The sequence below is a fragment of the Meleagris gallopavo genome, chromosome Z (assembly GCF_905368555.1).
Source record: "Meleagris gallopavo chromosome Z, MGAL_WU_HG_1.1, whole genome shotgun sequence".
NCBI lineage: Eukaryota > Metazoa > Chordata > Aves > Galliformes > Phasianidae > Meleagris > Meleagris gallopavo.
The window spans coordinates 58,460,566-58,721,686 of NC_139435.1; the positions used below are offsets into that span (position 1 = coordinate 58,460,566).

The window sequence follows — 261,121 nt, forward strand, 5'->3', positions numbered from 1 at the left end:
GCCCCTCTTAGTCGTCAGTATAGAAGAGACGTGGGTCTGTTGTACTGCATCCATAGGAGGACCACGAAAATGATTCCAGGGATGGAACATCTCCTCTACAAGGACAACCTGATAGAGCAAGGTCTGTTCAGCCTGGAGAAGGCTCCAGGAAGACCTGACACTGGCCTTTCAGTATCAAAAGGGGGGCTTTAATAAAAATGGGACAGACTGTTTAGCAGAATCTTTTGCTACAGGACAAGGGGAAATTGTTTCAAACTAAAAGAGGGGACATTTAGACTGGATATATGAAAAGATGTTATTGTACAATAAGGGTGTTGAAGCCACACGAACAGGTGACCCAAAGAGGTGGTGTATGCCCCATCCCTGGAGATATTCAACTTTATCCTGGAGGGGCTCCAAGCAACCTGGTATAGCTGTGGATGTCCCTGTTCATTACAGGAGAACTGGACTACATGACCTTTAAAGGTCTCTTCCAACTCAAACAATCCCATGGCTCTATGAATGTAAGACAAATAGTGCACCAGCATTTTTCTTTAACAGGCATTTTTTTCTCCCCCTCACTTGCTTTCATAAGATCCAAAAAATCTATTTAAGCACACTTAATTTTTCTACTAATCAGCTTGTATGTTACACTAAATTTGCACTCAGGGCTCTTGTTGTGTGTTCTCTTACTTTTTTCCTGGCAATGTAAACAAGGATCACTCTACCTTCTACCTTCAGAGCAGTACAGAACCATGACAGAACTACCACTGGCACCACATCTTCCAATACCTCATCAGAAATACAATGCAATCTGCAAAAGAGGACAAACTTGGCTGGCTGTGGTGGAAGCCTCTAGGCTCCTCCAAAAGGACTATGTGACCTGGAAGAAATTTACTAAGACTGTGACAGGAATTTCTCTCCTATCCTTAAAATTTCTCTCCTATCCAAAGTTCAAAAAATGCTATTTCTGATTGTTGTTTTGGTAACTAAGGCAGTCACAGACGGTCATCAACAGTATAAATCTACTTTTACAACTGTTCTTGAACTTTACATTCATAACAGCTAACTGCCATGATGGAAGCCTTTAAATCTGTGTTGACTTAGGTTGACTGAAGATGTAGTTTTTGTTTTGTTGTTTTTTTGTGTTTTTTTTTTGAACACAAATAAACAGCATTTTAATACAGAAACAGAGGAATTTAGTAAAAGCATCTACACAAACGTCTTCTGAAAGCACACAGTATTTGCATATAAAAGCATTCCCACAGTTGTATTGTTCATTCACTTTAAGGAATTTGCACAATGCCAAAGGAAATTCAATAGGGATTGAGGTAATGTGGTATTTCAAATATCTTATGTTTGGATTGATGTTCTGGGTTTTCGTTGTCATGTGAATATTGTCGTACAGTACAGAAGATGAATGGCAATGAATGAATTGCATTTTAGAAGTAGGGGTATCATTCCTTAATTTATAAACTATAAGATAGGCTACTAGCAGATCTGGAAGGAAAGAAGGAAGGAGGGAAGGAGGGAAGGAGAGAAGGAGGGAGGGAGGGAAGGAAGGAAGGGAGGGAAGGAATGAAGGAGGGGAGGGAGGAAGGAAGGAAGGGAGGGAAGGAAGGAAGGAGGGAAGGAAGGGAGGAGAAGGAAGGAAGGGAGGGAAGGAAGGAAGGAGGGAAGGAAGGGAAGGAAGGAAGGAAGGGAAGAAGGAAGGAGGGAGGGAAGGGAGGGAAGGGAGGAAGGAGGGAGGGAAGGAAGGAAGGAAGGGAGGGAAGGAAGGAAGGAGGGAAGGAAGGGAGGGAAGGAAGGAAGGAGAGGAGGGAGGGAGGAGAAAGAGGAAGAGAGAGGAAGAGGGGGAAAGGAAGAAAGAGAGGAGGGAGAGGAGAAGGAGAAGGGGGGAGGGGAGGAAGGAAGAAAAGGAAAGGAGGGGAGAGGAAGGAGAGAAGAGAAAGGAGAGAAAAGAGGAGAGAGGAAGGAAGGGAGGAGAGGGAGGAAGAAGAGGGAAAGAAGGAAGAGAAGAAGAGAGGAAAGAGGGAAGGAGAAGAGGAGAAGGAAAGAAGAAAGGAAGGAGAGGAAGAAGGGGGAGAGAGGAAAGGGAGGAAGGAGGAGGAGGAAGAGGAAAGAAGGAAGAGGGAAGAGAGAGGAGGAGAAGGAGAGAGGAGAAGGGGAGGGGAGGAGGAGGGAGAAGGGAAAGGAGGAGGAGAGGAGGAAAAGGAAGAGGAGAGAGGGAGAGAGAGGAAGAGGAAAGAGAAAGGGAGGAAGAGGAAAGGAAGAGAGAAGGGAAAAGGAAGGAAGGGAGGAAGGAGAAGGAAGAGGAAGGAGGGAAGGAAGAGAAAGAGAAGGAAGAGAGAAGAGAGGAGGGAAGAGGGGAGGAGGAGAAGGAAGGAAGGAAGGGAGAAGGAAGGGAAGGGAAAAGAAGAAGGAGGGAGGAGAAGAAGGAAGGAAGGAAAGAGAGAAGGGAGAAGAGAGGGGGAAGAAGAAGAAGGAGAAAGAGGGGAGAAGGGAGGAGAAGAAAGAGAGAGGGAGGGAAAGGAGGGGAGGGGAGGAAGGAGGAGAAAGGAGAGAAGAGGAGAAGAGGGGAAGAGGAGGGAAGAAAAGAGGAAGAGAGGAGAGGAGGAGGGAGGAGGAAAGGGAAGGGAAGGAAGGGGAAGGAGAGAGGAGAAGGGAAGAGAAAGAGAGGAAGGGAGGGAGGGGAGAGAAGAGAGAGGAGAGGAGGAAGAGGAGAGGGGAAGGAAGGAAGGAAGGAAGGAAGAGGGAGAGGGGGAAGAGAGGAAGAGGGGAGAGAGGAAGGGAGGAAGGGAGGAAGGAGGAGAGAGGAGAAAGAAGGAGAGAAAAGAGGGGAGAAGGGAAGGAAGGAGAGAGGGAAGAAGGAGGAGAGGGAAGGGGAGAGGGAAAAGAGGGGGAGAGAAGGAGAGGAGGAGAGGGAAAAAGAGGAAGAGAGGAAGGAAGGAGGGAAGGAGGAGAGAGGAGGAGAGAAGGAAGGAAGGAAGGGAGGAAGGAGGAGGAGGAGAAGGAAGGAGAGAGAGGGAGGAGAGAAGAGGGAGGAAGGAAGGAAGAGAGAAGGAAGGAAGGGAGAGGAGGAAGGAGAGGGAGAGAGAGGAGAGGGGAGGAAGAGAGGGGGAAGGGAGGGAAAGAAAGGAGAGGGGGGAGAAGAGAGGAAGGAGGAGAGGGGAAGGAAGGAAGGGAAGGGAGGGAGAGAGGAAGGGAGAGGGAGGAAGGAGGGAAAGAAGGGAGGGGGAGAGGGGAGGAAAGAAGGAAGGAAGGAAGAGGAGGAAGGAAGGAAGAGAGGAAGGAGAGAAGGAGAGGAGAAGAGAGAGGAAGGAGGGAGAGGAGAGAGAGGAGGAAGGAGGAGGAAGAGAGGAGGAGAAGGAAGGGAGAGGAGAGGGAGAGAGGAAGAGAAGAGGAAGAGGAAAAGGAGGGAAGGAAGGAGGAGAAGGAAGGAGAGAGAGGAAAGGGAGAGAAGGGAGAAGAGGGAGAGGAGAGGAAGAGAGAGAGAGGAAGAGGAGACAAGGAAGGAAGGAAGAGGAAGGAAGGGAGAGAGGAAGAAGAGGGAGGAGAGAGAGAGGAAGGAGAAAGAGAAGGAAGGGGAGGAGGAGGGAAGGAAGGAAGGAAGGGAGAAGGAGAGGGAAGGAAGGAAGAAGAGGGGAAGGAGGAAGAAGGGAGAGGAGGGAAGGAAGGAAGAAAGAGGGAAGGAAGGAGGAGAAGGAAGGAGGGAAAGAGAAGGAAGGAAGGAGGAAGAGAGGAAAGGAGAGAGGAGGAAGAGGAAGAGGAGAGGAAGGGAAGAAGGAGGGAGGGAGAAGGAGGAAGGAGAGGAGGGAGAAAGAGGGAGAGAAGAAGAGGAAGAAGAAGGAGAAGAAGGAAGGAAGGAAGGAGAAAAGGAAGGAAGGAGGAGGAAAGAGGGGAGGAAGGAAGGAAGGGAAAGGAGAGAGGGAAGGAGAGGAAGGAAGAGGGGAGGAGGAGAAAGGAGGAGAAAGAAAGGAGAGAGGGAGGGAAGGAGGAGAGAGGGAAGAAGAGGAAGGAGAGAGGAGGAAGGAAGGAAGGGAAAGAGGGAAGGAAGGAAGGAAGGAGGGAAGAAGAGAGGAAGGAAGGAAGGAAGGAAGGAAGAGAGGAGAAGGAAGGAAGAGAGGAGAAGGAGAGAGAAGAGAGAAGGAGAAGAGGAAGAGAGAGAAGGAGAAGAAGGGGGAAGAAGGAGAGGAAGAGGAAGGGAGGGAGGGAGGAGGAGAAGGAGGGAGAGGGAGGGAAAGAGAAGAAGGGAGGAAGGAGGGAAGGAAGGAAGGAAGGAAGGAAGGGAGGAAGAAAGGAGAGAGGGAAGGAAGGAAGGAAGGAAGAAGGGAAGGGAGGAAAGAGAGGAGGAAGGAGGGAGGGAGGGAAGGGAGGAAGAGAGAGAGGAGGGAGAGAGGGAAGAGGAAGAGAGAAGGAAGAGGAAGAGAGAGGAAGGAAGGAGAGGAAGAAGAGGAGAGGGGAAGAGAGGAGAGAAAGGGAAAGAAAGGAGGAGGAGAGAGGAAGGAAGGAAGGAGAGGAGGAAGGAAGGAGGGAAGAGAGGAAGGAAGGAAGGAAGGAAGGAAGGAGGGAAGGAAGGAAGGAAGGAGGAAGGAGGGAAGGAAGGAAGAAAGGAAGAGAGGAGAGGAAGGAAGGGAGGAAGAGAGAAGGAAGGAAGGAAGGAGAGAGGAAGGAAGGAAGGAAGGAAGAAGAGGAGAGGAAGAGAGAGGGGGGAGGAAGGAAGGAAGGAGAGAAGGGAGGAAGGAGGAAGGAGAAAGGAGGAGGAGAGGAAGAGGGAAGGAGGAAAAGAGAAGGAAGAGGAGGAAGGAAGGAAGGAAGGAAGGAAGGAAGGAAAGGAAGGAAGGAAGGAAGGAAGGGAAGGAAGGAAGGAAGGAAGGAAGGAAGGAAGGAAGGAAGGAAGGAAGGAAGGAAGGAAGGAGGGAAGGAGGAAGGAGGAAGGAAGGAAGGAGGGGAAGGAAGGAAGGGGAAGGAAGGAAGGGAGGGAAGGAAGGAAGGAAGGAAGGAAGGGAGGAAGGGAGGAAGGGAGGGAAGGAAGGAAGGAGGGAAGGAAGGAAGGAAGGAAGGAAGGAAGGGAGGAAGGAAGGAAGGAAGGAAGGGAAGGAAGGAAGGAAGGAAGGAAGGAAGGAGGAGGAAGGAAGGAAGGAAGGAAGGAAGGAAGGAAGGAAGGAAGGAAGGAAGGAAGGAAGGAAGGAAGGAAGGAAGGAAGGAAGGAAGGAAGGAAGGAAGGAAGGAAGGAAGGAAGGAAGGAAGGAAGGAAGGAAGGAAGGAAGGAAGGAAGGAAGGAAGGAAGGAAGGAAGGAAGGAAGGAAGGGATGGGGCATCCATAGCCTTCTTGGCAACCTGTTCCAGTGTGTCACCACCCCCTGTGTGAAAAACTTCCTCCTAATATTTAACCTAAACCTCCCCTGTCTCAGTAAACCATTTTTAGTTGTTTGCAAAATGTGGCATACAAAATAGTTATGATTAATTTCTTTCTACAGTATTGTTTTAGTTTATCATTTTACTTCATTAATGTATCAGTTTTTAAGTACTGGCCTGGCAGAGCTGAAGTTTAAAACCTTCTGTTCACAGGAAAGGCATTATTATATAAACAGCAGCATCTCAAAAAACTTACTTCATCTGCAAAGTTTTGCTAAAGGTGCTAACTGAGGTAATTGGATTTGTGACATGCTTCCCTGTTCACTTGGACAAAACAAAACCTGCAATGGGAAGGGTATTTCTTTGAGGTATTTCTATATTATATTCAGTTATGAGAAGAACATTATGTAGAACTGCATTGCATATCTATATAATAAAATTCCAGCTCATTGGGGTTGTTTCTTAAATTACTGGAATTTATCTTGGTGTTTTAAAAAAGTCTTGGAAATAATGATGAGTAAGACTGCAGCCTGAAGGAGTTTATGGGCTGATTTCTATCCTCAAAAGAGCACTTCAAAGACTTGCATCCTTTATGCTGCCAGCATGCTGTTCCATCTGCAAAGTAAAATCACCACACAGCTCTCCAGTGTATATGCTGTCTGTGCTTTTATATATTCTAGAGAAAAAAAGGGAAGGGTGACATTTTGTTTTGCATAGAAGGGAGGGGAAAAAGAAAAGAAGCATCTGTGGCAAAAGCAGAGGAAATGATGTTCAAAGCAAAGAGTGGAAGAGCTTACAGTCATTCGATCTACTATGTATTTATGCGTTTATTTATCTAAAATATGGCATCGAGATATATGCTACTGGCCTTTACAATTTAATATTTATTATAGCTGCTTACTGGGGAAAATATTACTGTGTAATGGAAGTATACACAAGAGGACCTCATGACTCAAAGGCTTTCTGGAAAAAATTCAAACAATACTTCCTCATATACCTATAACTGGCATGTGGCAATTGCTTACATGGCTGAGGCACTCACAGTGAAACTTTCTGAGATATGAACGAGCATACTTTCCATAACACAAAGTTTGGTCCATTCCTACATACAAGGAAGTCCAAGTGCATAGAAACGAGACTGAAAGAAGAACAAATAAATCTTATCGTTTGACGTAATTTTCATCCCAAATGTTTGAATTTAGTTACTTGAGCATGTATACACCTTCTGAAAGCTTAAAATGCTTGCTTAGTTGGGCCTGATGTGGAACCCTCTAGAATTAGAGCAAAGACTTGCAAGTGAGAGAAAACCCCACACTGCTGTGTTTCCAACAAAAGCCTTGAAATAAATAATATTTGACATAATAGAACAATCAGAATAGTTTGTCTTTATTAGGAAGTCATTATAGAATACACCTAATCACATGTGGTGATAAATTTTAAACACAGTGAAGTCAGCCTTACAGGACTCAGCTCATGATACATTTATCTTTCTGCACTTCATGCTGGGGGCTACAGTCTAAGTTGCAAAAGAAAAAAATACTCTGGGATGTATCATATTAAAAGAAAAGGGCACGGAAGGTCTTGTCTCAGATTTCAGAAGGTGAGGAGGCAAAAGTTAAACACCACATTTCAGTGTATTCATTTCATGGATTTTGTGAATCAATACCAAATCGCTTGGCAAAGAGACATGTAATATAAGCAAAATTGAAGTTTAAAAACAAACAAACAAACAAACAAACAAAAAACAATGTTCAAACACTCAAGAGTAATGAAAACAATATAGGGAAATGGAAGTAACTACAGCAGAATTATTTAGAGAGCCATTAAACATGAAGTTTAGGGTGGACTGCTTTATGTACGCTGTCACGAAAAAAAAGAGTTGGCAGCATCTTCTCAAATGAGTAACTTCTGCAATACAAGGGTATTCATTAAAGGCCTAGATCTTAATTTCTCTAATTTTTAACATGAAACTTTTTAAAAATAAGAAGCAACATCTTAAAGGAAACCCTCGTAGGAAACCCTTTAATGTGGCACAGCAGAAGGTGGGGGCAGCCCCAGAGTGCATCAGCGGCCTCTCCACGCTGAAGGCCACCAGAGCAGGCCTCTGCAGCTACACTGCTCAGTATCACAAAGAAGGCCTGTGCTAGGTGAGAGGCCCGGCGCAGCGACACAGACAGGCGGTGTGACATGGACGGACAGCCCGTGTGACACGGAGCTGCATACTGAAACTCTGGCGTGAGTGCAGCCAGGGCTGTGAGTCATCGCTTCGCTTTGGAGGGCTCAGTACTTGTCATCAGGGAATGAAAATGCCATTAGAACAGACGAGTGACGAATTAATGACCCAACAGGGCTACGCTTTCAATTTCTGAAGGATCAGGTGTTAGAAACCAAGCCAAAAATCCAATAGCGTGCCCTAATTCAGGAAAAGCAAATAGACTCTACAAGAGTGAATTTGTGAATTCTGCTTATCTATATTTCAAGTGAACAAGTAAAGCCTTGACCACTGCACTGAAGTTGGTCTATATGGAAGATTCAAGCACACAAACTTGTTTTCAGAGCAGAGCCAGTTGCTCTTATGCACTGATGTATTATTTTAACTTGGAAGAGGCAGAACAACGCCTGACCAACCAGTTTTGTGTTTTAAACCAAAGAGCACACTGGTTTGACTGCCAGCCAGTTCATACGGCACAAGTGCGAGTGGCTCTCGGCACGGCCCGCACCTGCTCTGAGAATGGCACCTGGAGGCACTCGGTGCCCCGTCTGCGGCGCCCCACTTCGAACGAGCAGCACCGCGTGGAGCCCCAGAGCCGCCCGCGCGACCGCGCCGCACAGGCCGACGTGAGCTGCACCGCGTACCCGCACAGGGCGGGCAGGGGCGGGGCCAATGCGGCCGGGACACGCCCCGGGGCGGGGCGGCGGGGCGGCGGCAGGAAGGGGGTCGCGTCGGCGGCGGAGCGCGGTTGTTCTCGGTGTCGTTGGGGTTGCCGCCAGTAGAGAAGCGGCGTGGCTGTGGCCGTGGTCGGTTGTTCTCGACTTGGTGAGTTCCGTGCTGCGCGCGGCCCGGGAGCGGAGCGGAGCGGGGCGGGGTGGGGCGGGGAGGAGAATAGCTTTGTCCCGGCGCTTCGCCCCGGATCCGCTGCCGGGCCGGTCCCGGTCCCGGTCCCGGTCCCGTCTGGGGCAGGCGGTCCGATCCTTCGGGCGGCGGCCGCCCGGCTGCCTGGCTTCTCGGTCAGGCACGTGTGCCGTGCCTCTGCTCTTCCTCGGGCTGTGCCGAGCCGATCCCTGCTGTGCCATGCTGTGCCATGCTGTGCCGAGCCGCCTTAGGCGCGGCGCCTTCGGGCCGCCTTTGCTGTCCCGCTGCGGTGCTGCCGGGCTGTGCTGTGCCGCTGGGACCGAGGGCCGGACCGGGCGCTCCCCCACCGGCGAAGTTTCCTCGAGCGCCCTCCGCGCGGAGCGGGGCGGCTCCGGTGGAGCGGCGGCGGCGGCGGCGGGACGGTGTTGGGAGGCGGCGAGCGGGGCGCTGCCCGTGCCGCTGGGGCCCTGCCCGCTGCGGGTGGCACGGAGCCGTGTCCGCGGTGCTCCAGACTTTCAGTTATTTTAAACTGCGATGTTATGGCTCCCATCGCTCCTTGGGAGTGGCTTTCCTTTCTTTTTTCTGTGCGGGATTTTTTTGTTTTGTTTTGTTCTGCTTTTTTTTTTTGCTTTTTTTTTTTTTTAACCTCTTGCGTTAAGTCCCGCGCGTCTGTCCGTGCGGGTTATTGCAGTTGATTTGTTACCCTGTCCACTCTCGCTTTGCGCGAACACGCCAATAGCTGCGGACCAGGGCGCGGGGGCCGTTGCGGGAGCGCGTGGGTCCGGAGCGCGGAAGGGGAACCGGCGTTAAGGGGCTGTAGTCCACTGCTGCTCTTGGACTCTGTGTCCGGCACAGCAATGCGAGTCCAGCTTTAAGGAGGCAGGCGCTGTCACGGATCCTCCCGTGAGATGTCAGCGAGGAGGGATAGGGCCTTCTATTTTCTTTTAGATTTGGGTGTCTCTTCACATGAGTTGCAGTAGTTGAAAGCGTCAGCGAGAAATGTAGTTTTTGGAAGAGTACATCTCAATCCCAAAATCTTAACTGAGTGCTCAATCTCAAAATTTTAACTAAGAGAAGTGTTTTGTTTTGGGGTGTTTTTTTCTTTTTTTTTTCTTTTTTCTCCAGCTAGCATCTGTGGCTCATATTTGGCCTTCTGAGCACCCCAGGTTGAGTGATGCTGCAGGTGGACTGGCTGCATGAGGGCTTGAGGATCTGAGCCAGAACTCTGAGTCACCTCTTGGTTTTCTTGTCAAGTAAGATAACTGCCAGTCCACTGAAAGCTGGATAGAGCAGGATGCAAAGGAATCCATGTTTTCAGATCTTGTTTCTCTGCTTCACATTTTATTTCACAAAATGTTCAGTTTCAGGTAGACTTTGTTCTTGATTCCTTGCATATGGATCCTGGGGAGCTGTGGTGAGAAATACAAGCATGCTGAATGCAAGCTTGTTTTTGGCACCCTTCTGTTTTCATGCGTGGACATTCCTCAAAGGGAGCCCGGAGTTGGGATTTCCACAGCCCTCACATAGGCCATAGGATGGAAGTATCTCTGTTGCATATGTGAGGATACAGTTATAATGAAATGAAGATTGCTTCTAAAAGTCACCTTGCGGCTTGCTGGTCTTCCTTCTCTGGTATTTGAGATGAAAAATTCAGTAAAGCTCCTGGGATGCTTCTATGTGTGGTTGTGCTGTCCCAACATACAGTCAGTGGTACAAAGAGAGGTCTGGAGGTCTGATTGAGCGAGGCAAGTACTTTCTGACAACAGAAAGCTGCAGTTTGAAGGAAATGGAAACAGTTGAAATACATGTAGGTTAAAACTCTGCTTAATGGCACCCTTTCTTCCCCTCTCCCTGATACGGCTCTTTTTCTTTTCACTTTAACTTTTTGTCTGTTATCTTTAAGGCAATCAGTGAGAATATGTAACACTGAAATACTTCGAAGTGCTGAAGGACAGTGAGACTTTACACCTTACTCCTTAATAATACTCTTCATTTCTCTTTGAAAAAGGACTGGTTTCCAATCTCCTGTCAGTCTTAAATATGCTCAGGTTGAAGAAAGCTAAAACATTTCTTTTCTGAACAGCAATTCATTACCTTTCTACAGAAGGATGCAAAGTTTTAATATGAAAAGATATTTTGTGTCTGGATTTCTTAAAACTTAACTGACTATCTTGTAACGTGTGTTAAAACAAAGTGTGGTAACATTTTAGGAGGGCTTTGTATGTAAGATGATGACAAATTTCTGGAAGTAGGAGATGAGCTCACACAAGACTGAGATTTAGATTGTGGCCGTGTAAGCAGAGAACAAGTACTGACAAAGGCGTAGGTAACATAGGCATAAACAGGAATCAAAATTCATGATCAGTACTGGCTTTTGAAGTACTGCTGTTCCTTAGATGTAAATCTCTATTACGCTGTTATTTGTTTGTGGGTTTTTGTTTTTTGTATTGAGAAACAAGTTGCACCTTTCTTATCTCCTATGAGAATGTGAACAAAATGTAAAAGTAGTCTTCAGGGGATGTGCACGTAGATACATGTAGAGATGCCAACAGGAAGACAGCTTTTCTGATGTAGTTAATAGAAATAGGCAGCCTGACCTCTGTCTGATGAAGAGGCTTCACAGTCATCAGTTGGAAGAGCTCTGTCTTCACGATATCATGTGTTGTGAGCTCCTGATTAAATTGTGAGCATATATTGTGGGTTTTTGCAGTAAAACATTTTCTTGCTCCCTCCATTCTGTTCAGGCTGCAGAATTGAACTTCTTATGAAGTGTATCTCCAGGAAAAGGGCATGTTTTAACATTCCATGGTTCTGCAGTAGCCAAACAGACTACATAAATCCGATGAGGTCAAGCAGGTGAAAACAGTTTACGTATTGTACTGCTCAGAGAGAAGCATAACTTTTACTTTGAGCAAAACCCGTTTCAGTCATTTGCATTTATTGTCTCATAGGTCTTTCGTCCTTTCCTTCTCATTCTTTCACACCCGTGTGTTCATGAGTATCAGGACTGATGGTATCCCATCAGCCTGACCAGGGAGTAAGGGATGCTGGCCATCAAGTCTTCATTGTGTCTTTTGGGTTATTCGTGACTGATAATGATTTTGGATGATCTTTGCTCTGTTTATGTTCTCTTCTGATGAAGAAGGGTGAGGGTAAGGCTGAGTCATACCATGTATTTGTGGTTTCCCATGTGTGGTATACTCTTGTATGTTCTACCGGAGCCTGCCAGTTCCTCAGTTACCAATATTCTTTCTTGGATTTCATGACTATTCTCGATTTCTTTATTTGCAGCATCTATATCATTTGTCTTATTCCTGCTCTGGTTATTTTAGTCTGTGCTGATGTACGTTCATGCTCTTTGTATGGCATTATAATATTTACCATAAAAGTCTCTACAAAAAGAAGGGACCAGGCTGTCCATAGAGGTTGTGGATGCCCCACACCAGGTGCTGTTCAAGGCCAGATTGGATGGGGCCTGGGCAGCCTGGTCTAGTTTTAGATATGGAGGTTGGGAGCCCTGCCTGTGGCAGGTTGGAGCTTGATGTTCCTTGAGGTCCCTTGCAGCCCAAGTATTCTATGATTTGAAAGGTTGATTCAAAAGAAGTGCATTATGGATCTGAACATTTGTTTGTTGTATCATCTGTGTTGTGATCCCCAGTGTGATGGGTTAGTCAAGGCTTAACTAACGTACGAAAGTATTTGTTCTGATGCTCCCATTGGAGGCTGAAAGTGGCCTACTCATTTTCACAATCTTCTGTGCCAGTGTGGCCCTCAGATCTTTAATGCTTAAGAATGCAAATGGATTATTAAGAGAAGTATTTATGTTACACTTAAGATTTGTGAATTTTTTTTTTAATTGGGAATTGTGACTGTACTTCTTAGAGGCACAATGCTTCATTAACCCTGAATGACCACTATTAAACTACATATGTTTAGTAGTTTTCTTTTATTCCTCAAGTATACAGATGAATTTTTGATCAGTTGTGCATTTGCTTTCTATTGTAGGCCTGTAAATCATGTGTTCCAATCTTCATAATAAAAGTCTTACTCGTATTAGGACATGCTCTGGATTGTTTTTATTTTTTGTCACGTTTCCAAAATGTTCATCACATTTCTAGCCTAAAATAACTCTTTGTCCTCACATGTTCGTTTGTTCTGGTTTAGTATGATGCAGTAGTTTAATTCTTACTTGTGATTTGTACGAGCTCTAGCTTTTTTATGAAGGATAATCGTGTTTTGTCTTAGACTTTATATTGCTAGGTTGAGTGATCCAGGCTCTCACTTGTGATGTTGCTGGGAAAATTAAGAGCTTATTGTGAACCTAGTAGCCTTTTCTCCTTCTGGATGCAGCTTGAATACATCTCTCTTGTGTATTGTGACTGGGACTGTGTCTGGTATTCCAGATGGAGACAGTGACATTAATATAAGCAGATCTGTGATGGAGTGAAGTTGGAACAGATAAAATTACTTTTTATTATTATTTGTTGTTATGAATATGTAATGATAGCTTTTATTATGTGGTTATCTGAAATATCTTTTCAGCTGATAAAGTGGTAGTAAGAAAAGTCTGTGTAGTTGGCATAAACATAAATTCAAGTATTTGTTTTGATTCTCAAAATCTCCAGATTTTTTGTGATATTCTGGACTTACTGAGAATAAGTAATAATATTTCAACCTTGCTTCAGCAGGTTCTATACACATACTTCTGTGTTTCATTCCAGTTTTCTTTATATAACTATTAAGGATGTATATTTTTTTGATCAGTCCAAGTTGATTAAACTCTGTTGCTGCATTATTGTTTGAATGTTGGATTAGACATTTTCTAATGTGGTTCCTTCTTGCTTAACTAATAATTTTTCAAGTTACACTGGGACTGAAAATATATTCAGTTCCCCCTAGACTAGTACTGCAGCTTTTTTTGTTTGTTTGTTTTGTCTGGAGAAAGGATCTTTTATTTGTTTATAAACAACTGTAGCATCTGCCAAATATAACAAATAAATTCCTAACTTGTTTCTTTGGGCAATCCACTTTTCATTTCTTTCTGTCTCTGTTTTTTCTTCACTTAGCAATCTGTTTAATTTCTTCTTTTATTTGATTCTATTTTATTTAAGACACCTTCATCAAAACTGAAGTGAATTTGCCCGTAGGTATATAGATGCTAAATAGTAGTAGTTCCAAGGTGTATTTCCAAATACCACAAGAGAGTGGTCAACCGTAAGAATAAAAGTTGTATGCTACTTTCCACAGTAAGTTTTGGAGGTAGTCTATAATGTTGGCAGAGTTTGAGAATTGCTGGTGATCCCATCCATGCTACGATTGCGATACTGTTTTTCTCTGAAGAGAATAGTGACTAAGATTGGAAGAGAATTTAAGGAGGAGTGGGTGAACCAAGGAGAAGAAGGAAAGCTGATATGAAGATAATTCCACTGTAGAAAGCCAGCACGCAGAAAAATGTGAGATCACTGGAACAGTGAACATGAAGTTAATGTGAAGTGAGGCATTAAACGCTGTTTAAAAGATATCCAAATTCCATACTTGCAGATTATATCTATAATTATTGGGTGCTTTGCTCTGTGAAATTTGTTAATAAGCAATCACAATCCAATGTTAGTGATCCACTGTTCTACTTCTTTACTGCATTGTTTCAGGGAGCCACAGAATTTTCTACCGAATACAGATTCCTCCTTGTCCCATCCTCAGTTGGATCAATTAATTGTGAAAGTGTACTTTTACAGATATTTAAGTTGGTTATGGCCCAACGTTGTATCTACAACAACAGTGCTTATCTTTTTGAGATTGTTTTTGGTTCTGGAAAGCTAGAGATTATTTTGCTTGAATAGACTTTGTTTCTCCTTGGATCTGGTTCATGGATCTTAAAGCTGAATATTTTAAGGAATGAAGACGACAGAGCTTATTAGATCACTTTATATGCATTCAGTAATTTGTTTATAAGGGAAGGGCTGGGGGAGGAGGGGAAGGGAAGGAGTGGGAGGAAAGCTACAGTTCGCTTTATACCACCAGTGCTCTGTTTCAGACTTCCATGAGATACCCTTGGTTTTCCTTGGACTGCGGAGTAGTTGAATTCAGTTGATTTTAATTCTTTTCTGTGCATGCTGTACCCTGAACTTAATTTAAGGAACTGGATTGCATGATACTAAGAGTCCTAATCTCACTGTGGGAGAGATTAGGATTTCTAGTGGATTTTAATACATCTTTTCTTATCCTGATTTAAACAAATAGGTTTTGCTTTTTAGTTGCTTACTGATGTTTTGGCTGAAACAGTGTTAATGTATTTTGATCATAAAATTATTAATTTTGGGTTGTTAATTTAGAGTAATTCTTTCAGAAGACCTTATAGTGGTACCTAATTCTAGGAAATATAGTTAAAATGTGCCATGGCTTTTATTACTTGTGACAGTTGATGAAAATGTTAATTAAAGTGTTATCTATTTCTTCTCGTTTCTTTTTTGACAGCAAAAATATGCTTACTGTTTTTTTTTTTTCTTCCTCTTTTGCTTCACCACTTAGAGGGATAATTTTCTCCCAGTGAAATTTATGCAAAATCACAGAATGGAAAATATTGGAAAGAGCCTTTGGAGGTTATATAATATATACAACTCCATACCCCATGTAAGCAAGGTCAACTTAATCAGGTTGCCTTGGACTGTGTCTGGTTGGATTTTGAATACATCCATGAACGTCACGTTTTCTCTGGGCACTGTGTTCCCATGATTTGCCAAGCTTATAAGAAGAAAGCATCTTGTATTTTGTTTTATGCCTCCAGATGGGCTTTGTGCTAGTAATCATAGCCATTTGAGCCTGTCAATTTAGTCATTTCAGTAGACGGTTTTTCTGGACTGTTTTTTTTTTTTTTTTTTTATCACATTAACTATGAGGATGCTATAAGAGACTGCAAGATACACATAGCTGGGTGTTTTAGTCTGTGTGCTTAAAATAACAATTCTCCAAAACAGTACATTGTGTAGCTGTTCTAGAAATTCACAGAGAATGATAATGGAGGTTCTGATGCATCCTTTGTGTCTCTCGTAAGTCACAAGCTGTGATGGTAGTGACATTGTGGAGATAACCTTTTCTCGTATAAACTGAGGACAATTATGATGATAATTATGATGAAAATAGCCATTTTTTCTGACTGTAAATGGTCAGTAATGCTTAGCCGTCTTTGCAAGCATCAAGACTTGTGGATCTTAGTGGCAGGAAAAGATGGTGGCTGTCTCCCTGTTTCTTAGGTTCCCATTGCTGGCACCTCCAGATGGTGATCAGCGCAGACATCTACTTAAACATGCATATTTTAGTTCCAGCCTGAGTATCCATTGTCCTCAAAATACGCTTGTCAGGTGGGACTTGGCACATCATTGTAATCCAGAGGCTGCCGACAGGTGTCGCTGCGGACTAGTGCAGTGCAGAGACTTCTCTGGGAGAGTGCGATTCCACTTTTTGCAAAACAGATTGAAATAGTATCTTTTTATGAAATAAGCGGAGTGTATTAAAAAGTATCAGCTGAGCGTTTCAAGATTAGGAGCGTTGCCTCTGGCCCTTGCACCAGCCTTTTGGCAGAGATCAGTTTGCCTGATAAAGACTTGTGTAAACAAGATTGTCTGTCCTCTGCCAAGGTAAACTTCGTTTTCAGACATTTCTGTATGGTGTTGGCCTAACAATGATTGGTAACTGGTGGAACTTTGTGCTTTCACTCTGCTTTTCAGAACTAGTACTGCTTGCTCCACTGTTGTTCACCCATTCTACATGAGGTGTGTAGGGAGAAGAATTCACAATTATTCTTTTAGTTAAGTATTAGTATTATCTACTAAACTAGCTCCATGAAAAAGATGGGATGTACGATAAATCCATGTTACCTGATTTTAACTGGTCTACTTCTGGATAGCATTTCCTGTGAACCATTATCTGATTAAATATAAATTGAGAGTATCTCACTATTGCCTTAATTGTCAGCAGGTGCAATAGGCAGTACAGCCAGGTGCTTGCTACTTACCGACTGTAAACCCGGACTCTTTGGAAAAGTTCCAGTGTAATGTGTATGCCAGATGTGGCCAAGTGTTTTCCAAATTCTGATCCTAGAGAGGGGGTTATTGTGTATTACCCAGTTATCTGCTAAACGTCGCTGGCCTACACTTTATACCATCCAGGAGTCAGTATGAAGATTTCTTTAGCTGTCAGTCCTTCCAGTGCCATAGTCACAGCCATCAATTTGACATATTGGCTGTTTCTCCCATGCCTTCGTTAGGCTAGCAAGGCTTGCTGAGCCATTTTAAAGGCTGCTGTTTCTCTTTCATGTTATCTTCCTGACTGATCATTGAACCGTACATTCTGCTTCTGGTCTTGGATTAATTGCTCATGTGGCATTTATTCTCTGGCCAGGATGGAGACAGATCAGATTGTAGATGGACGCTGTCATTACCCAGGCCAATTTGTGCTATTTTGTCCTGTAAAGAACTTAGTCTGTTTTGGCTAGTAGAGGCCATGCAGAAATGCACCACTTCCATTTCATAGTACTGGTCTGTTGTGCCTTCCCAGTGGACTGACTGCAGTCAATTAGTAGTACCCACTGTAAAACTGGGAGCCCTATTATTAGTTACCTTGGCTCTTTGGGTGACTCTATGTTGCAGCTAGGACTGAATAAGCAGCCCAGATTTTTAGCTTTGCAGTGATGGGATCAACGTCCGAGACCAAAAGTCCAACTGTGTATTTACCTTGTCTGTTTTGTTGTCATAGGTTTCAATGAGCTTTATTTGATGCTACGACTTGAAGCTTGAAAGGCTTATTGGCTACTTTGTGGCCCAAAGCTGCTTCCTTGGAAACAGCTTTTTTTTTTTTTCCCCTTTTTTTTTTTTTTTCCTTGCCATATAATAATCTTAGTATTTGGATCAAATGCAGTATACAGTGTTTCCCAAAAGGCTAGTGAGCTTCTGTATTTCTATTTTTGTCTGCATTTTTTCCATATAGATTTGGTTTGTGTAGTTGACTCAGATATCATTCTGTGAAAACCCTGCTGAATTATCCCTCCAAATTTTGCTACTTTGTCAAATTTCTAAATTTTTGTGGGATTATTGTCCTAAGGCATGATTTTGTGTGGTATCAGCAGCATTACTCAGTGTTTCTCCCATTTCTTACTCCGTGGGGCCAGTAGTCCTTACATAATAGTCCTTACAGTGTCTTAGGATGGAAGATCATCTAGTTCCATACCCATGCTGTGGGCAAGGTTTCCATCCACTGAATCAAGCTGCCCAGGGCCCCTTTCAACCTGACACTGAATGCATCCTGGGATGGGGCATCCATAGCTTCTCTGGGCAGCCTGTTCCAGTGCCTCACCACTCTCTGAGTGAAGAATTTCCCCTAACATCTAATCTAAATCTCCCCTTATAGTTTAAAACCATTTCCCCTTGTCCTGCTGTCACACTGGAAGAGGCTGCCCAAGGAGGTTGTGGATGCCTCATCCCTTCATCCCTGGAGACATTTAAGGCCAGGCTAGATGTGGCCCTGGACGGCCTGGTCTAGTGGTTTGCGACCCTGCATATAGCATGGGGGTTGAATCTAGAAATTCTATTACTATTAGACTGTGTAGAAAGTCAATCTCACTCTCTCTCTTTTTAAAATGTGCCCACTGCATATTCTGAAAGACTGTAGTGAGGTCTTCCTGGAGCCTCCTCTTCTCCAAAATAACAAGCTCAGCTCCCTCAACCTTTTCATTAAAGAGGTGTGCTCCAGCCCTTTGATTATCTTCACAACCCTGCTCTGGAACTGCTCCCAGCAGTTCTACATCCCTCCTTACTTGGGGCCCCAGACCTGGACACAGCACTGCAGATGGGGTTTAAAGAGGGCAGAGCAGAGGATGACAATCTCCTCCCTCTTCTTGCTGACCACTCCTCTTTTGATGCAGCCCAGGGTACAGTTGGTCTTCCAGGCTGCAAGAGCATGCTGCTGGCTTGTGCCTAGCTTTTTGTCCACTGGAACCCTCAAGTCCTTTTCTCTTCCATGAGTTCTTTTCTGTCTGTATCTAGGATTGCCCTGACCCAACTGCAACACCTTGCACTTTGCCTTGTTGAACCTCATTAGGTTCATGTGGGCCCACTTCTGTGAACTTGCTGAAGGTGCACTTGATCTCGCTGTCTAGGCTGAAGATAAAGAGCACTAGTCATCGAAGGCCTCTTCCTGGTCATAGAGCTCTCTGGCTGCAGCCATCCATCCAATTTCTTATCCACCAAATAGTTCACCCTTCGAATCCCTGAGAATGTCACATGGATCCATGGCAAAGGCCTTGGAGAAGTCTATATAAGTGATGTGTATCAGTCTTCCCTTCTCTGTAGAGTTGAATGTTTTATAATGCAGGAAGAATATTACAGTTTTTCAAACACAGGGCTGCCAGCCCATGGCAAACTAGGGGGCAGCACTATGTACTGTTGGCCTCACATGAGAATGCAGATTGCTCTTGCAGTTTCTCAGCAACTCAACTGTTGAGGATAAGCACTGGATTGAGTCATGGATTCAGACGCAATTCTCTTGAAAAGGATGGCAATCAGGTCCTACGACTATGAGACAGCCTGATCTGATGGTCAATAGCCAGCTGTTGTTATCTGGTAATTGTCAGATACTTTTGTTCACCAAGTGGGGCAGCTGAATGAAGAGCAGGATCTCAAAATTATTTCAGCCTCAGATGGCTGATTAGCTGTGTGGGTGATCTCTGTATCCTCTGTGCAGCCTCCCTACCTTGTCATGGAGGTTTCTGCCTGCCAGCAAGCCATATCCTGTATATATTCACCACAAAAGGCAGGTCAGAGCCATTTGTATTATCACTGGTCCCACAAGTGGCTTCTTTTGTTCCCTCTCCTGAAGGCATTAATTTTCATCAATTTATTTTTCTGCTATTGGGATAGGTGTCTGTGAAGTACTGTGATCTCAGTCCCTGCATACTTTAGAGCACTCAACTGCACTGGTTGGCTGCTCTAGTGTCCAGTGGAACGCAAGGCTCATTAGCTCTCTGTGGCACTTCGCTACCCAAAACTAGTCAATTGGTCGGGATTTTTTATGCCTTGCAGTGTACCACAGTGACAAGATTGGGGTAATAAATTGGTACTGACATGCTCACCTTTTCCCCAGAGAAGGGAGAGGAAAGAGTGCAATCAATCTATCAGTCTATCAGTTGTCCTCTTTTTTTTTTTTTTTTGTGGTCTATTTTTTCCCTTTTGCTTGTTTATACTTTACACATAAAGTAGGTTTCCTGTCTTCTTTGTCTTCTGGGACTTATGAGCTGGAATAAAGTTAAAAATGACTGCTTTTGACTAATTCTTTTCAAGTTTATCTATACTGAGTGTATATATTATATATCACATCCTGACATGCTTGACTGTTATCTCTTTCATTGCATATACCAGCACCCTGCATAGGGCACTGTGGGACACTTGAGCAGATTCCCGTAAAGTAGATGCCCATGCTTATACATGGACTTCACAGACCTTAAGTTCAAGGCCCAAACACAGAACAGCTGTGACTCACTTGAGATCACAAGATCCTCAAACAAAATGTCTGCCTCATAGCTACCAATCCTGTAGTATGGCAATTTTGAAATGATTAGGCTAGAGGTTAAAAAAGAGATAATTGATGAAAATTTTCAGAGGAGATTGTGTATTTAGTAAATGAAATTCTTTTTTTGACCCATACGCACGTAGCTTCTGAAAGCAGAAGTACCTATCATGCATATTTATATATTGATATTGTATGGTAGAAAAAATTAGGGTTGAGACTATCTGTACCTGGCTTGAGACACCCTGAGAAATGACTGGATAACATGAAAAAGAGTGTGCTGTAATGAAACCTTCTCAACCTTCCTTTGAAAAGATGGAACATGTGGCATCTTATGTTTGTCTTTTTTTTTTTTTTGTCCATATTACGGTATTGTTTTGATGTGATAGGGGATTTGTGGGATGCCTATTGTTTCGTTTTTCACTGCTTTTACTTAATGTCATTTCATTTTTGGAACTAATTGAGCTGAGTGAAGACCTGCCAGTCTTTCTTGTGCAGAAAAACAGAATTTAAAAGAAAAAAACAAAACAAAACAAAACAAAAAAAAAACAAAAAAACCCAATGATTTGGAGCTGCTTTTAGAGACTGACTACTATTTTTATGCAGTGCATTACTGTGAAAGGCAAATGTTAGTCTTCTAAAAGTGTCTAAATGGTGTACTGCTTAGCCTTTTTTTTTTTTCCCCTAAGAGTTCATGAGAATAATACAGGTAGTTAATGCAATACTTCCTTATCTATGTTACTGTGTCAATTAATGTGCTATCGTTGCAATCATGAAGCACTTCAATGGAGATCTGAGGCACTTATAGTAAATTAGCAATAAATTCAGTCTTTGTGTGCCCCAGTTGGCTTTGCCATTTGAATCTATCATAACTTTGTGGGTTTAGTTTGTACACTGTAGGAATAATACTTGTTGATGCTGTGTTGTTTCTTTGCCATCCTTTAGCATGCTGTGGAAGTATCCTATTTTTATCTGTAATAGCAGGAAAGTTATATATATGTTCATTTAATTACTTATGCTTATTTCTTGCAAGAGCTGCTGATTCAGAAATTAATTGCAAGTATACATTTGATATATGCTATCCTTATAGATAAGTGAAATAAATTTATTTTGAAAAATCTGCCTTAAAGAGGTGCAGTTTTCCTCAAATGTCTCTGCTTCATATTAGGCCATGAATTCATCATGCAAGAGGATTTTTTATATGTGGAAATGTGTGGAGTTTTGGTTTATCCTGTTCTTCTTGTTTGGGAGTAAGTAATTAGCTTCTAGCACTATTTGTCTCACTTTTTAAGAAAGTAGCAGAAGACTTAGGTAAGTACTGGAAAACTTGTTAGTATTCTCAGTGGGTTTATTATGGGAGCCTTTTATTCTTAACATATTGTATTTTACAATCTCGAACTTCAGTAAGAAGCCTGAAAAAATTACTTTTTATTTGTTACTTACAGGAATCTAAACAGAATTCCGACGTAATGGGTCTTTGATTTTACTGGAAATATCCTCATGCTTTATAAATGAATTTCTTTGCACTGTTTTTGATATGAAACTTACATCTATGCAGTGATTACAGAAATGAGCATCTAACTGTAGTTGAGTTACTGTGCGGTGCAGGTAGGAGATTTGGTGGCATATTTTTGAGGAAGTGTGCATTCCTATGGCAAGTTTTGAGAAAGTGCATATTCAAGATTGTGTGAACTTTTTCTTAGGGTGGGATTTAAATGATTATCAAGGCTTTTGAAGAAGTGTGTCCTATGAGAACTGTATCATACTATATCTGCAAGTTCTGTTTAAAATCTTTTTTAGTGCATTAATTAAACTAAGTATTTTTGTAGATAATGTCGTTTTTGTTTGTTTGTTACTTTTTACTGATTTTGAGGTAGTTGCCACTGGTTAAATATTAGTTAAATTGAGCTGTTCAGTTCATTTTTGACGTTACCACTCTAGATCCAGAACCTGTCACTAGATAGGAACTAAACCTAGTAGATCTGTCTTACTTCTTGTCTTAGCAAGAAGTTTTGTGCAGCTGTCACTTTAAGGGGAATCAGCTTCCATTACAAATGGTTCTTTATTGCCATTTCTTATACTTGAATTGTGTAAAATTGTTGGAAATATCCAAATAATTTATCAGGATGTTATCTCTGATAAGGCAGAGAGATAAGCAGGAGAGCATGCAGAAAACAGCTTTACTTCTTTTATGCCCTATTACTCAACGCTTATCTCTTTCTCCCCTGGTTCCTCATTGGCTGAGTACTTCAGGTTCACAATCTTCCCAACGCTCAACTAAACATACGGATACTGGCTAAACATACATTTTGCTAGCTAAGCATGTATCACTAAGTTCTCACACTTACTCATTCAACACTTGGTTATTATTTCTGGACATTTGCTCGTCCTTGCATAGAGATAAGCTCGGACAGAGGATAGTGGGGAGTATCTTGATGCCTGCCTGTTGCATCCGAACCTACCCACAGAGCAAGCAATCCAGCCTTGTGTAGAGGCCCTGGCTTCTTTGATGTTTAAGTCTATTTTTCTTTTGCTGAGAGTCTGTTATCCAAACAAATAGCCCTACAATATGCTTTCTAGCCCATAATACTATACCTATACTATTTGGAGCATTTAAAAACTATTGCAGTTTTGCAGCAAGAATTAATCACACAATTCAGCAACTATATTTCTAAAGTATGTTACTAACATATATGGTATTTCTACTTTTTCACATCAGCTATTTCTAAGGACAAATTACAAAATACAAGTACATTGTGCTCTACTTCTTCAGATCAATTCCCCCTTTTTAATATCTAATGCAGAAACAGCATTCCATTCCTACAAAATTAAAACTGACAAAAAAAAAAAAGTTATAAAACTGCTGGGACTGATATTATATCTCAAAGAAAAAGGGTGATAGATCTTTAGGAGAGTGTAGCAATAATAAGATATTCTCTTGGGTCTGTATTATTGATGAGACATCTTAGAATATCTGTACCAAGGCTTTACACGTTGCCAACTCAGAGCAAAAAGTTTTGTTTTAGTGTGAGGGATTCTGGATGAGGTTAGCTGTACTCTGTAGTATCTTTTGGCAAAACCTATCAAAGTGAATCAAAAGCACGTTGCCTTGATCAAAAATATTCCATTAATTGTGTTAAATTTGGTAGACTTCCTGCCTGGGGCTTCATAGCCCAGCATCTTACCTTTTCGGGATCCTGTATGACAGTAGAAGAATAACATGGTCTCAAGGAGATTTTAAAATGACATTGCACTGGAGAACCAACTTCAGCAAGGAGTGGAAAAATGCTTCAGAGACTGCGAACTAAGGAGTTTTTTTTCTTGTGAATACAGAAGCAATGTCAAAATGTTGAAGATGACTTGTATAAAATACTGCGCTTACAATTCTTTCCTGAAGTCAAGCTAAAGAGTTTTCTGAAAATGACTTGCAAATAGAAAGGATTAATGATTTAATTAATCTCAAACTCAATTCTCTTTATTTGCATAAGTTTAGTTTTCTGTCATCTTCAGGCAATTTGCAGATTTTTGCAGCTATAAATAGCGTTCTTGTTATTTAGCTACTTTATTAGGTCACTGTTATTCAGATTCTGTTCTGACTATCCATTTAGGGGACATGTTTGTACTAAATACGCCTGCAAAATAGACTATAAATAATTTCCTTGTTATACTTGAGTGATTCTTGTAGAATTCCCGTTTGCTGTAAAAATATGAGAGTTTCTCATGGTTCAGTTCTTACAATGTTGGCAGCTTCAACTGTAAGATACTGCCTGTAGTTACAGAGGTCTGTTGGTACAAATTTAATGGACAAATGTGTGCCAGAAAAGGGGTAACTGTGGCTTAAAACCACCTTTGTTGAAGTTCTTGATGCTGTCAAGATCTTTCTGGAGAAAACTTAATGGACACTTCTGTCTGGGGGAAGAGCTAGTTGCCTCTCGTGTCTTTTATTTCCTGGCCCTGTGACTTGGGATCTCCATCTCCCCTGCTGTTAGCCAGACTGTCCTTCTATCTATGTTGCCCTGTCCCTTGATTTTTTTTTTTTTTCTTCAACCATTTTTTTTTCCCTGAAAGTTGTTCTATTGACTGTATCTTCCCTCACAATACCCAGACAGTTCCCCATCTGGTTTTGAATTGGGGCATTTCTTTTCTGTTACAATAGCAAGGGATTTGCGGGGGGGGGGGGAGGGGGGGGGGGAGGGGGGAGGTGCGGGAGGGAAGGGAAGGAGGGGGGGGAAAATAGCATTAAGAGAAAAGGAATTTTCTGTCTGTTAGTTGAGGTACTTGGGTCTGGAGCTAGACCTTGCCTCTTTGCAGTGTTGTATATGTATCAAATCTGAGTATTTATATTTTTGTGGAGAATGGGAGGGGAAGTGCAAAGTGCAGTTCTTACAGTACTATCCTAATTTGCAAGTAGGGAACATGAGAGCTGTTGTGGTTGATGCTTCTAGGCTTTTTGGTTTAATTTTTTCCCACATTCCCATTTTTAACAGTTGCTTATCGATAAGTACTATTAATGGAAGGTGATCTCATTGATCTGCTACTTTATTGAGAACTTCTTATCTTTTTATCTTTTGTTTTCTTCCAGGAGAATTAAAAATAGTTCTCAGCTTCATAACTATGTATTCGAAATCTCATTTGAAGCAGTTGTTCATCTATGGTCAGCTTTTTCAACTTAGCCTGGTTTTCTACAGTTTTTATTTCATTTTTCTATTCTGTTTACAGTTTGAGATTTGCACCTTTTTTCCCTCTTGTTTTATGTCTGTCATGCAGTACTTTCACTTAATATGGAGTAGTTTTGTAGCTTGTCTTTAATCAACCAAGTTAGGGAAATCAACGCTGAGGCATTGCTTTATTGAAAGTTAGAAGGCCATTATTGTAAACGGTATGCTTTCTTTATTTAGACTGACCTAATATCTTGTGTTAGTTTGTATTAGATGTGTCCCGGAACAACTGTTTTTGATAAATCGAATATATTTTTGACTAGTATGTAAGATTTGCTCTGTCAGTCAACGCTAATAAGCTGTATGTTCACAGCAGTGCCATGATGCCTTATGGTTATTCTGGTTTTTGGCTAAATCAAATGACTTTTTTCATTTGAGGATGTTCAAATCATGAAGATTTCCATCTGTGTCTTATTTCATCTCTTTCATCCCTGCTAAGATGACTTGACCTAGATACAAGTGTGTCAGCTTGCTTAGGAGAAATTTTGAGTTTCTTTGTGTGAGTGTAATTTCTTTTCCATCACCTGCTCACCTTGTTACACCCTGCAAACTGAGCTTACACTTGAAGGTGTGTTGGCATACTGGCATCCATAATTGATCTATTTTGTTTTAAAGTTGCATAGCGTGGTCTGTGAGCAGTTTTGCCAATCACTTAGAAATGGCATGGCCCGCTTTTTTGTTTTGTTTTTTGTTTTTAAATCTTGATGGACTGAGTGGCTGCATGGCCTTGTCTAGCTGCCATACTCTCACTTTCTCATTCTGCCTACTCAGTAGGAGAGAAAGAATAAGTTAGAAAAGCGTGGGGTCAAGATAAAGGCAATGAATGGCTTGCTATCAACATAACAAGCAAAAGAGACTAGACTTGGAAAATTAATTCAATTTATTGCTAATTTATTTAGAGTTGGATGGTGAGCACCTGAAAGTGCTCAGTCATCTCCCACTGTAAATTGCTAGCTGATGTTCAGAGGAAACCTGCTATATTTCAGTTTGTCTGTTAGCTCTTGTGACACAGGGCACAGCTGAAAATAACATGGCTCTACACTGCACTCTCTATAAGTCTCAAAAAGAACTGCCCTTGAGTCTTATCTTCTCCATGCTGAACAGTCCAAGCTCTCCCATAGAATTGATGCTCCAGTCCTTCACCATCTTTTCTTACCTTTGGTGGAAATGCTCTAGTACCCATGTCTGTCTTGTAAAGAACCCAGAAGAGGACTCTACTTCAGCTCTAGCCTCACCAGCCTGAGAAGAGAACAATCACCTACTCTGATGAGCTGATGATATGTCTGCAGCCACAGTTGGTCCTTTTTGCACACTGATGGTTCATATTTAACTTAAGAGTGCCCCATAGGTCCTTTTCTCACAAGCTGTTTTCTTCCCCATGTGCAGGACTTTGCATGTCCTTTAGCTGAACTTCATAATGTTCCTGTCAGCCCATTTCTCCAGCCTGTTGAGGTTGCTTTGGATAGCAAAATAACCCCTTTGAGTATGAAAATGAGCCACTCCTTCCAGCTCTGTATTATCAGCAAACTCGCTGAGGATACCCTGCTCCATCGGCTAGATCATGGCCTCCAGTTAGACACTGTGTCTCTAGTAAACACTCTGTGATCCTGTCTGTTCAGGTAGTTTCCAGTCTACCTCACTGTCTGCTCATCCTGCCTATACATCAACAGCTTATCTATGACAGTTGTACTAGAGACTGTTTCAGAAGCCTTACTGAAGTAAGGCAAGGTGTGGAATATCTCTCCCCTAGTCTAGCATCCATTCATTTCATTGCGGAAGCCTGTGAAGCTGATAAAGTATAACTTCTTGGTGAATCCATGCTGACTCCTCATGATTTTACCCAGAAATCGTGCCTGGAGTTAGCTGCCTCACCATATTTCCAGGGTTTAAAGTGAGGATAACCAGCGTGTGGTTTCCTGGGTCTTCCTCCTACTCTTTTTGAAGACAGGGATGCTATTTGCTTTTCCTCGGTGCATTTCCCATCACACAGTAATATCTACCAGCTCCTTCAGTACTCTTGTGTCCCATTAGGGTTCATCAGCTTCTTTCTTTACTTAAGCATTCCCTGACCCAGTCGTCTTCTACCATCTAATTGCTTTTGACTTTCCACTCTGGTGTCCATGCCTGGAATGCAGTTATGTTTAATATGACGTTTCTTCACATTTTCTTAATGCAGAAAAAGGCCAAGAGTTTGGCTCAAATAAGATTTGCTTCTCTGTAGGCATAAAGCATTTTATGCTGTAATTGAGTAATTTTATTTTGATGGTTGACCTGTATTTTAGCAGTAACATTCCTGCTCTGAGTTAGCATTCTTCTAGTATGTGAGAGTAGAGATGTAGTCAGCTGTCTGTGTTGGAGCACTTTCTTCTGCCTGTCAGTGTTGATTTGACAATAGAAGATTATGCTTTTAAAGAAATGTGATATTTAGGCCAGGGCACACATCCTAGGCAGGTGGTTGGGCAGTTATTTCAAGCCCGGCAGCTCTTGTCAATTGCTTTTTTTTTTTTTTTTTTTTTTTAGAAAATGGACTTAAGTCTTGGCAACTCTTCTGTTTCAAACTTATACATTGTTAATGCGTGCTCAAAGAATGCTCCTTGAACCCAATAAAGCAAATATTATTACAGTCTGTATTTTTGTCCTTATTTAACATAGCTTCTGGAAAAGGGAGGGTAAGAGATTTTGTAATGTAGCAAACCATTTCTCATCTTAAAAGAATTCTAGCATCTCGCATATGTGAATTCTCTGAGGCCATTCACTTGCTGTACATAATCTTTGTTTGTTTTTTCTTTTTCTTGCTCTTGAGATCTGCTACAGATATCTCAAAGCTTAAGTATATGCAGTTTTAATTTTCCGTGAATACTCGTCTCATTTTTACAAACAGGGAAAAGGGAAAATCAGATTGTTTCATCTTGTCACACAGCATCATACAGAGTTAAACCTGGGATATCCAACTTTGTGGTTGTCATTTTTGACTCATTTGCAAGCCATAACTTCAGCAGTGGATGTTGTCATATATTCACAAGTTTAAAAAGGTAGCTTATTTTTTGGCAGTATAGTGAGCAGTTATGTTCATTATATGTTTGTATATGTTACAGGTTCATAGCTGTACAGTTGCATAAAACACAAAGCAGTTATGCTGCACCAAGGACAGGGAGAATATGACTTACCCAGTAGCTGCAAGCTCATCTTCAACACATATCTTTCATTTGTATCAAATTCTAAATCAGTTTGTATTCAGTGAGTTCTTGAGAGCTATGTCAGATTTTGCTTTCTTTAGCATCTTTGTTGCTAAAATCTTAATGAGTATCTGTGTGGTATTTCCTGAGGCTCATTTTGCAAACTAAGTGTAGCATGTGCGTAGGGAGCATGCCTTTTATGATTTCGGGCCTCCCTTAAGAAGGTATGTATTGTCCTAGCAGCATTAGTTCCAGAAAATAAACACTGAAACTTTCTGAGCATGAGAATTTGGGCGTTAGTGTTCTTTCTGTTGTTAGGAGATGACAGCTGAGATGAAAGTGTTCAGCAGAGTCACTACATGGTGCTGCCTGAGACAGTAGTACTCTTCCCTGAAACCAAACCGAAATATGATTTAGTAGAGTAGATATTCTGGCTAACATTGTGTGCTTAGTGTGCTGGTAACTGATTGTCTTATTTTCCAAGCAGTCTGATTAGCAACAATTAAAGAGTGGTGGCATCATATATAGTTTCGTTAGAACCATTTGTTATTTTTTAGTGAAATTCAACTACAAAATACCCTCCTATAACAATCAATTTATTTAAATTGGTATTAAGGACAAGAATTGCATGCATAACTAGCAGAGATGTATTTAGGTTCATAGCTAAGTGGGTGTTGTTAATTTTCAAAGGAGAGCTAAGATATCAGAGGGATCTTGCAGTATCTACATGTATGTAGTAAGTAAAAAGGTGCTTTGCTTGAAAGTCTGTTAAACTGCCTTTCTTAGCATGCTATGTCTTTCCAGTTTAAGAAAATATTTATCCTAATGCTACTTACATTTTCTGTACTCTGCCAAACAAAGTTCTCCTTAAATTACTTATCCTCATCAGAAGCAATTATATATATATTTTTATATTTTCACATGGAATTCTAAATTTGCATTCTTTATGCCTACATAGGTACAGTTTGTGTCGGGCAGCTAAACAATCAATGATAACACACAATCTGTTTTTTTATATCTATGGTTTTCTTCTAAATGTGTGACCCTTCTTGTGGAGAATGTTAGAATTGTGTATACTGTTCTTGTGACAGTTTTGCATGGATTGATGTAATACAGTACTTTCGTTTTACTATGCATGGTACAGATTTTAAATTGACCAGTTCCAGTTTGTCATCTGCTGATAATGTTGACTATTTCAAGTCATCTGTAAGGGAAAATAAACCTTTCAACATAATCCTTGTTTGCTCACCTGCAGGGCCTATGTAGAAAAACAAATGGCAATGTAAGGTGATGATTTCACTGTCAAGTCTCCACTGAGCTAATTTAGGGAGTGCCGCCTGGCTAACCTTGCTTGCCAAATGTTCCATAAGGCATTCCCCTGTCCTGAGTAAATATTAACGTTTCCTTGATCAAGATTTACCTTTTATATTTCTGTCTAAAAGCTGGACAGGAAAAAGTGGACATCACAGATGCTGTGTGCTCCTACTGTGAAGTATCCAGTACTGAGATTTACAAGTTCCAAAGTACTGTGACACAGTAAATCACTTGAACGTGAAAACAAAAGAATTCCAATCTCTGATGGGCTTGTCTGTTTCTCAGACTTTTCTTGGTTACAGGAAAATAATTGCAATTACAATTTTTAAATTTTCTTGTGCTTTCAACTGGGATTTGCTTATCTGGAAAATTTAACCCACTTACTTCAGAATAATATCTCATATTTGTCCAACAGTCTTAGCATTTGAGGCTGGGAATATCCATGGCAAAAAAAAAAAAAAAAAAAAAAAAAAAAGTAACTCTTGCAATGCAAGTAGGTGATATCCTTACTCAATTTTCTGTAATAAAATTTTGAGGCATCTTAAAAATGCAGTGAAAAAGGCAGGGTCGTTCTTGTAGAGAAAAATCTGATTGAAGAAAACAAAATATGCGCAAAGTATGAGACCTTTATGAGATTTGGAAATGACATAAACCTATTATGTCTCTTGAAGTAAAAGTGTTAAAATTTTTGGACAATGGTGGAGTGCATTAAGGAATAAATATTCGGTTCTTTTAGTATATAGCTGGTTTTCAGCTTTAATCAGCTCTCATGCTAGCAAAGCAGTGAAGAAATAGCATTTAGAGGCAGAAGGATAACATTAGTTTAGGGATAAGCAGGAATTTTTTGCCAGTGTGGATGAAAAGCTTTGCTGTCATTCCCATAGGCGGGACTGCAGAAGCTATCTTATAATTAAATGTGCACACATGACACAAAGGGAGTGGAAGGAGGTTAATATGCCTTTCTTTTTCTATATCTGTGAGGCGCAGTTGGACAGAGCAACAACAGGGTAATCTTAGATGATGGAAAATTGTGATTTGTTTTGACATTCTTAGATTTCTGCATTTCAGATAAGAAGAGCAGTGGAACTAGTGATGGCAAGTGCCTCATTATTCACTTTCAAGGTGTAGTGAACTGCTCCATGCTTAGAAATATAAGTAGTTACATGCGTGTGTTGATGTATCAGAGATGTGAAAACATTTCTTCAAAGGAATTTTTGTTTTACGCAGGAGTACTGCTTGTATGTTTCAAAGATCGATGTTTACAAGTATTAATTGGGTGTGGGTATTACAATACAGTGTTTAAATTTAAATGTTAATCTTCAAAGCTAAGCTTGAGCTGTAGAAAGGATTTACTGAGCATATTTCTTATTACAGTTTTTCAAATATGGATATATCCGTACAGTTGCCTAGATATATGCTGTTTGCAAATAGGTTGCGCCATAACTATTTTAGAAATGTGTAGTCCTGTCTCTTTCTGATTCTTCCACTTTTGCTAAATCCTGGCTATTGTGTAAAGCAAACTTGCCCAGGCAGGAGACAGTCTGTTCAGAACCCTAATTAAGGGGGGTTCACAGAAGGAGAAAAATAAAACATGCTTCAGGTGCTTTGAGAACAGTTTTGCTTCCTTTTTTCTCTCTTTCCCTTTCTTTTTTTTCTTTCTCTCCATGGCATACTGCGAGCCTGGCTCTTATTTTTGACTATTGTTTATCTGGTAGTGACTGCCTTGAAGAGATAGGCCGTGGTGGTGAAGATCATTCCAGAAGCTATGGTTGGTCCTTTTCCCCACCATTGCGTTATCAGCAAAAGATGTATGTTGTGGAGGGATGCTAGTTATGTGGAGGAGGATGAAACAACATCCAGATGCCCTCTATAAAGAGAAAACTATAACAACATTCTGCTACTAAGCTGCTTCTGTGGAAGCCTTCTAGGACTATCCAGTCCTTGGAGGGGACTTCTGGTAAGTGAGATGGGGGTCAAATAAGAACCAGATTTGCACAGGTTTCATAATAGAACCAGATGAAATATTTGAATCGTTTTGATTGGCTTGAAGTGGCTGCATGTGTTAGTTAACCTTTTAAAAAGAACAGAACTTAAGAATATGGTGTCATGATTGCTGAAGAATGCAAACTATTCTGTTTTCTTTTTTTTTTTTCCTGTATTTTTTCTATTGCTGTTGAAATTAGATTTTGGATAATTATGAAGCTAAGGAATGTGAAGAAATGATTGCATGTATCTGCAAAAATGAAATTTAGATTGCTATTGTAGGCATTGATCTTAATTTTCCAATACTTGACTTTTTAATCTAAAGAAGAAATTTGTATGCTGTTGTCTCATTATAATTTACAATCTCATTCTAGCATATGCCAGTGCCCTGACCTTGTGCCTGTCTAGTCATAGCTGGAAATACCATGATTGCTTATTCTTTTTCTTCTTAGAACTCACATTTAGCTTAAATCAAACTCTAAAAAGTATGCGAAATAATCTGTTGGAATTTTGTCCTTTATTCCTTTTTTCCTTTTTTTTTTTTTTTTTTTTCCTTTCCTTGTTGTCACTTGTACTTTCACCTAAATTGGTAGGGATTTTGTGGGGACTTTAGAATGTTGTATAGACAAATCTTTGTGGCTGACAGTATCAAGTTCCTAAGCCTTGGAGACTACTCTTCAAGGAATCATAAAATCTTGGAATATCCTGAGTTGTAAAGGGCCCACAGGTATTGCCAAGTCCAACCCTGGCTTCACGCAGCACCACCCAAAGTCCAAACCCCATGTCTGAGGCAAATGCTCCCTGAACGCCAGCAGCTTAGGGCCGTGCCCACTACCCTGTGCAGCCCATTCCATGCCCACCACCCTCTGGTGCAGACCCTTTCCCTGACCCCCTCCCCTGACACAGCTCCGTGCTGTTCCCTCAGGCCCTGTTGCTGTCACCAGAGAGAAACCATTATGGGTTTTATAAATAAATATAAGATGTTCCTTTTCTCCCAAGAACTATCTGCTGTCTATTATTATTCTGTTTATAAATCAGTGAAGTGGATTAGCTTGAGAACTTGAGAAATTTTAGAATTTGCCCAGCAAAATACGGGAGACTTTAACTGAAGAAACAAAGGCAGTGCCTTTCTTAGTAAATCAAGACATGCAGGTGGTGGTTTTATTGGAATTATTTACTTCTAAGTCCTCTGGGGGTATGGGTTTCATTTGTTAGTCATTGCAGATACTGTTCTTCCTCTTCTCAAAACTGAAAGAAGTCTGTGGTAAAAGCATTGTAGATGAATGTTGCTTTAAAGCCTATGTGTAACTTGGCAGTTGAAGATTATGGAGGTTTCCATTTTCATCCTTTGTAACTACATTTTCAAGTTTGCTATCAAGAGATTAACGCTTCAGTTCTACAGCAAGCTTTTATGTTTGGGTGCAGCCTGGTCTGCTTTTTTTTTTTCCTTCTCATTTTATTCGCTTGAGTATGAGTTAAAAATGGCATGTACCTTTCACACCCTGGCTTTAGAAGAAGTTTCACTTATCAGTTGCTGTGGCCCTTTTGGCATTTGGGCACATTGACAAGCACTAAGTAGCTTGTTACGTCAGTCTCTGAAGGGGCAGAGAGAGGCTGTGTGGGTTTCTGCTTCTGTTTTGAGCCGCTGTTTGTCTCTGCATCTGCTCATCTGCAAAGATGATTGCTGTTCATGTCCTCTGGGGTCCTAATCCCATCCCAGCAGAGAATTAAAAAATAACTAATTGTGTCTCTCTTCATGGTTGCAGTTAGAGTGAATTTACTTTGAAAATTCTTCAACTCTTGCTTATTTCTGTTTTGTACATTTTCTTTTTTCCTGATGTGTACATAGCATTACATGCATAAAGCAACAGGAACTATGATGGAGAGCAATACATTTCTTCACAGCTTAGTTTAGTGGTTTAAAAACTAGGCATGCGTGCAGAAAGCTTGGTATGATAAGTAGTCTTTGTGTATTGTAAGTAGTCTCTGTGTTCTGTTTGAAAAAAGGGCACCGCTTAAAAAAGATGAAAATAAAAACGCTGTGTTGAATGACAGCTAACTATAAATTTTTGAAATATAAGGGCTAGAATTCTTCTTAATCTACCACGTCATGATTATAGTTTTCAACCTTCCTGTGGAAAGCGACGCTTCCTCTCAAGGGTTTGATTAATGTTAGAATTGAAACTGTGACATACATAAATAACCCATTTACAGCAGCTCTTCCCACATCCCAAATCAAGGAGAATCCTAACTGATAAAGCATGATCTCTACATATTGGTGCAAAGCTGACAGCAGCCTCTTGAATAGAAGGCAATTCTGATTTCTGTGAAAAGAAGTAAATATTTCTGCTTAGGCAGACTGCAGTCTGGCAGAACCCTGCACATTTTAATCAGCGCCTTGTGCTCAATACTGGATAATAATGGCTTGTGTGTGTACCAGATTGCTAGCCATACGCTTCAGCATGGTATGCTCTGTTGTCTTCCCAGGTAAGGAGTATGAACCAGCCCTCTCAGCTGTGGTATTAAAGAACATGTATAATGAGTTATCTTATGAACTCTAGGCTTTAGATTAAAAAAAAAAAAAACACACAACAACAACAACAACAAAACCTAATGAAAGTGCAGTAGCATTAGTGCTGCAGAATTTCATTTATGCATTTATACATTGGAAATTACCCTTTTTTAAAATATCTAATGCTTGTGGGAAAGGGGAGGTAAGGAATAGGTTGAAACAGAAGCTATTAAAGATTTCTCAATTGTTGCATTTTTAAGGAAAAAAGAAAAAAGAAATGAATTTAAAGAGTCTAACTCACTGTTTTCAATGATAGACAAAAATGACTGATTCTGTCTTTTCTGGGTAACTACCACATTCAGTTTAAAATTCTTTATTGATCAAAGTACTCAAGGAGAGGCTTAGCCTGGGAGATGACTAGGAGAGAGTTTGTATAGAAATGAAAACTGGAGTGTCTTCATGGATCTGTAATTTTTCTGTTTGTGTCTAGGGAAGCCTGATTCCACAGAAATACTATAATAGAGAAGTCAAATGTACAAACTGTGATTACTTCATACCACACTACCTCCCTACCCAATCTGCCACTGTTCCCTATGCCCTTAAGAAACAAAAACCAAAACTCAAACTGGTTGGAATTTAAACCTGAAACCAACGTGAGTGGGAGGAGTTTTCCCCCATCTAAGGCTTACATTTTGGTTTTACGTAATTCTGATCGAGTTGATTCGTGTAGTTACTTTTTGGTTTCTAAAATTTGCGTGCAAAAATGAAGAGAAAGTACTGCAGTTTTCTTGAAAGTTTAGTCAAAACTTCATGCTTAGCTCTCTTGGCTATATCATCTCACAACTGTTAATATTTACATGAGCTTTTCCTTCCTAAGTGATGCACTGACATAGTCACTGAAATTGACACTAAAACGAACATGTGATAGCCTTCTCATTTTAGAGCATGCCAGTTTATATTGTACCTGAGCTTTAATATTAGGATTCTAGGTTTTGTTCTGATCGATCTGTCGACCCTCAGTTAGGGAAGGGCATCTGATACTTAAAGCTGTGCCATTACTTTGTGAAACAAACATTTCAATGCAATGATATCAACGTGTGCAAGTAGAGAAAGCAAAATACAAATGCTTATAAAATTGCTACCTGACAGTATTATTTCTTGACCTGTGACTTCTGGCAGAGCTTGCAGATGTCAGAAAGTGTCAGTAATGGATTCAGGCTGTGACATTTGTCACTTAAAAAGTCACATCACAATTAATAGATTCAGGATTCACTGAGCTTTTTCCTACATGGTATCACACTCGCTGCATCTGTGACAGCCTTCATTTCCTGCTTAGCAAATCGAAGTCTGGTAGCAAGAGCCTCAGGAAGTTGTTAAAGCAATTAAAGGCTTCTCTCACACAGTACATTGCATGGTTACCATAGTATCCTCTGCCTCCAAGTCTTTACTGATGATGTCAGTATGCATACAGGGGCTATTCAGAGCATCTACATGAATATGATTCAGCCTCTGCTAAAGATTGTAAGCGTCCCTCCATATGTTCTATTGTCTAGTATCATTTTAGAAATTCATGAGGCTGGAAGGTAAGTGGCTTTTCCTTTTTTTTTTTTTTTTTTTTAATATCCTTACACTGTGAGGCATTTCTTTTTTTGTCCTCAGTGCATAGTCCACAAAATACACAGTGTTTTATTTGAACTAATTGCATAGACTATGTAAATTAAACTTGGCAAAGCCCAGCTAATTTCATCAATAAGAAAAAACACAAACTAAAAGATCTTTAATGAAAAACTGCTTTACTAAGTAACTACAGTGTTTTTTGTGTTGTTTTTTTGTTTTTTTGTTTTTGTTTTGTTTTTTTTTGTTTTTTTAATAAACTGAAATTCCTTGAACCCGTATTTTTAATCATCAGAAGAGAACACAAAATATGTAATGGTAACATCATTGAAGGGGAACAAGTTCAAGCTTTTAGTAGGAAAAAGAAAACAGCAGTAAAAAAGGGGGAGAGTGGAAAGAAGAAAAGAAGGGGGAGAATAGGTCCATGTGAATAAAAGAATAATTATATGGGGTAAGTGTGGTTAAACATAGCCTACATATAGTTCTGCTTATGTAAAGTGTTTTGTTCTTACTCATTTCAGTTCTTACTGAAATACACAGTTATCCTTCAGCAAAGCAGAGCTTCTGGCTTTTATCCTGAATAGTGGAAAAACGTAATGAAACACTGAAAGAAACCGATGTTGAAAGACTGAGAGGACTCTTGCACATTTTGGCCTTCCAAGCTAAGTTTATTAGTAAGCCCACCACAAAAAGCCATTAATTTTTTGGTTTCACAGTTTGATTTTTTTATTTCTCACAGTACACTTTATATGACCATTATTACACTTGACTATTATTGTTATTTAATGTTTTTCTAACAAAAAAAACCCACAAATCTCAATGAAGACAAACAAGCAAAAATCACCAAAACCACCACGTCCTAAAGGAAAGCACACACTGAAAAAACAAAAACAAAAAAACCCCACCAAAACCAGAAAACAACGCTACTGGAACTAAGCTGTAGAATTATAACAAACATTTTTTGTGTTGTTTTTTCTTTTTTAATGCCTTAACTTCGTCTTGGTTTTATAGTCTCAATTTCTCCACCTTGAAAATTCTGTGGGGTTTTAATTCTGAAAGAAAACTTGAGTTTAATATTTACAACTAAAATAATTTTAGTATTAGGAGAGAGTGAGGGATAAATTATTGGTGCATAAAAAAAACAAATTTGTAAAAAGTTGTTTTGGTGTAGCAGCAATATGCACGTTAATGCAAATTAAAAAAAATGGATTTCATACTAGCCACCAGTTTATCCTTTTTATTTTCTCTTAGCTTGACAACTTGGAATTTTTTTCTTTCTTTCTTTTTACCTGTTTTATTTTGTGTGCTCTGACCTCAGTGTCTGTTGCTTTATTTAGATAGTGAATTGTCTGGGAATGGCATCCTGTAGGGATATTTCTTAAGAGAAGTTCTTAGTATGCTGTGCCTATTAAATAAGGCACTTAGGCAGTCAGATGTTATGTCTAAGATCAGGTCTGGAAGCACTATTAATCGTGGTCGACAAGGTACATTAGAAGAGTTAGACTGACTGCTGACAATCATGTTTTTTTTTTCTTAGATTTTTTTTCTAAGTCCAAGTAGCGTAAGGACTTTTTTTCCTTTCTAATGCAAAAATACTTAGGTTGTTTTTCCTCTAGTACTGCATCATTATTGGATATTAATATAAAGAGCAATGCTTTACTTGAATTTTCACATTTGATTATTAATTTTGATTACAGCACATTACATTATTTAATTAATTTAGGTGTTCTGGCTTTTTTTTTTTTTTTTTTTTCTTTAATCTGAAAGGTTAGCCAGGATGTAGAGAGAGAAAAATGGTTAGGAATGGAATACTGAACTGTTATCTGTATCTAGCTATTACAGTTATTTTGAAGTTGCTTTGCAACTTTCTGGAAAACTATAGTGAAATTTCCGTAGCTTTAATATATAATTAAATGTAAAAATATTTATGCATTTGGGCACAGTAAAGATCCATTCATAATTTTCCCTGCTGAAAGTGATGGAAAAGGAACTGATGAGGAGGTTTTTGTAGTTGCTTGTTTTCCAACTGAATTCCATTTGAGCAGTTCCATATTATAGAAATATGGAAACATATTTCAAATTGCATATCTTTGCTGTCTCATGCAGCTTCTCATGTAGTTAAGGTTAGTGGTCAGTTTAAATGTAAGCAAGAATATGATTGGGAATATAAATAAAAAAAAGCCGTCAGGAATGACATTTTTCAGGCAGAAACTCTTTAGAAGACGTGAAGATTTCGATCAGTGGAATAAAAACGTATCTGGGGTATATCTGAGCATTTGAGTGCACTCGACTGTTTAAGTGAATCTATACATAAGTAGGTCATCTGCAAGTTAGGTTATATATATTTTCAAGAACAAAATACTTTAATTAAAAAAAATAATCTTGTAAACAGTCATACAATAAAATTTAGCATAAATCGTTGTAATTGTTGTTTTACCTTAAAAATGACAATGATACTAATTTCATTACGGAAGGTGTAACCTGCACAGCTTTCTTGAGTAAGCACTTCAAATCTGAGAAAAGAAACGAAACAAGTTTCAAATACAAGTACTTTCTCTTTATGCAAGTCGAGTTACGTTCTAACATGGAGTTCCTGCTGTGTTGAAATGTAGAAGGAACTTCTACGCAGTTGTGGTTGGAAATAAAAAAAAATTCTGGAAAATTGTTAAAGTGAGAATGTCCTTCTAAGATCGTGCCAGTGAATTCTAAATTGAGTTTATAATTTTATCCTATTTAACCTGGATACTAATAATTACTACTGTAGCATGCTTAACCTTTTGAATGAAACTATTAGTTTCAAATATGATTTTCTGTAGTATGGGCTAGCAACAGTGATGTAATCATTTTTATAGTTCCAGGGGAAAATTTTGAGAAAAGAATGAATTTTTCCACCAACTGCAAATTATTTACAGTTGTTTCTGAGGAACTGTTGTAAGAAATTATATTCTTTGGCAGATTAGACACAACTGTCCCAAATGTAGTGCAACGGAGATATCATTTTCCAATGCACAGTTGTTTCTCTGATGTCTCAGGATGTAAACAGTAGTTTAGGGGCTTCTTTCTTCCTTGCTTTGTGCCTTTACTTCTTCTTTTTCTTTCCTATGAGAGCTCTGGGATTCATGTACACATTTCACTGGCAAATATTTCTTAATCAAAACAAGACTTCTCTTTGTTCTTCCACTGTAATTCTGTTAGGTCATTCACAGGGGTTCATGTTTGAGTGGACTCTGATTGTATTGTGAAATTACTTGGGATCCTCTTTTAGAGTGGCATCATTAATCATGAGTTGTTTTCTCCCTTCTGAGTAGAAAATAAACAAGATGAAGTGGTGGCTAGGGGAAAGGATATATACTTTTTTAAAAAAAAAAAAAAAAAGCAACCCCCCCCAAAAAAAAAACACATAAAAAAACCAAAGCAACAACTTTTCTCAGGTCTTTAAGCTATGTAATCATGAATTCTGTTGTAGGTAAGAAGATAGAAGTCAGATCAGTGGACATACAGAGCACAGCACCTGAGCATTCACCTATTTTTTAGAAACCATTGTGGTGGGGCTTTGTGGCTTTCAAAATTTTTGTGTTCAAGACAACTGTTATGTCAAAGAACAGGTGGTCATAGTTAGTTGACTTAATCTATTTAAATGGAAAGTTTTTGAATGTTTTTCCTAAAACATAGGAGAGTTACTATTCAGAGGAAAGAGAATTTTTTTTTGACTTTTTTGACCTTTGAATAAAAGAATTTATTTTAAGATTTGGCAGTGAGAATATGCTGTTTTTAAATGATGAGAAAAAAAAATAAAATCTTTGAAGCAAGGGCAATGTAGAAGACTGCTGCAGCAGCATTAACTTCAATATTAATCTTGTCTGCCTGACAAAAGTCCATTAGGTTATATGTTAAAGCTAGACTGCAGAGCAGTGAAGGAACAGAGAGGCAATGGCAGGAGTGACCCAAGCAGCAGCTGGCCCTGGCTGTGCCCAGGCCTCTGCAGAAGCCATCAAATGCCAGTCTACATAATGCCAGGTGAGCACAAGGGCAGGAGAAAGTGGCAGGGTTACCCTGCAGTGAGGGCTGGGAAGATGGACATGCCCAGTCTGGGGCCCCTTCTAGGACTATCAACTCAGTGCCAAGCTGTGAAAGCCAGTGGGTTAAGTCAGTGCCTTTCAGAATGCAGGAAGACTGCCCAGGAGGACGGGACACAGGATGCTATGGAAGTACATTTTATGGTTGTGTGTGAGTGCTTATGGGACCAGTAGGGGCAGAACCAGAGGTGTGAAATGGGCTGGAATGAGGTGGTCTAAGGATAAGTATAAGTGGGAAAAAGTTGAGGGACCGTGGGTTGAAAGGGCTGGCTCTGTGTTGGTGGCAGGCAAGTTTGGACCCTGATTGAGTACTGCCTGTGTGTTGTACCCTGCCATCTTCTCACCTTCCCTTCCAGCCTGTTACCTGGTGAGGGCTCTGATCTGCGTGCACAGGCCCACGGTTGTGCTGCCCCAGGACCTGACCACAGTGCCTGTGACAGGCCGGACCACAGCAAGTGGATTCAAGAGCTGAAGACACAAAGTTTTTAAGATGTCCTCCTTATTTTTGTATTCAAAGAATGCAGCATCTGTCTTTCTTTTTTTTCCACAGAAATTAATCATAATGAAGGAAATGTGTACTCTTTGAGAATCAATCTGTGATATTTCCTCAACTGTGTCCTATGCCATAAGACCTTAATTGTACATGTATGTATGGAACACAGGAGATGAAAGATTTGCAGCTTGCATATTGACAAAAATGAGACAAATTGTGTTCTGTTCTGGCTAAGTCCTGTTTGCTGGCAGCGTGTATGTAGTATTTTAGTCTTACTGAAATAAATTTCTTAGAGATAAATGTATGTGATTTAAGAAGATTGGACCCTGTAATCAGGAAGACTACAATAGTAGAAAAAGCCGTGCAACTCTTGTATGTCTTCTGTATTATTAAAAAAATCTCCATGAAAACTTTTCTACTGCCTGAGATGTGGTATTTTCCCTCTGTAACCCTATGAAAATGAGAAATGATCTATGTAATTTTCTTAACTTTGTATTTTATAAGTTAAATTCCTTTCTTTACCCTGAAACCACTTATGTCTTCATGTGTATAACAAAATGATGATAAAAGAAGTGGAACTGGTAGTTTGAACTTCTTTGAAATGAATTCCAGAAATTTTATGGGTTTTATGCATACTTCTAGTATATACTGACTGATAACCTGTTTTCATTCCACGATTGTATTTATCTCCAAAATTACATACTCATGTTCTGAAACTATCCCTTTTGGTGTTGGAATTATTATCATATACTCTAAATATGATTACTTTGTAATGGTGAGTCGTTAAGGTGATCGTTCTTTGAAATATAAAGATGAATATAAAACAAATGTACTAGCATACTGGGAAAACTGTTGTAGTGTTCTGTAGAGCTTATAGTATCCTGAGTGTTTTATGTCTACACTGTCGTAACTACAGCACCTAATTTTGGAGAACTTCTTTATCAAATGATTCTTTCACTTTTCACTGTTTAGCCTGTTCTACATGAGGGAGAAGTAGGAGTTCAGTGTTTCTTGTAGGGTTTCATTTTGGATGTCCATGGAGTTTGTTTGTGCTATCATTTACCAGCCTGCTCCTCTTCGCTTTCCAAGTTGCCTTATTGATGGTTTTGTGATCTGAATGGGAGTTAGTGATGAAGCCACACAGTTATTTTGCTTTTTTTCTCAGTCCTTTGGTTATTACCTCAGAACATAAGTAGTGTGGTACTTCTAACAGAAACATTAATTTATCATTCAGTTAGGTACCTCTGTTTCTGTTGTAGAATCATGTATTACCTCAAAGAGGTTGAAGGTGAGCTTTCTGTTCTTTTTTTAAAAACATTACAATTTTTTTCAATGCATTAAAATCTATATCAGAGAAAAGGGATTTCCATCGGGGGTGCTGTAAGCACCATGCTTGCAAATAAATTATATTCACTTTAGTGAAAGCTGCATAGTGTAAACTGAGAATGAATCTGATACGCATTTCTCAGAATGCAAATCTGTAAGTGATTTACAATGGAAAAGCGTGGAATCAGAAGGGTACTGTAATTCCAAACCAAAGCCAAACCTCCTAGATTTCTGTAAAAATAAAGCACCTCTACAAGATACCAGTATCTCTCTTCTTGAATTATTGAGTAAGTACAGTAGTTAATTTATCTGTCTGATGTATCTTTTTACATTATAGTACGTAGGATGTCTTTCACCCCGTGCCCTTATGGACACCTGAAAGAAGCCTGAGTGCAGCGTTGAAAGTAAAGTCATTCATTCTCTTTAAATGTTTCAGCTACACAGAAATAATGCTGTGAGACTAGCGTAGGAGAACAATCAGATTTCTACTGTTATCATCACTGTATTACTTCCAGTTACTTTTAATTACTTTTTTAATTAAAAATTGAACATAACTTGAAGGCTTTGGAGGCTTTTGCTTCATCCGTAAGGTGTCCATGAAAAAAGGATTCTAGTTTGTTCCACAGTGCTGGACAGAATAAGTTTTCCATAGGGAAGCAGTGTTTAAATAGAGCCTTATCCTAAGAGAAGGAATGCAACAATGTGGAGTTTCCTTGAGGTTTCCGTAGAGTATCCTAACCTAATACTTGTGCTCATTTAGTGGTAAGTCATTCCTGCTTTTGCTACCTGGGAGCAGGTGCCTGCTGTACCGTTCCTGAGAGCAGTGGTGATAAAGTGGCTCCTGAATGCCAAGTCTCCCCTGGCTGGCAGCTTGCTGTTTCAGTCCTAATGGACATGAGGGTGTTTTAAAGCATGACCAGGGTAGGGCTTTTCGTAAAGTTCAGATTACTAGGTAATCCTATAAATGAATAAATCATGAATTCAGTTGCATAGGAAGATATATCAATACAGATTTTCAGAACTGCTAATAATATTTTTCTTTTTATTTGACTAACATCTTAACTGGCTCACCAAGGAAGGAGAAGGCTGATTCAGCTCCCTCTTCAGTCTGAAGATCGTCTACCATTCTCAAACCATTGTTTTAAGAATAGCAAGAGGGAGTCCAAATTGACTAAGCATGCTCTTGATTCTAAAACAAGGCACAGTATCATATGGTAGATACTAACCCGTGGATTGGCGGAAATCTCAGGGAGAGAATGTCTGGTTTCACATATGCTTATGTCAAAACATGTATCCTGGGAGGTAAGAGGTGTAAGGCCGCCACATTTCCGTTGGAAAAAGGAATTAAACCTGTTTCTCTGCTCCTGAGAAGGTAACTGCAAGCAATTTTGTATCTTTGTTGTGGAAAGTCTCAAGTTTGGTATGACACAAAACTTACTTATTTCATCAGCTTAAAATAACTGAAATTTTGATGCCATTTCTTGGTCGTGAAACCTAAAAAGCTTTCTTGAATCTGTACTCTTTCAAGGTATTAAGGACACAATGTGCTTCTTATTTTACTTGTTAGTTATAGTAGCCCAACAGTAATAGGAGTTAGCAAATAAAAATCATGAATGATAAATATTCTATTTGTTTTCCTGTAATTAAAGTGTGATATTGTAATTGGAAAATACATACCTGACATTCTTAGCTCTCATATAATCTTTTAGAAGTGTCCAAACTAATTACAGAGTGTTCTAGCTCTGCTGAGTTTTATTGAGGACACTGTGACTTTACAAGAATCAGTTATGATGATGGGTTGTGAATAGCAGTTCCGTGCATTTGGAATTGATTTTAGTTCTTGGCTTGGTCCCAGGGTGTCTTGCAGGGGACTCCTGCTTCAGTTCCCACTCTGTATAGTGAATTAGCTACTTAATTCACAGAAGCACTAGGAATAGAATTTGGTAATGCTTGCAAATTAGTCTCTTTAGGTAGAACTACAGCTGCTGAGATACTTGTATGAGAACAGAAGTACCCACTATTGTTATTGTTTATGCTTCATATGCTTCATCAGTGTTACTTAGAAGTGATTTTGTAACTCACCAGTATACACCTTTTTCTTAGCTTTATTCACTATTTCAGAGCTCTGTGATGTCTGTGCTTTACATTTCAAGTACGATTTAATATTGTTCTTCATGTTAGGATGAATATTGCTCTTTGTGTTAGAAGTAGGTTATGTCTTGTTTGTGCTTTTTTTGTAATGTCTGTGTGACATCAGACTATGAAGTGTAACTTAAAAGCTTTATGGATTTCAGGGAACAATTCAAAAATGAAACAGATATTAAATACAGTGTTGTTGCGTTTCCTAAACATAATATTTGCTATACTTTTATGCAAAATATAAGCCTGAAACCTGCTTTTGTATTTTGATGAGTAAATGGGAGTTTAATGTTTTTAACGTGTGCTTTATTATCATTGTTATTATTTTTTTCAGGAAGTTTGTTCACTTCTCAGTACGCTAGACTTACTCTTTGGTGACAGTGCACAATAGGTAGTCCTGGGTAACCTCCTTTAGTTAAGAGTTTATCTTTTAAAGTTACAAAGTTGTGGAATCACTGCAGTTACAGGGAACGGTTTTGCTATAGTAATTAAGTCGCAGATGGAGTTCATTGTTCAGATGTATTTGAGTGGCACATATTTAGTCGGTGTTGAACGTAGGCACCATCTGTCTTCAGCCTGCTTGAGAGTGTGGTCTTGGGAGAATTTCTTCTGATTAACACGAGGTAATTTTATTTTTACTACTTAGCAAGGCGTCTATCTCCCGCCCAAAGAAATTAAACAGAAGAAGAAGAAAAAATGAAACAAAATCTACACTGCTGAGTATGGCAGAAAAAGTGACGACATTGGGCAGTAAATTTTTGGAACATTTTTGTCTGTTGTATCTAATAAATTTGTAACAAAACCACAGTGAGAATCTTTTCTGTATTGGGCAGTGGGCTACACTTTTAGGAAACTTTGTGTAGTTTCTTAAGTTTATTTATTTAGGAGATTGTATGAATTTTGTCTACATAGGAGAACACTTTTAGATTTAAAGGTAACTAAAGTATAGACCTATGAAAAATCGATCTAATTGTTTACTTTGTTATTTTTTCCCAATAGGTAATTTATTTATCTTTGAACTTATTCCTTGTCAGATTTTTTTCCTAATCTCCCATATAATCAAAACTCAAATTTTATTTAACTATGAAATATAAAAATCCTTCTGTTCTTTATGTGCTTGCCTGGATATCCTTAAAATGTGATTTAAGTGGAAACAATGCAATCACATCCATTGGAGCTGACAGCCTGAAACAAAAGATTTAAGATAACCATGAAGTATTCGAGCTTTTCCTTTCAAGAAGATGCTGGATTAAATCTGAATTACAATGCTTTAAATTTCAGAAGTAACCATTTCATTTCTGATCAAAACAAACACAGATGCTGTAGGCAAAGGTTCAGGTGGTTGAGTTGTAGTTTCCCTATTTGAAATGCCATTGAGTTCATGGATTACAGGTTTAGAAGTAGGAGTAAGCTATCTGGGCTGGAAAGCCTGATCTGTTTTTTGAGGCATTCTGATTTTCTTCAACTCAAAGTATATTTTGTTCATGATTGTCGCAAGCTTTTCTCTGGTATGGAAATTAAAGCAGTTTCTGCTACTGAATAAAACAGATTTCAAAATGAGTTAAATTTAAAATAGTAACCTTTAGCTGAGGAAGCACATCCAGTCTGTACTATAAAAGTTAGGTGTCTTCTTGAAAATTGTATTGGTTTTTGCCCTGTAATAATTTGAGCTCATTGAGTCTGCTCACAGATATATTTCATTATTTAGATAATCTATGTTTTGTATTGTTTCATTCATTGATTTGTATTGCAATGAAGATTACCTGTGTCCTCTCCTCTACAAGTCCGGGAAACTTGCGGAAAGAAGGAAGGAATTGAGTAAGTTTAAAACAAACTTTGTAGAAGCTAAACATCTTTTCAGTGAATTCAGCTTACTGTTACACAAAGGATTTTATTTTTATTATCTCAGAAGCACCGTACATAAATCAGTATTTCATTCATTATGGTTATGGAAAAATAAGTGATTTCTGATTCTTAGATTTGATTGCAGTTACACCTGTTAGTTTTGAAAATAGTGTTGAGGTTGTTTTGAGCACCAATACAACCTGAACTTTTTTGATTAGTTTTATAAAAGTGATCTTTGTATTACTTGCAAAACAAGATTTGGTTTGTGAATAACTGACAGACATGCTTTATAGCTCTCCCCTTCTTAATACAAACAAAAGACAATAAGCTGTCAAATGTTAATTCCTTTTTTGGACATTCATATTTACTTCTGTACTAGTTTGTACAGCATTAGGATTGGCAAAACTGTAATTAGTAATACTGAGCACCACTCTGTATGCTACTTACATAGTTTCTGTGACCAGTTGTCTTTGAAACAAAGAAAAATTCGATAGAAAAGTAATCCTAATATACACTCCTGTACTTTCGGAGCAGTATCTTGGGAGGGCAGTTGTAGCTAATGCTTTACTTTATGCTGCGGAGGCACACAGATGCTACAGTGTAAATTGGTTGTCTGCATCATGTCAGCATTAGCTGCCAGAGCCCTACAGAAAGCTGTTAGATTTTCTGCTCAACATTGCCAATATCAGAGTAAAACAGAACAGTATTGGCTTGTATTCACTGAATGTTTGATATAGCCTGAATTAGCACTAACAAGGACACTTTTTTTCCCAGAAACATTACCGTGGTGATAAAATTATATCAAGCCTCTCTGAATAGCTTACTGAATAACTTGAGAACATATTCTTATTTTCAACTTAATTCAGAGTCTGACTTGATTCTCTTAAACGAAAACGGAGCCTGAAACTGGTAAATGATGCAGCTCTTGTCTGATGATTCGAGAAAAAAGAAAATTCAAAGAAGGAAAGCAAGAAACAACATTGGAAACAATGGTACCTGTTTTTACTGGAGAATGACTATAGGCCAGGTTTTGTCTTCCCCTTTAAAAACCTCGCAGTCACTTTTTTGGGGCCAATATTAAAATCTGTTAAAACAGTTTGAAAACAAATGGAAGATTACACAACTGCTAGCAGTATGTTTTTGGAAAGTTCTTTCACATGGCATATGTCTGGTAAAGAAAAAAGCAGGCTTTCTCTCTCACAATTAGAGAATCATAGAAGTTACCAAGGTTGGAAAAGACTTCTAAGATCTAGTCCAACCATCCACCTATCACCAATATTTCTCCACCAAACTATATCCCTCAGTACAACATCTAAACATTTCTTCAACACCTTTGTGACTCTACCACCTCTCTGGGCAGCCCATTCCAGTAGCTGACCACTCTTGGAGAATAATTATTTCCTGACATCTAACCTGAATCTCCCCCGGTGCAACTTGAAGCCATTCCCTGTCATCCTGTCACTAGTTACATGGGAGAAGAAGCTGATCCCCACCTCATCACAACCTCCATTCAGGTAGTTGTAGAGAACTATAAATCTCCCCTGAACCTCCTCTTCATGTCTGTGGGATGATTACAGCGATCCCTTGTGCATCATGCCTTGTGTGATTCTATTTATATATTTTGTACAGTTGCAGTACCAATAACTAAAGCTTTAATCTGTGAGTGAAATCCTGTGTAGATCTCCCTCACCTGTGCAGGTCAGATGTTTGTCTGCCTGCTACAGCTCACCTGATGCTGAGCTTATGTGCAGATCGTGGTGCAGCTCCGAAGAAGTGGCCATCAGCACTGTCTCTCAGGTAGCTTGTGCTGAGGAAGTGGCAACCAATGCATACAAAACTAGGCTGGTAGTTAAACTTCTAGATGGGCTTTATGGGGTCTACTGAAGGCAACAGAACTATGGAAATGGAGATTAAGTATAGCTGTGTTTCAAGAGTTAACTTTGATTTCATACACTATCTCTGGTGAATTCTGCAAGGAATTAATCAGGTGTACGCAATTGTTTTACTATTAGGAGCTTTCAATTTCTTTTATGTAGCTGCCTTCATCAGAGGAGTATCATTACTGCTAGAATTAAGTGATTGTTCCTGTTGTGTTGGAGAGGAAGGCGGTTTTGGAACTCAGTGTACTATGCCCCTAACTGTGGCAAGGAAATTGCATGCATTGCCTTACTCAGTGCAGAGCAGTGACCCAGCTCATGTTTACTTTATATTTTCTTAGAATCACAGAATGATTGTCTTGGAAGGTCTCTGTAAGCCCACCCAGTTCCAACCTGCTGCTATAGGCAGGGTTTCCATCTGCCAGATCAGGCTGTCCGTGGCCATGTCCCACCTGGCTTGGAATGCCTCCAGGGATGGGGCACTCACAGCTTCTCTGGGCAGCTGTGCCAGGATTTCGCTACTGTCTGAGTAAAGAATTTCTTTCTAACTGGACTATTGCTTCTTTTAGTTCAAAGCGTTTCCCCATTGTCCTGTCATCATCAGGCTGTGCAAAAAGTTGATCTCCATCTTTTTTATAAGCTCCCTTCATTTTTTCAAACACCATACAGATACAGCTTCAAAGATCTTTTAGTTCAAGTTTGGATACCTAATGTGTCCACGGTCTGAGTTTGGATTTTTTTATTAATTGGTTTTATTTAACATTTTTAAACAGGCAGGTTCAGAACCTAGGCCTTACTAAAACCTTCTGTTGTCTTTTTGTTCAATGGTGACATGCAATGGTTGCAGAATGCAGTAACGATTTGAAGAGAGGACTGTACAAAAGTACAGTACAAGTTATTCATTAAGCAAGATGAGACATCCAGTTGTTGCATGTTGGAAAACTGAAAAATCTCTGGCAATTGCACCAGGTAACAACTGAGTGAAGAATGTAACAAATTTCCTTATTATCCATCTACATAGCCCTCCTGTTTCCACAGTATCTCTCTGCATTTCCCCATCTCTATGCCGCTCACTTTTTTTGTATGCCTACATATATGTATATATAGCTAAGCCTGTTGATAGCTTCCAGGCTTAGGGAAAGATGTGTGAGAAGGAAAAAGTGTAAGGCCAAAGGAAGTTACAAGGAACTTTACAAGGTAATGGCCATTTCCTTCCCATTCTTTTCAATGTTTTGACCAGCTGTTCTTACATTGTTGGTGTTATCTTAATACTGAATACTTTTTCTTTCTTTCTTTATATGATATTCTTGTAAATATCATATGTAAGCATTGCCTAATCTTCCATTACACAAGTGCTTTTTTTTTTTTAACAAATGTCAGCCAGTTGCTTGGCATTGGAGTTACCTCTGCTTTCAAGTATTATGTGAAAAAGCCACCATTTGTGTGATTAATCACAGCACTTTATCAGATCCTTACCAATTTTATTTAAGTGGTAGAAGTGATCTTTGCTGGTACAAAACACAGATTTCCCTCTTGAAAGCTTTACTTAGAAATGGCATTCATTCGCTGCACAGAAACAGCACTCTGTGATAATTCTGTATTCCTCCTGAACAATGGGACTCTATACAAACCATTAAACAGCCATAAGAGGATGATTGTAAAAATGTTTTACTAGAGGAAATTGCAAGTGCTCAATGGACTGGCATGAGTAGCTGCCACGGTAAATCTAGTTTTGTGTAGAGAAAATCGGCACTGAGTTTTGAAGCCTAATTTTAAGAAAGATGTTTATATCTAAATTCAGTACCCCTTATTTTTCGTTCACAAGCAGTCTCCGATGCTGTAGTTGCTGGGTACCAAGTAGGATTTAGACCATGGAGTATCTTGAGGTTTCCTGTGTTCCTATTTCCAACTTTTCATTTCTATCTATTTGTGAGGCTCATGGACTGTGTTCTGTTGTACCTCTGGTACATGTTTCTGCTTTGTAATCATACAGCAGTTTTTCAGAATAACAGAATGGATTGAGTTGGAAAGGACCCTGGGGAAAAGAGTACGGTAGAGTTCAATTTGAACCAGGGAAGAAATGTCACTTTCTGCTGATGCCAATGGTTAGCTGTTGGAGTTCTGCTCTCCCATTTCTAACATTTATGATGTCCTGAGGATTTCAGCTGAATTAGCCCTTGCTGATCTTGAAGTTCCAGAATTGCTGTCTATTTTTATTATTTTGTCACCTAAATTCCATCTTTGAATTGAAGTTACTCTGCACCTTGTTGTAATAGATTCTGCTGTACCTTAATTTCAAGCTTGAAGTGCCAGAAGGCAGTTCAGATAGAGCAGATTGTGGTAAATTTGTAATTTCTAAAGTTACAAATCTTGTTGGAAGTGGTGAGTACGGGGAAGCACTGCACATCATGTTGATTTTGCAATGTTCTTTGTTCCCTTCCAGTTCATATAACTCCATATGAACGTCATAGTTTCAAAAGTGTAATGAATGTGTAATTCTAAAATGTGCCTTTTCTATCCATTGCCACTGTTTAGCTGCCCAGTTTCTGTGGACTAGCTGGTATGATCAGATTTTTACAAACATTTTTGGGGTTTACTAGCTAACTTTCTTTTCACACCTATTGATTTTTTTTTTTTAGTCAGAGAAATAATCTGCCTAGCAATTAATTAATAACAGTCGATTAATGTAACCCTTTGGACCAAAGTGCTTCATTCCTTGAAACAGTAATAGTGTTGAAAACATTAACAATTCCCAACGGCTAATGTAAGTAGTAGTCTTTCTGATGATGTACCTGCGCATAAGTGATCTACTTATGTTGCATGCTGAGCAAAATTTTTGGTAAAAAAATTGGGGTCATATTTGATATCAAAGTATGTAAGAAAGTATATATTGTTTTTTTTCTTAGTAGTTAAAAATTACTTAAAGCAGAACAATGAAGTGTTTGCGTAAATGATTTTTAATGCTGATCTAAAAACTTCCATCTTTGAGAGCTGCAAGCAAAACAGAAAAATTTCAATCTTAATACCTTAAAGAATGATACTTTAGAAGTCTTTTGGGATTCAGTTTTGGGAATTCAGCTTAAATTATTTACTTCTAAGTAAAAGTGAAATTAGAAATAATTTTTATGCTAAAATCTACATAATGTTTTGCTTAGCACTTCAAAAGTATTTGTAGGGAAAAACAGCTGAAAAAATAGCTCAATAGATAGTACTTTATTAAAAAATATATATTTTTATATATATATATATACACATGTATTTTTTAATAGAGGATTTCAAAAAGCTCCATATTGATTTTTATTTGTTTATTTTTCCAGCATTTTCTTGCCCCTGGAGGACTTTATGTAAGAAAACAAAATGCTTTTTTCATATTTTATGCAGTATAAGATATGTTGGGAAAAAAAAAAAAAAAACTAGCTAGGAAATATTAACTTCTGTTTAAAAAAAGTTACATTTCAGGTGGGTGTTTTACAGGCTTTTTGTGTTTTTTGGTTTGGTAGTGGTTGTTGTTTTAGCTTTTTTACTGCTATTTCTATCTACTACGTGAGGGCCTTTATCTCTTCTTTCCCTAGCTACCACTACTGAAGCTTTCACCCTTTCAAAGAAAAATTAGATAGATGAAAGTTCCTAAAAGTTCCTAAAACCTGGCTACATTTAATCTGAATTTGATTGTTGACAAAGGACGCTAAGCTATGGTCAGTAGTAAGAATGACCTAATCAGGGGGGAGGAGCATGGACAAATGAAGATACGTATCATAAATGTTAATGTAGGCTATAAGTGATAGTATTGTTTAGGCTATTCTTAATGCCTTTTCATAAAATTATGTTTCTCTGTAACTAGAATGAGAGTAGGGAGAAAGTTGTATTTTTCTTCCAAGTTTGACTTATCTTTAAATTTGGGTGGTTCTGAAAGGCTTGCTTCCTGTAATATCTACCTTTTGCCATTGTTTATCAAGCCATGATGCCAGTAGTTCTTCTGGTAACTTCTGGGGTAGTTTTTCCTGCGTCACTTCATTCTTCCATAGGATCTGTTAGTTAGCAAGCATCAGAATGGAGTTCTGGCCTAAATCAGTTACATGGCGCTTAATAAAAGACAGTGTTTTGACAAGACAAGTCACTGCTAAAACCCACCTGCACCCTGAGAATCAAAATAGTTGCTTCAGAAATAGGACAGAAGAGAGACTGCATTATGAAGAAAAGGGCAAACTATATGTAATGCATACACTTATTGTCAGCTAATCTTATTTCAAATTAAAAAAAAAAAAAAAAAAAAGTTTGTTTTTACCTACCAAACTATTGCTTTTGTCAGTGATGTGTTGAGTGGGAACAGGCAAGGGCAAATTCCTTGCGATACCAATATAAGATTCGCTAAGAATGGCAATAAACAATGAGGCAAAGAACTGAATCTTGTCTTTAAAGCTGATGAGCTCTTTGTTGTTGTTACTTTTAATTGGAGGGGATCAATTTAATAAGTAATACAAGCGTGCTTGAGATGAGATGCTTACAGCACACGTGCTAAGGCCCAGTCCTAAGGAACTAATGTGCAGTGGAGCTTCTTAGAATTTTGTTTCACTGTCTTTATTGGTATTATAAATTTGTGTATATATATGCAAAGAAGAATTTTAATTGTGAGAACTTAATTACTCTGGAACATTGGTGAGCAGAATTGCACAGTGTAGATTTGTGTGTGCTGTCTGGATTTGTTTACCCCTGTACAACAATGCTTATTGCAGTTCAGTACTCCCAAAACTGTGCGGTTGTTTCACACAGCAAAGATGGTTTGTTGATATTTACACATTAGGAATTGAAATTTGCGTAGTTGTGAAATTTTGTAAGGTTCAGAATAACTAAGTGAACGTGTCCATATTAACAGATTTATTGTTAACAAACTTCCTTGTTTCAAAAATAAATAAAACAAATGTATCTTCTGGTTTTAGAGCACTTGATTTCATAGAGCTTCCAAGATGGTTTAATGAAGGCCAGATCTTTAAAACACAGTGTATCTTTATTTTTGGCACTGACAGTACCCAGGCTTGACATGTGAAAAACTTACGTCAGTAGTAGCCTCTTATTCCTTGTTGTGTGTTCAGACATTATCTGATTTCTCTTCATCCGATCAAATATACATCTGCTTTTAAACCATATGCAGTAAGTTTGCTGATGATAGCTTTGATTATTCCTCAAAGACTGTGGAATTACCAAGAAGACTCAAAAATTGGTATGAACCATGGCTGTTGGCAAAAGGTCTAACTTTTTTTAGTTAGGATTGTTTTTTAATGCTGAGCAAGATTTTGAGAGTGAGTAAAACCTAATGCTACTCAAAAATGGGAGTAACAAGTAAAGCTTTTAGAATTTCAAGTGTCATCAATCTCAAAAGTGTGTGATAAAGTAACTGAATAGCTTACCATGCTGGGAGATAATTTGCTCAATCTAACCTGTTACTCATATATGCTCCTGTCTGAACGAGCATAGGAAGAAAAAGAAATAAGAATTAAAAGTGCCCATCCTCTTAAGTATGCTGCATAAGCCGAGATAGACGAGTCTTAGTGAAAAGTCTTGGATTTATACTATTCTCTACATCATACAAAAAAAGGAGATTAAAAACAATTTCAGTTTGCCATTTTGTTGAACTAAGAAAGCTTCCTAAACTTTGAAAACAACTTCTACATAAATAAATTTTAAAACATATTTTTTCTTAAATCCTAGAAAATAGTAATCTTTCTTTCCCAGTCCTATGCAGATTTAATTTCACATCCAATTCTCTTACATGTATTTCCTTTATTTATTTGGTAGCAATTCCATTTATTTAGCAATGAGTCTAAAAACAAAATGTTTCAAGAAAGCAACACGTGGTATAAATTTTCCTGCATCACCTCTCCTCATTCCTCTGTAGCTGAATAGCATTTGCCAGCTGGGAATGCAGCACCCTGATGCACTCTATTCTGGAAGCGAATAAGCCTGAGTGAGTCTGAAGTTCTTTCCATACATACTCTCGAGTCTCCCCTCACAGACCATTCAGAGAGAGGGGGCATATCCAGAACAGTGTGATACTAAAACTGATGATTTATTTCCCCTGCTCAAGCTTCGGTCTGTTTTGTCTTGTTTTGCTTGTTTTGCTTTGAGACAGCAAATATAGTGAAACTTGTATCAGTCATTACCACTATTTATATTCTCTCTCAAGACAGATTGCGACTAATTTCCTTTTACTCCTACAAATGTTTCATACAAAGACAAAATAAATGTTATTGAGAGATTCTTTTATCAACATTACCCATTAAGTCATCAAGTTGGCTGTCATATATGGAATTGTGCCCAAAATTTGTACCATCTTGGGGCATAGACTTTTTTTTTGCGTGTTTCCTTGCTCTCACCTGATTTCTAACTGCTTCACTGCTTGATTTTTGTTTGGTTTTCCATATTAGCGTACAGTGTTCGAAATGGCTTCACTTTCTTATGCTACTGTTTATATTTAACTTGCCCACACCTAAGGCAGGATATTGTTTTATGAAATCTCTGTGTATATACAATTCTTGGCATATAGTCTGTTACATTTCTCTAAATTCCAATGCTAAATTCTTCAAAAACAAACTGTATGTTTACTGTTTTTAGTGGTTAAATTATTTTCACGAGACTTTGTTTTTTAATAAATGTGTTTTCCATTATTCTGTCAGTTTTGTTATATTATGTATACTTTTTTAAAGAAGTACTGTTGAAATCTTAAGGGTGGTTTCAGAGATCATTCTTAACAAGGGATATCCATTACACAAACTTATTTTTCTGTGGAAGCTTTGACCTTTTTTGAGTATTAATTGGCTCTGTTAAATTTGATCAGGCTTTAACAGAAGATAATTATTTCATCCGACTTGTCGTTTGTTTGAAAAGAGTAGATGTTGACTTTTTCTGTGTAACAGAGCCTTATATGTTCTCAGCATTTGGTTCTTACATTGGTTTTCATTTCTGCATATTTTTCTTTCTCCTTTTTTTTTCTTCTGCCCTTTCCTGTGAACTTACTTTCCCATGCATAGTGGTGAGTTTTAGTAAAGAAACTCATCTTTGTCCTATACATTCCGCTTCTGTAGACACTGTACAGAAAACCTGCTGCTTATTTTTAACTTTCATTTTTACTTTTAAAAAATTCCTCTGAATGTTCTGCTGAAATACTAGTCAACTTTATTGCATTTATTACCTTACTATTAGCGTTATTGTAGTTTATGATAGTGAAAATTCAACTAGAAAAATGTTCATCCTATAGAAATGGAACTATAATAGTAGAAAATTCAGTTTTCTGCTTTTTCTGATCTTAAATGGTCCAGCTGTTAACTACTGCTAAATTGAATTACGTTCAATGATTTGCTTTTTCCTCTCTCACTCTTCCCATTATCATTTATTTAAGTAGTGTTACTATCTGGCCCTTTTGGAACAAGGAAATGGTGCAAGATTAGTTTTGTATTACACTCACAAACTTTAAAAATATATGTATTTTAATGAATGAAAATTACTTGTTATTTTAATGGAGCTAAAATACTCAAAGTCTCAGTCTATCCAATCACATGTATTCCAACAGATGCAGCCTATCTTAGATGATAATGTAGTGGTCATTACACTACACACTACCACACTAATGTGTGGTACCCACACAGTCTGTAGTAGTGGAGACTATCCTACTACAGTAGAAGGCAAAACTGTTCTGGTTTTCTTGGTAATTGATTTTGGGGGGGATGGGAAAGTGAGGTGGAGATGGGGATGGGGTGTGGTGTACCTACAACCCTGTTCCTTAGATTTCTCTTAAATATTTTACTAGAAGATGCTAGACTAAGAACTAAATAGTAGTTGCTGCCTCACTGCCTCTTTAAAGGCTGTTCCCTCCATTGTCTCCATCTAACAGTGTGTCCCTGCTAAAAGAGGCTTGTTCAGGTGGATTTGCATGGGTTGTGCAGAGGGTCAGTGATATGTCCAGGCTGTGAGGGGGTGTTCCTCAGGCACACAGGGCACATGTAAATAACCTAGCTCTCTGTCTGGTGGTGCCAGGCTGGGAGAATAGGCTGGGGTACTAGCACTGATTGAGGACTTTCCCTCCTAGCAGCACACACTTTCCTGTTTCCTTCATCTTTTTCCAGTGCTTATATTCATCTGTTAGCGTTGTGGGCTAGTTCAGCTCAGCAGCCTAAAAGGAGAAGGAGGAGAATGGATATGCCATAGTGACAGGCAGGGAGTACCTGCTGGGAATGCTGCATGGGCCACTCTGGTAAGTCACCTGTTGCCTACCACCGCATGTCCAGTTCCTTGTGCTGCCTCTCGCATAGTGCTTTGTTAGAACCAGCCAGTTCAAAGCAGTCTAAATAGCTACATGAACAAACTCCTGCACATTCTGACTGAAAAATGTTGCTTTTGTTCTTGTTTGACTAGATGCACAAGGAAGCAAGATTTGAAGTCCTTTCTGGTGATGAAATATGCAATGAATTTAATTCATTGTTCGCACACAATGTGTAATTTAACTTAAATGTTTTTAATGATCTCTCCTTTGATTTATCCTTGGAGGTTAATCCAAATTCTTGAAAGATTTTCCCCTCAGTAAATTCTTTTTTTCTCCACAAAAAAAAAGAGAGATAAAGGGCACTTCAGTGAACCTTTATTATTACTGCTCTGTGCTACTGATAATGATCTCGATACTAAAATGAAAGATGAAAATTCTCATGTGCTTTCCCTTTTAAGCAAGTAATTAGTGCCATCCAACTTGTTCATTTTTTTTTCAGAATATGAAATTAGCATTTAGTTAAGATGTCGTCTTTCAGTGAAAAGCACTGATCTTCCTTGACAAGAAAATTTTTCTTGTATGATGGTTGGACAAAGCAGAAGGATTACAAGGTGATTTATTTTGAATAAAATGCTTTTCAAATGTGTTTAAAAGGCAGCATGGGCATTTTAAATGAGCTCTATCTGGTCTTCAGGGTTCTGAGAAGATCTGACTTCCACAAGAAGGAAGGAACTTTCTCAGTTTCACTCTTTTGGAAGGACTCAGAAGTCCTGGTGGCCTACGATATCCTGGACTGCATTAGGAGTGGCCAGCAGGGCAAGGGTTTCCCTTGCATTTCTCTTGCAAGGCCCCATCTGGAGTGCTGTGTCCAGTTTTGGGGTCTCTCATGCAGAAGGGATACAGAGCTGTTAGAGCAGGTTCGGAGGAGGGCCATGAAAATTATCAGAGAAGTTGAGGGAGTTATGCTCGGTTTTCTTCGAGAAGACAACGCTGTAAAAGCCCTCACTGTGAACTTCTGGTTACTTAAAGGAAAATAAACTTTTTTCACATACAGGTAATGATAGGACAAGACAGAATGGTTTTAAACTAAATGGGAGATTTAGATTAGAAACTTTTCTCTGAGAGGGTGGTGAGATGGTGGAACAGGCTCAGTTCTGGGCTCTTTTCAGTTTAAAAAAGGTAGGGAGCCACTGGAGAGACTCCAGTAGAGGGCAGCCAAGGTGATTAGGGACCTGGACCATCTCCCTTCTGAGGAAAGACTGGGATTTGGGACTGAAGAATAGAAGGAAAACTGAGAAGGGGATCTTATCGATGTTTATAAAGATCTAAGGGATGGATTTCAAGTGGATGGGGTCAGGCTTTTCTCAGTGGTGCCCAGTATAACAGCAAGGGGCGACCAGCACAGACTGGAACGTAGGAAGTTCCATCTGAGCGTGAGGAAAATCTTTACTTTGAGGTTTACAGAGCACTGGAACAGGCTAACCAGAGAAGTCTCCTTTCTTGAAGACATTCAAAACCCATGTGGACATCTTCCTGTGCAAGCCACTGTAGGGAACTTAATTTTGCAGGGAGTTGGACTTGATGATTTCCAGAGGTTCCTTCCAATCCCTACAATTCTGTGGAAATAATGCTCCATGTAATGAAGAACTCACAAGTGATTAACAAATCAATGAAATCACTCAGAATGAGTTTAAGTATTCAAGTAGTCAGTTTTTTTTCTTTAGCACTACTTAGTATAAATTTTCATTTAATACTAGTCATCAAATAGGGGAGAAAACATATTGTCCAAATTCAGTATATTCTGAAAGCTTGCAGAGTATAAATCTGTTTAGAAATCATCCAATTAAACTTCTGTAGTATACAGAAAATTCAAGTTGTAGTTCTTTATTCAAATTATAGATGCTGTACTTCTTCCAGTGGAATCAACAGTAGGTTTTATTATCACAAATGTTTATTTTAGAATTATTCATGCTACTTAAGCTCAGCCTGTCAAATTGTAGAAAAAATTGTTCATAAAAACAACAATAAGAGCAATCATATTTCTTTTTTTCCTTTTCTGGCCTTCCTGCCATCTTCTTACAGATTTCACTGCATGGACAGTGGCATAGTAAAAGTAATGGAGACCTATGCAGAAAGAGAACTTTCACTATTTGCTGTCAAAATCCTTAGAAAAATAATCCTTGGTACCGTTTAACCTTGGTTCCTTTAATCTTATTGGTATCGTGAAGAATGCTTGGTCTTTCACAACTGTCACTGAGAAATCTCAGGCTTTGCTTTCTAACTATGAAGTAGAAGACGTACATCCTGGAAGAGGGCTAGTTTCTCTTACTGTGGGTGTGAGCATTTTTTCTGAAGGTTTTTTCTTTTTTTCTGAAGGTTTTTTCTTTTTTTCTGAAGGATTGACTATGTGATGATGTAAGCAAAACATCATGATAGAGAATAAAGGAATACTCCCCTCCAAAATGTAAGACTGTGCAGTAGGCTGAATATAACACTATTTTGCCATATTTGTCTAACTATTGTTTTTTTGCAAACATTGAATTTAATCTTACTTTTTAACTATGATCTAAACATGGCAAACTCTCATTGCTTAAGCTTCATGTTTAGTGTGAGATGAAACATGGCCTTCCCTGCTATAGCTGAAAATTTGATTCTTGCATGCTGTAGCTGGAGACAGAAATCAAGTTGTCCTGGCTCAATTCCATGGTTTCAATGCGTAAGAATCATGAAACAAGATTCAGCTTTGAGAACTTACTGCCTTTGAGCTTTCAGATCAATACTGTTTAGCTTTCTTTTTATTTTTCCTTTGAAGACAGCGGATATTGAAGATGAGGCTTCTTGCGGCAAGTTCAGTTTGTGTTGTGTGTAAAATCACTAAAATGGAACGAAGAAATTATTGCAGTATGCTTTATAAGGCTGTGGTTAATACAGAGCTTTCTTTGTCAGAAGGTGTTGTGGGGCTTTTTTGTTTGTTTGTTTTTTGAATGGATCATTATTAGGGAATTAGGATTTTTTAAGATTTGCAGTTGAATTTTTATGAAATCACTTTGAGATATCATTACTTAATTTTGCATGCTATTTTGAATTCTGTTTTGAATTCCAGCTCCTTCGTTGCCTATTCTTTTTCTTTTTTTTTTTTTCCCCCAGCTTGTTCAGTAAGATTTCTTCCTGCTGGATGCAGTTAGTTTTCTATACTTGTGTGTTTTTTATGTGTCTTCTACTATGTTTGTATAGGACATGGTGGATAAAATAACATGTTTATACGGCTCGAGCAAATTTCCATCTCTCTTTTCTCTCCTTTCACTATAGCATTTGTCATTAATTACATCCTTTTTACTTCACTTTTTCCATTCCCTTGGAAACTCTTACTTTAAATTGAAAGCAGAACAGTAGTATCAGGATGTCCATCTAATGAACTGAAGTAACCATGTAATCTTACTGAATCTCTCATCCTCACTTTTTTACTCCTTGTCTGATATCAATTATGTCATCTCTCCAGGTGGAGTCAGAGCTGTTTCCTCCTCCTTACCCCCATCTCCCAGTCTTAACCCAACATCACACTGTGAGGACAAACAGAAGCCATATGTTATGTACCAGATGCATTAAACAAAGCATTCATATTGCAGAATGTGGGAGGACTGTAAATGCTCATCTCCATGGCTTCCTTTTATTAATCTACATACCAAGTAGCTGTGTGTAGCAGACTTCTTATAAAAAATCTCAGTCTTTCCTAAAGCTGGAAAAAAGTTATAGTCACTGGAAGTTAACTTCTCATATTCCAGAAAATTAAGTTAGAGCATTGTTCCAGAAGTCCCAGCACATCACAGAATCACAGAATGGCCAGGATTGGAAGGGACCTCAAGGATCATGAATGTCCAACCCCCGTGCCACATGCAGGGCCACCAACCTTCCCATTTAATACTAGACCATGCTGCCCAGGGCCCCATCCAATCCAGCCTTGAACTTCCTACTTTGTTACAGCTTAGCATATTTGTTGAATAGAACTTGAAAGGTTTTTTTTTGGAGGTTCAACTTTGCAATAATCAAACAACAATTTAAGCAGCTGATAATTTGGTTGATGTGTCTGGGGACACATTCAGTAGTTTTCCAACCATTTTATGCTCACAATTACTATAGAAGGAAAGAAACTAAAGTATATTGATGAAAATCTATACAGAGAGAAATTAGCACAAAGAATTGCCACAAAGCAACAAAACAATCAAAGCATAATGTAATGCATCAATACTCATTTTCAACTTGCTGGGAAAAAAAAAAAAATGCAGCAAATTCAATCAGTATTGTGCAAACAACCCTCACTTTTCTTTTTTGGGGGGAATTTGATTTTCAGCCTAATTGTTAGGAAGATGAGTGTAACATGGTTTTCAGTTCTTATGAGAAGTAATTAATTTTTTGTTTTGTTTTGTTTTTTGTTTTTTGCATGTCTGTCTGTGAAAATCTCATCAGCGTATGTTTATTTTTCTGCCTGGAATAACTAGCTTTCCTTTCTTATATGGAAATATGCTTAAGCTGTGCTAGAATTTTCAGGTGGCTTACAAAGATGCTGCTCTTTTTCTATTGCATAATCATACCTTCATATAAAAAGTAGTGAAGCTCTACATCTTTACACAGATCTTTACTTTTTGTGAAGCATCTTACAAGTCTATATATATATAGACTTTCTGTCATAGTGCAGTCCTCGACATGTTTTACAGTTTTCCATAGTTTAGTAGTCAAGATTATGAAGATGGTGACGGCCTTATTTACATAAAGAAAAAGAATTACTGTTGTATCATTCGTTCTCATGAATGATTTTGGACAGTTTTGGCATGTTTTTGGCAACTTCAGATCTAAGAGTCTATTTTTAATTGGTGTGACTGAATCTTCTGTCATCTTTCAGTGAATAAAATATTTGGGTTTTATAATGGTTAATTTAATCAGATTTTAGAATTAGCGCCTCTTGCACATTGCTCAGTGCAAATTTAGTGTAGCTGCTATACAAGCAAGCTGCCAGTGTGGGCTTCAGTCCGGAAGCACTTTTTTTCATACAGAATCCTTTTCCGTGCGTGTGCTCTGAGATGGGAAGTGACTCAGGAGTTTCAGAATCCTTTGTTTCTTCATCTTTATAGCAATATTTTCACTGTGTTTTCAGCATCCAAAGGATAGGGTTTTTTTGTGTTTATATTTTATTTAATGTTTATTTTAAACAAATTGCTAACACATTTGAAGGGTTGACTTTCTTTGTCTTCTTTCAGTAATGCACACTTTTATTTTCTAGCATTCTTAAAAAAAATGCTTGTGAACTTGTGAAATTGAAATGTGTAATCAACCAGTGTAGCAAGGTAAGGGCCGTTAAGGTTAAATTTAATTAAAGCAATGTGAATAGTAATGTCTCAAGCTGAAATAGCATTAACAGAAGAATATAGAAACAGTATAGAAGTAGTGTAAAGCAGTCTTGTTTTAGTATTTCTGAGAACAGTTTGTTACTATCAGTTATGCACTACGGTGCATAAGCAGCAGGTACATTAAGAGAGAATGGTATGGTATTCTATTTTTGTTTTAAAAATGAAGTATCCCAGTCTGCTACTAATGCAGAAACTTTTAGTGATAGTTCTTAAAATTCAGAGCTTGATTTTTGCTGTACCACTGTTTGGCTCTTCTAGCTGCATGCAGAACACATTATATGATACTGTTGTATATATGAAGTATAGTTTTGCCTTTTGCTTACTAATGTTTTTGGTGGTGTTTTTTTTTTCTTTTCTTTGCGCTATTTAAAATGTATTCTTGAGTGAGTTTTGTATGTCCATATTGAATGTTTCAGTTTCTGACTCTGGATGAGTGGGAGAGGACTAAAATGAGGTGCATTCTTCACTGGCTTGGGCTGTACCTTGTGAGAATACCTACTAATGTTTCAAAAACTCTCAACAGGGATTTGCTGAGAACTGATGCTGTAATGTGTTAGTCATCCTTTACCCTCTTCTATTTTTTACAGGTTCTAAAAGATGACTGATGCTGGTTTCTGTGATGCTACTGTGTGTCTCTGGCACCGTGGACTGATACAGAGCACACAAATCTAACTGTGCAACCTGGGGAGGAAGCATCAGGAGTGCTACTTCATTTCAGCTCCTTAAGTGGACAAAGGCACAGTCTCATCTATCTCCAAGGGAAAACCCTTCAACAGATTTTTACAGCTAGTAATAAAGACAACATAGCATCATCCACCTTCCCGATTTACAGTGCATCACCTTCCAAGACAGATGGTCTGTCAGAAGCTGGAGGATGCCTGCAGAGCACATAATAATGAAGTAATGAATTGATGCTGCTGCCGCCTAATAGTCAGGATCACAGCTGATAGAGCTGTGCTGCCCTTTTTCTGGTCCCTTAATCAGGCCAGGAACTTCAGGTGGACATGGCTGGCCTCATTAACAACCTGCTAATACTGATTCTTGTCCTTCAAAGCATCTGTTTGGGTTTCAGAAGCTCACTTTCTGTCTTCAAGAGGTGGGTTATGCAGAAAGATCTAATGTGTTGAGTGCATGATTCTTAGTGCTGCCCTCGCTTTTATATGGAAATACAATCAATGTATGAAAAAGCATGCCCTTGATAAAAAATGTGCATGTTGGTTGTTTGGTTCTGCTCACTTGTTCTGTGTTCTACTTGCGAAATTTTGAAGTGTCACTCTTGTCATAGTGAGGACAAACTTGTTTTTTTTTTGTTTTTTTTTTCACAAATAGCTCATTAAAATAGAAGTTAAGAATGACTGTCATTGGGATGATAAAAACAATAATGAATACATTGTGTTACATAGTGCCACAGGTGTATTTGAGTCTTTACACAGTGAGTAATTAAATTTCCCCTGCTCTTATTAGCTTGCAATGTAAAAAGCTGTTCCAACAGCAAAAAAAAAGTTAATCATCTTAAACTGCTGAATCCTTGGAAATATTGTGGAAGGAATAAACATAAGTGACTGTAAGATTGAATAGACAAACTTAATCTAGTTAATACAAGAGAAACAGCCTCTTAGCTCTCCAAAAAGTGTTTTATTGTATTGTGTTTTTCATTTTTCAATTAATATTATTTTTTTTTTAATTTGCCATCAGTATAGAGTTTGATATTCATGTGAAGTTCTAAAACTTGTTTTGCTTCTCTACTGGCAGTGGGAATTGCTATAAATGTCATAGTATTGGAAGGTTAAAAAAAAAAACAAAAAAACCCTCTCCTTATTGAATTATACAGCAGATACATATTCCTAAACAAAACAACAATCTGTCTTGAGTGATTAATAGTACTTGACAGATACTAGTGAATTAGTTCTTTATCTGTACATCTATGTACCTAAGACAGTGATTTAGATGAGATTAATACATCTAATTTTTTCACAGGAATTACTTCAGTAATGGCTTGATAATGGAGATGTTTTTGTGAGCTAATAAGGAGGGAATTTTCCAAATAATTCCTGGATTCCTGTGTTGTCAGACTTCTTCACTATTTCTAATACAGATCTTTTTAAAATATATTTAAAAATAAATATTTATCTTTATGTTCCCTGTTTATTTTTAAGGTATAAAGATGCTACTAGATCTCTTTCCAGTGAATGCTTTGGAAGCACCAGGCCAGTTATTTCATTTGGACTGTCAGATTTCGCATTGGACATTCGCATGCCTGGAGTGACACCCAAGCAGGTAGGAGAAGTACAGTTTTTCTTTTTGCCAATTATTGTATTATTTTTTTTTCCATGGGCTAGAGATATAAAGTCTTGCCAGAAGTATGACTAACGTAAGGTGAATGAAGAAAAGGGTAACTTTAATAGGTAATAGGCATGTCCAGTGAGAAATAGAAATCTGAAAAAGAGTTTCAAAGAATAGAAAAATAATTTCACCTGACAAATTTTATTTCTAATACGTTGATTTCTTACAATTAATTGCTAGAGCTTATTGAAACAATTATGAGATTTATTAAAATGAAACTTAGACAGCTGTGCTGGTAAGATAGATTAAAATTGCAGTTTACACCAAATCTCAGATAGTTTCTCAGTTCAATTTTAGTTGCAATAAATTGAACATTATTGCAATTTTGACAAGCGGAGAGAGAATGCTGGAAAGCATTTTTACAAGAATAATACTTTTGATTTAACATTCTAAAATGTTGAAATATTCCAGGAAGTAGTATCAGTATACTCTTTGTGTTTTGACGTAGCTTATCTTCCACTGAACCTAGACAGTAAAAATGAAGAACTAATTTTTAACGTCAGCATTTTTGAGATTCACATTAAAAGTCTAAAATTCTGCTGTCGCTTTCAGATGAAGTTTTATTTAGCAAATAAACAATGTTTAATTTTCATTTTCTTCAGTGAGGCAATGCAGGGACTATATATGTCATTAAAAGACACGTCTCTTTAAAAGGGCTGCAGATGCTTGGAAAGAGTAGGATGTTGTGCTGCAGTAGATGATGACTCATTGTTGCAGATAGCACTTTCAAAAAATAGTGAAAGGAGAATGAGGCTCTCAGTTACTTGGGAGCAGCCTCCTGGAACATAGAATTTAGAGTAAGTGGCATCATTCCAGTAAGTACAAACAGAGATAGAGTTTCTATTGTATTTTATTTGTCTGCAACACAATACTAAGCATCCCTTTCAGAGAGAGTGAGAAGTACTCTTAATTCTTCAGGGTGAATGTTTCTAGTTATGTAATTCATGTATTTCTTAGCCCTCTAGATGTTCATATGCAGTTTCAAGGCCTGTGTGTGACTCTGTATGTAGTCAAAAAAGATGCCAAAATGAACCAGTGAGCAAGGAAACAAGTGCAGTGGTAAAGGATTTCTAGAGATGTACTGCTGTATTCGTTATGACTGCATTTAGTTCCTGAGTCCTGAATCAAAGCAACTTGTGTGGGAAAGATGAAAAACTTACTAGAGAACGCACAAATTAGTTTAATTGTGGAGACAAAATTAATATCTTTAGAGTAACACCTTTGTGTTCTATGTTGTCTGTTCTTCATCATTCATTTTTCTATGAAAAGAAAATCTTATGCTTCAACTGTATCATTAGGATGTGATGTAGTGCAAGAAAGTGGAACTTTTATTCCGATCAACAACTAGCTTATCTGAGAAATCGAGTGATATATTCTCTTGTGATGTGAAAGAGTTCTGTTCTTCACAATGTTCTTCACAAATGATATGAATTTGGTAGCACTTGTAAAAAGGCTTCAAAGAGAACGAATGAACATCCTCAGTGACATGCTGCTCATGTAGCTTCTTTATAGGACCTCCATTGGAGCAGCTTTGCTGCTATTGACTTGAGAAGTTTAAGTTTCTACATGAAATTCTGAATCCCAGCTAAATAGAAAATAAACTGTTTCCTTTTCAATTTATAAATGGATTTTCTATGTTCTGTAAATGCATATACCTGGAGTTCACAAAGGCATTGACATTGTTTTTGTATCAGCTGACCTATGGTTACCCATTCTATCTTCGAGCAAACCACCAGTGCAAATTTCTTATCAGAGAACATCACTGCTTTGTGTAATCACATGCTGTTATCACCATTGTACTCGTCATTCCTTCTTAGCTGCATTTAATTGTTTAAGCCTATTTTCATTGTATTTTATTTTCTCATTAACTTGAAGTGTTTTGTTGCAGGAATTTTGTTTTCATCCGTTTTGGCAAGTAATAGTGAAAAAGGAATCCTATTGGTCTTGAAGTTCATGGATGTAGTGAAGTACCACCAGTATAAGATATTTTCTTTTTTAAACAACCTTAAAGCTGAAAAATAATGTTTAAATTAGATACTAGCATAGCTGTCAACCCCCAAGCCACATCCCTGACCTTGTAGAGTAATCTCTATTACATCTAAATAAAACATGGAAATAAATTAATTTCTTACAGCAGTGTTGACATCCTACATAATCTTTGGACAAATATCTCAGTAAAGCAACTGGTGTTTTTTTCTACATGGTGCTGTTATAGGAATCTGGCCTCTACCTAGCAGATAAAAATAAAGCTGATTTCATTTTTTTCTTTCGTAGTTCATATGCATTTAAAATGAAAATTCTGTGCTGTACCAATGATTCACTGTTTTGCTGATGAGCAACTAAAGAGCTTTCCTTCACATAAATTTGCCCGGTTTTGTTTTCAGGGGCATTATCTTGTGTACCAGAGTACCTGTAGATTTCACATCTGGGTGTTATTTGTGGTCACTGCTCTGAGTATACTGGTTTTGTGTTTTAATTGACTTTTCTGTTTTAATCCAAGAATAATTCCAAATCTGACGTGCTGAGTGCTTTAAAGTCTTTTAGGTTACTAAAGCAGCAGTAACATCTTGTATAAGTCATTTCTGATATGTTTTCTGCATGGACTGCCCATTATTCTGTATCTCATCTGTACTGTTCATCCAATCGCTCCAGGAAATTGCTAGTCCTTTACAATGTTTAAGCAAGAAAATTACAAATTGATTTTATTATTAATTTTTTTGTTAATTATGTTCTTTGTTTTTTAAAGGACATGTGATGTTTGTTGTAGTGTCCAGTGTCATTGATTATTGTATAATTAGATGCATGAATCACAAATAAATGTATGCCTATGATCGCTGTTACAGTGGCACTGTATTCTTACTTTTTTTTGTCTAGTTATATGCATCTTCGATTAAGGAGACATACAGCTAATGGTAGAAAAATCTTTAGCTCTGAGATAGTCTTTATTCTTAGAATATAGGAAGTTATTAAATACTGAAAAAATACATATCAAGAATACAATAAATCAGAAACTTAGTAATTCTTATCATTTTTACGTATCACACATGGATTTATGCTGCTTATTTGGACATCATCAGAATACTGTTACCCCTTCAAATTTTTGCCAGGCAGAGTGTGGTGTTTGTTAACTATTGCAAATAATCTCAATGCCAAGACTTATAAGTGTATAATTTCTTAATTCATATTTTTTAATTCGTATTTCAGTTTTCTTCCTCTGTTCATCCTCTGAAAGAATTTTGATACTTAGTTTCTTTTCATTGTAAGAATGCCTTATTTTAAGGGAATTTCTGTTTTTTTGTCTTTGAGCAGTCTGATACCTACCTCTGCATGTCAGTACCCCTGCCGGTGGATGATGAAGCCTATGTAGGTGAGTGTTGGTTAACTGGAAGAGCTTAAGCAAGCCATTTTGAAGAAGCTCAAGGTTTTTTTTTTTTTTTTTTTTTTTTTTTTTTTTTTTTTTTTTTAATTTGACTTGTATTGACTTAATCTTTGCCTGTCAGAGTTTCTAAAATGCATTTGTCATGGCTAATGCAGAAACTAACTAGAGAAGGCTACTTAGAGTCAAGATAACAAACTGTATCTGGAGAGATTCATGAGTAATAGTAGTTAAGGAGCTGCATGCAAATGCCTCCGGCAGTCAATATCAAACAGTCCCATTTGTGAAGTATTGGCTTTCCGTCCTCTGGATGGATACTTAATTCTGCTCCACTGAGCAGGTTGTTTATTTACCTGCTGGTCTAGGCTGTAAATCCTTTGCACTTACAATCAGCTTTGGCTGCAGTAAGATTTTATTTATCTGAGAGGGAAAAAAAGCAAACAAAAAGGAAAAAAAAAAAAAAATAGAGCAAAACCTTTCCTTCTGTTTTTTTTTTGTTGTTGTTGTTGTTGTTTTAATGTTGTCACATGAATAAGGTGGCAGACAGACATTTGGAAATAGTACCACAATGGATTTGCAAAACAACAAATCTGTAAAGAGGCTCTTCACTGTACTTTTGATGTTGTTTTTCTTGCTTGTGAAATGTTCTGATAAAGAGGAAAGGTGATGATTTTCCTGATGGAAGTTTCATTATCAGAATGTTCTTTAATCTGAAATTTGTTTTTTATTCCCTGTTGCCTTTTACAATAAATATGATCAAAATTCTGTGTAGCTTTTGTTGTAGGGTATTGAGGAACTATTGTTCCCTGTTAATTTCTGTGTGGAAATCCTTTGAAAATAGAATCTCATTTTCAGATTTTCTTGTTACTTCATGTTAACTGAAAAAAAAAAAAAAAAAGGATTTTTTCAGTGCTTTATCTGTATATTGGTTTAATACAGAAGTTGGCTTCTAACCATGAAATTATACTTTGGCTATTTGACTCCAGGGGAAAAAAAGTTAAACAAAAACAAAACAAAACAAAACAAAAAAACCACAAGAGAATAAAATGGATTTGATGTTCATGTTAATTTTCTAATAAACTGTATTTACTATATAGTATATGCAGTTGACTTTTTTGCTTTCAATTCATAGAAGGGCATACTGCTAACCTGTTGCTTGTGCAATTTAGGTTTAGTGCTTCATTGAATTGCAAAATTGCATAGCTCAAATCTTTATTAGATTGCTGCACATTTCCATCTGTCATTTGGTGCTAGCGTGTATTAAGTCCATAAAAATACTTTATGTTATATGCATTTAGAGGGATTGACTAAAACGGTTTTATTAAAAGTCCAGTTTTCTGCAAAATCTCAATGTGACTCATGCCAGGCAACTCATTTTTTTTTAATGTGAAAAGTGAACAACTTCTATTCTTCAGATGTTTTGTTTTTATCAGCTTTTTACCAGATATCTCCAGCTTTCCAATGATCACCATGCTTGAGTAAATATATTGCAAAGCAGTGTGGAGTCTGGAAACAAAACCATTCTAGTATAGAAGGAGCTTTGGACAGGAAGAGGAACTTTACTGAAAAATTAATGAGAACATTCTATTCTGTGAACATAATTGCTTCCCAGAAGAGTACTGCATAAGTCCTCTTATATTTGAATGGCTTGAAAATAATCTAGAATTGCTTTTTTCTTCTTTGGTCACTTCCACCAAAATAGAGCAGAATATGGTCAATCTTAAGCATGTGATCAGTTCCATCTGTTTTCAGTGAAGTCACTGAAAAGTGATTTCAACTGAATGGATTTCCAACGTTGGAATCTTCAGAACCAGCAGAACTTATCTGTTCTTCGAAAGAACTAGATTGAAATTTATTTAATTGCAGAAAATGTAGGGTATGCTAACTGACCTACCTTGAGAAATACATGAATAACAAATTATAACTTCTTCTCAGGAAAGAGATTTTTTTGCTATAGGCATTGCTACTGAAGAAACACAACAACTAGTGATGTTTTGTGTAATGATTTGTTAATGTTACAAAACTTGATATTTACTTACTTGCAGAGATTTATTTTTTGTTGCATAAATAAGCATAAAATTGACACAGAACTAAATTTTTTATTTTTAAAAGCATCTTGTCTACACTTCTAAATGGTTTAAGCAGAGTCTGCATTCATTGGATTGGCAATAGATTGTGTAATTAACTCTCATTAATTACTGTGATAGCGTTTGACAACTAACAGATGTACTGTTGTACTGACTTCACCAAGGTATGGAAAAGATAGTGCGTGTTCTCTGGAACTTCAAAAGATCACATAGGTGTGAGTGATGCATAGAATGAAAACAGAAAACTGAGTTTCTGACATAGTTCAGTGGTAAATCTGAGACCAGAACCTATGTTCGTGCCTCCAGTTCAATTTATTTACATAATACTGCCGACTAAATTTTCTCACTTCTGTTTTTTTCCTTTATTTTCCTGTTCACCTCCATTTAATCTGTTCTCCAGCAAGGCCTGGAAGAACAAGTTATGTCTGTTGATAGAACATGCAGCAGGGCAGATTTGATGAAATACAACTTGGTTTTTTTAGCATTGCATGTAGGTTGTACTTCATGCATTAGTAAGTAGAAAATATTGTCCATAACTTTCCAGTTTTTCCTATCAAATTTGTATTTGAGGACTTAGAATTCTGACTTCAGCTTTGTTATTTCCTGAAGATTTGAAACTAGCAGACTGTTACACTAGCACAGGAGCAAGGGGTATAACTTCATTCTGCAAAGTGCCAATTTATATAACAGCTACACCTAAAAGAAACTAAATTGGAAGCGGCATTGTGATTTCCCTTTTGAAACTATACTCTTGTGGGTTTTTTTCCAGGCTAAGTATTTTGTATTATATAGAATAAGATTAACAAATGAAGTACATGTAAATGATTTGTTAAAAAGAGCGAAAAACCATATCATTTTAGAAGTTCTTTTATTAAAAATTGTTGAACACCTATTTCATTTTGAGGGCTTTTGTAAGAAAAGTCTCAATCTTAAGTGAATTTGCAGCACTGAATAGGAAGTGATCAGAAAGAATTCCAGTCACACATTACAGTATGTAAATAGCAGTCATGGTATGCCTATTAGTTTTCCAATTTGGGATGATAAAATTGTTTTGTTTTTGTTTATCTTGTGTAAAAACAGACAAGTCAGGTGTTGATATTCTGTTAGGCCAAAACCTTCTTCTGCAAGTTGTCACAGTCATTTAAATATTGAATTTTGTTATGCTTCTTATTTTAAAATGTAGTGGCTGTCAACTAGAATAACTAGAAGCTTTTTTTTTGATATTTTTTAAGACTTTGGTAGTAACAGGTATTTGGCTTGAATCTCATGCTGGTTTGCATGACTTTCACAGCTTATATCATTTTTAAATTGCTTTTTTTTTTTTTTTTTTTTAAACTCCTGTTTTTGAAAACAGATAGTGTTTGTAATAGTGTTTGCCTGTCAGTGTTGCTAAGAAGATATCTATGCAGGAAAGGTTAACTGACTCTACAAAGCTTTCTTTAGCTCACAGACAGACTGGAGATGCCTTTCAACTCTTTCTTTCAGAAGCAGTGATGAGATATGAGCTAAACTAGTGCACACGAGTGGTTCAAACAGAGATGTGATTTTGCTTTGCTAATTATATTCTGTCCGTACTAGTATTACTTGTTAAGCTATTTGTAGTATATTTTATAACAGTGCTTAAAGGTCCTAACCATGCACTGGAATGTCGCTGACGTAGATGTGCAGAAAATAAAAGTTGTCTGGACTCACTTGTAACAGTAATTAAAAAGATGAGAGGGTGGCATGGAATTAAAGAGATATAGTGAGACTGTAATGGCTGCAGAGATTTGCAGTTGAGAGGTCCTGTGGTTGAATTTGTCTTTATTGAAGGCTGTCTTTCTAAGTGTTGCCTACAGTACATTTTGTACAAGTATTGAGTTCTGTAAGAAAAATCGTTCTAGCTGCTTATGAACTATTTAGAAATGTCCTCTCACATACACTGGCAACAGCAGCATAAACACTTGAAGATTTAGTCTGCATAGTATGACACGTTATCCATCCCGTGCACGAGTTAATCATAGTTCCTCTTTGTCAATGACAAAAATACCAAAACAAAAGGTCTTTCTGTAATGCAGATCAATTTTATGGCTAAGGACTGAGTAAAATTTGCTAGTAAAAAGATGGCTGTGTATAGTCTTTGAACTCTAATCTTTCAGGCGACTGGAATGATTCTGTAAATTCATTGTTAAGAATATGTAGTACTCTTTGCTTCCTCTCTTCCCTGAGCATGTGGAGACACCCCTTATTTTTCAAACCTGACCCTCAACTCTATCGTGCTTATTTCTTTACAACCCATCCTGGCTGCGTGGCTTATATTCAAGCTAACTAGCTTTTGAATTCTGTGCCTTATCTTCTGGCAGTACTACTTCTTCACTTTTCAGTACAAACCTGAGCAACAATAAGTAGGGTTGAAAGCTGTCTGTTTGGGTTTTTTTTATTTCCTTTGTAGAATTGGGACAAGAATCCACATCATCATTCACCTCAGAAGCTCTGTGTCAGCTGAAAAACTTGCAAATTTATGAAGCAGAAGTGGTTTATGTGGTCTGCAGCTTCATTGTCTGACCATACTAAGACCCTTGAAAAACTAAAAGGCGCTTGGAGACTCCTAAATGTCTGTGTCTAATGTCAAGACTGACTCATTTTTTGGATGTTCTGTTGTTGAATAAGGTTAAAAATCCTCCAGCCCATTGCTCTGTCACATATTAAGAAAAATTCCTTTATATTGCTTGCGTCTGGCACAGCATTTCAGTAATAACAGAGGAAGTTACACAATGTAGCTTGTTTTATTTTTAGAAATTCTGTCATTGTAAGTTTATGATCAGTATTACTACACTGTGATGTTGGTAACTTTTTTTCAGCAGTGAACAGGATCTTGAATATTTGAGAAATGAAAATAATGGCTTTCTGGTACTTAATGACAAACAGACATTTGAATACTGAATAGTCATCATCTTCCAATTTTCTAATAATGAGAAGTATTTGGGCAACAGGATTGTGTTGCCTTTTAGGGAATCTTATTTTCCATTCCAGAGGGTTTGTCAACATCAGTAAGAATAAATCATAGTTCTCTTCTTGGAACAATAGTCCCAAGAAAGATGCAGCAAAAGTGTAAATCAAATGAAACGCTGAGAAAAGATAGGATTTCAACCAGTGTGCAAGATAATAGTTGCTCTTAACTGTAACTTCATGTTTATGTTTTGATGAAAAAACTAAAAAGAACTTTAGAAAGTACTGCTAAATTACAAGTGCAAATTTTGAAATTAAATTTACATATGACTGGTTACTACAAAAGCTGTGATTTGGGATATATTGGTATGTTTACTAAGTGTTTTATTTAACTATTGGGGAAAATAGAGAGGTTTTGAGTGGAAACTCGGAATTTTTTATTTCAATGACTAAATGAGATACAGTTTTAACATGGGTGAGAGGCTGTTGAATGAACTGAAGCAAAAGCTTGTAAGTGGAATGAAAAAAGTAAGTAAATAGTTGGGGGAGGGGGGGGGGGGAGGGGATATGTACTTTGTTTCCAGTATTACAGAGAAATATTAACTCAAAATACTCTTCCTTGTGTAAATTATAGTGGGAGTAAGGGTAACTTATTTATTTTATCATTTTGTTTTTCAGTTGACTTTAAACCTCATGCTAGCATGGACACTGTCCATCACATGTTGCTCTTTGGATGTAATGAACCCTCTTCTAATGAAAATTACTGGTAAGAATTGGAAGGTTGCTTTCATTATTGTGTCCAGTTGTGTTGATTGTCTCCACATACACTGTTTCTTTTAGAAGTAGAAAAATTCGAAGAAAGAAACATATAACATAGCAGTCTTTCTACGCTTGTGTTTTTTGGTTGTTTTTTTTTCTTAATTGTATCATCTGTAATATGCAAGAAAAAATTTTCACTGGCTCCGGCCTCTTTCCTGGAAACACAGTGCGCAGGGTGTCATTGGATACCAAGAAATCTAGGCTTCTAATAAGAAAGGTTCAATCATTTTTGTATTTAAAAGAATAACCTGCTTTTCAAGATAAATACTGAAGCACATTTAGAGCTGCAGAGAAAATAAAGTTATCCATAGGAATCATTAAGCAGGCTATAGCTTCTTATTCAAAAGATTTATGTGATCCCAGTTAGATTATGAGAATAAAAATGTTAACTTTTTTTTGTTTGTTTATTCTAAATCTAGTTGCCACTAGTCTCTAGCGTAGCTGTAGCAGCTCTAATTACTATATGTATATGAACATTTAGTTACATATATTTAAATATTTAAAATGTAGAGTATATTATTAATTTAATTTATATGAAGTTATGTCTACATAAGGATATGTATATACGTATATATTCAGAGTTTCTTTACTGAGAGAAAAGTGTAGTCAACCTCCAAAAGCAAGGAAACTTTGAGGAAAATAGTGCTACATGCAAAACTACTATACATACTGCAGTTTTTTGTCAAAATCTTGGTCAGCATTTCTTATATTTCTGTTCTGACAGACATATCAGTTAGACTATTTAGATTAAGTTCCTGCAAATAATTACTAAATCATCTGAATTCAAACAGGTACTATTTTATGAGTTTGGGAAGGACTCTTGTAATAAGGATTTTTGTTTGTTTGTTTTAGGAAAACTTTGTCACTACCTTTATGTCCTTAGAGTTCTGTCATAGTGTTTTGGACAGATTTTGTGGACTGGAAAAAGATACAAGGTTGTGCTTAATCTTCCTAGAGAGGAGAATCTGCTTTAATCATGTAGATGAGAATTTTCTGCGGAGAGCACACTGAGACTTAGGGTGATTAGTCATAAAGACATATATGCTCTGTAATCTTAATTTTTGGCAGTTCTTGTAAACCAAAGCTCGAACTGAAGTTAACACGTTTATTGATTGACAATTTGAGTCAAGTAGGCGTAAATCAGAGCTTCCTCCCCTTTTTTTTTTTTTTTTTTCATTATCAGTATCTTTTTTTTTTTTTATGTTGTGGACATACTTGAAGCTGTTTGAGACAGCAGTCAGTAACAAAACAACCTCAAGTCTTGATTTCATTGATGATGAGGAAATATCTACTTTTGATAGTATTTACTCATTCCATCAGGTGTTTTTCCTACATCATACTTTTTTGAACAAATATTTTTGTATGCATTCTTTGTCTTCCTTATAATCACATTTTTTTAGTTTATGAGAGGGGAAACTACTAGTGGGAGTTTTAGAGAAAGCCTGGTCCCTAACTTTGCATCTCTTTATACCTGTATGGAAGAATATTTTATCAAGTGTCCAGAAAGATGTAAGCGAAGTGAAGAATAAGTTTAAGGAAACAAATTCCTTAAATTCCTCAAGTGGTCTGGTAATTGACTTAACCTTCAAAATGCATAAGTTGTGAGAACAGAGAGAAGTTGTCAGGGCCACTAAAAACACTGATAATGTGAAGAATTAGTAATTAGAGAATGAAATCACTGATGAAATTAGTAATCTCTCAGTAATTTCTTACATTTCTTTCAAGTTTTCAGGCAAGACCAGGTAAGATACGTCTATAGATTGTGTAAAGTTTGTACAACTTACTGTGCCCTGCGTAGCAGGTTAAATATAGGTGGGTTTTTTTTCTGGTTAAGTTCTGTAATCTCACTCTACCCTCTATATACTTACCAAGAAAATAACTAGAGTTGGACTCTAGGGCTAATAGTATAGTGTATTTTATTAAAAAAAAATTAAAAAGTGACACTTCTAATCTTTTCGTGGTTGGTTGGAGATGATTTAGTCAATATGATACAATAAACTTTCATCAGAAGTTTTATTTACCTTTTTCCTCTCAGTAATGGCTCTGATATTGATAATGAATGTTCAATCTTTTCTCACAAAAAAAAGTAGCTTATTTAAAGGTTTAGGAAAAAATTTGAAAAATTGAACTCTGAAAGCGTCTGTTGATTTATGTTGTCAGCAAACAGCTTTTCTGTGTTCTTGGTATTGCCTTATATATTAGAATATAGTTTTAAAGAGTTTAGACTTTTAACAACAGTGTGACCTTTTCAAACCAATTCAAGTCTTGTGTGTCATTCAAAACCATGTAGATTGTGCTTGTAGTGTGATTTAACATGTCTGGAAATAATTTTATCAAGATGAAAACATGAGGTGATGCCTGAGTCGTATCTAGTTGGTGCTCTGAAGATCTAGCTTAAGCGTTAGACTTCTTCATGGTGAAGGTGACAGAGCACTTGGAGCAGGCTGCCCAGGTTGGCTGTCCAGTCTCCTCCTCTGGAGGCATTCTAAACCCACCTGGACATGTTCCTGTGTGACTAACCTAGGTGTTCGTGATCTGACAGGGGCATTGGACTAGATCATCTACCAGTGTCTCTTCCAATCTCTGATGTATTGTGATTCTGTCATGTTTGGTTCCTGAACTTTCAAATATAAAGAGATAAATCAAAAGCTGGAAAAAGCTTTTCAAAGCTGAATTTTGACTCAAATCAGGCTTATGATTAGAGTTCAGATATTGTTTGCTCCCTGACTACATCATCACTTTTCTTAGGAGAAAATGATTGCCCAGCAAAGAGAACTCACCAGTGGCAGTGTGTGCAGTGTGGCATTCCTTCTTGACTGGTGTACTTAATACCAAATGATGAAACATAATTAGTGTTGTATTTAAATCTGATATTTCTGATTTTTTTTTTTTTTTTATATCCAGGTTTCAGTTAAATATTACTATTTTTTTTTCCGATATGTCATTTCTGAGGTCTCGTATTTGTTTTTAATTCTGAAAAATCCCTCATTTGTTATCTCATAATTTCAAATGTTCTTGCAACAGACTGCACCATTTCATTTTGCACTGCCTGTAGTCATCTGCAAGGCTAGAAACATCATCACATCTGTTCTACATAAATGCAGAACACTAAAGCTAGTTTTTTTTGCCTTTTTTTGTTAATATACTATATATGTGTATCACCATATATGTGTAGATCTATAAATGTTTCTCTGTATTCCTTACTTGAATGTTCGAATGTAAAGAATCTGTTGCACATTTTTGTAAGCCAGTGTAGAGAGTAATTGCTTCATAAGTAAGCATACTACTAATGTAAATTTGCTGGCTTAATTTGGTTTTCAACCACAAGAAACAGTTTCGTTTAAGCAATTGTGGAGACTGTGCTGCTAGAGTTTTCCACAGAAAAAAAGCTCTTAAAAAATAATAATGAAAGAAAAATTAAAAAAAAAAAAAAAGGCTTCTGCTCTTTGATCATAATTGGCACTAAAAGTATCAGAGCTGATTCATCAAAAGGTGTGACTCTCCATAGGTTGTTACTCAGAATTTCAGAGCCTCTTGGCAGAACAAGGTCTCATGCAATCTCAAACCCTGTGCTGAAATGATCTCCCATTTCAGATGATTCATAGGCATAAGCTTTAATGTGATTAGACATGGCAACTATATATAGCTATCCAGTCTAAACAAATGCGTAAATTCAGGCCATAGATCACCACCCAGTAATTCCTCCATTAGACTAGTTGCTTTTGTTGGCAGTAGATGATGATTTTGGAAACTTTTTACTGGAAGAACTGCATCTTTAGTTCCAATAAAGATTGCAAAATATGTTAAGGGTGTTAATTATTGATTTTCTTACTCAGACACATCAAATGTCTTTTTTTAACAAGTCTTGGATAGAATCAAACAGGTAGAACGTAATAGAGAAATAAATTGCAGAAGTTTTGGTTTTGTTTTTATAAACAGTGTAAATGTCCTAGAGGACAGCAAAATACTGGTGCTGCTGATGTAATAAAATATTTTGCTTTCAGACTAAGTAGTCTGTCAAAACTAATGTCATTAAAAACTAGCTCCTGAGCTTACTCAAAGTTGAGAAGAATGTATTTGTGAAGTTCGTGAGATCTTTCGAAGTCAGTATGGGGAAGGTATGAGGAACTATACAAGAAGCAATCAGTAAACCCTGTTCTCATGCAATAGGTTAATATTTTTTGTGTTTGTAAACTTACACTTTTTTTCTAACTTCCTGCTAGTGTTTTCTTTTTACTGCTTTTAAATCTGTTCGTCAACTGTCTTATCTCTTCTTTTGAATCTACTTTGACATTGGTTTTATTATCTGAGTTTACAAGATCAGCAGTGTTGCCTAAATGGAAGTTGACAGTTGTTTAAGCATAGCAAAAGAGCTGTGTGAGTATTTCTTCTTTTTTTCCTCCTGATACCCAAAAGAAGTTTAGAACAGCTTATCTTTTCTTTGGCTGGTTGATTTTTGCCTAGCTGATGTGATAGAATATCCTTACGTGACAGACCTTAGCAAGTACTGTGGTTTAATGAAGATAAGCTGGCCCAGACGGTGGCTGCAGAACTGTGAGTTTGCTTCCTTGTGGTTTCTCCCTTGTTCCTCCCAGCCAGCCTTCTTAATATATTCTGACCTGTGCAGTGCAGTAGCTGGTTAGATCCCTGCAGTCTTTTTTTGTATTAACTTGCACCAGTTGAAAGCTGCATAGATTTTTAGGTTTCTCTTTGGGATATGTTTCACTGGAGGATAGGATGGGGAGGTGGGGGAGGGAGTGAGGGGGGACGATGACACATGAAGGGTTGGGAGATCGAGTTAGTTGTTGTGAAGGTCTAGAAATTATTTGCATTACAATCGAAACTAGCAAGGGGGTTGAAGTGACATTTTCCCTTCATTGTATAGGTAGTCTAGTGATCATAACAGTGCTTTCTATCAGAGGAAAACAGTAATGCTTTGCTGCATTAAGGTTTTTGGGAATTATAGAAACTCATAATGTCCAGCTGAGCTGTTTTTTCCTATATATGTTTAGAACTAGTTATCTCTGGAGGAGAGCAGACCAGGATGAATCCTCATCTGAGAAACATCCTCAACAAAAAAGTCACAGAGCTGGGATCTGCTAAAAGCCCCTGTTTTTTATGTCTTTATTCTTTCTGCACTGTGTGTGAAACTTTATTTTTCCCAGTTTTCGTTTTACCAGCAGTGTGCACATGTGCACAAGGAAATCAGAGGTGACTGGTGGCATCCTATATGACTTCTCTAAGAGTGAATTGTGCCTGACGAATTTGGTATTTAGTGAATTTGATGACTGTAGTGAATAAGGGGTTACAGCATTAGCGGAAGGGAAGAGCAGTAATGTCATCCACCTGGACTTGTGCAGGTGGATGTGCAGGACGTTCTTGTCTGAAAATTGAAGATAGATTTGTCAGATGGGCCACTAGCTGGTTAAAAAATTGTCTGGATGGCTGCACTCCATTGTAGTCAACAGCTCAGTGTCCACGTGGTTAACTTTTGTTCCTTTGGGTTGGTATTGGAAGTATGCCATTTAACGTCTTAGTCAGTAACATGGGCAGTATGACTGAGTGCGGTTTGCAAATGATACCAAGCTGTGGTGAGGCTGACATACTGCTGAAGAGAGGGGCTGTCTTCCAGGGGGACCTTCATAGGCTTGAGAGGAGAGCCTGAGTGAACCCCTGGAAGTTCAGGAATGCCAAATGCAAGGTCTTCGGCCTGAGTCAAGTGTCCTTGCCCATGGCAGGGGTCTGGAACTAGGTGATCCGTAAGACCCCTTCAACCCAAACCATTTTATGAGTCTGTTTTATTGCAAGCTATTTTCTCAGCACATTTTCTTCATCTGCTTCATCTGTTGGTTTCTGATAACAAAATATCTGTACAGGTAGTAGATACCTTTAAAACAAACAAGAAAACCACTCAGACAAGAGGAGCCATTGTCACTTGTGTTGCTGCTCAGTGGAGTTGGCCTATGTAGGTGTTCTGACTAAGGAAGACAACATTGCAACATTTTAGCCACAGAGGCTTGGATCAAATCTAGGACTCATAGTTCTTTTAAGAATTTCTGATGTGTTCATGATAGGTAGCTTGACATGCACTTCTCTTTTTTATATTTTTCTACTTAAAACAAAACAAAAAATGAAATTGGGAAAGTGTACTGTAAAACAAAAATTTACAGCACTGTGCTGCCAGTAAGTGCAGGAAAGAGTATGAGTGCATCTATTTATTGCTTCTTAAGCAGTCTTTTTGCATGCTTTTAATTGCCAGTGATTTTTAGATGAATTCTAAATATCATTTTTTATTTAGAATGTTCATGTCTATGTTTGCCTACTGCTATTTCAAAGCTGAGGGAAGAAAAGAGTGAAGAAGATGGGAGATGTAAGGATAGCTGGGAAAAGTAATCTACACTAAAAGAAACATGTTGAATCAAATTATGTCCAAAAGCATCTTCATACATTTTAGGGCGATGAGGTCCTGGCACAGCTGCTCAGAGTAGCTGTGGTGTCCCATCCCTGGAGGTGTTCAAGGTTAGATGGAGCCGTGGGCAGCTGAGCTGGGGGGGGCAGCCATGCCCATCTCAGGGAGTTGGAACTGGGTGGACTTTAAGGCCCATTCCAACCTAAATCTTTCCGTGATTCTGTGAGCTTAAAATTAGTAATTTACCTGTTGATTTCAGATTTCAAAATTAAAAACATTTCCTTTTTTTTTTTTTCTTTGCTCATAATTTTAGGGACTGTGATGAAGGAATCTGCAAAGACAAATCAAATATTTTGTATGCCTGGGCAAGAAATGCTCCACCTACCAGGCTACCCAAAGGTATCATACGTTAATGTAAAGTCCTTATGTACAGGGGCAGAGGAGGGATGTGGAGATGAACAATGGGCATACCTAGGATGTTTGTAAAATAATGTGTAAAATCATGTTTATTTAATGAAAAGCATGTGAACTTAAACTTCATAAACTGCGAATATATTGTGCTAGCTAATACACTTGTGGGGTTTTTTTGTTGTTCTTTTTGTTATATCATTATGGTCTTCAGTGGGGAGAAAAAAAGTAACTGGGAGTTAATGTTTTATTTTTAAATAACATTAATCTCGCATTTTCCTTTTTGGAATGTATACATTGAATGTATTTTTTTAGTGGCACAGTTAATGCAATCTCTCTAAAATTGAATTGAGATATTTTTGTGCTAGGAAAGTATAGACAAATTGAATCTAAATAATTGATTTTTTTTTTTTTCTGTAAGTATAGTATAGTGGATACTTTTGTTTGGTTTTAGTTTCTTGATATTTCATGAAGATGAGCAACGTGCTTATGTACTCTTTTGAATGTGAGTCCATTTTGCTGATTTAAAATCAAAATCTTTTAGGCTACGATAGGGCATGTAGAAGTTGTATCTGTCTATATAAATACAACTTTGAAATTGAGATTCTTTTTTACTGCCTCTTTTTATTAACCATGAACAATACATACATACTATCATCAAGTGGTTTATTTGAAATACAATTTTCATGCTTATGATCATAAATGTTAGTTGATTTGGTTATCAGAATGTCAATTAAAAAAAATAGTTGCTTAGAAGATTCTGTGGAAGTCTGTTGTTTTCTCTGCTGTTAAACCTCAGCTTGTTTTAATTTTTCTGCCTCTAAGTTGCCCATAAATACAAGGAATTGTTTTTGGTTTTTATCATAACAATATCATACTTTTCAACAGAGAATCTGCTGTCCCCTTTATAAATTGGCTCCTGCCTTGAGCAGTTTTAATCTACTGGGATTCAATGTCTGTAGAAGTCGAAATTGCTTTTGGTGCTTCTTTTCTAGAGCATTCATTATATAACCAGTTTAGAGAATTCCCTTTGTTGATGGTGATCGTTTGCAATTTCATTATTACAGATTATTTGAGATTCCTCTATTTTCTTATCTGCCCATTGTTACTTCCGTTAGCAAGTAAAATAGCTTCATAAGTTCCACAAGACATTTTCAGCATACAATGTTAATTTTTGTCTTAAAGTATTTTACTGCTGATCTTTTTTAATTACTATTTCTTAACTCATTTTACAGTGTGTTTTCAGTAAGTCAGCATTACTCAGTTTCCCTTCTTCACAGGTAGTAGGAGAGACTGGGAGATGAGAGGAAAGTTATTCCAAATTCTACAGGGATGACGAAAATCTGATTGTTTTTTTTTTTTTTTTTAATTATTATTTTTTTAATTATATTATGTGTGTAATATATACCTCAAATCTGTGATTGAAATTTTGTGTTTAGAGAATTCTTAGCTTGAAATAGGTATCTGATCATTAATAACTAAATTTTGTTCTTACTTTCTTAGCCTGGGAAAGTGTGTCATGACAGTAGTTTTCCTGGGTTTTAGGGGTAGCGCTTTTCTTCACTGTTATCTCAGTAAAACTATATACTCTTTCTTTCTAAGCAGTTTCAGTGATTTGTATTTGATAGATTTGTATTTGCAGTAGATATGTTCAGCCCTGGTGAACTAGATTACATTTTATTGTTTCTGAAAGCCTTGTGTCTTCCTACCCTTAGGTGTTGGATTCAGAGTTGGAGGAGAAACAGGGAGCAAATTTTTTGTACTGCAGGTACACTATGGTGATATCAGTGCATTTAGAGGTATGTATTTTGGAACTTCATTCTGTAAGTTATATTAGTTATAGAAATTCAGATCATTAAGAATATTTACATTGTCTGCACAAAATAATTTCTCTGCTTGCACCACTCACAAAGATGAAGATCTGCAGTCATATTTGTAATAAAGTTAATGTATTAATTTTACTTCTTTAGAGACTTCCTTTCTATCTGGTAAACAGATTTATTTCTTCTAAGGATACAGAGCAAATGACTTAAATTAATAAAGTAGATAAATAAATCTGTGTTTAGGGAGAAAATTATTTGCCCTTATGTAATTCATAATTGTATTTTAGAAGGTTGGAACAAATACGCATGAACATGCTTAACATTAATTGAACAGCTGGTGCATAATATGACGTATACTTGCCAATCAATGCAGTGTCTGTGCTTGGAATTGTAAAGTTGCAAATAGTGGAAACAATGTTTTTCACATTTCAAAAAAGCATGGTAATGCACTTCTTATTGTCGGTGAGTGTTTGGATTGCATTAATGCACATAGAAATATTAATGTAGTCACAGAATGGTTTGGTTTGGGAGGGATTTTAAAGATCATCCAGTTCCTCATTCTGCTGTGAGCCCAGAATCCAACCCAACATGGCGTTGAATACCTTCAGGAGTGGGACATCCATGACTTCTCTGTGCAACCTGTTCCACTTCTTCTTTATATCTAATATGAGTTTACCTTCTTTCTGTTTAAAGCTGTTGTTCCACACTCCTGTTCATCGTACCATCCCTGCCCATCTCTTCGTAGTCCACCTTAAATAGCGTAAGGCTACATCTCCTAGATCTCCTAGAGCCTTTTCCAGTCTGAATAAGCCCAGCTCTTAAAACTTTTCTTCATAGAAGTGCTCCAGCCCCCTGATCTGCATGGCCTCCTCTGGACGTGCTCCAGCAGCTCCATATCATTCTTGTGCTGAAGGCCCCAGGCCTGGACATGATGGGATCACAGATAGAATCATAGAATTGCTCAGGTTGGATAAGACCTTCATCAAATCGAGCTGCAACCTAACCATAGTACCCTAACTCTAACAAGCCTCCACTAAATCATGTCCCTGAGCACCACATCCAAACAGTTTTGAAACACATTCAGGGATAGGGATTCAACCACTCCCTGGTACTCCAGCGAGGGCCACACAAGGAAGAGCAGTGGGTGACAGTCCCTTCCCTCTCCCTGATGTCACTCCTCTTTTGAAGCAGATCAGGAGGCAGATGGACTTTGAGGCTGCAAGTGTGTGCTGCTGACACATGTCCAGCTTTTTTGTCTACAAGAGCCCTCAAGTCCTTCTTGACAGGATTGCTCTCAGTCTCTTTTCACTGTTCCTGTAGCAAAGACTGCTCTTGAGTTTCACATTCCTCAGAAGTCCCTTCCTCGTGATAAGAATGAGGTCCAATATAATATCTCTCTTGGTTTCTCTATCCTTGAACAAGAAAGTCCAAGCTTTCCAGGGACCTCCTGGACTTTGTATGTGCTGCTGTGTTCCTCTCCAGTGGATAATTGGATAGTTAGGTTTCCCATAAGGATTAGGGCTTATGAAAATGAGGGTGCTCCTACCTGTCTGATCTGAGCTTCTTGAAATAAGATTTAAAACTTTCAAAATTCCATGCTCTAATATGTTCCTTAAGCTTGAACTAGGTTATTCTGACATCTTTGAGAAGCATAAATTCTTATTTTTGCTATGTCAGATATTCATCTTAGGGCCTCTGTTGCATTAAGGAATAAAGAAACATATGGATCTCCATAATCTTGAGGCAATTCTGTCATACCTTACTGTGTAGAATTTAAACAAGTATGTGGAGATTGTCATGGTCTAAGACATAAAAAGTGTTGGACAGTAAAGGGGAAGTAAACTGAATAATGACAAAAGATAAGGTAAAGTTATGACGTTTTGAAAACGCGCATAGCAAGAGGTATATTTTAAAAAATCTTTAATAGTTAGTGTTATTACCAGTGAGTCTGATTTCCTAGTACTGGTTGGAGAAAGTAGAAGTTGCTTCAGAGAAATCACAAACCAGAAGCTCTGAACAGAAATTAAAGCTGTAGAAGACATAAAGAACAGGGAGGAATACACATTGCACCTGTAGATCCTGAGCTATGCCTACGGTCTCTGAATCTTTTGTGATAATGTGGTACGTGATCCATAGATCATACCTACTTTTGAATGGAGAAGAAATGATATAGCTAAGTTTCCTCATACAATGCGTCCTCCCTTATGTATAATACCTCTTTGCTGCCAAGTTTGAGCAATCTAGTGTCCTACTCAGTAGTGTCTTACTGTCTTTATAACTTTTCTGAGGTTGAAGTTTCTTCTGTGACATGAAAACGTAATGTGGCATAATGGCGATAATGCTAATGTGGGAGGACAAATAGGATGAATGAACTGAGTATGCTGGAACTTTTTAAATGGAAGATGTGTGTAAATGTGCATGACAGAAGTTGAAAGAATTGATTTTCATGGACATGTACAGTCTGTGATTTCTTGCCTGCTAAAATCATGCATAATTAAAGTTACAAACCTCTGAAGAAAACTTGTTAGTTGAGAACCTGGCCTTCATTATTGCTTGGGGACGGTGAGAGTTCTCAATGTTCATTTTCTCTTAAGTACAACTTACGTGTATGTAGATATGAAAAAAAATGAGATTAGTAACTCCTATTGCACATTATTTGAGGATTTGCTAAGAATTTTGGGGGGGAAATTGACTTGGTTGTCAAATTTCATAATAAAAAAATCCCTTTTCTCAAAGGAAAAAATGAAAGAAATTAGCACCTGAAATAAAAACCAGCACCTCAACATGACATCCTTCCTTATTACTTGTGTGTCTTCTGTGCACTTCTGTGCAGGACTCCACATAAGCAATGTCACACGAGCCCCTAGAGTGGTTACTGCAGTTCAGAATGGAGGACAAATGATGAAATACACTCAGTTAACTTATTATACTTTCAGTAACTTACCAAGAATTCAGAAGTGCTGCTCAGAGTTTAATTTTTTGACATGTAGGTAACTGCAAGTATAAAATATTTGACTTGAAATAGTAATTATTTGGGAATTAGCAGAAAATTCTACTTCCTATCATTTTTTTGAGGGGGAAAGGGAGGGAGGAATATCATATCATAGCTGAAATTTATCAACTGTTTTTTACAAATGTTGTAAAAAATTTAGTTACAAATTACAAATAGTTGTTATTTAGAACTATTTGTAAAAGAGATATTTCTTCATTTCTTGAACCAGTAATTAAACTAATTGTACTTTCCTTCTGTCCTTAACTATGATCCATATTTAAATATTAATATTAAGGAATGCATTTTATGCTCTGTTACCAAAAGAAAGCATTCTGTATCTTGTCTGCAATTAAAAAACAAGGTGGTAACTAAAAATGGATTCAGTGAAAGTAATGGAGAGAAAGGGTGGCAGGACAGGATTTGTGTAAAAAGCCATTTAGAAAAATAATAATTGCTCATTTTGACTGTTTCTATTTTCTCTAAAAACCGTAACTGTATAAGCTATTTTGACTGCTTATTGACAGCAGATAGTTACAAGTGAAAAATAGGTCAGAAATTTGTTGCTTTTATTACTTCATAGGTGCTTAGCATTCAGATTCAAATACAAATAAATCTAGCCGTCCTAAGATCTGTGAAGATACCAAACTTTGGATATACACTGTAGAGATAAGCAGTGCCGTTGTTAAACTATTTATGATTTATTTCAAATTTTACTAAAAAAAATACATAAAATCTCACTGTATAAAATTTCTTTCATCCTGTATGTCTTGTACCAAAGTCTAACATGGTTTCTTACCTATCATATGATTACCTTTGTAGTTCCCAGCACATAAGAATACAGAAATACTCCCTAGAATCAAAGTAATTAGAAGTGTCAATAATAACCTGTTTTAACTTGTTACAAAAGAAAGGTAATCACGTTCTATCAATTTCTCTGTTTGTAACCTGTTGCATTGTTTGATCCCAGTACTGACTGTATTTTAATTCTTGTCATTTGCTGTTATCTGATCTCTCTTGGTCTTCTATTTGGTCCTTTCCCCTTTACTTCTACAGCTTGGTCATCTTCTGTGTCTCCTTTTCTGCCACCTGGTAAATGGTTTGCCAGATGAATGTGTTTACAGAAGGACTTCACTGTTTTAAGAAGTAAATTAAAACATTTGAGGACTCCATCTTAAAATGTGTTTATCTTGAAGTGTAGATGGCTTTATCAATGCATAGTATTTTTCTTTACAAACTTGCATGTTAGCACAAAAATGGTATAGGTAAGAATATTATTTTATTGGAAGACTCTCTTAGAGTGTTGGAGATTTTATAAAATCAGCTGAAATATCAGGAACAAAGTGACAGTGTCTGGCTGACTGGCTTGGCTGTGTGTGTGATTGTGAGCTGCAATTGTCAGTACTCTATCAAACCCATGTTAGATCCCTTTCACAGAACTTAGGTACATAAGTCTTTATATCTGAGGCAGTATTATGCGTAGCTTAAGAAAGACACTCGAATTCCATCTGCTTTGAATCAGTTCTCTTTCTGCACTGCCACTTGAATTTTCAACCATGCTTTCCATCTGTTTCATCACGGTTGTTCTCAAAAGTTCTCATTAGATATTCTTCCCAAGCATTCAGTGAGACTACCGGTGTACTCTGGATGGGAGAGCTACCATTCCAGTGGAAGTTTGCCTTTTGTTGCTGTTGCTGTTAATTACTGACTCAGATTTTTAGATATGGAAGTGTTTATTATCTTTTAATAATGAAATGCTGTGACTAATGTTTTTTAAAAAAATTACTGATTTATTTTATTCTGTATAGATCCACTGTCATCATAATCCTTTCTTCTGTTCAAATGCACTGGTTTTTCAAATCTGAGTCTTGCCTACATATTGACAGGAGGAAAATATGTCTAAGTTACTGTTTGTCAGTAGATGCATAGCAACTCCGTTCTCTTTCTTTTCTGAACTTACAGGGTAAAAGGATATGTTTCTTGGCTTTAGAGTTATACACTTCTTCTCATTATAGTTATTTTTTTTTGTGTTGACATAATGTCGCTTTCTTGCAGAACAAAGATTAAAGTCCAAGGACTGCTTTTTTTCCCTATTTTTTGTCAATATACAATTTTTCTAATGCAAAATAGTTTTTCTAGCTGTTGCAAAAAATAGCATGGCTTAATCTCCCCAAAACTAGTTCTTAAAGGTCTGCAATTTCTAATGAACAAGAAACGCAGTTAGCAAAGCTCTGAAGGATGAAAAACTATATGTTATAGATTTTGCTATAAATGCAGTACAGTGATATTCAGGTTTGGTCAAATGTGAGTAATATTTCTGCAGGAATTATTTACTGAAAATAGAAGAGTTAAAACCTATTTTGTCTGTTGTTAATTTTTTATACCACAGAATAGAGGGTTTTTTTTTTGTTGTTGTTGTTGTTTTTTTTTTACATACTTTTGTATGTACTTTTACATAAATTTAGTTGGCAATGATTAAACTGTTTAATTATTTGTACAGATAAACACAAGGACTGCTCTGGTGTAACTTTGCATCTGACTCATCAAAAGTAAGTCTAATTAAAAATACTGAATGTAGTACAGTTTTTTTATCAGAAGAGAAAACATTGAAATCTCTTAGACTACTTTTGAAGTGTGTGAAGTAAAAATATGACAAACTTAAAATATTAAGAATTCTGAAGCATCATCTGCTGGTAAAAGCTTTTATTCCTTTCATGAGACTTGGCGATATGTTGCTGTCAGTGCAAAATTAATCCAAGTTAAGAAGCTGACATTGAGAATTTTGGGATAAGAATAGCAATTACATAGGTAGTCATATTGTGTTATTTCACTTATTTTGTAGAAGATGCTTTAAAAATTGTAGTTACATGTGTAACTTAGGAGGGAAGAGAACGTGCTGTGCAGCAGGTTCTGTAGCACAGTTTCACAAGTAATCAAGCACTTAGAAATTAGTGGTGTTAAACAGTATTGTGTATCGTGTCACTTGTAATCTGGTTTTACAAGGAGCTTGTTTAAAAGAATTTGGGTTTTGAATTACAGGCAGCCTTTGATTGCTGGAATGTATCTAATGATGTCTGTGAACACTGTAATACCACCTGGAGAGAAAGGTAAGTTGTAGCTCTACAAGGGGACATGTAATGTCAGTATCTGATTATTATTTTTTTTCTGCTGATCACGGAAGAAAATGTATCAGAGCCATACTGGTGCAAGAGTTAATTGCTATAATGAAATTAATTATCACATTTCCTACAGGAAATCAATCAGTGTTGTAGATAACAGTATCTACAATGTACTAATGTACAAAAAGCAATGATCTGTGCAACATTGGAGTTCCTGAGCTTCTTAAAAGTATTTCTTTGATTTGTTGTCCTTTTAAACACTTTTTTACTGATAAAGTCCTGCCTATTTTCTCCCCTTCCCCACAAATCCATAAAATTTGGATACCTTCTTCATTTATGTTTGTATTTATGCCATATATTTGAGATTTACATAAAAGGTCAATTTCAATAAGTGAATTTCTATAAGAAACTGCTCTTACGAAACTTTCATTCCTGTGTTTCTAGTTGGTTAAGAGGTTAAAACATAGCAAATACATTGTAAAAACAAATTTCTGAACATTTTCTATTCAGAATCATATTCAGTAGATTTTATCTGAAACTTAGATTGAATAATCCCAATAAATTAAATTAAAATTTTCTCTTACCCACTGTAGGCGTACTTTTTGAAAGTAATTTAACACTAAATTAAGTGTAGTAGTATAGTTTTTCTCTTTTCAGTAATTAATGTTCTTGTGTTCTTTACCATATTTTAACAGTGGTGGATGCAGATATTGCTTGCCATTACAAAAGATTTCCAATGCACCTTTTTGCCTACAGAGTTCATACACACAGACTAGGTAAGAATTTCATTGCAATATTAAATATACCAATCAATTAATGGCATGATACTGAACTTGCAGCATCACTTTTTAGAAGTAAACAATGTTCACGTACATATTTGTGTGTTCCAGGTAAAGTAGTGAGTGGATACAGAGTGAGAAATGGTCAGTGGACGTTAATTGGTAGACAGAGTCCACAAGTACCGCAGGTTGGTTATTGGATTTTTTTTTATTTACTGTAACTTTCAATTCTAATCGCCTTTATTTAAAACTAGGAAGTTTAACTGATATCACATGCCTTAGATTTGCGTCATGTTTCCACTGGTGCACGTTATTGTGCCACTAGACGTGAATACTGGCAAGCATTGCTATGATTACTTACGATGCAGAAACATAAATGAAATTACTTTTCGGACACGTACTATTTTTGTGTGTGTGTACTGACGTCAGTAATATAGGATGCTTTTACTAATTAAGGTGACTCATTCTCTCTTGCAGGCATTCTATCCAGTGGAACATCCTGTTGATGTTAGCTATGATGATATTCTTGCAGCTAGATGTGTGTTCAGTGGTGAAGGCAGAACTACAGAGACACATATAGGGTAAACTTGCTTTACTTTGCCTTTCTAAACATTTTTTAATCCAGTATATTCATAAAAAGCATATAAATGTTATAAAGCATATAAGAAATGCTTTAGTTTTATTCTTCTAAGGTATTTCTATCAAACTTAAATTCTCCTGGAGTAATCTGTTTTGCCATCTAGTTTGCAAGACTTTTATCTCTATTACTCAATATTTAGGGCCTTTATTTTGTGAATAATCATTTTCCTGAAGTGTTCAGAACACTCTTCAGGTGAAGCTATTCTATCAGACTCCTTGCTCTGATTTCTAGCTGTTCTACCCTTAGATTAATATTAGAATATCAATTTTAAATAATGTATTTTGAATAAATTCAAGTTACTAGTCATTTAAAATAAAATATTTAAGCTTTGTCATTTCTCTTTCTATTTCAGAAAGAAAATTTCTGTAAGCTTTTAAGATAGTGATAAATATTGAACCATCATAAAATCTAACCTTAAACAGTCGCCTTTTTTGTCAAAATGAAAATATACGAGATTTATGAAAAACAATTAAACTATAAGTGACTATTGATAACAAGTAGGAAAATCTAAACTGTTTCTGTCAGTCATGCTATTCCCTGAGAAGACAGACAGTGCTGTAAGACCAAGTTAACAAATGTGCAATAGGAGCATATAAAGGAGGGAGAACAGCTGTTTACGAGGGTGGACAGTGAGAGGACAAGGGGGAATGGTTTTAAACTGAGACAGGGGAGGTTTAGGTTAGATATTAGGAGGAAGTTTTTCACATAGAGGGAGGTGACACTCTGGAGCAGGTTGCCCAGGGAGGTTGTGGATGCCCCATCCCTGGAGGCATTCAAGGCTAGACTGGATGTGGCTCTGGACAGTGTGGTCCAGTGGTTGGTGACCCTGCACATAGCAGGGTGATCATTCTTTTCAACCCAGGCCATTCTATGATTCTGTGATTCAGTTCTTTAAACTAATTTACTGCACATGTCGAAAATGTATGAAAATACCCTGCTCAAATGTCTGCTTTCTGGAAGTAGATGTAGCAGTGCCTCAAGGAATAACTTATTTAGTGCTCTCCACAACCTAAGATTGCATCCCAGTAGAGAGCTGAGAATTCAACGTGAATTTAACACCTTTCCATGGTGTTCCATGGTTAAAATGTAGAACAAGAACAACTCGAGGTTCTTTAATACTAACAAAAATATATCCAAAACCTTTATTTAATACAGACTTTAAATTCTCTATTGTGTTTCTTTAACTTTCCTGAAGTAGTTCTTGTTTATTCAGTAACCTTCAGTTTTAAGAAACAGTCCTAAGAGAACTACGTCTTTTCTTTCAATATGCTGCTAAACTTCCAATACAGAAGTGATAAGATCTTGTATTACATAATTTCTACTCTCTGTTTTGAGGAAGAATGCAAGCATTAGAAGGAAGTTTTCAAGCTGTTACGCAAAAATCGAAACATTGTGGAAGCTTAAATGATCAGGAAATATGAGGAAACAACTATCATCTTAATATGATGTGAATGAATGAAAAGTGATGTGTTCACAATACTGGGCATATGAAAAGATAATAAACAGCTAAAATAAAATTTCTGAGATTTAAACAATTTTCATATAATGTTTCCCCTATATTACAAGTGTCTTAACTTCCTATTCATCCAAGAAATGTTGAGTTACAAATATAAACACTGAGAAAACAGGAAGTGCAAGCACAAAAGGAAAGCTGTAAGATCATATATATCAAAAAAAAAAAAAAAATCACTGTCTTTCTAAATGACTATTTTGCAATGCAGTTTCTATTTTAGTCATTTTCATACACTAACTTCCAGATACTCGCTTATTTAAAGTATTGATAACCTTTTTTATGACACAGAACTCACTTCAGTTAATTTATCTTTATTTCCCTATATTTTTACTTAAGTAAGATGGAACTTGCCATTTTTCACCAAGTCTGTTACTTAATATGGAGTAAATGTTCTTGTTTTGTTTTTAAACTGCTTATATTTTTATTGTTTGTTTCTTTACACATCACATTTTTATTAATGTTTTCATTTAGTTGCACTAGTTCATTTTCACTATCTTACTTTATTATTTTGTGACCTTGATGGTTCACATTCACCTTTTTCAGCCTGCTGTTTCTAGTTTGACAAATGAAATTTGTCATCCAGACATTCCTTTATATACTTAGGTCAGTCTGAAAGTAATGCCTCTTATTTTATTCCATGGAGATTACAACAGATACAAAGAGCACTATAGTACTACTTGACAGATAGAATTCTCAGCTGCAGAATACTATTTTTCTGAACAATCACCACAGTTGCTATGCCAGCTATTTTTACCAGCTATGAACAAGAGCCTGTATACCACGCTTGTAAATATCTGCATGACCATCCAGAATGTGGTTTGTCTTTCATGTCGCTGTGGCCACATAGAGGAATTCAGTGACTCAGTTCTGCTCCATACACAATTCCATGTCAGACCCATTTTGTCAGATCGCCTCTATGTTGCCCTCATCACGTGGCAACAGAGTGTAACATCGGTGGGAGGGTTCAACCTCATACTGCCAACATGTGCCTCTGAATTCAAGGGCCAACACAATAAAATAGGAGGCATTACTTTCAGAATAGCCCTTGTATATGTAGGATTTGGCAGACAAGGGTTCAGAAGTGAAACCTGATTTTGCTAATGCAGTTGACTACATATGTTTTCAGGGTAATTAGAAGATCCCAGGCTTAAAATCTCTGGTGTAGAGAGGTGAGGCAGGAGTCATCTCTTCAACAGTTTTCACAAATTGACAATTTTAGCTGGATTTTTCCTCAACCTCAAACTATTGCATAATAGAGGATTGAATTATTCTCAGTTAAGGAAATCACCAATTATACCTAATTTAAAAAAAATAAAAAGTTTTGCTTTTTTTTGAGGGGGTGGAGGGAGAGGCTGGGTAAAGACCACTAAGTGCTCCATGCAAGCACCACTGTTTTATAACAGAGAAGTTGGTGATGTTTCAGAGTAAACACTGGAGTTGATACAGTGTCAAGTAGATTATTGCCACTAGTCTAAGTAACTTTGAAGGATTGGAGCCCAATCAGCGTTTGTCTTTGTAAAGGAAGGTGCCACTGGCCACAATGACTGCTTGTTTATCCCATTGCAGTGCGCAGTGCATTGCATAGGACAATGGAAAACAGCGTATCCGGTATCTTTTCCTTTCAAAAATAAATGTTTTTATTTTCAAAAATATAAATCTCAGAAATTTATGTTTTAAAAGAGAATAGATATTGTATCATTCTAGAGAAGATTCATATTTCTGTTTCAAAATGTTCCAATTCAGTCTCTTAAAGATTTTTAACTGCGTTATCTTGGTAATTGATGCCAAATTGTAGAACATAAATTGGTTTGGGTTGGAAGGGACTTTTAAGATCATCTTCCATGCCCCTGCTGTAGGGAGGACACCTCCCTCTAGAACAGGTTGCTCAAAGCCCCATACAGCCTGGCCTTGAATGCTTCCAGGGATGGGCCATTCACAGTCTCACTGGGCAACCTGTTCCAATGTCTAGCTACCCTTATAGTAAAGAATTTCTTCCTAATATCTAGTCTATACATATCCTCATCCAGCTTGACGCCATTTCCCTCTTACTAGATAAGTCCCTCTCAGCTTTCCTATAGGCCCCTACAGGTATTGGAAGACCACTATGAGGTCTCCTCAGAGCCTTCTTCAGGCTGAAGAGCCCCAGCTCTCTCAACTTACTCTCATAGGGAAGGTGCTCCAGCCCTCTGATCATCCTCTGTTTCTTTTTACTTCACTGTGTATGGATCATATGCCACAATCTGAACACACTTGTAGGTAATTGTAACTGTGACATAACTGTGGTTTACAGGATTATTTTTGTTTAGTTTAATTCATCAGCATTTCTACTCATTAAATTCATTCACAAAACTACAGCTTTCTCAGTTGTTCAGGTATCTAATGGTAGGATTCTGTGCTTTCCCTGAGTTTACTAAAACTGTTGTTAACAGTATTTTTCTCTATTTTTTTTTTTTTTTTAACTACAGTAAATATAAAAGAATTAACCTGGCAGTGTTTTGACACAGTAACGCATCTGGTGACTGGTGTTGATGCGAGCTCCACATCCTCTTTCTTTACTGGAGGCAATTATGGTGACAGATACTAAAGTCCAGCAGTGAAGTGAATGCTTGCTAAAAGCTTAAGCAGAGCTTGCCAAGTCATAATCTGATTTTTGTAGTCTCCAAGGGATTGTAAATTTTCAGCGCATGGAAAAATCACAATTCCCCTTTTGAAAAAGTCTTCTCCCATGTTCCCTCTGTCCCCCCTCCGGCTGGTGTCATCATTGTTGCTATGGTGAATAAATGAATGCTTGAGAAGTCAGCACTGACGTCTTCCACAAATAGCTAATAGGCCACCCCCATGTAATTTTATGGGAATAAAATGAGAGCTGATTAAAAAAAAAATTAACATAAAACCCTTTGTTTATTTGGTGAACCTTTGTTTTTAAGATATAGCTTATTCTATTGTCAGGATTGTTAGCTGTAAATAAAAGATATGGCATAAATAAACAGAAGCAGATCAGTTGCAAAGAGCCTCTGTGTAGTCTGCCTCATAAAGTAATGTTTTTCTGAAAAATTCTCTTACCAGCTGTTCCTTTTATTGATGGCAGGATTATGTAGCAGTACAGAAGAGCCTCTTCTGTTTCAAGTACATGCCTGACAAAGAACTGTACTTCGCCTAGTGTGTAATCATTCCTCTTGAACACATTTTATTCCTACAGAAGCTTGTGATCAAGTCGTTCTCAAGATGGCAATGCCATCTTAACCTTAGGAGTTATTTATGCTGTTTTAATATGTAACGAAATCAGGTTTTGCTTTGTTAGAAACACTGTGGAAGATGGCCAACGAATTAATGTACTTGAACATGGAAGGACTGTCTTAAGTGATAGCTGCTGAAATTAAACACAGAAATCATTTGCAATTATTTTAGATTAGATTTGATTTAGATTAGATTTGGGTATCAGAATTACATAGATTATGGCAACATTAATGGTACAGTTCTGCCTCTTCTTATCAGGATATATACATAGTTGATGATATATTGGGAAATACGAAGACTGTACTGGAGAAAAAGAGAAGAGGAAAGAGCAGTTTAAATCATTGATGCAGTTTTCTGTAGAATCAAAGCATTATTCTTAGAAATTCCTGAAATATCTGAGGAGCTTGTGCAATTATTCCCTGTTACAGGAAGAGAGAATATATAATAAAAGAAACCTCAAGCAGTGAAGCTATGAAAAGTTTTAGTGAGTGAGGGACTTATAAGCACTTCATTGCAACTTTTTAAATATTCTGTTAAATTAGATGGATTAGATAGAAAGCAGCTGTATTCAGCTCATTTTTCTCTTCTTACTGCCGCATGCTTTCTTTGTTCTGTAGGGGAACAGCCAATGATGAAATGTGTAATTTTTACATTATGTATTATATGGAAGCCAAGCATGCTGTCTCGTATACAACATGCACACAGAATGCAAACCCCGAGATGTTCAGAAACATACCAGAGGAAGCAAATATTCCTATTCCAGTCAAGCCTGATATGCTAAAGATGGCACATGGGCATCATGAAGGTAAGAAAAAAAAACTTAAAATCCATTTTGTGTAAGACTTTTATGTTTACTGATGTCTTTGTTTTACTTTAATGTGATAAATTGTCATAGAAAGGAAATGAAATTTCCTTTCTCTCAACACAAGTTGTTAATTAGAGAGCATCATGACCTTCTGCTCTTGATTTTGATCAAAATGTCTTCCACAGTCTTTTGTCTATTTCTTACTACATTCACTTTCATTTTCCAACATGGTTTTATAGCTATGTGACCTATGTACACACAAAAAAATTGACCTCGTTGCTATGGTACATAGATATCAGTGCTTTAAATAAACATTTTCTTAACAGTTGCTTTAGCTTCTATCTATTTCCTGCAAAGTTAAAGTTTTCTAGATCCTAGTGCCTTGTTATTGGAAGAATCAAATGTTTCTATTACATGTGTGGTACCACAGTAGCAGTATTCAGAAGTAATTTTGTTGATATGGCTGCGTTGTATAGTTCTACATAGGGCAGCAAATACTGTAAAGCAGTATGTTTAACCAGATGCTTAGAAAACTGATAATTATTTGTGGCAAAATACTGCCTGGATAGAACTAAATTTGTTTCTCATGTTGGAGCTGATTATATTGGAGTCATTTGTTGCACCATTGTTGGGCAGTCTTTTGCATTATATAGACACAGAAACTCATAAAAGTTGGGATATATTTGATACCAGCTATTAATTAAGTTTAGTACTAGCTGGAATGATCTGTAATATTTTTTTCACTGACATCACGGGGGCTGCCATTTAAGTTGGGCTTTGACCTTTGATCAAGTTGGTTTATGCTATCCTTTCACAAAGGTCAATAAGAAAAAGTTCTTGGCAATTGCATATATTGTTCTTAAACAACAGCTTAAAAAATAAAATAAAAAATAAAAACTCTAGATTTTACTGCAACTTTGGAACGTCTCTATCTATGAGGATAGGTGATGCAGAGATCTAAGTTTTTGCCTAAACTTCTCCTACTATCCTGTTACAAATGCAAATATATGTTTCATTATATTTCTTTTACTGCTCTATTGATTGGTACACCTTTTATTGTTAGAGGGGAAAAAAGAAAAAGATACTGATTTCAGAAGGACTTTTTTATCTAGCAGAAGATGTTCATTTCCATTCACACGCAGAAGTTAACAGCTTGTTCTAAATCCCCTTTTTTAGAAACCAAGGATACTGACAAAAGTTCTTTGCAGCTGTCAAAAGGAGAAGAGGAAGAGATTTTGGATCAGAGTATGTACTTGTTTATTTCATCTTCAAATAAGCAGCTCATTAATGTTAAATAGTGCTAAATAAAATTCTGCTTATTAAAGATAAATGACATTTTAAATATTTTTTCCTTTAGCTGATGTAATTTATTATGTTATATTTAGTTAATACTACCAAAAGTTATATACAGCCTTCTAGGTAAATTTTATTAGAACGGAGACAAAGAAATAGTGGCAGCCTAAAAGAATGAAAATTCATTGACTATTTTTTACGTGATAATTCATGTAATCTACTATTTTATCTTCTCCTATTCTTTAATTTGTTTTACCATGCATATATTCTATACATAGTATTTTCACTATCTTCACTATCAGTATTACATGCAGTGGATAGAGTGCTGTTAGTTCGTAATACTAAGTTCTTTCTCACAGCTTACACATATCTGCATATGTGCATAACAACTCATGCATGGATGTGCACAGTACTTGTAGGAAGAAGGAAATCATGACTGTTGTAACATCTAGAAATATTCTGACATGCTTAGATTTCAGAGATATTTTAATATGTCTGTGCTTTACACTACTTCTGGATTGGATCATGTGTTACTACTAGGTAGATATTGGTTTACTATCTTAGAATTTTATTCACAAGGAGAAAATCTTGTCAACTGGAGATCTATTTTGCTTTAGTTGAACTTTACTGAGGCTATAGAACTTCGTGGTTGAAGTAGTAAAAAATGTAAGGTTAGTAGGGTGACTGTTGTGAAACTGGATTGCCAAAGAAGTATGAATTCATAAAATAAATGTGTAAAAGGCAATATTTTTAAAAGCTATACTCCTGTGGTATTAGTTAAATTATAAATTTTCTTTCACTTGTAATGAAAGGTTAGGTGACTGTATAAACATCTCCCAGATGTTTGGCCTCATGTTTTCCAGAGGCTTTCTTTATACATTTTTGTTTTGAAAAGTTAACTCAAATAATTAAGTCAGTTACATAAAAACTACCTTAGAGAGCGTAAGAGGCTTTGCATGGTAATGAAAGTACCACAAGCTGCTAGAGACAATATCTACAATTCTGTATTTGAAACTTACGTGAGTTAATTTTAAGTTAGATTTCTTAGAAATAGATATAATTCTAAAAATATTTTATTTTTAAGCCCATTTCAGAGCAGAATGAACTAACTGCTTACAAACATACATAAAGTTTTATACTGACAAGCTACATCAAGTAAGTGCTTGAGCATTAGGTTGAAGATCTTGTTACCAGTGTGTTTTACTATTAATGTTTGAAACAAAATGTTTGAAACAAAATATTTGAAACAAGATCCTGTCTCTAAAATACTTTTTGTCTTTGAAATGTATTTCAGAGGCACATTTCTGCAACCCAGTTTTGTTTCCTTGGACCACTAGTTGGTATACATTCTCATCTAACGTGTTTCTATGGAAACAGACTTCTTTGTGTTGTCCATTTGAAGTTAGTTGGTTTCGTGATGTAAAACCTCAAAATATAGTAGTGATGAGAGAAACTTGTTTCATCTTCTTAGCTGTTAGCTTAAGAAATTCTCCCATCATTTACAGGAGCCTGGCTTAAGTTTTGTGTTGATGTACCTCAAACTTCAGTCCTGTTTATATCTATGTAAGCAAAGGAAAAAAGAGATCAGCTTTGGTATTCTCTCCATAGAAAGAAAACTGCATGGCTCTTTCAGAAATATTTTTTGGCACTGTTATCGCATGAACATGTGATAAAATACAGATGGAAAATTGGGACATAAAAGTGCTCTTGTCAACCTTATTTAGTAACTTTAGTGAGTTAGTCTGCATGTGAAGATCTTAATGGTGTGATGGTTCTAAAGTTCAGTGGGAGTGGTAGATCCTACCAATGCAACAGCAAGTAAATGATGTGTTTGAGGTTATAATATAAACTTTTTATTTATGGTCTAGCATGAAATGCTCATCTTTATGGAATGATCACCTTCTGGACAAAAAAGGACCCATACTCAGGGTTTGATTAGTCCTACTGCTTAGTAAATTCAGCCTTTAATTATTTTGTTGAAGTAACTTCATTTTACCTTCTTTAGCTTCAGGTAACTTAAGTGAACATTATTACTTTACTAAAAGTAGAACAGTCATGTTGCCCTGGAAATATCAAATCTGGATCTGGGGGGCTAGAGGCAAACTTTTGTGTGCCTACTATTGATCTGAGCATTTACATCAAAAGGGAAAAACAGAAAAAAACGGCTCTTTGTAAATATTAGCTTGGTAATAATGTTTCCATAACGTAATTACCTAGGTATAGGTTTAGTATACGTATTTTGTGTGCAGTCAGTTCATTATATTAGTACTTAAGGAGTTACAATTGCTTTTACTATAAATTCTTGCTTTCATCACTTTCACTTATGAGAAGTGCATTAATAAATGATGTAAATATACTAGAATAGGCAGTATTCATCTCAAACTGAACCATCATTCAGCTCAAAGAATAAGCTAAATCCCCCAATGTTAAAACTGAACTAAACTTAATCTAACTTATCTAAATCTGACCTCATTATGTTGTTTCTGAAGTAGTAGTGCAATAGCTTGATGAAGATAAACTGTTTATGAAAACTTAGTTATAGTCGGAAGTTCAATTTGTTTAGATATTTATTCATATTTGAGTGTTTACAGTTCCTGTAAACCCTCCAGCCCCCACGTTATTTTTTCCTCTTCATACGCAAGTTCATATAAATTGGATTCAATAGATACGGTACTGAAAAAACTATTATCTCTTGATAGCATTTTCCGTAGATGTCTCTTTCCCTGTGGGGAAAAAAAGAGTCCTAAATGTGTTTCATTCTGATTGCCCAAGACTATCCCTGCTGTAGCTTGTGGCATACCAGAGACTATGTTTATATAAAAGCATAATGCAGCTTAGATTTGTTTTAACGACGAAGCAGTAATACAGCTGCCTGAAAGGTATGTAGGCACAACAGTGGGAATAATTTCTTAAGAAGGAATATACAGATGATGATGAATCAAATGTACGTTATTTTAACTGTTGGCCCATGGCTTATGATAAGATAGCTCATTTTGTGTGCACTGGGTTTTGAAGCATAAAAGTCAAATATTTTTTCTGGTAAGGCAAATGTAATTACAGTTAAGCAGCTCGGAAAAAAAGAATATTTCTAGACTGGCTTGTACTGAAAATTTGCTTGCAATGTATGAAACAAAAATTGGAGTTGATTTTTTGTTTCAGGTGTGTGCATACACGTATATATATTGCTTGCACATGCACTGCAGAAACAAGAGACAGGATTTTCATTTCTTTTTGTTTAATTTCTGATATTACTATTTGCAGTGATACTGAGAGAAATATATCTTTGCTTGTGTCTGGTTTAGGGAATTTATAAATTGGAACTGAAAAATAGCTTGTATAATTTTGCCTGTTGTGTTAAAATCTGAAGTGGAAGACATGGTTGTAATTCTTTTGTTTTAAGTACTGATAATTTTACTGGCAGTATTTGTTTTTATTTTTCTTCATTTCTCATTATTTTGTGACTAACGTGAACACAAGTTATTCGAGGAGCTAAAATGGTGAAGTTCAATAGAAGGGAATTCAGCATCTCTCTTTTTGAGCGTCCCGTATAAGCGAGTCCTATTTACAGTTGAATGTGTTAACTGAGATCCCATTAAAACCTCTTACATTTCAAGCAATTTTTGAAACTACATCAGTTCAGAAGTTAGTTTTTATAAAGCTGGTCTTTGCCTATGGATCACAGAACTGCGATCTTAGTGGTAAGGTTGTACAGAACTCTCCATAGTATTTCATTGTTTTGGAAGTTAGGAAGTATCTAATGAGTAAAACAGAGAATGATGTAAAGAGAAGAATACATCTTCATAGTGTAAGGCAATTTCATTTTATCTTGTAAAATCGTCTTTTATTCCAACTCCAGTCTTTGAAGATCACAGAATCATAGAATGGCTTGAGTTGGAAGAGACTTGAAAGATCATCTGGTTAGAACCCCCTGCTGTAGGAAGAGTTGCCACCCATTAAATCAGGCTCTAGATCAGATTGCCTGACCTGGCCTTGAACACCTCCGATGGGGCATCCACAACTTCTCTGTTCCTGTGCCAGTGCCTCACCACACTCTGAGTGAAAAATATCCCCCTGACATCCAATCTAAGCCTCCCCTTTTTTAGATTAAATCTGTTCCCCTTGTCCTATCTCTGCCCATTTGAAAAGTCAGTCTCCCTCATGTTTATAAGCTCCCTGTTATTTGTGGAAGGCCTCAGTGAGATCTCGCCAGAGATTTCTCTAGGCTGAACTAGCTCATCTCCCTCAACCTTTCTTCCTAAGAAAGGTGTGCTCCAGACCTTTGATCATTTTCATGGCCTCTTCTGGACTCACTCCAGCAGCTCCACAACTGGCTTGTGCTCAGGACCCCAGGCCTCTATGCAGTGCTGAAGGTGTGGCCTCACAAGGGCAGAACAGAGGAGGACAATCTCCTCCCTTGCCACTGGCAAAACAAGCAACTGTGGCTGTCTTGCATACAAACAGCTCTTGCTGAAACTAACTGTAGTTATGGCTTGAGTGTGGGATATGAAATATAATGTTAAGTATCTCTGAAATCAGATTTTGGAATGTTTCTAGATGAACACCCAAAATAAATGGATGCTAGGTGCCCATTCTGGCTATGATCAGTAGTAAAATAGTGGCAGTTACAGAACTTAGTTTTATGGGACAGGCTGTGGTAATTAAGTAATTTAGTGTAACCGTTTCATAGTCAGAAGAGAATAGAAATACTAGGGAAAAGTCTGTTCAGTAAAATTCTTTGCTCAGGAATGCTTAGGATATTCTTTGAAAAAAGTTAAATTTAACAAGTAGAGAATGCTCATTGATTGCATAATGAGATTTCTTTATAAAAGTTGCATGCATTAAGTAAGAAAAATGTACATTGTAGCATGTAAAAAATCTAGACTGAATTAAAGTTATACTTAGTTCTGGTCCTTATTACTTGTTGGATGGCTACTCAATCTTTAAATTATTTTCTGTTGTCAGAAGTTGTAATTTCGTGTGCATGTGTGCACATACATGCATAGACAATTACTAAATAACATTACCATAACTTTTTTTTTTCTTTTTAATAAAAGTTAACTTTTTGCTAGCTTTTGTGTTGCTGTAAGAGAGAATAGATGTGTTCAGTATGGTAGGTGCCTAAAATATTATAGGCTGGTGGAAAAAGGTTGAGGCTTGAAACAGAAAACAGTTCCTTCTATGGATGTGTAAAGGAGTAGAATAGACATTTTTAGATTAAGGCAAGATATATATATGTTTGAGAAATTATTTATATGTTTTCAGTGTTGGGGTGCTTTTTTGGTGCTAAGAGAGAAATTTCTGAAATGGAGTATAGAAGGAAAAGTATCTGAATTAAAATTGGCAGAAAACACTTCTGAGAGGTACTGAGAGGAATAATACTTACGGTTAGAGAATTAGAATTAGGAAGATTCAAAATCTGCAATTTGTTTCAGGGCTACAAGATCCTGCCAAAAATTTTAAATAAAAGATTAGCCTTCAGTTAGGCTAAGATAAGAGTATTCATAATCTTTACAAAAACATCTTCAGCATAGCAGAGAAGAAGCAACAGATCTAAGCAAAATTTGCAATTGGTATGGGCTACACATCTAAACAGGAGACGAATATGACAAGCATGGAAAGAAGTAACTTCAAACTGTGTGTTATAGTCCTAACTATTTGATGCTTGGTTTATCTTCTTTGCTTAGGTATTTTCTGTAATGCTGAAAGAATACTTAATAAGTGTTGACTGCAAAAAACTGCTCATAAGATCTTTAATGTGTCTGAGGAAATGGAAAGTAGGCACTGTATCACTATGAAGAGTTCAGAGACATGGTTGTTATTTTCACAGATTTTCAAACAATTTGCATATCTTCTTTTTTAAACTGAAGCATCAGAATTTCAGATCTCAAAAAAAAAAAAAAGGGGGAGGGGGAAGAATTGAAGAAAGCAGAACAGCTCTTTACTAAACATCATCACATACATGCAGTTCAGTGACAAGAAATGTATTTACAAATCTATGCTATGTAGAATAGAAATTTTAGATGAAATTGGCATTCTGTGCTCCTCAATTACAAACTTGTTTAATATATCTCACTAAGCACAGCAAAATTGAGTGTAAAAGCTTTTTTATTTATTGCTGTTCATTTGGAAGTAGGTGATAAATATATTTGATTGTAGCAAAATGGTTGGTGCTTGTCAGTAACTTAGTACTGCTCAGGAAGGGAGAGGTTAAGGCAATTGAGAAAGTAACAAATGTGGTAGTGGCTTTTCCTGAAAAATGTGTTAGTGGTCATTATTGTACACAGTTGTGGAGGAATGTAATATTTTATATGCTGAGAATAAATATATATATATATATATATAAATACCCTGGAAAGGGTAAAAAAAAAGGAAGGGTAAATTTAGGGGAATACAAGTCAGCAGCAGCTATTTATGACCATGTAGTCATACTTACATATCTTTTTTATTATTATTTCATCAGAAGTAATTTAACAAAAAAAAAAAAAAAAAAGTAAAAGTAATTCTAATCCTGGCAAGAACATGCAGAAATTCTCCTTGCAGCAATGTCACGCTCCATGAGGAAGCATTTTGTTTTGCTTTGAGAATGAACTACTTCCAGTTTGGGGTCTAAGTATCGAATTCTGACTTGATGATGAAGAAACCTCCATCTGTAACAAAATGTAATTCTTATGTAAGGATTACTTTGTCATCTTAAGTAACTGCAAGGTTAGTTGTTGTAATTCTTAAGTGAAAAGGAGAGAAACTTTAAGCTTAACCCTGTGTTTGCTAGTTACAAAATGTAGTGAGCTTATAAACTGCTCTTGGATTCACAAAAGCTTTATACGTTAACAGATTTTGACAGTTGAATTTAAAGAAAAAAAAGTAAGTAAAAATAAGGAGGCTACATTTACATTGGAATAATAGTAAAAGCTCTTCTTAGAGACACGTAGACATAGAATAAGACAGGAAATAACATTACTTCCAACAGAAGCTAATGGTGTCATTTTTTTTAATCTTTACTTCCAAAAGGTTTTCTCTTTTGTAAGCTGTTTGTTTATGGCTTCAAGGCAGATAAAGTTTCTGTTCTTCAAATGTGTCAGTTTGGGTATTCTGTCTCCTAGGGTTGGTGGCAACCAACAGCCTTTAGGCTAACTTAACAATTTTCACTTCCTAATAGCTATACCTCTGCTCCCAGCTCCTTCAGATCCCTTTGGAAGAAACAACCTTACTTAATAGTTATTAGTTTTCAGGAAACGTTCTAGTCCTTTCATCAAAACAATAGGTCAAATCAGTATGAAAAATAATGGGTTATGAACCACTTTGAAAATTATTTTGTTCCATTATCTCAAACTATGTCCAGTGTCACATTAAGCAGGCATTAGATTTTACTCATTTCTGTAGTGTCTTTCCAACCTTTGTCCCCCTCTTTTCTACCAGCAATATTATGTCCTGTGTGTCTGTTTTAGTCATCTTACTGACTTCATGTTGGAACAAAAAAAAGGCATGTTTAAACAGATACAGAAAATGAAACCTGATTTTATTAAATATGAATACATACTTATTTGACAGGTATTTAGTTACAAGGTCACAGTGGCAAAGGTGATGCTGACAGCCATATTTTGATTTCTTTGTCAGTAAGATAGCTGCTCATCTTAAAGGCACTTCCTGTGATACTGTGAGTACGTATTTTTAACATAGTACTTAATTATTCCCTGGGATTTAAGGTGAGGTGATATCATTACTGGAATATATATCATTTGGACCCTAATTTCACCATTATTTTTGTCAAACAACAAACTGGACAGTCCTGATAAGACAAAAATGTGCAGTTTCAGAACATAAAAGACTTTATTCAGAGTTAATTAGAAAAACTAAAGCTATCTATGAAGGCTTATCCCTTACTATAATTGTAAGACTGAAACACTGCAGTTCAGAAGGAGTATGATTACTGGCTCTGTAACTAATCAGACAAGCTCAAAATGAATGTCTTTCAAAACAAGTATTCACAATCTCGTTAAAACGACCTGAGCTGACGCAACACCCTGAGCAGCCTTCAGTAGTGGTCCCTTTGTAGAGAACTGTTTACTAGACTTTTGCTCTCAATTACTTCAATTCTGATTATTTCTAGGCAAGATATCATTGTGTCACAAGGCTTGATGTTGGAAAGCCTCTTCCGTTTAATTTCTAACAGAAGTTGGAAGTAGCCAGGGTCAGAGAAGGGGGCCTGTCTCAGTAAGACTACACAGATGTTATGAGAGAAATACATGTTTTGGAGATGAGATTTTTTAGGCACCCCTAGGATGTTCCTGCCTTTTTTCTAAAATTTGGTAAAGTAAGTTCTCACCTGTATGTCTCAACAGCTATGCATTCAAATGTCTTAACTGGATCTTGCAGTACCGTGGCTGGAAACTTCATCCAGATCAGAAACTGGTACTTCCAATAGTATGATGGTGCAGCTTAAGAGCAATGAACAGAAATGATGTAGAGGTGAAAAAAAGAAGACTAGTTTTAGTCCGGGACGGTTCAGGATTCTTTCCAGACTGTGGTGGTCGACATGCTAAACTTAACATACAAAACTGTTTTGTTATCTTCAACTAATTCAGCCCTCTATAGAAGTCAGGTTCTGTTGCTAGCATCAAACCGACATAGAACTTAAGGTTGAACTTAATTGTACTATGCTTCTGATGTTTTTTTTTGTTTGTTTTTCTGGAGATGTTTGTTTTAACAGCTTCTCTTCCTTTAGAACAGATAAAACTAGTTGTTTCTAGCCAGTTATCTCATACTGTATTAACTAGAGGTAAGCATCCTGGTAGTCTAAACATAAAAGTGCATGGAAGTATCCTCCCTGAAACTAATCTAGTCAGTCAGCTTTCCTGAAACTGCACTGAGTATTGTAAGGAAAAAAATTATTCATGCTAGACTTCAGTTATCTCAACAAGAACAAGCTGTGCCTTCATCTACATTGTCTTCTAGCCATACACAGATACTCTAAAGGTCACATTGTCTCATCTCAAACAAAACCAAACAAATAATATGATGTATCTTGCTGGTGTTTCTTTCCCACTGAGTGTCTTCAGACAGGCAGCATCCTTCAGCTGTTCTAGCTAGTACAAAACAGCTGTGAAATAACGTTAGTTCTTCTGACATTTACTGGATGTTTCTTGCTGAGATCCAACTGTTAATCAGAAACAAGAAGTCTACTCGTTGCAAGTTATCTATATTGAATTCTGAATAACTTCTTAAAATGATGCTTCTGTCATATTGGTTTGGTGTTTTATGCTTCTGTCATATTGGTGTGTGGTTTATAAAACTGAGAAAGTCTGGTTCCAGAAAATACAGGGCCTCCAGGCAAATATAAGAAATTGAGAGAGGAGCTGGCTACACTTAGTAACTGGGAGTCCTCAGTGCTTCCCACTTGTATCTGCGCACGTCCTTTCTCCTTTATAAATACTGTGAGTAGTGAAAAGATGTCAGCAAATAAGCAAGACTTCAGGCTTGCTGTTTATGCTGAGAGTATGGAGGTGTTGAGCAGATCTCTAGCATTTGCTTATGTTCATTGGAATCCTAGGTGCAGGGATTTCTTACTTATTTTGTCAAAGAAACTCACTTAAGCTAAAGTTTGTGGGTTTTGAGCAGCATCACTTCACACTGCTTGCACTCTGTGAGGTACACACTTTTTTTATACATTCAGACAGTTCCTAAATACTTTCAAGTGTGGTGGTTACTATTTTGCACAAGTAGGATTCAGTCCAGAAAATATCTGTAGCCACTAACAGTGACCTGAAACCCCCTCTCTCATTACTCTACTGTTGGAATGTTGTTAATGTCTCTTACAATTGGTGGTGGGAGAAAACTAAATCAACTTATTTGGAGTTGTGTCCCTCCTGTGAAAACACTAGAATTATCCCTGAAAGCACCTTGTTCTTACAATGATTCTCAGGGCTTTTATTGTTTTTATGTCAGATTTTGTTGTTCTCTTAGTTCTTATCCTCCACTGAGCAGCGTTTTGTTTTGTTTTGTAGTAAGAGAAACTAATTTCAGTCAGATAAAATAAAGAGTTTTTCCTATCTCTCTCTTTTTTTAATATAAGAAAAATCAAGCGGCATCTGTTTTAGAAAGTCAGTTAATTGTATCAAGTATTACACATTGGAATTAGAATGCAGTGTCTGTGGCAAAAGCAGGAAGCTGGCAGATTTGCTTGTTTGAAAACAAGGAGTGTATTAGTTGTGAGCTAGGAATCTGAAACCTTTTTACAAACTGTAACATATTGTTCTTATTGCAACCGAGATCTACAAGCAAATTAATCAACTGAACTAACTGTTGATACAGCTAAGAAGGAACACTAAAGATGCTTAAAAAGGTCTGGAGGAGCTTGTTTGGGGAGGTTGTTCATATAGTTGTATCAAAGCATTAAGAATGCTCCATTTGCCGTTCAGTCCTCTCCTTTGGAAATGATTGCTTAGAAAGAAGTTAGCAGACTTTTTTTCTTCTACAGGTCTCCTTTCATCTATTGGTAAAATCAGAATGTTTGTACTTAGGAACTTAGTTTTATTTTTAAAATGGTGGAAATGTATAGTTAAAGCTAATGAAAACCACATTAATGCCAAATACTTCTATATAAAGGAAATTCCAGATATGTTCCCACATCATCATCAATTTCTGGATGATTTCAGAGGCTACTGAACCTGATTAAAATAATTATAGAAGTTTCTTAAAGTAAATATGGTATTTATTCGAAATTTCTATTATATCATACTACTTGAATGTCTGGATTTGTTCTTAGTACTTGGACAAGTTGAATGACCTTATAAGGGTTACGAAGCATTCAGGCTCCATAATTGTATTTGAAGCAAATAATTCATATTTTTTAAATAACAGGTTTTTTTTTTTTCTTACCTAATTTGCTTTGTTCATTTAATTTCTTTGAAATTGGCCCTGTTACTTCAGTAATTATTTTCTGACAGGAGTTTTCACCTGGGATATTCCATTTGCAAGGATGCTGAGTAGAATGCTACTCAAAATCATTGAAGTAGGACTGTTTATAAATATGACAGATCCTCTTAAGGATGTTTTCAAAAGACATAATTTCCAGGGTGTAAATGGTGGCTTCTGATTCTGATTTCTATGTGAAAGCTGTAATAGTCACAGTTTTTCTTATCTAAACAGTATATTTTTTTTATCCCATGACATGTATGAAATAATGCAAATTTTTAATCATGAGTTATTTTTTCTTAAAATGAAATAGAAGTATACTTGTTTGAATTGGATTTATATGCATATTGAATGTTTCTTTCCATTCAAATCATGTAGCCTCTGTTGTTCATAACAGAACTGATGATAGTTTCTGATACTTGTGTACGCAACTCTCAAACAAGCTGGCTATCTCCTGTTTAGTAGGATATACATTTATCATCATTTTTATTAAATCCCACCAAAAAAAAGTTGAAAATGGACTTCACCAAAACAGTTGGGTTAGGCTTAAATATTTTGTGAAGAAGATTGTTCTTGTGGACTTTGCATACTTAATTTTGGGTCCAATAAATTGTTCTGGAATTTAGTGAATTTCTTGTCTAAGACAGCTATACCAATGACTGTAAATGGGAAAATACTGTTCTGTGCATTACTAGCTGAATCTGTGGCTGACGTCCATTCTTATTTGCAGGGAGGGGAAGGGCAAGACCCAGACTGAATTAGTATAGGAATATTTAATAGACCACTCTTGTGTTTCAGTTATGAGTCTTCTTTCCGCTGTGTGCTATGTGGAATCTGTTTGCAGTCATGAAGCTTTATTTTCTTTGAGACTAAGCTCCTTATGTGGTGACAGATTTCAAAAGAATGTATTTTGGCGTGTATTGTGACTGTGTGTTATTCTCTTTACAAGTGAATAACTATAGAGTTTTTACACCTCTGTTATATAAAAACAGAGTAAGTCAGCGGTGACCTGCAAATCTAGGTAATTGCTCAAATCTAGATAAATAATCTTATAATTATATACATCCCTTTTCTTTTTCCCAAGGACATACATACAGGAGTAATGAGTATTGGATGCCAAAATGTCAGGTATAAGTAGACTTCTTTGTGTAAATGAGAGATTATAATGAATTGGCATCAATTTTTCATACTACAGGATTGGCTCATTGAATTCCTGAGACACAATTCCCTCTAATGCTACTACTGGCAATGACTGTTTGAATAACTATGTTACATATGCTTTGCTGAAATTTTCTAAAACTGATCTGTTATAATTGTTGTTTTGGGTTTTTTTCCTCCTCTCCTCTTTTCTCTTTTCTGTACAGGTGATTTCTATTCACTGCTTTCCAAGCTGCTAGGAGAAAGGGAAGATGTTGTTCACGTGCATAAACAAAACCCTACAGAAAAGGCAGAATCAGATCTTGTAGCTGAGATTGCTAATGTAGTCCAAAAGAAGGACCTTGCCAGAGAGATCACAGATCATGAGAGGGACAGTACTGTTCTTGTCAGAGACAGAATTCACAAATTTCACAGACTAGAGTCTACCTTGAGGCCACCAGAAAACAAACAGTTTCCTTTACAACAGCCTAAGCATGGTGAGGGAAGCTGGGAAAAAGAAAATACAGGAGGTGGGTTAGGGGTTAATTTTATACAGTGAAATGCAATGTAAGAGCTGTGATCCACATTAGCAAATCTGAAGGGAATATCAGTTGATACTTGGAAGTATTTTATATAGCAGCTTTCCTAATTGTGGAAATGTTCTGCCTTTTTTTAAGAGGGGTTTCATTGTTTTCTTTCCCCTCCATATGTGAAAAACAGTACCAGTACTGTTTGGATCATAGAGGTTGTTTTCCAGTTTAAAAGATTTTATATCAATAATGCTAAAACTGGCTAAAACCAAAAGTACATACTAATCACAGGGAGTGAGGAGTTTTCTTAATACAGTTAATTACTGTGAAGCCATCGCTGAGATAATTTTGTACTTTAATTTTTTTGATTTATTTGGTTTGTCAGACCCAAGATTTTGAGATTCGTTGCTGTAATCCTATTGGCTGTTTTTCACTCATTCCGAAAGAGTTGTAGTTAATGATGAAAAAATCTTCAGAAGTGAAATATTAATTACAAATTGGCTTTGGCTATCCTAATATTCCTGTACAGGCCATTTCAGTATACTAGGATTGTAATTAATTCCCTTCAGGTTTCTATGACAGCAGAAACCTTAGAAGTGTTGTGTTTGTTTTAGTTGCATTTTTGTCTGTGTGATTGTGCTTAGTTTTGCTAATGTGGAAAGCCAGATAATGCAGCATGTGATCAGTATCTTATTAAAAAAAAAAAAAATTATATGTATGCATGGAAGTTATCTGTATGCGTAAGTTGCAGCAGCACTTGCTTGCTTTTATGTTGCAACCAACAAACTTGATGTTTCGAAGTACTGTTGTATACAGTTATGCATCATTCATTTGATTATTTCTATTCAAAATGTAGTGTTATGTGAGCTTTTGTTACAGTATTGAAATTCAGCACAGTTCTAAGTATGTATTAAATGGAAAGCCAAAGCTAGGGACTTTCCAGTGTTCTCTTATTTCAGTTGGATAAATGAAAGCCTTGTCAAATTATTAGCATAGAGGCAAAAAAAAAAAAAAAGTTGGGATATTGTCACATGCCTAACAAGTTAGACATAAGTGATTCCATAAGCAACAGTGGAATTAAATGATTGGAAGGGTAATGTGTATATTTCTGCAAACCCATTTTGTTAACTTCAAAATGATCACATGTGATGTGTTGAAGGAAAAAGGCTTGGAAAAGTCTTTGTTGTAACTGATTCAGATGAAGGAGTGTCAGCGAAGTAAATGAATGCCTTATTCACAACACCATATTATGGCATTAATTCTGACTGTAGAAAGTGTTTTCTCTGATACTTTAGTTGCTCTATATTTATCTGAGGGGAATATGCTTGCGGAGCACTAATAAATGGATTTCTAAAAGGTGCAATTCTGAGATAAAGCAAAACTGAAATGATGTTAGTGTTCTTTTCCATTGTCTCTTGTACTGCTAATTACAGAAATTCTGAACAGCAGAAGCTGTCAGCGCCATCTTTTGGTAAAATTTTTAGTGCAATAAAGTCTTTAATCACATTTAGATTTTTGGATCTATGTATACTAGAGAACAGAACCTTGCTTCTTTGACAGTTCTTTCTCTGACAGAGAAAGAAAATTTAAGGCTTTAAGTTGTGATGATTTAATGAAAAGAAACATTGCACCCTTCATAAAACTGTTATATTGAATTAAAAAAATTCTGCTTGTTAGGAGAAGACTTTGGCTTCTGCTAAATTATAACATCAATGTCATTTAACTGCTTAACAATTACCAGAATTGTAAAAGTTTAATATTTTTAGTCCTGCCAAATATTCTATTCTTTTTTAACATGTGACTGATGTGAAATTTCTAGTGACCAGGTAAGTAAGGTTGTTGTGATCATTATGTCTATAAGCTTATGCTACTGCTCTTCCCACTGTTATATTATTACTGTGTGACTGTTCATTGGTCAGTCATGTTGTTCTGTATCACTGCAACAGCACAATTGCATCTCCTAATTGTAACTTACAGTATAATTTTCCAGTTTTAAAAACTTCTTTTAGAGCTCTTGTTTACATTTGTCAAAATGTAGATAACAACTATGGTGGCAGAAAGTAAATGAAGTGAATGAATAAAATTCATAAAGTTAAGATCTGCCAAGGGTTTACAGAGAGTAAGTTGTAATTTTACTGATGAATAGAGGCTTCACCCTTTTTATTCTAGGGAGGTTAGCTGATTTGCATTTTGGAAGTCTGTTAATAATGTTTCTGAATCAAAAGAATTGCTATGCAGGTGTTCTGATTGTCAGTTTAGAAACCACATTTACAACAAAACCACTGATTGTTGTATAGCTGTATTTTCAAGTTATTTTAATGGGTATAAGTCATTGCTTGGTTTCATACGTAACTGGTTGTGGGCTGCTTTTGTAGGGAATTAATAATAGTCTCAGATGTATGCGAATTTAGCATGCAGCTTTTGTAAGAAAAGCGAGTTCCCTTTTGGATACACATTTATACGAGAGCTTCCTGTTTGAAACAAAGGGCAAAAAAAAACCCATAATAAATGAATTTTGAAAAACTGTAAGAAAATGCAATGTTCTTATGATTAATAACATTTCACTTTAAGGTCATTTTCAACCTAAATGATTCTATTATTTTATTGGTTTTATCTATCAGCAATCTTTTAGCCTTTTAAAAAGGACAAACAAAATACAAACAAACAAAATTTTGTATTTTTGTGTATTTTGTAGTACATGACTTTTGAGAAACTGAATTTTACAAAGACCAAAATGTATGTTTCTGTGTTTAGACTTTGAGATGTTCTAGATTTTTTTGAAAAGTCTTAGTGATCAAGAAACATCAAAACATTAAACGTGCATAAGTATGGCATGGACAAGTGACACTGGCTTTGCATCCTTTCATTCCTTTTGAAACCCTATTGTCGTGGCACTGTGGCTGCTGTTAATGAGCAGTACTGTGCAGAGGTACTGTGGGTTTTTTGAATATGTTTAACTTTTTTCTTCACAGTTCTTCTTTTAGCTTGAAGCTTTTTTTTTTTTTCTAGACTAAAACTACCACAGATTAGGATATAAGTTGTTTCAGAATTTCGCAGTTGATGGTGTTCCCAGCAGATGACGACTGTCTTAGATTTGCCTTAGTTTCTCTGTAACCTACTCTGTTTTCTAAAACTGCAAAGATAAAATTGCAAAAAATATCAAAATATCTTTACAAAGTTAAAATATATGTCTTAGATAGGTTTTAGCACTATTTTTCTCTTTTCTGGGAGTGGATTGTAGAAGGTTGTTTTCTGTCCTCCTCATCTGTTACTCCTCAGACTGCATCTCTTCCCAGTATTAAGGAAGTGGGGGTTATGGTTATCAGCTTGCAGAGCTGGGGATTGTGTCCCATCTCATTTTTTCTTTCATAATGCAGCAGCAATGCAAACCAACCTCTTTGATTTCATATTAAGTACTTTATCTGGGAGAAATTAATTTTCTTAATCAACACTCTGCAATTTTTACAGTTTTTTTCTGCCTTTAATTACAATTTTTACGTACAACAGAGGTTAAAGCAAACTTCTTCTTACATTTCTGATTTTAATCTTAAAGTTACAGCTATGTTTTTCTTCCTTCATTGGGAGTTCTACAATTTAAGAGACAAGTGCAGCAAGTATCTACTTGTTAGTAGCGGTTCACTTGCCTAATTCCTGTACTTTTGGTTTAGTATGAAGATCAGATTTGTGTTACTCAAAAACTGCCCAGCATTTGTTCTCAAACAGTGTCCTAATTCATAAACAGTGATAGATATTATTATGCCCTTTGTTTCTTTCGTCAGACTTAGGTATGTTTCTTATTCGTGCCTGTAATATATGTAAAAATATATATAATTATATATGTACTATTATATATATATCTATATAATATATAATTTTAAATAATAATAGATAACAGTTGTGTGTTTCTGTAATTCATCAGTGTTAGAAAGTATTTACAGAGCTCCTCAGACATCTAGAATCTGTGTAGCTATATGCTTATAAGACACAGAAGAATGAAGTCAGTAGAAGTTTTGAAATTTCTGTGTTCCTGCAAATAGCAGGATACCAGTGTTTGTGCATGCTTTACTGCAATAAAATTATGCTTGGAATTGAATTGCAGCGTTTTCATGAAAATTATGCATGTAAGGTAATATTCATACAATATCAAACACTCCTGTTTGCCAATTTTATGGTGTTTTTTTGTTTGTTTGTTTGTTTGTTTGTTTATAAATACACTGCATTAATGTCTTTTCTTTGTTTCTTTGATCAGATTTCCATATAGAAGAGGCTATGGAGTGGCCAGGGTTAGACCTCAAACTAGGCCAAGTTTCTGGTTTGGCTCTGGACCCTGAGAACAACGTAGTTATCTTCCACAGAGGTGATCATATTTGGGATGAAAAGTAAGTAGGTCCTTTGCAGAATTACATGTTAAAAGATCAAATTGGTGTATGCTGTTTGAGTATCTTCTTGAAGAAACAAAGTAGATTGCAGATCCTTTTCTGTTTAAGATTCAGCTCTTTGTGCAGATCCTTGGCTATTTAAAATTCAACTCATTGGCTGAAAGTGCCTTGAGGAGACTCAGAGCTTGTAACTGACAAGTGTCATTTATGGGATTGCTAGATCTTTAGACAATAAGAACATTTATCTAAGGATTAAGATCATTGTACATTAGGTTCCAAAACTGCATGACCAAATTAGTGTGGTATTTACTTAAATTAATTATCCCTGATTCTCCATGTTGTTGTCTGGATTAACTAGACTGGGAGAATGATATTTCAGTAAGATTTATTGCTACTAATGCCTGGGTGTAAGGCATGCAGAGCTAGTTTTGGTTCATCTGGATTGATTGCATCTCTCTCTATATCCACTGGGGAAAAAAATTGAATTGTTAAAGAGAACATTTTTTCATTACTGACTTAATTAAAAAACTAGTGTAATCTTCAAAAAGAGAAGAAAAGCCATTCTTATAGTGTTTAATACAGCCAAAAATATATAATCTAAGGACAGAACATTCCAAATACAGTATGGTGGCCCTGTTCATATAATGCTGTCTTTCACTTATAGTTTAGGAATCCCTGTGAAATCTTTACACCATTATCAGTGAATTCGAAAGTTTGACTGTTGGACATTGTGTGGAAAAAATCAGCTTCAAAGAATTATTGTATCTGTTGGCTAAGCACTTCATTCGATATTAGAATCATAGAATCATAGAATTACTCAGATTGGAAGGGACCTCAAGGATCATCAAGTCCAACCCCAGCCTAACCATAGTACTCTAACTTTAACAACCCTCTGTTAAATCATATCTCCGAGCACCACATCCAAACAGCTCTTAAACACATCCAGGGACAGTGACTCAACCACCTCCCTGGGGAGCCTATTCCAATGTTTAATCACCCTTTCTGTAAAGAAGTGTTTCCTAACGTCCAACCTAAACTTACCTTGGCGCAACTTGAGGCCGTTTCCCCTCATCTTGTCACCTGTCACCAGTGAGAAGAGGCCTACCCCGCTCTCACTGTAAGCATCTTTCAGGTACTGGAAGAGAGTAATAAGGTCTCCCCTCAGCCTCCTCTTCCTCAGACTAAACAGCCCCCGCTCCCTCAGCCTCTCCTCATAGGGCTGATTTTCCAAGCCTTTCACTAGCCTCGTTGCCCTTCTCTGGACCTGCTCCAGTACCTCCACGTCCTTTCTGTACTGAGGTGCCCAAAACTGAACACAGTACTCGAGGTGAGGCCTCACCAATGCCGAGTACGGGGGAAGGATGACTTCCCTAGTCCTGCTCACCACACCATTCCTGATACAAGCCAGGATGCCATTGGCCTTCTTGGCCACCAGGGCACACTGCTGGCTCATGTTCAGCTGACTGTCCATCAGAACACCAAAGTCCCTTTCCGTCAGGCAGCTTTCCAGCCACACCTCCCCAAGCCTGTAGGGTTGCCTGTGGTTGTTGTGACCAAAATGCAGGACTTGACACTCGGCCCTATTGAAACACATGCCATTAACCTTGGCCCATCGATCCAGTCTGTCCAGGTCCCTCTGCAGTGCCCTTCTCCCCTCTGGAAGATCAAGACTCCCTCCCAACTTGGTGTTGTCTGCAAACTTACTGAGGGCACATTCAATCCCTTCATCAAGATCATCAATGAAGATGTTAAACAGAAGTGGCCCCAGTACTGAGCCCTAGGGAACACCGCTCATGACGCCAACTAGATCCAACTCCACTGATCATGACTCTTTGGGCCTGACCATCCAGCCAGTGCTTCACCCAGCGGAGCATACACCCATTCAGACCATGGGCAGCCAGCTTCTCCACGAGAATGTTATGGGGGACAGTGTCAAAGGCCTTACTGAAGTCCAGGTAGACCACATCAACAGCCTGACCCTCATTCACTAAGCGGGTCACCTTGTCATAGAACGAAATCAGGTTTGTCAAACAGGATCTACCATTCATAAACCCGTGCTGACTGGTCCTGATCCCCTGGTTGACCTTTAATTGGTCCATGATGGTTCCCGAGATTATTCGTTCCATAACCTTCCGGCAGTCTCAAGGTGAGACTGATAGGCCTGTAGCTACCAGAATTATCTTTCCGGCCCTTTTTGAAGATGGGCGTCACATTTGCCAGTTTCCAATCCACCAGGACATCCCCAGTTAGCCAGGACTGCCAAAAAAGGATGGACAGTGGCTTGGCAATCACATCTGCCAACTCCTTCAGCACTCTAGGATGCAGTCCATCTGGTCCCATGGACTTGTAAGCATCCAGCTTTCGCAGCAGGTCCAAAACTATCTCATCATGGATCATTATTATTCTGTTATTATTCTGTTCCCCATCCCTATCTGCCAGTGCAGGGGGCTGTGTTCCCAGGGAGAAACAAGTCTTACTATTAAAGACTGAGGCAAAGAAGTCATTAAGTACCTCAGCCTTATCCCTATCCTTGGTGACCAGGTTGCCCTCGGGATCCAACAAGGGATGGAGATTCTCCCTAGCCTTCCTTTTGCTATTAATGTGTTTATAAAAGCATTTACTGTTTTCCTTTACCTTAGTGGCCAAGCTCAGTTCTAATTGCGCTTTGGCTTTTCTAATTTTCTCCCTGCACAGCTTCACTACATACCTGTAATCCTCATAAGTAGCTTGCCCACTCTTCCAGAGACCATAAACCTTTCCTTTTGTTCTTGAGTTCCAGCCAAAGGTCTCTGTTCAGCCAGCCTGGACTCCTGCCCATCGGCTCGTCTTCCGTGACATGGAGATGGTCAGCTCCTACACCTTTAAAACAATTTCCTTAAAATATTCCCAGCCTTCCTGGGCTCCCATGCTTTCCAAAACTACCTCCCAAGGGACCCTCTCGACCATGGTCCTAAAGAGGTTGAAGTCAGCCTTCTGGAAGTCTAAGGTGGCAGTTCTGCTAACAAGGTTAGAGAAGTCTAGCATCTCATGATCACTGTGCCCCAGACGGCCTCCAACCTTTACATCCCCCACCAGACCTTTTCTGTTAACAAACAGGAGGTCCAGGATATTGCTTCCCCTCGTTGGCTTCTCCACTAGCTGTGTCAGGAAGTTATCTCCCACACAGTTTAGGAACTGGGACTGTTCCCTGTCAGCTGTATTATAGTTCCAGCAGATGTCTGGGAAGTTGAAGTCCCCCACCAGAACGAGGGGGAGTGACCTAGAGACCTCACCCAACTGTTTATAAAGCATCTGGTCCACCTCTTCATCCTGGGTGGGTGGCCTGTAGCCGACTCTCACAATAACGTCAGTCTTGTTGGCCTTTGCTTTTATTCTGATCCATATGCTCTCAACCATATCATCAACATTATTTATTTCCACACATTCATAGTCTTTTTTAACATGGAGAGCTACACCACCACCTTTCCTACCCGGCCTGTCTCTTTTGAAAAGCCGGTAGCCCTCCATCACTGCACTCCAGCTGTGGGAGTCGTTCCACCACGTTTCCGTGATGGCAACTATATCATGACTTTCCAAACACACAATGACCTCCACCTCCTCTTGTTTATTACCCATGCTGCTTGCATTAGTATAAAGACACCTGAGCTTGGTCTCTTTGCAAGTGGCGTATTGTTTAGTTTCCTTTTGCAAATGAAATGCATTCATTTTTAGTTCATCTTCTTACGACTTCTTATTTCTGCTGCTTCATTATTGTCCCCATCAGTTACCTTGTTACGAAGTTCAGAGGCCTAATATAATCAATACTCCTTTGTATCAAAATAATTGTGTCATTCCTGTTGCTTTTAGAAGTGGAGGATAAGAAATTAACTTGGAAGCTAATGTATTTAGCAGGAAATACACAGATAATTGAGTATAATTTTTTCTTTGCAAATCTTAAACATGATGAATTGAGCCTGAGAGCTCAGAGTTTTTCTATTTTAGTGTATAGTACAGGAACAAATTAAAAAAAAAGAATCTGTGCTATTAGAAACTGCACAAGTGTTTCCAATGCATTATTAATATATGCCATAAAAGCTGGATCCTTGATCAACTAAATACGGCTGAATGAATGGTCTGTGCTGTGTTATAAAGCAACCTAAGTCTGCTTTTGGAGTACAGAAATAGTTACACAATGACAAGTCCTGTAATATAGTAGCAGCTTTTCAGTGGCTCTTTGTTCTTTCTTGGCATAGTTTAAAAAATAAAATAATAATAATTCCTTTAAATTATTCATGTTCTCTTACCACATACTGTTTTCAGTTTAGTCTTTCATGCTGTATGTGCAGTGTGCAATTCAAAAAGAAGATGGAACTATTCACCTGGCTGAGCAATTAATCATTCAAAAGTTTTTGGTTTTCATGGTGAAAAAAGATTGACTGTGAGCAAATTATAGAAAACATAATGAAGAATATAGAAACTTTCTTGAACATCTTTATTGCATACCTAACAAGGTAGATAGGTTTAATTTAGTCTGCGTATTGACTAAGAATAGAGCTCTGTGTTGTACTTTCAAGGGTTATGAGGTCAGGTGATCTGTCTAAGCTCAGTACATAGCATGCCAGAAAGACACTAGATGTGGTACTAAATTGTTTATGTTAATATGAAGTGTCCAGCTGAGAAGCAGAAAAATAGCTGTGAAATTATATTGCAGTTTGAAGTTAGAAGTTCTGACATTCTGCATATTTTAGTTGTCCTTTGATACGAAACTGCAGAATCTATTAGAAAACCATGATAGGAGCAGAGCAATATAATGTTTAACTATAAGGTGTTCAATTCTTTTGTTTGCTTTTTCCTTTTTTAAACTTGCAATATTTTTTATTCCCATTTACCAAATAAAAAAGAAATGCTGACTACCTTGTAAAATGGTCTTAAGCCCTAGGAAGAGTGGCTCTGTAGAACGCTAGTCTAACTCCTAGAAAAGAATATTTTACAGGGAGAAGATGCACGAAATTCCTTTCCATACCTTCGTTTCAGTGTTCACTAAGCTTCCTTTGCTGAAAATACTGTACAGTCTCATATTTATGCTGAAAGCACTCATTTCCCAGGAGAGCTGAGTAGTTATTAACAGAGAAACCTTAGAATTCTGGGCAGGGCTGTTTCTAGGATCCAGAATAATAATAAGTAAAGTTGATCAGTTTTTTAAGCTGTCTAACTAGTCAGCTAGTCAGAGATAGAATCTTTTTTTCTTTTTGTTGTTGCTGTTGTTTTTGTAGAATATGTACCCTCACTAAGATTCTCTTCTATGATTAGCTGTGCTGATTAATACTAATAGTGTCCACAGAGCTTGAGCTGTTTTCACTTGTATCCATTAATGTGGGCGTAACTAACACATTTTAGCAAAGATAAATAGGTACCAAACAAGCATCCATCACGCAGCTGTGGAAGGCAGGAGTAAGATTCTTGGCCCCAAACCTAGGTGTTTGCATGCATACATAAAGATATAATGTTAGCCAAGTACCTTAGAAACCGCTTTGTTGCTGCCAAGCATTAGTTCTGTCTGTCCAGTGTTGCTTTTCCAGTGGTCATCTATGCCTGCAACAAGGTCTTAGGAGTATCGGGATCTTGGGCCCCTGCCATTTACTGAAATCAGGCAATGTGAGTTGGGCCTTTATGGGAGACTTTGTGGGTTTGTTTCTTTATTCCTTTTTTTTTAATAATTGTTTAAAACAAGAGAGCTTATCACGGATGATTATTGTCAATAACGATAAGGAATAAAGCAAAAGCTATCAAGCCATCATCAAAAAAGCAAATAAACATTAGTAGGCCATTTTGTGTGTACCATTAGTGTTACCCTTGAGCATGAGCTGTCAGCCTCTCTGTGTTGCTGTAAAAGCTAATTGGCTGCATTAGGCACATTATTGTCAGCATGTTAAAAGCTGTAACCCTTCTCCTCTACTAAGCACTGGTGAGACCACACCTGGAGTGTTGTATGTGAAGATGATACAGGGACTGGAGTATATCCTTCTGTGAGGCAGCTGAGAGAGCTAGTGGAGATCTCATCGATGTCTATAAATACCTGAATAGAATGCAAAGAGGACAGAGCCAGGCTCTGTTTTGTGGTGTCCCAGGGCAGGACAAGAGGCAGTGGGCACAAACTGGAGCACAAAAGGTTCCATCAGATCATCAGGAAGCACATATCTGCTGTGTGAGTGGTGGAGCACTGGCACAGGTCAAGGCTGTGGGGCCTGGAGACCTTCAGAAGCTGCCTGAACATGGGCCTGGGCACCCTGCTCTGTGTGGCCTTTCTGGAACAGGTGTTGGACCAAAAGACACAGAGGACCATGCCAACCTCGATGATTCTGTGCATTTCACCATAGCATCTTGGCAAAGTGTTCAGGAAGGGTCATGCAGAGAGTTGTAGTAACATTTTGTTCATAATCATTTCCAGCTAAAAGGATATATTGATTTTTGTCAGCAGATAAATAAGTAGCAACAGATAATTAGCATACATAAAGATGATATCTAAACACTATTTTTTTTTAATCCTAGTCTATGTATAAACTTGAATGCATTATTTTACAGGTTTTTCTGGTTACAAATGAAGCTGCTATTGCTTTTCCACAATAAAAATTCTAGACATATGAATATTTAATATTTTGGAGAGACTAGGCTGTTAGGACTATGGAATTTAAAGCCTTAATAGCTTTATTCATTATCTTTTCTGTGACTACAAAATATATTCTTGTTTACCAAGTTGCATCAGTCATGTCAGGGTTTCTCTTAGGGGGATTAAAAAAGGTCTTAAAAATATAAGGCAGGAGGGCAGAGCACATCATTTATTAACATTTTTTGTGCATAATCTAGTATCATTTTTTAACATTTATATCTAAATTTTGTTGACAGAGTTTTAATGAAGGTTAACAGAGCATCTGAAGGCTGAATGCATTCAATGGGTTGAAGGAATAGCCAACTTCTTTATAGGGACACAAAAAGCTGATTATTATTTTCTTTACTCAACATATAGTAGTTTTATGTCTGGAACATTAGTCAGGTCTGGTTTTTAATATCCAGAATACATAATAATGTTGTAATTGTTTAAATAATTTTTTTATTAATAAATTCCATTTTCTTTGAAAATTGTGTGTGGAGCTTTGCAGATAAGATAAATATATATGTATGCATATATACATTAGTTCAGACTGGTAATTATGCCCTGGTGATTAACTGTGTTTGTACTTAGACTGCGTTGTTTTTATTTGCCATAGGAAAAAAAAAAAAAAAAAAAAAACAGTAAAAAAGCTGGGGAGGCTTTTTTGTTTGCCAACTTGCTTTGGAATTGTCTTTAATTGTTGCTGAGTTGGTTTTGTGCTCCTTGAATTAGGATGTCGTAACCTTAGTAGGAAATGCAGACATCCTGACATTAGAACTCTTACAATCATATAATAATAAAATAAGAAAACAATAATACAGTAAGAAAATAAAAATAAAAAAATGTCAAGTCACCCGCACTGGAATTAAAATACAAAACCTGACTTTAAGTTTCGTGTGTACTGGTCACCACTGGACTGTTCTAACGCTGGCTTTGTATTCCAATGTTTTTGTTTAGTTCTTTTGACAGCAAATTTGTTTATCAACAAAGAGGACTTGGACCAATTGAACAAAACACAATTCTTGTTCTGAATCCAAGTAATGCAAAGCTGCTGCGTTCCGCAGGCAGAAATCTGTAAGTTTTGTGTTTTTTGTGGATTTTATTGCCTTTGCTAATAGAACTATTAACATTTCCATATATTTGAGTCCCAAAAGTCACCAACACATTTTCACATGCCTGTTTAGTATTACATTGCGTGATTGTAACCTTTTGAGTTTTTTAAACAACAGAAAAATGAGCAAATAATCAAATTATTTACATCTGCCTTCTACAAATTTATATTATTTAACCTACCAGTCAGTTTATCAGAAATGCAAAGTGTTGTTTGTTTTCTTTAAAGTCACCAAACATTAGCCTGACTGAGAATGCAGAGATAAAGTGACTTCCAAATTTTAGACACTCTTGTAAAGAAAATTCTGTACTGTTAGATAAATCTTTTTCTTTTTTGTGAAATGTCAGCAAGTTATTAATTTGTAGAAGAGTACTTTATCAATTTTTTTTATGTATTAAGATAAACATATTGCTATTTCATGATTAAAAAATGAAATCTTCAAATCTACTTTACATCATTATTCTCAGAAGTTTTTAACTTGATTCTTCTCTATTTATGCTTGCAGATTTTATCTACCGCATGGTTTGAGTGTAGATAAAGACGGTAACTACTGGGTCACTGATGTAGCTCTCCATCAGGTACGTTTGTGAAGCTGTAATGACTGAACATCAGTATTTTGCCGTTATTGTTTGTTTGCTTTCTTTGAGGTTTATGTGAACTTATGATGTAAGCTATTTATATAGGTCTGTTAAGACAGACATTAAGAATATGTCCACAGAAATTGATCCCTATGGCCTTCATGGAATATAGTTGTGTGTGGGGTAGTTTGAGCACAGTATTCAGAAGTAGAAATACCTGTTTTTAAAAAGTGATTCTTTTAAAAGAAGACAGCTTTTTTTTCTGCTAAATCTTTGTTTATCAGCTTTCTTGTGCACTCTAACTCAGAATGTGCAACTGTTTTGTTTGCTGTGCTCATGGGAAATGTATGTGTTAAGAAGAAATTTCTCAGAATCAAAACTGTTACAGAGCTGATAGTAGATGTCATAATCAAAATGTTAAGGTTGTGCTTCGTATATGCAGTTATTTTATGCAGAATAATATATATGCTTTCTATTGGTAGTTCTCACTCTTCTTATTTCACCTTCCATAGTTGAAACCTCTTCTCTTTTCCCATTGACCAAAAAGGTTTTCAAACTGGGAGTGGATGCAAAAGAACCATTGCTGATCCTCGGAGTAGCTCTGCAGCCAGGCAGTGACAACAGTCATTTCTGTCAACCAACCGACGTGGCTGTGGATCCGGTCACTGGCAGCATTTACGTATCTGACGGCTACTGCAACAACCGAATCATTCAGTTCTCTCCAAATGGATTGTACATCATGCAGTGGGGAGAAGGTTAGAATTCTTGGTACTTCTGTCATCAATTCCTACTATCATGAACTGTGAAACTGCTCATTTAAAAAAAAAAAAAAAAAAAATTGTAAGATTCTGTTACCATCATACGTTCAAGGCCTCAATTGATTTTTTTTTTTTTTTTTCTTTTATCACTGGATTCCAGGTTTCTCCTATTTATTCCATTCTGGAATTGTGTTGTTGTGGGTATCTATATATTTACTAAACATAAATACAGCAGCCTATTAGTACGTTTAGCATAAGTGTTGGTGTGTCTTTTTGTATCAGTAAAATGTTCTGACTTTCAAAAAAAAGATGTTTTTTGTAAAAATTCGATCAAATTGTTTAAACCTTCACCATTTTTCTAAGACTTGTGACATTATCTCACCCATTTTCAGCCTGACTGAGGAATTAGAGACTAAGGTTTACCAAATATTGTAGAGGAATAGCTAATTCATAAATTCGGATTTTACAAAGTTAATGTGAAAGACAATTACATCTTCCCTAAATGAGTAAAACTACTTGAAGAATGGAATAATGTTTATTCTTTTCCCAGTGTTTTGTTGCATTATGTGAAATATTATTTTGAAACAGAATTGACAGTGTCAGTGTGTATCCCTCAACAAATGTTGTGGATATTTTGTTTTGCAGAGACTTCTTCAGGCAAAGCCGGACCTGGACAGTTTCACATCCCTCACAGCTTAGCTCTGATCCCTGAATTGAGTCAGCTCTGTGTTGCAGACAGGGAAAATGGTCGAATTCAGTGCTTCAGATTAGAAACTGGGGAGTTTGTAAGAGAGATAAAGCACAAATCGTTCGGAAGAGAGTTGTTTGCTGTTTCATATTCTCCAGGTAATTCTTTTTCCTGTTCTTGATATTTCAGGTGGTAGTTGCGTGATTGCCACACACGTATGTCACAATATACATAAAATAATATTTTATAGAGTTCTACTATGTATCTTCAGCCAGATATTTATTCTCTTTCAAGGTGGTGTTGATGTAATGGAAAATTTTAGAGCTGTCTGTTTTTCCAATTTGCAGGAAGGGAAGCTTGCATAAATCTCTGCTGATGAGAAATGACTGATTAGGCTCCCTAACTGTGATGTCAACAAGTGTATTATATTGTTTGCTTCCTGGTGACTGCACAGTCAATAATTCGTTAGAAATTATGTTTTAAAATATTCATTTCAAGCTCCATTAAGAAGTGCAAACTAAAGAGCTTCCAAGCCATCAAGAAAAGTGTTGAGTTTCTTAAAACAAAAAATCTGAAAGCAAATAGTTCTAATTTAAAAGTTGTAGGATTTACTGTTAAAATTTGATGATTAATACAATTACTGTATTTTAGTTTTTAGTCAGGTTTTTAGTCAGATTTTTAATACCAGTACCAAAGGTAATGGAAATGTTAATAACTGGACTAGGAATTTTGGAATGTGTGACCTCTGAAACTCTGTAGTTGATATCAAATTTAATATTGAGTTTCTCTCTGTTTCATTTTCCAAGAATGTAACAAATGCTGTGCAAGTTGAGATACTTGGTATGTAAAGTCCACTGCTGGCTCTGGCGGTGCCGGCAGCAGATCCATTCTAGGGAGGGAGTGCAAGTCAATTGCATTTTGCAGTCTGCTCCTCTTTTTCTTCCCACACACCCAAAGCTACTTTGTCTTAGATGTGGTAGTGATAAGTTTTGACTTTGTATTCATAATCTCTCTTTATAAACCTGTTGCCCATGAGTTTTTCTAATAGTTTTTTGAGACGCAGACAATTAACCATCACTCAGTATTCAATATGTGGGCATGAGTTCTTACCTAGTGGCAAACTTGTGTCCTCCTTTACTAATGCTCTTCCTGTTGTTGCTCAACATTCTTCTGGAATTGACTGTCACTGCACATGCAGCCAAAGATTTCAGAGACCTTTTGTTGTTGCTCTTTGATCTTGAACTGTCACTGTGAGTTCCAGTCTAAGCTTCACGTATATAAGATCTAGATTTTTTTTCTCACAGATGCAACACCCTGCAGTAGTCTTTGAAGCTCTTCTGCCATCTGTTTGACAATTCAATTACTCTTGACAAAAAGTCTTTCCAGATGCTTTTGATATCAAGACACATAACTATTGCATAGAATTCAGTATCTTCCCCAGTCTGGGAGATGTCACTGTTCACCCCTATTCTTTACATCACTGTTGAAGACCATTTAATGAAATTGTTTTTGCTTCTGATCCCTGAAGGGGAGGGATCCCACTACTCAGATTTTCCTGTCCTGGCCTTTGCTTTCTGTTCATTAGTGGATCTTTCACCCAAAAATGGTGACAACTCTGATTCTTTAATAATTTCTGATGTACAACTGTGTCGAAGACTTTTTGAAAGTCCCAGGTATGTCTACAGAGTCTCTTTTACTTGTGTGATTTTTGTTCTCAATTAGGTGAGGCTGAATTTTCCTTTTGAGAAACCATGCCAAGTTGTTTCCAACAGGCCATGTTTATCTGTATGCTCACCAGTCTTGTTCTACCCTCTTATTAAGAATGAAAGAAAGATCTGTCGTTCCTAGGCACTCTTTTTGACGATTTTTTGTAAATGGAAAATATTTTGGCACTCTTCCAGTCTCTTGGAAGTGTGGCTGTTAACAGAGCTAGATGACTCAGTTTGGCTTGAGTTATTTAATTTTACATTTGACTTGCTTCTGAACTTCAGTAGATGGTATCCATGCCTAGAGTCTTACTAACCTCCAACTTTTCTAAAGCTTTTTATATATCTCCTTGAAGTTGAACTGGCTTCTCTGACATCTTTGCCACAAAAAAAAATTGTGTGTCAGAATCTCCCCAGTATACTCAACAGTGAGAAGTAACCAATAATTGAGCTTCCTTTTTCACATCCTTGTGGTCCCACTGATTGCCTTTTTGATTCTCTGTTTAAATTCATTTTAAGAACTTCCTACTTGCCTGAATAAACATCCATAGCAAAGCATGATTTCTATTTTTTTCAACTCTTCTACATTCCTGTTCTTCTTTGCCCAACCTGTAAAATAGTCTTCATTCTTGTCATTTGTACAACATTTCCAGCTCTGAAATGATAAACTTTTGCCCACTGACACCTTACTTAACTTCCCTATTGTTGTTTAGTTTCCTATTGAGTTACCACTGTCTCTGCCAGTCTGTCTGACAGGTTTTTTCATGTATACTATCTATTATCATTGATCTGCTCTGTAGTTTGCAATGTGTGGGCTATTACAGAAAATCCAATGTTGTTGCAGGTGGTCTACTCTTTGCAGTTAATGGAATGCCTTATCCTGGAGAGTCAGAACCAGTGCAAGGATTTGTGATGAACTTCTCTACTGGAGAGATAATTGATAGTTTCATTCCACTTAGAAAGGTAGAGTATTGTACAAAGTTCCTGGTATGTATACTTACATTTAGGAGATTGTTGACAATGTTCTACTTCTGCAACTTATGTAAGATTATTATTTTATTATTACAGAAAATGAGATGTTTTCAAATGTATGATTTTTCAAAGGAGTTTTTCATAATAAGCTTGGTAAGGAAGCTGAATTATCAGGTCACACTCAAAAATTATACTACCTTCAGTGTAATCTCTTTGGTTAACACCATCAGTTAAGATAAGTTTATAGTTGGCAGAAAGTTATTAAAAACAAATATGAAAGAAAAATAAAGCTCCAGAAATATTCATACAGTTACATGCTAGTAATATGTCTGAAAGAAAATGGTGTTCCTAAGCAGAAATAAAATTGAACATCATGGTTACTTTCTCCCTTTGCAGAAGATTAGTGTTAGGACTAAATGGCATTTATACAGTATTATGAAAAATTAAAGTAAAATTGTTGATTGTAGATCATCTTAGACTAAAGAATAAATGTCAAGATTCCCATTTCTAGTTGGCATATACACTCTGTGATTTGCAGTCCAGTTTCAAGTGGTGCTAGAGAGAGATTTATTCCTGAGTATAGCAAATTGCTGTGCTGCCTACAGACTCTAACAAATACTGAATATATGGACTTGTAACCAGGATTCATTATTTCTATAGGAAATTTTGTCATGATGTTAGCACATCAGTAATCCTTCTGAGGATTTTTTTATCTAATGGTTTTCAGCATTGTGTTCATTTATAGTTGCCAAAGTACGTTCATTATTGTCTTGAGAATCAGTGTGTATTAGATAGTTTCAAGTATTTGTGCACATACAGATTCTTGGGAGACAATAGAACAGGTATACAGCTTTCATAATTTGATCCAAGATCAATCTTTCGCCTAGGAATATCTTGAATGAAATAAATGAAAATTCTGCAAATTCAATCTTGAAATACTTTTGAATTGGTTTTATGCTTTTTATAAAATTTTATATGCACAAGTAAAATAGACACACTTCTTCATCTGGGAAAAATTTCACCAAGATTTTTACAAAAAACAAAAAGTAATGACAACTCTGTCTTATTAATATTTTGAAAGGATGACTGTACTGATTTTTTTAGTATTTAATATCTGTATTCCTAATTACTTCCATTCCATTTGGCTTATGAGAAACTTTACCCATAAAGAAACATGATTTAGGATTGAAGTGATTTTTTTTTCTGTTCTGTATTTTTGGTGGTGGTTGGTTTGGTGGGTTTTTTTGTTGCTTTTTTTTAAAGCGAGAGGGGTGGTTCTTTCTTCTGTAAACAGTTCTTTGTGTTAGCAGTCTGTAAAGGATGTAGTTTTCAGTCCTGAGATCTAAAATGGAATACTTAACAGAATTTGACCTGATAAATAAGTTCACCGTATTCAATTTTCCAGGCTACTCACTGGATGAAAAAATTCTTAATATGTCAGTCCTACTTGTCAGGAAAGTAGTTCTAGATTGAGTCAAAGCCTGCTGCTGCAAGTTGGAGTATCCCTAAGTCATCTGTAAGAGAAATGATTCATTTAGAATCTTCTTTTAGGAGGAATCTGTAACTCCCCGTGTCCAGGCAAATATAGTAGATGTCCAGGAAAGGCATTTAGGAAAGAACAGCATGTGCTTCTACGAAAACACTGCCTTACCCCAGTTTTTATTTCAGGTTCTTTGGTTTCTCAGGGCTAGGAAAGTGAGCTGCCATTTACTCCTAAAATGTTTTATTCTTGGGAGCAGTAATAATAGCTGGGAAGAGACATACATAAAAAACAGTGCCTGATAACTTTTTGTTCTTCTGTGGTATATAAATTATAAGTTGCAGAGGGAGTTGGTGTTCCCTTGGAATATACTCAGCACTGTGGCAGCTTATTGCTTCTCCTTGAAGTTCTTAATTTAATTAGTTTGCAAAAACCAAGGACAATAATTCAGGTCAAAAAGTTAATTTGAAGTCTCAAGCCATGTGGAAGAGCTCATTCTGGAGAGACTTAATATCTTTTGCACTGTTTGTTTACAAACTCTTATTTTTATCTTTGCTCAAACAGATCAGCACTTGTGTCTCACGCTTGTCTGTGCATCTTATGGTTATGACTGAGAGGCCATTCATATTTTGAGATAACAATGTATGATAATAAGCAATATCATCTTTTAATAATCATTCTAAACAATAATTCAAATCTTTTATGTATTTTGTTATGTCTCGTGATCTGTCATATATGCTTGTACATAGTGTGCCCACTAAAATCATATATATTGTCTGGTAAATTATGGTTTTTCATTCATCACACTCCTAACTTGCAAAATGGGACCCTATTTCAGGTGTTACTAACATTAAATCTGTAATCAATGATACAGTGGTACAGCATGCCAACATGCTTCCTTGAAAAAGGAACCACTTAGCTCAGACTTCCCTAGGCTTCTTGGAGAATGAGTGAGCTAGTGCCAGTTGCTTAAAGCTGCTACACTAATGAAATGTGTACATACTGATATATTGTATCTGGAGAATCTGTGCTTAAGAGCGTTAAGGTTGCTTTCCTTGATTAAAAAATCAGAAATGTAAGTTTACACTGAGGGTAGGCACATAACACTATCCAAAATGTCCATCTTTAGTAAGCTACATTTCAGTACCAGTATCATTCATAGCTATATGTGCAGTATGTATCTCATATTTCACTGGATAAAATTGAATGCTGGAAAATAGGTATGAATTGTTAAGCATTAATGTATCTTACACTCTCCATGATGTTATTCCTGGAAAAGGCAAGCGAACAATAGAGGTGTAATTCCTCTCCTTTTACTTGCATTAGACCTGCTATGTTTCCCAGTCTAAGAACTAGATATGACCATGCTCAGACTTTAGAGTGAAAAAGGCCTCATGAATGTGTAGGCACTGAAGAGTAATCTGTTGCTGCTTATCTTCACAGAGCTTTGAGATGCCACATGATATTGTTGCTTCAGAAGATAAAACAGTATTTGTTGGAGATGTTCATGCCAGAACAGTGTGGAAGTTTGCATCCACAGAAAGTATGTTCTTTTTGTTGTTAATATCACATCCTGACATTTTGTGTTTTCAGATTCGTACCACATATCTGTTACTGGTTTAATCACAATGATTTCAGTACACAAAATGCTCTACCTGCAGAAGTTCTGTTAGAAGAACAGCTTTACTGTATGTTCTGAAGAAGGGGAGTCCTGTATGTATGAGGAGATATTAAAATGCATTTGCCTCATGGTAGATCTGTCTCTAATTATGTCAGCGCATCCTTACACAAAAGTATAACTTTTTAGCATTTTGTTTGTTTGTGTGTGTCATATGCTGACAAGTCCACTGCTTCCTTTGGAAACTTTCTGGGGCTGAAATGAAATAATGAATCAGCTTTAAACTTCTTTTCATTTGTTTGGGAGTAATTATCCTTGGAAAATGAATATAGCATCCTTTGAAGTTCTATTCCTATCAAGTAGAAATATTCAAATATTTCCCGATTTTAATCTAGTAACCCCCAGACCTTGGGGGTTGACATCAGGGAGAGAAGCCTTATTAGTCAGACATCAGTTTAGTAAGATTCAGAGAAGAGAATAAATGGAATAAGGATATATAAGGATAATGAATAAACTTCAAGGGAATAAAATTATAAAATATCATATACCAATAAAAATATACCATTAAATCATCTCAGATTTAATAAAAAATATAGGAGAGAGAGAAAGTCTCGGGCTTCAGGGTGTTAGACAACCAGCAACAATCTGCTGTCATAAATGAACTTCTGACTAAGCCAGTTACTCCATGTTTGTCTGTTCATAATTCACAGATTTTCGTATGAGGCACTTGGTATCAGCTGCTGTTAGTAAAAGGAAATGGGACCAGATAAATTTTAAGTCCGAATGGATGTACCTTTTTTTCTGCATCTGGTAACCTGAACAAGAACACTTCTAGTCTTATTCAAAGAAATCTGAGAATAAGAACAAATTGATTTCTTCATCACTTACACATTCAGAGAGAAAAGTCCTTATTTTCTTTTTGGCTGAAGCTGCAGTATAGCACTGCAGTAGCTAAGGAGTTCTGGTTCAATCAGTCCTTAATCTGTCATGGTTTGTGTTGTAATTGGCAGTATTATTCAAGGACTCCCTGGAAGCCTTGCATATATCCATAAAGCATAAGAATTAATTATTGCAAATACTTTTTATGAAGCAAGGTCTCTTCTTTTTTAAGGCCTTGTGTGCTGTTGAATAGTTTATAGTGACTCTACTTTCTGAAGTTCAGATGTTAATGGGATTGTTTACTATAGGATTGTACTGTACGTTTGAGAAAGCTAACAGGAAAATGTCACTGAGTGTCCTTCTGAAATGTCAGTTGTCCTGAAGAATGATTTTGTTTTACAGAAATGGAGCATCGGTCAGTTAAAAAGGCTGGTATTGAGGTGCAGGAAATAAAAGGTTAGTCTGATCCTGAATGGAAATGAAGGAACAACAATTTTCATATAGACTACGTCCATTTCTGCCAAACTGATGTAAAAAAATGCTAATTAGTTTGATTGTTTTTTCACCACCATTTCGTACATAATATTCATTGATAAAATGAGTTGGCACAGAAATTAAGAGAAAGCAGCTTATAACCATGTTACTTAGTAGGCATTAACTCGCAACCAGTCAGCACCTCGTTTTCAGTAATGACATGTGCTTCGCAAGTACGAAGATAAAAATTTAGCAAGGGGTTTAATTTCATATCACTGTCTGCCTTGGTCCAGATTGTCATCTGTAGGTGCAGAAATAGCTCTGAAACATAATGCTGCTCCCAGCAGCCTTCTCCTTATTCTACCATCCTCAACCAACAAAGAAGGGTTTTTTGGGACAGCAGTTATTTCATCTTTCTGCGCAGCCTTTCAACATGTAGTCTCCTTGGTTACACCATACATTAAAAAAAAAATCATTCATTGTATTCTTATCTATTTTTTTCTAGGCTTACTGCTTATATTTTATCTGAATGAGAACAGGTGATAAAGAAGGAAAATGTAGAAATTTAATATGAGGGTATTAGGAAATATACGTAGGTAAACTTGAAGGGGGAAAATAGTAGTTTGTGAAGATGAAAAGTAGTTTTAACTATTAATCTTCTGTCCTGTGACTTTCATGCTGAAGAGAAAAAGTTTATTTTTTGTTCAGCAAAATAGTGCCTGGCAGCTAAGAGAGATTTATAAAATGTTCAGCAGTTCTTATTTGGTTTCCTTTGGTTGGATTCAGTATTTTTTTTGCTTTACGTTGTGCGTGTTTTTGTGGACAGAGAAATGTACTAAAAGATCTCAACTGCCAAATGCAACATGTAGCAAAAAAAAAAAAGAGTAGATGGCCGTTACAGAGCAGTGGAATTCTTACTGTCAAAACAGTTATCCTGTTTTATCTCTGTTAGATCTCTACATCAGTACTCTTGAAGCATTCAGTAGGGGAAGCGCTGACAATGAAGCATCCACAGTATAAATAATCTAGGGATGTGTCAATGTATTTCAGCTTTTTTTAGGTAGATACCATGCTAGCTGACAACTCGGATGTTACAGAGAATATTGAAATAGTATCTCATGGGGTAAGAAACAGTTCTTAACTAAGAATCTCTAAAGGGAAAATATAGAATCATAGATTTACCAACAGCTTCAAAAAGACCTCCAAAATCATCTAGTCCAATTATCAACCTAAACCATGTCCCAGAGTACCACATCTGAACATTTCTTGAACACCTCCAGGGACTGTGACTCCACTGCCTCCCTGGGCAGGCCCCTCCAGCACCTGATCACGCTTGGAGAAAAAAAATTCCTAATATCCTACCTGAACCTTTCCTGGCACAACTTGAGGCCATTCCCTCTCGTCCTATTTCTAGTTATGCCAGAGAAGATGCTGACCCCCACCTTGCAATAGCCTCATTTCAGGCAGTTGTAGAGGGCTATAAGGTCTCCTCTGAGCCTCCTCTTCTCTGGACTAAACAATCCCAGTTCCTTCAGCTGCTCCTCACAAGATTTGTGCTCCAGGCCCTTCACCAGCTTTGTCCTTCTTTGAACACTTTCCCGGGCCTCAATGTCTTTCTTGTAGTAAGGACCCAAAACTGAACAGAGTACTGCCTCACCAGGGCTGAGTACAGGGGGATGATCTCCACCTTGTTCCTGCTGGCAGTGCTATTTCTCATGCAAGTCAGATGCCACTGAGCTTCTTGGCTACCTGGGCACACTGCTGGCTCATGTTCAGCTGGGTGTCGACACACACCCCAGGTTAGTTTCTTCCACACAGTCTTCCAGCCACTCTGCCCTGTAGCATTGCCTGGGGTTGTTGTGGTCAAGGTGCAGGGCTCGGCATTTGGTCTTGAACCTCATACAGTTGTCCTCAGCCCAGCCAATCCAGCCTGACCAGATCCCACTGAAGGGCCTTCCTACCCCCAGGCACATTTAAGTCCACTTCGCACTACTCTCTGAACCCAGCCATCCAGACATTTCTTTACTTAGCAAAGAGTGTACTTGTCCAAGCCACAGGCAGACAGCTTCTCCAGGAGAATACTGTGGAAGAGAGTTGTTGAAGTCAAGGTAGACTATGCCAACAGCCTTTCCCTCATCCACCAGGTGGGTGACTTGATCACAGGAGGAGATTGGGTTGGTTAAGAAGGACCTGCTTTTTGTGAGGGCTGGACCTTGATCGATGGACCTTGATGTAGTTGTCCAGCACATGCTGTGTGTTCTCACTCTTTCCGGAGGACTGCAGCATTGCTCATAGGTTGGCAAAGATACAGATAGGAAAATGAGTTAATGGCTCTTTGAACAGAGAGTTAATAACGTTAATTGAAATTTGAAGTGTCTACTATTCATTCAGATCATTTTTTAATTGGACAAAATAGAATCACAATCTATTCAATTTCTGTGATGTAGCTACCCTTTTAGACAGGGAGTTAAACATTAAAATAATGTAGCTAGACAGTTTTAGTCATGAAAAAAATAGCATGAAGTACATGGTCTTTCATACACTTGAAATATTATGTAAAGGATTTTATTGAAACTGTTTTTCTCAGCGTAGGTGGACAGGAAATAGTTGGGAATGACTGGATAAAGTTTTCAAAAGCTCTTTACAGAGCCAGAGTTCTTGCATGAGATACAGAAAATGTAACCCTCAGTCATAAGTTTATGGAAAATAACATTAAGTGCTATCTTTTTTTGTCTGTGATAATACAACCTATATGAGATTTCTGTATTTATCATGAGAAAGTAATTTTCAAAAGGAGATATGCTTATTTGCAAAGCAGAATTTTTTTTGTCAGGATCTGTCCATATTTAAAATTAATTAATTAGTTAATTAAAGGCAAAACTCTGCCTGACATCTCTCTTTTCTGTGAAAAGAAAACAAGTATTCTTGCTGGAAAGTGGTATCATTCACAATCTCTGCCTTACATTGTTCTTCTCTGAGGTTAGCAGTAAGCATTTGGAAGGAAAGCTTTCCGGAGCCAGACAGGGCTGGAGAATGAAATCCTTCTTTAGTGAGAGCTAATTATGTCTCCATTTGCCTTTTGTTTCCTAGTCACTCAGCACTTCAGGCGTTCTAGTGGTTATTTTCTTTAATTCCTCATTCTGTTGCTTGATGCTTATGAACTACTTACTGAAATTGTCTTCTTTTTAAAGCATCAGAAACAGTTGTAGAAGCCAGATTGAAAAACAACCCAGAATCAACAGACCCTCTAAAGAAGCAGGAAAAACAGCATTTGGTTCAACAAGCGAGCACTGGAGTTTCCTTTGTTCTTATTACAACTCTTCTAATTATTCCTGTTGTTGTCCTGCTGGCAATTTTAGTATTTATTCATTGGAGGAAGACAGCAGTCTATGGAGGTAACCATAAGCAACTATACAGAACAAGTTTTGATGGTTCTATTTCAGCACATCTCTGAACATAGAGGGATATGGGTGTGAAGTGTGCTGTCTCCCTTTACCCTTGTATGCAGGTTCAGTGATGCTGCATGTAAACTAAGCGTTGGTGCACACACAGCAGTGACACCTAAATTTGTTCTTGCACCTCAAGCCACCGTCCTTTCAGCATACGTATCCATTGCTAACCTTTAATTGGTCTCAAAAACATATTTGTTTTGTTGGCTAGAGCCTACTAAGAGTGCAGTTTGATTTTTCACTTTGGGATCTTTATATTATTGAGAACAGAGGGATGTGGGTATTACGAATGCATAACCATGCATTGCCACAATATACCTTAATTCATTGCTCTGAGAATTTTGCCTCATAATTACTGTGCTACTTAAATTTGGTTTTAATTCATATTATATAACAGCATTGTTTCACAGAAGCTGATAGTCTGTAGTAGGAGTTTGATAATTAGACTTTTTTTTTTTTTTTTGTATGGCATAAATAATTTTGTGAAAGGTAATTCTCAGTAATCAAAGAAAATGTACATGGAACAGGCAAATGATGATTCTACCATTGGCTCAGACATAGTATGAAAGAGTGGGCCATTCAGCAGTCTGATTTTACTGTGCCACTGAGTTGGATATAATTTTTGATGTGTTAAAATCTCCCTCTGACTGTTCTCTGTTTTCAAGCGTGTATGGCACAACTAGCATGCTCTCACTGGATTCCTGCACTACTGTTTTTAGTGATTGCATCGTGTAGCAGCATCTTCATGTTCCATAGTGATTCGAATAAGTATTACATAGAGAAATTTTGGTTATGGCTTTTTTCTGTTGTTGTTTGTTTGTTTGTTTTTGAGATCAAGAATTGGAAGACTTACCAGAGAGGAGGATGTTCTTTGTAGGGGGAGGGATTCATCTCCGGAGGCAGACTGTGCCACCTGCAAATGTCAAGCCATATTTTGTCCTGTGCCAGAGTGTAGTTGTAGGTTGTGCACATTATCAACCGTGGGGTTCTTGTCCTTTCTGTAAGCTCTTAGTGGTAACAGAAGTGAACATTTGAAGGAATGAAATTCTCAGAAATAATTTACGTGAGAATCTTCTCAATGGCTGAAGTGCCGTACACTGAGTATTTGTGGTGTGATTGTTCTGTTAGGAATTATCACTCTTCACCTTAAATGAGAAGTTGAAAATTCAGTGTTCTTGGTGATCCCAATCAGTGTGTTCAATGTCTGTACTCTGTATTAAAAAACAGAAATAGTTACTGAATCATAGAATATAATTTTTAAGATCATTTTTGAAATCTGTGTTATCTTTCAGCTGATGGGGAGCACAAGCTTGACTCAAATTCAGGCCGAATTTTAGGCAGACTTAGAGGTAAGTAACATCTTTTAAGCAACCAGTAGATGAAAGTTTTTTTTCTTTTGATAACTTCTAGTGGAATTTTCTCAGGGAAATTTCTGGGAAAATGTCTTTTCTAATGCCCTTCATACAGCAGTATCTGCCCACTAAAAAGGAAGTGGAAGATCAGAGTCTGTTAATAATGTATCTGGTGAATAGAATGAAGTGCTTTGAGATGTGGGCAATCTGGTAGAGATGCAGATAGCCTGCTTAAAGACTTCCGATGAAACAGTGTTTGCTGCAAATAAGTATTTGAAACTTCAAAGGTGAGTATCCTTTCTGTTCCATAATCTGTATGATTAGGCTCTTGTGCAGATCTCTAAGAATACTTTCCAGAAGGACTCTTAAAAGAAATGTTAACTATGTAGGTAGATTTTGATTTTCCCCCCTTACACTAAAGCAATTTTTTGTCAATGATTTCCTTCCCACAGGAAAAGGTGGTGGTGGCCTCAACCTTGGGAACTTCTTTGCAAGTCACAAAGGCTACAGCCGAAAAGGGTTTGACCGTGTCAGCACCGAAGGGAGTGATCAAGAAAAAGATGAAGATGATGGCACAGACTCAGAAGAAGAATACTCGGCACCTGCACCCCCACAAGCACTTTCTTCTTCCTGAAAACAGCCTTTGAGTTCTCCATTATATGATTCAATCCAGAATGTCAGATTCCTTTTCCCTTAAGCACGTTTAAGATTTTGTGTATTTAATTGTAAACTGTACTAGTCTATGTGGGGCTGTACACTGGTTTCTTTAATTTTTGTTTGGTTTTGGTTCTCTTTTTAAGTGCAGGAGTGTATGGAAGTTCCATATCAGTGCCGTTGTTTTTTATGTGATCATCTTAATAAAGCATAAAGTCTTCTGATTGCAGCACTGATTTAAAGCAGTAGTATTTTCTCATAACAAATTGGGGATCTTTTCTGTATTTGTAAATAAATTGTATTACCTGCTTCGAGAAAGTATTTTTCCTATAAATATTCAGTTGCCAATTTCTTTTTTGTGCCTTTCCTCTTCCACGTCCTTAACCTGTTGCAGTACAGAGAAAATACAGTGCCACAAGAAAATGAAGCTGCTAAATCTTCTTCTATTTTTTTAAAATCACTAACATTATATTGCATTGAAGGAAAAAAAAAGTATCTATTTAATTGTTTTTTCTTCTTGACTTGATGTGTTTCTGGGATGTCTTATTTTTAGATGGTATCACTGTTAGAACACTATTTTCAGGAACTGAATGTAATTTGTGTAATAAAGTGTTCGCAGAGCATTAGCTGGCTGAGTGTACTCTGGAATTTTTGCATGCTTTTAAGTTTTTTGTATACAACTTTTGTAAAAGTTACACAGATCATTTAATACAGGTTTAAAAAAAAAAAAAAGTCTTCTACCAGAGGAGCAAAAGTGCTATTTTGTGTGAAGGATGGAAAATATTTTGCTGTGGCACAAGGTTTGGTTTCTTTGTTTTGGAGCTTTTCGTTTTTCTCTCTCTTTTTTTTTCATGATTTACATACACGTACAAAATCAAGCTTAACCATTTAACCATTCCTAATGTGCTCCCTCTTGGAACAGAAGACCTGGCAGATATTTGTCCTCCTGCCTGAGTCATCGACGTGTGAATCACTGTGTGACGCTGTCACGATTTATCAGTCTAGTTTGAGGATCACAGCGTGATTAATCTCCTTCTAAAACCTGAGTTATGAGTAGAATGCACACAGCTGTAATTGCCACCGGGTTTTATGAAACTGCTTTCATGATCATCATTGTGGGTATTGTAGCACACTGCTACTGATGCAAAGAGCTCAAAAAATAGGCTTTGGGTTCCTTGTGGCTGCAGCTTTTCTAAGGCAATAAAGGTAATTGTACAGCAGCAAAAAGCAGGATTTCTCACCCAGCCTGAGGGGTTTTATACATTTTCTCCTTATGGAAAAAATACTTTGAATCCTAGACAGATTTTTTTTTTCTAAGATAGCTTTCTAACATGCTGGAATATAGGCTCCATTTCATAAGATGTATACTCTGTTGCTTCCTCTCCAGATACTGTATATTTTCCTAGTGCTGACAGTGTTTTTCTGTCCTGCTTTTGGAAGCAATGGGAGGGAAAAGGAGGGCAGGGGAGGTGGCTCCCACAGGCAAAACAGTGCAGAGCCATCCCAGGAGCCAGCTGTGAGTCAGCAGTGGGTAGGATTCCTTGGGAAGCCCATTGATTAAGAAGAATTTTCTAATTAAGCTGTGTGCTGTAGTAGTTAATGAGGATTTATAGATCAATACTGTAAATGGCAATAGCTTCTAGTTCGTGAAAGCTGGGTTTATTTCTGTCTTAGCAAAATCTTGGGTCAGCAATGTGTGCCCTGTTGCACAGCATTAGGATTCAGTGGTGTGGGTCATGGTACTGAGAACCATGTGTGAATACTACAAAGAACTCCTTGTTACAGTTAAAATTAAAAGCTGAAATTAAGCCGCTGTATATTTTCTGTATAAAAGAGATGGTAATAAACTCTGAAGTTTTAGCACCCTCTTTTGATCAAAATTTATTAGCAAAATACTGCTATGATGTAACTGCTACCAAAACCTCTCTCCAGTTCCTGTGAAAAATTCACCTGTGTGCTGAAGCAAAACCTGCACACTGCTGGGTTTGGCCTTCATAGCTTCAAAACAAAAAGAGCATCTGACTGGCTTTGTTAGGCAAGCACTGGGAGAGCTGCATGGGAGCCAAGGTGCAAGGGGCATCAGATTTTTCTAAATACCAAGCTGCTTCCTTCAGCTCCTTTCTGATAATATTTCCATTAGTTATTTCCACGTGAAGCAGGACATTCTGCTAGGAAACCCTGGCTGATTTCATCACACAAAATAATAAAAAAAGCCACCACTAAATACGGAGACATTTATTTAGGAGCCTGCACTAGAAGTATTATTAAATCCTCATATAAAGATGGCACAGAAAAAAGTGTTTCTTGTAAATAGTTTTATTAATTAGTTGCCGGTTTTAAACTAACAAATACAAGAAAGTTTTTTGTTTGTTGTTGTTGTTGTTGTTGTTTTTTTTTTTTTTTTTATAATTAGAGTGTAAAAATGTAGCAGGGTGGGGTAAAGCAACCCAAGTTCCCTGTTGTCACAAGCCATAGAAGGCTGAAAGTGGTTTCTGTTTACACAAGTGTTAACGGCAGAACCCCGCCCCAGTTCCTTTCTTCTCACTGTGTTATTAGAATGTTCTTAGGATACAGCTGAAGAGAGAATTGCATTAAAAAGGAGAGAATCTCTCAACATTGCCATTTTTTTTTTCTCGAGATGTGTCTCAGGCCACAGCATTGCTCTGTGAGACCTTGCCCCCAGCCACCACGGTTTGGTGGGTGCCTATTTTGGTGTAAACCACAAAGCTGTACGGAACGTTTGGCACCGTGGCAGCCAAGGTGAAGCAACCTAATGCACAAGCAGACTATGGGTTGTGCTGCTTCAGAAATACATCTATACTTTCACAATTACCATCTGGTTCCAGTCATTGTTCTGATGTTTTCCACATCCATATGCCCACAGCGAGGAATGCTCCATACTGCATGCTGCCTGCTGCCCACTCCGGGTCCACCTCCCACCGTCAGTTCTGTTGGATTTCCCCTGTCTGCTTGCACCGATCCAGCCTGATGGCAAGGCCAGGAATGTATTGACTCTACCAAATGCAAAACTAATGTTATGGCTGTGGGCATATTTGGAATAAGAGTGTTAAAGCAGAATTCAGTAAGCATGTTAAAAATGGCATGCATCTATGAAGTGAGTACCAAAGTGCTGTTCAAGTGCAGCCTTTGCTGAGAATGTAGTTTGAGGAGGAAAGGCCTTCGGGGAAAAACAAACCACTGTATAGCAGCTTCACAAGCTGTCATACCTTGCTAATGCCCTGGTGGCAGTTGGTGCTGGGAGCAGAGCCAGATGGAGCCTACAGCCATGACAATCGCAAGAGCTGGGTCTGGCATCTGACTGAGTACCCTACACACTGACAGACAGACAGCTTCCGCCAGACAACAGAAGTAATCAAGCTCGAAAAGCTAATTTTGCTGCAGCCTCTCCTATTTCTACAGGATAAGTTCCTGCTCTCCTTTTTCTGGGTGTTTAATCTGCAGAACATTCAGTGCCGAGTTTATCCCTCTGATGGGGAACACCATGTATTATTTAGCACATATAACTGAAATTCTGCACAGAATACAGACCTTATTTTCCTGTGGTCCTTTTCCTGTGAGTCTCCCATTGCTGTGCCTGCCAACTTTGTGAAGAGTAATGAGTACTTCTTTCATTTGTGCCTGGGGACTGACACGGTGATATGCACTTTGTACAGGAGGCAGCACTGAGGCGTAGAGAGATTTAAGGCATAAACTGACAAAAAAATTCGACTACTTTGAAGCATAGAGTCTATGTAATCTGATTTATTCCCTTTCAACCCACTTGGATATCATTTTACACATGCAAGGCTCTGCTTCTTGCCATCAGCTGAAGCTCTGAATACTCCCCTTCTGCAGATCAAAGCTTGGTGATTCCTACTGAGCACCCAGAAAAGGCCCACCTGAGTTAACAGCTGGTAAATTATGGAAAGCTTTATCCACATGATTTCAGGGCCATCACATTGGCAACTTGCAGTGAGGCAGCACAGTCTGCAGCTGGGGATGCTGTCCTTCCTACAGCCTGCTCACAGCCCACCTATTTCTGCTATCAAGGCAGCACGGCTCCTGCAGGCCCCTTCCCCACTATCAGGACTGTATCCAGGAGCCCTGCATGCAGAAGGACACCCACTCTTGGAGGCTGCAATAAGTCCCGCTCCAACAGGACAAACAAACAGGCAATGCCCATAACTGGAGTATGGCTTCTGTATACTAACACTTGCAAGTGTGGTGTTGGGCTGTGTAAAAGCAGAAGAGAGAAAAGGGGAACTTGTTAGGGGACACAGCTCTCAGGCAGTTCCTGAATCAAAAATTTTAAAATAAAGTTACTGCCTGGTTTGCTGTTACTTCTTTCTGAAGAGGCTCCGTACCAAATTAGAGCTTATGTTCTGCACAGCTGTGCACTGTTCTTCATCATGACAGGCTGAGAGCTGGAGCTCTTCAACCTGGGGAAAAGAAGGCGCAAGGGAGACCTTATAGTGACCTTCCAGTTCCTGAAGGAGGCCTACAAAAAAGCTGGGAGGGACTTTTTATAAGGGCAGGTAGAGACAGAATGAGGGGAGATGGTTTTAAACTGGAAGAGGGTAGATTTAAACTAGATATTAGGAAGAAATTCTTCACTGTGAGGATGGTGAGACAGTGGAACAGGTTGTCCAGTTAGGTTGCGAATGCCCTCTCCATGGGGGCTTTCAAGGCCAGGCTGGATGGGGCTTTGAGCAACCTGATCTAGAGGGAGGTCTCCCATCCTATAGCAGGGGGGCTGGAACTAGGTGATCCTAAAGGTACCTTCCAACCCAAATCATTCTGTGATTCTGTGATCATAAATGTCCACACACCAGGATTTCCATAGAAGGCCCACAGGTCATCTACTGTGTGTAAAAGGGAGTAATATCAGTCATCTCCTGAAGACGCTGCTAATTCCCATTTATTTATTCAGCCTTCTAATTGTCTGTCTGGTGTTATTGACTTCTGTGGGATTCAAATGCAAGCAGTATCCTCTGTGCTGATTTTCTATTGCCTGGTGAGAGTGCAGTGCTTGTGTGTTTTAGTTCTAGTTAGTCCAATGAGTTAGCTGAAAACATCTAATTAACTGCTGTAAATAATAATATTTCTTCTTATTTCCTATTTTGAAAATATCAAAGAGGCAACTGTGCAAACAGATTTTGATGTCGTTGGAGTAATGATGTCTGCCACAAAAGGTCACTGATACGGACATTGCACAGCTATGAGTAAAGAGGGGAAATTCAACTATTTCTCAAAAGCAGTGTTTCCAGAAGATTTGTCAACGGCTTGCTGTGAAAAGCGGCTCATAAGTCATTGCTGTCCTTCATCAGGGAACATTCAATTCTTGGGAGAAGGAGGAAAAAACTTTAAAATATCAAATATTGCCTAGATCTGGAACACATTAGCACAGGATGAGCAAATGCTACACAAGAGTTAAGAAAGCATTCAAATATGAGATATGGTTCATCATTCAATACTGAAACACTTTGAGTGTTCATATAGGGGCTTTTCACCAGGAAATTGTTTCTTCTTTTTTACTTGACACGTTTTTCATCTAAATAATTGCTAGCTAGTAATTGGTGCCAGAATCAAACCCAAAGCAAAAACATGCTGGGAGGTTTGAACAAATTAGCTGTTATTTCATGCTGTGTTCCCCTATCCATTCCTTCTTCCTGAACAACTCGCCACGAGGGGGCACAAACTCTATTAAAGAATAGAATTTCTAAGAATTCTGTCAGGGAATGAGAGTCTTCTGCTACTGTCCCACCATAAAACAAGCCCTCATGCCTGGTTGCAGATGGGCACTTGTGCATTTACTGAGAAGGTTTGTGTTCGCCATGATGGCAAGTGTGCACTGTACAGCACTTACCCAGGTGAGGGTGGAAGCTTCCTCCAATTTCCTAGAGCACCGTGTGCTATTTGCCATGTCTCAGGTTTCCTGGTGGTATCTTTTCTACAGTTTCCAGTGATTGTTTTTCGAATCATTACCTTGAAAACCCTCTCCTTTTTTTCAATAAACCTACTATGTGCAAAGAAGGCCTCATTTTGGTGCACCCAAGGGGCACAAATGCTTGCCTGTTAATGCAGTAGACCATCATTACTAGGAAACTTGAATGATCAGCATTACACAGACTGTTAAATGGTTACTATTTTTCCTATTCCACTGTCAGCTTAGCATTTTATTTCTCTCCACTGTAGCTACAACAAGCACACAGCATGTGTTATGCCAGAGCTCCCCCATGCACCCACTCCAGAAATGAGCTCCATGGAACTGTGCACAAATAACAAATAGAGCTTTGCTGACACAGTCTGCGAGCCCAGCTCTTGCCTTCTGAAACAGTATCGATGCGGAAAACATATGCAGGGAAATAAAGCATTTTTAGATGGATTTTAAGATCAGACCCTGGAATACTGTTCTTTCACCTAGCTTTGAACCATTATACACAGGCATGCCATGCAAAAGGTATGAGTTCCTACATGAGGTAGATATCTAATCAGACTTGTGGATAAAGTCTTTTAGCCTAAGTTTAGTGAAAGCCTTTAATAAATAATATTTTCCCCTTCCAGGTTTTGTCTAAAGACTACCATTATAACTAGTCTTTTAATCTAAAAGACACCTGCATTAAATGCCATATGATATCCAGCAGCAGAGACGGTAAGGAATGTAAGCGTTCAGAGAGCAGGAAAAGCAAATCTTCTGCAGTACCAAATGGATGCTGCTCCATTTCTAAATTCAGCCCCTTGCTAGCATTCTTCCTCTTCCTGTCACTCCCCTATAAAAGGAGCAGCTTGCACTCATCAGTTTTCCACATGAGAGTTTTTGCTCAGCTGACTTTAGGAACTGCCACATTTTAATCTTACCATGAAATACAGTCTTCTTGGCAGGAAGTCCAGGCCTGTAACAACTTATTCAATGAATTCAGAGAATGAACAACACCATTCCTCACCTTTCCCTGGGCACCGTCAGCAGAAATCTTCCAATCTATGCTAGCTCTGGGAAGATGTATCACTCAGGGAAACCAGATGCTTGTGAAGAAAGAACAAATGAATGCTGACTGCTCTTATGATTTTGGCATGCGTGAGGAACTAAAACTGCTCTCCCAGCAGAGTTTCGATGAGCAGGGAGCAGCAGAAGGCCTTGCTGTTCCCTATGCAAAACATTACCTGTACTTTTGGCAGCCTTACAGTTTTGTGACACCTTAGAGCTGTGAGCTAGAGTATAAATTCAAAGATGTAAAAATCAGAGCTTGCAGCTTCTCATGAAAAATAAAAAACAGTTTTATAACAAGAAAAGGAACTTCCTGTTCCTGTTATATCAGTTTCCTCGCCCTTCTACAGGGCAGACAGAATTTCTGTTTTTAGTTATATCCATCCCACAACACTTCTACCTGTTGGGAATGAGTCATATGAGGACTAATGAAAAGGTCATTACGGTGAAATGTGTTGTGTCCTGAGAGGTTAACAGTAAAGCTGGGCCTTATAATCATTTTACTAATAGAAACTGAGCTACAAAGGCGTGATGAGAATACGTGCTTTTACCATGTTGAGACAGTACTGGTAATTGAATGCTTACTTCTCAATGTCCACTTAAATTAACACTGGCCATTTACTTGTTTTTAATTATATACAGTAGAACAAGTGCTTTTACCAGGTGTGCCTACATTTTGTTAACAGAGTGATTGCTTTTTATTGCCCACTTCAGTATTCTTAAATTCATACAGCAAAGTGGATTTGGCTGAGGAACTTGGAGCTATTCAAACTTCATCTGTTTGCCACGTGTGCTAAAAACTGTTTGTCAATGAAAAGGCATGAGACTGCTCAAGTATCTTCTATCTTGGTCTGAAGTGTCCAGCAAGGTGAAGGCCATTGTTCTGGCTTTGCATTGTTTGGTTCAACGCAATGATCTTCTGTCAGCTCAGACTGATGTCCACCATCTACTGATTCTCGGTCTTTGCAGGCTGAAGGTGATGTTTGCACAGCAGACGTAACACCTTTCACATAGGCATTAATTTCCTCTTCAGCAGCAGGGTCCTGCTGGCCTGCATTACATGATCTCTCAGATAAGCCAATGTAGTCATGGTCAACAACTACTGCACCTTGTAAGAAGTAGCGGTCGTCTGCAAAACAGAAAGCACCCATTAATGTAGATCCTTCTAGTTCACTGAAAGCCAAACTGAAGATGACAATGAGGTGCCATCCGGATTACTGGAGCGACAGCAGCCTGATTATGTGGCTTTCCTAATTTTACTAAACAATAAATGTCTGGTTGCATCTCATATATCCATGAAATGATGTTTGTGATGCTCATGTTTAGAAGAGTTGTTGGTTTTTTTTGCTGTGTTATAGACTAGCTTAAAGACTGTCACAGTCACCTACTGAGCTAGTAACGTAAACGAATAGACATGCACATTCTTCTGCTTTGTGCACCAACATTCACAGAAATGTGGCATCTCCAAACTCTTGCTGGGGAAATTGCAGTGCAGCTCAATAGCTTCTTTTTTTTGGGGAGAGGGGAGAGGGGGAGAAATAAAATAGAATCAAAAATTAAAACAGTTTTATAGAATTTTATGTTAACAGCATTGATTAATACTATATAGCTCTACTGAACTTTTCTATATATTACTGTGTTTGATTTTCCCAAGGGAGATAAAATAAAATTAAATGCCAAATTAAATGCACGTCAGCATGAGATTTATACCTTTCTCCTGGAATATGGCATTAGGGCCTATCTGCTTGTTCAGATGAGGATCCTATTGGGAAAATAAGTTTTCTAGGGGCTATGAATTCATTCACGAGTTACAATTCTCAACAGATGTGTCCTCAATCTGTCTATGTACATTCTTGAATCACTTGAGCATTGGAACTACATGAATTCTCCTGAGTTTAGTATTTAAACTAAACCACATTAATGCATGAAAAAAAATATTGCTTCAGACACATGAATGCATGTGTACACAGGGTGCTCTGCTACCTCTGCCAGGCCATTCAAATACCTGGTAGCAAGCAACCCAGGTTTACATAGACTTCTAATTTATAATGCTTCTGCCAAGAGTATATACCAGTGCACTGACTCAGGATTTATCTTTAGACCAAGAGTGTTACAAAAGGTTAGAAAAATGCCTTGCTTGTACTTGCCCTTTCTTAACTACATACAAGTTTAAAATCATGTAAAAAATAAGCACTCAATTTTCAGCCCTTGTCTTTCTTGCTAAAAAAGCTCAAACCCATACTTCTAAATGCAATACACCGAAGAAAACCTGCTCTAAAAATCTGAAGTGTAAGCAAAATCTTTAGCAGTACTAACAGGTCACAGACACCTCACCTAAGAAGCACTTTCCCACATTCATTTCAGAGAGACAGCTGCAAATACTTTGTCCCCATTCAAGGTTATGCAAAGGGACAACTATCAGTCTGTCACACCAGAGCCGGAGGAATAATAAGTTAATTGCTAACAAAGAACAGTCCTTTGTTAAAATAAAGATACTTGTGTCTTTAAGGATGAAAAAGCTGTAATTCACTGCCAGGTTTCACTACCATTATTCTAATGAAGCAAAGCTTCCTTTCCTGACTTCTTTTAGGCCATTTAGCAAAGGCTGTCTATTACTTTGGACCAACCTAGTTTACTCTCTCTCCGCAGTGTAAATATGTATGAATATAAAAATATAATTTTAGAATTCATACATATTCATAACCCATTAATTCCCCCCCTCCCATCCTATGTCAGACAACAAATCTTCAGTTACACCCTGGGAAAGGGAAGAAACTCTCCCTTTACTTTCCGCTTCTGCAACGTTTGTTGTTGAACCTGTCAGACTAATCCTACAAAGATGACTGCACTTCACTTTCCAGACTGAGACAAAATTTACCCAAGCTGCTGCAGCAGCTGCAGAGGAACTGCTTGCAGGCCAGGCATGTGACTTTGCATCTCAGCTCAGCAGTTCAGCCAAGAGCTGGAAGCCACAGAGTCATGGTCCTACAGCAACAGCAGCATCCAAGAGAACCTATGTGACACTACACATGTCCTGGTGACACAAGCTGCAGCAGAGGCTGACAAATGGCCTTGATACCAGCTCCTCCTGTGAAAATCCAGAATAAGTTTCAGCTTTGTAAACCCTCAGTTTTATGTGATGGAAGCTATGGCTGTCTCAACATCACTGATGCACTTTAAAGAACTAGCGCACGTGCTGAAGAGGTGGAAATCCCTCCACTTTTCAAGAATCCTGAACAACAGTTCTGTGACCGAAGTCTTCCAAATGCTGGGAATTCCTTTTCCACAGATGCCCAAAATGACCCTTAGACAGCATCAGCAGAACATAAATGGTTCTGTATTAATCAAACAACAGCAGCCATTGTAAAAAGGTATTTTTCATCAGTATTGCAGAGAACGTGCAAGAGAAACAGTGGCAGCCGGTTACCTAAGTGTTTAGGAATATACCTTTTCATGACTACAGTTTAAAACAAACTCTCCACAAGTCAAGTTTTTGATGTAGTTTTTGTAGTTCAAGGTTTTAGAGGACAGGCTTTTTCATCTAAACATGTACCATCTGCACCAGTCAGAGTAAGCACAAACAAACAAACAAACGTTTCCACTGCACAAAGAAAATTAATGTGGATCCTGTCTGTATCGAAACAAGAACACAGTCGAAAGATGCTCTATGAATATAGCTCAGCCTAATTATACTTCTAGAATATTTCTGTCAGCCAGCATGAACAGGGCCAAACCACATATTAGAAGCAATTACGATGGAATTCTTTTTTTTTAAAACTTCAAACATGATTCATTAACTTTGCTCCATACTCCACATAGGTTTGAAGCCATTAACACATGCTGTTCTCATTAATAACAACTGCAATGATTTCTCCACTAGCTAGTATTGGTTCCATTCACTCTGATATCTGAATGATACTTTTTCATTGTGATAACCTCACCTAACACTCACACATGGCAGGAAAAGTTAACAATATATAAATATACATATATAAAATACACACACACACACCTTTTTCATTGGACCCTCTTATGTATGGCTTGAGGTGAGACATCTTGATGGGCCTTTTCAACCTGGATCCTGTGGCATCTCTTAATATTGCACAGCCATTTTCTGTGATATAATCTATAATACAAGGACCAACCCATTCTGACTGGAAACGACCATCTTTCCACCAATTTTTTCTTTGTCTGAGGACTTCATGACCAACTTTAAGTTGAAGGGTACTTAATTGCTTTGGCTTTCTTTTGACATTGATTTTATTTCTAGGTTTCTGTTCCCCTGAAGTGGTTTTCTCCACCTGCAATAGACATTTACATAACACTGGTTATGTATTTTCATAACACTGGTTAATAATGCAGAAGTTCAACATTAAATGTCTTTGGATGTCATAATGTGTAGAACTGGAGTGTTCTGAAGAAATGTATTTTATCTTCATGTCCTAAATCAATAGTCCATAGGAAATGTTTTCCAGTTTCCACGAGTATGCAGCCCTGTAAATCAAGCACAAATCTTCTGGAAACATATTTCTTTTCTTACACATAAGCATACATACACTGGACTCCAGGGATTGCAAGCTGGAAAAAAAAGGAAAAAAAAAAAAAAAAATGCATTGCTCTAAAGGTCAGTTATACTTCAAACTTAAATCTCTCCACCTTATGTTTCTTGTCTCATCAGTCTCCTTCCTAGTAAAGTTTGAAATTAAAACATGTACCTGGCCATCTGAGGTTTTCTCTTCTTCAAGTGCTTGACTGGCTCCTCTAGTTGCTTCAAATATTTTCGCAAACATGCTGTCTTCTCCTTCCACACATATGTTCGTTGGTTCAACAACATATGGGTTACGACTAAACATTTGGAAATATGGGGTGTTTTGATCTGGCTCCTATTTATTTGGGAAGCACAAAGCTATTTGGTATGCAGTTTTTGCACATATTTTGTGGGACTTCAGTCAAAAGAGGAACGCTTACTTACCAAATTAGTCAAATTGAAAGCATAGGCAATAGCAGACAAATGTTCATCCCAATCGTTTGGATGATCTATGCAGTATTTGTTAAGGAAAGCTTTGACTGTCTTGCATGTTCTTTCACTTACTTCATCGATTTGAGGATAAGACAATACTATTTGTTTCATTCCAAACAGTGCAAATAGTTCCTTGTTTATCTTAGAAAGAAAAATAAGACAATTACTGAAATTCTCCATTTTTTGTACCATGCAGCTAACATAGACACACTCAGTGGTTTTCTGAGTATTTTGTTGGTGAGATGGCAACTGAGCAAAAGTCTTCTATATAAAGATTGTTCTGAAAGTAATGCCTCCTACTTTATTACACTGGCCCACAGTGGCTGTTGGTGGTATGGCAGAAGATGTTGGACCTTTCTACCAATATTCCACTACATTTTGTTGACATGTGACAGACTGCAGCAGAGGGGCAGTCTGATAAAATGGTGTCTGACATGGAAGTGCGTGCATATAAAGCAAAGATGTGTCATTGAATTCATATTTTCATATATTCATTTCAACATGTAGGAAAAAAAAAAAAATGGCACCCACTGACATTCATCAACACTTGTTGAATGTTTACTGTGACCCAACCGTAGATGTGAGCACAGAGAAGTGATGTGTTTCAGCAGCGGTGACAGTGGGTCACTTTCCCTGGCGCAGATTTTGATGAGCACAGTATGCAGGTTCACGTTCATAGTGTAGTTAATGGTGCTATGTTGAAAAGGAGAGTTTTGTAGTTGAGAAGTTGTTCTGCGAAATAAGAGCTCTATCAAAGAGACTGCTCACTGTACTGTTGTCATTTCCACGGAAATAAATATGAGGCACTACTTTTGGAGCAACCTACTCTTATGTAACAGTCCACATCTAGGAGTGAGTGCTAAAGGAATCAGTATGGTTTAGCATAAAGTAATCAACAGTTTCTAAATGTATGTCCGCCACTAATTCAGTTTATTATTTTCTTCATATCAAAGCCTCATGATTTCATAATTTCTGTGAGGGTCAGACAAAGTTCTTCAAGATCACTAGATCTAAGGTATTTTGACACTTGTCTATCTGCTATACTGGGCAACATGAAATACTGGATAGATGAAGTACAGTGGAATGTTGGCATGTAAAATATTGTGCCAGTCCAAGTAAATGACAAAATATGCAGTATGACTATTAAGAAGTCATTTTGCTTTGTTCTTTACCCAAAGAAAACAGCTCTGGGAAAACAGAATAAAGAAAATAAGCATTCAAGATTTACCTTTTTTTCCTCCTCACTAATGGCCTAAAATGCAAATTTACTGAGGAGAAAAATGTATTTTTCTTGAAGAAACAAATCATCTATGTAAAGACTTACCTGATGAACAAGCTCCTTCCCTTGGTCAATAGGCATTTTTTGAGGTGGTCCATATAAGAAAAACACACTGATGATTGCCTTAGCAATTTCAGCTGCTGAAGTATCATGCAGAGGCAAGATAACAGTCCATTTTGTGAACAAATCTATCATGATTATGATATACTTGTGGCTTCTTTTGGTAGCTCTAAATGGACCCATTAAGGCTACAGTGACTGCTGTCCAGGGGTCTTCTGCTTTGATAGGGTATGGTTTGAGTGAGGTGGTGGTTGTACTCTTTGCCACTTGGCAATGCTGACATGCATACACCTAGTGAAGAAGAAAGGGAAAATCCTGTCAATAAAAAGCGATGGTGAAGGTTTACAACAATGAAATATCATAAATCTCTACTATTCCTCTGTAAGTCAGGTCAGATCAGATCACATCAAATTCATTTTATCATCTTTCTTATGGTTTGTTATCCTTAGATTTTCCAGCCCTAGGATTAAAAAAAAAAAAAAAAAAAAAACCAAACCAAACAAACAAAAAAAAAACACCATAGTGAAGACCAGGGGAAGGGTATGTGCAGTAGTTCAGGGCTGAACTCCCCTCATCCCAAAAGCACTGTGCTAGTTCAGGTGCATAATATTAAATTCACATTTCATCACCATCAGTAAATACTAAAGGAAGCATGAAGCACCCAAGCTTGAAATAAAACAATTTCAATCATTTCCCTTTTGCTTCTGGTGCAAATGCTGCAGCCAGTAAACAATGGCAGTGACAAAATCTGCCACATACAACACAGATCAGCTTTATCTACAGGACAGAACTCATTTTCCAGGTTTGAGTGAAAGCAAGACTCATTTTTGGTTCATGTTATAGTTGCACTAAGTACTTAGGTGATGCAGCAAGCTGATAGCAGCAATAATTTGGCCACAAGGAACAACATTTACATACAGTTTGCTCAAGGATCAGCTTCTACCTAGGGATTCTGTCAATGTATCCTTGGGTGAAGGAGGAGAAGGAATGTACCAAAGTAGTGATTTGTTTAACTGCTTCCCCAACACATTAAGTTGGAAGGCAGAAGCCCATTCTCATCTGCCAGAGTCACTCTGGCCAGCTGTGCACTCAGGGGATGGTCTGCTGCAGCCTAACAAAGATATGTAAGAGGGCTTGCCAGAGAAGTTCCCAGTATACTGAAAAAAATTATGTCTCCCTACCACATAGCCATATGACTATATGCAAGCTTCACAGTTGAGATGAATAATAACAAGTAGCACTGTGCTTTGACATAAAGGCTACTTAAAGTTTGATTGTAAGCTTCTGTAACCTTATCATTAAGCAATGATGACTGCTGTATCAAAGTCATATACTTACAAAATGTTTGCAACAAAGACTACATTTAAAAAAAAAGTATCCTGTAGCTATCTGACCATACCCACTGTTTGACATCATTTGTAACAGAGGTCCAGTAGTAATTAGATTCCACTAAAGTCAGCGTCCTTGATATGCCATGATGAGTGCCTGCAGCATTTTCATGGCATTTCTGAAGCACCTTTTTCTTTTCTTCATCTGAGACAATTACTAGGCGCATTTGTTTTCTGTCTTTTCCAACGTAGAACAATTTACTTTCTGGAAAGAGAAAAATACCAGCAAGTTACAAGCAAGAATATTGCCTTCTGGAGTTGATCAGTTTGCTGAACTACTGGGAATGATTCAGTACAGGATTTATTAAATCAACTTCATTTTACCTTTGTGTGAAAGTAGATTTGTTGTGGGTGGTGTTTTCTTTTTTTTTCTTTTTTTTTTTTTTTTTCCTGAATCATTTGATTTAAAAAGACTCTCATTATTTTCTCTTAAGAACCAATTATTCACCAACATTTTTCTATCTGGACATGAAGTGTTAAAAGGGCAGGTCAGAATGCAAACTGTTCCCACAGATCTTCAACATTAACACAAGATAGTGCTGGGGGTGTGAAAGGGATGCAGGCAGTATCATGAGGTGTACTGAGTGCTTGCCAAGCAGCCACACATTGCGATCTGTGGCTTTAACTCCTTCCTGCCTTCTCTCTAAAAAAGCTGGGTGGATTTGATGTGAGTAAGAGCACAAAGCAGATGCAAAGGCTCACTATGTCTTCCCAGGGATACTACAAAGCTAGGGTGGATCAGGAGGCTGTAAGATGACAGAGCAAAGTCCTGCTGCCCAGTCACACACAGAATGCTCCAACCAACCCAAAACTTCCTTGTCAACAGCCACAGAGCAGGACTTCTACTGTTGTCCTATGAACAAGGGGTTACAAAAGAAAGAAAGTTCCCCAGTATCTAAATTAATGTTTGGCTTTCAAACAGATACATAAAACTTTTGAGCAAAAACTAGAGAAGACTGAGTTTCTGTAAACATTCTGTTATATATTAACAAGGGACAGGCAGGCTGTTTATTCACAGAGGAATGTATATTAAAATCATAGTATGCTGCACAGCAGGATATCATTCTCAGTGTTTCTATCAGTAAGTCTTACCTAAAAATCAATTTTCAGACTAGTTTGGAAGAACATGTTTACCTTTGAAAACAAATTTTTTGGCTGCTCTTCTGATTCCACTTCTTTCACTTGATAGCGTTGTGGGATGGTACTCCCCCGTTCTTTTGTAGTATGCAATCTGTTTCAGGTGGAGTCCACCATTTTTTCCACTACGGACCATTGCTAACCTGATCAAAATGCACAGCATTTGTTAGTTGGAGCAGCTATCAAAGCAACACATCTTCACTGGTTTAACTCATAAAATTACTGCAGTTTAGACAGAGGTACCCCAGTGAAGTAGCAAATTCATTTATCTAATTGAGCTTTTCCTCCCAAAAGCAGCTGTATTTCAATCTCACAAATTGCTTCAAGTGCTGTTAAGCTTTGTTCACCTGAGGGCCTTTTATATCATTCATTACATGTTATCATAGAATCTCTAGAGTCAGAAGGCACATCTGAGCACCATCTAGTCCAACTCCCCTGCAGTGAAAAGGATATCACAGCTAGATCAGGCTGCATAATGCACGATACAGCCTCGCCTTGAAAGTCTCCAGGGATGGGGTATCCACCACAACACTGGGCAGCCTATGCCAGTGCCTCACCACCTCACTGTAAAAGATTTTTTCCTTATATCTAACCTAAATCTACCCTCCTTGAGCTTGAAGCCATTTCCTCTTGTTCTCTTGCCACAGACCCTGCTACAGAGTCTGTCCCCTTCTTTCCAGTAGCTTCCCTTTAGATACTGAAAGGCCGCTATCAGATCAGCAGCCTTCTCTTCCCCAGGCTGAACAGCTCCAGCTCTCTCAGCCTGTTTTCACAGGTGAGGTGTTCCATTCCATCATCAACACGGGCAATAATGAAGACCACGTGACACACCATTTTGTCATACACAACATTGGTTTTGTCAACATGTATTTTAAAATTTCTAAACAATGGGATCTTCCGTTATATTCACTGGACAATGACAGGTGAAATTAAATCAGAAAAATTGGTTGTCTTATTTTTAAACATTTAGATAGCTCTCACATGGAGGTGTGCTGCGGACTAGATGTGTCCAAACAGTCACCCTGATCTGAAAAAAAAACACAGACAAATGGGAAAAAAACAACTTCCCAGACAGAGACTGACACATTTATTTTCTTCATTAATTCATTTGACAACCGGATTCTGAAGCCCCAAACGAGACTGTCTGCAAGTTAATAATTAATTCCCTGACATGGGCTGACTTATCTGATCACATTAATAAACTAAAATGTCATTAGTAAAATGCGTCATTGGTACAGGAAAAGCTTAGGTGTACCATGAATAGCCTAAAAATAATTACCGATTAATGACAAGTAGAAATATTCGCACAGGCCCAACAGGCTCGTGATTTCTTTTCTTCAGATCTGCTCCTGCAGTAATGAACATGTAGATGGAACAGCTTTTTATTCTGCTCGAATTGACTTGTACTAGAGCAGAATCAGGTTTAGGGCCTGCCACGTTGTATTTTTTAATGAATGCCCGTTATCCACAGCATTAAACCAAACTTCTTTCTCATCTTCCCAGCAGCACAAGACTAGACAATGTGACAACATGCAGCCTGCTAACAGGAATAATCAGACTGTCTGCCATATCTGCTAAGCGGCACGTAATTATTAAAAAAAAATTACAGTATCCAGCCACTCCAGAATCCTCCACCTCTTTACATGTCAATGTTATTTGAAAGCACAATGTATATGCTAGGACATTTAGCTTCCAATTTCTAGATTCTCACCTGCCTTTACTAAATTTAGGTTGGGAAAAAGGTAAAGAGCTCCACTGAGATTATATCTGTTTTTTATCACTGTTATGCTGTATGTTATTTATAGAATATCATATTCCCTGTATGTAGCTTGGCTGTGTTATCAATGCCAAATGCATGCCAGGAACTTCTCATTCAACCAATGACAAGACCTTTGACCCACTGAATATTTCAGTTTGCACAACCTAGATCCAGCTTGCACAAATAGCCAAGTTCAACAGTATAGTTTCAAAGTAAAATTCGCATAATTGAGAGAATTTCCACAAACAAACAACTGTTCCTATCAGAAAAGAAAGCATTTCAGAAAAGGAAGGAGTGAATCCAGGAGACAGTACTGTTTTTAGCTATCTTGGCTGGCATTCCTTTTCTTGGAAATTTATATCTGATAGTATAAGCCAAAGCAGCTGAACTGGTAAACTGAATAACAGCAATAAGTAAAGTGAGGCTACCATGATAAATGTATTGTTTCTGCTTTGTGAAAGCAGTTAAATAAAGCATATCTGATAGTAAAAGATTACTGGTAAAGAGCAGTTAAAATATTCCATCTGCTGAGCATATGCATTCATGTGTCTTCACTTAGGGCTACTCCTGAAGGCCAGCCTGGAGTTACAAGAGCATGCCTGAAAGTCACAAGTGGCTGGGTATAATTTCTTATGGAATTGCAGAGATGCTGGTCCATTTTGGACGGACACGGATTTTCATATGCTGCATGAAAAGATGTTCCAGAAGAATCTTTATTCTTTCAGCAGCTTCTGCTCATCACACGTCTTACTTGAGACAGTGAAAGTTCCCTATGTAATACATGGTTATAGGTTGTAGAAAAATAAAGTTGCGCAGCAGTAAGATCTATCTGAGAAGCAGTGCAGTTTACACTTCAACTGAGCAGAGGTTTTGAATTCATTCCTGCAATGTCTGTTTCTATTATAGAAATTTGGCAGAGTGCACATAATCTGATGAAGAAAGAACACGTTATGTATCTTGTGTAGCATCCACAAGCATTTAGAGTATTGCATGTGATCCTGAACCAGCAAATTTAAGTGCTTCAGCAGGCTGCTGGACTCCTGCCTGAAAGGAAAGCATTAAGTGAATTTCCTTCTGGCATATTTAGCTTGCTATGTCCCCACTCACTTTTAGGTTTGTGCATTTGGTCTAATAAAACAAAACAAAACAAAACAAAAAAAAACCAGAAAAGCTGAAAATAACAAGTTATAGAACCTTCTGTTTTGGTCATTTTAGAATAAACCATTACCGCAGATAATTTACACAGTACCTCTATCAGTATTCATACCATAGCTAGTATCACAGAATCACAGAATTATAGGGGTTGGAAGGGACCTCTAGAGATCATCGAGACCAACCTCCCTGCCAAAGCAGGTTCCCTACACCAGGTCGCACAGGTAGGCGTCCAGGCGAGACTTGAATATCTCCAAAGAAGGAGACTCCACAACCTCCCTGGGCAGCCTGTTCCAGTGCTCCGTCACCCTCACCGTGAAGAAGTTCTTACGCACATTCGTGCGAAACTTCCTATGCTGCAGCTTATGTCCGTTTCCCCTCGTCCTGTCTCCACGTACCACTGAAAAGAGACTGGCCTCACCGCTATGGCCGCCACACCTCAGATATTTATAAACCTGGATCAGGTCCCCTCTCAGTCGTCTTTTCTCAAGGCTAAACAGACCCAGTTCACTCAGCCTTTCTTCATAGGGGAGATGCTCCAGGCCCTTCACCATCTTTGTGGCCCTCCGCTGGACTCTTTCCAAGAGATCCCTGTCTTTTTTGAACTGGGGAGCCCAGAACTGGACACAGTACTCCAGATGAGGCCTTACCAGGGCAGAGTAGAGGGGGAGGATCACCTCCCTCGACCTGCTGGAACAGCTCTTTTTAATGCACCCCAGAATGCCATTGGCCTTTTTGGCCACGAGGGCACACTGCTGGCTCATGGCCAACCTGTCGTCCACCAGGACGCCCAGGTCCCTCTCTGCAGAGCTCCTCTCCAGCAGCTCATCCCCCAGCCTGTATTGGTGCATGCAATTATTCCTCCCTAGGTGTAAGACCCTACACTTGCTTTTGTTGAACCTCATCCGGTTTCTTACTGCCCAGCTCTCCAGCCTGTCCAGGTCTCGCTGAATGGCAGCACAGCCTTCAGGCGTGTCAGCCAATCCTCCCAACTTCGTATCATCAGCAAACTTGCTGAGGGTGGCCACTATCCCCTCATCAAGGTCATTGATGAAGATGTTGAACAAGATCGGACCCAGCACAGACCCCTGGGGGACACCACTGGTTACAGGTCTCCAGCCAGACTCTGCACCACCAACGACGACCCTCTACGCTCTGCCAGTCAGTACTCTATGCAAATGAATTAATTATATAATGAGTCATCAGTCCTCAGTACTTTGATGTAGGGAAGGAATGTATGGTTTTACAGTGAAGGAAGTGGCTGATACTTCCCTATGGGCAGGGCTGCTCTTGTGTTAGCATCTTTGCCGAAACAGCTGTGGCTATTAATAGTTCACTATTTTGCCTTTTAATGCACATCTTCCATCCCCACACAAACTGCAATAAGATTCTGAGATCCTGTAAATGAAATGGTTAGTCAGGAACATTTTTGTTTCTTTTCCCCCTTTTCCTGAATCACAGGATTGTAGGGGGCTGGAAGGGACTCCTGGTGATCACCTAGTCCAACCATCTACTAAAGCAGGTTCCCTCCAGTAGGTTGTATAAAACATCCAGGCAGATTTTAAATATCTTCTGAGAAGGAGACTGCATGACCTCCCTGGGCAGCCTGTTCCAGGGCTCCAAAACCTCATGGTAGGTAAAGTTCTTCCTCAGATCTGAATGAAACTTTCTGTGTTGCAGTTTGTGCTCATCACTCCTCATCTTGTCTCTGTATACGACTGAAAAGAACCCAGTCCCGTTCATTTGACTTCACTCTTCAGATATTTATAAGCATTAATAAGATTCTCTCTCAGTTTTGTCCAGACTGAACAGCCCCAGGTCTCTCAGCCTTTCTTCAGAAGGGAGATGCTCCAGACCTCTCATCATCCAGCCCTCCGCTGGACTCTCCCCAGAAGTTTCCGTTTTTTCTTGAAGGCGGGAGCCCAGAACTGGACACTATTCCAAATGTGGCCTCACCAGGGCAGAGCAGAGGGAAAGGACCACCTCCCCCGCCCTGCTGGCCGCTCTCTCTGTGATACACCCTAGGATATATTGGCACTCTTGGGCACAAGGGCACGCTGCTGGCTCATGGCCGACCTGTTGTCCACTAGGATCCCTAAATCCTTCTCTGCACAGCTCTCTTTCAGCAGGTCCTAACCTATACTGATGTGTGCCTAAACAACCCTAAATCAAAGCTGTTTTCCCCCTGACTACACAGTACTTCCCACCAGAAGCAAGAATTCTCCGGATAGCCTTGCATGATCTCCTCAGAACCAAAACCCTCCCTGAATGGCAACAGACTTCTGCCGCCCCAGAGCGTGCTTGCTATTACACCCCACGAACGTCTCAAGCGAGGAAGTAGCCGCTCCCACCCCCCCGCTGAGACTACAGCCCCCATGGTGCACTGCGCCACTCAACGGCGGCAGCTCAGCCCGCGCAAAGCACACTGGGAGCCCCGACTAGTCGCTACCCGCCGAACGGCTCCACCTAGTGAGGCCCGCGCATGCGTGAAGCAGCACCGACGCGATCTTTTTCCTTCCTCCGTCCCGCTCTTTGCTATTGATTCGCACCCCCTTCTTCGGGATCCGCAGCCAGGCCAGTGCCACGCTGGGCGCTGCGCAGAGCTGCAGGTACGCACCTGCTCCTGTAGAGAGGTACTGGCGCGTCCACAGCCTTCTCCCGTTCGGTCAGTAGCAGCAGCGGCGCCGCCCCTCCGCTCGGGACTTATGTGGCGCCCCCGGAAGTGCGGCGGGCAGGGTGGGGGCGGGGGCGGGCCGCTGCGGGAGGCGGGGCAGCGGCGGCTCTTCAATGGATCGCGGGGGCGCGGGCTGCGCCGCGGGCAGGTGAGGCGGCAGTTGCTAGGCGCTGCGGGGCAGCAGCAGCGGCCGGGCCAGGAGTTTGTAGGTTAGCGGTTCTCGCTGGGACCTCGCGTGGCCGGGGCTGTGGGGGATTAACAAGGCAGGCGGCGGCAGGAGGGATCGGGCCCCGCTCTGTGCTGCGGGCGCGGCTGTGCGGAGCGCGGTGAGGCCGCCTCGGCGGCGGGCGGGGCTCCGAGCGCAGCACTGTGTGCGGGGCGGCTGTGCGTCTCCCAAGCGGGCCCGGAAACCGCTGTGAGTACAGGGCAGGGCTCGGGCGGGGCGGGCTGCGGTTCTTTTGGCACCTGGTGGCATGGCCGCGCTCACAGGGAGCTGGCGTGCGGGTAAGGTGGAGGTAGAGAGTCCGTGTCACGCTGCGCTTTGTCTTGGTGAGCGGCGGCGATCTCGCAGCACGCTGCCCTTCTGCACAAGTGCTGCTGCTGTGTGAAACCACTTTTGGCGCTGAGCGATGCGGCGTGCCTCTCTTGTGAGGCGTACATGTGAGGAATGCGGCTTTGTGCTGAGGTCGGCTGCCCTGTGGCTGATGCTGTGTGTGAGGAAAGCTCCGTGCTCCTGGTGGTTGTGCTGAGAGCGGAGCCTCTGGGAGTTGTACCTGCTGCAGTCTTGGTGCTGAGATTTTTCCCCTTCACAAGCAGTTGGTTGTCTAAACGAAGTCATGTGAGGGTATGGAAAAGCTTTTTTGACAAGCTTGAGTGGGATCTCCAAAGAAAGACTGTCCTTCTTGGAACGTTCAAAGTTAGCACGAGTGTAAAGGTATTCTTGTCATGTGTCCAAGATTTGTCTTGGAAATGAACTTGGAAGTCAAAAGACATAAAGGTTATCTGCTCTGTGGGTGTGCAGGAGACTTGTGCCTAATGTTACTTTGTTTACCTGCTTAAAAAATACTACCCCTCTATCTTGAAGGGAGGACAGTGATATTTACCAGAAAGTTTTGGGGTTTTTTTTAGCTTTCTAAGGCAGTTCAGACACTTGTTTTGAAGTAAAGTCACTTTCTAGTTTACACTCTCCCTGCTGAAGGGCCAGAGGCTGCCCTGCTGTAAGTGCAGTGCATGGAATGGCTGAGCTTAAAACTTGGAGTGAGTTTTAGCAGACTCATTGCAGTTGCAGAAAAGTCACACTTTTGGTGGATGAGATATTAGGAAAGTATCATTTTTCCCAGTAAGGAAAGTTGTAAGGGGAAAATGCTTGTTTTGAACAGGTATTTCATGTTGTTTGGTGATTCTGAATGTCTGGAAATTCTTTGCCTAGAAAATTGCAGTTACTAGGGAGGAGAATAAACATCAAGAGGTCAGCCAGAAGGTTACTGCCTGCAAACTACAGCGATTGTGCTTTAAGACCGGAAATCTAATTCACCAGCAACCTCAAAGGCCATATTTGTTTCTCATCTGTAAGTTGGCTTTATGACAGTGTCTTGCACTGTGCAACTGTCAACTTTCAGTACATGATAAGAAGATCTATGCAACTGCTGTTATATACTAGCTGGCCTGCCGACACAGCACTTCCAGAAATGTCAGTGCTCCTCTAAGTAGCACTGTCCAGAGCTGCTCCCAGTGGGAAACACTGTTAAGATGGTTGTTCATGGACTCCTGTAGGCATCTCACCGGAGAGATACTGCACGTCAGGTACCTCCTGCTTGAAGTCTGAAGCAGTGAGCCCTCAACAGTAAGAAGGAGCCCTTAGCTTCAAAAGAAACTGCAGGTGAAGTTGTTTTATGGCAGCCTAATGGTCAGAGCATTTGGATGGAACAGGTCAAAGCACTGTTTATGTTCCTTCCTGTCTTGGTGGTTTTGAGTCCCAGTTTTCTGTTTATTGGAAGAATGTTTTTACCTTTTCCCTCCCAGCCTCCATGATTCTGTAACCACTGAGCTGAAAAAAAATGTGAGTAAAAGCACCTGTACCCTTCACAGCTAAAAATGGACTGCAGGTAACAGCAGTACAGTAGTTGTTTGACCAGGGAGAACTTTTGGAGCACCTGACTGAGGGAGGAAGGCTTCTGGCTCCTCTTCATTCGAGTGCTCCTTCTGGTCTCAGTAGCACTCAGTGGAGCAAAACTGAAAGATTGGTCAGTTTCATTTGTGCAGTGAGAGCTGCTATAATTTTTCTGGTGGTGTAATGCATAAAGTACTATGTAAGTAAGAATGCTTTTGGAACACTGCGCAAAATATTTGTGGTGTCCCTGTAAGCAAAGGCATTTGGCATGTTCACAGCTGTCTGTAACATCAATTATGGCTTTTAACCTGACAGAGAGCTCTACTAGGCTTTTGGGTACAACCAACTGGCTTATTAAAAGCAACAAACAGAAGCTGAAGAATTGTCTTTCTGCTATAGTTCTCGTTGTGTCACTGTTTTCTGGCAGATTTTTGATGTGCTTAGGCTCTTACCCCTGAAGATCCCATTCTCAGTGCTGTCAGCTCTCAGAATGCAGATGACTACCAGTTTGTTCTCCTCTCCATCTTACTTCTGCTACCCGCTCCTGTACTTTCTACACCACCAGTAACCCAACAAACCAACCGCCTTTTGTGTTTTTTTGTGCCTTAAATTGGGTTACAGAATTGAAGTTCTAAACAGATACAATGCTTTTTAGCTACAGTAGGGCAAACTTTTTGCTGTTGTTAGTGCTGTTAATGAGAATGGTAGTTGCAACGGCTGTAACAGGAAGAAGTCTTTTGACACTTTACTGAGATAACCTGGAAAATTGGTATTAAAATTGTTCGGATTTTCACAGCTAAATTTGAGTTGGATGGAACATAATGGATTCCTAGTGATTTGATGATCCTTGGCGTCCCTTCCAGCCCAAGCCATTCTGTGATTCTATTGTTTTATGTATAGAATCATATAACAGATGAGCACCAGTGATGCTTCTTGTACAGCTAAATGCCAAGATGTCACAAAAGTGTTCTGTAGTTTTCATGGCATTTCCAAAAGAAGTATGTTTGAGTGGTTCCTGATTTATAAGCATTTGGTAGCTATTTCTTGTATGATGTGTGCTTTTTTTTTTTTCCTTGAGATATGAGAAACATTTTTATTCTATTTCTGTTCCATTACTTTCCATTAGAGTTCACTGGAGGCAGTATAGGTGTCACTACACCCAAGAAGAATTAGTTGAATGCTCTACCTTCTCTTTTAAAGGACTTGTCTACTTTTATTAGTATTCATAACACAGCTGTTAACAGTGAACCTCTTTTACATGTCTGTTCAGACCATTGCTGCTGTGTTGAGCGGATTTGATGCTGGCTTTTCCTGGAATGCTAATCTTCGTGGTCTAAGTAAATTTGGGAAATACCAAGGCTGGATTCCTGAGCTGTTGAAACATGTAGAGTGGGAACAGAAAAACTGGGTGAATACCTATCAACATTTGGTGAGGACTACTTTTTGTCTCAATGTTCCTCTGCTAGAATATGTGTTCTGCATGTATATATTCTGCTAGAATATATGTTCTGCAAAGAGAAAATATGTCATATACCACTGGAGTGGGCACTGTACTTCTAGTGCTCAGCAGGCTGTCAAAATGTGTGGTGCAAGTACTGCTCTATTTATCTATTAATTTTAAATTTGTGTGCACAGTTTTAAATAATTAGGATGATTTTGTGTACCTTCCATCACTAAATGCCCATAATAGTAACAAAATTTAAGAGTTTATACAACTCCTTTGCAGTGCATTATTTTAGTGCCATCTGACTTCCTATGTAAAAGCCAGGATACATTTATTTTAAGGTAACCAATTTTCTCCAAACAGTTATTTTTGTTGTTGTTTTTGTTGTTGTTGTTTTGGTTGGGAGGTACCATATTGTTGTGAACAGGAAGTTTTAGGACTGGTGGATTGAACAGGATGCACATTTGATTGAAAGTCCTTTTTTGAAACAGCACTCAGTTAAATTGAGGCTTTTGAAAATAGATTTTTAATTTGTAAAACAGAGCCCATGTGTAACAACAGAGATTAGAAGGGAATGTAGACTAATTAATTTTATCTGGATGTAGATTGTGTGGGAGGAGATTGTTGCTTGCATTTTCTTGATATTATCTCTCTGCGGGTGGGTCAGTATATACTCCAACAGGAAGCTTTGCATGTTGTCTTGTTTAAATTGTAATCTTCTCTGTTTGAGGCATGCACGTAATCTTCTGACCTTCTCTGTCTGAAATTTATGCTCATGCTCCAGGTGCAAGAGAGTCTAGGATAGAGAATGTCTGCCCTAATGCTGCTGCTTCTGCTGCTCACGTCTGGTGGTTTAATATGGCAGGCAGCTCGCACACAGCCAGTTGCCTTCCCTGAATGGGTTGGGAAGAGAATTGGGAATGTAAAAGTGATACAGGTAGTGGGTTGAGATGAAGACAGTTTACTATGTAAACCAAAGCAGCACAGAGAAGCAAAGTGAAATAAGGTATGCGTTCTCTGCTTTTCATCAGCAGACAAGTGTTTGGCAACTCCCAGGGCAGCAGAGCCTATCACACTTAACAGTTTCTTCTTAGACAGATACTGTTACTCCCAACATCACCTCTTCCTCCTTTACCCCAGCTTTTATTGCTGGGCATGGCACCGCGTGATATGGGACATCCCTTTGGCCAGTGTGGGCCAGCTGTCTGGGTTCTGTCCCCCCCCCCCAGCCCCTCTCTGGCAGGGCTGCATGAGGAGTGAAGTCCTTGGTTCTCTGCAACAACCCCAACCGTTGCTGTGTTACCAACATTATACTCATCCTAAATCCAAAGCACAACACCATGCCAGCTACTGGGAAGAAAATTAACTCAACCCCGGTCAAAACCAGGATACTTGTTAATACAGAAAAACAGTAGCTAGAAAGACTCATCCTTCTGGTGCCCTCTCCAAACAGCAGTGAAACACCTCTCTGACAGTCCTTCTGAGTCCTTCCTTTTGCTCTGCCATTATTGTTTCTACAAGGTATACAGTTTGAGAAACAACATTTGTCAAATTACTACGTAGTAGTTTCTGCATTTTTTTTTTTTTCCTATCTCAGATAACTATAGATGTGTTGGAAGGGTTCTGTAAGTTATTCACTGTATTCACAGTTAGTTCTTACTCTCAGATTTCTCTTTCCATGTTACTTTGCTTGGACTCTTGTTACTTTACACACCAAGGGAATGGGGTGGACTCCTCTATTTTTACTGTAGCCAAAGTATTTGAAGGGAGTTTCAATTCCAGTGTTTCAAGGCATTTATTCTGAACATACATTATTTATATCCTGACTCAATTTTATTCTAATGAGAGTGGCCTGCAGCATCTGCTGTCTGTAAGATAAGCAGCTATCCATCAGTAGTCAGAATGTCAATTCATATGCAATTCAGTGAGTCCATGAAGTAATTTACAAAAGCATCAATAGCTTTTCTTAATCCTTTGTCTTTGGTCCTAGTTTTACTTCCTTATGTGGAAGCCTTGGTGTCCAGTGGCAATAGTAGGGGATGGCAATTAAGTTACCTACAATCTGGATAGCTTATGAAAGAAATCGATTCCAAGATTTCTTTCACTTTATCTGCAGACCTTTCACTTGTATATGCTCTCCTTAAGATTACAAGTGCCCTTCATAGAATCATAGAATGGCCTGGCTTGAAAAGGACAATAAAGATCATCTAATTTCAACCCCCCTGCTGTGTGCAGGGTTACCAACCACTGGACCAGGCTGCCCAGAGCCACATCACATTCATTCTCTTATCTTTTCAGCTAGGAAGTAATCTGTATTTTGAGCTGGTGTTCATATAGCTGTGCCCAAATACTTCTGAAAATTTTATCTCTCTTTCCCCGAAGAGAACAGCAGAACAGCAATTGAAGCTCTGCCAGTTTTTGGGCATTTTATATTTTGCCAAGTTGCACATTTTATGTATCTGGGATAGGAAGACATCTGTATTCCTAAGAAAAAAAACATGAACTCTTCCTTCAAAGTCATCATTGTCTCCTTCCCTCTAGACTTACAGCCTTTCTGCAGTAACGCTGAATATAAATTTTTCCACAAGAGTTGGAGGAACCTGTGCAGTTGGAAACTATGCGATGACTAAAAGAGTTCTCCAAACTAACATCTTTGAAGTCTTGTAAACTGGCTGTAGAATGCTGCATAGGACACATGAGTGTGGAAAGGTAGATTTATGCCTTACAGGATAGTTGTTAAAAGATACCAGTTGTGGAAAACACACCACCTCCAGAGGGGTGAACAATGCAGTTTACCTTGCAGAAAATGTTAACTCCGAGGAGAGTAGGGTGGCTGCCCAAAGTCTGCTTTCTGCAAAGCTCCACTTGGCAGGTTTACTTGCTGCCAGTGAAACCAGCAACTGCTCTCCAGATACTGAAGAATGTAGAAACGCACTAAGTTTCAGATCTGCTGACAAGTTTAATTTTGTGATTTGTAGACAAACGTGCTTTCCTTTCAATATTTATTTTAGGTATGTGCTTTGGGAAGTGATCTTTTCAGGTTGGAGAAATCTGGCTGAAAATCCTCATGAAGTAACTAGTTGTTAATTGCTTGACTGCACGGCTTCTGCTGTTGCAGAGTGCTCTGTAGGAATATGTAGGGGAGAAAAAAGCCCACCTCTCTGATGGCCTTTTGCTTATCTGCTTCAAGTGAATGTTTTTCCTTCTTTAATAACTTTTTCAATCTTAAGGTTTTCTCATGAGACATTTGTTTCAAAATTACAGTGTCTGGCTAGGGAGAGGGAAGCAGACAAAACTGCTCCAAGGGGAACTCTTAAACTTATTTTTCAGGCTTTACCAGGTGGAGATGTTTTGTCTTGTCAATCTTTAATGCTATTTCAAAATTTGTATTATTTGCCAGTATCTGCTGGCAATAACCTTTGCCTTTCTGAAGCTTGCTGGAATTAGGATTTAGACACCTTATTTTCTCCACCTTTTTGTAAACAAAGTTAATTTCTTGAAACCTAATTTCTAACTCTCACAGGAGCAAAGCGATGCCAGGTGTTTGAAGTTTTGTTTTGTTTTGTTGCTTGAGGGACAGATAGGTACAGTTTAACAGGATAAGAGAAAATAATCTTTTATCAATGAAATTGAAAGAGCTAATAAGTAAAACATGTTTAAGAAAGAAATATTTTTAATTGCCTTTTGTCAGTCTGGATCTTTATGTACCTGTTGTTCAGATCTCAGCCTCAGAGTCTGAAACAGCTGTTTTGTTTGTCCATGCTTAACCTATTGCTCCCTGACAGATCCTTTCTGGGTAACTTTTGCTCCGTTTACCACCCTCTTTCTGAGGAAGCTGAATGGCTGACCACTGTTGGAATTTACTATTGCTTCACATGGTTCATGGAACAGTCATTCTGACAGATATTTAAAGATAAATTCAGTTCTGCTGAGACATCATTATTGAATGGCAGATAATGATCTGTGTAACGGACAGCCTAAAGCATCAGATCAGCTTCTGAACAACTGCTTTATTAAGATCCTAAATAATTGTAATAGATTATAGTTAATGGCATAAAGCTGTGCACAGCTTACAGAAAGAATTAGCAATCAATATGTCAGAAGGCTGGGCGCTGGGTTATTTCTGTAGCCAACTTACTTGGTCAAGAATTTATTTTTGTGTGACTGTTGGAAGGTTACAGAGTGCTCTCTTCACTGGTACAGTGCTACTTCAAAGTGCTTCTGGTAGAAGGCAGTGGTAGTGCATACTTCTGTAAATATTAGCTTTCAGTATGAAAATGAAACAGTGTTTTGCTGGAAATAAATATGCACGTAATATCAAGGTAGCACATACGTTTTGCTTTTAATATGGAGTTCTGCTTTCTACTTTAGAATGGTTTGAATGGCAGCTTTACTCTTTTCACATGGGATTTTATTTGCTTGCTGTTTCATTTGATCAGGAAACTTTGGGAGAAATCAGCTGATTGAGAGTTAGAAATATTAAGACAAAAGAACAAAAATATTTAACAGATGGTCTCAACTTCTGAAGTTAGGAAAAAATGCAACTGACAGCTTTACTTTTCTGAGTTATATTTTCTGTTTTTAAAATATTGGTCAGTAGTTTGAAAATTTCTGGAAAGTATTTCCCCTTTTCTAACGATGCATGTAAAAGCAAATCCTGTACTTTGTAGCATTTTCTTTCTGATATTTTCCTCAGCGGTATATAAATGTTCAAATACTTTTTATAAATGAGAGGTTTATTTGTGTGTATCTTTATCAAGTGTGTGAGTTTGTTTGTTTATTTGGATATTTTTTTTTCTTTTTTGTAGTTCAGAAGCAGTACCATCTCAGGGAAGCAGTAGCCTGTTGTAGGTCTCCTGAAGCAATAACGTAAACCAGTAATGAGCAGATGATACCAGGTAAATGGTGTTTGGTTGACGCAACACTGCTCAAGCAGCATCAACAAGCCAGGGACTTTTGTGCTCCCAAGTCACTAGGAAACATGCCCAGTATCTCAGCTGCCAAAGTGACTGCAGTCTCAACATAAATATCTGTAGATCTCTCAGCCATGTCTGTTAGTGCAACAGAGAGTGATCCTCCTAGATTCTTCGTTGGTGGAGAAGATGGAGAAGAACTGTTGGATTCAGCCAGATCTACGGATTATGAACATTTCTATGACCATGGGGAAGAAGAGGAGGAAGAATATGACTCGGTATGTACTGTAGGGGCATATGTATTATGTGTATGCTCTCTATCATTGTTTTACTTTGAGATGATGTTAGATTACAAAAGTGTAATACTGAAGTCATGTTCTGAATGGGGAAATAATGTTCATATTCAGTGGATGATCTTGTCACTTATGTTTGGAAATGTGGCACATTTGAGAAATAAATGTACCTTGGATTTGGAAGTAGACGTACTTTACCTTATTGCAGTTTCAGATCAGCTAAGCTTTGCAGGCCTGATTAAGCTTCTGTTATTGAGCTTGATGTCCTAAACTTTGATTATATTTATTTGTGCAATTAGTTGCAAAAAAAAAAAGGACAGTTTTTCTGTAGTATACATTCTCAACTGATGCAGCGTCCTTCGATCTTCAGTTTGAACAGACTCTTCATATCTCTTTCTTCATCATATTGTTTTCATTAAGACCAAACATGCCTTTATTTTTGTTTCTTATCTTATATATCATATATAGAAAATGTATGGTTAAGGTTAATCTTACGTTATGGTTTAGTGTGCTCTGCAAGTATAATGAACTGAGTTGTATTACCAGGTCTTTGTCCAACTCTTAACTTCATCGTGAGTTGTCATGTTATAGGATTTTTAGCTGAATTTTACTGTTTTTTTACTCTGTGACATTCCACTTTAGGAAACGTGATATTAAATTTTCACTGACTGCAAGTGTGTCTAGGAATTTGAAAGCAAAGAAATGTTAACAAAATATTTGACAATGATTAAACTTAACTGGGGAGTGCCATGAAGTACTGGAAGATTCGTAGCTCAGACTGTTCAATGCAATCAGTGTACTTTAGCAAGGAAAGGTAATTGTCTACCTTTTAAAGAGCATTCATTTGAAATAAAAGGTTTTTGTACTTAGTCTGTTTCTTTATTTTAAAACAAATAAATATATTGGCTGTTTTCTTATGAATATCACCAGCAAAGGTTGTTTTTATTTTTTGGTTTTTTTTAAAGCCTCACAACATGAAATAAAACAGACTATAAAGAAGTGCATAGACAGCTTCATTCAGAAATACAGAGTAATAATTCTTAGCATTAATTCCCTTTCTTATTAAGTAATGAACTGAGAGGCCCTGTGACTACAAGATTTAAAAATATTAAACAGTTTAAAAATAAATTGCTGGTTAATTTCACAGGAAGCCATAGCACAATTTAATTTCTAGGCACTTTTTCATAAGGATGCAGAGAGACATGCTGTCTCATTGCAACGTTGCCTTCCAATAAAAACTGACTTAGAGATAGTAAGTGAATTTTACCAGAAAATGCCTCCTCTAAAATTGTGCTGCTCTAACACAACTGCGTTCTGAGAAAACCTTTTTTCCCCTCTTCAGCCACCAGAAAGACAGATTGCAGTTGGAATTTGTTCAATGGCCAAGAAATCAAAGTCTAAACCAATGAAAGAAATTCTTGAACGTCTCTCCATGTTTAAGTACATTACTGTTGTAATATTTGAGGAAGATGTTATTTTGAATGAGCCAGTAGAAAACTGGCCATTATGTGACTGTCTCATTTCTTTCCATTCTAAAGGTAAGTATTTTAATAATACTATAAAAATTTTTGGCATCTAAATACTTTCTTTTCTAACTGTTGTTGTTGCCTGCCAAAATCAGTGGGTTATCCTAGGAGTTGATTACTTCTGCCTTTTTAAACATCAGTTATATTACATTTAAGAATCCAAGCTTCCTAATTGATGCTGTTTTAATTCCTTGAGGAAGTGCTATCTGATGTGGTATTTAAAAGTAGCTATTCCTTTTGTGAAACCAGTGGAAATGATAAGGAGTGTTAAACCAATGCTTACTTTGTCCATTAATTCTGAATGTGTGCTCCTCTTTCTGTGGAGTGTTGGCTCTCTTGAGTTCATCTATCTGTGTTAATATTTAGCTTTTTTTTTTTGTGGGTTTGTGCAGTGAGCCTAAGATGACCAAATGAAAGTTTAAATTTTTGTTTGTTTGTTTGTTTGTTTTTAATTAGGCCAAGTAATAGAAGCCTTAGTTCTGGCTCTAAGAAAATAGAGGGAGTCTGGAGGAGGGAATAGAAGTCAAGACCTCTGCTTTTACTAGCCTACACTGAAAGCCTACAGTTTTGTGATCATGTTAAGGAACTGTTAGTGTTATCTGTAGCTGAGGAAGGAACCATATCCCCTTTTATCACATGAGACTGTTTCTAACTAAAGCTTGGAAAAAAATGTTCCAAACTGTTTACTAATGTTGTCTTGTTTTAATTTATTTCTTAATAATGTTCTAGGATTTCCACTGGACAAAGCAGTTGCCTATGCAAAACTCAGGAATCCATTCATAATCAATGACTTGAATATGCAGTATCGCATACAAGACAGGTAAGCAATGATTACCTCTAAAATTACATTTCTTCTAAGTCAGAATATGAGGATCTGTTGGCATTGCATAACACTGCTTCTACTGTACTGTACAGTAGAACAAATAAAAACACAGCAAATTTTGTTTTCCTAATGTGTTACTAGTTTTCAGTGATATGCATTTAGATGTTCTTTTTCTTTTAATACTTTTATTTTGGTACTCTGAAGGTTACCAAGGTTGTAGTTGAGTAATGTGTTAGTTTAATGTCTAGCAAATGTTAAACTTACGCTTTGGAAAAACAAAGTGTAGCATAGATACTGATAGCAATCATACAACCCTCTATATGTAGCTTACTTACGGAATTTTATTTTTTTTTATGTTCCATGGGAACTTCTGGGAGTTGTTAATACTAGGAGATCATGTGGTCATTCAATGTCAGTTTTCTTCTGGGGCTTTGATCATGCACAGCAAATAATAACAAAACAATAACGAACAAAGTACATAAACACTGGAGCCTTTGGACAGTGTGTGGAGTTGCTATTTTAAATGCCTTTATTTGCTGTCATGCATAAACATTTTCAGTCTCTGTTAGTGTCTTTGACAAGAGAGCTGTTAAAATTGTTTCTCTTCTCAGAGTGGAGAGGACAAGACTGGCACAGTAAATGGCATTTTTACTGGTACTGATGTGGTCACTGCAAAGGAACCATTGTGTCAGTGACCTTTAGTTTGCAGAAGTACAGTACATGTGTATTAAATATGTAATAGTAATATGTTTGCTGTGTAGTGTTATTTTTTTTTTTTTTTAGAAAACAGTTGTATGTATTTTCCTCCTCCCTTCCTCATGGTCTATAAAAATTCAAGTACTGTCAGGTATTGCTGTCATGCTTTGGAACCTTTTTCTTCTAGGAGAGAAGTGTATGGTATTCTTAAAGCTGAAGGCATTTTACTTCCTCGTTATGCAGTTCTGAACCGTGATCCAAACAATCCACAAGGTAAAAACTGATTACAAAACTGTTAACTAATGGCATCTCTTTGTTTCCGCTGGTGAGTGGTGGATACATAGCAGGAAGCTATTTCACTTCCTGGAAGATTAATTCAATGCCTCAGAAATTTCTTATGCAATACTTAAGAGTTAACCCACAAACTTACTTTTGCTGCTTGCTGCCAGGGAAGTGTGAGAAACAGAAAAGGCATTCACACTGTGTAAGCCCTGTTCAGTCATACTGCAAACATGTATATGTTTACAATACTTCTTTGATCACAAACCCAAGGCATAGCATTGTATGACCGCCTATGAAGTTCATTAGCTCTGTCCTCACCAAAACCAGTACAGGTATTCATCTGAAAAGTTGTGCTTCTGAATTATGGATTCACAGTCTTCTTGTAGCCTTCATAGACCAACTAGAACATGAAGGCCTTCCAGCTTGCACTGAGACACATATATGTCACTGTGGAGAGCAGTGTTCATGAACTTAACATTACCCACAATAAACAATTTCAGTTAGGAAATTGGCAGAAACTACTCAGGCTACTGAATGCTTTCCTTTGTAGAATAGAACAGATTAATTTGGTTAGAAGGGATCTACAAAGATCATCAGGTCCAATTGCATGACCTCTTCAGGACTAACCGAAAGTTGAGTGAATTATCCAAATGTCTCTTGAACATGACAAGCATGGAGCACAACACTTCGCTAGGAGGCCTGCTGGACAACCCTCATGGTGAAGAATTTTTTGTGTGTCCACTCCAAGCCTCACCTGTTGCTCTACTTTGTGCCATTAGTATGTATCCTGTTACCAACTACTGGGGAAGAAGGACTGACACTTCCCTTTGTGCTTCCCTTCCACAGGGGGCTGCAAAGAGCAATGGGATTGTATCTTGGCCAGCTTTTTTGCAAACTGAACAACCAAAGTGCCCTCAGCCTCTCTTTACAAGACGTGCCTTCCAGCCTTTTTGCTAGTTTTGTTACCCTCCTCTGCTTGGTTACAAGGACCTTAACATCTTTTGTTTTATAGAGCCTGAATCTGTGTGCGGTATTCAAGGTGTGGCAGCCCCAGTGCTAAATGTAGGAGCAGAATCATCTCTTTCAGCTGACTGACTGTGCTGTATTCAGTGCATTCCAAAATGCACTTTGCCTTCTTGGCTGTAAAAGCATGCTACTGGCTTTATGTTGACCTGCTGTCAGCATCGCCCCCAGGTTACTTTCTGCTGAGCTGTTTTCCAGCACTTGTTTCCCAGCGTCTACCCATGTCTGGCATTACCTCATCCAAGCTGAAGAACTTGGCATTTCCTTGGCATTCCACTGCTGATTACCCAGTGTTCCAATTTATGTAAATTCCTCTGTAAGGCCACTTGTTCAGCCAGAGAGTCAACAGTATCTTTTTGTTATTACTTGCAAACTTGCAGAAGACACATTCTATTCCTGCATCCATATCACTGATAAAAATGTTGAACAGAGCTGGCCCTAGAATTGAGCCCTGGGGAACGCTGCTGCTGTCCAGCCACTGGACAAGTATACAGTTTGAACTGTACTGTTGAGCCAGGTCATTGCCCAGTGTAGTATCCACCTGTCTTCACAGCTGGACAGTTTTTACAGAAGGATGCTGTGGGGGGGTGGTATCGAAGGTGTTACTGAAATAAAAAAGAGCACATCTGTCGCCTTCCTTGTCATACAACCTTATCATAGGAGGAGATCAAATTATTAAAGCAAGATTTTCTCTTCATGAGCAAGCAAACAAATGTTTAAGGGGAAAGTCAAATCTGCAGATAATCTGCTCTGAATATCAATTGTAATTATTTTCTTTTCTGTATTTGAAAGAAATGTAAGAGGTTTTTCTCCTAAAATGAAAACTGAGCAACAATAGGAGATTGCAATGACAGGTCAAGACAGTATGAGATAAACAGTTAGTATAATTGAAGCATTTCCATATTTGTAACTTTTAAGGGACAGAGAATTTTATCTAACAGTGTCTGCCCAATCCTGCAGGAAAAAGACTCATTTATTCTACAGAAATTAAGCCTGCTGCATGCAGCCAACCGGTAGTGGAAAGATCCATTAACTCAAATTCCAAAGACCCTAACAGTCTGTGAAAAGTTCATCTATTATATGTTAAGGTAGTTCTCAGCCTCTTGAAAATATTGTATCTGGCACCACATAATGTTTGCCATTTGGCTGTCATATCTCTGATGTTTCAAAAAAGAGCTCTAAAGAAAAAACAAACAGCCGGGGGTGGTTTCATACTGATGGGCAGCTCTGCTCCACCATGCTGCTCTTTCATCCTTCCTCCTCAGCAGAAATGGGGAGAAAATATGATGAAAATAAAATGGTCATGGGATGAGATAAGAGCAGGGAGATTACTCACTGTGTACAAGCATGTGCAAAACAGATGCAATTTATGGAGATTAATGTAATTTATTGCTGTTGCTAGCAGACTAGAGCAATGAGATCTGAATGCTTATTAAAAGCATTATCTACTTCTTCTGCCTCACCTCGTTCCCCAGGCAATGCAGGGGAATGAGGACTGTGGTCAGTCAGTCCATAACACTCCATCTCTGCCACTCCTCTGCAGTCCTTTTCTCTTGCTCCACTTAGATTCCTCCCACAGCATGCCATCCTTCCCCGTCTGATTCTGTGTGGGCTTCCCATGGCCTGCAGGTTTCCTGGCACAGCTCTGACACAGCTCTGTACCATGGGACCCACCCTTTCAGGCAGTGGGGGGACCCTGTTGGAGCAGTTGGAGAGCTATTCTGACACGGCTGGGCTCTGTGAGCACAGGCCCCCCTCTAGCCCACTTTCCACCCCTATTACCAAAACCTTGCTGCATTACCCTAGTGCCCTATCTTAAAAACAATTTTTAAAAATTTTATGCGTGCAAGATCTGGAGGGAGAATTTCCTGTGTGATGCCACAAAAATCTACAGAAAGCCTAATAATGTAACAAAACTGAGATGTGGTACAGCAGGTGTTCAGCAAATGTTGATTAAGTCTTTGTGCATTAATAACAAATCAGTGAACCAGAGATTCACAGCCTTTTTATTTCAACCTTCAAAATTACTCCAAATCCCTAATAATTTTGTTCCGTGAAAATATTATTACATCTGTTGTTTGCGTTGTTTCTTCAGAATGCAACTTGATTGAAGGAGAAGATCATGTGGAAGTGAATGGGGAAATTTTCCAAAAGCCTTTTGTAGAAAAGCCAGTTAGTGCTGAGGACCACAATGTTTACATTTATTACCCAGCATCTGCTGGGGGTGGAAGCCAGAGGCTTTTTCGAAAGGTGAGGATAGCACTCTAAGACTATGGAGATTCCATCATGTTAAGTGACTATATTCTTGGATATGTTTTAATGACTATAAAAAAGATGAAATTAATTAATTGATGTTGAATTTGAAAGCTAGTCTAGCTTCCCTCCCTGCCCCTCCTCCTCTTTTTTTTTTTTTTTTTTTAAGTTGTAGATGACCAGCAGAATTGCTGAACATGACCTGCCATTGTAGGGGTAGCAGCAGATCAGATAAATGTTCTTCAAGGAAACTTACAGAATGACTGAAGACCCCTGTTCTTTTCAGTTCAGCAGGTGCTAATACTTACAGGTAGAAGAAGCATACACTATCAGTGCATTTGGGTATGATCAAAACCTACTTGCTGTGTTTGGTACAGGAAATGTTCTCCCAGTATAGGTTTGTTATTTTAAGGAGTTTTGCTATTTCTCAGTAGCTTTTGAGTTTATTAATAGAAAAATATTTGTTTCAGATTGGCAGCAGAAGCAGTGTTTATTCCCCTGAAAGCAGCGTGAGAAAAACAGGCTCCTATATTTATGAGGAATTTATGCCTACGGATGGCACAGATGTGAAGGTATGATAACTGCATGTTCTGACTTATATTTAAAGCAATCAAGTACTCCATGAATTTCTCAGTTTTAAAGATAAAAGTAAATCATTGTGTTGAGGATTAATTTTAATTAAGTTTTGGTAGAGTTCATAAGAACAGAATGACAGTTTTATCTAGCTAAACGCAGTACTTATAATATAGAGAAGTTGGGTTACGTTACTGGAATCTGCTGCAGGAGGGTTATGTAACGTAGAAGCACCAGCACTTCTGCAAAAGGATTACTCATCCCAAAGACAGCATGTGGAGGCAAATTAACATTCATTAGTTTAATAGAGAGGTACTCACGTTAGTGGAAGTGGCTCTCTGATATAGTGTCTGCCCTTGAGTTTCCCCCAGCAGATCTGATGACGGCAGACCTGCAGTATGTCCACACCACCTCTTAGCACCATGGCCATATTAACTCGAGGCAGTTTCCCAAGCTAACACAAGTCCTTTCTTGTGGGTTGGTGTCCTGTGCAGGCCATGATCTCTATTTTTCCATACAGCTTATAACTTGACACTTTTTTTGTGTGTGTGATAGTATTAGTATTGTATATACTTTTCTGTGTGAACAGACAGATACTGTCTAGATGTTTTGTCTAAATATTAAAAAAAAAAAATCTGTAGCCAAGATACATTTTACCAAATAAGGTATTCTTATAATTAATAATCAAAAGGTATTTAATAAAATGATATGAAGTTGGAAAAGTAATGAGTTGTGCTTTTCTGTAATTATTTTTACTCTTTTGTTTATTTTCTAAGTAGATATAAAGCTTAAGCATCATAAAAGAATGAAAAGCAGTAACACCACAAGTTCTACCTATGGAGATTGCCTGCTCTGTGTTAGTTCTGGCTGTTTTAAGCCCAGCACTGAATAAGTATAATGAGTGTTTTACCATATACATGAGAGATCACCGTATTTAGACAAAGAGTGGAAGTTGAGTGTATGATCTAATCCAATCTCATGCCAAATAAGCCCTTGAGAAATTGCAGTCAACTTCTTTCACCTGGAGATACATGAGGGTGACGCTAATTTTGTGTTCGCAGGCAAATCCTCCCCTTCCTAAAGATGTTCTGCTTAGTCTTCATATGATTTCAGTGGAACAATTTACTCTAGGTTAATCTGAGTCTATGTAAGAGCTTTACAATATGTTTCCAAGGAGAAAAGTTTATAGAAACTTGAAGAGATGCATATGACTTGAGGGTTGAGCCTGTTTTGAGTGCTGTTAAATGGTAAACATCAAACAGCATCTGCAGACTTGAACACCACATGTAAATAATGGATTTATTATTTTTTAATAACAAGACTGTCAGCTTTACGCTACACAGTTTTATCCAGCTCATTTTCGGCATCTGTTTTCCTTCTAATCTCAGCTTGCTAGCAGCCTAAGTATTACAATTGTCATTCAAACAGGAGATTCTCATTCAGGTCTTCAAGGATATTGATAATATTCCGTGCCTTAAAGTCACTGTCTAAGACACATTTGTTATGATTTCTTTTTCAAATGATGTCTTACAGGACTTTGCATCTGATAGTTGTCTAAGGAAGCATAGCTGCCTACTGCTGCTCTGTTAAATCCAACATGAAAGGAAAACCTGCTAGAGACTAGCCATATTTAGTATGCATACTCTCAGTATCACTTTATAATCTCACATTGTTGAAGGCATTATATGTAAGGAATGTTGTCAGCTTAGACTTCCAAAGACCATGCAGAAAGATATAGTCACAACTAGTGTAGTTTCTTCATCTAACCCAGGCCATTATTCTATCTCGTAAGAACTAAGAAGTTATCAAGAATATGGCAGTTCTCATGACAGCAGTTTTGTTTGAAAGTGGTTATAATGTTTGATAGCAGTCATCTGTTTTACCTGAGTACTTTTTTTTGGTCAAAGATTAAGTCTTGTTTTCAAGTACAGTAACAGTATCCTGTTTACTGAGAGCTGTTGGTGAGTCTGTTAATGCACAGGCCCAGCTACTTGATTGAAGTGAGTATTAAAATTGTAGCACAGGAGGTAGTACAAGCATTCTGCTGTCTTGTAATGCCAAAACTGGGCAGATTGTTGCTTCATTCAGTCTTACCTAAAATATGAAAGTATTTTTTTAATTAATCATTTAGTCCTACTGCCAGGTTTATATAATCAGCAGAGCTCAAATTATTCTTGAGTTAATCTGCTTTCCAAGTACTGCAGATGTTTTGAAGAGAAAAACATTCTTTATCTCTTTGTTGCCATAATTAAGGAATTAATTTTTGTTCATCAAGTTTTATGTTTTATTTTCTTTATGTGTGCTTCAACTTCATCCTCAGTGGCCACTAAAGAATGGGTGCTCTCTGAATGCCGTACCATTGAGAAAGGTACTTCAGAGCAGAATTATCAATGATAAACAACTACTAGTATCTTCACAGAATCATAGAATATAAGGTTGCATAGGACCTCTGAAGGTCATCTGGTCCAAACCCCATGTGCAAACAGGGACATCTAGAAGAGACTGTGCTGTGCGATTGCAGTGATTATCACATTTGAGATAAATTCAGAAGGATGTATGGATAAGTATGATGCAACTTAATTACACTGAATCAAGAGTTGTTCTTTTTTGATAAAGGTGTACACAGTAGGTCCTGACTATGCTCATGCTGAAGCCCGGAAGTCCCCAGCTCTTGATGGCAAGGTAGAGCGGGATAGCGAAGGAAAAGAAGTGAGGTATCCAGTCATCCTGAATGCAAGAGAGAAGTTAATTGCTTGGAAAGTATGCCTTGCCTTTAAGGTAAGCTGATTACTTTCCTATCTGATCAAACGTTTAATGCTAATTAATTGTTTACTACCTGAAACTTCTGTAGAGTTTAAACGTCCAGAGCAAGCAGTGATACTGTATGCTTTGTGCCCCTGATAAGGCATATTTTAGACTTTCAGCAGAAGATGAAAAGTTGGACTTCCACAGTGATGTTTTTCTAATGCAAAAAAAAATGTTTTAAATGCAGTGAGTTCTGCATGTGTTGCTTAGTTGCATGAGTTTCCTGTATGTTTCCTTACATGTCACTCTTGTGCTTTGCTAATCCATGGTGTATCTGTCCTATGCATAACCATATTAGTGGTTTCTAATTAGGGAAATGCATCTTCAGTAGTCAAGTTTTTGCTGCTCTTGTTACCTGGTATCTGCGTTGGGCCTCAGTAAACATTAATTTCGCATTGACCTGCCTAGCTTTTCTTTATTCAAAGTGTTTGGTAGAGTCCATTTTTGTATAGTTCTGAGTTTCCTGTATTAAAACTTCATTCAGTCTTTTCCGTCCTTTTTAGACTTCTTATTGAAAAACTGTCTTTCAGTCTGTCTCATAAAGGGTTGCAACCATGATAGTACACTAGAGATTGTGGACAACTATTACCTAGCAAAGGGGACTTTGAAATTGTATTTAATATCTTTTATTAACAGTATCAATACTAGGTCTTTAGCAAGACTATCCTATACAATTTAAATTTGGACAAAAATGTCTTTATTAATGTTTTATCATTTCTTGCCTATCACTCTTAAAAACAGTGTGTAAGGGAAAAGTCCACTGTCCAACTGGGAACTTGTAAATCTATAATTGCCTAAGCTATATATTTTCAAGGCTAAGCTTGTGTGCATGTGAACTTGATGCAAAATACTGATTCTGCTGGGGTCATATAGAAGGTTTAATTTAGTTTGGGGGTTAACAAAGTTAGTAGGTAAGAAGATGTTTACATGTTGAGCAAGCCTAATGAGGAATTGAAAAAAAGTTTTAAGTATAAAATAAGAAAACTTAAGGAAAGTGATCAATGACTTGAACTCTTATTCTTAAAAACAGCAAACAGTTTGTGGCTTTGATTTACTGCGTGCTAATGGACAGTCATATGTCTGTGACGTGAACGGCTTCAGTTTTGTGAAAAACTCCATGAAATACTATGATGATTGTGCTAAGATACTGGGGTAAGAGTTTATTGATTTACTTCAGGAGTTTTGCCTGTTCATTCTGTTGAGTGTAACTATAGATTATATACTACTTACTCCTTATTCCTAAATAATTATTTAAAATTAATTATTTAATAAAATAAGTAAGATTTTTGATAAGTACTAAAGAAGAACTAAGAACTGTAAATCTATAAATAAATCATAAATCATCTAAAACATCTAAGTGTTCTGGAGGTGTTGAAAGCTAACTAAGTAACGTGAAGGGATTAATTTTTTAAAGGTAGTTGAGATTTTTTTCAAGTAGAGAAGTACCACTGGATAATTATGCATGCTGCTGTTTAGTACGTGCCCAAATTGATGCGTTTTGTCCTTGATCTGAAGCTGGCATATGTATTTCATACCCTTATATCCAACTGGATGTAGTATCAAGATATCTTCTATCATACTGCGTTTCCTCTGTTGTACTGGGAGGAGGCAAAATAGTAGATCAAGCAGAATTGTTCTGAACTTTATAACAGTGAAATGCAACCCTCAAATAGGACTGATCCCACTTTGGCCAGCTAAATTGCTTTCACAGTGAAATTGCACTGATAAGATAAAGCATGACCTTTCTCATTATCAAATGATCTGACATAATATCTAAATTGAAGAAGAGATAAGGTAAAATCATAGTTAATGATTGTAGTCTTCTTGTTTTAGGCCATTTTTTGACTTAAGAGTTAGAATTCTATTTTGAGTTCTCAATTATTTAAGTTGCTGTAGATGTTGAATTCTCTTTTAAAAAGTTTTCCTACCATTTTTTCCTCATGTTTATATGTAGTACAATACAGTATATGTAATACAAAGAAGTAGATTTTATTTTTCTACCTTTTTATAAACGAAAGCTTGAGTAGTGCTAATTCAAGATGCACATTTTTTCTTGATCTATTTACTGCTTTTTAATGTAGATATGAATTTGAATTCAATATATTTTGATAAAATACTTGGAAATAGAACGTTAGCAAGATATAATAAGCTCCTGTATGTAGAAGCAGAGTTATCATTTTGTAGTTAGGTTATTCACATTTTTTCCAGTTTTACCAACAAACTTTTTTGAGAAATGAAATTATCGCTAAAGCTACCAGTTACTCTTTGATTAACATGGCTTGCTCATTTTCAGGGACTTTCAGTTTGATAATGGAGTCAGATATCTGAATATTTAAATAAACTAGACCAAACTGTTTCCATGGAACAATTTTAGGAGCTGGAATTCAAAGACTGAAGTTGCTTAAGTATCTTGTGCTGTTAGGCTAGTATTAGCTCTGTTGCAGTTTCAGTAGCTTTAAATTATTCTGTAATTACATTTTTGTGTGTCTACAATTAGAAGAAAAACACTTATTTTTCTCTTTAGGAGAGACATACTGTGATAAGTACTCTAAAACTACTTAGATAAAATTGCACATGTATAAATATGTTTGTTATGGAGCACGTGTGTGTTCTGTAAGATGTTCTCTAAAGTTTTTTTTTTTTCTTTTTAATTTTTCTGTAGAAATATCATAATGAGAGAACTTGCTCCCCAGTTTCAGATACCATGGTCGATTCCATTGGAAGCTGAAGATATCCCTATCGTGCCAACCACCTCTGGGACAATGTAAGAGAATAGTAGCAACACCTGAATTGTGGAAAATCCTAACATAACTATTGTGTGCATTGTTTTTTCTCTTCACAAGGTATACCCATTTTGATGAAAACAAGGAAGGAATCACAATTGCTATGCCAGCAATCAGAATTTCTGATCCTTAGTCAAGCTGAGTATAGAACAGCAGATTTTCAAGTGTAGCATCTTCTGTGCATAGCTTCCTTCACTGCTAATCATTTTTCCAGCACCAGCTTAATATGCACTTCTAATAAACATGCTCTCTCATTTAGTGAACTTCAAAATCATTTTAAAATGTTACCCAAGTAGTTACTCAAGTCTTAAAATCAATATGTGTATTTTATACTTCACATCACTTTCAGTTAACCTTATATTCTTGCATATCCTCCTTTCACTTTAGTAGTTATGTCAGATAATGACAACTTTGTCAATTGTTCTGATTCATAGTGGTTTTAATAATAAATAAAAATTTCATTTATAAAATTGTGAAACATTTCAGGATGGAGCTTAGATGTGTTATAGCTGTAATACGTCATGGAGACCGAACACCAAAACAAAAAATGAAAATGGAAGTAAAACATCAAAAGTAAGTTGAACTTTGATAAAAGCTCGTTTCTTGGGGATGTGTAAGCAATGAATTAAGCAGAAAGTCCATCATAGAAGATATTTTTTGTTCTATTTTCTCTGTCTTTTAAATTTAGCTGTTGTCTTTCCACCTAATTAACAAGCATGCACCTCCTTCTAAGAGGACTGTCAGATTAGATTTTCAGACTTTCTTCATTGCATGATGCGCTTTGTAAATAGTCTTGTTTGATTTTAATTTTAATGAAAATATATTTGTTTCCATACATTTCTTTGTGAGTAATCAATAGAGAATATTTCTGATTCACTGTTTGACTTTGACTTCTGACTTTGTTTTTATTGTATGTTTCCTGTGTGACTTGCTTTTTATTGTACCACTTTTTTGTCTCTTAATTTTGTCAAAATTTGATTACTGTGTATTTCTGGTAGATACCATTTTTTTTAGCATTCAGAAGTGCCTGGAATTAGGTGCAGTGTCAGTAGCTTGTGTAGTCACATACACCTGCTTTAAATATACATATGAGTGCGTGTGTGTGTGTGTGTGTGTGTATCTCTATTGAGGATTGTTCTTGAATGCTAAGGTGAATCACTGCTGTGTATTCTTTCCTTTTTGTATTTAACACAGTCAGTAAGAGAATGGTTTTTTGTACTCAAATTTCTCTAAAGTATTGAGGACTTTCTTGAGAAATGAGATTTGAATAAAAGATCACTTGAGCTATTCAGATTTTAATATGCTTTTCAAATAATGTAAAGCTACTAATTTCAGGCCATTTTAGGTTTAAAGGCTATGTGTTTGACAAATATTTTAGGTTATTAAATGCATATGTATATTCTTTCTCCTAAAGATTTTTTGATCTCTTTGAAAAATGTGATGGATATAAATCTGGAAAACTAAAACTGAAAAAACCAAAACAGCTGCAGGCAAGTTTGTCTCTATTTTCTTGCTCTAGTGTTTTATGACAAATAGAAAATAATCTGTCTTAAATTAGTCCTTTGTTTGCTTTCTTTAGGAAGTGCTTGATATAGCAAGGCAACTCCTTGTGGAACTTGGGCAGAACAACGATTCTGAAATTGAGGAAAGTAAAGCAAAACTTGAACAGTTAAAGACTGTGTTAGAAATGTAAGTGTCTACTTGCAGTCTTCATAGCAACAAAGACATATCTGTTATTTTGACCTGTTTGACCAGTTACTGCTCAGCTGCAATGATTATTAACTATGTAATGTTCAATAGTAATTGAAACAGATGGATCTTTTTCAAAGAACAAGAAAGGATGTCCTGTTTGACATTGTGAAGGAGACTGAGCCCTCTCTGTGTTTTCTCATTATCTTTTTAATGGGACTTACTGTTTAATCCATCTAGTATCTCAGTGTGCTTTCTTCTTGAAAGAGGTTAGGTTTTGGGTTTGTTTTTTGTTTTGGTTTGGTTTGGTTTTTTTTGCATGCTTAAATACTTGAGTGTAGGGTTTGCCTCTTAGCTATGTGTGGCATAATGAAGTTCTTGGAGCCAGTAGGAACTTTCACTGTGTTCAGCAAACTGTACAGACTGAGGATTCCAAAAAATAAAGCTTTGCGTATGAAGCCTGAAGTATTTAATAGAAGGAAATAAAGGCTTCAACGTTTGTTAATATTCTGAGGTCTCAAGACTTGACAGGTGGAAGATAACTTCAATTTTTAGAAATTAGGGCAAATACAATTAATTATTCTTGAAATTTATGAAGATTACTTAAAATACTGAGTTTTACTTGAGAACTTCTCTGGCTGGTGAGTGGCCATCTACACTGCCAGATCAGATTCTGTGTACTTGATAGCTAACATAGTTGTAAACTGCGTATGCAGTCTGCAAATGCATAGACAGTTTTATTTTCATTTCTATGCTTGGTGTGCTGAAAATAATAATAATATAACATTTGGGAATGTTTCTTCACGTAAGATTTGTTAGGTATGTATTTTCATGTGCTTCATGAATAAGGTTTGATTTAAGACTGCAGTGCTAAATGGTGGTCAAATGCTTAAATGAATGACCAACGTAGTTTTATTATATTCCATTTCAAGAGCACAGTAGCTTTGAGTTTGTACAGGAGAACAGTTTTTTTTCTCTTTTCCTTTCTCATCTCACCCTGTTCCTTCTTCAGGTATGGGCATTTTTCAGGCATAAATCGCAAAGTTCAGTTAACGTATCTTCCTCATGGCTGCCCAAAGACTTCCAGTGAAGAGGAAGGTGTAGTATTACTTTAGTGTATATTCACTTATGAACATATGTATTTACATATACTTGTGGTATAATGTCTTGATATTAAGAAGAAGCAGTAAGTTGATTTGAATCAATGTTTGTGTTGATGGCAAATACTCAGCAGTCTCTAAATGTACTGAATCATACGCCTAAAATTATGTAGTAAATTTACATTACAACGCTGTTTTTTTTGTAACGGAGAACGGGGAAGAAGCTTCAGTGATTCACCAAAAATGGTGTATTGGGAGAAAGATGAGAAAATTCTGCTTATCATTTATTGCTGTCTTTAAAATTTTTCTGAGCTCTTTCTGATCTTTGTTCCACGGTCATTAACTTCATTAACTGAAATAAGCCTGGGTATTTAAAATCTTTTTTTTTTTTTTTTTTTCTTTTTTTTGACTCAATATTTGTTTTAGGCTTCTTACTCAGTATTTTACACTTATTTTTTCTATGTAATGCGATTATTTCAGATTTCTCTCTTAAGTGCCATTTTAGTTCTCTGGTTCAGTATCTTCTTAATGTTAGAAAGCTAGTAAGGATTCCTAATGTTAAAGAGGCTCTTTGCTAGCCTTCAAAGTTCCAGTATTTTTGTTTATGTGCAAAAAAAAATTTATAATATACTTCTCTACTAAACTCCTCTCTCTGTATGCAATTAGATAACAGAAGAAATGAACCATCCCTCCTACTGGTTCTAAAATGGGGAGGAGAACTGACCCCTGCAGGCAGGGTTCAAGCAGAGGAGCTTGGAAGGGCATTCAGGTGTATGTATCCAGGTGGACAAGGTAAAAAAAAAATTAAAAATGTGCTGGATGGCATAAATCCCTTTTGAAGATAATAAAGTGCAAAATGAGAATCTAAGCTAAATGTTTGTTTGGTAGGAGATTATGCTGGATTTCCTGGCTGTGGTTTACTTAGATTACATAGCACTTACCGACACGATCTCAAAATCTATGCTTCTGATGAGGGAAGAGTTCAGATGACTGCAGCAGCTTTTGCAAAGGTACTGTGTCAATTGTAACATTCTGAAATTTTCTAGCTTATTTCTTCTAAAAATTTATGGAGATTTATTGTTTATTATAAACACAGAGACTGTGTGTTTTTTTGTTTTTGTTGTTTGTTTTTAAAATAAGGTATTTTGAAAGATTATTTAGTAATATGCAAGAAAGTTTCCAGTTAATGTGCCATGCTTTGAAGTTCTTCGAGCCATTGCAGTCAGGTTTTCATTACACAGTAATAGTAGTATGCCATAGTTCTTTTGCAGTAAACAAACAACAAAACAGAGAAACATTTTTAGTTTGCATCTTCCTTATTTCTTTAGGGCTTGCTTTCTGAAAAGTTCATGAAATTTTGTCAGATTTCTTTGATAAATTGTATGTGTGATGGGTAAGAGCACAGGCATTATAACTGAGTTAATACATTAATTTTCCCTGAGCAAAAATTATGATTTTCATCTGATTCAGTGAACTGAACCCAAAGATCTGGGGTCCTGAAAGCAATTTTTTCATGGAAACCATCTTTCTCTTATTGACTAATAATCCTATAGAGGTAGTGAGAGCATTTGAAGCTATCAGAAATATGGAATTAATAAACAACTTTGAAAATATTTAAATGAGAAATTGTAGAAACTAAAGATTAATTTGATTTGGGTTTTGTTATTGTTTTTGTATGTGTGTGTTTGTTTTCTACCAGTTTAAATAATTTATGTAAAAGCTAAAAGGATACTTTTTAAGTTCAGAACTTCCTACATCTCCAGTGTTTGCCAAAGTGTTCCTTTACCCCTCTTCATGCTAGGCAAATTCCTCTTTTGCTCCTCTTCCCAAGTAGCCTTTTTCATGTATAATAGTTCCACTATTAATAATTATATTTGCTTCCTTCTTGCAGTGATACAGATCTTGAATTGTTTGAGAGAACTCAGAGCAAGTGCTACATTTATGTGAATGATTTTCATAAATACAGAGTGATAAGAGTGAGTTAGGTGAGAGGGATCCTCTGTAGGTCATGTAGTTCAGCTTCAGACAGCACAAGGTTGGCCTGAATGAGGCAGCCTTCAACAGTATCCAGTCAAGTTCTGAGCATCTACATGAATGAAGATTCCACAGCCTCTCCAAGTTTTTAATTCCACCCCTTCATTCTCAGGTAGTTTCCCTATTTCTTCTTGGCAGCCGATCCCTGCCTTTACCTTCCCTGTATTCCTTTTTAATCCATGCTGACTTTCTACATGACTTTCCATATCTCAGGTTGGACTGCTTTTGAGGATTTTGTCCTTAGGGACAGCTTTTCTGTGCACCTTTGTCCTTTGGGATACTCTTCCCCAGGAGTTGCATGAAAAGCTGAAGTACCATCATTTGCAGGGGTTCTGATACAATTATTTGTCTTTTTCTCTAAGAATTTGTCACAGTATCATGGTTTCTATTGCCAAGGCTGCCACTGACCTTCACTTTCCTGACTTTCTGAGAAACAACTCCAGGAAAATGTCTCAGCTAGATAGATAATCAGTATCCTTTTCCATGGAATTGTCCTGGATGTTCTTCAGAAATCTGGGATTCTTGTCACCTGCAATATTGCTCATGCATTAGGTATCCAGAATTAAGTATTAAAAAAGGTATGAAATCAGGAGACATTCTTAGCTTAAGAAGGCTTCAATTTCCTCTTTTAGTTGGGTGGTCTGTAGCAGAGGCCTGCCTTGATATTACCATTTATCTGTCCTTTCTGAACTGACTTGTAACTGGTTTGAAAGCAAAGGTCCCAGTGGTCAAGTCACTTCTTTATACAGAATCCAGTTCTTCCTCCATGCCTTCCTGTAACTGTTGCAAAGCTCCCCTCATGTGAGCTACTCCACCTGTCTCTGTGATCTTCGTAAAATTAAACCTTTGCAGTGTTCAGAATTTCTGTTCCCCTTGTTTGTTTCCATGCTGCATGTGCTGGTGCACAGATATTTCATGTGGACAGCCATCTGTCCTGCTTTCTCCACAGTCAGCAGACTTGAGGGGAACACCACTCCATTTCCGTACTTACCTCAGTGCCCTTCTGTTGCCGGAAGAGTCACAAAAGTTTATTTTGGAAGTCTCCATCCACTTTTTGTTTAGCTATAGAATTTCATTGTCCTTCTATTCCACACAGGGTTTGAGCTCTGTAGGATTTCTGCAAAGGGTTTGTGTGTGTCCTCTGTGTCTTCTCAGATCATACTCAGTCTCCTTCCATAGCTCCTTCATCTGGTTCTTTGGACCAGGGCATGTCCCCCAAAAGTCGGGTTGCTATTGTACCATTCACCCCCTGTTACCTGAGACCTAGACAGCTATGGCCTCCCAGAAGCACTCTTGGCAAGATGCCAGGGTCTCACACTGGGGATCACTTTCTAAAGGCACATCACCATCACTGTTGCATCAGCTGAAGCAATCCTACACACCAAGGCAGTGCTTTCATAGAATCTTGAACGGAATCACAGAACATCTTGAGTTGAAAGGAACCTTAAGGATCATCAGGCTCCAACCCTTCTGCCAAAGGCAGGGTTGCCAACTGCTAGATCAAGCAGTAGATCAGATTGCCCAGGGCCCCAGCCTGGCCTTAAACATCATTAGGGACAGGGCATCCACAGCTTCTCTGGGCAACCCGTTCCAGCACCTCACCACACTCTCAATAAAGAACTTCCCCTTAGATCTAATCTAAATCTCCCTTCTTTAGTTTAAAACCATTCCCCCTTGCCCTAACAGACCATTCGCCCTTGTCCTAATGGCTAAGTCCCTGAATATCTATGCTATAGACAACTAATATAATCTTGAGTTTAAATTAGTATTTTGAGTGGATTTTTTATTTATTTTTAAGGTACTGTTATTATTGCATGTTTGTTTGATTAATAATATTATTTGCTTCAGGGACTACTGGCCTTAGAGGGCGAGCTGACTCCTATTCTTGTCCAGATGGTAAAAAGTGCTAATATGAATGGTCTATTGGACAGTGACAGTGATTCTTTAAGCAGCTGTCAGCATCGTGTTAAAGCAAGGCTCCATGAAATTCTCCAGAGAGACAGAGAATTTACTGCTGATGACTACGATAAGGTTAGAACATAAGTAGTTTTCAGTGAAATGAAATGAATAGACAAGTAAATACTTACATTAAAATAATGAGCAGTTGTTTTATATATGTCCTTTGAAAAACCGTGTATGTGTTTGCAAGTAGTTTGATCAAAGAAGAAAGCAGTAGCAATTGTGGTATTAGATATTTTGAGCTATTGAAGTTTGACTGATCAGAATGGTTACAAACTTTAAAGTAGGAATATAATCGATGGTAGGGACCACATTAGTAAATCTTTTTCATTGCCTTTTTTTTTAATTATTCAAGGGATAAAACTGTATTTTTATACTTTTTTTTCTAGTCATCACTTTGACCTTTTTAACAAGTTTGTGATACTGTATGCTGTATCCTTGTGCTGGTATCCTACAAGGCCTTTTTTCTGACTGTAAAAAATAAGAGGCAGAAAATCAGTAGAATAATTCCTTACAAGTGAAAGGAAATGTCTCATTATCATAATAACCTAATGCATAATAAAGTAGTTAATGTTGACATGGTATGATCTGCATGATTGTTCTGGTTTAAATGAAGGTACCTCGGATGTGGTCTCTGTAAGTTTTAGCTGATATTTTCTAAAATGTGTTGAGAGCAAATTATTGAATAATAATTATACTAGCTGTATGTATGCTCTTTGTGGACTTATTTAAGTATGTAGATTAAAAGAATGAGTCAAACCATTGCCAGCAGTAGATTTTGCAGTACATGGAAAAAATGAAAGGTTACAGGGTTTCAAATATTTATTTTCCCATTTTTTGCTCTGTATAGATATAGTGGGATGTAAAAGAAGATTGAAACTATAGTGCATTCTCTTTCAAGATAGTCACTGAGAGGGACTAATGCTTGAGATTATAAAGTGATAATATCTTTTCTGTATTTTTTCTTATTTTCTTTCTTTCTTTTTAACTTACCTGCAATCAGGTAAGTTAACAATTTGCTTTTGCTTTTTTGTTATATTTTGCTTTCTCCATGCCGGAGCATTATTCCTATGGACATAATAGAGAGGTAGGAACTGCTGTGAAGAAGATCTTGGGATACATTTGTGCTTAAAAGGGTTTATTTTTGTCTGTGTTTGTGGGAATATGTCCTATCCAAACAGAAAGCTAAGCCGGGAGGAATCAGCTTTTTTTCCAGGTGTCTCATTCTTCCTTCTACTTAGGCTAATAACTGCATAGAACAGTGTGGGTTTTATTGAGATACATAGGCTAACTGTACTTTCTTATAAATCTTATTAGTTGAACAAAAGTTACAGAAAATTGGTAAGTATATACAGAATCAGAAGAATGCTTACAATTTTCTTATAATTTTCTACATCTTAGTACAGAGTGGAGTTTTAGGAACTCTTGAAGCTGCTCTTGTTTATTGTATGAGATTACTCATAATTTCTTGACATCTTCGAATCTCTAGTAAAACTTAGAACTTTTCAGTATATTTTTGAATCTTAGTTTCTCTAAGGACGTAGGTGATTGAGAAATGGTTTCAAAAATTAACAACCTGCATCGGTGTCTTTCATCTGATACTTAGAATCGTTAGTATTTTCCATCTTATTTCCAGAGTTTGTTTGTTTGTTTTTAATCTAATGAGTTTGTGTTTATCTCAAATTGCAGCTTACACCATCTGGAAGCCTCTCATTGATAAAATCAATGCAGGTTATTAAAAATCCTGTTAAGACATGTGACAAAGTCTACTCCTTGATCCAGAGCTTGACTTCTCAGATTAGGCAAAAAATGGAAGAACCAAAGTCTGCAGGTATTTGAACAGTTTTTTGTAGCTGTATGTAGTTTCTCTTGTTTGCATTTGAGAGAAAACTGCAATATAACCCTTCTGCAGTACAGTGGCTTTTAGCAGAACTTTTCAGCGATGGCATACGGATTTTCACAATCTGTTTCAATATGCATAATTTTACAGTAAAAAGCAGGAGGAACACTTGGTCATATTGCAGGTAAGAACTCTTTGTGGCATTCAGAAGTTCAGGCTAGTTGTCAGGTTTTACAGAAATTCTTTACACTGAAATTTGTAACTCAGCAGTCCACAGAAGAAATAGGCAAAGCAGATGGTAAGAAAGCTAAGTTTTACAGGTATGCTTTTACGGTTAAATATCTTTGCTGAAGATTTGTTACTCCCTGCAGATAACGCCCAGAAGTACTGCATAGAATTATGCTCTGTTTTAATGGTGTTGAACCAGTGGAAAAGGAAAACTGAAGCTGGGAGCAACCACATTGCATTTTCTGTTTTAAGCTAAATATTTGAATATTTGATATCTGGCATTCTTTGCAGTGCATTGCATACAAACATCTACACTTCTGAGGTTGAACCCTGAAAGTAGAACCTGTAGACAATATCATTCATTTTTGTCTGTTTGATCCAGTCTTCTGTCCTGCAAATGAGAATAGTCCATCCTTTCTGCCAGTCTTTTACTGCTGACACTTGGAAGAGAGCAATAAATTGGATTTGCATTCTGCTCTGAAACAGAGATGTTGTCGTCTGCCTCTTCCTTCCTCTTGGAATTTTCTAATAGTGGGATTTTATTTTAATCTTTCTTTTTTTATAATTATTATTTTAATTATCATATGTTCTGTAGGACACTTTATTCTTTGTGTTGTAGCTTTGTTTAAAGGGCTAGTGGTACAGTGCAACAGGGAAGTGTCTGCTGTCTTGATGTAATTAGATGATTTCAACAGTAAAATTAACAATATGCACATCTGTTCTCTCAGAAATAGTACAGTTACTTACTTTTACACTTTTAAATGTACTTTACAATTGTTTTCAACTATTATTATCATGTAATTAACCTTTTTTCTGTTATTTGGATACTCCTGATTACTTACTGTTTACCCAGATATTCAACTGTACCACAGTGAAACACTAGAACTGATGCTGCGCAGGTGGGCCAAGCTGGAAAAAGACTTTAAAACAAAGAATGGAAGATATGATATTAGCAAAATTCCTGATATTTACGACTGTATAAAATACGATGTGCAGCACAATGGCTCCTTAAAATTAGAAAACACAATGGAATTATACAGACTTTCAAAAGCTTTAGCTGACATTGTGATTCCTCAGGTAAACATGAAATAGAATACTTTATCATCTTTTAACAGACTGTATGCAAGATGTAAGACTTTTCTATAAAAAGCCCCTATAATTTCACCTCTTATTTTCTGATTACAAAAAGCTTGTTTTGTGTAAGAAAAATTTTGATTCATAATTCACTGAATTGTGGTCAGAGTGATTTCTTCCAACTTAAGCTGTGAACATGTCTGCCTCCTCTTCTTCAGTGTATTAAAGTGATGTGGTTCATCTCAAACATTCTTCATGGATGTAAGCAGAGCCCACGTGGACAACTATGTACTCTTAAATCACATTTAATTTAATTCTTGCTGCTTTTCACAATTTTATTTTCGGGTTTTTTGCAACTGACATTGAATCTTAATCTATCTAATTTTAATTTACTTAAACAAGTTACATTTAGAAAGACCTTTCTGCTACTTCAAAATACTATCACTCCCTGATAAAAATGTACACTTTAAGTTTCACAGAATTTAAGGACAGATGTACTAGTTAAACTTCTCTGGACTGCAGTCTGTTAAATTCAGATAGTGCTAAATGCTGTAGACTACAGGAAATTAAATTGTATTGTAGTGTAGGACAGAACATGCAAAAGATGTCCAGAAGCGTCCTTGAAATTATATACTGGTCTAACAGGGAGGTATTACTCATTTTCTGCAGCAAGTGAGGGAACTTCTTTTCATGCCCATTTCTCAAACTGCCTGGCAGCAGGGAGGATGAAAAGAGCAATAATTCTAAGTGTACTATGTGTATTATGTGGATGATCTGCTAAGCTTAATTTTGAATAGAGTATAAGGGAAGAGTAACTAAAAATAAAAGGAAGGACGAAAATAAAAGAATGCTTGTAAACATGCATAATCCATATGGAAAAGTGCTTACTCTGCTTTCTGGTGAAACCAAAAGATCCATGAAAATGATGCAAGCACATTCATACCATATGTAGCACAGACTGAGAAGCTTCTTTAATATGTTGTTTTTTACCGTTGTAAAAACCGTAACAGATACAGTGTGTTCCAGTTGTGTTTAACTGCCATTTTAGCGCTATTTGATGTGAATAGGAGATCCTCTGCGGGGTATTTTAACTCAGACTAAAGTAGACATGAAATAAGTAATGTGCCTGTCTTCACTGTCTGGGAAAAAAGTAGGTAATTGAAATGAAACCCACCATACATGTCTAAATCTGTATGGGAGAAAGAATAATATTTTTTTGATCGTATCACTTTGATCGTACCACTTCATCCACTTTTGTGGATGAAGAAGTGTTTCTCTGTTTCATCTCAAATAGGAAAAGGGAAAGCCTCTTCTAACTTAAAAGTGGGTCAGATGCAATAAAGACATTAAACAGAATTGTTTAACTGTTTGCAGTCAGAACAATAGTAGGTAGCTAACTGAATAACTGCATACTGGTTAGGGGCTGACCTGCTAGCAAGGAGATCTGCAGAGAAGCATCTGGGTGTGCTGCTGGACAACTGCCTGGTGCCCTTGTGGCCAAGAAGGCTAATGGTATTCTGGGGTGCATTAAAAAGAGTGTGGCCAGCAGCTTGAGGGAGATGATCCTCACCCTCTGATCTGCCTTAGTGAAGCCATACTGCATCCAGTTCTGGTCTCTTCAGTCCAAGAAAGAAGGGAACTTCTAAAAAAAAAAAAAAAAAAAAAAAGTCCAGAGGAGGGCCACAAAGATGATTAAGGGTCTGGAGCATCTCCCTTCTGAGAAGAGGCTGTGAGAGATCTGGGGCTGTTCAACTTGGAGAAGTCTGAGAGGGAATTGTTTTACTGTTTATAAATATCTAAAGTGCAGAAGTTGAGTGGATGGAGCTAGGCTCTTTTCAGTGGTGCCCAACGACAGGGCAAGATGTAATGGACAAAAACTGGACACAAACTGATATGCCATCTGAAAATGAAGAAAAACCTCTTTATTGTGAAGGTGACAGAGCACTGGAACAGGCTGCCTGTAGAGTTGTGGAGTCTTCCTCTGGAGATAATCAAAACTTAATGCCACTTTACTGTGCAAGGGAACCTGCGTTTAGCAGGGGGTTAGACTAGATGATCTCCAGAGGTCCCATTCAACCCCATAATTCAGTGATTCTGTGATTTTATTATACAAGCCTTGTCTTAGAATGTATGTTAATCTTGAACTGGATTTTAAGACTTTTTTTTTCCTAATATAGGAATATGGTATTTCTAAGGCTGAGAAACTAGAGATTGCCAAAGGTTATTGCACTCCTCTAGTTAGAAAAATCCGTTCTGACCTTCAGAGAACTCAAGATGATGATACTGTAAATAAGCTTCACCCTCTGTAAGTCTTCTAATATTTTTATATGATTATGTTAATTCTTATAAGACTTACTGGAGATACTCTGTAGCTTCTATACTTGAAATATCTTCCTAGTTCAGAGTAATTTAAAATATACGATTCATTTATTAGTTGATGGCTAATTCTAAAACAGAGCCACATGTCGTTATGGTCTGATAAGATTTTTTTTTTTTTCTTTTAAGTTATTCCAGGGGTGTTATGTCGCCTGAACGCCATGTTCGTACACGACTGTATTTCACCAGTGAAAGTCATGTTCATTCTCTGTTATCCACCCTTCGTTATGGTGCCTTATGTGATGTAAGTTGAACACTTTTTCTGTGAAAACTGTGATATTTTATGAAAAAAACAAAATAAGTAATTTTTACTAAAACTGTATTAAGTGAAAGCTTAATTTTTCCAAGTGTCTTTGAAGGTTATTACACTTTTTGAAATACTGGATTTCTTAGTATATATGCAGGGTCATATTTCAGACTCCTAATGTGATAATTTGTTGGAAAAGAGCATGGTCTTTTAAATTAGTGCTGGGTTGCACTGGTATGTTTGGTTATACAGTTGATACTGTGGTCTCAAAAGGGTTTGCAAAGGACAGATAACCCATTTCTTTGTCTTCTGTTGTCACGTTTCCAACTCTTTTTTTCCTTCAGATTGCAGTTCAGATGTCTCTGAATTCATTTTTTAGATTGGCTTGTTTTTGTGATTGTCTTATTGTCAAGACCTTTCTGCCTGGCACTGTTGCATTTTAAAGGTTATACTTCATTTTCCATCTGATTGGCTTGGAAACCAAAGACTTAAAAAAAAAAATAAATAAAAAATAAAATAAAAAAAGACCAACTTTCAGGTTCACCAGTTGACCAGATAAGCTCATGGAGAGGACAGCTGTAGCACCATAGGGCCTATACAACTGATTCTAAGTTTGATGTAAACCTAAATCTAATTTTTGTAGTGGCTGTGTTGGCATACTTTCTTCTGGTAACAGATTAGTAAACTCATTGGTTAAACTCATAAACCCCTGTGGCGTACTGTAGCAGATACACATATACTTTTAGGCTTATGCACTTTTTAATTTCCTTTAAGATGAATTACTAAGCGTAGCAGTTCTTCATTATTCATGGACATGTTTTTAGAGCATGAAAAAGGTGAATAATCATATTAAAGAATTCAGAATGAGATTATTATTTTTCTTTTGTATTTTGGAAGCTTTCTCTATCTGCTTAACTGCTAGAGAGATACATAGAAACATTTCCCACAATATGCCCACACTATTTGAAGGGGATTTTATTGCAAAATCAAAAATTCGAACCAGAAAAATGTTAATGGTACTTCTGTTTACAAAGCATTCAACATTATTAACAAAATAGCCAGAAAGATACTCTGAGATAAATCCACTTTTTATTCATTTTATGCGTATTTTTACTTCACTTTTTTCTGGATGTATCTCTAGTTTTTCATTAGCTGTAGTAGAGCTTCATACTTCTGTTAATATGAAAACCATCTAAAGGGGTGAAAATGGAAATCATCTTTCTAAAGAAAATTGCTAGCTTTTATTTGCAAGATTCTGATTTTTTTTTTTCTGTTCGTAAGGAAACAAAAGATGAACAATGGAAACGAGCTATGGATTACTTAAATGTTGTCAATGAACTCAATTACATGACACAGATTGTTATCATGCTCTATGAGGATCCAAATAAGGTATTTGAAATGTATGAATGCCTTCAGAAATGAGTAGTGCTAAGCCTACATATTAAAGTGTAAACCTATTTATCATTTTTTTCAGGAACTTTCTTCAGAAGAACGTTTTCATGTGGAGCTGCACTTTAGTCCAGGAGCCAAGGGCTGTGAGGAAGATAAAAATTTACCATCTGGATATGGATACAGACCTGCCTCCCGAGAGGTAATAATCAGGCCTTTGTTTCAAGCAAAAGTTAGCTTTTCCGAAAGCAGAAATAACTAAAACAAACAGTGGGAAATTTTTAGGTTAAAAATACAAGTGTGATTTTCTTTTAGGTCCACTTTGAATGGACACAGATAATTGAAGCTTTCTGTGGCTTTGCCAGTCTGAACTAGGAATACAAAGTACTCTTTATAAGACAGGTGGTAGCAATGCTAGTGTCACATCAATGATGTTCTGGCAACTGAAAGAATATTTAAGAAAATAAGGTAGTTTAGTATGCTTATAAATACAGATTATTGGGGAGTGCTTAATATCTTTGATGTTGTATGTATAGGTGTGGAGTTACCTCGTGATTTCTGAGAACTGAATGAAAGCAAGGCGGGAATTCAAATATTGACTTACAGGGCTAGAATTTTACTAGATTTTTTTTTACAGAAGATTGAAGTAGGATATGTTGGCTGAATGGTTTGACTAATTAGAAACCTGCTGTACAGGCAGTGGTTAATTAGGAGCAAATTCACATGGATTATTAAAATCTACAGCAATAGGTATTTTATAACTAGTTGTTGAGTAACATGTGATTTACTTTCATCTTTAAAATCAGCTTGTTTTGTGTTTTTCTAGAAGGTTAATTTAATAACCACTTCTGTCTACATGATACAAGGTGTACAGCTAAATTGAAAAGGAATTATGTATTGTTTATAGAACGAAGGCTCGAAGAAAACCTCACATAGAAATGATAGTGATGAGGAGGCACATACTTCTAAAAGGGATGAAACAGATCGGTCAGTAGTGATGTTCAAGCCAATGGTATCAGACCCAATTCATATACACAGAAAGTCACCCCTTCCGAGATCCAGGATGATTGGTTCTGTTGAAGTAAGTGTTTATGTTTTGGAAAATATCTTTCACGAAAGTTAACTTCTGTTTGTCTTAACAAAACGATAACAAAGGTAATTCTGTTTTCAATTACACATAATGTTAAATATGGTGTTCTTCCATGGCAGTAATTTGCCTGAAGGATTTTGTTTTTATGAATGATTATTTTTCCATAAAAGACTTATGTCCTTTTTTCTTTTTAAGCCATATTAGAAAAAATCCATATTTGAAGATGTGTGTATAGATTGAAAAAGTCTTCATCTTCAAACTAACTTGTATTGCTTCTGTATTCATCCTTACAAGACATCTGGTATTGGGAATTGAGAAAACCTTCAGGGTGATCTTGCAGAGAGGGAACAGATGGATTGGTGGGGGTTGTGTGGGGGGGAGATAGGAGAGGAGAGAGAAAATGTCTTCAGCTGTGTTTGTTTTCATGTGGAGTGGAAGTGACTCCACTTGTTCAGCATTTGCATTTGAAGGTAAGAGAATAAACTGTAAGTTGCTTTTTTTTGTTGTTGTTGTTGTTTTTAATGGATGGGGTTTGCATTTCATGAATTCTTTAGATAACAGCTTGAGCAGTCTAGTCTCCTGCCTTGAAGGCCATGACATCTAGGTGTGCTTCACGGATATGGCTTTAATGTCACAGAGGTGGGGAATGCATAGCATTGTCACTGATACCACTTGCGCGATTGAGTGGCAAAGCTTCAGTTGGTGCATAGTGGCACTTCTGCGACTTTAATGCTAGAAGCAGACTAACAGCTTCTTATTGCCTCATTTTTAGTTGCTTAAAGCCATCAGAACTTAAGATTCACACCAAAACCTTTTCCTTTCATGTTTGTGTTGGGAATGGACTGTTTGTATGCAATGCAAGTATTACAGAAGTAAGATTTGCAAGTTATTAGTTGGTTATTAGTAACACAGAGAGAAAAAGGTGCATGGTTTCCTCCTGTAAGGATATCTGTATAACTTCATGTGGCTTTCATAAATTAACAAAGATAATAAATGTGAATGTCTTACATTTTCTATTTCCAAGTTTTATCATAAGCAAATGCTCACAACATCGATATTTTAGATTTTTAAATGCTGTTTTCAGTATGATCATGCAAACTCCCCTCCATGTTATGAGTTCATATAGTTCAAATTTTTTAGACTATTTACTTCAAACCTTTAACCTTTTTGATTTTTGTGAATCATGTGAAAGTTACTTTCAAAAGGTATCAGTAACATGAATTGCTAAATTTTGACTGTGTGAGTAACAGATGTCTGAATAGAACATGTTCCAGCTTTCAGTGATTGTCTATTTGCTGGAATATTCAAAGAAGACATATACTGTGAGGGTCGTTTTTTTGTTTTTTTTATAGGAAAGTTGAAAGTTTAATCTGGCCCACTGAAATCTGCAAAACCAGTATTTAGAATATTTATATCAAATGGTATTTTTCAAGTGTTTTAAAAAAATGATTTTACTGAATCTTAAACTGCAACTGCCTTGAACTTTTTTTTTTTTTTTTTTTTTTTTTTTTTTTTTTTTTGTCTGTAAGGCAATTCTCTTTTCCTTTATATCCATTAATTTGAAAGGACACTGTCAGGTGTTAGACAGAAGTTTAAATCTGATATATATTCAGCAGTATTTCTAAAAATATTTCAACTGTGATTGAGTAATGAAAAAAGAGTTCTAGGGTTGAAATCAGAAAGTAAGGCTCATCAGTGTTTGAAATCAAAATCTCAATTGCAAAAAATGTTGTTCACTAATGATATGTGGTATTTTAGGGCTTGTGGGACTCTTAGCTTGATGCTGTCTTCTTTTTAAGTCTTACAGCTGTCTAGCTTCAGATAATGTTTAGATGGTATTTAGTATTTAGGACTGGAAATTGCTACAAGTCAGGCTGTGTTGCCTACCAGCCAGTTAGAAAGTCTCAAAGGCAGTTATAAAAATTAGCCTATTAGATAAGGCTATACATACACTAGAAATGAAAACTCATAGTTAAATAGGAAAGCTTGATGTATTTAGGTAAGAAAAACTATTAAACAGTATGTCAAGTTTACCAGTTACTGGTGCCCACTATTTTTTCTCTCGTTCCATTTAATAAGTAATCTACCAGAAATATGATGAAAGTGATGTATTAAAAGATAGTTGATTGAGTGGAACCGGTAACTTCCTAGTATTTTAATAAAATTCTTCCCTACTCTCTGTTTAATAGTTTTAGAAGCAGTACATAAAAAGGTGCGAGCAGACTGGTTTTTTTTTTTGTTTTGTTTTGTTTTTTCTTTTCTGTTCATTTGGCTCTGTTGAATCTAACTTTGCATGCTTTGCTGTTTTTTGCCCCCTTTCTCACTTCCAGGAAGAGAGCCCCCTGAGTGTGTCTAGCCCAGAGTGTATTGGTACCTGGCTGCATTACACCAGTGGTGTGGGTACTGGGCGTCGAAGACGCAGATCAGGGGAACAAATCACTTCTTCCCCTGTCTCCCCCAAATCATTGGCTTTCACATCCAGTATTTTTGGCTCATGGCAACAGGTTTTTAAACTTTACTTCATTAAACATTATTATGCATTCCAAGCAACAACCAACTGTCTTTAAGGACATCTAATCCCTTGTTATGGATTACATTTGAAGCAAATTCTTCCACTTTTTAAAATTACTTCCCGAGAATGTTTGGGGGAAAAAGAGCAAGTGCATGTTTTTCCACTGAATGTGTTACACACTTTCCTGAAAAATTGGTTTCTTTTTAGGAATTGCAAATGTTACCACAGTAGAAAAGACACAGTCTACTGCCTGATAAAACAGATTTCTGCTTTGGTTTAGTTGTCCTTTAAGACTTTAAAAATGGCATTGCTTAATTTGGTGGTAGGTAAATTGAAATTTAATTTTTTAATTTTTTTTTTTAATAATTGCAACCAATACCATTTAAAATAATTTATTTGGTACTTCATACTGCTATTCAAAACTTGTTTTGCATTTATCATATTTTCAGTGGCCTGATATTAACTATTGCAGGGAACAAACTCTAGCACTAATAATTCTTGCGTTCTGTATCTGGAGGTATCTAAAACTCCCAACGCAGTACATCATCCATTGTCTTGTACAATATTTTGAAGATTTTTCTAATTATGTGGGGGAGGATGCTGGAAAAAAAAAAAAAAAAAAAAAAGATAATTTTTTTAAAATACCAGTGAAAATCCAAGATTCTTTGTATTTCAAGATATTGTTTACCTGTATGACACTGGATGGTGTTCTGTTAATCATACGCTTTTTCTTTGAAATTTTTTGTAATTTCCCTTCTGCGGAAGATTATAAAACTATGTGCATAGGAAAAGTTTATATCAGTAAAGGCTGTGAGCATCTGAAGATTACACTGATTGAGCCCGTGCATGGATCAGTGATTGTATGGTGTCCTCAATAGCCTGTCTGTCTTTCCTTCCCTCCCCTCCTTTTTTCAATACAGGCGCAGTTTAGGAGAGTGAATTTGGTAAAATAAAATAAAATGTCTCAAACGTCTGTTCTCATATCTGTCTTGGTCTGTGTCCCTTCTCATTCTGAATGCTTGCTTTGCATCACTCCATTGCAAGGAACTCATATGTGAAATGGACTCCCTTCAGAAGGGGATATTGCATGATCTTTCATGTTTCCTTTACATATTTTTACTAACACTTATCATACAGCTTATTAACACTTGTCTGTATGAAACTGTACAGGCTGCTGTATCAAGTTAAATGGACATTTCATGCTGCTGTTCTACCTTCCCTTATTTTTCTGTTGTTTTGTTTTTTTTATATTCAGGTCCTATCAGAAAGCAATAGTAACTTACGAACACCAAGAACTATTCTGGAACAAAAGCAGAGCGGTCTAGGTATGTGCAAACAATTGAAATTTTCTTTCATGTTAGCAGCTTTTCATCTGCCTGTTGTTCTGCACAGTTGTACATTCTTAAACTTCTGCGTGAATAGGATCTGGTAGTGTTTTGCTATCAATGATGTGTTGAGTGTCTGCCTATTGAACTGGACAGTTTTCTGCAACAGTTTTCTGTCTCTAAGTAGATCGCTACTGAAAAGAGCAAATTGTTCACACTACTGACTGAAATAGGTAACAGGATTATTTTTAAAATAAAGTAGATTTTTTTAGATGTAATTTGACACTGAGGTTTTTGCAAGAATCTTTTGAATAGAAATGACCTACAGTGGAAACTTAAAGCACATTTCTTGAAGGTGCTTTACCAAGAGGAGGAGGAAAGGGGAACTAACATCAAGTATTGTGATACATTAGGGTTTTTGTACACATTCCCTCTCCTAAAATCAGTTTCTTCTTTTCAGCGTTAGAATGAATCATGCTATAATTCAATCAGTTGTTTCAAATTCTTTCAATTCACATGGTATTTTTCTGTTGCTTCTTGGGACCTGGCATTCATATGGCTGAAATATAAAACCATGAGATCTTGCACTAATATAAATTAATACTGTATCTTTTTTTTTTTTTTCTGTGTGTCCTTTCATGGAAAAAAATAAAGTGTACAAAGTGCATAAGCTATATATACATAACTGAAAGTAGCTTTTTAATACTCTGTAAAGATCTGTTGTTGGTTGTTGGTTTTTTTTTGCATGTTTAATTATTCTGTGATATTTTTCTTTCTACTATATTTTTCCATTAGTAAAATGCATACATCAGGTGCTCTTGCTTATGGAAGTAATTTTTTTATTGTGTGCTTGCTAAAGTTAAGTAACTTTCTTTTGCCAATATGACACAGTATGTCTTGTGGAAGTTTATTTATTTCTGTGCATAGGTCAAGATATTACATATGGTGTTGAAAGCTGTTGCCACAGACCAGGCACCAATTTATTTTGGCTGTGATTAGTCACATGTGCTAGTAATGTTTCCTTTTTGGGTCATCAAAAGCAATAAAAGGAAGTATTATTGGATAGATAGTTGGTCTTCAGAAGTAGCCTATCTAAAATGCAAAAGATGAGTCCTGAGTGAAAACACTTCCTTTCAACTAATAGTGAATAATTGAGTAAAAAATGAAGTTGCTTTTTTTTTTTTTTCTCCATTTCAGTCAATGTCCTATGTAAATTCCGGATACAGTGAATTATGAAAGTTATTTTTCTCTATGTGGCTTTCAGTGATTTGTCAAAACTTCCATTCCAGTGGCAGGATTGTATGAGTTGTAACAAAGGACTGTTACTTGCATGGAGATGTACCAATGTCTTCTCTGGAAAGGAAGTCAAGCGAAACACTGTAAACTCTTAGACGTTTTCAATTTCTGACATTGTCAATGATGGTAGATGGACTATGAATAGAGTATTTCCAATTTGATTTATGTTTTGTTTGAGTTAAAGGGAAATATTTCCATATCTGTGGAAATGCGTGCATACTTCATTGCAGCCTGTCATTTCAAAAGCTGATTTGGATGAAAGCAATGAGCAGTATTTTCCCAGTTCATATTGTTTCAGAACTGCAGGTTTTAAAGCACACAAGACTCACATCATCTTATTGCTTTTGTTTTTTTGTTTTGGTTAATTATATTTACATTAATGCTAACTAGTAACTTTTCTTTACCAAATGTGAAAACAGGATAAGAAGTCACTATGTTAAACTCAGTCCTCTCTTTGCACATATGGCAGAGAGTGCTGTCTCATGAGTAGAAGCACAATAAATTATGGTAGTTTCAGCCTACAAGTACTTCTGACATTACAAGCATATTGTGAACCTGTCCAAGGCACTGCCAAAAGCTGCCTTTTGTGTGGTAAGAGCCATGTGCTTGCATGCTGCATGTCCCCAATGTGAATGGACGAACACCTGGTTGTTGTATGTATTTTCTCTAACTCCCATCAGGGTCTCACTGTGCGGGCCTGTTTAGCACCTCAGTGCTCGGGGGTTCTTCAAGTGCACCTAACCTACAGGATTATGCTCGTACTCATCGTAAAAAGCTGACTTCTTCTGGCTTCGTAGATGGTATGTGCACACTCTCGCACATGCACGCACAAACCCATGTGCCACATTAAACCTCTAAAGATAAATCTTTTTCTAATGGAATCCTAGAATCCTTTGCCTTAGTATTAGTTATATGAGGTTCTGTTCTTTCATAATTGCCCATAGCTTGCTTATGTGTAACAACAGCATATTTAATTCTCATTTCTGTCTTGAATTGAACATTAGCTCACAAAATTGTAATACGTATCAGATAACTTCAACAAATGCTTTTTTTTTTTAAAAAAAAGAAAATTAAGATTTTAGTTTTGAATTTCTTTTCTCATTTTAAATGTGAGGTTTTATCATCAATTATTGATCCTGAAGTAAATTACCTGGAGTAAGAAATGAAAGAAATGACAAAGTGATAATTTAAATACTGATGGTGAAAATTTTAGGATTCCTGACTTGTTTTTCAGTGGGGTTTGTATTACATAAGAGCAGGAGGTTTTCAGTTTTTAATAATCTGGGGTAGAGAAGAAAGTTTTTCACTAGATTTCAGAACATAAATGTTCTGAAGTGCCAGAGGACACCTTTATAGCTCTGAGGTGAGATGGTATTCATGCTGTTTCCCCCTCACTGTTCACTACTCAATGTTCAACTCAAACTTGATATAACGTTGTATGCCAGAATCACCAGCTCATTCTGCTTGTTTTCATACACTTCATTACACATCTTGTAGTTAGCAGCAATCCAAATTTTCTTCTTTTTAACCTCTATTTAGATTTTAGCCCTTTTCCTTGATCCCTTCTGCATGCCACTCAGTTCTAATACTTTCTCATCTTTTTTTTTCTTTCCTCTTCTTTTCCTTTTTTAAAATGTCCCTCTTTTGGTAGCTGTTACAAATTTCAGGTACCTGTTTTTCTCTTTCTTAGACACCACACGCGGTTCTGCTGTTAAAAGGTTTTCTATCTCATTTGCTCGACACCCAACCAATGGTACGTTTTGCTTTTATTTTAAAAACAAAAACAAAAGGTTCCTTGCTTCATCCCTTTTATTTTTATTTCAAATATGGGGTGTACAGTATCATCCAGCCGTCTGTCATTCCTGACTTCAAGCACAATTCCAAATATATTTGTAATCATTAGATATCCTAATCCCCTTCTCTACCATTCATTAGTTAAAATATAACATCAAAATTCATTCCTCAGAAAAATTCTTGAAAAAATTGAAGTGCTACTGTTAATCATGATCTCAGTAATAAATTATTGTCCCCGATTTCTCATGTAATCAAGACTGTATGGAGCAAGATAAAAAACAGAAATAAATCTGATCTTTATTGGGCATACACTTCTTGATAGCTGCCGCTGTTTCTTCTTCACCTTTCTCCTGCTGAGCTGTTTCCCTGATGCAGAATCAGCCACCTGATCCTAAAATAAATCACTGAAATGACAACTCGAGTTTATGACTATCTTCTTGAAGTGATGCTAAATTAAAAATATAAAGAAGACATTTTGTTTCCATTCCTGCTTAATTGCTATATTTATCATCAGATGAAAGTTTATTTTACCTTTTCATGTGTCTCATCAGATGTGCAAATTACTTATATCTTGCACTAAAAAAGTCACAGCAAGAGAATTGCCTGTTGCTTACATTGACCTTTCGAGCTTCAAGAGTGAGAGTTAGATTGTCTTCAGACTAACATATTTACAAAAAAGGTCTCATATAACACATAGGACAGAGGTATATCTTCCTTTTTCTCAGCAAACTATTTCCTGCCTAACTTTATAAATGATTAAATAGGACCAAAATATATCCTGTTCACGAAAACCAAACTCAGTCTTCAGTATCCACCTGATCTTAAAGTAGCTTTTCCAGATTTCTTACCTGTAGTTTTAAAATACGTGAGGCCACTGGCTGAGCTCAGTGATGATGACATCACTGAAACTGCAGTGGAAATCATCAGCATTTTTGTGTTAGATTCAAAATGAATTTGTTCAGAAACAAAGTTAAAGAAAGTGTATGTTTTTGTCTTGCTTTGCTAAGAGGCAAGGTAGTCTTTTACTATATTCACTTGGAATACATAGGAAGTTTTTCACACTGCAGTGCTTATTGAAGGAAAATTAGTATACTAGGAAAAATAGGAACCCATTATTTATCTTTAGAGTCAAATCAAGTAATATTTCCAAAACATACAAGGTCAGAAAGGGCTGCATTTGAATATATCAATATAATAATTGCTTACTTTCTGTTCCATTTAGCACTCTCTTTTTGTGACTGCATTCTTTAAAAATAGATCTAAATTGCTTTTAATGAATGCACTGATTGTTCTGATTCATTTAATACGGATGTTTTACCACACATCTTTTACAAGACTAATGCATGCTCCGTGAGCTCCTATAGTATCTGAATACATTGCAGATTTCTGAGCTCTCTACTAACATAAGGACATATTGGTGTTGTTTTGTCTGTCCTATGGACTGTCATTTTGATTCTCTTTGTCTCTTTCACTCTGTTTTTCCTTACTTTTATGTTATTATCACATCCTTTAACTCATATCAGACTCCTCCCTCTCCCACCATCTTTAGTTCAAGGAACATGGTGAAACAAGTATCTTCTGACAGTGCTTTACCTTATTTTCTGGGCCTCTGTGCAGAACACCGACACCTCTTTAGGTGCTGGTCCATTTCCTCTGTGGAATTTCTAGGCTTAAGTGGTATGTCTCTACAGCTTTTAAATGTAAGGCAGCAGGGTGGCTTTTTGAGACGCCGCGTAACCCTTTCATTGTCTTGCATTTTGAGGGGGATGATGTTTTATGAGTCAACGTAGACAAAACTCAAAAGTTGTTAGTTTATAGGATATTGCTTTTTTGAAGGGATACTGTCAGGCTTCTTCATCTTTAAAATTCAAATTTGTTTGTCATAAAATTATATTAAAAAGAAGTGTCATAATTTATAAAATATTCAAATAAAACACTGCAGAGAGATTTCCAAGATGTCTTTTAAGTCGTATCAGCTGTGAAGATATTGCAGCAACATGCTGGTATATGGCTATCAGCAGAATTGTCAAAACTGAATAAAAAGCTATGAATGGGCAAATTCCTGAAAGAAAAATGTTTTTGTTTTTTTTTCTCTTTGTGAAGACTGTGAGTGCTCTTGAAATTCATTTATGGCTTTCTATAACACTGCATTGTCACAGTAATAGTTATTAAAAAGTTTACCTGACATTGTCCCACTACTTTCATTGCAAAATTTTAAAAAAATCATTCAAATGATTGAACAACTGTAATTTTTCTGTCAGTGTAAAGAGAGAAGTCTTAACCTTACTGTAATGCAAAGAAAGGGTTTGCGCTTTGCATGCATGCATAGTTACTTAAGATATTAACATGTATGCCAAACATATTTTAGTGCTTACACTGAAACTTAAGTCATTATGTTTACATGAAAATAGAGACAAAATATGTGGTGGTGTTTCTTTTGTACATGAAAACAAAGTTTCCATGAAATGCATAATTTTATTTGTAGTATAAATGAAGCCGACATAAGTGCTTTGGTTGATTAGATATTTGGAGTGACTGTCCCTCCAGCTTTATGGCCAAGGTGGATTCAAATATAAATACAGGCATTTTCAGGATGAAATTTTTCTTCTTTGTGCAGAGCACTGAATGAGTTAATGAGAAACACTGGATAACAGAGGAATATTGATGCTTATTTGTCTGGGGGGAGGGAACAGTTCATAGCCATAACGCTATCGCTAATAAATGTACCTTGAACTGAAACTCTAAACATTATTTCATTCACTATTGTTTTTTCATTTAAATATATCTTTTTAAATGTAGTAACTGTAAATTTACAATATTTAATTTCAAAGTTGTAGCGTTACAGCTGTATGTTGAAAATACTAATGGATGTATTTTCTGCTTTTGAAATGCAATTGGATGAAGAACTGTTCATTGAGTTACCAAGTATGCACTAGTTTACAGAGCTGCAGGGTGTTTTTTTTTTTTTTTTTCAAGATGTGTTTAAATACTTGTCCTTACATTAGTAATAGGAATATGCATGGTTGCCTTATAATAATACAGAAAAGCAAAGTCTAAAGAATTTTTAGATTTTGGTTTGGAAATATGTACCTGGTCTAATGTATGAAACTTCTAGTATTTTAAGTAAGGTTTTAAAATGCCTAAAGGTAGGTGTAAAACTGTCTTACAAAGTTAAAACTCATTCACAAAAGGTAGAAAAGTGCAAATAGTGGTTTTCCTTTGATACATAAGGCTACAGTTTGATTTCACGGAATAATGAAGGTGTTAGAATTTGAATTCTGAAAATATAGTTCTTCCTGGAAGTGGTAGTATTTGTAGTTCTTATCTTAGCTAACTGTTTACAACATAGCTCTCTTATTACATGAATTAGTCACCTATTTGTTATTCTGTGAGGAATGTGTATGAGTAGGAGAAATATTGCCATACCTGACTTTTTTTTTTTTTTTTTTTTAACTACATTTTTCTTCGAGTTAGATTATCTTTCATTAACTAATTTGGTAGAAGAGTACAACTGTAAAGTTTGTAGACTGCACATGGGCTTCATATCCCATGATATGCTGTATGGTTATACAAAACTGGAAACTGGCACATCTTGTTCCAAATCCTGTCATATTTAATATGATTTCAACAGTACTATGTCTGCATGTGCTCTTTGTCATGGATTAATTCTTGCTGATGCAATAGCTTAAATCCTGTCCTAAGTCTGGAAATCTTTTTTTTTTTTATTATTATTTTTGTTACAGGTTTTGAACTATATTCCATGGTGCCTTCTATTTGCCCTTTGGAAACTCTTCACAACTCCCTGTCTCTGAAGCAGGTGGATGAATTTCTTGCGTCTGTTGCTGCTCCATCAAAGGAAAACCTACAGAAGACATGTACTGATTTTAGTTTGTAATTATGCTTGCTTTAAATTGATAGATGTTGTCTAGTGAATCTGTGTAGTATTCTACAGCTAATAAGCAAACTAAGAATATTGCTTAAAAAGGGAAAAAAAAAATATAACAATGATACTGCAAAAGTTTAAAATTACAGTGTATCTCACTGTATAGACGCTGTCATTATCCAATGAATTACTGCTTCTGTTGACTGGTATAGTAGATTAGGGACTTTGCAAAATCATAATTCATTTATTTCTTCACATTAAAAACTTGTCTGAGCTGTCCACATTGTTAGTTGAATGATAAGGAATCCTTTCTAGTGAGCACACAGTGTATCTGGCTTTGTATTCTACTAGAGTAACCTCAGGAGATTAGTTGCCTTTCATTTCTTAAAAATGTATCATTCTCTATTTATTTCAGTAATACTTAGTGTTTAACTTGTAGAGTGCTTTGCCATTCTCTATTTATTTCAGTAATACTTAGTGTTTAACCTGTAGAGTGGTTTGCCATTACTCTGTTGGTTTTTTTTAAAAAGATTTGTGCAGTATGTTTAATGTTTAAGTGCTCTTGAAGCGAAATGAAAACTGAGTTTTCTATGTGTGTGTGTCTCTGGGAAGATGGTTTCCCATTGCAAGTCTACTGCTGTTTCTTCAGAAGCAGTTTCAATTGGGTCCACTTGAACCTCTTTTTAGGACAGTTATTATTTGTATGTCAGGTGAGTGAAAACCAGTCTTGAGGAAATGCTTACAAACTCATGCTTTGATGAGGAAAAGCTTGTACTTGCTGATGAGAAAATTTGTTACATGGGTGCTAAGATTTTTCCTTTTTTTACTATTACTTTAGGTTTATACACTCCATATTTGAATCAGTTGCTAATTTGATAGCGTGGGGCTCCTATACGTAGGAGAGGAGATAAATAAAGAAAACTGATTTTACTGGAAAAGATCTCAGTAGATCATAAGTATGTCAAAGTTCTCAGCTGTTTAAAATGCCTTGTTACGCTGGTTGGGAAGACAGTGTTACTTCAGTAGCAGTTCAAATTTTCACTGTACACAAGCCGTGACAATATTTTTAAAATATTCTGTGGTGGTCTGGTTATCACCAGCTGGGAATCTGACCTGATAGAATTGAGGGCATAAATGCTTCATTCCCCCTCTGCTTTCTTACAGTTCTTTGGAGAGTAATGTACGTACAGACATTTCATTCACATTTTGTATTACATATACATTCCAGTGCAATCTTCGTCACCTGTGGGAAGTAGCATTAAGGCTATTGCCAGTTTTCTGTCAAGGCAGTAATTCCTGAAATTTGGATTAGTGGCAGCATGAAGTTATATCACCTTCCAAAGTAAATTTCTAAAAATTTTTTACTGGCATTGCAGTAGTCAAAAATCTGTAGTTGAGTTGCTTGTTGTATAACAGTGGCTTTTGTAGAACAGGACAGATAACAGATAATATCAGACAGAAAACAGTTTTGTAGCTACAATTCTTAACACTTTTCGAAGCTGAGAGTTTTGTACTGTTAATATTTTGTTTTGTTTTGTTTTTGTTTTGCCTTTCAGCTTCTCCAACTTACATGAGTGCAATGTCAGGAAGAAAAATTCCATTGAATACATACACCCCTGCTAAAATTCAGCCAACACCACTTGAAACTTTGCCGGAAAAGCCAGCAATAGAGAAACCAACTTCATGTAAGTAACTTCTGTCAGGGGCAGAATTGTAAAATTTCATTGAATTATTTCCAGCAGTATTTTCATTTGGTTCGTTGGTTTTCCTACATATCGCATTGTTTCTGAGGGTAGCTATTTCGTAACATTCCTTGTCTGTGACGTCATTTTATGGGTCAATTTGAATTCAGTACTGTTGCACTAAAATAGTTTTAATGACGAAACTGAACTAGTCATTATTTTCCCTTTTTCTCTGAGATGTTGGAAAGGATTTTCGTGGCATCAAAATTGATATTTTTCGTTTTGAAGTATGACAATACTATCTGGCTATCCCCAAGTGAGACAAGCAACGGAAAATTACTTAAATGCTAGAATTTCTACCATGAAGTGTAGTAATGGTCCAGCAAAAAAAGTTGAGTGTTTCTAACTGAAGATCTACTTTTGACAAATCTGAAGAAGGAAGAAAAATGTCCTGGATAATTCAGATACTGCTGCTGTGTGTGTGAATTTTGATCGCTTAAAAAAAAACTTCCATACAAAGCTTGTAGATGCAGAAATTTTATATACATGTAAACAAGAGCAAATGAAAATAATATTTTTAATGTTTTTTTCAATAATATTATCTTGCCACATACAATATATTCTTCCCTTAGTAATTAAAATCACACACATGAACAGGGTAAAAAGCTTTCTTTTATTTAAGTGTTGAGTTTTTGGGTTTTTAATTGAGCTCAGCTGCTCATTTGCATACAGACCAAAAGCTGCAGAAATACTTGAAAAAAAAAGAAAAAAAATACTTTTTTACTCCTTTTGACCTAAACTGAAAACGTTACCACAATGGATTTTTTCTTTGAGTTAATGCAATTTGTGGATACAATTTCTTTGCAGTATCTCAGGCTTTGTATAGTAGCTGGGACCTAATGGTCCTTTTCCTGAAAAACAGTTTTAGAGTCAAAGTCGTTTTATGTATTTGCTTTACAAGTACATTTTGTGATATATATTTTATATTGAAAGTATGTTTTTATATATTTTTTGCTTAATATTAGTCCTTTTATATATGGTAAGAGGTCTTCAAAATCGAAAATTGCAATACAAAAGTAGTTTATTTAAACAAGTGGAAGATAGTACGTGAAAGATTTTCTGAAAGATGCTGTCTGAGAAGGTGTAAATGCATCACTTGAGATCTTCAAGGCCTTCGTGAGAAAGTTCACCTTCCTGTGGTGGTTCATGAGGCAAGAATGTTTTGTTGAAAATGTGAGATGCTGAGATCAACTGCAATTCCTTTGGTTCTTTCTGTATATCATTGCCACTGTCAAGGCAGTATGCTATTTCTTATGAAAAAACTACACTTCCCTCACATTTTTCTTGCTTATGATATTTTAGCGTGGATATCCTTAAGTATAAAATCTAATAATTCATTTTCTTTATCTGTACAGCTTCCAGTGAATCTTCTGTGTGTGTACCTGATGTTAAGCTATCTGTTGAAGAAGCCTCACTAGGTGCAGAACTTAGTAGTGACACTCTTTCTGAAAATAAGTGCATTTGATCAGAGAAAAATGGAAAGAACTTCTTAAACGATTTCTTAGTGTTCATTCAAGTAAATAATTGATCACGCAAATGCCATTCATGTCTGCAATTTATAGTGCATTTAAGAACCTTCTGTTTAAACAAGATTAATTAATGTGCATTGTACATATGTTTGTCAAATGTCTTTTCTCATTTTCTAAATATTTCAGGAAATGCATTTATTTATCAGTTTGAACTGCACACCTCTAAAGAAAAAGCTGCACATGAACCTTTTCAGTGTCTTCAGATATTGACTGTAAACTTGTTCAAAAGTGTAGTATGTGTTACAGAGGCTCTGCTGGTGTCACTGTAATGAAGTATTGTCTGTTGTCATTATGAACTTCTATTTTCAGGAGTTTATAATTTGCCCGCAAATTTCTTTTGTGGGCTGAAATGTAACACAAGTCTTGGTTAAAAGCTTTTTTTTTTTTCTTTTTGCTTTTTTTTTTTTCCTTTTTCTTTTTTTTTTTTTTTTTTAAGTTAACTACATATCCAAAGAGATCTCTTTTGCCTGTTTTTAAAAAATAAGCAGGTGATTTCTGTATTTGAACAATTTTATATCGTATATGCTGCAATCATTAGGCATGATGGAGTGAGTCAATGTACTTTTGAGTCTCCTTATTTTTATTTTGTGTTTACATCAGACCTATAACATTCAAAAAACCTTCTCTTTTGTTGTTTAGTATACATACTTGTATACGGGTACCTGTATATCATCCAGCAGATAAAACTGTCTTTTATATGTTTTTATCAAAAAAAAATCTTTTGTTTACTAAAAGGACAGCTTTATTTGCTTTGCCATATGTTTCTACAAAAAGATGATGTTAAAAAGCAGGGTTTATAAAAAGAGAAAAGGTCACAGCTGGTCTGCTAGTCAGTTTACCCTAAAAATTGTAAATATTCTGTCTATACTTTATTCCCATCCCTTCAGAGTAAAGAGAGAGTGTGATCTGCCAGGACTCAGTTGCTGATGTTGCAAAATACTCAGGCTTGAGCATGGCATGGGGATTTCCATAACCCTGTCCTTCCAATCTAGGGGATAGACAGCAGCTCTTATTAAAGGACATTAATTATTTTGTAAGATCTGTGAGAAGCATTACCATATCAGTGGAACCTCGAGTTACTGGATTATATACAGTAATCATCCAGTCTCAGCAGTTCTGTCATTTTCTGTGGCATGACAAACCATTGATGATTACACTTATTCCAAATGTATGAAAACGGTGTCCGCTTGTTTCAGTTCAAGCGGAAGATATTTATTACTGACTTAATAAGCTACAAGTTAAAGTTTCATGTTTAAGTTGCATAGCTTCTGAGTAATATTTTTCATTAGGGCTCTTTTTCATCTCCAGAGCCAGTGCAACTGTAATTTTTATTCACCTTGCCACAGGGTCTGTGTCTTTACTACGTGTGAAATAGCTTCCAGCACACTGATTATAAAAACTGCTGGTTAAATACCAAAAATATGAAGGGTTTCACAGCTATATACTTAAAACATTTCATTTTGGTGGTGTAACTGTTATTGACAGTGTTTGTCTCGCACACAACTGAATGTACACATTGTTTACTATTTGAAAAAATACTGTTAGAAGTATGCATACCATTCCAGTCAACCAAAGCTGTGGCATAACTTTTTTTATGTGCTCCTAAATAAAAACAAGGTCATTGGCAACTTGTGTCTGCTTTGTTTTCTCTTTTAAGAGTATCTTCGAAGTGTTGTGAATCGGTCTTAATGGAGAAAAAAATGCAAATGTGCTACTAATATACAAATGAGCCAGATTTACTCCTGGTGGTTGAAGATGTAATGCATTTACCATTCGATGCTAAAACACTTCTCACAAAGGCATGATGTCAAGTGGCCACAACTTTCTGCTGTGCATCCTGATGTTCCAGAGATAACATTAAGCACAGAACCACTGTGAGTGCTTTTCTGTTTGTGCATACTGCTCTGGCAGAATAAGGACTGTACCACACAGACACACTGTGCATTCTACCCTTCAGAACCAGTTTCTTTACGGAATTGAACTTTCTCTCGTTAAGTTTTTTGAACTGCACATCCTATTGCAGCCAGATATGACAGAGGTCTCAAGGATTATGTTCACAGAAAATCACTGCTTAAATTTGGTAACTCCTGAAATGCTATCACATAGATAACGTAGTTTCAATAAGCATTTAGTGTTTCCTCCAAGAGAGCAAAACCCGAGAATATTTGCTAAAAGTTGTTTTAAATTTTTTAAATCTTTTTTTTTAATCTCCTTTGTTTGTTATAATAAAGATGGTTTTTGTTATAATAAAGATATATCTTTGACTTCTTTTTGTACTACCAATTAGTCTTTGTTAAGAGAAGTCAAACATGCTTGCATAATTCAGTTTTGTAGGAATCTATATAAACAGGTCTAAGGAGAGGAATAAGGAGAAAGGCAAACAAAACATACTGATCAGATCGTACTGATGATGATACAGATGATCTGTTCAGTAGCATCAAAACCAGTGGACTTCAAAGGGAAGATAGCAAAAGAGCTATAAGTAATATTTTAAAGACCCATTTCAATGCAATAGAATATTCAAGTAGAAGAATGTAGTGGTCTAACAGTGGTCGGTTACCTATGAAGCATAAGGTTTCTCTTGTTCCTGTATGTTTTTAAATCAGCATACACCTAAAGAGAAAACTGAAGTCCTTTCTGGATGGTCAATCTGAAGAAACTGAGAGGCGGTGTAAGAAGCAAAGGCTATTAGTAGGTATTTATCCTTCTTTTGTTATTCAAATAATGGCTTTCACTTAGCTTGTTGACACATTTCACTATTGAAATCACTTGACACTTTTCAGTATTTTCACATAGAAATTAGCTCCCACACTTATCCCCACGAAATTCAAATGAGTTGTCTGCTCTGAAATATAAAAGCTAAGGTAATGACAAAACAATCCAGTCTGTATTTCTGTGGAAAAGAGATGCCTAATTTTAAAATAAAACTAAGTTAGATTACATTAAAATAAATTTTAAATGAAGAAATAAACCCCAGAATACTCTGGGGATTATTACTCTGGACCATATACTGTAATACCTCCATTTGCACTATGACTCATCATTTTTAAATCTAACAGTGCCGCAATCTAATGTAATACAATTCCATTAAGGGTAGCAAAGAGTTGGTATGCCAGGTCTGACATTCCCTACAAATTAGCATGGGAGAGATCTAGCTAAGTCCTCAAACGATGTGCAGGTCTGTCTCTGATGAGTCATTCTTCCTTCAATGAACAAGTTGAAGAATGACAGAATATGAGAGCCTTGCAAATGATCAGTACTTCAGAGACAAATTCTATATTTGCTGCTCAAGCTGTAGAAGAATCTCGGAGAGGTCAGTGTGTGTGTGTTGTGTGTGCTGCAGCTTTCATGTGGGCATGAATGATGCTGGAAGCCAGAACATGGGCAGAATCAAAGACAATAATAAAACTCTGGGAGCACAATTGAAGAATGAAACTCATGGCCAAGTTATCGTCTCTTCAGTTTTCCAGCGGAAGAAGAGAGGGAAGCCAGAAACAGACGCACAATGCCCATCAGTTCCTGGCTATGTGGACAGTGCCCATGCACTGTTTTGGTTTTTATGACAGTGGGACTTTCAATGAAGGTTATAATCTATTAAAGAGGGATGGGATCCACCTACCTAGAAGAAGCAGGGCAATCTTTGGCAACAGGCTGGCTAATCTAGTGTGGGTGGCTTTCAACTGAAGGCCTTGGAGGAGTGAAGTCAAAAATGGCAATGTTCATGCCATTGCAATAGACTGGGGAATGAGCCAGGCCAACCGGAACAGTGACATGCTCCTTAGCTGCTTTCCTTGAGCCAGAAGGCCAGCTGCCTCAAGAGTGGGTATATTTACAGGGAATCCTTGTGCATCCCTCTAGGAATACCTGCATCCTCAGCTCCCTTTTATTCTCTAAAGTGCCTATACCAGTGCGTGGAGCATGGGGAATAAACAGGAAGAGCTAGTGCTAGTGCAGTTGCAAGGCCATGATCTCACTGTAATCATGGAGGCATGGTGGGATATCTTATACAACTGGAATGCTTTCATGGATGGCTACAGCTGTTGCAGGAAAGGCAAGCTAAGCAAGGCATGGCAGTGGAGTTGCTCTGCATTTGAAAGAGCAATTTGAATTTATTAATCTCTGCCTAGATGTGAATGAGGAACGAATTGAGAGCTTATGAATGAGAATTAAGGGACAGGTTAATATGGGTGACACCGCTGAGGGTGTTCACTACAGGCTGCCTGACCAGGAGGAGGAAGTTGATGAGGCCTCCTGAGGTAGCTGGAAGAAGCCTCATGATCACAGGCACTTGTTCTCGGGGAATTCAATTTTATATTTGTTATATTTGTTGGAAAAGCACACATAGACCAGGAGGTTCCTGCAAAGCATTATGATGACTCTCTGATCCAAGTGGTGAAGGAACCAATGAGGAGAGATGTGCTGCTACTTTCACTTAAAAGATCCGGATTATTTGAACCCAATGCATATTGTGTACAAAACATTGTTTTGTTGTACAATAAATGTCAGGTTATACTGTGAGATTTCATTCTGTATCTTTACATTACATGGTGGCGGAAGTTTTTTGTGTAAAGTTGGTGACCTGTAACCAAAGATTTTTTTTTTAGCTCGTAGCCTGAAGAAGCTAGCTGAAGCCCAGCTAGAACACTGTTAGCAAGTACTTTCTGCTGCCTTCTCCTATATATATGTGCCTTCTATGCATGCTAAATGCATCATTTCTCCCAAACTGCTCCAAATCTTTTCCCTTTCACAGTTGAGCTTTAAATGCTATTGTGTAGATAGAATACAGTGCACCTTTTCACGTTGGCTGGGTGTAATAATTTCTTTGAGATATTCTGAATCAGAGTGGGTAGTGACTGAACATCTGCAAAACATATAAAACTCTAAAAACACACCCTATTTCAAGAACTTTCCAGTGCTTACCTCCTCCATCTGGACATGAAGAAATAAACTCAGACTTGCACAAGTAGCCAAGATTCCTACTGAAGTCAGCTTAATTGTGCAAAAAGGAAATTTGTCTCAGAAAGCAAATTAAGGAATACTTTTCATGCTCTTTGAAAATCATTTTTAACTTGGTATTTAAGAAATAAATACCAAGTTAAGACACTTCAAATTCTAAATAAATTGTTGCTGTAGTTACATTTAACTTAGCCAAATATCCCTTTAAGATTTGTTAAAAAAGATGGAGATTTAGGCGTCGTATGGCAAACTTTGCTAAGTTATATTACAATTACTTATCACAGAATTACAGAAGACGTATTTTTAATTTCTAATATAAAAATACTCCAGATTGTAATGCTTTTTTCTTCATTATAAACGTAACTCTACTATTTCAACTGTACCCTCTCAGAATTGTTTTTCTCTTTTCCTTCCCCCTCTCCCCAGAATAAAAATATTTTGTATTTTATCTTGGATGTCCTTATGGATTACCAGCAAAATCCAGATTTTCAGAATAAAGGCTACAATCCCCAGTCAGGAGAAAGAAAGTGAACATATTAAAAATGCTTGCTCTATTAAGCACAGGAATTTAATTCACATGCACTAAAACATACACAAAGTATTATCCTTTTGAATTTTTTAAAAAATGTTCTTTTAACTGATTGTCTTTCCATTCTTGTGGTGTAGTAGCTTCATTAGTGCTCAAATCACCGTCGCAGTTCCCACCGTGCAAGCCCAAAACACAAAAAAGCAGAGAGAAAAACGATAAAACTCCTCTAAGGATAATAAATCAGGAAGAAATCACAGATAATAAAAGAAACTGAGCACTTTCTCTGTGCATTTCACTTTTAATATTATGATTGTTTTTTAAATTCAGTTATACTGTTGAGCTAATTCACTGTCATCAGTACAGGAACCCACTGGTGTGCAAAGTCATCATAAAATTTAGGTATTTACTGATTTACTCAGAGTACCAAGATGCAGAAAATGGTTTGTTATAGTCTGTGATTTTTTGCTGCCTTGAAGCAGCACTAAAAAGTTTTAAGCAGTTTGTAAGTAAAGAAAACAAATACCAAGCACATCAGTGTACCTTTGTTCAGCATGTAAAACCTTGGGTGGTTTTAAGAGCACTGCAAAAATACGGTGAAAAACAGTTATCAGTCTTGGGAAAACCTGAGCTTGCTGTGCTGCGTGAAAAAGGATTAAAAGGACTATAATTGAAATTCCTTACAAAACTGTTGTTTTTTTCTCCCTGTGTTGAGCAGTTCGAGCTAAAACTTGCAAGAAGCAAACATCAGGTGCATCTCAGTGCATACTGGTTGGTGAAGCAGGTGAGCGTCTCATGTTGGTTCCTTCCTCAGCAATGCAAGGCCATGTAAGGCCACCACAACTGAGATGGTTTCAGCTTGACCACAGGGATCATAAGAAGACAGGAGCATGGTCTTTCTGCAGAGGACTTCTGTGCACTTCCAAGAAGGGTAGCAGACATTAGCTGTGTATTGAAAAGCATGTCTTTGGAGAGATTTTAGGAACAAAAGCTGGCTCAGCTCCATCCCATTGCGATTAGAAATACCTGTGACCCAGTTGCATGGTTCAGCTCCCAAGAAAAATAGAAATAATCACTATGAAGTTAATATTTTCTGTTCCCTTTGTTTTTTCTTACTTGAAGAATCCAAGTTAGGCAATAACTACGAAGTTAGGTGGAGTACCGCATCTTAACCTGGTCCTGTATGTACCAAACAGAGTAGGGAAACGATGAAACTGGTTGTTGGCAAAACCACTGATAGAAGTTTGTATCTAGTCAGCAACCACATTTTATGGATGTGGAAATACCGCAGTGGTTTGTAGGCTGAGATTAGCAATGCTTCAGTCCACTGCTGCCAGGAGGTGATTACTTGGCTCCTTGTCATGGCTATATGCACAGTGAAAATATATCTGTAAAAAAACAAAAACAAAAACAAAAATAAAAATAAAAAAAGCTGTAATAAAGTTTTATTAATCTGAAGAAGACTCAGGGGAGGTCTCATTGCTCTCTACAACTCAGTGAGAGGAGGTTGTGGGGAGGAGGGGTCGGCCTCTTCTCCCGTGTAACTAGCGATAGGATGAGAGGGAACGGCCTTACGTTGTGCCAGGGAAGGTTCAGGTTGGGTAATAGGACAAAAACATTTCCTGAAGATCGCCGCACCTCCACTACTGCTCCGCACACCCGGCGGCCCCGGGCCCGGAGGAGCGGTGCGGTAAGGGACAAGGCGGGACGGGATGCGGCCGCTAGATGGCGGCCTGCCCACCGACAGCACGCCCCGCCCCCAGAGAGCCGAGCGGGGCGGGGCCGCTCCGGGACGAGCAAGGGAAGAGCCCGGCCGCTCCCTCCGCCATCCGCCGCCTCTTTCGCTGCTGCTCTGCGCCGAGCCCGCCGCCCTGGAGTGCAGGTAGGAGGCGGGATAGGCTCGGCGTCCGCGCCTCCCGCGGCGGGCGGCGGAGTCCTGGCGGGAGAGACGGAGGGGCTGCGGCGGCCGGCACTGCAGGCGCTGCAGGCGGGGGTCCGGCTGAGCTCGCCTGGGTCCGGCTGCGGCGCTCCCGGGGGTTGTGCTGAGCTGGAAGCCGCCGGGAGGGCGTCCCCGGGCCACTCGCGCGGGAGGCGGGCTCGGCCCCGCGGATCCGGGCGGAAGACGAGGGCTGTCTTCCGCGCCTTCGAGCGGGAGCCCGGGACGTGCCTGCGGGGATCGGCCGCGTGCGGCGGCGGGAGCGGGAGGGCGCCTGGCGCTCCGTGCCGGTGTTCGCCGGGAACTCTGCAGCCCGGTACCGCGCTGTGCCTGTGCGAGAACAACCGTGATCCTCCCCGGCTGCCCCTTGCGGCCGGCGGCGGTCCCCGCGCTGCTTTGTGCGCCTTTTTGCAGGTGGCACCTCGTCACCGGGCAATGCTCCGCGCAGTCCCGAGTGCTCCACAGGTCTGCAGAGGTGCTCGTTTCCGTAGGGGATTTAGGCGGTGTAAAAAGGAGTGCGTGCGTGTGTACCTATTGCACGGAAAGCAGCGAATGATGTGCAGGGCATGCTGCTGTGAGCGTGTCCTTGCTCGCCTCTGTGTCTCTTCATCAGGCCTGTGCGCCCCGCCGCGCATTGATGCTTCCCGTGGGAACGGGTCGGTGCAGCGGCTCGGCGGGAGCGGCGCAGCCGTGCTGGGAGCGGGGCGCCGATGCACCCCGAGGGCCGCCCCAGGGCGGAGGCTGTGCTGTGCGCTGCGCTGATCCCTCTGACAGCCTTCCCTCCCGTCCCCGTCCTGAAAGCTTCTCTTCCCGCTGCCCTGCTGCTGTTTTTGTTGGTTGGTTGGTTGGTTTTTTGTTTTTTTTTCCCCCTTCCTCGAAGAAGGGCTCTTATTAGAATAATACAGATGGAGGAGGGAGTTTCTCCCGCTGACTTTGAAATGGAGGGAAGGGAGGCAGGGGTGGTGTGTCCGTTGAAGTTCTTGCATAATAGTACCTACATCGTAGCCATTTATAATACCTCCCCCCTTACCCCCCATTTGACCAGCCTTACTCCTCAGGCCTGGCTACCAGTCTTGCATAATCGTGTGATAATGTGCAAGTGCATTAGGGTAAAGTCAAACAAACCCAGCATTCTTGGTCAAAGTTTTCAGTTGGCAGTTGTTGTAGTAAAGTGAAATGCACTGTACTTAGGTATGCCGTTGGACATTTGTTAATGTTCACCCCCTATTTGTATTACACTTACACAAACATGTGTTTAGCCAGCATTAACTGTGGGAAGGAGCATGTAAGAAGGAAGGAGAGAAAAAAACTTTAAAGCCATTGCATTTAGGAAGCTTAGAAACTGGCCTTTATGCAGTATGGATGATATAAGCGAATGAGATGTACCTTTTCAGCAAATACCTAAACATCTGGTGCAGATTACATCACCTTGAGACAGAGAGCTACCCATCTGAAGTGCTCCAGTTAAACGAGAAATCCAGCAAAGTAAATCACGTGAATTAAATATAGTATCTTCCCCAGTAACTTTGAGAGTGTGTCTTGTTGTTAACTAGTGTCTTTGTATTGCCGTTCCTGATCAAAGCTGAATATAGAACTGTTCTTGTTTAAGCTGATGTTTTCAAAATGTTATCTCTGGAGCTGTGTTTTCAGCTGTGGAAACAGCACACTGCTTAACACCTGTTTTGTGTCAGATGTAGGAGCAGTGGGCACCGTCATTACTGTTCGTGTTTTCTTTTTCTAAAAGTAAAAAAGTGCTTACTCAATGAAATCTGCAATTTCATGGGATAGTTTTTTAAATTATCCCATCTTTTTCTTTTCAGTATTGAAAAGGGAGTCTTTTTTTTTTTTTGACAAGTTGAGCTGTGTTGTGTGGTAGATTTTTTTTTCTGAAGTCAACTAACCTAAAACTTGTGAAAAGACAACTTTTGAAAATGACTTATTTTGGTTACTAAGGTGGAAAGCAAAGATGTGAAAACACTAGATGCAATCATAAAGAATACTTGTTTTTTGGCTGTAACTAACTAAAGAACACAATGTTTTGTGTCGGGAACTTTGTGTGTCATACTTCTCAGCCTTTTGATAAGCAGTAGTAGCAAATAGCTGCTCTGTGTTGGCTAGGTGGACTGAGGAGGTGTACTCTAACTTGAAAGAAAGGGGCCCTGCTTATTTAGAGAGCTGTACATATTCCAGAAAAGGTACCCTCTCAAATGCTTCTCTCTCTTGTTGCTTGGCAAAGAGATACTAAATGGCCGCCTTTCCTACCATCTTCTTTTACTCTTTCTGCTTACTAAGCCTCCTTATACAAAATTCATCAGCCTGGACCTGCTGTTGAAATTTTTCCTGTCTCTGCTGGGCATAATGGCACGCTGTGGTGCTGACCTGGTCTGCTGGCTGCCTGTCAGCCAGAGGAGCTCATTGCTGGGTCTGTTGCTGTAGTTTTTCAGCACTTCACTTGTGGCCCTCTCCATTCTGACGAATTATTTCTGGATCAGACTTGCTTTCTGTTTAAAGCCAAAATAGTAATAAGAGTTAACAAATTAGTTAACTCATTCTTGCTTCTTGCAGTAGGAATGTTACTGGAAATTTGATGTGTGCTTTTTTTTTCTTTTTTTTTTCTTCTTTTTCTTTTGGAAAACAGCAATCTTTGTTCTACACAAACTATGTGGTACAAGAGATGTGTTGTTGCCCCATACTTGGGATTGCTGAAGATCTTAATCCTTCACCTGCTCTTGGTCACAGTAACTTTACCATAGAAATGATCTGTGGAATGGAACACCTCTCCTACAAGGGCAGACTGAGAGAGGCTGGAGAAGAGGAGGCTGCAAGGTGACCCGATAGTAGCTTTTCAGTATCTGAAGGGGAACTGCAGGAAAGAAGGGGACAGACTCTGCAGCAGGGTCTGCGTGGACAGAAGAAGAAATGGCTTCAAGCTCAGGAAGCATAGATTTAGTTTAGACATAAGGAAAAAATCTTTTATGGTGAGGCACTGGCACAGGTTGCCCAGTGTTGTGGTGGGTGCCCCATCCCTGGGGACTTTCAGGGTGAGCCTGGATAAGGCCCTGGGCAAACCTTATCTAGCTGTGATGTCCCCGGTCATTGCAGGGGAGTTGGACTGGATGGCCCTCAAAGGACCCTTCCACCTCCCAAGGATTCTATGATTCTGTAGTTGTCATTTTAACTTGTTACTGAGAGCTGTTAATCACCTGATTCTTACATTATGAAATGCAAGAGTTTAACATTACTTCCAGCTACTTTTTCTTTGGCTTGGCTTAGTTTAGCATTTGTCTTACGGAACAGAAAGTGTTGAGGAGTGTTTACAGTTCACCAGTACCTGTCTTGAGCTTGTCCTGTGCCTTTTTTTCTGTTTTCCTATCTCTACAAACACAGTGTTGGTCTGTAAGATACAGTGTTTTCACTAAATACTTAGTGTTTTAATCACAGATTGGAAATAATTACTTCCAGAAACTTTTACTCTGCAAGTATGTAATTCCATCAGTGTGTCCGTCAGTGACAGCAGTACAAGATGATATTTCAGGGTTTAGACACTGCATGCATGTGATTTTATTTTATTTTATTTTTTTTGGACTGTTATGGCAAAGGTGTAGACCTGATTTTTCCCCTTCACAAACAGCGAAGGTTAAAATGTCATAAAAAGGTGTGACTTCACAGATACTGGGTGGCATTACTTTCTGTGTTCTTTCCTAATGTCTTATGGGCATATATCTTAAGTGCATTGTGTGTATTAAGTAATAGAATCACAGAGGATGGGAAACATGAGAACTGGTACTGCTTGAGTTAGTGTCTCTGCCTGATATGTTTGATGCTTGTACTCAACTGGGACGTGCTACATCTATTGCCACTTTCCCTTCTTCCACGTACAGATTAAGAGAATTTTCTCAGTGAGAAAGATCTAGGTGGTTCTTAACAAACAGTACCTCTGCAGGCTTCTCATCCAGAGAAAAAGAAGAAGAAAAAAGAAGGATTAAAAACAAACAAACAAACAAAAAAACAACAGCAGTACTCAGGCAGGAATCTAAGGCTCATCTAAATAAACAACAGCAAATAAAATGCATCTACAAGGCATATGCTAAATTACTTCACTTCCTAATAGATAAATAACAGTGGAAATGTGCCAATTTACAGAGAACCAGTTTGTTTTCTGAGAGCAGCTTATTTTGGTGGTTTTGAAATAACACAGGTTGTGTATATAGCTTAGGACTGTCAGGGGAAGCTCTGCTTCATCTTTCTTTGTCTTTAGATACTGAATAATTAAAGGTGATTTATTTTTAAGACACTTACCTTCTCTTTGAGGAGGAGACAAATATAAGTAACATATTTAACAGAAAAAAAAAAAATCATGATTAGAGGGGGGAAAAAGGCAAAAAATATTATTTGGTGCAGTGAGAGCGTATGGCTGGAGATCATTTTAGGGCTCTAATCCAAGACAACAAACAATTTAGTGTGTGTATATCAGTGTGATGTTAATGCATAATACACGTCTGGTTTTTTATTTGCTACATGTCAGTCCTTGAGTGGCATTTGATAGTTCTGAATACTTCACAGAAGTTTAGACGGGTATATATGTAAAAAGCAGAGGCTTGTTATTTTGTTGGTTTTTGGCTCTCAAATATCTATCCCAAGCATGCTAATGCATTCATTGAGGTAATAAAATTATTTCTAATAGTTAACATTTCATTTATATTCATAATTCTCTTTCTTTGTGGTTTAGCCAGCCTTGTCAGTATTTAGCTGGATTTGGCCAGATTTCTTTATATGCAAAGCCTGGTTTGTAATTTAAAGGTAATTGTTATAATCTTGCAAAAATCTCATTGAAGTAAAGTGCATCTTGGAACCACTTTTAGTGTGTATTGATCAAGCGAGTCCTCTAGTTTGCTGTTACCTTCAGTAATTTCCTGTACTTCTTAAAGCAGCAAAGTGAAGCAGCAGCAAAGAAAAGTAAATGCCGTCTTGTTTATCTTCTCCTTGTATTGATTCTATAATGAATGTTTAATTATAAATTATCTTGAATTGGCAATCCCTGTGAAGCAAGAAGTCAGGGGATCTGTGATCTGAAGAATTAATCTTTTTGAACTAAAGTGCTGTTTTTCTTCAGTACTATAGTTGATGCTGATAATTACTGACAAGGTTACACTATTACTCAGCAACAAACCTAGTAGTAGTCATCTGATTTACAGAACTGTGGAGGTAGCTTAAAAATTCAGTCTAGAAGTGTTAAATGTATTCGTAGGTACTGTTATCTATATTCACAGATACTGTGAAGCTATCAGATGACTTTTTTTTATAGAAGTCTTAAGTAATGCCACTCTATCTTTTTTTTTTTTTTTTTTTTTTTTACCAGATAAGGAAACAAAGCATATTGAAGCCATATGGCAGCTTGAGTCAGTCACATTAAATCTTGGGAGAGAACAGCTGAACACATGAGTTTTGGACCTCTGCCTGTGGAGCTGGCCAGTCATTCCTCGCACCAACGAGCCATGCTGTTCCCTTAAGCTTCTGATGTTTATGGCACCAAATCCTGCAATTTGGCTTCTGATGCTACTGTTGTGTTCAAATGTCTGTCGGATTTCTGTTTCATGCACCACAGTGCAGACATGGAAGTTCTGCAACTTCAGACTAAGCACTAGGCTGGAGCTTGCTCACTTGAATGCCTTTTTCTCCTCTGATTTTCCTCTCATACTGTTTTTGGACAGTTGAAGGGTCGTTATTCTTTCTTCTTTCCTGCTTCTAGATGTTCTTTGAAGTTGATTGCTTTCTGTTACGCACCCATTTTTCAGGTTGAAGTAAATTAATTTTAAAAGCTGTACTTAGAAGAGAGATTTCCAGTTCTCAAGGCTTTTTTTTTAAACTCAGTAAGTGCTCAGAGACGCCCTTTCTTCACTCTCTTTCCTTAGAGCATGAATTATTTATTGATTTACTTGATTGCTGCTGTTTACATGTGTCTAGATAATTATTTGGTTCTAAACCTGCTGTGATAATTCTATTTATTCATCTGAGATTAAGCTGCACTTTTTCTAGCATTGTTTATACTTTTAAACAGAACATTTTGAGGTTTTAGGGGGTTGTTGTTTGAAGTTGAGGGCTGTTAGCACAGTTTCTGAACTGCAGGGTAAAAATCAGGAATTAAAAGATCAGGAAGAGTTAAATATTTGTTTCTCAGCTAAAGCATATGGTAGCCAAAAGTTTCAGTGCAAGATTCTTCTATGCTATGCTTACAGTAATCTTGGAATTTTCCTGACTGTAGCTTCCTGGCTCAAAATCTTACCACGTTAGTGTCTTACTGGCAGGTGCTGTGCTACAGAGACACAACAATCTCTCTGTAGTACAAGTTTGTCAGTGGCAAAACAAAATCCTCTTTAGCAAAACGATGGTGATTGGTTTTGCTGCACATTTATTAGAATGAGGACTGGAGCAGCAATGTTGATTTGAGATTAAGTGAGGAGGTAGAGGTAGGAGCATTACCTATTCTGTTCCCTTCCAATTCTTGAGTTGAAACAAGATAGGCTTAAATTTTTCAAATGGATGGATATTTGTTTTTTTTTTTTATTTGCAAGTTAAATCTGCACACATTTTTCTTTCGTATGTTAAGATTGAGAATCATCTTGAATGAGATTTTTTTAGGGTGTCTGGGGGGGGAGGGGGGAAGAAAAAGTGACCTTTCTATTTTCTGCAGTAGCTGTGACGTGAGGATTGTGTAAGTGATACTTGGAATAAATGATATTGAAAATAATTGATTTCTCTGTGCCTGAACGTCCACTGGCATATATTTGCTGTGATATCGACCTTATCTTTTTATGTTAGAGGTGATGCTGACGTGTAGCAGAAAGTTGTTGTGTTCAAAAGACACCAAATTGTGTTTTAGGAATAGCTGTGGGGGAAGGCAGAGAGCAAAATATTTATTTCCAAAACAAATAGGAAAAAAATGTAGCACAGAAATCAGAACATAGGTTATTTGTGAGATGCTTATCTTACACTGCTTAGTGATCAGCAGAATACTATTTCTACTGTTAAAAATAGATTAGATTAAATAATGTATTTTCATTGGATTAACTGTGATGGTTTTTGGGAGGGAGAGACTTCCTGAGAGCCTATAAAGAGACTGTTGAACAGTCAGGATACAGCTCTTTCAGTGAAACATGAACTGTTCCCACCACATCTGCAGTACGTGCTCTGTGGTCATGCCCTAGATTGTAGCTATTAGACAGAAGTTTTCGAAAACTGTGTTTTCTGACATTATTGTCAATGGAAAAAATGTGCAGCTGAATACGGGAGAAACTACCGTGGGTATGGTAATGGTTGGCCTGAATAGAGGGAATATAAGGGATCAAATGGAACTAAAAAGAGAAATGGAGTGGAAAGATGCTTGTTTATTGAACAGTAATAATCAGAAATGTTTTGAACACATTGTCAGGAAAATGTTTCGCGTATCTGCTATTAAAAACCACTTGAAATCATTTTAGAAGGCAGATGTCAGTAATTGCTTTGTTAGGAGACCCCACAGCTCATAAGACACTGAACAGACAAGTATTGGTGCTGACTTCTGGCTGATAGAAAATCCTATTTCTACAATCCTCTCTCAGCCTGTCGTATTGTATAAAGGCTCCATTTCTGAACGAGCTCTGTTTTATTTTAGGAGAATAGCATTGTGTCCAAAATGGAAGTTGACATCAACGGAGAGTCCAGAAGTGCCATATCCACGCTCCCAGTGCCCCTGGCAGAGGTGAGTGCTGCAGGCCGAACGGAAGCTGAGAAGCCACGGTGCTCCAGTACCCCCTGCTCACCCATGCGACGGACGGTTTCGGGGTATCAGATCCTCCACATGGATTCTAACTACCTGGTTGGCTTCACGACTGGAGAGGAGCTGCTAAAACTCGCCCAGAAATGTACAGGAAATGAAGAGAGTAAAGGGGAATCTGGGCCTAACTTGTGCTCCAAACAGCTTGATTCAGGACTTGCACGCTCCTCCCGTTTGTACAAAGCTAGAAGTAGGTATTATCAGCCATATGAGATTCCAGCAGTAAATGGAAGGAGGAGGAGGCGGATGCCCAGCTCAGGGGATAAATGCACTAAGGCTTTACCGTATGAACCCTACAAGGCACTTCATGGTCCCCTGCCTCTTTGCCTTTTAAAAGGTAAAAGGGCTCACTCAAAATCTCTGGACTACCTCAATTTAGACAAAATGAGTATTAAGGAACCTGCTGACACAGAAGTGCTACAATACCAGCTCCAACACCTTACTCTTAGAGGGGACCGTATGTTTGCGAGAAATAACACATGAGCTATCTTCTTAAATGTAGAACCAATTTCTGATTGTTTATCTGTTGCTGCAAAAATCCGCTATTGTACTGTGTACATGACTGTCCACACCGTAGATGGTTTTATCAGCTAAATGTTATCAGAAATTTTATTTGAATGAAATCTAAACAATGCAATGTGTTAGAAATACTTGGAAGGGTAAACCTTTCCCGAAAAAGCAGCTTCTAATGCAAACTTGACTGCAACTAGGGGATATTTCTTTGGACACCTTTTAACAACAAAAATTCTGAAATTTTAAAAACGCTTTTGTTTTTTTTTGGGGTTTGGGATTTTTTTTTGTACAGTTAGATATAGTATCTACAGTAATTTAACACTGAAAAATCAGTGATGTCTGCTTGGTTGTTGCTAGTTTTGGCTTGATGTTAGAAACTGCTCTTGGATAAGTACTCAAATTTGGGGGTCTTTTGTCTGTAGTTTTTGTTCCTGCATTCTACAGTAGAATATATGTATGAGTTCGTTGTTTGTTTTTTTTTTTTAACATAATTGAAAGAAATGTGAGCTTGGCTGAACTCAATCATTTGATATTTAAGCAGTCTAGAAATTGTCTCACACTGCTGATGAAGGGGAAATTCACTCATAAATGCAGGGGCAAATATGGGGGTTGGAACTAAAAGATCTTTGGATTCCTTCCTGTTCCTGCCGTTCTATGAAAATAAACTTTAGTTCATTTGCTACTTTAATCAAACTAAATTTTTTCTGCCTCTGCATGAAGCTAACTGCTTTGCCTCCTCTGTTCTACAGAATTTTTCAGGATGCATATTTGAATACTATAAAAATCTTTTGGGGAATCAAGGTTTTTTGTTAATGGGATTTTTTACACTGTCTCAACACCTAAACAAGAATTCACTTTAGATTCTAAGAAATACACCAGAATGTCTACATCAGTATGTCAGTGTTCTAATTCTAATTCATTATGTCTGTAACATATATATTAATAGAAGATATCAAATAACTTTGTCATTGCTTTGGAAATTTAGTTGATTTGAAGAACTGAACTCTTCTACAGGGATTTGTAAGACAGATTTTTTTCTGATGGAGTGCAAGTGAAGTATTCCTATGTTAGCCTTGAAGAGATGATCCTGGATTATTGAGGGTAGATTGAATACACTGGCTTACTTGGTTGCTTAAGAAATTTTTATCCAAACGTGACATCAAAAGCAGTTTTGACAGCTGTATTCTTAGATGTATTTAAAACGCTTTAGTAACTTATGTTGGAAAAATGAAAAATAGTTATTAGACCTTTTTTTAGGTGCAATCTCTTACTGAATCGATGTGTGACTTGGATTTAGTTGATTACCTACGTAGAAGTTAAGATAACATTGTTTTGAAACATAACTTATTTGATCAGTTGTTTCTGGTACAATGCAGGTTTTTTTTCTTTACTTTTGTTTGTTCAGAGTGAATAAGAAGCACTGGTTGGCTCGTGCTGTGTAAGGTGGAGAGTTCATACTAATCCAGTAGTTATTCCACAGCTGTAAATGAAGGCAGCCAGGCTGTCTGTGTTTTTACTGGCCTGGGTTTGTTAACTGATGTGTATGTTTAAGTTAACTACACTTCTGTAAATCTAATGTATTGAATAATTACCTGGAAAGTAAACTTTTCCTATATAGTCTTTAGTTTGAAAAACATTATGGTCAGATGCCAAAGAAGTTGGGGATATTGCTTAAGGAATAAACACCACTATTTATTGAAATACCGTATGAAACTGTATTTCTGGCTGAAAAAAATAAAAAGGATGCTAAATATCTATTGTTGTGGAGTCTTTTGCTATGAGGAAGAATGAGGACATCTAGAAAAAGTACAACTGTGGCCAAGAAATCATTTGAAAACATAACTCTAAAGCAGGAATCTGGATTTATGTGACATTAATGCTTAGGACTATGTTATTTCGGAAAATAGGACATGCCATTATGTAAGTTGTGTGCATGATTCTTAATGTGGACCGGTGCTACATTCATAGAAGGGCTGGAGGCTGGTCTGTTTTGCCGAGTTCAAACATGAAAAATGTGCTGGGGGTTTATCTGTCTTACTTGCCGCAGTGCTTGCACAAGATAATATTATTTGCAGATCTCACAGAGTATTACCACTTAAGATTCTGAAGTTTTGATTTGTAACATTCTCGATCAGAACTGCTAAATCTTTAAGGAGTGCCCGTTTTCTGTATTCTAAAGAAGAACAGTCTCTGCCAAATGAAGAGTTTTGATTTTATTCTTGCTGTTTATATTATCTTCCATTAGTTTATTAAAATCTAAGATGAGATGAGTCTTCTGGCTGCTAATATGAGCAATATGAATGGCTCTTCAAAGTGCGATTTGTCAGGAACAAAGCTCTCACTATTTTTATAATTAATAAAAGAATCGAATCATTGTTTTGTTCTTTTTTGTTGTTGGCATAATGTACCTTCCAGAGGATCAGATAGCTGAAGGTAGAAACTATACAAGATATTAACACAAATTTTCCATAGATCAACACTAAAGTAGACTTAGTATCAAGTACATAGTTTCAAGATGGGATATTGAGGCAGATCTTAAATCAAGGCACATGGTTGTTCTTGCTTTTTTAATATATTAGCAAATTGATTTGTTTTCCAGTGCTTTCTCTCTTTTTGTGTGTGTGTGTGTGTGTGTGTGTGTATATATGTATATATATATATATATATATATATATGTGTGTGTGTGTGTGTAGATAATGCTGTCCTGCTTTGTTAGGGTCACAGCATTAATTTACTTTGTCCATTCACTGCACTGTGACTTAAAGTTAAATGTTCTGGGAGATTATGTCCTTGCTGAGCACATTTATTGTGGTGGGATTGTTAACTGCAGGTGAGGGCTACCAAATAATCTGACGAAACACATAACTGGCTTTTAGAGCTTTGTAAAACCGTTCTGGAGAGAGTATTTCTTCTTAGGAGAACAGAGAGAGAAGATTTTAAACTGCTCAAAATGCAGAAGTTGTCTGGGTGAGATATAGTATATAGATATAGATGAGTTGCTGTTACTTTATGGATCAAATTTGTATTTGGAGTAGGACAGGAGGTATGACCTACAACTTTGACTAAGCAAAGAATTATTTATGCATATTGTCATTATTGTTTTCCAGTTCTTTCAGAGGAGCCAAAGAATCCTAAACAGAAATTTTTCAACATAATGAAATAATAACAGTTCTGATGGTTGGGAGATAGGTCAAGCTTAAGTCAGTTATTAATGTTACATTTCAGTTTAAAGGGAGATGTTTGCCTATAAAAAAGAATAGCAGAAGTGATCTCTGAACATATAAGGAAAAAAGAAAAACCAGAAAAAATTATTTAGGAGGAATAATGATCTTAAAGTGGCACTACAGCACTACACTACAGAAATGTAACTAGGTAGTAAAATTCAGCTGTAGGAAAAATGCAGAACAAAAACTGATAGAAATATGAAGTTACTAACCCTGCTAATAACTTTAAAGACGCGCTGAACCTTTACCAACAGTAAAAGTACCAAAAGCAAGAGTAAATTATTTTGCCTGCCTTTTTCCCCAGTCCCCTCCTTGTTATTCTGCACTGAGAGAAGATCCAGCTGTACCTTCATGACTAAAACATGGAAAGCTTCATTTTTAGGAAGGAACAGGGAAGCCCTAGTTGTCTGCAGGTACTTATTTCTAGTCTCATCTGGCTATGTGATACTTTAGGAATTTTTCTGTGAGCTACTTTTGTAGGTGTCTGACTCTAATCATGGGAGTAGCATTGGAAAGCACAGGTTGAGTTAAGAGATGTAGGTAACATACCTACAAAGCATAACAGATTCACGTCTTGTGTTTCAGGAGTCGTTATCAGGCACTCCTTTCCATCAGAGTGATAACTTCAGTCAATCAACAGCCACCTCATCCAGACTCAGTGGGTCAGTTGGATCAGTCTCGATAACACCATTCTCTCTGAAGTTGCCTTTGGCTGTTGGATTTGTCTGCTTCAGAATAGAACTAGTTAAGATTCAGTGCTTCTGCTCTGATTCTGAAAGTGTTAAATGTAATTCTGGGCATTTTTGTGGCATGGCTTAAGGGTGGAACATAAAGCTAATGTTTCAAAAAACAGCCAGTTTCCCTTACATTCTCCTCAACTTTGTAGCTTGCTGCTTAGGGTCTAGTGGTTTGGTGCTAGAGAGTGGCATAAGTGGAGGGGGACCATCTAGATCACGATAAAGGATGCTATAAAGGACAACCGGACAAAAATCCAGAATCAGATGGCACAAAAAATAAAAGGAAAGGTAAGGGTAATAACTGGTTCCTTTCCAGACTTTCTTAGGAGATAGCTGTCTAAACTTACAAATGCTGTCTTATTGAAGCATTAGTCTGGAATGAGAAGGTGGAGGAAAAAGGATGAGAGCTTGGTGCTGTGATTTTATTTCTATAAAGAGTAGAAGGGCAGAAAGAATTCAACAAAACTTATGAAGGATGAGGCTGAAGAATAAAACATTCAAAACCCTTTGGGGCAGTTCTGCAAGAAGAGAAGAGTGAAATCGTATGGTTTCAATGTCAAAACAAGCAAAGTGGGAGTGGGAGGGAGAGAGGGGAGTTGGATTGTGCTGATCTCAAATCTGTCCAGAAGGCATTTTTGGTTATCTCAGGAGGACTGAGGAGGTCTGGGACATTTTAGCAAAATGCTCTTGGCTGGAGCTGTGCTGCAGCAAAGATTGAAAGAAGGAGCTTGAGGCTATGCATGCAGAATTTCATGCTGATAAGCTTAGATGAAATTTTTGAAGAATGTTCTGGAGGAATAAAATTATAAGCTGAATAATTTATGCCATTCAAATATGATCTGAATTCAGATCCCACAGTGCAGCTGTATGCTGTGACAGCAGGCAGTTTGTGCAACTTCACAGTGCTCTTTGACAAAGTAAAGCATAAGAAGCAAGAACAAAACCTTTTATCTGTAAATTTTCTTTGTTATTTTCTGTTTAAATAAAAAAAAAAAGCAAAAAAAAAAAAAACTTCTTTTTGTATGCCAGTGTAAATACCAGTGATGATGTCTGGTGAGATTATTGCCCCATTTCATTTTTGCTAGACTTGTGCCTGCTCGAGCTCCCGATGACCTGTTATTTCTGTGAAGGAGACTTTAGTGCTAAAATATGCAAGAACTTTCAGAACAGAAGAGCTCTGGAAAACTTGAGCAAGGCTTGATTCTCTGTAGTGTTTTACATTAACCTATTTTTCAGAAACCCCAAAAAAAAGTTGAAGAAAAGTGTTAAGTACTGAGATACTTTTAGAATTCTATTTCAGGCCAGAAACATTGCAGTGTAGAGATTTGCTCTGTGAAACAGACTTCAAATGAATAAACAGAGGAAAAGGAAATGTCATAGTGCACTAGAATATTTAGTGGCAGAGCACCAAGTTTTTAAGCTAGATGGCTGAGATTGAGCATAGAGAACAAAGCAGTAAATGTAAGATTGATTTTTTTTTTTTTCTGCCATGATTTAATGTGTTGGTTTTTTCTATTTTAATTGGGACAAATATCTTCCTTCCTTTTCCTTTTTTTCTTTTTTTTTTCCCCCATGTGATGGAGAGTTGAAAGATATCCAGAATGGCTGCAACTCCAAGCAAGTGGCTGCATGCAAGATTTCTACCCATCCATCCATATTATTCTATGGAGTTTAATTCTCTTATTTTTTTTTTTTTTTTAACACTCCAATGTTCAACTGATATTATGTCAGAATTAGTTTTGGTAAAAAGATGATGGAAGAAGTGTTTGGTATTTGAAATGTTGTTGTTGATATCAGTCAAAATGATGTAAAAAGCTTTACCCTAGAACACAGATGGCACAAAATGATCTCATAGATTGCTCTGATCTATGAGTTGTGAGAGATACAATCAAGTTTTACAGCTGATCTAGTGCTTCATAAAATCAAATTTTCACATTTCAGAAGGGTTTTAGAACTCTGGATTACTCACTTCTCATCAACTAGATCAATTTCCATGAACTCGCATCTTATGGTAGTATGGCATTTCAGCAGACTCTGGTACCTAGGGCATCTCAGTAGCCTCACGTCTGATTTAAAAATAGTCCTCTTTAAGACATCTTCAAAGGCTAAATAGCTGGCTGTGGCAGAAAAGGAGCATAAAAGTGAGGAATCTTCATGGTTTTTTATGGGATTTATGATAACTGCTCAGAGGCATGAATTTTAGGATGCTTTATCTTGGAAAAAAGCTTTGCAGAATCAAACATGTAGTGGGATGAAAAAGAAATACAAATGCCAAAATTTCTTCCCTCTTATACTGATTTTACAAATTTAACCAAATCCTCTTGTTTCAGCCTGAGCTTCTAGAGAATGCCTAAGTCTTGTGGGAAGTAGTGTTGGTAGTGAAGCGAGCAGCTGGTAGCTGTAAGATCAGTTAGACCAATGAATGGCAATGCTGGGACCTGAAGTACAACTTACAGGAAAATGGAGTTCTCTGATGTTAATGCTGTATTTTTCAAGATGACATTTGTGTTTAAATTTGAAACTGAGCAAAAATCTGAGCATTCAAACAATTTAAAAAGGATTTACTCTCAATATTTGAATATTTTTATCTTCCAGGTTTAGAAGTGCAGGTGCTCTTTTCTGTCACCTTACATCTAGATATTTTTTAGATAAAAAAATAGAAGTCTTCTGTTTTTATTCTTGAAATATAATGTATGCCTTATCACGTACTAGCTGCGGAGTAACACAAGGTTTTAAATAAAATTACAGGACTTGACATTTAGCTGTTTCTGCTTCATTTTGATATTACTCTCTGATAGTCTTCATTTTGTTTGGTACTGCCTGTATTGCTATTTATGCAGCAGCAGACCTCTTTTTTTAAAAGGAAAATGTGGATTTCAGAAGAAAAAAAAAAAAAGTTATTATTAGCATACTGATCCTTTAAATTAGTGTTGAATCCAGAATGTTAATCAGAATGAAAATTGTACTAATCAGTAGCATTTTTATCTGGCTTTGAAATGAGAAATTCCTTTAAAAAGCATTCAAATGATGTCATGGTCCCTGTTTGTATAATTTAGCTTTACTTAATTCCAAGTCGATTGGAAAATGACCATTGATGTTACTTACACAGGATCTAGACTTAGAAAACCAAAGTTATGATGCTGTGTCAAACCTTCAAGCAGTCTGCTTTCAAATTTCCTATTCTGTGGAGGCTTCATTAATTAATTTAGGAGAATATCAGCCAGAAGGCAAATCATTTTTGGAATGAAGAGATGCTCTTACAAATCAGCAATTTTGCTGAAACTTGCCTATATCAGGAAAAATCGTTCTTTGGGAGCTGATGGCTTTTCATTTTTATTTGATAGTGAGATGTGGGAAGATGGCAGAATGCTTAAAAGTAATTTAGAAAATAGTCCTGCCAGAAAAAAAGTCATTAACTGTATGCCATTACCCGTAGGAGGCAATGACTTCAGACAGTACCTGGAGCCACAACACATACCCAGTGTAGCTTTTGAAGGTTAAGGAAAACAAGTCTAGAGTGGTAAGTACTGGCAGCATTTTAGAACACACTTCTTGTAGAAATGAGAAGGTTTCTTGGTTAGCCCTAAAAAGGTCAGACAATTGGACTTTATAGGCCCTTCCAACTGAACTAACCTGTTTTTTTTTTCCTTCTGTCTTCGGTTTGGAAAGTCCTTATTTAATCCTGATCTTGGGTGAAATGGTAGTAATTCTGACTGGTCCATTCACAGAAGCTTCAATTTCCTGCAGAAGGAAGGTCAGCAGCACTGTTCACTGGGGCAATTTCAACACAGCAAGTAATCATTCTGATTAAAGCTCCTGTTGAGACTGAATGTTTTGTCTGATTGGAAGACTAAATCTGACCTTAATCACCCAGATAAGATGACATCATCAGGATGGTATAAACTGTCTAAAAGATTAATGCCCACTATCAAATGCAAGCCTAATCCTGAAGTTGGAAAAACAAAAGTCTACCTTTTTAAATTCTATGATCACTGTTAGCTAACATCAACTATATCTAAAAACCACAGCTAAGAACAATATCTGTATTAGAATGTATGTTAAAAATATTGAGTTTTTTTTTAAACTTAATACATGACTGCTCTTTGGAAGAACTATTCCTGAGCAATTTAAGGGTAGATGCTCTATACTTCTTCAAGTTGAGTTACTTTAAGACATTATAGTAACAATCAGAAATGTAATTAGATTGGCAGTCATAATAAGAGAGAGAAGATGAGATAAATAAAGGGTGCAGAACTTATCCAGATAAACCACCATGTATTTACTTATGTAAAAATAAGGCAATCCGGAAAGCAAGAACCAACAAACAACTGGGATCACTAAGAGTATACTTGTCGACATAATGTGTGCTACATTTCAAAAAGAAAAACTGATCTAATAAAAACATGATCCAGTAAAACTCATTGGAAGACTCCCAGTGGCTGTTTTAAGGAGAAAGGCTGATTTTTAAGAAATGAAAACCTTAAAGACAAGAATAAGGTAGCTAATACATAACAAACTGTTCAAATGAAAACGGGAGTCCAAGAGTTTAGAACTTCTTTGTTAAAGAAACTAAAGCTTGTAGTGAAATGTTCTGTAAATATGTACATCTAAAGTAGAACAGTGTAAGTCAGTGAGACCATGTGAGGAAAAGGTGCCGGGGGCACTTGAGGGATGAGAGCCTGACGGAGAACCTCAGTGAACTCTTTGTAGCAGTTTTTACGGCTGGGGAGATTTCTCACACAGTGAATTCTTTTGCCCTTTGAAGGGCAATAAAAAAGTTATCAAAACATACTAGACCATAATTCACTCACAAATAATTAGAACTCTGGGTATTCAGGCTCTCAAATTTAGTAATGTGAGGAAAGAATTGCATGAAAGCTAAGCCCAAGGAAATTCAATTGAAAATCTGGCTTTTATTTTTAACTTTCTGAATTAATTAAACCCAAATCACTGAGAGAGTCACCCCATTTTAAGATGAGGATAGAGCCCCTTTTGAGAAAGCGTTCTGGCTGCTGACAAGTTGCTGTGCTTAGAACCAGCTATTTTGCACAGGCAGCTGCCCACAATGACTGAGGTAATGCCAGGCTACATTTATTTGCAGAGCACCTTTGGCTTGATGATGAATACATTTAAGTCACAGACAAGTCAGGTCGCAGCTTTTTATGCACTGTTACGTGATGCACAAGTATCTGCCTGGACTGTGAACCAGAAGGTTAAATCAATGGTACGTACTGATTCTGTCATTTGACTACATTATCTCCTCTTCTGACACTGTCTTGGTAGGGGAGAGGTTGGAGAAGCCAGGTTGATTTGAAGAAAGCCCATTCAAATGTTGAACCGTACAGAAAGGCAGCACAAATAAGCCTCCAGATCTGGGTGGCATTTACTTAAGAGACCTAAGTACACATGTAAGTGTGGTCTGTTGGGGCAGTGTGGTCTCTCTCAAGGGTCATCCTTGCTAACAAAATTGAGTGGGGAAGTGTGCAGATAAAGGAGCCCAGTGGATTTCATGAGATATGTGCAGTTGAGGTTACTAAAGTAAGTAACATCACCACAGGGCTGGGTGGTCACAGTACAGGATGCAAAAGCAGAGCTTGGAAAGTGTGGGAGGTTTTAGAAATCTGTTGGGTTTTGGGGACAGGCCTTAAGATGAAGCCATCCTTCTTCATAGTGAAAAGTGAAAGAAATGCCACATTGTTCAAAGATCTTTTAAAAATGAAAGAAAGCTTAGGCATGAAGTACTTTTAAGTAACAGGTGGCACCTTTCACTTACCAGCCTCATGCATGTCTGTGATAGCATGCCACTGATTTATGAGAAAGAGGAAATTATTAATGTCAGGTGCAGTGTCTTTTGGAAGTTATGATGGAAAATGGTGAATAAAATTAGTTGCTCTGTACCTTTTGCCTCGTATCAGACATAGCAGACCTTACTCAGGCCTTTTGCCCCATAGCAACTCAAATTATTTTTAACAGTCTAAGGTTTTATTTGCACTTAACCATCTCAACTCTGAAAATTAATGATGATACAGGAAATATTTCTGAGCGAGCAATTAGAAATTCACATTGGATGAAATTAAGCAATTCAAGCAGCCCTGATGTAAATACATGTATCCTTTATAATAGTTTATAATATTCTTGCTAGCCTTAAAGATGCATCTGGAGGCCAAACTGTATTTTTAATTGACTTGAACATTGAATTGGTTCTTTTAGTTCTTATAGCAATTGAAAATTTATTGAATTGCTCTATTCTTTTTATCTTAAATTTCTTTCTTGCTTTCCCAATTAGATTGTTTCTTTCTTGATTTGCATTTTATTCTGTTTTGTTATCAGTCCAAAAGTAACTAGGATCAGAAATGCTGAACTAAATTTTATTACTATGAAAAGTGCTTGTTAGAAACAAATCTTATTTTTTTTTCAGTAACTGTCCTTGAAGTCATTATGTGACTTGGATGCAAAGAGTAAGCATAGGCTTCTTCCAGATTTCACTGAAAACAAAGTATAGTTAGATTTTGGAAAGTTAATATTGTGAGGTTTTTTTGGTTTGGTTTGGTTTTTGGATTGTCCCTAATGTTAAGAATACGCAAAATACAGAAACCAGTTGGGTGATCTTAAAAAGAAGGCTTTTACAAAGATACGAGAAAGACTGAAATCCATTTTACAGTGCAACTGCTCTGAGCACATGTAAAAATTCCACTCTTAAGGACACATTTGCCATTTCCCAGATCTCAGGCTGAAAGATTACAGGCTGTGAGATACTGCTATGGTGTTCAGTCTAATCTTAATACATTATCCAGCAATATCTGTATCAAACCTGTAAGTTCTGATTAAACTGAATTTTCAGATGAACTGCATCTGTTGTGCTCTTGTGCCTTCTTATTTCATTCCCCTCTCACTAGCTGTATTAAAAAATAATTTTGAAGTTTTTAAAAAATAGTATTTCACTGGAACCACTGTTTTTATTTATTAAAGTGGAAACATGGTTTTTACAATCAAAAATTTAAAACACACAGTTGCCATGGCTTCCTTGTACTGAACTGAGGACTAATTGTGGTCTGTTTTACTCAAATAGCTTTCTTTGAATTGTTTTGCTGGTGCTCATGTAGAGCAGGGTGTAGCCAAGAACTTGCCACGTGGTTGGGCAGCCTGTGTGCTAAATGGCCAGAAACACACTTCCCTCTCACACATGCACAAAGCTCCATTCCTATTATATAACTGCACCAATAGCGTAGAGCTATGGATAAATTTGAGAGATTGTTTTGTCTTTCTGGCTGGTTCTTATGTAGCAACATCAAAAATCACATTCTGCCTGCTCTGGGGAGGCAGATTTATTTTAAAGAGTATTTCATGTGTGAGATACTTGTAGTGTATTCTGTGCTAATTAAATTTGGACTGAATACCTGTAAGTGAATGCCAGAACACGATTTTCTGAGTGTACTATTTGAAAAAGTGTAATTTATTTTTTAAGATAAATTGGCTTATGCTTTTTGCTTTGTTGTTGTTAGAATTTAAAAGTTGTGGTATTCTGTGCTGCCAAGGCCATGAAATGTGGTGTTTTGCTAATTGTTGTGGGTCAGTATGTCACATGAATTCAAGCTTTAACTCTCTGCTCCTTTTGTCTCTTGCTCATGTGTTGCCACCACTCACTTTGTGTTAGTTGTCACTCTGCTTGATTGCCTGGGAGCTGCTTCATCTGCCTTGAATGACATACAATAGATCCACTGGGAAAAATAGTACATATTCTGCTATTTCAGTGGTTTAAAGTACTTAACTATAGCATCTGCAGCTGGAGCCATAATTAATGAGAACATTGGGAGGTCATTGGGAGCTGGGAAGAGAAAAGCAGAGGCTTCTGACAAGACACCAAGTCTGCTCTGCTGCTCAAGTCACTGTAGCTGCAGTGTTTTTTGGGAAGCCTTGTTCTGGAAGGGCGGAACAGACTGCAGCTTCAGTCTGCTGTGTTGTGCAGCTGCAGTTCTTGTACCTCGTTCATCATCCAGCTTTTAGCATTGACATCCTGAGAAGCCTCCTCTTTAATGTATGATATTTTTGTTAAATTTGCTGTGTGTGACTGTCAGGAAGAAAGAGGAATTTGTTTATTTTTGCTCTATGGTGCCATATGAGTGTCCCCTCATGCCTGAAAGCGTCTCAGACCATTAACCAGTGCAGTGCAGGTTATTATGACAGCTCACTGCACAGCACAGGTGTGGGGCACGCTCTGTCTCAGTCCCATGAGCACTCTGATACCACAGCTTGATTTTACCCTGGCAAATATTTTACTCTAGGATTGAAAACTTGAAATTATCTGTTTATTTACTATATGAAAAAATAACAGATTGTGTTAAGAGAGAACTTTCTACTCTGTGGAGGGACGTGTGTGTGCACATATTTTTAGAGCGAGAGATCATTACAGAGTAAAGCAACTTATTTTGCCAGGTGGTCTTCTGCTTTACTTCTGTTCTCAGTTTGATATTTAATCACTGGAGAAGTATTTGCAAACCCTTTATGAGGCAAGGTCAGAAAAACTCCTCATGTCTGTAACCATGATGCCAGTGAATTTTGGTTAGCATTTGACTGCTAGTAAATATAAGCTAATACAGATATTTAAAAAAAAATAATAAGTTGTTAATTATTTACATTAAGATTTATGATATCTGCTCTGAAAGTAATGCCTCTTATTTTATTATGTTGGCCCACAACATCAGAGGTGGATGTTGGTAGCATGGCAGAAGAGGATGAACCTTCCCGCTAAGATCGCGTTTCATTTTGCTGCCATGACAGATGACAGAAGAGAGGCAGTCCAACAGAATGGCATCTGACATGGAAATGCAGATGAAGTAAAGGTGTGTTATTGAATTCCTCCAAGTAGAAAATAATGGCACCCACTGACATTCATCAACACTTGCTAAATGTTTATGGTGACCAAACAGTGGAAGTGAGTACAGTGAGGCAGTGGGTGGTGCATTTCAGCAATGGTGACAGCAACAGTGTTCACCTCCTGGTGTAAATATTTATGAATGCTGCATGCAGGCTCTTGTTCATGGTTGACGAAAGTATATAGCTAATAGTGGGGACTGTGTTGAAAAATATATTTTGTAGCTGAGAATTTGGTCTTTCAAACTCGCCTCATGTTCTTCATAACTGTCGTTGTTTACATGGAAATAAATAGGAGGCATTACTTTCGGAGCCAGCAATGTAGATTGTTTTATACGTATAAAACAAATTTCACTTGAGCCAGTTACTATTCCTTTAGTTTGGGTGTAGATTCCAACATGCCACATCCCACAAAGCTGCAAGCAGATTTTATAAATGTTTTGATTCTATTGACAACTATAAGTTAATTTTGCAAAATCTTTAATAGTTCTGCTTTTGGTTCCATTAGCTTTTGCAAATTATATCTAGATGAAGGGAGAGACTGATAATTAATTCTGCTGCAGAACATATACAGCTGGTAAGATGCTGTAGAATGGATTTGTAGAACACGAGGTGTAAGTTATTTTTGCAAAGTACTTCCAGTATACCTGTAGCAAATAGAAACTGAGGGAAATGGGAAATGAGGAATTGGATGAAGGGAAATTACTCCGAGGAGGTTTCTCAAAGCTGTCTTGTTTCATGTAGGTTAAGTACCTTTAAAATGTTGCTCTACTGCGCAGGGAAAGAGAAGATGTCCATGAAGTTCCATTTATCTCGTCCTAGCTGTTGCTATGTAAATAAGTGGCTGTTATTAAACTTCACTGAACAGGATCCTTCACTTATGGCTTTTGAAAGTTAGTGAAAAACCTGTCAGTAACTTTTTTGCCATAAAAACTTTATTGCTTACAGTAATTAAGTGGAACTGTCTGGTAGAGAAAGGATTCACAGATAAATTATTTTAGACCAAGTAGCACACTGCTGTAACTCTTCTGAAATACATCTGCACATGTTATTCCCACGGCATATTTGGCATTCTTCTCATTACCTTCATGAACTCAGATAGTACTGTTTTGCTCTGTGCCAACATAGCACCGATTTTCATCTCAAATTCAGAGCCAATGGATTATGCAGTCAGCTCTCAAACAGGGCTTCAGAACCAGGCAGGAGCACAGGAAAGCACGCAGGGCGTTAGCTGGAAATGTGCTTTGTGCATCTCGCGGTGTGCCTGCACTGCTGAGTGTGAGCTGCTGCTCCAGATCAGAGCGGGCGAGTTTCCGTGACAGTGGTAGGCCTGGAGGCGGAAGGAATCCCATGTGATGTGGCCGTTGCCACGGTAACAGCTTTATTCCTCGTGCTGAGTATTACAGTTTCTGTTTATTGAATCAGAGGGTTTTTCTTTTTGTCTTTCTTTCTTCTCTTTTTCCTTCCTGTGCAACGTAGAGCCCCATTTCCGCCCTAGTTTTTGGGGTGACTCATGACAGGGGTGCTTGAACCCCTGAACAAAAGAGGGAGGTGGAGGTGCCTTCCTTGCTGTGGTCTCATTTACATTCAAGTTGCACTGGATTTTAGAAAGGCCTATTTGACTTTTCCCTGCTTTTCTATGGCAGTAAATTTTACTCCTGCTGACAGCAGGAATGCCTTAAGCAGAATAAAATTAACTGGAAAATGTTGAGCTCTGTCATCTTGTTTCTTATTATAATTCACAGTGTGGTTTTGTAGGAATTCAAAGCTAACAGAAAAGCCTTTGCACGAGAAGAGAATGAAACATAACCATTTATATAGATTTTTACATTAGCAGTTATGGAAAAAAATTACAGTATTTCATTTATTCATTGCAGGAAAGTAAGAGAGGGCTACAATCAATGCAATGAGTTTGCTCTTAATCTTTTTCTACCAAAATCTAGTTACTATCAATTTTAAAACACATTTGCAAGACTTCTGCTTAAAAATGGTACATCTATTTCTGATCCTTTTGGTAAAAATTCTCACTACAGATATTTTCTGTGAAAAACAACAAAGTTTTTACAGTCAAATTTGTATAATTGTAACATTTGATACAATTTCATAGCCAAAGCAGCATTCTGTTGCCATTTGATTAAAACACATTGGTAGGGAACTTGAAAAAGCCTGCTATTTTCAGTGCAGCCTTAGCAACCAACCTACTTGGTTTCTGAAGATATTGCAATTTGTTCTACTTATGTGAAAAGTAGATGTCACAACAGTTTCTTTATATAATTAGTGAAATAACTCCTCTCCATCTTTTATGGTGGAATTTGGTTCTCAGCTCATATTTCAGTGATTTTTGTAATCCTGTAGAATAAATAAATTGAATAACTCTTGCCATCCTTAATGCAGCACTCAGCAGAAATGAATCTTAATTAACATTAAAAAGCATCTTTAGGATTTTTGTGTAGAAGAGCTCATGAGAAGTCACAGTGTTAATATAAAATTTTGTACTTGTGACTGTGGGCTCATTGTCCTAAAAAATATGAACAGTAGTTTGGTATTAAGAGCAAGCAATGCCTAGACATAACTACAATAAATACATACCGAAATCGGCAAAATTTCAATTTATTATAATTCTTTTGGATAATTTTCCTTCTCTGGCAATACAAAACCCAGCATATGATAGATGCTGTCATCCCTCCCTGTTGTTTGTAGAAATACAGACCAAAGCATTCCTTATTATGAAAGTTTCTTTTGCTTTGTCAGGGTAGTTAACAATTTTTTAGGGTCATTGAAAAGGGAAAAAACAAAATTGCAATTAAGTGGCATTTTTTCTGCATATTCCTAAGTCACTGAGAAGCAGCTCAGTGATGAGATACTTTTCAAAATGATGTGTGTAGGAGGTTAGTACAGCAGGTAAATAAATTCACAATAAAGAAAGGTAACCACATTTTTATTTCCCCAAAAATGTGGTCTCATCTTGAATATAACTGTTTGAGTTTCTAGAGCTCACAGGCAATGATCTGACAGCCATTCTGCAGAATTGCATTCTTTTCTACCTATGCCTTGTCCCTTGTGTCTTGCAGAACCCATATTCCTTCTATGCAGAAGAATAACAAGTACTGCTAAGATAGCAAGTTAACACAGCTAACATATTTTTTCTGAATGGACTGATGGGTAATTATTTATTACAAACCTAATCCATGCAAGTGTAGGCAGAGCCTATTCACTTCTCTTGCCACTTCCCATAACTGTTTGCTGTTGCTTTTTAACTTGAGCTGTAAGCTCTATTTTTTTTTTTTTTTGTCTGATCTCTTTTGAGAAGTTTCTGCTGCATCTCTTCCGTTCAAAGCTTCAAAGCTTTGTGACATTTATTGGTAGCAATAGCTTTAAAAAAAACAAAAACAAAACAAAACAAAAAACAACAGTTAAAGTAATTTCATTTTACTATTAACTGGTGTAATTAATTTCTTGATCAACTTTTCTAAGCTAAGTCTGGGCTGAGATCAAGTTGTTATAAGGATTATAAACTTGGCACTAGGTAAAGTAGGTAACATTTGTCCTGCCCTTTTATCTGCATGAAAACATTTGATATCTGTTCTATGCAGGAAACGCAGCAATTCGTGCCAGGCCACAAAAATGATTAGAAAGCTGGAGCACTTCTCCTATGAAGAGAGGCTGAGGAATTTGGTCTTCCACCTGGAGAAGAGAAAGCTCTGTGTAAACCTCATTGCAGCCTCCAAGTACTTAAAGGGAGCTTATAAGCAGGAGAGGGACTGACTTTTTACATAGTCTGATAGTGTTAGCATGAGGATCACCAGTTTTAAACTAAAAGAGGGGAGATTGAAGTTAGATGTTAGGAGGAAGTTATTTACTCAGAGTGCTAAAGTGCTGGCACAGCTGCCCAGAGAAGCTGTGGGTGCCTCATCCATAGCAACATTCAAAGCCAGGCTGGAAGTGGCTCAGAGCAGTCTGATTTGGAGGGTGGACACACTGTCCAGGGTAGGGGTTTGGAACTGGATGATCTTTGGGGTCCCTTCCAACCCAAGCCATTCTATGATTCTATGATTTAGGCACTAGACAAGCAGTGAAGCAGCATTAGCTACATCTTTCCACATCTGCACTTGCTGAAGGAAGGGGACTTTGATTTGTGCATTCAGACTCTATAAATCCCACATTAACCACAGTGGTGGCAGAATAAAAGGAAATGGCTGGAGTCTATTTTTAAAAAAGCTTAGGAATATCTATCATAATGATTCACAGAATCACAGAATAGCTGAGGTTGGGGGGGACTTCTGGAAGCTATCTAATCCAGTCCCCTACTTTTAGAGCTGTTTGCCTGGGACTGTGTCTCTACAGTCTCTTGGAGCAACCTATGCCAGTACTGTGCTGCTCACACAATACAGAAGTGGTTCCTAATTTTCCAGTTTGTGCCCATTGCCATTGGCCTGACACAGGGTACCGCTCTGGGAAAAGCTTGGCTCCATCCTCTTTGCACCCTAACATTTTTTAACACCTTTAACTCTAATATCAATGCATACCAAGTCTCTTTGGGGAATGATCTTCCTTTTTTGACAGAAAAACGTGATATATCAAAACCATAGAGTCAAACATATGAGCTTAACAGAGAAAAAAAAAAAAAAATAGTAGTTATTTCACAACTACTTAGTTAAAACCATTTGAGACGATCATGAAAATAAAACAATTTTTGATGTAGTGTGTGATCAAGTTTAAGTTCGGGGTAAGTTTAATAAAAACATACAGAAAACAAAACTGTTAACTTATGAAACAAAATTGCAAGGTATGTTTATCTGACCTTAAGTCAAGAGAGTAATAGTGCAGTCTTGATGCATTAATATTGCTTCTAAGTGCCATGGTAATATCAACAATATTGTGTAACAAAAGCTGGTATCATGTTGCTTACATTAAAACTAACACAGGGTCCTATGACTTATCAATCAGGGGATTATAGTGCAAACTATAAGCAATATCAAGATAATGAGTATTGTGTCTTCTTCTGATACTTTAATGTAACAAAATAAGCTGACACATCTGTCATTTACCTTATGAAAACAAACACGATAGTTGTGTAAGTGTGTTGACTAGGAATGAGTCTGTCGGTTAGGTAAGTTAATTAATGTCATCTGTGAGTTAGCATCAAGTTTATGCTAACTGTTGTTGTTGCTTGGTTAGTGAGAAGGGAAAACTGCTTCCACTAAAACTGAAATAAAGCAAGGGGAAAGGAACTGACACCCATTCATTTTTAATTACTGGACATCGGTTTTCTGCTGCTGGCCAGTGTTTTCCTATGCATATCCAATTAGTTTCAAGACTGGTGAGAATTAAAAAAAAAAAAAAAACTAACTGGAACAAACAGAAATGGTAAGAGACCAGCCTTTCTGTCCTTGGATACTAACTTTTGTCTGTGTTTGGGATTGGAAATGTATTTTTACAGAGGAGAAGGAACCTGAGATGAAATGAGTGCAGATGCCCCAGCCTGACACTCTGTCCTCGTGGTGTGGAGGTGCTCTGCAGCAGGAAACTCTTCTGGTGTTGATTGGCTGCGCAGGTTATCTGTGTATATCCACGACTGAATGTCTCAATGCCTCTTAGCATTTGCAGCTGAACCACCTCATGTTTCTCTTGCCTTATGAGGCCTCAAGGTAATTCAGGTGAATGCAAGAGCATATTGATACTGAGGTGAACAGAATGTGTCTCAGCAAACTAAAATCCCAACATATTTTATTTAAACTAGTTTGAAATACATCTGAAACCTGCTTGCTGAAGGTTTGATTACTGGAACGTAGATGTTCTTAGTTACTTGAAGATTTATCATCTGAAATACTTGTTTTTCTGCTTTGTGGTGATTTTGTACTTTGGTTTTGATGAAAATGAAAGCCAGTTTAAGTTGAATGTTATAGTAGTTTTCTTGTGCCTGTCACTCCAGCATTAAGCTCATGATAAATATAAGTTTTCCTCTTTAAACACTTAGTAAGTCAAGTGTGAGGATATTATATCAAGTGGTGACTTGATAATATCTAAAATAAAGTGAAACTTTGTTTAGGAGTTGGGAACAAGAAGATGTGCAGTGATTGTTAGGCTACTAGTCATTGTTTAAATGTTTTTCTGGAACCTGGGGGCTGGAGACAAAGTATTTACTGTTTAGAACTCCAGACCTGGGTACTTTTTTGTCCTTGGAACCAGAGAGGTCTGAGGAGGCTGGAAGCTGTGGCAGTGGGAAGTGGTCTCTTCAGTTCACAGATCACAAATGGATGCTCACCTTTCTCTTCCACCTACTTAAGAATCATTAGCATTAAGTGAACATAAAAGTGTTGCAATAGTGATGTCAAGCTTATTTCAGTTGAGTATATGCAAACAAATGATACCTCTCCTAAAAGACCTTAGATTTTGATCTAGATATCAGAAAGGAGTAATTTTATTTGGAAGGATCTCCTAGTAATGGTTTTTCATTTCTGTTGCAGCACTTCTCTTTTATGTCTTTTTTAACTAGTTAAGGAAATATACAATGACCAATTAAAATCCTTACTACAGTAAAAATTGCGTGAGTTAAGATAAAAATACTTAAAAGGAAGACTCCATCCTGTAATAGATGTCAGTCTCTTTTCCACAGCCCTTCAGCTTTTAGAGGTCTCACTGGTCAATTATTGTACAAGACTGCTGTGAAATTATTCACTCACAGTGCTACAGCAGTTTTATGGGTACTTTTTATGTGGTATACTCAAATTTACTTCTCCAATACCATCTAATCATCTGTAGGCCCACAGTTAATTTGGCTGCTTCAATTTAGTATTTCTTCCAGCTAAAATATCACAATTATTTTTAGGCCAATTATGCCTCCAAAGATGTAATTATTAGACTTCTCTATGTAATTATGACTTGAGTTTCCTGTTAACTTGTTACTAATTGCATCTTTCATGAGGAACAAACACCTCAGGACTCAGACTCAAAATTTTTTTTAGCTCAGGATGTAATTGTTGCTGATAAATAGGAAACAGTTTCACTTTGAAAAAGTTATTTATCCAGGCCACATTCATAAAGAGGAAGCACCTTATTATTATTCAGTTAAGAGATCTAAATTATTTCCTCCATTAGTAGAAAAAAAATGAGATATTTTCTGCAATGTTCTTCTTTGTGGTCAGGGACTGAGGACCTACAATGCAGTCTAGTATCTTTTTGGCTGCTTGTGTTTGTGCTTTATGGTAGCAAACTGTATGATCCTGACAGTTTTGTCAGGAATTGGAAGCTGGAAAGAAGCATTGTGCCTGATTGACCCACTTCTTCCTTGTCCTGTTTGTCTTCTGAATCCCAGAAGAACGTTGACACCAGAGTGAAGTGTTGGTAATGCCATGAGTTTTGTTATTTTCACCCAAGTGGGAAGACAAGGTATTAAATGAGATGTGGGAAATCTGTCTCAGCAAAAGTAGCATGTTCCCCAACATGCCTAGGGAATTCTTAGTAAGAAAAGAGCCAAGCAGGTGGCAACAGCCAGAAGAAAGTCAGAAGAAAAAATTATACCTTTGACATGGGACCATATCTGTGATGCAAGAGCACAGAGAACTTTCACATGAATGAAATTTAGAACATTTATTAAAAGGAAAGCTAATATAGTCCTGCAAATGGGAGATAAAGGAGGCAGGAATAAGTAATGTTGAAAGGAAAGAGGAATTGTATTGGAGTGGACATCAGGTGGGGAACCAAGGTTTTGGGAGGGCAAAGGTAGATCTGGGGCAGAAAGTAGGATAAGAGAGCACCTCAAACCCTGAATAAAACTCAACACATAGCTAGTAAAAGGAGGAAACTGAGATTTCCAAAGAGAAGAACATGCCTGGAGAATCTAGGAGAAAGGAGAAAAATGGAAAATCAAAAAGGAGGTGTGAATTGGCGTGAGCTTTCAGAAGACACAGAGTGCTCAGGTCTCTCAACCACATCCCTGATGGAGTAATGGGGCATGGAAGTGGGGTCTGTGGACTGAACTGCTGCAAATAAGTAATTTTATACTGTGTATGATAGAAACAAGACATGCAGTGTCTTTACAGGGAAAATTGGGTGCTGCTTAAAATTGTATCTTCAGAAAATTTACCTGTTTGTTTTTTTAAACAACAAAAAATCCCAAACATTTCTTATTTTCCAGAGATGGATGTTAAACTAGTGGAGAGTTTTTCATAACACACTCTTTTCTACCTATACATATTTAGGGAGAAACTTCCATTTCCTTTAGGAAACCTGGAAGAGAGAATTTTCTATTTGATTTAAATCAATGACAAGTGAAGAAATAAATGAGATTATCACCTGAAGTATAATCTTAAGAGCATATTCAAAAATTTTAATAAAAAAAGCTGAGCACAAGGTTCGTAGATGATGGAATGTGATCTCTGGATATAGAACATATCCTCCAGCATCAAAGTAGAGGGTTGTGTTTTGCTTAGTTTACCATTTACAGGCTAGACTAAATAAAGTCTTGGCTGAATGAAATATTCTCCTCAGACTATTTTGATTTAAAAATGTGAATGACATCTAAATGTTTTAGAAAATTAGTATTTCTAATGATGAAAGATCTTTCAATCTGAAAAATGGCCTGTTTTCTTATTTTTAATGTCAATTTGACATTAAAAATGCATGAAAACAACAGAAATCCACTTGAATTTTCAAAGTATTTTTGTCAGTCAGGTTCACATACTTTGGAAAAAAAGAAGTTTCATTGAAAAGTCATTTCCAGTTCAACTGGGAAGGAAAAAAAAAAAAAAGAGAGAGAGACAACGGAACTCTCTTCAGTAATCTGTTAATAAACTGATCTGTGGTCATACCATTTGCCTGTGTTCAGATTATCACAGTTTCCTGTGCTATTTCTAGTATACATTGTTAAAAAAAAAAAAAAAAAAAAAAAAAAAAAAAAAGAATGAAATTGAAAAGCCAAAATATTCAACTAAATATATTTGCTTTTGACTTAAATATATATCACCATGAATAGCTTATGAGAGAACACAAAAGAAAGATGGTTGTTTCCACCCTTTTGTACTCTTGTACTGGTGTAGCATAATGCAGAGTTAGAGGTTTTGTCTTGTGCTCAGCAACTGATCCATCCTGAATGAGTGTGAAATTTATTTTATACTGCCAATGGAGATGTGGTACCTTCCTGGCCTGATGATCTGGATCATTCCTGAGGCAATTTATTATCACATATCTAGTCACCTGCTCCAGGGCACAGGGCTTGGAGAACGCCAATGTTAATATTAGTGGATTTGGGTCTGGCATAAAAACAAACCTGTCTTCTTGGCTGAGGTACAAGAATTCAGTCATGATTTCATTTGTTCATACAGGAATGCATATCTTAACTATATGATTTTTATTTTTTTTCCCATCAGGTGGGTGATCTTATGAGGATAGGAGTCTGAACAGCTGATATAAAATGTATTATGAAAAGATGCAGGGCAGACATAAAGTTTTAAATAAGGCTTAGAGAATAAAGTAAAATTCACCAATTGTGAAATTACTTAAACTCATCATTTCAGTGAATATGTAAGAGATTTTACTGATGGAGTCTGTATCTGTTTTGAGGTAACATGGAGAAATATCTGGGTAGTGCCCACACACTGTAAACAGAGTTACTATAAAAATAACATATTTCAAATTAAGATGGTAAACGTAAAGGAATGAACATCTTGAAATGGAGTAGACTAAAGTGCTTTGAATCATTCTACATGGGGAAGACTCATGAAGACGTGAACTGGGGCATAATTATCATGATGTTCTATAACTCACTTACATCCATTTGGGAACATCTTATAAAACTGAACAGATTATGTTAATTGCTGTTGTTAATAACTTAAAAGAGCAAAGCAATTTGCAATTGGCTGTATAACAGAAGATGTTTGTTTTTAAAGCATACTAGAAAATTAATAGTTTCAGAACCATCTGAAAATGTATTTTACTCACCATATTAACATACTTGCTTTTGATTTAGTTTTCACCTGGTTAAACTGCATTTCAATTATCATCACAATAACAACATACATAAGAAAAAAATCACGCCGCTTTCTATTTCTCTGTCAGACAAATAAATTACACTTATATGTTGTATATATTAACATATAAGTTCATTAAATTATCACATTGATACAGAAGACTAAAAATACTGACAATGACCAAAAAAAAAAAATAGGATACACATAACTTTAAAATGGCACTCCACATTTGTGAGGAATGTATTAAAGTAGTTTTAAAATTACTTTTTCAAATTATATTTGCCTTTATTAAGTTTCCACTGAGGCGTGATTTAATGAGCCACTATCTGGCAGCTGATTTCTGCCTTTTGTCTGAGATGTGCTACCTCGTTGTCAGCAGCCTGCTATTTGGTGCTGCTAATTAAAGTGATTCTATTAGGTAAAACAGAACAAAAAGTAAGCGGATAGATAGGCATTAATCCTCCCATACTATATTTGTGCACATAGGTAAATATAGTGCAGTTATAAACTTTTATCATTGAGTTTGGAATGATTGTCTTTCAGTATTTATGCAGGCTGTATACATTAAGCCACTCTCCAGGATGTTTGAAAAGGCTGCCAGGTCCAATTGAATGGAAGAAGGGAAACATTACTCTAACTTTAAAGAAAGAGAAAACTACAAGCCAGTGAACCTCAAGTTTGTGCCTGGGAAGATCATGAAACAGATCCACCTGGAAGATATGTTAAGGCACACACAACATCAGGAGGCAATCCAAACAAGTAGCACCATTTCAACAAGGACAGATCATACCTGAGCAATCTAGTGACCTTCTCTGACAGAGTGACAGCATTAGTAGACAAAGGACAAGTGACTGATGTCATCTATATGAATTTCTGCAAGACCTTTGATATGGTCTCACATCACATTCTCATGTTTAAGCTGGAAATATGTGGATTTGAAGAGTGGATAATAAATTGGCTGGGCAGTATCAAGCAGAGGGTTGTGGTAAATGGATCTATGTCCAGATAGAGGATGGTCAAAAGAGGTGTTCCCCGGGGGTTCATCTTGGAACTTGTGCTCTTCAACACCTTTATCAATGACATAGACAGGCTTGGACAGGTACGCTCTTTGCTGAGTAAAAAACTAGTTGGATGGCCAGGCCCAGAGAGGGGTACTGAATGGAATTAAATCCAGTTGGCAACTGGTCACAAGTGGTGTTCTCCAGGCATTAGAGTTGGGGCCCATCCAGTTTAATATCTTCACAGACGATCTGGATGAGGGGATTGAGGGCCCTCTCTCTCAGTAAGTCTGTAAATTATACCAAGTTGGGAGGATATGTCTATCTGCCTGGGAGTAGGAAGGCCCTACGGAGCGATCTGGACAGGCTGGATTGATAGGCTGAGATCAGTGGGATGAATTTCACCAAGACCAAGTGCAGAGTCTTGCACTTTGATGACAGTGACCCCATGTAATGCTACAGGCTTGAGGCAGAGTGGCTGGAAAACTGTGTGGAAGAAAATGATCTGGAGGTGTTGGTCGACACTCAGCTGAACATGAGCCAACATGACCGAGAAGGCCAGTGGCATCCTGGCTTGCATCAGAAATCATATAGTCAGCAGGAGAAAGGAGGTGATCATCCCCCTGTATTAAGCACAGATTAATGGCTGCACCTTGAGTATTGTGTTCAGTTTTGGGCTCCTCACTGCAATAATGACACTGAGACCCCGGAGTTTGTCTAGAGAAGGGCAACATTGCTGTGGCAGGTCTGGCGCACAAGTGGTATGATGATCAGCTTAGGGAATCGAGACTGTGGAGCTGGAGCTGATTCTTGTAGGTCCCTTCCAGCTTAGGAGGTTGTGGTGAGGTGGGAGGTAGCCTCTTCTCCAGTGTAATTAGAGATAGGACAAGACAAGAGAGAACAGCCTGAAATTTGCACCAGGTGAGTTTCAGATTGGATATTAGGAAGAATTTCTTCTCAGAAAGAGTGGTAAGATTCTTGGAAGGAGCTGGAACAAGTTGCTCAGGGACAAAGTGGAGTCACCATCCCAGGAGATGTTTAGGTAAAAAGTAGATGTCGTACTTAGTGGCATGGTTCAGCAGGCAATATTGGTGATGGATGAGCAATTGGACTAGATAATTTTAGAGATCTTTTCCAACCTTAATGATTCTATGTTTTTATGAAGTCATCTGAGATAATAAAGGAAAGAAATAAAAATAGTACCTGGCAAAATACTGTGTTCGAAAACATGTATTTCCAATAGATATATATTAAAATTACAAAAGGTTTTGCTTAATTTGGCTATAGCATGAAGTGTTCAAGACAGTGAGACAAATATATTAGACGAAAAACACTGTCTACCCAGAAAAAGCCACATTTCCTGGTTGAAAATAAATTGATACCCACTCTGTGCAAGTAAGCTCTAGTACTCCCTGTTGCCAGATTAAAAGATTTTTTGTGGAGTGCCAGGCATGTCACTGCCTTTGGGAATGTGAATACTCTGTGCCTCGTTCCTCCCTTGCTGATCAGGTGAGAAGAACCTTTTTTAATTTGCTTCCAGGATGAGCCAGCCATATAATACCTCTTCTTCTGTATTTAAGAAAAACACCACTGCATCTCAAAACTCCTTATTCTGTAAAGGATATTTCTTTAGGAACAGGATTATTCAGTTTGTCTTTTCACACATTGTTCCAGAAGAATTTTCAAGAGCAGTCATGATGGAAAAGGAAAAGAATGTCTGTGTGAAAGATTGATCTCACTTCACTTTGATCTCAGAAGAGCTAGCAATAGTAAAGGCTTTGGTGAAAGTCACTGTCTATCTGGGTCAAATACACAGCAGTATCTATATGGAGAAGATGCATGCAATCTGGCCAGCCTTCTGAGTTGAATGCTTTTATGAATTATTTGAGCACTGAATGTGAACATATTGTGAATGATGTATTTTAAACGCATTCCACAAATAATTGCTGAGAAGCCTAAAGATATGTATATATATATATATATAAAAAACACTAATTTCCTCAGAACATAATCACTTTTACCCTAACACATAGGATTTAATTCCTACGTATTCTGATAGTACTCATGAATTCTGCCTACAGCTATTCAAGTAATTAATTAGATGTATTTCACACAAACATATGCTCTTGCACATTCTAGGATTTTTCCTTCATTAATTGTAACAATAAACAGAAAAGGAAGGACAAAATATTTCTCCTACAGATAGGAATAGAAGTGTTTATCTGACCTGCAATTCAGAACCCAGTTAAAAAACATGTGACATACAGGTAAAAATCTTGTATTATTTGTTGCAAAATTGTGGTCTTCATAACTGAAGTCTCTTCTCTGTCGGTTAAAAATAGAAAGAAGATTTAACATCTTGTTCCACCTTCAGGGGTTTGGCTTAGTTTCTGCTGCTTGTTGTCTGCATAGGCAGCTGATTATCATCTAATGCACTAACAACTGGCAGCGTTTTTGAGAAGCTCATAGTGCATTTTAATATCTATGATTCCTCAGTCATGAGTGTGGCAGCATTTGATTGAGTTTGTTCATGTCATTTGTACTGATAACTCCCCATATAGAGGAACATTTCACAACTGTAAGAGCTCTGACGAACAGACTATATTGATTAACAACAGCATATCAGTCACGATGCAGAATTTCTACCTACAGGCAATAGCGCTGTATTTTGAAAACAGTCAATTTAGCTTTTGTCGAAATGTCCTTATCAGGCTCAGTATCAGTTTCCTATATTCTCTGGGACAAATAATGCTTTGAGTATGTGATAGTTATGCTTTCCACAAGGCACATTTATTCTCTAGGAAAAACTCATTGTTCTTTTTCAGGTTTTTATACATATTCATTCAATAGATATATAAATACAGTATGTGTATGTATGTTCACATTGCATTAAATTGCAGTGCATTACATTTAGCTTGTTAAGAAAAAAACAATGTTATGTCAAGATTGAAAACACTGTGTGATGATAAAAGGTCAGTGACAATGTGGGTAGAAATGGTGACCCCATAGTTTAGCTAGTAACAATGGAACATTGAGAAAGACTAGTGAAATTTATAGCTCTGCTTTTTAAAGGCCAAGTGCCTGTGCCTGCAGCTCCTGCTGAATCCTGCCTGCTGGGGTGGGTATTCAACACTGCTGAAAACCTGGCTGTAAGTGTCTGTCATAGATATCTTTTAAAATAGCTGTTCCTCATTTGCTGAATTGTGAATGAGAAAAGCACTGGCCCTCAGCTGAGTAGCTCCCAGAAAAAAAACAACCTGTCATGTATTCACCTCCTAGGATTCTACGGGAATTGTTAATGAATATACACTCTTCTCTCCAAGCCTCTGCTGATACCACTGATAATTCTGTTGCAAAAATGTGTTTTCGTATGATAAGGGGCTATGTAAATTACAGATTTTTTTTTTTTAAAGCCAGAGGTGTTTAATTTTTCTCATTCTCAATTTTGTTTCCTTTCATGCTGCTTATCTCACCCACCTAGAAAAAAAAATATTTAACGTGAAAATAATGAAGATGATAAACTTATTTAAATCATATATACATCAAAACGAAATGAAAATTTGAAGAGAAATTCTGTCTGAAAATTTTAATCAAAATGTGTTAACATAATGTCAGTGTAAATATACATTAGATCTGATGTGAAGACAATTAAAAGCTATGATGTATTTCTGGATGATGTATACAAGTTACACTTACCTGAACTACATTCTGTTATCCCTTGTTTCAGTGGAAAGGAAATGTTTGTATTTACCATTGGAAAACTATGTCAGGAGACAGTTTCTTAGACTCTCATATCTCTATTAGTAGCTATGAATCCCAAGTTTAAGGCAACATCATTCAGCCAAGCTAGTTTTAACCTGTCAAAGGTGAAATTTACAAGGGAAGCACCTTTAAAAAGGGCATGAAAGATAGGGATGACTTCAACGTACCATAGAAGAAGCCTGCTGCCTTGCATATCTGGTCTGTAATTAGAGATATTTTTTTTCAAAGTTTATCACTGTTCTTTATGGTAGCTGCCAGACTCATGTATGAGGTCTGCACTTAAGCTTCTTGCTGTAAAGGACAGTGTAGTATGTAGATCAGCTTCAATGATCATGAAAATGCAAAACCTTTTGCAGAACCTTGGGAATGCAGTCTGCAACTTCAACTGTACATGTCTGACAGGTAATCTTACTTGTATTATCAGTCTAGTTTTGCTTTCGCCTTCTTTTATCTCTGACAGTGTCCCTGCAGGACTCCCATCAAAGTCTCTGCCTTTTCATGTTTAGGATTTTATCGCTGATTTCCTTTGAAGAAGGTTGAGGAAGGAGTCTCACCTGATTGTAATCTAGTTTTTCTGGTTACAAGATTGAAAGTGAAATATTATCTATCACTACAGCACATAGCATGGTATTCTTATAGAGTTCAGCCAGTTTGATTTTGGCCACAGAAGTTCAGACAAAATACTTTCTGCCACTTTTAAGAATAGATATCTTAATTAATGAATATCTTATTAGATAACAACTGCATTGGTTCTTTGCCAAAATGCACTTAGTGTAAAATTCCACAGCAAGCATGAAAAGCTTTCCCTTGGTATCAGAGGTGTAGAAATTCTTTAACATTTCTCACCTGTTTCTCATTATTTTTTAAAGAGGATTAATCCTGTTTTTAACTTTCAAGGACAGAGTTGCAGTGCCTCCCAGCACACGCTCTTTGTTTTCAGAGAGGCCATGAGGGAATGATGTAATACCGGAGATGATCTGTAGATCTGAGGTAAAGCATTTCCTGGTGATCACTAATGTCAATAAAGGCAAATGAAGAGTGCACACAGTCATGATTGGAAGATACAGATGATTGGGAATAATGCTGCTCTGTAAAGCAGGTGATCGGTTTTTGCCAGACTTGTTCATAAGCAGATCACTACATCAAACAGTGCACTCTGCCGCCTGTAGTCTGCTGTCATCTGCACATATTCACGCTGACACACCAAGGTCATCTTGAAGCTGAAATGGGAATTCAAGCATTTATTCCATGAGACGCTATTTAAGTAAGCTAACCTACTTAAGTTAAATAGGTTACACTTCTAATGGCTATTTTTCAGATGCTGCTGTGCAAAGGGAGGCATGAGGGGATTTTCTAGGTTATCAGTTTCTTCAGGTTCCAGTGGCAGCCACCATTATATGAAGATGATAATATGTCTCAAATTAGGAGAATCTGCCAAAACAGAATGTTCCCCTCCCCCATTTCTGCCTGAAATACTTAATCTCTCTTCTGCACGTAATAATTATCATAAGTTTCATGCACTTCTGTCAACATTGCTGTCTCTGCCCACATGAAGCAGTGGCTTTTGTAGAGGTGTTAAGAAGACAATCCCACCACTTCTTTGGACATCTTCGCTTCCTCCTTGTGCTTCCTTTGCACTGTGTTTCCCCATACCTCCAAATTACTCTTTTACATGTGGTTTTCTTCTCCTCCCTGTTCTGTTTCTGCTCCTGAAGCTGCTTTTATTTTGCTGCTCCTCTTTGTCGGCTCCTGACAACACTTCAAGATTTAATTCTGACAGTTGCCTGCTCAGTCAGTTGGCCAGCACAGTGACTGCCACACAGATATCTCCTTCCATTGTCACCAGCGGCTATTTGAGTAAGAAGAGATCAGAGAAGAGTACACCGGTCTACGCTTGGCTCTGACCAAGTTGTTCCATAAAATCCACTAACTATTGCTTTCTTTCTTTCTATCTGTCTATGTATCTGTCTGCCTATCTATCTATCTATCTATCTATCTATCTATCTATCTATCTATCTATCTACCTATCCATCTATTGCTGTTCCTGTGCTGGGATGCCATAGCTATGGGCTGGTGCTGGGGCTAGGGTGCCAAAAACCTGTAGGTGACTCCTTTAATTGTTTCTTACCACATCTGTAATTCTTCTTTGCCTACACCTTAGCAAGTCCTTCAGGCTCTTTGAAGTCGACATACAATGGTTTGCCTTAATGGTGAGAATGCCTCCATTTAGGTTTCACCCTTGAAGCTGAGATTGTATGAATGTAGAGTTTATTTTTGACCAACAAATGATCCATTTTAGACTGGCACCTGTGAACTGTTCAATTTACAGAAACCATCATGCTTTTGTAGCTCAACATGTAGTTGAGTTTTAGCTGTATCATGTTGTTTGTTCCTGTTCCACAGTCTGAATGTGTTTAGGTTACTAATGCATAAACATTTCCATAAACTGTGTGCTCTGTCTGGCATTCCTTGTACGTGCCTCGCATTTGACTTCAAAGACTCTGATGTGAGTTCTTTCCCTGCACGCTTAAGTGAAATATGTTAAATTGCTGATGGTTAGAAAATTCTGTACAGTTTCTCATGAATGCTTTAATTTGCATAGGAATAAATTATTTTAAGGTGTAATTTAGGATTTAGCATTTCCTAATTTTCCCTTGTAGTTGTGATCACTTTGCATATTAGAAGGGAGATAAAATAATGGGAAGAAAAGTCCAAAGTCACATAGAGGAGAAAGAACTAGCAAAAGTAGCAGGTTTATTCCATGGTTAAACAATAACAACAAAAAGCTAACTCCAGATGCTAATAGAGTCAAAAAGTGTGATTTCAGTGTTATGGTATCAGATATTCATGACCACTGTTTTGAGTAGTGACCCCAGAAAAAAGATTTCTGCTGGCAGGTTGTCACTAAGATTTTTTCATTACTAGTAAGTAAAATCACACTGTGTGCTCTCAATCTAAATTTGTTTAGCACAAAAGATTTTTGAAAACTTTCAAATCTTGAGTAAAAACTTAAATTATTATAAATTCTATTCATCATGATATCAAGAAAAGACTCACCCAATCAGCATAAAACTGTAGTTCAAGAGTCCCTTTAATGAATTAAGAAAGCTTTTATGATTTGGCAAGGTGAACACTAGTACGTGTAAAAAGTTGCAATGTCTGTATCAGATTGTTCTTGATGTAAAATGCTTTCAAATGTTCTTTTCTCTGATCTTTGCTAATTACTTCACTTGTCACAGCTGAATAGTCCTTCAGTGACCATGCTCCAATACCTTCCTTATTTTACATTGCAATCTTATCTCCTACAATGCAAGAGCTTTATTTTTCATTGCAGTGCCATTTACAAGATGTCAAGGGCAAGCAGCTGCAGAGTGGATATGTATAGATATTTCTGGTGAGCCTTTGTTCTTTCCCCGACACAGCAATTAGATGGAGGCTGCAAAGGGGAAGGAGAAGAAAAGATCTCTTCTTTGATTCTTTCTATCAAGCTGCACATCCCTGAACTGAAATTTCTGGGTTCATTGCTCTTGTAAGAATGCTAGTTTGGCACTCTAAGTTAACAAATGAGCAAATAAATGAAACCAAACAAATTCACACTTTCAATTAAAAGAGGTCTGGTGTTCTATTATTATATATTCTTATCCTCCCAGCAGAGATCTCCCAGCTGTTCCCTTGGGCGTTTCTTGGTAGAGAGTTTCCTTTCTGTTGAAAGGCTGTTTCTGGGCAGCCATCTCCAGAGAAATTCATGTCTGAGCTACCAGACAGTAAACAACAGTACAGTCCCACAGGGTCTAGGCTGACCTGAATAAGGTTCAAGCTAAAGGTAGTGACAGCAGTACAGTCCTTGCAGAATGTCTGTGCACACGTGCATATGTAATTTAGACCATGAATATTTTAAATAGGCTTGGTCAAACCTCAATCGAAACAACCAGCAAGACAATGAAATGGAAGATGTTTTTGCTAACAGTTTATTTTTGTCTTCAGAAAATAGTAAGTATAGTTACAAGTGTGTCACTGTATGTCCTTATCACTCATTCTAAGCTTTTATGTCATCTATTCTCTTCACCTTTTCTCTCATTGTATGCAGATTCTTAGATGCACCGTATTTTCAGCTAACCCATTTCTCTCAGAGGGAGGCAGAGTTGATCAGTTCTCTCCACAGTGTTGTTGCGATGAATGTGATGAGATAGCTTTATGTACGCGGTATTAAATTCTACATTTACTCACACTGTTTCCTGTTGCTCTTCATATCTCCTTCCTCCTGTGAGCCAAATGACAAGAGAGTTTAGCCTGTATTGTATGAATTTACAGATCAAGCAACTTTCCTCTTGCTTTTTCCTAGAGTGGCCTTAAGCTATTGGATCTCTTGATTGCTGAACAATTCATTTTTACTATCAAATTCTCATTTTACTGTCTGTCAGTTGTGTCTGTATCTCTCCATAATACGCTTACTACCCCTGCTGTGTCCAATTTTTCTTTCGAGAGAATCTCATATTTTTCATTTCCCAGTGCAGCCTCTCAGGTTTATTTTAAAGGATACCACATTATTTTTGTTAGCAGAAAACATTTTGCATCTGTTTATAGTGGGCTGTAATCTACTGCACATGGCAATTGGTTGTTTTCGCAAATTTTCATTTTATGTTAACTCTTTTCTCCTAGTTTTCCCTCGGTCTTTCAATTTTCAGCTTTATATTCTTGTCTGAATGTCAGAACATGTATTTAAAGGTCACCAAGAGAAGACCTTTATACTCACTGCTTCTGCTGACTAATCATCACCTGAACAAAACAGATGTTGGAGCATATTCCATCTTTTTTTCTTAAAGTGCAGGCAATTTAGATTATCAAAAGTGTGAAATCTTTCTTCTCTCCATAAATGTCTTCAGGAACAAGTAATATTTATTCCTCATCATCTTCCAGATCACTGGCAATAAGGCATTTTTGATGCTTGGACAGTGTTAATACAGGAGTATTTTAGTTAATTCACAGGATTTTTTTTATTTTTATTTTTATTATTTTTGGCAACTTGTGGAGATGCTCTCCATGATATTTTTTAGTATCTCTTTTCCTTTTTGTTATCTTATATATTTATGTTGTGGTAACACCATCTTTCATACTAGATTCTCTGCGTATGAATAATAAGTAGAATCAGTGCTCCAAATATTAGAAAATACAAATGGATCAGACAGACAAAAGGTAGTATTATCTCTGCTTGAAAGATGGGTAAGTGAGAATAGCTTTCCTGACTCTGAGAGACATTTTGAACTGACATGCTCTGTGCGCTGCTATTGCAGTCTTTCTAATACTCATCCCAATGCATTCCCCATGCTCTACATATGCATACCCTGAGTTTCTCTTTCATATTTTACTATTAAATGCTTTACCTTTCTTGCTGCAAGCAGGAGTCAGTACCCCGCTGGGATGCACAGTTGCCTTGAGATGTATGCTCTTAATATGCCAGGAGAATTTCGTTTTCTCCTTTATGTAAACTGATGCCTTTAATACAAATCTTCATCTGTTGGTGCTAAGAAATAAATTTTATGGATTTTGACATTTAATTGTCATGTGGCCAACTGTAGATTTTTTCCTGCCCTGGCAGCCTGTCTCTTTGGTAATTTGTTGCCTTGCCTTTCATAGCTTTTGTAAACTGCACTTGCAAAACTCTGTCTCATTTTGAACAATGGAGAACACATGAGATCCATGCACCTGCTACTATCTGTAAATATTCTCCCAAGTTCTCTATGTGCAGTCTTTTTCACAGTGTTTCCTAATGGCTGCCTGTGCACTTTCTATTCAATGATAAGCTGATTGTCTCTTTCAGAACTTAGCTGGCAGCCTCCTCTTGGCGTGCACTTTGCCCTTGTATTCATCATGACTCTGCTCCCAAAGGCTGCATGCTCTGGCTGTGTCCTACTGCTTGGATTTGTCATAACTGTGCTTCTAATAGCAGGCCTAACTTCTGTTCAGGCTTGCAAGGAGGTTAGGACATCAACTTTCTTCACTTTTTCAAAGTGCTCTGCAGAAGCTCTTTCTTCATCACGAAAGACAAAACTCTATCAAAGTTTTCAGTGGGAATACACAGAACCTAGACAAGTGCTTGATTATCCCTGTACATTGCTGATATTCCTTCATCACTTGTTTTGACTATATGTTTAGCTGCCTTCAGAATCTCACTGAAGTCCCACAGAAGCCAATGTGTATTAAAAGTAAGGAAGTCCACCCTTAGCTTTGCATAAAGTCTCTTCAGCAGTTAAGGCTTGGCTTTACCATCTGATGTCTATTGCTTTTTAGTGCTTTTCCCAATGGAGGATTGCATCAGGGAACCTTCAGAGGCTGTGTAGAGGCTCCAGCACCACTGCTGCTCCCTGACAGCACTCGTTTATCTAGATCAAAAGACCGGGGCCTTTCTCGAGAAAAAACAAATAATCATTTTCTCTCTTTTTGGTGTTAACCTTCAGTCATTTGCAGCTCTTAATGTCTCCTCGGCTCTGGGTTTTTGGGTCAGCGTGCAGCTGCATTTCATCAGACTCTCACCATGAACAGGCTGTTCATCCTCCCCAGCCAGGATTTGCGATACCCCATCCCTCAGAAACTTTCTTGTACAATGATTTGCTTGGAGATCCGGCATTTATTTATTAATTTATTGTGAGGAGGAGGTTAGGGTCTCTGTTACGGAGTCTCACTTCCTCTTCGTGACTATATCCTTGATCTGAATACTTTTTTTCTGCTTGACAAAGATGTCTGCTCCCTCTTCTCCATGTGGTGTGTTCTGTGGGATTACCTTGCTTGCACTGCTCTGCTGTGGGTGGAACTCCTACGTGTTCACTTATTGTCATCAGCTGAAAGCCTTAGTGTTTCCTTTCACTTCTCTATCTTATTTACAGCCTACATTTCTTCCCACAGATGGCCCCTAGAACGATTTTTTAAAAGCATCTGGTCATATTTCTCTGCTCTGTTATTGCTGATACTGTTGGGATTATGCTGTACTCAGTTTTGAAGACCAGTTAAAATTGGTTGTTATCTAATTGAACAACTGCAAATAAGCAGCCTTTGCAGCAGTGAATGTACTCGGAATGCATGGGAAGCAATGACTGTTGCATACACGTGTAAACTTTTGTGTCGCTACCACAGGTACTTACGGTCATCAAAGTGCAGCAGGCTGGAATTCAGTTTTGCAGGGATTATGTGAATTTGTTCTGATTTCCAACCTCTGCAGAGGTTTGTCTTGTGTTTAGCAATATCTAAAGTTGAACTAGGGCAGATTTTCCTACCTCTGCTAAAATTATACTGTGGGAATACTCCTTGTAGGATGTTTATGTGTCCACCAACACTATGTGTACTATTGCTCTTTGTTTAGAAAATGGTGACTACCTGACGTATTTTTTTGCTTATACCTTTGCCCTATATTTTTCAGCCAGGATATTTTTTTCTTCCAGCTTTCATGCTGTCTGCTTAATTCTTATGAATTGCAGCTTCAACTGAGGCTGCTTCTGGGTTTCAGACTGAGCCTGGTATCTCTGTCCTACAAAGAATCACAAAGTAGAAGCTGGCTTGTACTTGCTGCACTGCTACTTCCTCTAGTGAGATCCTGCTAGTCCTCTTGCCTACTCCCTGTGCACTACAGACACTCAAGACTTCTCCTTCCAGACCACACTCTTCCCTTCAGAACATACCACCTAATCTCCAATTAGTGGTTCCATTTCCGTTTCAAAACCATTTTTTCAGCAGCAATAGCAATTTTTTTATTTAGAGAGAAAATTTCAGGATATTTATTTAGTCATTTTTTTGTCTGTTCTAAGAGCATTTTTTCACTGCCTGGTTCACTGGGCCACCAGTAAAATTTCCCTGTATCTTTTTGGTCTGTGTGACAAGACAAACACAAGAAAGATGCCAAATTTCCTTGCAGGAAAGTCTCAACTTCTGATTGCAGATCAATGGCAAATGATAATACTTCCATTATAAAATGCTAGTTATATAGAGGTGTCAAAGACCTGGTGTTTCTCTTGATATGGGACACCGAGTGAAGTTTGCTCAGAGCCTCGGTTATTGTTACTTATTCCCATTGGAAGGATTTTTTTTTTTGTCTGCCAGTGGAGGCTTACAGGACAAGAGAAAATGGTTTTAAACTAGAAGAGGGGAGGTTTAGATCACATATCAAGAGGAAATTCTTTACTCATAGAGTGATGAGGCCCTGGCACAGCTGCCCAGAGAGGCTGTGGTGCCCCATCTATGGCGGCGTTCAAGGCAAGGTTGGATGAGGCCCTGGGCAGCTGAGCTGATGGGTGGCATTACTGTTCATGGCAGGGGATTGGAACTGCTTGGGCTTTAAGATCCCTTCCACACCAGACCATTCTTTGATTCTGTCATTCTATGAAACATCTATTTTTCCTGTATCGCATTTTCCTCTCTTGCCCTTCTAGCCTAGTGATGCACCTGAGGGCAGAGAATGACAAAGCAGAGCATCTGTTGGTCTTTCTGCAGCAGATCTCTGTGAATCATGTCCCACTGACAGACAGGAGTGAGACTTGGGAAGTCACTGCTCATGAGATATTTAGTGGTTCCCCTGCAAAAATGTCCTTCCCAACAGCTCACTTTCTTATTTCTCTCAGTGTGAAAAACATTTTAATTGCAAGAATGCTTCCAGAGCAACTGCCAAATAGTAAGCTATCTAGTCCATTTTGGGCCTGACTACAATCATTTCTCCTCATATTTCTTTAGAAGATTTTAATGTGTGGTAACTGAAGAACAATGAGCCCATGTTCTTCTCCTGTAGAAGAAAATCTTTTTATCTATGAAACTCTTGACCAAAGTAGTGAACTGAATTTATTGAATCTAAGTGGTACACCTGCTAAAGCATTGAAGGCAACAACAAATCCAGCAGCAATCATCTACCTGTGGAATTTCAGTAGTTTATCAGTTTTTGTACTTTATTGATTGAGGTTAGCTCTTAAAGAAACCTTAGTAAAACTTCATAGTGTTACTTTAAACACTACACAGAATCACAGAATGGCCAGGGTTGGAAGCTCCAATCCCCCTGCCACATGCAGGGCCACCAACCATTTAATACTAGACCAGGCTGCCCAGGCCCCATCCAATATGGCCTTGAACATCTCTAGGCATGGGGCATCCACAAACTCTCTGGGCAGCCTGTTCCAGCACCTCACCACTCTCACCACACTCTCTGTAAAGATCTTCCTCCTGACATCCAACCTAAATCTTCCCTTCCTCAACTTAAAACCATTTACACATCTTCCTGCTTCAGAACTTGAAGCAATGATACCATTTAGAAAAATAAACCTAGTATAAATCCAATGCAACATTAAAAATAACAGTAGTTGGTTAATGAATTTGAGTATCTCCTCAAAATTCAGAAATTTACTTCTTGTTACTCAAACTGCAAATTCTGTTTTTCATTCCCATTTATGAGAAGGGCAAGTATGTCCAAAATTTCTTACAGAATATCCTTCCTTCAGATGTCGGTTTTGGTTATTTTTGTAAACTGTAGAAATGTAGAATAATTTTTAAAATGTTTAAGGAATAGTGCCACTTTTTAATTGAAATATCTCTTCTTCTACATCAAGTTCTCAGTTACTTTTTCTAAATCACGACTTCAGTTTGTTGCAATGAAAATGAGTAATTTCAGCTGATGCAGAGTAACAGCTGTTCTCAGCAACATAAAATTAGGAAATTACTAGCATAAATTGTAAAAATAGGTACAATGTTAGCTGACATCATATTAAATAATGTAATATGCAAATGTTAAAATATATAATTTTCAAGACTTCCAGATGTTCTAAAGTGTAAAGAAATCACTTTTTTATTTTTCATTATAAGGAAATCTTTGCATAGTAATGACACCTGTAGGTGAATGCCACATTTCTTTTTGCAAAAACAAAACAAAGCAACAAAACGTTACTTCTGACACAGCAAGACTTTTTGTTATGAAGTATCTGGCTTGGCTGGCATAAACTGCCCTTGAGAAGATCATCCTGAATAGGAGATGTCACATTCTACACACTGCAGCAATCCTTCCCCTGTACTCAGATAAAATTAGCATGTCATCTTGTGAATGGGCATAATGCCAACAACGAGGAAATGGGCATAAGTGTCCTCGCCAGTAAAGTCTGGGTGTTAGGCAGTCAGACTTACCTCATAGAATGCTGCAGTGTTTCAGCCTTGGCTAATGTGTATTTCATCTTCGCTGTTGAAGGGTGGATTAACTCTGGAAGATTCAGAAATATTTTCTTCTAAAATGACTGTCAGTTTCTGGTAAATGGGATTTGAAAGTCTGACATAAAGAAAGGGAAAAAAACAAACTCACATACCTGTGTCCTTCAGAAACACATTACAAAAAGGAATTATGCACTTTACAATGTTTCTGTGGCCCCGGAGTATTTCCTGCTAAATAACTCATTCCTTTGTGGAAAATGCATTTGTGACCTTCTGTGGCTTTCCCTCTGTAGAACCTTGTACATATTTTCTGCTGAACAGGGCAGAAAACGAGCTCCATTTGGAGTGCAGCTAACCATCTGAATAAATCATGCTTCAAGTACATGACCCCATTTCTTCTCAGCGGAATATCATACTCTGCTAATGGAAGTGTTCTGGTTTCAATATAGCTATCTTTTTCCTGGCAGTGAAAGGAAAGCCTTGAATGTGGGTGTATCTAGCAATAAATATAGAGTCTTGAATGCAAACAAATGACTTATGGTGAGATACTAAGTATACAGTGATTGCATAGCTATGCCAATCCTTTGCTGATGGGAGACAGACAAGGTTACTCCAGCTTCACATTTTGTGTTTTCTTTTGAAGAAATTGGAAAAAAAAAAAAAAAAAAAAAAAAAAAAAAAAAACCCAAACCAAAATAAAAACCAACCAAACAAAAAAAGGTAAAATGGGACCAAAACGTGGATGCTGAAGGGGAAGAAGTTAATTCAAAGATTTAAATTCTCCAACCTTTGGAGAAATCTAGATTTGAAGATGTTGTGGTTCGATACTATTTCTTTGGTGACTAAATAAAATTCTTCTCATTCAAAATCTTTTTGCTTTCTTGAAAGAAAACAAAACAAAACAAAACAAACAAAAAAAAAAAAACAAAAAAAAAAAAACTGAGTTGTCTCCTTTCTGGAGACTTTGTTTTCATGAATCTTCAGAAATATTTCTGAAT

General features: G+C 37.6%; 4 protein-coding genes across 25 annotated transcripts; 3 read left to right on the forward strand and 1 right to left on the reverse strand.

Moving 5' to 3' along the window:
* Positions 1-8,237: 8,237 nt before the first annotated feature.
* PAM (peptidylglycine alpha-amidating monooxygenase) lies at positions 8,238-135,193 on the forward strand. Of its 5 annotated transcripts, XM_085214216.1 has the most exons (27): positions 8,244-8,374; positions 55,157-55,284; positions 61,283-61,791; positions 62,852-62,972; positions 66,348-66,405; positions 72,108-72,195; positions 78,971-79,056; positions 80,781-80,864; positions 86,378-86,426; positions 86,917-86,984; positions 87,692-87,772; positions 87,887-87,963; positions 88,253-88,356; positions 93,783-93,970; positions 95,147-95,215; positions 107,539-107,841; positions 112,091-112,220; positions 119,806-119,922; positions 120,465-120,537; positions 121,085-121,292; positions 121,941-122,141; positions 124,534-124,652; positions 127,585-127,684; positions 129,041-129,094; positions 132,304-132,507; positions 133,854-133,910; positions 134,366-135,193. In XM_085214216.1, the coding sequence occupies exons 3-27, from the start codon at positions 61,700-61,702 to the stop codon at positions 134,545-134,547; spliced, it is 2,913 nt and encodes a 970-aa protein (XP_085070342.1). In that variant the 5' UTR covers positions 8,244-8,374; positions 55,157-55,284; positions 61,283-61,699; the 3' UTR covers positions 134,548-135,193. The 5 variants fall into 5 exon arrangements, with proteins under 5 accessions (XP_085070341.1, XP_085070343.1, XP_085070345.1 ...); XM_085214215.1 differs by lacking the exon at positions 55,157-55,284 and having other exon boundaries at positions 8,238-8,374; XM_085214217.1 differs by lacking the exons at positions 55,157-55,284; positions 129,041-129,094 and having other exon boundaries at positions 8,238-8,374.
* Positions 135,194-142,081: 6,888 nt separating this feature from the next.
* Positions 142,082-156,104, reverse strand: GIN1 (gypsy retrotransposon integrase 1). Its single transcript, XM_085214220.1, has 8 exons — positions 155,965-156,104; positions 150,434-150,579; positions 149,311-149,504; positions 147,897-148,202; positions 146,525-146,713; positions 146,268-146,435; positions 145,565-145,853; positions 142,082-142,681 (listed from the first exon to the last, which is right to left on the reverse strand). The coding sequence occupies exons 2-8, from the start codon at positions 150,570-150,572 to the stop codon at positions 142,383-142,385; spliced, it is 1,584 nt and encodes a 527-aa protein (XP_085070346.1). The 5' UTR covers positions 150,573-150,579; positions 155,965-156,104; the 3' UTR covers positions 142,082-142,382.
* PPIP5K2 (diphosphoinositol pentakisphosphate kinase 2) lies at positions 155,840-208,280 on the forward strand. 17 transcript variants are annotated; one of them, XM_085214203.1, is made up of 32 exons: positions 155,840-155,956; positions 159,402-159,560; positions 164,384-164,766; positions 166,124-166,319; positions 167,037-167,127; positions 168,014-168,099; positions 171,227-171,381; positions 171,855-171,956; positions 174,574-174,735; positions 175,793-175,914; positions 177,425-177,526; positions 178,032-178,118; positions 178,960-179,039; positions 179,129-179,234; positions 180,247-180,332; positions 181,001-181,126; positions 181,223-181,344; positions 184,217-184,399; positions 186,017-186,158; positions 187,249-187,472; positions 189,647-189,774; positions 189,975-190,089; positions 191,374-191,481; positions 191,567-191,683; positions 192,389-192,562; positions 194,902-195,075; positions 196,339-196,408; positions 198,385-198,504; positions 199,395-199,457; positions 203,242-203,373; positions 204,938-205,066; positions 206,479-208,280. In XM_085214203.1, the coding sequence occupies exons 3-32, from the start codon at positions 164,623-164,625 to the stop codon at positions 206,586-206,588; spliced, it is 3,756 nt and encodes a 1,251-aa protein (XP_085070329.1). In that variant the 5' UTR covers positions 155,840-155,956; positions 159,402-159,560; positions 164,384-164,622; the 3' UTR covers positions 206,589-208,280. The 17 variants fall into 17 exon arrangements, with proteins under 17 accessions (XP_085070329.1, XP_085070327.1, XP_085070326.1 ...); XM_085214201.1 differs by having other exon boundaries at positions 155,854-155,980; XM_085214200.1 differs by having other exon boundaries at positions 155,862-156,012.
* Positions 208,281-213,875: 5,595 nt separating this feature from the next.
* On the forward strand, positions 213,876-224,151 carry MACIR (macrophage immunometabolism regulator). Of its 2 annotated transcripts, XM_085213526.1 has the most exons (3): positions 213,908-214,016; positions 219,430-219,940; positions 221,722-224,151. In XM_085213526.1, the coding sequence occupies exon 3, from the start codon at positions 221,743-221,745 to the stop codon at positions 222,364-222,366; it is 624 nt and encodes a 207-aa protein (XP_085069652.1). In that variant the 5' UTR covers positions 213,908-214,016; positions 219,430-219,940; positions 221,722-221,742; the 3' UTR covers positions 222,367-224,151. The 2 variants fall into 2 exon arrangements, with proteins under 2 accessions (XP_085069653.1, XP_085069652.1); XM_085213527.1 differs by lacking the exon at positions 219,430-219,940 and having other exon boundaries at positions 213,876-214,016.
* Positions 224,152-261,121: the final 36,970 nt, after the last annotated feature.

Excerpts from the sequence above, each read along its gene's own strand:
- PAM (XM_085214215.1), top strand. The coding sequence starts at position 61,700 with ATGGCTGGCCTCATTAACAACCTGCTAATACTGATTCTTGTCCTTCAA. Across the intron at positions 86,427-86,916 it reads TTGCATCTGACTCATCAAAA|GCAGCCTTTGATTGCTGGAA; the intron begins GTAAGTCTAATT and ends TTTGAATTACAG. Across the intron at positions 132,508-133,853 it reads GAAGACAGCAGTCTATGGAG|CTGATGGGGAGCACAAGCTT; the intron begins GTAACCATAAGC and ends GTTATCTTTCAG.
- GIN1 (XM_085214220.1), bottom strand. The coding sequence starts at position 150,572 with ATGGTCCGTAGTGGAAAAAATGGTGGACTCCACCTGAAACAGATTGCA. Across the intron at positions 145,854-146,267 it reads AGAAAACCTCAGATGGCCAG|GTGGAGAAAACCACTTCAGG; the intron begins GTACATGTTTTA and ends TGTCTATTGCAG. Across the intron at positions 142,682-145,564 it reads AAGAGGGTCCAATGAAAAAG|ACGACCGCTACTTCTTACAA; the intron begins GTGTGTGTGTGT and ends TCTGTTTTGCAG.
- PPIP5K2 (XM_085214203.1), top strand. The coding sequence starts at position 164,623 with ATGTCTGTTAGTGCAACAGAGAGTGATCCTCCTAGATTCTTCGTTGGT. Across the intron at positions 179,040-179,128 it reads ACCAAAACAGCTGCAGGCAA|TGCTTGATATAGCAAGGCAA; the intron begins GTTTGTCTCTAT and ends TTCTTTAGGAAG. Across the intron at positions 189,775-189,974 it reads GTAAATAAGCTTCACCCTCT|TTATTCCAGGGGTGTTATGT; the intron begins GTAAGTCTTCTA and ends TTTTCTTTTAAG.
- MACIR (XM_085213527.1), top strand. The coding sequence starts at position 221,743 with ATGGAAGTTGACATCAACGGAGAGTCCAGAAGTGCCATATCCACGCTC.